This window comes from Apteryx mantelli, chromosome 8 (genome assembly GCF_036417845.1).
Source record: "Apteryx mantelli isolate bAptMan1 chromosome 8, bAptMan1.hap1, whole genome shotgun sequence".
NCBI classification, from domain to species: domain Eukaryota; kingdom Metazoa; phylum Chordata; class Aves; order Apterygiformes; family Apterygidae; genus Apteryx; species Apteryx mantelli.
Window position 1 is genome coordinate 26154641 of NC_089985.1, and position 209950 is coordinate 26364590.

The window sequence follows — 209950 nt, forward strand, 5'->3', positions numbered from 1 at the left end:
CAGGCAGGCCGGGGGGGGGCCCTTCCCTCCCCCCTCGCCCCGGGGGCGTCGGGCCGGGGCGTGGGCGCTGCCCCGCGCGGGAGCGGGCGCGGTGTGGGGGGGAGGCGGCGGCCGCCCGGCGGCGGGGCGGGGCGGGGCGGGGGTCGCGTGGCGGCGGGGCGCGGCGCGGGCGGCGGGGCATGCGCACTGCGGGGCGCCCTCTCACCCCGCGCAGCTATGCCAAGTATGTGCGCGGCGGCCGCGCTGCGGGAGCCGGGCGCGCGCCGAGCCTCGCCGGCCATGGGGCAGCGCGGCCCGCCGCCGCCGCCGGCGCGCAGGGGGGCTGCCGGCGCCCGGGCGCCGCGGGGCAGCGCCTGCTGAGAGAGGCAGCGGGAGCAGGCATGGCCGAGCCGCTCCGCAGGACCCTCTCCAAGCTCCGGGGCCGGCGGTCCCAGCGCGGGGCGGCGGCGGGAGCCGGGCACCGCCACGGCGCCGTCTGCGCGCCGCAGGGTAAGCGCTGCGCGGGGGCGGGCGCTCCCGCCCTCGCCCGGGGCCGCGGGAGGCCGGTTACCTGCCGCCCCGCGGCACCTGCCCCGCGGCCCCGGCCCGGCCCGCGGGGGCGGGCGGGCGGGCGGGTGGGCGGCAGCGGCAGCCGCGGGGCTCCCGACGCGGGGGCCGGGGGACCGCGTCGCGCCGCCGCAGCGGCGGCGTCCCGGGAGCGGGCGCTCGCCGTCCGCCGGGGCAGCGCGCGGCGCCCCGGGGCCGGGCGGGAGCGCGGGTGCTGCGCGCGGGGCCGCGGCCTCCACCTGCGCGGGCAGCGCTGCCGCTGTGGGAGCGACCTTCCCGTCCCGGGCGGCTGCGGGGGAGCCGGGGGGAGCCGGCAGGACGGCGCTTTTCCCAAGGGGCCTTTGGGTTCTTTTTAATGAAGTTCAGGTCTTCGTATCTCTGAAAGGTCGTCCGAATTCCACCTACGCGCTCATTAGGCGTATTATTGCCTCTTGAACTTTACGCTTATGTTTTTATATATGCGTGCATGTGGATATGTATGCATATATATACATAAAATAATATTATATATACTGTAAACTTTTAAAGCAAAGCCCAGCTGTTCTCCTGGTAAAGCCTTTAACGCCACAGTTTTCCTTACTTAGGTTTTGTATTAAGTCAGCAATGACAGGAGAAAGCATGTGATGTTGATTCGTCCCGTATGGAATATCTTAAGCAAGTTGTCCATGTTTAAAAGCTAAATTTGTTTTCATTGGCCAGTGTGAGTTTATGCAAACTTTAAGTAAACAAAAGCAGAGTCATAAAACTGATAGGATTTCAAACAAAGCTGCCAGTATCCTCATCAAACAAAGTAACTTACTCAAGTTTTGAAAACTTTCTTTTTTTCTAGTTCTTGTGTAACTCCTGAATTTGTTGTGAACAAAGATCATATACTATGGCATATCTAAACTTGGGTCTCAAATCGGCCCTCATCAGTAGCATCTTCACATCAGTAACCTCCCCTCAGGAAAAAATTTCTTCATGAAACTGAGAGGCTGTCCAATTCAGACTAGTCTTCTGTGTGCACCCTTGCACACTTTCTTATCATGCAGCTGTCTGCCATTCTTTGGCTTTTATTTGTTTTCTGCTTGTTTTTAAATGGTGCATTTGAAAGCTTACAAAACAGTTTCAGTCTTGCTTTTGTTCCATTTAAATTATTAGAATAATTTAAATACTTACTGTATTTTATGGTTTTATTAGGAAACTCGGTGAAACCCCATTTAAATAACCATTATTATAAACAGAAGAAATATGAACTTTTTGATCCATGTATGGAGAGGCTGCGAAAAGCCTTTCCCCTGTTCATTATAATCTGAAAAATAGAGTTCAGTATCCTGTTGAAATATTTTGTATGCATACCTAAAAGGCCAAATGTTAATCATGAACTTGGTAAAGTCGAAACATTGAGGCTCTGATTCTGAAAAAGCATATGTTGTTACCATGAGATTTTAACCTAAATGGTGATTTATTTAATCTTTTGTTGATAGGGTGGAAGGTGAATTGAACACTGGGCTTTTTTTTCTCTTTCCCTTCTCCCAACACCATATTGAAGCCTTTTTGGGAGGGAACCGTTGCTTGGTTCTGTGTTTGTGCTGTGGCTGAACAGGGAAGGCCTGGTCTATTTTGGGGAATTCCAGAATAAGTTGAAGTACAAATACTAGTGTAGTGCAGAGAGCATTCTTCTGAATAAAACTTTGCTTTAGAACCAGAAGTATGTGCATGTGTATGTCCCTGAAAGCTTTGTGTTTATTTAAATTTGTCTCGTTAGCATAGCTAACAGCACTAGGAACTTTCGAGCAGCACCAGTGAGCGTGCTGGGCTGATTACATTCTTCGGCCCCGTTGCACCCCGGCGGTGCGGTGGGCAGCCCCGGGGAGCGCTGCGCTTTGCTGCCTGCGGAGCCGGCAGCGACCGGAGCCCTGACCATGGCCGACCGCGAGACCGGGACCTCAGCGCCCAGCGCGCCTTGCCAGGGCTCAGGGCAGAAGCGTGGGCAGCTATTTCTGAGCTCCATGCTCCCAAAGCAACCTTGGTTTTGGCAACTGTTTTTAAGCTATCTCCGCAGATCTGCTTTTGCACTGCTGCGCTGCAGCATGGGCGCACCTGAGAGCTGGCCAGAAGGGCAGAGGCTCTGTGCTGGCGCTTCAGACGGCTGCATTTCACCGTGTCGCCTGGAGCTTTTCAGTAACGGCTAATGAACCGCTGAATGTCTGTGAAGCCTGAATCTTGCTACAAAAGCAATAGGGGACTTTGTGAGACACATCCACAAGTCTGGTACTTGTTAATTAGCATCATGTTATTTAAGTGTTGTCTAACATAGCTCTTTTTTATATAGTCAGAGACAAATTGTGAGCCCGTATGAACAAGGGCAGGCACTTGCGTGGCAGTCTGGAAGGTTTGTCTTCAGTTCCTCTGATCTTGGCCCCTTTCGCGATACATTTGAGAATGAAAAATAAAGTGAAAACCAGCTCTCAGACTGAACCACTGATTGTGCAGATACTTGCATGTGAAACTGTTCCTAAAATAAACACAGGCATGAGGGCTTTCAGGATCAGGGCCAAGTTTGAATAGAGGGGAAACAGCGCTTGGAAATATAGCTATCAATTGCAAAAGCTGCAATTGAAAGATTTGAAAATAAGCGTATCATTTAGATGAGATTCACTGAACATTTACAGTCAGTGACACTTGGCAGCATGTTGGCTAATTTGCAGCTCAGAGATCTAGAATGGGCAGTTTTGAATGAGAAGGTGTGATACACAGCATATTTATGCAAGCATTAACGTTATTTGAAGTTACTTTATTATTAGTGTTTCTTTGGTAAGCTTTTACAAATTCTTATTGAGATAGCCAGATGCATGCTGAAAACAAAGTCACAGCGGAACATGTTGTCCAGCTTACTCGGTGCGTTTGCAGCTCGAGGACCAAAGGGCAGCCCAAGGCTGAGATTCCAGATGTGTCATTGGCTTATATATTTAGGCATGTTTGTACTTCCGCAGTTTCTGAGAATTGTAAGCTTTCTTAACCAATGCTCAAGGGCCTGCATTTCTATGGTAAAGCAGGAAGTAACAGATATTTTTGTTTGTGGAAATATGATTCTGGTATGTTCTATCTATTTATATTATCAGAATAGGAACCATTCCTTAGTCTGCCTTTGGAAAAGTTGAGGGCTTTAAGGTAGTTATCAGAGGCAGAAAGAAGCCTTCCAAGTCTGTATTATAGTCATATTATTTCACTATTTCTGGTTTTGTGTAATATCTAACTACAAGGGTCATGTAATATTAAGTAGAAATGTTAAAAATGGTAAATATATTTCTTTGGAGCAAAAATATGTGAAAGTTTGCTAAAATAATTGCCTTTTCATATTATATACAGAAATACAGGTATCTACAACGAAAACATTATTAAGAATTCACTAATTAAAAAAGTAAAAACAAAAGGCCATGTCTAAAATGGGTATATTTTATATCAGTGTGGGAATACAAAAGTAAACGAATGGGAGCAGCACAGTTACAAGTAGAAGTTTGTACTGATCAAAACAAACCTACTATAGACAGATCTGATAATAAGAACACTCATCTTTGGCCTGTTTATATTTCAATTAATAGTGCTTTTAGTTCATACTCCATGAAATTGGAGTGACTAGGTTTACCCCCAGGTAAGGTGACATTTGTTTTCTTTGTTTCTATGTGCTTTATATGTTGACAGTATCACACACATTTGTTATTTGTAGTACAGATTGAACAAAAATATTGGTAAACAATGTTCTGTTTTGCAATTTGTGATCTTAATAATGTTTTGTCTAGGAATATGTCCAATTAAATACTTAATGGTTGTAAATCTCCAGGTTCACTGCAGGCCAGTAGTCCTTAAAAAAACATAATGATGGAGGTAGTCAGTAAAAATATTCTAAAAATCGGATGTGCATGTAACATTGTGTTCTTTATATTCATTCTTGTATTTGTATTCAAAGGACATTAGAGTGGCTGAAGGAATTTGTTAAATTGTACTGTACAGAGTGCAAGTTACAATAATAATAGACTGTTTTTTTCAAATATGTTTGTTCTTTTTGGTATTAGATAAAGAATATTTCACATTTATGTACAGAAGTACCAAGCTCAAATTTCAGATTGGATGTGAATTTTAGATTAAAGAAAAATGTTGACTTCTGGATTGAAAATGAGTGCAATGAACAGTGAAACAAATGCCATACCATAAAATTAATGTGGCTGGTGTCATTTGGAAGAACTTCAACCCATGTTCATCTGATTTAATAACATACACTTAATATTTCTTTGCATATTGACTTGGAATCACAAAAAAGTTAATTTACAAATTATTTCCATTAGTTTGCTTCTATTTCAGGTAAAGTCTTCTAGTGTTTCAGAACTGGCAACATCACTGTTGCCAATGTTGAGATGTTAAAAAGGACATAAATGATAACTGAAAATAGGGCTTGCACTGGCCCTTTCCCAGGGCCCGTTCAATATCAAACTTTACGTTGGGAAGAGAACGTTGTTTTTCCAAATGCCTTTAATAGAATTACTTTATTAATAGCTTCTGGCACCCTGTAATTTCATCTTAAAGAGGTTTTAATACTGTCCTGTGGTGATTTTTAGATATTGTAAGCATTTACCACCTCTTGGAAGACACTTAACATCCTCAAGGACCTGGACTGTAGTTGCATATACCGTAAATGGAGTAAGATATTTGTGGTAATACTCCAAAGTCATGAGGTGGGCATTATCAATAGAAGTACCAGATTGCTCAGAAGTGGAGTGACAGCTGTATTTTGTGATGTACGTATTCTTGGAACGTGTCACAAGTACAAACATCCTTCTAATACCACTTCCAGGACAACGTCAAAGGCTTCTTCAGTTCGGACATCAACTGAAGTACCTACTCAAAACTGACTTCTCAAAAATATAAGCATAGCCTTTACCTACTGCAGATTATGTGCCCCATCTTTTTGGTTAGTTTGTTTCTTGAAATAGTAAAGAAAATTTGTACAGAGCCTTTACCATGGCACATTTATGTTTTCCAGGCTATGGATGGGGGGAAGAATACAGTTGCTGCCAGATCGCTGCAAGTTTTCCGCAGAACCAAGTCTTTGCAGCTCTGCTTTTACATTTTTCTAAGATTCTGTTAATTGACTGACTTAGGCTCCAGCAAAGCACTTCAACAGAGCTATTCACAGGCTTCAAAATTAATACAGTATTCTTTGAATCCAGAACAGTGTACATATCAGTTCAGCTAAGCAAGCAAACCTAGTTTTTTAAAATCACCAAATGATGAATCAGGTCTTTGGGATCTTATCTCTCGCAGGGGTCTCCTCTGTCCATAATGTGCAAACATAAAAAGAGGGTAAAAGGGAAGCTGTTCAAGAGGGAGTCTTTTTCCTGTCTCCCTGTCTAAAGTAAACTTAGCTTAATTTACAGAGCTACTCCTTGAGTCATTCAGAGAAGTGTCCGTATTTTAACATGTTGTTGGTGGGTAAGTACTTTTTCACTAAAAACAATGCTCAAGCAGCATGAGATAGCTGTTCCCATTTGGGATCCCCATTTGCAGAGGATTTTGTGTTAAACCAAGTATCTGTTGATTATCCATGTCGAGCCCTAGTGAATGGGAACACCCTAACTGCGCTTACAGTGGAAGCTGTTATATGACTTCCACTTCCAATTTTCAGTTTGGATGCTTTGCCTTGAGTCCTAGCAGCGGGCCTGGTCTGACAAGTACTTGCTAGCGCGTTCCTTGTGTCATCCCACCTCACAGGATGGGACACTGCTACAGGTACCTCCAGTACCACCTCTGGCAGCCTACATCAAAATAGAGAATTTTTGCTAAATAGACTTCTTAAAAGTACTCTGACAAAATGGCCAAAAGCAAGCGACCATTTCAATGTGTAATTAAATGTTTAGCCATTGCTTTAGTGAAATTCTCTGTCAAGTTTTGAAAGTAGCAAAGGAATTTGATTAGTTGCTACACAAAAGTTTTGTTGCAAGATGAGGTATTTTAAAACTTGGCCACGCTTGTTCTTCCTCCTTCCCTCCTTATGAGCGTGCATTTGGTTTTATTCCCAGGAAACTGGTATATTATTGGATAAAATGTTGTTACTATTTTTAAATTTAAAGGGGATGCTCCTGTTCTGATCATAAAATAAAGCTGTCCTTTCTGGGAGGATTCTACCCAAAAGATGTCCTTGCCTTTATTTTGTATCTAAATCTAGAAGTGAATCTACATGTTTATTTTAAGGTCATTTAAGTGATATATTATATCAAAACTAGAGGCTATTTCTTCACTGGCATAAGTAAACTGTAGAAATACTACTAGCCACTTTTCAAACCAATTGTATGTGTACTTATCAGAACAGAAAGCAGTTATTTCCATCCAAGTATGTATGACCTTTCAGCAAAGCTATTTTACTGGCATTTATCTAAATTACATGGTGTTAAAAATACAGCCAAACAAGTCTGACTTTTTCTTAATAATGTGCACATTCTGCTTTGACAGGCTGAAATCTAATTTTATGATAGCATCAACTCGTCTTTTGTCCTTTTGGATGAGGTCTAACATGAATGTAATTTGATGGCATGTGTTTTTCTCTGCATTATTAGAAGCAGAATGATATTCTAAGCATCTGTTTTTTCCTCTTTTTATGTCTTTCTTTTTGGCAACAGATTTAATTGAAAATGTTTACATAGCTTCAAGAAGCAGGAGAGAACCTAAAACTCCTAAGGCAAATGAAGTCCCTGAGCACAGGCCGCAGATGAACAGCATTACTGTTTCGAAGAAACGTAACTGGCTACACCAGAGCACTCACAGAGCTCCTCATACGGAAGAAGAAAACACGTGTAAGAAAATGCAAGAGGCTGTTATCCAGGTACCTAAATCTCCCAGTCCGTTACCTGAACCCAAAGTGCAGAAGGTTCCTTCCAAATCATCTGTAGGGCCGGAATGTCCCGTAAGAACCTACAGTTCTGCAGACGCCGTTCCAAACGCTACGAGCTCTTTTGTATTGAGAAACTGTACTCTGGACTTCAGTGAGGATAACGATGCAGATGATGAAGGAGAAATATGGTACAATCCTATCCCTGAGGATGATGAGCCAGACTTCCCGAGAGTCTGCTCCTCTGTTGTGAATAGCTCTGGTATGGTGGACTCCCAAGCTGCCGGTTACAAAACCTTGCCTGGAAGTGACTTGGTTAAAGCCGGGGGGGCCCACGAAGGCCTCTCGCACTCCTCAGAGCACAGGGGGGACAGTCAGACGTCTCAGCCCGGCGAGCTGAATCTGGCCGAAGCCACGCGTCCCCCAGAGCACATGCAGCTGCACAGGCAGAAGTTTGTGGGCAAGACCCAGAGTGGGCCAGCCATGGAGGACAATTCAACGTTTAAGTATTCTTCACCAGGTAAGAGGGTTCTGGAACATAAAAATGTTATGTCCTCTATTTTCATTTAAAGGAATAATAAATCTTTCATATACTTCTCTTCTTTTTCCCCTCCTTTTATCTTTCTGAAGTAAATTTCCAGTGGAAATACCTGATAAGTTCTTAAAAATTACTCTAATAGTGACATTAATATCTACTAAATGTAGAACTGCACGATGATTTCTCAGTCAGTTTGTTCATCTCATGTCCAGAATTATAATTTTCTACTGCCTTGGTTGCCATCCCTCTGGAATCAGCTCATAACTTGAATTAGACTGCTTTTTTGGGGGGGGGGGGGCTTCCACCTAGCTGGAAACAAAAGTTTTGTATAAAAGTGAGTTTACTTAATAGGCCTGTTAATGTAAGGACACACTTGGTTTCCTTTCTGTTAGCTAGTGTTGAATTCTGGTCTTGAATTCTATCCTTGAAACTACTTGAAGTCTTCTGAATTTTCTTTCGTTTGCTGCCTGGGATTTTTACAAAGACTTGGGAAGTTTATATAAACCTATTAATTGCATCACTTCCAGTACTTGCTGCCCTGTTGACTGTCTCAGGACCATCTAATAGACTAGAGAGGAATGATTTTCACTTACAGAAGCAACCTGTTTGTTCCTTATCATCTTACGCTGAATGATTGATAGTCCCATTTTAATGATTCCATTAGTGTATGAATTCAGCAACTCAGTAAAGGTTCTTCTCAGTCTGTTTTAAAAACAAAAGAACTCAAAAGTAAAACCACACCAAACAAAATGAGGCAAACCCCCCTTTCCAACAAAGTATTATTTTTCCATTACTATTGTGTCTTATATTATCATATCTTGACCTTAAGTCCAACACCCTGTTGAAAGAGTTATGATCTTAGCATGAAGTTCGGGAGGTGAGGAGTTCCTGATTCTGCTCTTGACATTGATTCGATTTGTTTCTGGATAGAACAATTAATTTTCCAACACTATCCCCATTTCCTCTACAAAATAGGTATATTAATAATCCTCTGAATTGTGTGGACTATATAACATTTTTTATAAATGCCATGAGGGTGAAATTACACAGTTTAGACCTCTAGCTGCCTGTGTTTTGAAGACCGTTCCCTTAGGCTTGCTGTGTAGGCAGTGGAGAGAGGTGGGGTGAGTAGCACAGCATGGTTTCTGGTGAGTTCAGGCCTCCAGCGAAGCCGAGGCACAGTGCACTGAAGTTGAAGAGCCCATGTTTCGGCTGTTGTCGTAGGGAGGGTCTGAAGCACCTGAGCCAGATCCCTGTCCTGCATTGCTCGCTGGAGGACCCACCCTGCCTGTGTCCCCTGGTGCGTCCATCCAAGTGCTGGCAGACTTCGCGCCCCACATCTGTGAATGCCCAAGTTATTTTGCCTGGATTACAAGTGCAGAGGTAACTGCTAGAAATGGGAGCTATTCACAGAGGCACAATACAACTTCTGCAAACTGTGGGAGAAAAACGCTGTGTTGCTTCTAGGAGCTCATATTGTGCTCTTTTTGTGGAAACGTGGGTGTACTTTTAGTCACAAAGTGTGTTAAGAACTAGACATCTCTTTAGAAAGTTTGCTTTACCGTCTGCATTAAATACTTAGACCAATTATATTTGCTTGCAAGATAGATGAATACTGTGTTCTTAGGTAGACTTTTTCATCAGTAGATCTCTTAAGTGCTTTGGAAAGATCACTAAGCATGATTATTTAGGAAAGTCATATGTTTGTCCTGCTAACTCTTTGACCCCCACTTAGGAGATGAGTCTCTTGATATGTAGGTGACTCCACTTCTTTTGAATGACTATATCTCTGTGTATGAAGAAAAATTGTCAATGTTTTTTTCACACTGAAGAAGCATTTATTCCTGAAATCAAAATTGCCCATTGAACACATCTTTCATGAAGTCAGAAAAAAAATATGAATTTCTCCTGATTGATTTACTATGTATTGAGTTAATTAAGCTATTTTAAATGCAGTTCTCCTTTTGTGTGCATTGAATAGTGATCACGTTGAATAGATTGATTGATGAAGTGGGTCCCTGCTGCTTGGTAACTGGCTTTATTATGGAGAAGTAGTTTAGTTCTTTTTAATCCCGTTAAGGTGTCTACAGTTATTTTCAGTTAAATTTAAAATGACAGCTCATCCATAGAAAATTACTGTGTGAAGGGCAACATGGCTAATTTAACTTTATTTGTATTAGAACAGAATTTGAATTACACACACAGTTGCTGTGAAATAGATGTCTGTATTCTTAGAGAGCTGCATACATTAAGCACCTGACATACCTAATTATTGCTCAGAGAAAAGTCTACTTGTCTATTTTACTGAGAGAAGTTTATATATGTCAGTACTAGTTAGTACAAGAGTTTAAAATAGTAGAGAGATCTTAGGAAGCAAAGACAAAAAAATGTGGTGGGGTGCTATTAAAGCCAACAAAATATGTAGTTTTTTCATTTTGTTTTTTACTGTTTTCTTCTTTGGACAATACAACTAGTTTAATGCTTTAAACTTTAAACAATGCTGCCTTATTTGGATTTCAAACTTTGAAGAGAGGCAATGGTCATGGATTTTCATTTGTTTTCTTTTCATTAATTTCTTGAAAGAGTTATTAGACAAAAGACTACTAGAAATTATAAATGATGGAACTCAGTTATTGGGATTTTTTCCAAACAAAGCAGCAAATAGATATTTCCTGTAAATTTTGTCAGTAACGTCAGTCATAATTGCAGAGGTGCTAGTTTGCCCCATAGTTTTATCTCACCCTGTTAGTTCTTGCTGTTAATCAGGTTACTTTCTCTGCTAAACAGCATTTATATTAATAGGATTTGTCGGGTAATTCCTCAGTGAATAATTCTAGCCATGCTGTTTTTTAAACAGAAACTGTTTAAAAATAAAACGCTGCTATATTGAAAAAATAATTCATGTATTTTGTTTATGACAAATACACAAAAGGCAACAGTAAGAAGATAATTTGATTCTGAATTAACAATGTAGAAACACAGAGTGTCAGCTCATGCTTTTAGATCTATTGGAAAAAAGTTAAGTTGGAAAAGACTGGGACAGATGTTTTAGTTTTATATGTATTTAAGACAAAATGGTTACAACTGTAAAACTGGCATTTTTGTTATATATTGAGTTTTTCTTATTGTATTTATAGTTCTTTGCATATATAAAATGTTAAAGAAAATTTGCCATGCAACTGTTTAAGATTGAATTTTAACTGTACATTTTTATAGATGCATATCACCTGCAAAATGGTTGAGGAATGACACCTCTTTATAACTCTGAATAGTTCCTTCTGAAGAATTTGTAATGTTTTTGCTTTTGGGGAGGGATTACTGTTGGGGTTAGTGTCCAGCTAATCAGTGGATTCAGTACATGCGTGTCTGTCTCAAAGATATTCTAGCAGGACATCTGAATGATAGCTGGCTAGGATCTTGACTGTGCTTTTGCTACTAAAAATGTGCATGTGTTAGCTGTCTGGATGTAGAATTACAGGAAATGATTTCTTTTCAGCGTTGCAGCAAGTTAAGGTTGAGCGAAGGTTATATTCCCACTCACCCCGGTACACATGTACATGCCAACTGGAGCTTGACAAAAATCAAATTAGAACCGAAGTGCTCTTTCTTCATTTACAGCATGATGACTACCCTGGAATACAGATAGATCTTCTTGTGTCAATGTGGGCAAATATTTGGCTTGCTTAGATTTTGCAAATGAGCTTCCAGCAGTACGCATAGGGCACACTGAAGCAGATCCTGCCTCCCAACTTCCTTGCACGTATGTTGCAAATATTTTTTGCTTGATTTTTTTCAGATGGAAGATGCTTTGTGATTTAACTGTGCAAGGAGCTTGGTTTCATGGGTCAAAAAAACATTCATGTGAAATATTTGTGTAAAGTCTGAGTTATCAAAATGACTTGGCACATGGTGGAAAGATCCACCTGCTCTTCAGTGATAAAATGCCATTGACTCTCAAATGTGATACAGTTGCCTCTGAGCCCTGAAGAATACAGGGGTGTAGCAGTGTGAGCCCTTGTTTTGGTGGTGTGGGGACAGAAGGAAGGAAGCCAAGTCAAGGAGGGCAGCTGGGGAAAGCGTCACGCCTCCTGCGAGCACACTGCCGACCAAGAAGGGCTTCCTCTTTCTTCTGTGGAGCTGAAACCAGCTTGTCAATGGGCTTTTTCGGAGCTTGCGTATATGCTTTTGAAGGCCGAGGGCCTATTCATGCATGTGTCTTTGATCCATCAAGTGGCAATCCCTTAAAGACCTACTGATGAAAGGGGCAAAAGGATGTAGCCCTGTGCAGTTGAAGCAGTTAATTTAAAACAGTTACCACCTTTTTTCAGTTTCTTATTTGTGCTGAGTAACTGCTTTTATCATCTTACTTTGGAACTGGAGGCAAAGCTACTTTTTATGCCATATGCTGTGAAAGAAGCAATGAGAGAAGGACAATTTCATGAGAACTGGCCCAAATGAATGGTGCTTGGTGTCAGAGCTTATGGTGCTACTGCTCGTATCTTGGTACGATGCCAGCGATTGAATGAAGCCTGCTGTGGTGTGTGTGAACCAGGGAATCATTAATGTTTAAAATATTTGCAACAAATTCATTCTTGTTAGTAGGTAGTGAACTCTCGAGTCTGGTCAGGGACCTAATTATAAATCTATTAACCATGTTTGTTCTTCTCGCTGATGGAATAACACTTTATAGAACGCGGTGCAAGGGCAGGCAGTATGCAGCTGCCTCACCTCGCTGTACGCCGATGGCCTCTGGAGGTTACTTTGGAGTCGCTTCCTCTTTTAATTAATGCACTATTTAAAGCAATTTACTTTCTACCTTTTGGGCCAGCAGATAAGTGATCCCTGAGTGGATAGGTTTGTTACGGCTTAATTAATGTCAGCGTGCGTAGTATTTTAAGAAAACAAATTACCATAATAAAGTTCTTGGAGAATTTTAACTCTTTTAGTAATTTCTCCATTCCTTTGCTTTTAAAACACTATGTGGGATTGAACCCTGAATTTGAATTGGTCAAAATAGTAGTTTTCATAGAGGTAAAAAAGACCTAATTTTTTGACAAGTTAAAAGAGGTGATTCTTCCATTTATTTAGATAATTCATTATGATGTTACGTAGAAATAAGTGGATGAAAGTGACACTTTCCTAGTATCTTAACTAAAGTTGATTAATTTTGATGTAGCATGAATTCTTCTCTTAATGCTATTTATAGTTCTACGGTGAAGTTTATATCAGAACAGGTCTGGAACTACCTGGGGGCAAAAAGACTTAATGGGCCACATTCTGAGCCTGATTAAATTAACAGCCTTTGCTGTCAGTTAGAACTACGGAGTTTGTGTCATTTAAGGATCTGTGTCAATATCTTTGTATAATCAAGCATAGAAGAACAGTTGCTCTTTTTTTGCTCACTCTTCAGTCAGATATGAGAACAGTTTTGAGGTATTCGAGCTTTTCTGTTTTCATTTGTGGCTTTTTTTATTTCTAATATTTTTTCACAAGTAAGTCATTGGTTTGATTTTAAAAATAAAAAAAGGAAGAAAAAAAGGCATGAAAAGTTTAAGCATAAGGGAAACTTTGGTTTTGAAAGCTAAATCACTCAGTGCGAATTGTATTATTTTTTTTCTTTTTAAATTGAAAAAATGGCTGTCTTAGAGCTTCAACACTAACACCATTATCTTCAAGATAAACTTTTAGTATTAGATGTGGTGTATCTATTAAATATTTCTGGAAAACAGTAGGAAAAATTAAATTACTTATCAGCTTTGGTTTGGTCTTAACTTAGCATTTCCATTAGTTACCAGGCTTTTTTGATGTTGTAATAGCTTGCTGTAGTAAGGAACTGATGTCACCTCACTTATTCATCCACCTCAACTTGTGGTCGCAAAAATAAATTTCAGGTTTTCCAATGAACATTAAAATAACTCAGAAACCCTACCTAAAGTGATGAGGAATGTTGCATGTAGAATAGGGCAATCAAATCTGCCTGTAAAATAGCATGCATTGTTGGCAGTCAGTGTGACAGTGATTTATATGCCCAAGTACATGTAAACAATGTTAAGCAGGGTCAGACAGGGTTTTTTTGCTATGCTAAATCATTGCATATGTCTGGCCGGCACTGTGCTATAAGTGCTTAAGATATTTTAAGCCCATCTCTTCCCTTAGGGCAGGGTTATATAGGTGTAAATTTTGTCACGGATAATCTGCTTGACTGAATGGACAATGTTTCTATATACAAGGCTGGGGTGGGATTGTGGGGGGTGTCTGAATTTGTGAAAAACTGTATTTCCAATGGGCTCTGTCTAATTGGTTAAGAAAAAAGGCTTCAACCTTTTAGACAGCCATATCACTGAACAAAGTAAAAATTGGCTTTACTAATAAAACTGAAAAAAACATCTAATGGAAGTAATCGCTTATGATGTCAAGTCACCTCATTCAGTATAGTCCCCTTTCAGCGTAATCACTGACCTGTCCGGTGATAAACTGTCCATCTTTGAATTGGGTTGTCCTTCTAAAGCCATTTTTTTTTCTGTCTACTTGTACTGATAAAGCTTCCAGAAAGTGTAATCTAAACGCAGAAAGTCAGCTGCATCATTTAAAATTGATTCTCCCCCTTGCTGCTTTGGTAGATGTTTAAGCAGCAGGTGCCTCTTATGTTTCCTCTCCTCCTACCATCCTTCCGCTGGGATATTTTTGAAGTGCAGCTGGCATTAAGGTAAGATGTGGTGTGTGGTAGAGCAAGTGGGGGATGGAGTAGTTTGGGTTCTGCCTACAGAACAGCCTAGACACTTGACGAAACGTAAAAGTAACAAGAAGCAACTGAATTCCTCCAGCACTGTCACGAGAAAGCTGTATAAAATGGGTGGGTTTGAAAGTGAAATGTTGTTTGCTGGTGCTACAGTTCCTTTTTGCAGATTGTGCAGTTGTCTAGTGTACACTCTTGAAACTTGTGTGCATACCTCAGCGCATTTCTGGCTTTAGTGGAACAACATGTGGCTCAATACTGATGGGAATACCATCCTGCATAATACTTGACTGTTAAGTTTCTTCCAGCCACATATTTCATTTTAACTGTTTGGAGCTGAAAACAGCAGAAGTTGGACACATAAAAGTCAGAATGTTAGATTGACTCCTCAGTTTTAATGAGATGGAGAGAAGTTTAATATGCTGGCCTGCTTTTCTAAGCCTGTGCCAGAGACTTTGACAGAAAAGGAAGATTAATGTTAGCAGGCTGAAGTATGGCACTGATTACTATAGAATGCTTCAGGCCAGCCCACCAGTGGGACCGTGCTGTGATTTGCAGTACAAGGGAAGGCTTTGTCCAGCTTTATCAAGCACCACATTTCTTACTAGCTGCTTGCCAGAAAAACACAGCAGGCATGCTAGAAATAGTCCTTTCCCTGTAAGGGAACTACTTCAGTGAGATGCAGGACTAAATGAATTTTCCTCTGTTGCTCTGAAAAACAAATTCTATGCGTTATTCCTCAAAACTAAACTTTCTTTTTTCTAAAGATACTATTTTAAGCAGTTGTCTGCTAGAGTTATTAAAGCCAAACTTATGTTGGGAATAAAATTAATCTTAGGGGTTGGGGGGGGGGGAGATAAATCACTTTCATCAAATTTGTAATAAAGATCAGGTTGCCTGATTTTACTATTTAAGCTAAGTGAAGTATAAAAAGTAAAGTAATATGTAATGTAATAAAGTAATGGTGAAAAATTAATTTGGATGAACAGGAGAATTTTAAATATTTTAGTTGTATGGTGATTTTGATTTAAAATGGTAAGTTTAGAGATAAAACAAAAAGCCTTTGAAAAATCTGTAATAGAAACTGCTATGAAATATGATTTGCCAAGTATCTAATAAAAGCAACACTTCTTTCTTGCCTTTTATATGCCAAAAGCAGAGCACCCCTTGTTAGCAAAGGGGGATAACTAATGCATATAGATGTTTGAGTCTCTATGAGCTGCCTGGGCAAATTGCACCAAACAAGGATCAGTATGTTTAGGGGCTCTGTGGTGCCTTAGCATGTATGTGCAAGGCTACACAAGTCCCGCTGAGGGCTGCTGAAGTTTGCAAAGCAATGAATTAATGTGGTGGTTATTTCTACCAAAAAGCACTATCAGTTTCTCAAGGAACGGAAAAGTGACTGTAAATGAAAGTAATCATGTAATTTTATTCATATCTGTCACTCTGGGGTAAGTTCCCCTCTCACATGTTCCATTTACTCATGTAAATTCATTGCCTTTCCTGCAGTCATTCCTGCCTCATGCTGATGAAAGTGAGAAGATTTGAGCTATAACTTGAGATTTGGATTTCCTTGGGTATTCCAGCGTGGGGTGAACCACAGGTCCGGACTGTGTGCATTATGTGCAGAAGTTTCTGCTGTACTGGGTTATGCATGATCATAATTGGTGGTCTTTCCCCCCCCTTTCCCCCCCCTTTCCCCCCTCCTCTGCATTAGTGTCTATTGATGGTTTGTACCTTGAAAAGTTAGTAATTTCCCATGTGGTTATCACCTGGGGACTGGGTTACTTCAAGTCCTGTCATGAGATGCCTGTGTCAAGAAAGAGGGAAAGCTGCTAGCATATATGAAGCAGTGCAAGATGTGGCTTTTGGAAAGAATGAATCTTTGTTGTATTCCTCCTCCTCCTTCTTCCTTCCTGCATCAGAAAAGAAGGTTTGAGACGAATAGAGGGAAAAGATGCAAGACACCTTGCCTGCATCTACATGCTATTAGGGCTATTTTGGATAACAGACATGCTAAAGAACATAGCTGTGTTTTTCACTAGAGATGAGCATCTCTTCTTTAGACTTAGTAGGAGTGGGCAACACTGTTGTGTTAGCAAGTAAGACTGCTTCTTAAACAAAAGCATATTTGTCATGTTCCGGTGTCTTCCCATTTAATACTAGTGTCATTACACCTGTGCCCTAGGAATGCAGTCATGTGTGCTGTGAGGGATCTAATGCAAATGGATAGAGCTGAACGCAAGTAGGTGGAATAGGTCATTTGTTTATATGTTGTATATGTAGTTTCTGGCCCTTTCATCTCCACAGAGTTGAACAAATCAGGCTTCTGACTGTGAACTGCCAAATTTGGCTGAACAAGTCAGCAGAGTACAGCTTTCTTAATGCTCATGAACATCTGACTGATGAATGGTTGTCTGAATGAATCACATTTATCAAGTTATGACGAATCAACATGTTTTCCACTAGCTTGATTTTTTTTTTTTAATTGCTTCAAACTGCAGTTACTGAACTGTTTAAAAAAATTTATTCCTTCTCTTTTCTTCTAAAGGATCTGGAATTGTACTTGCACCCAAGGCTGACATACCACCAGCAGAAATTTCTCCTCCAAGTCCCAGTCCTTTGAAAAAAGGCGGATCAATCAATTGGCCTTTTCCTGATAGAATTAAATCTCCCAGAACTGTGAGGAAACTTTCCATGAAAATGAAAAAGCTGCCAGAACTCAGCAGAAAGCTGAGCGTCAAGGGAACTTCAAGCCATAATAGTTCTGATAATCCTTCTTCCCTGCTGAAAGGTAACTGTCGGAATACAAGCCATACCACATCTTTGCCATCTTCTGGAAACTCAACAGCAGCTGCCAGCAGAAATGTTATAAGTCGTTACCATCTCGACAGCAGTGTGTCATCGCAGCACACCTACAAAAAGAAAAGCACAAGGAGTTCCAAATCCTCCAGCAAAGGTGGTTACCTCAGTGATGGCGATTCCCCTGAACTTATAACAAAATCGGGGAAACATGGACATGAAACCAAGTTTGGGAAAGGAAAGGAGACCCTTCCAAGCAACAGTAGTAAAACTGAAATAGATATTGATGCTTTTAGACACTACAACTTTTCTGATCAGCCCAAGTGTTCTCAGTACATCTCTGGACTCATGAGCATTCACTTCTATGGTGCTGAAGATTTGAAACCGCCAAGAATAGACTCAAAAGATGTCTTTTGTGCAATACAGGTTGACTCAGTAAACAAAGCAAGAACAGCCTTGCTTACATGTAGGACAACATTTTTAGATATGGACCACACATTCAACATAGAAATTGAAAATGCCCAGCACTTAAAGCTAGTAGTGTTCAGTTGGGAACCCACCCCACGGAAAAATCGTGTTTGTTGTCATGGAACAGTGGTTCTTCCTTCTCTCTTTCGAGTGACAAAGACGCATCAATTGGCTGTCAAACTGGAACCAAGGGGGCTTATTTATGTCAAACTGTCGCTCATGGAACAGTGGGAGAACTCTCTTGATGGTCTAGATGCAGATCGAGAGCCAGTGATGTTTGGAGTAGATGCTCAAAAAGTTGTTGAGAAGGAAAATGTAGGCTTGATGGTACCGCTTTTGATGCAGAAGTGTATTCTGGAGATAGAAAAGAGAGGCTGTCAGGTACTGTACATACTTTATTCTGTTTTGTTTTGTTAATGTTTCTGTGTCAGGATGTCTGTGGTTACGCATGTTTGTACTGTTACTCTGGGAGCATGGGCAGCGAGTGGAAAAGGGGAAATTAAAAACACTTCTACAGTAGAGTTTTTTCCCTTTGCTACTCCTGTTGCTTGGTGAACACTAGTCATTGTAATGTAGGAAGCATAATAGGGCTGTGTGAAATCAATACTTCCAGCTTGGCCTTTGTAAAGAAGGTGTACGCTTGCTCACAGTAGTGTTTTAGGACTAGGGATAGCTAAATGAACCTGCAGGCTCCAGCGCTTGTGATGACTCTTAAAATAAGGCAGAGCTGAGATTAGAATTTGGAAATGTCTGATTCCTGAGATATGGCTCATGCCATTCCCACCTACCCAAAACCGAGGCATCGTGTCATCCAAAACAAAGCGATAAGGACAGTTCTTTCGCTAACCTTTACTTACATGTGGGCATTCACAATCCTGTATCACAAAGACCTGCCTCTGACATCACTTTTACTATGCACAGCATTAAGTCGAGGAGTAGATTTTCAGGGTTTGAACCGAGTTTGTTTCCTCATACTGCTTCCCCTTGTCTGTCCTCAAGTTGTCTTCAGGGTTAGTGAAGGAGATGAATGCTGTAAGACAGTAATGGCTAGCAGTGTGTTCTCTTCATCTTAATACAGTTTATTGGGTGATGTAGTCAAACGGATAAAAATAGGTATGTGAAACGAGATATGAAAACCAATCCCCAGTTACGGAAACAACGAATGCGTTAGGAAGGAAGATGCACAGTCCTAATAGCAAATGTTTCCCCTTGGTAATTCATTTGCAATTGATGAGAGGACTTTTATATACTGTTCTATAGCGTGCATGAACCCTCGGTTTTTTTGATGCAGGCGCTTACTCAAGTGAGATTGGGAAGTAATCACACCTACCTCTGTTACTATTACAAGATTAACACTGCCGCTTATAACCTTGGTCATAAAATAGAGATAGAAACAGTATTTCTATGCAATTACTTTGCCAGAAGTCATTACTGATAATACCTACTTGATTCATTCTTACTGTGAATGCTTTTCCTAACATTTTGCAAATCGGTAGAAAAGTTGTTATAACAAGTGTTCTTTCCAGTATGTATGTCCCATGGCTTCAGCATTTTATTTTGAGCTTATTAGCACCTAGTCATGCAGATGATATTGGGTAATCAAGACATTACTGGTAATTAGGCAATTTGGAGCTGAATTGTCTGCACGTACTTCGTGCTTTTGAGCATGAAATTTAATTTGTGCATTTGCACAGGGAGGACAAAAATGCAAAATATACTGTTAACTTCTCATTTTAACCATGTGCTTATGAACTTGGCTGAGACTTTTGGCTTTCTTATAGACTGCAGATTACTGTCTGTTATGGTGTGTAACCTCCATCTGCATTTCAGATGTGGAATTAGAAAACTTTATGGTTAATAGTAATTGCATTAGGCAAATACAAGATCATGTCGTCTTCAGGAAGAGGGAGTACAAATTCCATTAGGTAACTTTCCATTTATTTAAAAAGGAATTATATCCAGGTTGTACTGCACTCATTAACATATGGCCAGACAAATACTCTCGTTTGCAAAGCTAGATTCACATTTCTACCCTTTTTTGACTCTCCAGTAATTTTGGACGAGTCATTTACTGCTCAGTACTCCTGCTTATAAAGATTATTATAAATATCTAATTAATACATTTGGGACTTAGTTCCTTAAGAACTAAGGAGTGCTTTGTGTAAATGATGTTTAGGCAAATCAAAAGTATAATAATGATAAAATGTAACAAATTTGAGTGCATGAAAGCACATGACTGAATTAGTAATTCAGTCCAAGAGTGGTGTGGGTTTCATTCCTGTCATCTTGAGCGTGTTAAATAACCTCTCCTTTGCTTAAAGCTTTTCATGTAATATTAAACATGTACTTGTCTGTGTCTTGTGATCTTTAAAATAATATCTTGCAGATGTAATAATGGAGTATCCATAATTCTCTTGAAACCCTGGTTAGTGATATCAAATATAACTTAAATTTTGTTTGCTATATAGTTTATTTTTATAAAAGTGTGTTTAGGCTTATTTTAACTTTTTAAAATTGGTTTATAGCATTTTGTATTATCACTTAGTAGGTAGTCAGTTGAGTGACTGCTTTTTCCTGCTAATGATTAATGACTTGTACTTATTACAGGCATAGTTACTGGTATACTTAAGCTCAAAATACTTTTTCTCATTTATTTCTGCTTAAGTTTTAGTTTTATGTTGTAGAATTAAGCAGTTATACTAAGAAAAAATAATGGTGATCTGAATATGTAGGGTAAAATAGGCCAGAAGTTTTGTCTGTGTTTGTTTGTTTCCTAAGTTTTGCATAAGTGCAAAGCACTTGGATGAGTCTGGATGACTTGATAGTATACTTCAGATTTAAAACTTATGTTCTGTCAGTAAAATACTGCTCAGGATGTTTGATATTACAGAAAACATTAATATCATTCACTTATTCCTTACAGTCCCAACTGCATGTCTTTTGTAATGTTTAATATGCACATTGTCATTTGATGTTAAGAGTTTTCACTGTTTGGATTTTTTAAACTTACATTTCCTAACATTTGTTTGAATGTTTTGTCACGCTCCCCAGAAGAGACAACATAATGTGATTTATTATCCCCTGTGCAGGAAAATAACTGATGTGTGGCCATTGTTTTTGCTTCTAGGTTGTGGGCCTGTATCGACTATGTGGTTCAGCGGCAGTTAAGAAAGAGCTTCGAGAGGCATTTGAGAGAGATAGCAAGGCTGTTTCTCTCTGTGAAAACCAGTACCCAGATATTAATGTGATAACAGGTAATAAATTTACTTGCTTTTCTTTTAATGTATAATTGTGACATATTTATAAAATATTTTTTAAAAGGTGACTTTTTAACTAGTTTTCTGGTGTCATTTAACAACATTTAACTACTTTTTTTATTGCTAAAGGTTAAATGAAAATAAGTACAGTAACCTTGGTGATGTATAAATAAGTGATTTAGAGGGAGGATATGAAAAGAGCAGCTTTTAAAACCTGCTTTATTAGTTACAGAGAAAAATGGAAGTTTGAAAGGAACAAAGGTTCCTGGAGCAGACTCTACCTTTGTTGTCGGTTTGTACTGTAGTAGATCTTAAATTCAGTTGTGATTAGGAAGTGCGTTGCACCAGTTACTCTACAACACATGGTAAAAAGGCCTTCTCAGATCCACCTGTTGTCCTCTCTTTATATTGAAGATTGTAGGATTTTTGAAAAAGCACAGGGAACAAGTAGAGAGAAAAATGGTTTGCCGTTACAGTGTTAGGCCACAGTCCAGCAAAGATGTCTGTGCTTGAGTCCACATGCTGTAATTTCAGTAACACTCAGAATTTGGTATAAAAACATAAACATGCACAAGGTTGAGGCCGCTCGACAAATCCTGCTATCCTTAAGGTCAATAGATTTCCCATCATCTCACGCAGTCTGATAGAACTGCAGGGAAGTGCCCTCATTTGATCATCTCTTTGTTCTAAGATGTTATTAAATAGCCTAACTTGTGCTCACTGGAGTGGCCCTTTACTTGCTGTCACACAGCAAGGTTCCTGGCAAAGGTGAGAACGTCTGGGAGTGCAGCCACAGAAGGTGTTAGCAAGCGTGTCTTCATTTGCATCATCTTTCTCAGTGAGCATGTTTGCAGGAGTTGCACTGTACAACTAGATTAAGTTGTTGAATTTTTTTGTTTGCTTAAAGGTTGGAACAATTTTATAACTATTGGTAATATTTGTTACATAAACCAAAGTTGATATAATTTCAGGAATCACAGACTAAACTGATTACTTCAGGAAACTGGGCAAGAAAATTTGTTTCATACATATCCAGAGATGGAAAACATAACAGTAGCCAAGGTATAAATTTCCTGTGCTAAAGCACTTTCTGTAACGTTCAAAGGAATTGGACAGTTCTGTCCTGTTTGGTTTATTTCATCTCAGTGTATTGGGAATAAATTTTATGTTAATATATATTTTATAATTACGAGAAGTATTATCCGAAGATTATACTCAGTGACATTCACTTTTATCAAAGAAACTTTTGGTAAAGAGTTTTCAATTAGCCCATTCATCTTACTTGTCTTGGCTGTTTTCAGTGTTGGGTCCTATCTTCCTCACATGTATTGGCTTTCCCAGAAGCAGACTCTTGGGCTTATGTTTCACTCTGATATGATATATTCTTTATTAAGAGACGGTGTACAGTAAATACTTTAAAAGATCTTTTAACTTCATTTTTTTCTTCTCTTTAAAAAATAAATTCATGAAGAAAGCGGTGATAACTTCTAAAATCAAATTGTTCCATGAAATGATTGAAGTCCTGTTTTCTTCCCAATTTTCGTAAATCAGCTCCAAAAAAGATGCTCTGTGCTTTGTGCCAAACAGCAGAAACAGTCTGATGTTGATGTAAGTAGACAAATGTCAAACAGATACACTGCTAATGTAAATTTTTGGCCCAGAGAATAATAAAAATGGCATTGCACTCCCATGCTACAATCATCTACGATAAAACAGTATTTGCAGAACTGATTCAGGCTTATGGTGGGGAGGGTATAGGAACTTGTTATCTGCATAAAAAAGAGTTTGTGATATTTCATAAGTATTTTGAGTTCCTGAGCACATCGTAAGCTCAGAACCAACCATAACTGGTTGAAACTGAAATCTGACCTGGAATAGTGCTCAGTATAGATTAAAAAAAAAGCAATGGCAGGATGGCTGCACTAGTCTTGAGTTTTTTTCTATCATGAGCCTATGATGCAGTGGGGAAATAGAAAAGTACTCTTTAATATTACAATGTACATTGCTCTAGGCGTTTTTGAAGATGTTGATGGTGAAGTATCAGTGAATGTGCGGAACCTCCTGGACTCATAGTCCCTTTTTGGTTTGTACTGCTGCAGTACAATTTTTGCATCCAGAATTTGTTTTATAAGGGTCAAAAGCATACAGACTTCATGTCTTATGTGAAGACTACTGGATATGCTTTTGTATCTTAGATTGCAAGAGTTTACTTAGAGGGAAACATTATTTTTAGGAGCTACATTTAAAAATGCATACATTTCCTCTGGTACCACTGCAGCTGTGCTGTGTAACTTCCACTAGTCCCTGTGTTTGAATACCATGTTGAAAGACTAAATGCAGTGGTATTGTGTGTAGCAGAGGGAGCAGGGAGGAAATGTTTGCACCAATGACTTCCACTTACTAAAATATAACCATATCTCTAATTGTAAACAGTGTGGTCTCAATGTAAAGGCAAGCATGCAGGTTTTGCCCACAGACCTGAGGTACCCACCATGCTTCGTACCAGGAATGAAAGAGCCCACAAAACCTATTGCACACATGTTTGGGGAGTTTGGTAGATGCAGAATGTTTTCCCTAATGTTTTACTGCTGTGTTTGCAATGCTAAGGCAGATGCACATGATTCATACTTCTATAAGCCAAAACACGTGTTCCATAAAATATGAATCTTCAGCATAAATCTTGGCTGCTTTGAAGAGAAGTGCCTTATTGTGTCCTTTTTGAAATTTGAGTAGCGCTGTTTTTTCAAAAGATTATAAAGTTTTTTGGGTTTTTTTGACAGCTCTAAGACTAAAGAATGAACATTTAATGATTAAATCTTCACTGAGAAATGTTCTTGGGACTGGCACAGACTTGCACACAATTAAGTGCGCTCGTGGCTCAAAATAACGTGTGCTGCCAGTTTTAGGAACTGACCAGTAGTAATGTTGTTGCATCACATCTGTTCTCATCCATGTGAATTCATATCTCTGAATAAAGTTTGTAATGGTGTTAACAGTTCAGTGGGTCAGAAAAATGAAGAATTAATGAAGTGGATGGCAATTTTTGCTTGCTGTCCAAATTTGTTCTGTGTGGTGAGTGGTTGTGCCAAGGAGACTGTGGTAGTGAGGTGGCAGGCAAGAGGGAGAAGCATAATTTCATTAAAAAAAAATAACTGCAGCCTCTCACAGGGCTAATTTAGAGTGAATAACAAAAGGATTAAGAACGGTCAAAGGACATCCATGGCTCCCAAACTGTTCTGTTACACAGGGTTAAAGAGGAGAAAGCCCTTTGGCAGGGAGAAGTCCTGTGACTGTGGATGGTATTAGAGGAAGCCCTTCTAAATGGTTATTGATAGATGGTTGCGAGCGTTGCAACAGTATAAACTGATTTGATTAAGACATACCTTCTTCTCATTTCCTACTGCAAGCTAATTCTGACTTCAGACTTTTTCTTTCAAAAAAGCACAGCTGAAACGAACCCTGATAAAAGTCAGCATCTTTTGCTAGTTTTGCCTGTGGAAAAAGGAAAACATCCCAAACCATGATGTGCAGCACTGACTTCTGCCACATTTGTGTCATAAATATTTTAACTAGTTAATCCACACATGGAGTGGGCCTCTAAAACGAGGAAAAATAAAAAAGATGGGGTGGGAGATGCGCCAACATGAGTAAGTCATTTAACAAGGTATACTATGATCAAACTAGCCACTTGGAAATGTGCCGTATTTGTTACTGCTCCACTTAAAAGAAGGGAAGGGGGGAGGAATGTGTGTTTTCAGGAAATAGGAGGATGGTGTTCTCATTTTTCATGTTCCTGATGGAATGTTCCCATTTTAAACACAGTGCGGGTTGTTACATGCTATATGGTGATCTGCAAAGTTATAATTTTTGTTTTGCTGCCCCATTTCCTTAAACTGCGGGGAGAGATTGGCTGCTCCAGAGGGTGATTCTGCTTCAGTTAGCACTGTTCTTGGAATATTGCTTGACTCTCTGCACTAGGTGCAGTCATCTTTTTTTAAAAAAAATATATATACAGATAGCCCACTTTTACAAGTAATCCACATGTGAACATGGCTATGAAGGGGAAAATGCTAATGTCCATTCCCTGTATTTTTTAGAAATGACCTCATAACAAAACCCATACAGTTCAGTTTACAGCTAGGTCATAAAGACTGAGTTTATGAGAACTGTTATTTTGTTAAATAGGACAAAATCGATGGTATTTGCCGTGATTTGGGTTTTTACAAGGCTGTATAGAGTACATACCAAAAAATCTCCATCTTCTCCCTTTCCAACTTTCCGTTACCAGAGGACAGGCTGCTTAAGGACAGGCCTTTCTAAGAGTTTTTATAATCCACTGTTTCTTCTTAAAGTATTTAAATTTGACTGTGGTCTAGCTAAAATGGTTAGCTGTTTGTGGCATAGAGTGCATTTTCTTAATTGTTTAAAAGGAAAATAAAAGCTGCTGGGAGGCAGAGGTAAAGCTTATTTCCTTCAAAGATTTTTGTTGTTTTTACTGGATATGTTGCCCTTGGATAGAATTATGTTTGTGTTCTTTCCAAGGGGCTCCTATTAGAGGTCTTGTAGAGTTTTTTATTATTTTTATTATTGTTACAATCACTGAAACCCCACTCAAACTTGAAGTATCAGCCAGCCTTTAAAACCAGTTTATGGAGAATGCAAGTGCTCAACTTGGTTGCTTCTTGTTGGTTTGTGTCTGCATTAGGAGCACAGGTCTAGTGAAGCACTTGCCCGGCTGTTGCATCCCATGGAAACAGCCTCTGCCCTAGCACTTCTCCGACTTCTAGCGCGGTGTGGTACTTTTCTGCGGGTGAGAGAGCTCAGTGCTGGGACTGTGGCAATGACTCTGCACAAGTCACTTTTTCCAGGGAGCATATTTCCCTGCAGAGATCTGCAGGAGCAGATCTACCCCCCATGCATGTCCCAAATCGCGTAACCGTAGATGATAGGAATAACATGGCCCCGCTTCTCCCGGACCCGAAGGCTCCTCTGCCGAGGACGAGGCTGCACAGACCAGTGTATTAGCGAATGGCTGCTGTAGCCAGCATGTCCCGTGGCCGCAGATCTGTTTTATGGCTCCCACAGCAGATGTGAATGGCGTACTTGGAGGGGACACAGGAGCTAGAGGCAGGGGTGGGTTGATGTTTCCCCTCTCAAGGAAGGTGTTTGGTTTGCTTTGTTAGATGAGCAAACCCCGTGTGGTTCACGGAGTGTGGCACGAGCACTGGGACTTTTGCTCATAGTTTTATAATTCAAAATAAATTAAACAGAAAGCAATTAATTGCCAGGCATATCAAAAGCAGGATGTGTCATCAGGCTTGAGGCTTTGGTGTTCATGCCAGCTCCTTTCCTTGGACTGAAGGTGGGCTGCCAAGAGTGCTGCTTTGCCTCTCTCTTGCCCCGATCAGGAGGAGGATCTGGAGAAATGCTCTCCCACTTGTCTGGAGAGAACGACGAGCCGGGGTATCTGCTCTCCACATGCGCAGCAGCCCCTACGTGCACCCATCTTCTCTGGAAAGCACCTTTTTTCACCTGGTTTCAGTCCTTAATTCACTGTGAGCCTTCATGCGTGATCTTAGAGGAACCGCTGAGGCTCGCGGTGCTGTAGGATGCAGCTAGAAGGCAGAGATCCTGCTGCTTTTTGGCTTTGTGAGGGCATTGCAGTGGGACCTCACAGCTTTTAGGTTTACTATATGATAATCTCGCAAGTACTCTCTCAATGCTTTACTGTATCCTTACTGTTGTTTTCCCATCCCTCACTCCTGAGTGAGAGGTTTGTAACTTACGTGGGTGATTTTCTCATGAGATGAATGAAGTTTATGTGCTTTATCACTCCCAAACAATTCTGAAAAGTGAGTCTGCAGCTTGTTTAAAGGCAGCTATTCTTGTGTCCTTTGTGAAGGTGTCCTAAAGGATTATCTGAGAGAGCTGCCTTCTCCCCTGATAACCAAACAGCTGTATGAAGCAGTGCTGGATGCCATGGTGAAAAATCCCTTGAAAATGACAGCAAGTGGTTGTGAAAATGACCCAAGTGATTCTGAGCACACAGCAGCCCTCCTGGATTGCCTGCCAGATGTTGAGAAGGTGAGCAATATTAGCATGTTCAAGTGATAAATCACCAGCTTCAGAAAATAAAGAAACATTTTACACACTGGACGTAAAATATGTCCAAACGTGTTTGCCTGTTTTCTGACTTAAAGGTCTACATGGATTCTTGATGTTCTGCCTCTTTGGCTGAAAGTACTTCCATGCTCTTAGTAATTCAGGGCTCTGTATTGCTAGATGTGTTTTAGTTTGCATTTTATATTGTCTCTATAAAACTGAATGAAAAGCTGTGAATGCCGTTTTTTTTAAATGGTAGATCACAGATTATTCCCATGCAGGGTCACGCTACATTTCTGTGGAGCTCTTTGTTCTGTATGCCATGACTAAATGAGGAAATGCATTCCTTTTCCTAAATATGTGCAATAAAGCCTTAGCTTCCCATATTATGCAGTGTAATAATGATGTGTACTGTCAGATAGCTGCCAAATCCAACTACAGAGAAAACCAGAGTTATCTAGTTTTACTGGGAAAGAGGGAGAGAGCGAGTAGACTGCGCAGTACCTTGGGCTGGGTACTGTGTAGGTTTTGCATGCAGAGCCATTGTTAACTCTATTGGCCTACCAGATGCGTAATGCTGGGTTTGGGATTTATTGTCTTTTGACTTATGTGTTTGCAAGTGTGCAAAGTCCTCCATGGACATGCTAAGAAAGAAAAATTGTGTGGGATAGTGTGTGCTGCAGAATGAATGCTCATCTTCCATTGAGTGAAGTTGAACTTACCTTTTATGTTTATAACAGACATCATGAGATATTGCTTAACTTCACAGTTCTTTCTTCTAACATCTCATGTTATAGTGCTCTGGGTGGAACAGGTTCAATGGGCTGGGTTTGCTGGGTTGTCTGAGGTGGTGCTTTTCTTCTTAGTGCCCTCTGATTTAGGAGAGCTTGTACATTTTGGGCAAATGCTCAAATGCTCACTTGGTATGGATTTCCTCATTCATGATGGAAGACCTACTGTAAATATTCCTAGCAATGCAAAGGATGTGATATACTGAAGGATGAGTAAATCAAGAATTTGCTTTGCTTTTTTTTTTTTGGTATGTGTATTAATGATGAATAATATCATACCCTTCAAGTAATTTCACTTCCTGAAGTACAGATATTTTTGTGCTAGACAGCTGAGAGTAAACGTAACATAATATGTACATACATAAAATATAACTTTTATTTCTGATATTAATTAAAATAGAATGTACCTTCACAAATTATCTCTGCAAGCTAAGCAGTTAAAATGACACTATTTTTTTAGAGTTCAGGTAAATCATTTCCACTTACAGCAGACTTGGTAACCAGACAGCTAGCCAGAGGTCATTTTTGATAAAGCTAAACTGACTTCTGGAGCTTGTTCTAGGGCTGAAGTCATGTTGAGGGTTTCTTTATTTCTTAATGTAAATGGATATTCTGTGCTGCCTCTGCAGCTTCTCTCCTTTCCCTGATGGTCCCTCTCCACTGCAAGAAAACTCATCCACATAAAACTGAGATCAGGTAAGAGACAAGCTAAGTTTTATTAGACAGTCTGTCTTAACTAGTTGGTACTGTGATGGAGTCTAGTACAGTTTTTTTATTCAGGATTTAGATGTTGCGTCAATGGGTGTCGGCAGAAAAACCTTAGCTATAATACTAGCAACCTTAATCTTATCCCTCTAGAGCAAAAACATTAGGATAACACTGCATTAGTCTAGTATCTTGCTTCCTGAAATGTATTTTTTTCTTGTAGGCTACCCTGAAGATGCTGTTGGATCACCTGAAGTTAGTGGCTTCTTACCACGAAGTAAATAAGATGACATGCCAGAATTTAGCTGTTTGTTTTGGTCCTGTGTTACTGAGCCAGAGGCAGGAGACCAGCAACCATAACAACAGAGTCTTCATAGACTCGGAAGAACTTGCTAGTGCTCTGGACTTCAAAAAGCACATAGAAGTTCTTCACTACTTGCTCCAGCTATGGCCAGGTAATGTTTCATGAGTCTGATCAAAGCAAAATATCAAACCATTGCTGTATGTTTTTACGTGTGACAATGTAGACCAATTCACAGGATAACGGAGTAGTATCAGGATTCTTAAAATATGAGGTAATATGGCATAACTTCTTAACGTAAAGAAAACGTGACAATTATAATCTACTCTTTGTATTCTGCCATTTTGTTTAATGGGAAGTTTGCAGTTTTAATTACTTCCTTACCAAATGACAGTTTGAATATAATATAAAAAGCTGTGAAAGTGCTTTATGCGAGTAAAGCAACCAGGGAGGACAAACCCATTGACAATAATGCTTTTGCATATTAATTAGGGTTTGAGTGTTTAGGTTTTGGCTTTTTTTTAATGTTTTAAAGCTGCTTTCCTGCTTTGACAGTTCAGGACAATGTGTCAGTATCGTTAGTAGTTTGGTCTCTGAGAGACCCAAGGTGTTTTTTTGCATTTGTAATTTGGTGGAGTTGGTGACATCCTTATGCTAGAAGCTATGCAACTTCAGGTCATTTCTCCAGAGCTCTGCATAAGGAGAATTGCTTTGAAAAAAAACCCATATATATAGCTTTTAGCTTCTACTTCTTAACCTGAGTAGTTCATGTACTTCTGCACAATTTGCGATCAGTCCCCAATAAGAAGGGAGGTGAAATTCTGATCCTCTCAGTGACCAAAATAGAAGCAAAGATAATTATTTTTGCTAAGGTTTCCTTTTTGAATGGGGAATAATTCTCCAGTGTTCATATTTCCCTTGGTATTCAGAGAGGCATAAGTCAGTGGAAATATTCATAGTGACATCAGTGAGCCTTGGATTTCAGCCCAGGGTGAGTTTCTCTGCATTTCTTCTGCTTGGCAATTAGGTATTGAACTGTGGTGTCCTCTTACGCAAACACTGCATGAAGTCACAAGAGAGGCTAAGATATTGCCGCTTTTCAGTTGTAATATGGAGAGTTTGAGAATAATACAGTGAAACAATATTAGATCCAAAGCGGTTATTATTGTTTTCAGATACTTTTTGGCCAAGTAGTTGTTGAAAGTTACCTGATCATACAGAAGACGGATCCATTGTTCCACGTTGTAATATCTTCCTTTTCACAGTGGTCTGATTAATGATGGTGTGAAGAACCAATTTGTTGTGTAACCTGAATAATTTAATGTCTGCTTCTCAAATTTGGACACTGTGAACACTTTAATTTTGAGATAGAGAAGATTCCTGTCATCTAAACAGCTTATTACTCCCTTTTCAAGTATATTCATCTCTGTTGATTTTCTGCACCAGTTGAAACATGAAACAGAATTACAGTTAATCTAAATGAGTGACATACCCAACTGGATTTGTTTTTAAAGTAAAAATAAAATAAATTTAACAAGAGGCTGGCTTTTTATACAAGACTTAGGGGGTATCTGGGAGATGTGGAGGGCCAAGAAGGACCAGACTTGGCAATACTTACAGACAATGTGACTGCATTTGAGACAACCAGAGGGACTTTATGCCACTCTATGCTCAGTACATAAAATATTTCACAACTCGTTTAAGGAGTGTTTGGATAAAGGCACTTACATTTGTTTGAGCGCCTTTGTAAATAAAGATTTTTGATCTTAGGAGTTTACATTCCAGACTAGAAAAGAGAAGTAAATGGTAATTATTAAACATATAGCATACAAAAACATCTTTTTAATTCATTTGTGAATGCAGAGTAGATAGATATCATTGGTATAGGTAAACAAAAAAACCTACAAATATTGGAATTACTTACTTTTCTAATAGTTTATAAAGGGCTTTTTCAGGGTGGGGGCGGAATTCCTGCTGCAAACATGATAGAGATTCCTATTCCTCACCAGGTGGTACTTGAACCATATTATTCTGAAGAGTCAGGGAAGGGCTCCTGACTGATAAGCATGGATTGGCAAGGAATTATTTCTGGCAAATTGTGTTTTAAAAAAAAAAGGGGGGGGGGAGCGGAGGGAGGTGTCTGGCTCTGTTGCGAGTTCCTAGACATGAGCTGTAGCAGACAAAGTGCAGGCTAGACATGTAAGCATGTAGTCTTCAGCTTAGTATTTCATAATCAAACTATGTAAGATGCACAACAAATGTTACTATTAAAAGGTGTTGTTATGATTACAAAAAGGATTGAAATCTATGTTGTATTTTTGTCTTTCTGCTTGCTTTTTATGGCAGATCACCTCAAATAGTCTCTGCTTTACTTAATAATTCTGGTTACATCTGTATCTATAGACTATCTAAATCTGTAAGGATTTTTTAAAAGTATATATTTTTAAAATATATATATTTAAAAAAAAATTTAAGATAAAAGAATTGTTGGAGTGGGTTTAACCCTTTCTTGAGTAGAAATGTGACGTATCAAGACAGCTGAAGAAAATACAGAAGAAAACATAGTTCACTTGAATCTCATTGGAACAGCGCAACAAAATTGACAAGTTTGTGAATAATGTACTGAAGTCATTCAAGTGCCCAAAGGTTTCTTGTGGTGCATCAGACACTGATCAGTATCAAGAATGTTCTGGGTGAGTCGGTGATTTCAGCTGTCACGAGTTGCTTCTTCATTCCTATCGCAAGCAATAGTTTCCACCCTGGGAGTATCGCTAGGCTTGCTGCTCCTGCCAAAAGGATCATTGGCAGCAGGTCGCTGTGAATCAGAAGGTATCGCTGCGGCAAGGCCTTGAGCCGCTGCCGCAGGCAGCTGCCTGTGAGCACCTGCTTCTGTCTCTATATCCTAGCAACAGGAAAGATGAGTTTGGCAAGAAAGTCCATGTAGAGAGTTAATGTAGTGTAGAGGAAAAAAAAAAACCCTAAGGACAGTCTCAGCTGTGTTGTCTAATTTTTCTTCTAGAAGTCTGATTTATGATAGTTTGCTTCCAAATAGATATTGCTAGCTGCTCTGCCGTTATTCTCAGCTGAGTGAGTTGCTTTCCACCAGTCTTGTAAATTCAGACCCAGGTCCTGAGAGGACGTCACCATCTGAAGGCTCTGAGCACCTTAAGGAGCTGCTTGTGGAACATGTAAATGGCAGTGCTTTTTAATTTTACTCGTACCCTACTGGCCTGGCAGTGACCGTGTCCTGGAAGCGCCTCCTGCCACGGTTGCACCCCGCCAGCTGTAAGGAGTGGGCGCTGGCCCTGACCTGGGGGCTCCTTGGGACGTGACCGCAACGGACAAAACTCTGAAAATAAGAGTTAATTTGACTTACGATGCAGCTTCCTGATTGACTTGAGGCAAGCTAGGACATTTCTTGCTGCCTCCCTCACCAGCTGTAGAGCTGGTACAGCCCCAAAGCTGCTGACTGCCAGAAATGAAGAAGTTTTCAGGCAGATCAGTGAGCTGAGGGGACTTGCTGGAGTCAGCTGTACCAGGTGGCTGCACAACCACTAAAGCCAGTGCAGGAGAGATGGGAAATGTGGCTGTAAGAAGGGAGATCAAGAGCTGTTTGCGCAGCAGATACGACACAGAAGCTAATCACAAAACTTTGGGGTTAGTTTACAGCATGACTGCTGTGGGAAACCAAATCAACTAGATGTAGCTCTCTACACATAGGAGCTTACATTTATTGTCAAGGATGTAAAAGGTAAGTGGTAGAGTTTTCATTCACCTTGCAATAAATGCTGAATGGTGTCCCTTGGCTTTCAAGAACTGTGCAAGACAGATTGTGCTGAACTTGAAGTAAAATATGAATGCAGAAATGTAAACAAGTGAGCACTCGTATAATGTAAACAGAACAGTTGGACATGAAAAGATCACAGGCTAGTCTCTTAAACTTAATCTGCCTGTAGATTTATAGACAACTTGATAATAAACATGTTTTGCAATACTTCAATTTCCTTATTTTTCCAGCTGAAAACAAATGGTCCTTGTTCGGTTAGAACATGTAATACTGGCAAGTTATTGTTAACCCATGGCCCTTCGTCTTAATGGAACATAGTCCAAACAGAAAGCCTTTTGTTATTGTAAAAGGAAGAAAAAAAACAGCGATAGTTATTGCATGTTGTTGTGCAAAATGTAAAGTAAGACTAAAATTCTCTGGAGAGACCTGTAATGTGGACCCAGAAAGAGAAACATTTGGCATATCTCAGGATTAAGCTTTATGCTTAACTGCAAGGAATCTAACAAAAAAATGAGTGACATTCTGCTCTGTAAGTGTTTATGTATGCTACGTTTCCAGCAGTGAACAGGAATAGAAAGTCTCTGTATCTAATTACAAGAGGTTATGGTCTGCTCAAAACCAAAAGTTTTGCAGTTCAGACATTTAACAGGCACAGGCCAGTAAAAATATTTGTACTGTTTACCATAGGTAGCCAGTAACAATGGAGGACACTATTAGTAACTTATGCTGTATAATCATGAGTTCAGGTAACACGACCATCAAACCTGTTTGAGTGTACTTCTGACACGGGGTTGTGGCTGCCTGGAGAAATTAATGCAAATGAGCTTCTATTAATAGTGCAGAACAGTAGAACAAAAGAGAAACGCAAGAGTTCAACTCTGGTGTGTCTTTAGCTTCTCTAGGTGTTTCTCAGCAGTGGTATTTTTGTTGTGTTTTTAACCACTTTATGCTGTGCCTGCTTTCTGTTATCCCTTTTAGCCTGGAAGAGGTGTGTGAGCTGAGCTGTTTGCTTCTCTTTGAACCAGAGCTAGATGGTGATTAACTCATGCAGTGAGTTTAATCAGTGCTCTGGAAGCTTCTACTTTTAGATAGACTTTTCTCAGTTGCAGTTTGAATCTGGCATGAATCTTCAAAACTGAGCTTTTACAGTAGTTTTTCTAATTAAATATATCGAACAATGGCAGAAAACATAATAGTGGAATGTGTTGGCTGTAATTTTGCATGTATTCATGCATGTTCCTAGGGTGTAATGTAGAGGGAAGAAAACGGGCATTCTTTCATGGCTTGCTTCTTGTTGCAATATGAATTCAGCTGACTTTGTTTCAACTTCTTCTTTGCTCTAGTACATCATTCAACTGCCAAAGACCCAACACATCTGAATGCATTTTCAGAGCACCCGTCATCCCTGAATTACCTGAGACCTAAGAAGCAAAGACCTCAGATGTTGAATTTGAGTGGTACTGAAATGTCTGGGGTTCTTAGGCCAAGACCGGCAGGTCTAGACAGCCCTTCGAGTAACCGCTATGCAGGAGACTGGAGTAGTTGTGGGGAAAACTATTTCTTAAACCCAAAAGAGAGCCCAAATGAAGCAGATTACGATGATGTCCCTTCGGAAGACACAGGAAGTGGGGATGATAGCAGCAAAGTTGATGGGTCAGATAGCCTGATAAAGCACCCACAGTCCATTCCCAAGGAACACACATTTCAGAGCTATTTGACAATGCAAGGGATCGATTCAGCAGTGGACCACAGAGCGAACCTCAAAGACCTGCAGGAAAGCATTGATACTCTGATAGGAAACCTGGAAAGGGAACTCAACAAAAACAAACTAAATATGAGTTATTAATTCCTGTCCTGCACGATGCCTCCTTCTAGTGCTTCTCTGCCCCTCACCTGGCTCCCCATAAAGGCGTGTGGAGTGCCTGTTTCCATAAACACACCATCATAAGGCCATGGTCCACCTTGAATTAACAAATCCATTTTAAGACATTCCATTATGTTTCGACATTTTTGTTAGAAGAATGTGTTGGCCTGATCCTCTGGTGTTTGAGACAGAAACATAGAGAACATGAAGTGATTCTACAAAGTGGTGGCATTTTCTCCCGAAAAATACTATGCACTTAGGCAGTTTGGGCAATATCTGACAGAAGACAAAGCAACATCTCTGCTATCTGTAACAACTAGAACTCCTCGTTCCCGAGATTTTAATTCTGGTACAGACGCTCCTCCCAGAAGAGGATTAACGCTGCTTGGCCTGAGATTTGCAGCATGAACTTTAGATAGACTCATTTTACTATATATGCAATGGCTGCTATGAGAAATGCTTTATATATATATAATATTTATATATAAAGTTTTAATTGTACAATTATTAATGTATTCATGTATTAACACTTTTCAGTAATTATTTAAACAAGCAAGAATTAAATATTTTTCTAACCTTGTTTGTATATATTTATGTATAAATGTGCATGTGTCTGTAGCCACCTTTGAAAAGGAAAAGAATAAAAATTACGTAAGGGTACCATTTCTAAGAAAACATGTTTAACGATGCCAAGGTTAAGTTACCCCTTCAGTAACATAGCATTTGATTTATGCACAGAAACATGTCCGGAGAGAAGGCAGGGTAAATGATTAATGTAAACGACCTTGTGTGTTGCAGGAGCATCAGTTCACAGGTGTTGACTGTTAACCATACTTTTAAAAAAAAAAAAAAAAAAAAAACAACTCAGATTAACTTTAAGGATTTTCCAGGATTACTAGCAGTGAATTGTTCTGCTGTCTTTAAGGGGTAACAAGTATGCACAGTAAGGAGATGAAGGCACTGTTCATTTTTTAGGGTTCTTTTTCCATGTTTTTTGATACATAAAGAAGGCCTGGAAGGTGTTTACTTTTTAAAGACTTTTGGCTTTGTCCTTGTAACCTCTTACCTTATTTCTGACATTTTGATACTTGTTTTTTTCCAGTTTCAGGTAGTTTTGCTGAGGTACCGTTGGCTGACTGCTGGTTGTTAGAAGTGCTTAAGCTCTCTCTGGAAGAGAGGCAGGTCTCAGATCCTGCACAAAAGCAATTATTTTTTCTCTGAATCCTTTAGTTAAATTGGTCTCCAAAAAATGGAAAGCTGAGTTTTTACGCTGTCTGGGGCATGTGGGTGGGATTGTAACCTGCTGTGGCTTGGTTAGATTCAGCTGTCGCCATGCTCTCAGATCATCTTTTATCTTTAGTCATTTATGGTGAATAATTAACATTTCATGTTAACAAAACACATTCTTTGTTTAACCAAAAATAGTTATCAAATTGCTTACAGATTTTTGATAGTTGCTCTAACAAAAAAAGAAACAAACTCATTGCTTTTCCTTTGCAGGTCACCCTCAGTGAGGAACGGGGGATTTGGAAGGGTCAGGGCTAGATGGTTATTTTGTTTTGAGACTTCAAACACCAAGTCTTTGTCAGCTGGCAGGGTAGAATTTAATTTTCTCTATCTTTTTGGTACAATGTTGACATCCCACCATGACTTTCCATTCACCATGTGGGTAAGTGCTTTTTTGCTAACACCATACTTCCATATATTACTTAATTGTAGAGTTATTTATTTACAGTAGCAAGGGATTAAGAATTGTTATGACAAATGTCGTCACTCTTTTTTAAGGAATTATTTTAGCATGGTTTCAAATGGTTTATTCAATCTCATTAATTTATTTTTTTATAAGTGTTAAAAGATGCAAAACAATTATTGCAATATAATAATGTATGAAAATGTAAATTTAACCTGAAGCATTTATCAGTAAATCAATGTATTTTTTTAAACTTTTATACCTACAGAGTGTGCATACTTTTTAAACTATAAATTTTAATTCTAAATAAAATTTGAATTAAGAACAAAATTTGATTAAGCCTAGTTAGTGGTTATTTAAAGCCAGTCTTATCTGGTAATATGCACTGGCAGCACATGTGAATTAATTTCATAGACATTTAATTTTTCAGAAGGTGTTTTGTTTGATGTTTTGTCTAGATTTACCCAGTGTTCCTGTTACATAATTAAAAAATAATTTAAACTCAAAAGCAGTAATGTTTTAAGGAACTATTCAAACCTAATGTTTTGACAGCATTTCTTCACATTTTGCAGAGATTTTGATGCTTTTGGATATAGCCTGTCTCCTGTATTGGGTGTGTAAATTTATTAAAAGTAGTTAAAAGATGTTTGCACTTAAAGTTCTTTGATAAATGGTATATGAAGTTTTCATTGTGTATAGTATTCTAGATCATGTAAATGAACACCTTTGAATAATTTTTGATGCATTTTTTGGGGTGTAAGCTTTTCTACAGGAAGGCTCAGTGCAGCGATATGTTGTTCTGTCAGCTGTAAATTAACATTTTAACCTAACAACAGGAGAAATCAATGACCTGATGAATTGTATTAAAGTCAATCTAATTAGTTAATTAGAAATATAGTATAAGCAAAGCCAATTTAATATTCACATTATTCAAATGAAATATCAGTTAATCTAATCGTGGCAACCTGTAGAGCACGTTTTGTATCCTAGAGATCCCTCTTTGAATGCAACATTTCCCAAGTAGTATTTTATGTCGTATCTTGTGTGTGTGTGTATATATATATAATTACATAATTATTATATTTCGTATCATTATATAATAAGATCTGGTCAAGTTGCATCTTTTTTAGGATTGTAATAGTTTCTGAAGAAGGAGGATTATTGGTGGAATTACCCTAATCTAGAAACACTAAATGCGGAGATTAGAACAACCTGCTTCTACCAAAATAGAAGCAAGCATTTTTATACAGAAGGGCAGCATGGGCTTTGCAGCTGTGTGGTTGGGCCGTGTGGTCTTTGCAGGGCAGAGCTCCTACTGAGCCCTGTGGGCAAGGCCGGACACTTTGGCTACTGTACTAACATTTGTTGTTGACTTTTTGGTGTAACTGAGTTGGACATTCAAGATTAGCTTATGTTCTGCAGAGCCTCTTACTGCTACTAGAAGGGGTTAAAGTTAGAGGGTAGAGCATGCAGGTAAATTAGTTCAGGGAGCTGCTGTCCTTGGGGTGTGCAGACTTCCTTCAGGTGTGACCTTGATTTCCCAGGTAAAGTAAATTTCTGCAGGTGCTCTTGCAGAAACAGCTCCAAGACTCCCACCAAAATCACATGCAGACAGATTGTTCTAGACAAGTATGGGCATTTCTGGTATTTTTAGGTCTGGACAGCAATGTACGTGCTTGGCTGGGCAGCAGCCAGGAGTCCTAGACTGTAGTCTGCAGGGAAGAGAAGAAATGCCTCCGTAGGTCCATGCAGCTTTCTGCTGCCAAGCATTAAGGATAAAGTGCGTGTAAGCGGGGTCAGGAGTGAACCAGGCCAATTCACAGAGCTTTAATCCATTGCTGTGTTTTCAAACAGGACTGTCCAAATGCTGTTGCCAGCCATGGAAGCCCTCACGCCTGTGACTGGTGAAAGCCGAGAGGCCCTAACAGGAAAACAGCACGCTGTGCCTGCCTTGTGCCTTTTACTGTTTTCCCCAAGCACGGTTAGTGGCTGCTGCTGGAGAGGTGATAGCAGCTAGATGGACCTCAGTGACTGCATTTGGTCATCAGTGCTTCTTCTAATGCCCAAAAATTGCTTACAAATACCCTGGTGTAGCCTCCTCAGTGGGTCTGTGATGAGCCACCCCACGGAGGAGTGATGTCTCCCGCAGCAGCAGTGCCTGGGCTCTAGCGGGAAGAGCTGGGCTGTGTGGTTAATCCAGCTCACAATGCATCTCTTCTGGTTTTTCAGCGTCCCAAACTGGCTTATTACAGGGTCGCACAAGAGACAAGTTGGGATTGCATGGGGTGTGGAGCAGAGGGAACAGCAGCATGAGCTTGGGTTGGCTTAGGCTGCTGGGGACCTGCATCCTCAGCAGAAATGTCAGATCTTGCTCACAGTCAGGCAGCTGAGCACAGGGTTCAAGGTTTTTCTCATCTCTGATGAGCAACTCAGCTGCTGGGCTCTCTCAGGATACACTTGGATTCCCAAAGCAATGGGCTGTTCAGAAGATTTTGCATCTTTTCCCAGAACAAAAGGGGTCTCGCTAACATCTTTTGCCCCATCAGTGCCCTGGGGACACAGGCTGCCCACACCTGAGCCTCTGGAGAAGCAAGTCCTCTCACCTCTAGTTAGATGCACCAGCCTGCCTAGGGAGCACCGCGCGCATTGCTTTCCCGGGTGTGAGGTCTGCTTACCCTCGGGGTTTCGGGAGTGTGGTTTCCAGCTGAGAGCAGAGAAAAGCAGAACTGATGTGCCTTGCGAGCACCAGCAGGCAGGCAGGGAGGTCCTGCTGCCCCTAGCACGGCCCCCACAGGAAGCAGGACGAGATGCCATCTTCTGAAGGGCCGTCCCGCAGTGGCTGCATCCACCTGCCTCCAGCACCACCTTTTCAGGCTTTGCCTCTGCTGTGTGCCTGTAGGTTGCAAGAAGCTTTAAGAACAACTTTATGCTCCTTCTCAGGTTGTGTTGTTGCTTTTAGAAGGTGGTGGTCAGTCATGCCCTCTGTGGCGGGACTTGGTGGAGGTTTATTGGCTGAAAAGACTTTTTCCCCTTCCTCTTCTTCCCAAATGCATAATGTATGTGGTTGTTTATTAATGCACCAGGCAAGAAAGGTAGCTGCAGCTCTTCAGACGTGTTCTAAAAATAGAGAAAAACATCCCCAACAGAAGTAGATACTAAGGATTTTTACGGAATAAATCTAGTAAACCAGGGACACATCCGGTACTTCTGCTGCCAGGCTATAACTCCTCCACCATCCTTCCCATCCCACAGTAGAGAGTTTGTTTTGTTTTTTTAACAGTAAAAATGTCTTTTGAAATAAAAAGTCTTCATCCAAAACTATGGAGCTAGCAACAGCTGAGAGATGGTTATTTGGGGCAGGAGGATTAGTGTTACCCTTCAGTGTAACTATGATGCATTGGTTTTAAAATGTCATTATACACATTGAATGAACTGTTTCCCTCTGACGTTTTCCGAGCGGCAGGGGAAGCCCCGTGTTTTTGTCTTTACAACAGAGTTTGCTAGGCATAGTTAACCTGAGGAATGGCCTGCCACCAGGAATTTGAAGCAGGCCCTGCAGGTATTTGAACATGCAGGATTACATTGCAGAGGATAAAAGATCAAGGTGGGATATATAATCTCATGTCTCAGGGTGTACAAATGCATTTGCTCACAGTAATTAGGAGGAAAATGGCTCTCTGGAAGGCTTCTCCACTGCTGTTGTGCAGCTCCCCCCAAACTGCCCTGCCCTGGTGAGGGGGGCTCATCGGCAGAGCCGGACCTGCCTCCTGTTTCCCACTGTGTTAGGAAAATCCAGCTGAAACGTGGCTGTCTTCCAGCCTGCCAAACAAAGCTTATTTTGCAGTGTGTGCTTGTCTCTAGGCGGGTTTCAAACCCCACTGAAATCAAGGTGGCCAAGCTAGTGCTTCAGGGTGTAGGCAGACAGCACGGGAGCCGCCTGGCTGCGATCCGGCCCCGTGCACTGATGCTGGCGAAGCCTGAGCCTCCCTCAGCTGCACCACAGAGCTGCTGCCAAGCCCAGGCCCTGGGGGTTTACATGCTTTTAAAACCAGTACAACATTTTTAATTGGCAGAAATAATTTTTATCAAAACTCTAAAGAGTGCATCTGTGGTGCCTGGTGCCTGCATTTCTGTTAACACTGTGATGCTTTATTTAGCAAAATTCCTCTTCTCCGGCATGTTATTTCCTCTACAAAGAGTGGAGATGGGCTGCTCCTGCCCAGCTCCCAAGGAGGCTAGTGGGAACTGTGCTCTCAGTGTCGGGGTCAGCAGGTTTAGGAAATCTCCTGTCTGGGAACGTGGAAGGATAAATTCATTAACCAAAGTCTCTCCCAAAACCCAGGAGGGCCAGATGCAAGGTGCTGGCCCCGGCCAGCTGGTGCCAGGAGCGGGGCAGCCCCGGGGCCGGGAGGGCAGGCCTGGCTCCGCCATGTGCCCGCGGCCTGGGCTGTGCAGCACTGCGGCGCTGCCGCTCCTCCACGTTGTAGCTGCAGAGCTACAAGGAAGGGAGGCGACTGGGGCTTTCCTGGCAAGTCATGACCAGGTGGTTGACTTCAGTGCATCTGTAGTTTGCAGCCCTGTTGATCAAAAATCTATGAAAGATGATCTGATGTGCTGTTCTAATGAAATCCAGGCCTGATATCCAAGAACTTGGCCTTTTAATTAATTGGTTCTGGGATATTTATGTACCTGTATAAATCAGATTGTTAAATATTGGTTTAGCAGGAGAACCGTGTTTTCTTTCTGTTTAAGCTCTGACTGCAAACACCACATTGCAGGTATTAGGGATGTGGTTGTTGGTTTAATTTAGAGATAGCTTAATATGTAGAGGCAAGGAATATTATTACAATATTTAAATTTCAAATTAACATATGAAAAACTATTTTTCAAACATGTTTGCTCCATTTTTATTTTTAGTGTCTCCCAGCAGACACAGAGTCCAATCCAGTGGCACTAAACCTGTCTTAAATCTGACCAAAGTTTAGCCAAAGTGATAAACATATGTGATAGAGGAAGCCTGGCCCTAGGAAACTGAAGGGGTATGTTGTTAACAGCACCTAAAAACCTATTTGCAATGTGTGTTTCAGGACACGGGAGGCTCTCGCTGATCCTGTTTCATGACACCTGGGCTAGGCTTTGGTCTGAGCACTGGAACTGGCTATCGCTTGCCAGCGAAGTTCCTCTGCAAATCCCCATGTGTCAGTTGTCTTTTGTGCTCTAGTTTCTCCTGTGACCATATGGACATTTGTTTGACAGGAGTCTGTGACCCTCGAGCGGTTTGGTGAGTCACGGAAAGAGTGAATTCACCCGTATAGAGTTTAATCTGTTCTCCTCTGATACATTTAATTTCCACTTGACAGGCTCTGCTCAGTTACATGGTGTCTGACCTGACTATTGAAACCTAGCAACAGGCAGAGTGCTACATCTGGAAAGAGTCATCTCTGTGGGCAAAGGATGGACATTAATATTAATGAGCTGTTACTCATTTACACTGGTAAATATTAAAGCTGCTGTATAACACAGTTCAGCATCTCTCAAGAATAATTCTTTTGAATGAAAGGCAAATAATCAACAGCCACAGTATGCTTAGTAAAAGCTGTTTTTTCTAAACAACATTAATTTCTTTGAGAGAACAGTATATTTTATGGGTTTGGCTTTCTGCTTGTTAAGCATTTGCCAGGCTTAAATAACAATTGTTTTCTAATCTTATGATGGCAAATAAAACTGGTTCAGCCTCCAAAATTTGGAGGGCTTATGAAGAGTGTGTTTAGATCTATGTTTTCCATTCAGCAGCTCCAGTTTAATAATGTACATGATCCTTCCCTAAATTATCAATGAATGTAAGGATTCAGCAAAGGCAAGAGGCTCACCCTTCACTAAGTGTACTAAGTAATAAAAGACTTCAAGCAATAGCTTGTGAATATTTGAGCTTTAATGGCTCATTGATTTATAAGAGCAATTTAGGATCTGTTTTTGATTTTTAAATCCTTTAGATGAGACTGGAGCCTTTATGGAAGGAATTGCTCCTTCCTTCTCATGTGATACTGTGATAGGTGTCATCTGAGCTACACGCGTGCCCGCACACCTTCCCTTCTCCCCTGTGCAGCAGCAGCTCGGGGATCCCGGTGCTGGAGTCTCCGCTGGGAGTCTTCACTCTGGAGCGCATTCCATCACCACATCTCCAGACTGGGCGATGTCCTGGACAGTGCTAAAACTACTGCTTGTCCTTGATTTTCTTCAGGAGAAGCGACTGCTTTCGGGCTGAGGGAGGAGATGCTTGCTGCAGCTAGGTAGCAGAATGTGGAGGTCTCTGCGAATAGGACTACTGGAATAGAACAGATTTCTCTCTGATGGGAGCAGGTGGACATAGGTTGCAGGGGTGAACACTGGAGCCTAAGTTTGACATGTTAAATTGTGTTTAAGATTTTCACAGCTTATAAAGTCCTGGACAGATACAGAGCAGCAGTTAATAGCCCACTTTAAAAACTACTATTTAAACTACATATATATAAAAATATATACATATATAAACAATTTCATTATAACTCTATTAACGAAAGAGTGGAGGAAATATGCCCAAAACAGTTCTTCTCTACCCACACTTGTGAGTGAGTAAATGAATAAAGTTAATGATACAGTAATCTCTAAGTGCAAGATACTTAATTTCTGAAGCTAAAAATGTTCTATTGAATTATATGTTGAATTACATATATACAGATCTCATAAGAAAGCAAAATAAGAGGTCCTGAAAAAAAGAAATGCCTACTGGTTTTAAGGTTGATAATGTTGTGCTCTAGGCATCTGATGAGGAAAATACTTCTGATCCCTTTACTAGTCCTAGATCTGTTAATATCTTCTTCTCTATGTCCAGAAACTCCATATAATCCATATTTTCTTGTTCCTCCATCTGTTCTCTGGATTTTTGTGGAGCAGTCGCTGTCTGAAGGAAAAACACAAATCAGCCAATAATTCATTGTTCAGCTTTGAAACATTGCTTTTCAGTAGATAGTATCAGTGCTATCAGAAATGACTGGAGAAACAGGTATCCTCTAGGGCTACATTAATTGAATTGCCATTTCCTTGGTTAGCTGCTATTATTAAACAATTCATCAACAAATGGATGGGCAAAATCCTTACGTGAATAAGAGTGAAAGGCTGGAATCCCTCCTGCCTTTCAGGAGGAATGTTTTTTAAGAAGGTTACCAGAATGTTAACTTTTTGAAAGACCAATAAGTAAAAGGAAAAGCAAATTCAGAGTTGTTAAATGTCCATAGACTCTAATGCTCCTGCAGGAGTTTTGCTTGACTAAGAGCTGAACTGGCATGAACTAGGACCATCTATTCCGTTCCTAAAAACGGTAAGTATGAAATAAAGCACTGCTAAGCTATTCTAAAAGTGCACATCCTGATTTTTGAAAATATCAAGGGAAATTCTGCATAGCAAAAATAGGTGTATTTTAAGGATCCAAGTAAACAAAAAAGTTTATCTAACTCCAAATATAACATACTGTTTTCTTCCTCTGTGCCTCCAGCTCCATTTCTATTCTTTCTTTGGCTCGAAACTCTTGCCGTTGTTCATAATACTCTAGATATTTGACTTCTCTCTCAAAGTAATGAAGTACGCTGGCATGCTATTAATACAAAGACAAACAAGGCTTGTTACAAGTACAAAGACTCAGAATTTTTCCTGATGATCCTTACGGTATTATATGTTCATCTCTTTCAGGAATATAGATCTCTATATATATTTTGCCAAATGATTTGCAGCAAAATAATAAGATTATAACAAAAGATGTGGATGGAAACCAATTGATTCTTGGATACAAATATGCAAGTGGTTAAATCATTTTTATTACATTGATTCTGAGTAGATCACACCTCAGGAACCTGCACTGAAATAACTAAACCAGTTTTAGGATAGTGATTTAACCAAATCAGACCAAGAACAGGCAAAATCCTTCCTGACCCATCTTCACACATGAAGAAAACAAGAAAAAAGAAACATGGTTCAGTATTACTTTGTGCATTTATCTGCGATTCTGTGTATCAGTTTCTGGTTATAATCTACTTACAGGGATAATTGGGGAAAATTTATAACTGGGACAGGATGGGAAGAAAATATTAGGATGTAAAAAGAACAGAATAGGTAGCAGGAAAGACTGCCAGACTGGATGAGATGAAGACCCTAACTTGTCTTTGGGGGGGAGGTGGTGGAGAATGACTGAAAGTGATGTGGAAATGGAGAAATGAAAAATGTTGCTTCCATTTTTTTCAGAGAGTCCTTTTTCTACAGATAGTCTTTACTCAAAGAGAATGAACAAGTGGTAATGTTAGTAAGTTTGCAAAATGTACTTTAAATAAGCAAGAGCCAGATCCTAAGATGTACAAATCGCATTGTGCCAAATTTATAGAAAAAAATCAAAGAAACCATGGGTCATTTTATTCACATGGCAAAAATGTTGACCTCTTTGCTGTGGATTTCCTGCAGCCAGGTAGCAGCGCTGGAATTCTGCCAGCTGTCACCCTGGTTTCTTTCAGGAGCCTCCTATCTGAGCTCTGCACAGAGCCAGCTTCGCTGCGGGTGATCTCTGGGGAACATGGCTCTGGGCCATACTGATCTCAAGTTGATCATCGCCCCTTTGAAGGCAGGTTTTTTCAGGCAGATCTGTTTCTGTTTTGGAGTTTGCAGGATAGAGAGTCATGGAGATAAGTAGAAACTGTTACCAACCTCGTTGCTGGAAGGGTGACTTAATGTCCAAGAGATTTCTAAAACATGCAGTACTCCAGAATCATCAGAAACAGCTAAAAAATGATGCTTTGCTGGAAGATATTTAACAACAAAAAACATATAAACAATCTAAATTCCAACAGTAATACACTCCCCCACCTAAACATGACATATCTCCATTTTGATAATATATGAGAACTGCTTGCCTTTTAATGCAGACAGTGTAAAGAGCTGTTATTGTGGGGTTTTTTTGATTTTGTTCACTGCAGCAAAAATAAAGCCTTATTTTCTTAACAAATGAAATTTCCTTTAACTATTAGAAAAGTTTTTACTTTTTCAAACTCAATTACATTTTTTAAACTAAAAATAAACATTTTACATTGCTTTTTGCCTTGCTAGTACGTTCAGACTCTGATGTATGCATCTCTGTACACAGTGCAGTGTTACATTTGTGGAAGTATGTACTTATCTATTATACAATATATAGCATAGTGTAACACTAAGACTAAATTGTGCTTTGCAGAAATGGGCTAGTATATTTTAAAAGCATGGTGGCATAGTAAAGTACCTGCACCAATGTACCTGAGGCAATCCAGGGTCTGATACAAGTGATCATTGAGATGGAGATGCTCTGGAACTGAGATGGCTCATGAGTTTTTTCCAGTAAGTCCCAAATATCTATATTTCCATCTTCTCTGCCAATGAAGAAAACTCCTGGTCTTGTTAAGGACCAGTGTCCCACAGTGTATCTTACTGCTGAGCAGCTTGACTGAAGGATTGGTCCACTCTTAATTTTTTTTGTTTAAAAAAAAAAAAAGACCCAAAAATCAAACAGTACTCTCTATTCACTACTTCCAACCTCCTGTCATTTGACAACATTCACAATTTAAATGATCCTATTACTGATTTGGATGCTAGTATTATTTTTGTATCACCTTTTGCAGATTAAGAGGAGAAATGTGGGGGAGTAAAAAAAAGCTGGTATCTAATTCCCACTCTAAGATAATCTGTCTGTCTGCTGTTAAAATCTGTGGTTTTAAGATTTTGCTAGGTGCAGCTAACCTGGATTCTTACATGACAAACTAAAAAAACATCTTTTTATTTCCTCAACTGATGAAAAGACAGCATCCTAAATAAGAGTTCTTCAGACCTGGTTAGCACACACTGCCATTATTCTTTGGTTTCTCTGGCACCAGAAATAATTTGTGGAGAAGCCATGGTTTTACAAGGTCGGTATTAGAGAAGGCCACTTCCTACTTTCTGTAAAAGACAAGTTTACAAAATGCTTTTTTAAAATAGTTTTTCTGATGTGGAAAAAAGCTTTTCTTATCCAATTTATTGCTAAACTCTCAGGCTTTGGGACCAGCACTTCTGAAAATACAGTCTCTGAGGCTATGATTATCTCTTTTATCTCCACCAATTATGTTTTAAAGTAACTTACTGTAACACCTTCTTTCCAAATGGCAAAATTCCAGCCTCCAACACTTAGAATGATGTCTTTAAAAAATGGTGATCTCTGAACAGTATGTACGATTCCATCATGGATGGCATGTGTCTGAGAAGGCTTCTGACCTAACAGAGTGGAAAAGATGGTTGCTTTTAATTAGTGCTTTCAGTGATGGTCTTTACACTGGGAGTTACACAGGGAGAAACAGGAGCGCAGGATCCAGCACAGGATTTGAGGATCCCAGCCTCAACATTTTGCTTGTAATATACAGGCTTTGGAATTGCCTCAGGCGTTGTACAAAATTTAGTTACTGTGAAGTATGACTTCCATGATTAGTGTCAATAGGCACATAGTGATGTACCTATGATTCCTCCTGTTTTGTCACAGCAGTTGAACTGCATGTTATTTTGAGGGCCTGCTGCTGAATGCACTGGTGTCATCAGTGGAATACAGTATTATAGCAGATGAGCAAGAGTATTAAAAAGGCAGAGTATTGCTGTAAATACTTTAAAGTTAGTGATATTTTAAGGTTTAAACAGGTAAGGTATAAATAAGGTTAAGAAACTTGAACTTACTAATTAGTCTTCCTGAGTCACTATCTCTTTCCATTTTCCAGTCGGAATAAACAATTTCTCCATCCTGTGATGCCAGAAAATTCAAGTAAATGCTAACGTTAGAGCTTGGTGACATATCTCAAACTTGCTTGTTTTTAAGCTGTGACTTTACTTAATTATAACCACTATTAAATATGCTCTGTGTAAATTAAAAGAAAAATTTGCAGCCAACGACTAAAAAAGTAGTAAAATTTTGGGTCACTTTTTTCAGTTTTACATTGCTAAAACAGCTTTGCTTATCATGATGTATGTAGACAGTCATTCTTGCAGAACTGGGTATTCTATTTACAGCACATACTTTGCCCCAATATTTGGGCAAAAGGTGGCTGGAAGCAAAAAGGTGGTTGGATGCAAAATGTTTCCACGTGAACTCAAAACTGGGAAAGATTTTGGAATTTTAGATCACATTTTTTGTATATGTAGGCAGAGGGCTATGAATAGCTGGGGCTTCCGAAACTAGAAATAAGTTGTGAGAGAAATGGTAGTAAAATAACATTTTCACCTGACATTTGGGGAAGTGCTGAAAAAATATTGCTAATCTTACAGGTTCTGGAATAAGAAAGTACTGTTGGGTTTCCAAAGGTAGATAGTTAAGTTCAGTGTATTTTGGAAATGTCTTCTAATTCTGCCCTTGAAATAAGCATTCATAGTCTAACAAATACAAGGTTTTATTCTTGTTCTAAATAAGGAGCGAAATGCATTAAAATAGGAGTAAAAAAAGGCATGTCCAGAACCATCTTTTTGATTAACACCTGAAGAAAACATGTAAGTCCGTACAATTCTGAAAACTCTGTTATTTAATTGTTCAGTCTTTCAAATATCTTTGATTAACATTTTACAGTAATCTATTACTCTCACTTACTTCAGTTCCAACAAAAAAGTTGGTGGAGATATTCTCTAGCGCTCTCAGAATTTTGCCTGAAGGAACACTTATCTCCATATATGGGCTTTCTTTGGCAAGTACTTCTCGTTTGTTCAGAGATTGCACTTTATCTTGGAAAAAGTATGGATACAATTATTCATTATAAACTGGAAGTTACATGATCCAACAATTTATCTGTCTTAAAAAGATAGCTCATGGATGAGAGGAATTTCAAGAAGAGAGATGAAGACAGACATATATAGAGTGTGTGTATGTGTGTGTATATATATACAGGTAGGTATACAGTGCTGCCTTCAGTGGAGCTTGTGGAAAGAGATTTTACAAGTACAAAGAGCTAATGGCAAGTGCCAAGTAAAGCAGCAGCCCTGCAGGTTAACTGTTTCCCCATGAAATCTCCCCCTGTTAATGGAGTGGCAGCAGTGACAGCTGTACTGGAAACGCTCAAACAGGCCAGTTCTCTCGGAGCTGCCAGAAGGGCACTTGCTGGCATGGTCTGCAGCCCCTCAGACTCTTGTGCTATCCGTGTGTCAGCTTCCCGGCTTTACAGAGGGATTAGCAATATGTCACTACCACTGAGGAACATAATGAGAACTGATCCATTATAAAGTGTGAAGCACAAAATACCTCTATCCTAAGCATTACAGAAATACCTTCTATATATACTGTTACTCTGGGAATCTTTTTCTGAAGAGATTATTTTATAGGGACTGAAAAGGAATTAGTTTCAGGAGTAGAGCCGGGGAGACTTGCATGCACTATTAACTGAAACTTGGCAATGTTACTGTGGATACAGAACTGTTCTTTTCATATTCTGTGTGTGTGTGTGTGTGTATATACACACACACACACTACTTTGATAAATACCAGTACGAAATATTTTTCCCTAGATGCATTTAGCGATAGAACATTTTGTTGTTTAGCTTTCATTTTGTATATGCTGAAATATGAGATTATTAAAAACATTCTTTCCCAAGAAGCTGTAATAAAAATATTACCTGGCGTTTTGTAATGATAATGCTGTTCCCTTAGACTAATTCTGACAGGACTGTAGTCCACACTGGTATCACTCTTGCACAGGTTTATCTGATCAGAACAAAAAGAGCATTTGATAACTCATTTTGTCAGACCTCGAGGTACAAGACTAAATTACTTTCTGCTGTAATGGAACAGCTCTCTTCAGTCTGCAATGTATTCTTAATATTCCACAAGCAGCTTTTGCCGCTTCCTTTGCAGGCACAGAGAGGAAGGCAGGTCTGCGGTATCTCTGTTTTTAACCTTTTCCTTTTAGAATTTCCCCATGTTGCTAACAGAAAACCAGTTCCAGTGGTCATGCTTTTCCAGATACTGTATCAGCTGCAGCTACTCTGAGCAGAACAGATCAGCAGCCCCCTCCCTTTTTTTTTAACCTAACAGATTATTTTTAGTACCATTTTTTTTCCACCACAAACAACTATGACCATTTTCATCAGACTTTGCTGTTTTTCGGGTAATTACAATTGACCATGACCACGCTTCGCAGTTTGGGACCCACTGGAATAGACAGCACAGGGGTTGAAGAGGCTGACAGTAATATACACTACTATTGCAACTACTTTTGCAGCTACTACAGTTTTTAAAAAGCATTTGTGTTAAAGGTCTTGTGAGTTAGCTTTGCAAAATATTTTTATTGAAGCTGCAGAGGAACTTTGAAGTCTCTTCCATTTCCTAATCAGAAGAAAATTCACAGGAACATGAATCTTGTGGAAAAATTAAAGGGTTGGGAAGCAAAAGAATAAAAATAAAATACTATGGAGTTCTGGCCATACTTAAGTTTGGCTTGGTCCTTCACTTCTATATTTGTATACAGTACCTTTATGAGAGGTTTCCAGGTGAGATCTAGATGCTTAAAAGTAGCAGGAAAGTCAGGGAGCACATCAATGATTTTCTCCTCTTTAACTTTATGAGACAAAGGTTGGACAGGAAGTTTGGTGCCTCGAATATCCCAGAATAATATTGAGCTGCATAATACCAAAGTGATTGTGTAATATTATTCCCCATTTTTTTCAAAGTCAGGTGCAATTTTCAGCACATTTTAAAGTGTTTTTTAACTTTTTGTCTTCAAATTTCATGCAGCAATAGAGAAAGACTTTGAAAGCAGGCAAACACCAAATATTTAATTTCTTCCTTTGTAGATGATGGCTTATATTTATATCATTCATTTATCATTTCATCAATTTTTAACTATACCAAAGCAGCTAAATAGCATTCATTCAGCTTGCTTACGGAAAGTTGCCCACTGTCTGGGCAAAATTCCCTTGCCTGTGACCAGTACAATTCCTTGGGCTCTCTGCAGTTGGTTATGGAGCTGTTAGGGAGCTGAAATCACTCTCAGACCAGAGCCCAAGAGTGAGTGTTATATGACTCCACTGGGCCCAACTTACTGTAATAGCAGGCACAGCCTGAGGCAGCCTGGAAATGTAGGAAATGCCATCTTAAACTATTTAATTCAACATCCTGCCTCAGACTGTGGCCAGTACCAGGGGCTCAGAGAAACGGACTGAAACTGGTAGCAGGTAATCTAGCCAGCCAAATCAGATCTCATTCCTAATTTTTGTATGTGCTAATTTATTTGCTTACATTTAAGGCAAACAGTCCCACTTGCTTAAATTTGTCATCTTACTGGAGCTTCCAGCCTCCAGATTGTTCCTGTTGCTCTGCTCTGGACATTTGTTCACACAGCTGATCTAGACAATGATATATTTTCCTTATAGTTCATTGCTGACATTGCTTTTTCTTTTTTGTCAAGAGCTGCACAGGGACCCATGCTCTTCATGGACAACATTACAGTGACTCCCCTGCCTTACTTGGAATGAATACTTTTAATTTGGAGCCCTGATGTGTGAGTAGTTTAAAATTATTTCTTCAGTATGTATTGCTTTCATTCCATTGCAAATTTATTGACAATTCTATTTACAATCATTCTTTTAACCTACTGAATTCTTTGGAGTTTTCTGTTTCTGATTAAGAAAAATAAATTTGCATCATCAAATTTTGCTTTTCCTGTTCTGACTCTCCTCTTGATGCAATTGGTAAATATATTTATGATTCAGATCAGCTATGCAGTCTTGAAGCCATAAGCCTTTTGTCATCATGAAAACTGAATATTTATTTTTACTTTTTGCATTCTGGCCCCTTACAAGTCTTTCACACAGGACATATTTGCTTGTTAGCTTCATAACTATTTAGTCTAGAAAAGAGGAGATTTCATACAGAATAACGTCACCAGCTAACTCTCCTAATCTAAAAACAGTTTACAATATTTCTGTGGCCATAAAGTCTTTAATAGCTTTTTGTGCAAGAGTCACATAATGAAGGTAAATGTGGTGGTCTGGCTCTCCAGGCCAGGCCAACACCCTTCCTAAGGTGCACCCAGAATATAAACTCTCATGCACGAAATTGTTCAGCTAATGAACTCCTAACACCATCACTGTAAGGGGCTTAAATGGCCAAGAACTTGATGCGACTGTCTTCAGCATACACGATTTCAACTATTCAGGAATAGCTTGGCAGGAATCCAGAAATGTGCTAGTTAAATCAGAGAGTATATGATAGAACATTAGGGGTACAGAAAGAATAAGTTGCATTTAAAAAGCTTTTCAAAGGAACTTGGAAGAGGTCTTGTAGAGTATGTACTGTACATACCAGTCAGGAGAGCAGGTTACAAGCTGTACACAAATTTCAGCTCTGTTTTCAAAAGTAGTGCCCATTCTGTTGACCTAAAAATAACAGTAATAATAATTAAAGGGGAAGATGAAAATGAGAGCTGAAAATTATCCTCAGCTAAGCAACTACTTCAACACAGATAAAATGGGCTTTTAGAAATTAAGTCACTGTTTCTGCTTGTGTAAAGTTTGAAAATCAGGACTTACTAAATAGTAGATATAAAAACAAAGTCAAGGTATTTTACAAATGTACTTCAAGTGAATTGATTTCCACTGTGCCTGCTAACCACCTAAAATTCTAGATCAAGTCAGCAGGATACATACTTACTGGCACCACTGCAAATTAGGCCCTTACTAGGTTGCCAGATTTGTAACGTTTTTATCCTGCTTATACTGTAAATCCTTGAGGAATTAATCTCAAGCAGCTAAGAGTAGTGGGAGTGATACATCTTTGCCAGGTTTATACAGTAGATCAGCTCTCAGAAATTATCATTTGGGATGCTGTTCTCTAGTCCCCACTGTAGGGTTGTAGTAGTAATACCTTCAAAAAGTATTGCTAATAATTTAGTTTGTGTATGTAGAGTTCTTCAGGTTTTACAGTAATTATCATTTACCAAGCAGTCATTACTTTAGATGAAATTTACTGTTTAATTTATTCAGGAAAATAAAGGGAGCATATATCCCCTAAGTGTGGGAGAGAGCAGCTGATGACAGGCTATGCCCTGATCAAACATAATCTCCATTTATGCAAAACGTTTATTTTTGGCTAAAACTGTATTTATCAACTATACAACAAAGTTTCAGCTACGCTTTTTAGCGCGAATTCTACTCTGTTTTCACTGATGAGTGCCCAGCTGGAGTCAAAGTGTTATTCTCGCAGCCAGGCCAAGCGGGGTTAGGATCTGCATATAATTTTGCTTACTTTTTCACTGTTATGTAATAATAAACTGCTGATATTAGGAACTGTGTCATAAAAACTGCAATGTTGTGAAAAGGCCAACACACATCCCAAATGTGTTTATATAGCCAAAAGCATGTCCTAGTACACATTGCTAAATATTGACAAAGTAATTCCTTCATCAGTGTTCTTTATCAAGTACAGTTTTTCTGTTTTTCTTTGGCAAAAAATAATAATAATAAAAGAGCATTCTGCTATCTAAGACTTTTCTTTGTGTTTTACAACATCTGGTACCATTTAGTATCCATGGGTACCACTGTAACATAATTTAATAATGAACAGTTTTATCAGCTTTCTTTTTGTCATATACGTGCACCCTTTCCCTCACTTTTCTGGTCATATTACTAAGGACTATAATATCTATGAAGTCTTTAAAATTTGGTTCCCAAGGCATAAACCTTTCTAAAGATGGTTTGGGTTTTTTTTGAGCTTGACCTGCTTTTCCACTGTCATTATTTTGCATTTGATTATTTTTGCATTTTAAATTAATTTGGGCAAATTGAAGCAGTTTGGTAGCAAATGAGCATCTAATACTCTTCTAATAATTTTGGATCCTTTAACTATATAGACCCTACATATCATGAAGCTTTAAAAATACGACAGAAAATATCATTTTGGGGTTCATGGCACCTAGGTGAATTAAGGTAATTACTGTAACACCATTCTTATTTCTTTGAATTTTTAGTGGCAGACTGGATACCCATAGTTGAAATTCAACATATTTTAGATACAGAAGACTGAGCATAATAATGAAATTATAATTATGAGTAAAGCTACAGAAATCTTATACAGTACAATACAGCACAATTGTAAAGCGCAGTAAACAGAACAAGTGGTCTGAAATTATTTAACACTTTAAAATGCAGTCAGAAGTAATGAGGTCTATTACAAGGAATTTAATCTTTAATATTTTTTCTTGATTTACACTATGATTTTTGAAGTAGTGGGTTAGAAAAACAATGAAAAAAAATTTTAAACTCACCTCAAAATAATCTGGCAGCCACTGTATATCTGTTATTATTGCTTTATGGCTATATTCTATGGAAGACACAGCACAGTATCTCGCTAAAGGTGGCTCTGTACCACTCTGCTGAGCTTGTATAAATGATGGCTAGAAATGTTTTAAAAAGAGATATCTTAATGTATTTTCAAAATACAGTAGTAAACCTGTCAAGGAAGAAAGGTTACTTTTGCATACTGTTAATGCTTCCTCATAAATTTTAGATCAGTCTATAAAACTTTCTAGGGGTCTAATACAGAGCCCTGTGGAAAAATGGAAAGCTCCGAAATATGGATATGAAGCTCTAAAAATAATTCCAATATGCCTCACAGGTACACATCCACTTACGTTATTACTTCCTCCTTTGCTCTTAGGTCTCTCTTCTGCTTACCCACTTGATATTCCCTTTCCACTGAAATCCTCTTCTCATCTTCCAAGCTACCTTCTTTCTGTCCATACATTTCCAGAAACATTTTCAGTATTATTTTTAACACTAAAAGCTACATGTAAAGCTATTAAGCTGGATTATTCAAGTAGAGATGATATTTTGATAATGGGTTTATTTCATTAACGCATCAGTCTGCTTATAATCTTATCTATTCTCTCATTGCAAAGATTACCTATTCCTCTATTTTGAGCTGGGATCCTTTCACCTATTTTTACCCACTAATTTATATTCTAATTTTCCTTCCCTTCATCCCACACATGTAGTTGTGCGGCTATAGATTTAGAACAGAAGCATTCACCAAATTAACAGCTGTCTTTTTGATTCCACCAGCACTAGCTTTTGCATTTTGCAGCTTTTCTTCATATTGAGAAATATCCCACAGCACAACCTGCAGTGAGAAATAGGTATCATTATGAATTATTTCATTCTTTATATTTTTATTATAAATGTATTTTTCAAATATAATTAATTTCTTGAGGAAAAAAATAGGAATTTTGCTTTCTGAACTTATAAGGTCTTTTAAGGTAGACTCTTCAGTCTGATGAAATCAGTTAAAATGTTACACTTAACCAAACAAAATCAGAGTGTCTGTACAGCTTAACCTATTTATCAGTAATACAAAGAATCTCTTTACAGTAATGACTCAACTACAGAGGAATCAGACATAACTTATTAGCAGGACTCAGTACAAGATCAGAGAATTTCCTTAATCTATTTCACAATGAAAATACAAAGAAATATACAGTCTTCATCTCTATTTCATAAATGAACCATTAACTGATAGAAACCTTCCTATTCATTGAAATGTCTTAATCCTATTACCAGAGTTGTTCTGAATTCTTGGGTCTCTAAAACCTTGTGGCACTACAGCTTAACTATTTGTTGAGTACCTTCACCCTTACTTTTGCTACTATGAGAAAATACAGAAAGCTATATCTAATTTTATTCTTTAAAAGAGAATAAACACCTGGCCATTGATGCAGCCACCTGCAATGATATTTGGATCACTTGGACTGAACTGAAAGCAGTAAATGTCTTCAGGACACTCCAACATTAACTAGAAAGAAGAAAAACAAAATAGTTGAAAAATACAATCCCACTGATTGTTCTCTTGTTATTTGGACACTTGGAATATTTAAAAATCTTGATTAAATACCAGAGGGTGGAGAGGATCAGAGAAACTCCAGAAAAGAATTACTGATTTCTGCAACAATAATTTACCAGAAAGATTAACTCGTTCTTCGTAAGAAAGCCTCTCTGTTGCTGACTCTGCTATAATCCCTGATTGTGAGGAGAGAAAAAAATATATTTTTCAAGAGAAATTTTAAGACACATAAAAAACATGCAAGGCTAAGCTCAATTTTCAACCTGCTATTAATTATTCCATTATAAGTGACTTATGTTTAATGTTTTTCAATACAGTGCTAAGAACAAGAAAAAAAACATGTATTTATATTTTTCTTTTTACAGATCAACTCTGAGGTCATTATTTTTGTTAGTTAAGATTCAACTATTTATGAATGAATTGTGAAGCGAAGGATCAGGGTAGAATTGAACTTTTTTGCTACTATTTCTTAATGGTTATAACACTGAACTTGAAATGATGCAACACGGAATACAGTCTTGGTTGCCCATCATGAAATCAACTCTTTTTGTAGCTGAAGTTCTGTTTCCCATGGAGGCTGCAATGTTGGCTATTAGTACACTGTGCAGCTATTTATCTAGAATTCAGCTGTGCCTTTAAGCATGGCTGTCTAGAGCAGTAACGCATGACAGGGAGCAGAAGGAGACCCTGCGTATGCCTCTGGATGCTCCCTGGCTCCACTCTGTGGAGCCACATCCCGTTGTGGCCTGCAACACTCCGCGCCAGTATTAGGTGTGCTACAAGGGCCAACTGTGGGGAGAAGAAAGGCGAGCAGCACCTCCAAACAGAAGGATCTAGCACAGTTGCAGCCCCACTTAAATGGGCCTCATAAGGGAGAAATTTCCCTCTCCTAGAATCTCCAGCTATACGCTATCACAAGGGACCGCTGGCCCACATTGTTTGGCCTTTTTGAATTCTGCAAAGGATTGGTCTGTATCATTTTTCCCTTCATCGCGAATCAGCAATTTAGACAAACATAGTAACTCAGTTTTGATTGGTTTTTTTTTCAACGTGAAGACCAATAACTTCATGAAGGATGCACATTTTATAGCTGTAATATAATACATGTCATTCAAATCTCAAATGCATATTTTAATTGCATTACCATAAATGTTTGGGTGCCAGCAAACACAACTAATGGTTCTATCCTTGAGATAGTGCAGATCTGTAAATGATTGGTATTCTTTAAGATAAACATCTGACTTGCCACCATAGCTGCTTTCATCTTCTGCTAGGGCTTTCCAGTCATCAAAAAAAACATTCATAATTTCATTTTGCTGCAATGCAATCTCCATTCTGTTTTGTGAAAAGAACAGTTAACACTTTCAAGAATCAAAATGTGACTATTCAGTAGTAGAATCATACATATTTCAATAGGGACAACTTTTTTTTACGCAAAATTATGACCACATTATTAACAAAAGGAAGTATGAATTCATCAGTGATAGATCTCAAATGTAAGGACAACCTTCCCATTTAAAAAATAAATGTTTTGCTACCCAGTACAACTAATTGTACCAAGTATTTGACTCCACTTTGATTTGGATCAAGTCATTGAAGATTACTATCCAGTTCTTGTGCAAAAAGTGTTGGTAACTGGGCCTCCTCCCATGACTGAGGGATGCAGGACAGCACTTCTGCTCCTCTGCATGAGCCTCTACTTGAGGGAGCAAAGTGGCTGAAAGATCAGCTCAGCAGCTTGTTTGAAAAGATGCATCACTATCAACTTTAGGAGTTCTATACCTATTTAAACCAACATTCACATTAATATGATATGAATTTCATGTTCATTTTTATAGAAACAAGTATTAAGTTAAATATTAAAATAATAAGCAAGGGAAGGGGGACAAAACAAAAAAGATATATAGAAACAAAAGAATTTCAATATTAGACCAGATCAGTGATCCACCCAGGCCAGCTTTCTGTCTCCAGCAGCTTGTTTTTTATATCATTTTAGGTAGCCTTTAATGTACATTGGTGCAGTAATTTTACCTTAAAAATACGGATGTAATAAATTCTTTCAGCTTCTCAGATGACAGACTTTCTTCTTTCTCTTCATCTGAGAACTCTCTAGGAAAATACTGTGTGGCTGCATTTTTTGGATAGGTCCTAACCAATCAGAATAAATTTGAACATGAGTAAATATAGAAAATATTTTTATGAAAAAAATATTTTTAAGAAAGAAATTAAAATTAAAAGCTAAGCATATTCAGTTTTTCTAGAACCTCTCTAGAGAAGAGCAAGAGAAGAAAGACGCAGACAGAGCATCCAGTTCTGCTCTCATAATCAGTTTGCAACTGAATAGCTCCAGAGGAGTTAATTTACATAACTTTAGGTGAGATCAGAAATAGCATGTAGGTTAATAAATAAGATAAACTGGTAAATATTTCTCACACTTACCATTTTGTCTGAGTACTGTTTTCTCTTACTTTTGGAACTATTTGTGCACCCACATCTTTTTCAAGCAGTTTAATGCTGAAAGTTTTGTCTTGATAGGAAGTACATTCAATGTAACTGTCTTTTACACTTGAAGCATTCTTATCAGTAAATGTAATTGGTGCACCGAACTTTCTGCGTACTCGAGAAATCAAATACTTAATCTGGAAAAATATATATATTTCTGAAATTAGCAGAGGAGAAAGGCCTTGGAAGGTCAATTCTGTAAAATGGCAGTATTCATATAATTGCAGAACCAGTTCTGTGAATGACTTTTTGTGCTGAGTTTACTAATATTTCTACATTTTGAAATTCTGAAATACTTATATATGTTCAAATCACCTATATACAGAATAGAAGATATACTTGTATTTCCAGAACAAAGAAGTTGCCTTTTGCGATTACTGCTAGCAGGATAGAGAATTATAAATTCTAATATATGCAATATCAAAACTGCATCTTTGTCTAAAGGCTTGATTGATATGAGGATTTATGTAATGCTGAGCTTGGCTCAGCCAAGGGCTGAGGGCTTCCAGGACCTATCTTTTCAGCACTTTCCTGCTTAGTACAATTCTCAGCTTTGGATGAGGTATTTTGGCTTCCCTTGCAGTGCCTAAGGAAAGGAAGGCACCCAGAAAAGGGCCCACAAAAATTAGCATGTGAGGACTTACAGTGAGAACTAGGAAAGGAGGAGGGATGTGACTTGAGTTCTGCCCTCAAAGAGAGGTAGCTTGATTCCAGGCTGTATGGAGGTATTTCTTTGCCTTGGATTCAAAGCCAGGTACTTTTTTTGCAAAGCTGCCCACAAAACTGGAGCAGAATGTGGGCTGGTACTTCCCTTTTATGTGACAGCCCAGCTGTTATAATGCTCCCAAATTTATACTTAATATAAAATACTTAAAATTCCCTAAGTTGAAGTAGGGAGTAAAATTTTGAGGCCTTAACACTTTCCGCTCTGCCCCAAAAACCAACAGGCTACAGTACTCACCTGCCTCCAGAACTGGGGGAAATTATGGCAGGACAAGGGTGAGGAGGTGACTCAAGACAGGGATGGAGAAGATGAGAAAGTGAGAAAGGAAGGAAGAGGGCAATGGCAGATTTTAATTGCTGGATTTGTCATGTAAAAGAGTATCGTTGCTGCCTCAAACTCCATTTCCTACAAAGCCTTGGTTAACAGGCACACTCTGAGAATACTACTGAGTGGACCTTGCCAGCATGGTAGAACACGGAATACTTGGACTGCTAACGTGGCTTAAATTTAGAGCTTGTAAATTAGCCTCAGAACACTCGGACATGTTTTTAAGTATAAGTAATATGTCCCGATGCTGAGAACTATCAAAATTTTGGCCATGTTCCCTGAGCAGAGAGTAAGGTAATGAATAAAATTCACTGGTGGACAGTTAAATGCTCACAGACCCCAAATGCATCACAAGTTTGATGACGGTTGTGAATGGATCTATTTTTTGGACTTAAAATTTTTGAAGTATAATATTTAGATGCAGTTAATTATGCCCTTTTGTAAAGCCAGCTTTTAATAACTGTAATTGGTATAATTTACTCTAAGGTTGAGAGTCCTTATAAGTTTTAAATACTACTTAAATACAATCCATATGAAGAAACAAAGTTCATTGGGCTACATGGAAATAGAACTAGGTCCTTAGAATATAATTACAGTGATTCAACCTCATAATCTGTCCAGATAGTAAACTGAGCAAAAAGTGGCAGAGACAGTTAATGACCACAGATGATCAGGACTCTCATCTTACAGCTTAAAAAGTAAACATGTTCCATGCAGTCTCACATGCTTCATTTGCAGAATTTAAAGGGGACAGTTGTAAAAAATTGTTCCTGAAGCACTTCAAGTTTCCTTAAAAGATGAGCTAGTTCTCTCTATTTTTTTTTTTTTTTTTGAAATAGAACAAGACCTCAAGTAAAACTACATTGGCAACTTTCAATTTTCTGGCTTTTAAGGAAATTATTTTGTTTTTGTGATATTCATTTGATTGCATAACATGCATTGATTCTGACCTTTGAAACACTGTCTTTAACAGATTCTTCTTCAACTTCCTTTTCACTGCCAAGAGAAACCCAAGGTTTGCAGACAGGAGGCTTATAAACACACTCTTCTAGTGTTCCCTCTTTATTTTCATCATCTTCTTTTTCTTTTTCTTCTTCTTCTGCAGTTTCTGGAAGCTATGACATCAAACAATGGAAAATACTGCTTGTTCAAAAATTTGTTACCAAAATGTAAGTATGAGTTAGAAGCTCAGCTTTCAATCTTAATGCACGCAGCCTTTACTGTTGTCACAATGTAATAAATTTGGCCACACTCAGTTGTACCCAAGGGCACAGTTAGGCTCCGTTCAGCCATCTGTGCATTAGAATTTTCCAATAAATATTACATATTTAATTTGTAAATACTAGAGAGATACTATAGTCTTGAAAGAACATCACTATTATATAAAAAAGAATTTATAGTGACTTCCTATATTAGGCCTTCCTGTCTTGGAACTGCAATTTGCTTTTCTATTAATTGTTATTTCCCCTGATGCTGGGTGACGGAGTCATGTTGAAAAATGCCCATAAACCTTCTTTTATGACACATTGCACAAGGCGGAATCCTCTATGCATCTGGAGTTATTTAGAATTCAAAAACATTTTTGAGTTGAAGAACATACATGTACATATTCTGAAAAATATGTATACTATTACTTTGAAGGTGCCCCCTACATTATAATCTCTTAAATGTATTTCTTGCTTGGAAACCTGGGTGCTGGCAGAGGGAATTATCCATTACGATAAAAATGCAACAAAGGGTTATAATGGTCCCTCTGAAGGAAAATACAAAAATTCAGTTCTGTTTTTCTCTGGAAAAAAAAGGCATTTTTACTGTGATACACATATTTTTCATGGTTGGATTAGCTTCAGAGAAATATTCTGGCATGCCAAGCACATCAGATGCTTATGAATACAATACCAATCCCGAATAACATATCTGAGACAAGATTCTGAAACATTTTTAGATATAATAATGCTGGGGTGTATTTGGATTTCCTTACCTTCAGAAGGTTTTCCTTGGCTTCTTCAGTAGCAACAAGATAAAAATTCTGTCCATACTGCAACTCTGCATCAAAAACTACCAGAAGTTCTTCCCCTGGATATTCCTATTTCAATTAAAACAATTAATGGAAAATTGAAAGCAAATAACATCCAAAAAACACGAGCCTGTTACTAACAAAGCTATCACTAATGTCATTGTGTAAAATCAGCATCTGTGGTCAATCTTGTGGTCATCACTGAGAATTTCACATGCTAATTTAAAAGCATAGGTAGACTTTATTTTGTAATAAAAGTAACTGTGTGATAAAATAGCAATCATTTTTCATAAACAGACTTAAACAGAAAAGAAACTGTTTTTTTACAGGTTCTTAATAAGTAGGCCACAAATCACGGAAAGCCCAAATATGTCAACCTCTGCCAGTACACAGAATTAAAACTAGTAACATTTATGTTACTTTTAGCATTTTTTCAATCCAAAGTTAGTAAAAAGGTGCATGATGAGCCATGAGAAACTTTTGGAGATGACAATGGTCCATGACCTATTACCTTTGGATATTACAGCATTCATGTGTTTACAAAGGGTCAAACAAGAACAGACCTTACCATTAAAAGTATGTATGCTCTGACGGAATAAAGTCTTAAAGTGAGAATGAAATACACTACATACTAGGACAACTTTTTTGACAGGGTGGAAATCAGAAACTGCTGCTCTTGTTTTCAGGTCCTCAATGATGTCCTCTTTTTTAATAAGTTTGAAACGATTTTCTTCTGTGACATCTTCATCAACTCGGCAGTTAAAGATTTCTTGGGTCTGTGTAGTGAAAACTAAGGGAAAGATTTCCGGGTGGCCTATGAAAGAAAGCAAAATTGCATGACAAACAAATTCAGAGTGTTATATAAACATAAACATGTAGCTTAATAATAATCTCTGAATTACTGTCTGAGTTCCCTAGCAGGATGCCTTGGAATCTCTGGGTTCATAGTTTTTGGCATGTGGGGAGGCAGGGAGTGCAAATTATACTAATTTTGTTTATCTTTGAAAAGATGCTACCTCACATTTTTTGCTTAATGAATTTATATTATTTCTAACATAAGCTATCTTAAAAAAAAGAAAAAGAAAAGGGAAAGGAAAAAGAAATCTGAATTCATACATAAAGGAAAACGAAAAGAAACCACACCAGCTCTAGCAGCGATGCAGTAAGTTTCATGCCCAGAATTGATGTGTGGTGTATAAAGAAACATTTCCTAGTTTTGATGGTGACAGTAGAAAATCTGGTCTCCTTGTGGTTTTTAGGTTGGTTAAAAGGCTGACAAATCCATGGCCTGTTTAATTTTCATTTATGAAAATCTTTCCTATTATGCAAAATCATTTTGTTTGTTTAAGGATAAATTTTACAAAGTTTAAGTTTACAGAACCTTCCTCTATACGCCCAAAGTTACATATACAGGAAAAAATGTTCAGTGTTGTCTGCTCTGATTTCATTGCTTTTAAATCTTTGGAGTGGGCTAGAAGAACTTCAGACCACGGTCTGTATTTTCAATTTAGTTCCAGCTACTGAAAGCCAGCAGGGGAAGGGAAAGCAGAATGAAAAGAAACCTCTTATGGAAAACTGTGTGGCTCTGGATTTTGATAATTTGTCAAATGGAGGGCTTTTATATTTATCATTTCTTTTTAATTATGTAAAAGTTTTCACAGTAAGGCAATTTCTAGGAGAATTTTACCCTTCTTTGATCTTTATCTTTCCAAAATGGAAATAATCTACTTTAATAATACTGACTTTCTAACATTTGATAACGGGTAAAGAACAGGTGTTGACTTTTATATCCATGCATTTAGTTGCTGTCTTTATTACTGTAAATTCTGAAGATGTATTCATATATCTAAGGCAGTACTCATGTTGTTGACAGAACTGTCATCTCCTAATTCTCTTCTTTCATCTTGGGCGGGGGGGAGAAGATAGGCATTCTGTTTAACAGGATTTCTCAGAGGGGGTATCACAGGTTGTGTGGTGGTGGTCTTCTCTCTTGTTCAATGGGTCATTAAGAGCACTGGTGAACAGTCACAAATAGACTGTTTTTAATACACTAAGGACACAACTGCATGATTCTGATTTAAGAAATCCCTCCAATATATACTCTAGTTCTTCCCTATAGAGCTGTACCATGTAAAGCCAATGTTTAGTCTAAATAAGGCTTAAATACCATTCCAAATAAGCATGCTTTTCTGATTTGGAACTTTCATCTTCCTCTCATCCAGTTCAGAGTGTAGTTGAATTTATTTTTTAACTATTACATGAGACTGAAGCAAGGTTGCTGAGCTTCAAACCAGATATAAGATTATTTACTGCTTTGATGGAGAATATATCTGTTGTTTGCTGTGCATGTGACTTCTGTTAGGTTCACTCATACTGATTCAGACCAAGACAGCTAATTATTATCCTAACTCTGGCACTGTTATCTTTAGCATTTCTAGCGAGGATGGGTTCAGTTGGGTGAGCAAGGACTACACTGCAGCCACTCAGAATCTGACGTTAGCACACAGTAGCATGGGCTTCTTGTAAGTGTTCATCAGCCATATGTACTAACAATGGTCCCTCACAAATTACGTTGTGCCTTTTGGCTTATATAACAGATATAAGTGACTAAGAACTGTATAGACCCAGCAAGTCGAATCTTGCCTGCCTGAGAGACTCTCTTCTTCCTTGCCAATACTGCCATGGTAACAGATTCAACCTGTATGTCTCATAGGTGTCAAAAAATATGAGTATTCTTCATGAAGGCCACTATACTTTTGTCTGAGAAGGCTAGCAGACGCTCACATTGAATGTGCTTTTTTTTTTTTTTTTTTTTTGACTAACTCATAAATGGAAAGGATTTAGGGATACTTGTACACAGGATTTTTATTAGGTACTGAAATTGACTGGTTTTGTGATAATAGCTAATACTTTCTATCTTTCTTCTTTGTTTTATTCTATTTTTTTTGTTTACTTGATATATTTAATGTATTATCTGAATTCATAGCACCTGTGGCATTTTTTCTTCTTTTGTGTATCTTGACTTGAAGTGGATATAGCTAAAGTGATGATATCGACCAGCTGGCTTTGCATGTTTTGAGAAGCCATCTCTAACCTAAGCCATCTAGAACTGACAAAACAATAAATCCTTCTTAATCTCTATCATCCATGAAGCTAAATCTCTGCATAAGCCTATCACATAATACATGACATTCGATGAATCTGACATTTATCCTTTAAACCCTTTCAGGGCTGTTCCTCCACTGCACCCACTCTGCCATAGTCATCCACTAAAATTAATGAAATGCTAAGACACCGCAGGTGCGCCCTGCAGTATTCCAGGTATGGTTTACTTGGGATTCACTAGTTATTTTGTGGCATACAGAAAATAAGCATGTGTAGTTTATTAGTACTCTTTCTTCGCAAGTTGTAGTCAATATTGCACTGCTTTCTTTTTTGATGTCTCACAGATTTCCAGGATTGCTGTGATTTACAGGATGCTGGATGCTTCCAAGAATCACAGCATCATAGAAATGCTGGTTGCGAAGGACCTCTGAGGCCATCTGGTCCAGCCTCACTATTGGTAAGACTAGACCAAGTCAGCTCTGGTTAGTCTTCTGGAGTGCCTGTGCTTGCCTTTTTGACATCTAATCCCTGTAGCTAAGGAGTCCAAGACCTGGATCCTTCTTTAGTTTATCAATTTGGCTGTGAGACCACACTGAGAAAAAGTGTTTAATCTAGGGTGATTTAAAACACTTACTCCTTTAAGAAACTGAAAAGTTGATCTGGTCCTGGGTCCCACTAGCCAAGGGCATGAGGCATCCCTCATTAGGAAGTCATTAGGAAACAGACTGAAACTCTAGCACAAGCCTCAACAGTAGAGGTATGCTTTACATTTCAATATATTGGCACTGCAAATTACATTTACTTTTTAAAGTATGTAAATATTCAGTATTGTGAAGTGAAACAGCCCCCATTCCTTACAGTGGAATACCTTCCATCCAAACCATGACTAAGAAGGCATCCTCTTTGCCATCTATGCTCTCACAAGCCAAGAGCATAGAAACCTTAGCGCTGTGCACCAAATGTGGTATGACTCTGCCATCCTCTGCCATACACAGATGGCCCATAGGCCAGAAAGCACAGAAGGAGCAAAGGAACAGCAAATGTGAATATATCACAGACCTCAGAGTTGGTTTATGTGGCTCATGCAAGTAAGAGAGCCAGAACCTAAAGAAAATTTATAAACCTAACTTCCCAATTCTTACAACAGTTTTTGATGACCTCTTATGTGAAATTTTTGCAGAAGAGAAATGGCTCAAAATAAATTAAAGTAAAACTGAAAAAATAGATTTTTTTTTGGATACGTCAAAAATTCTAACCAGGAGTAACTGTTGTTTTTCAAGAAGCTCGTCTGATAAATTATTTTTACTCAAATGCATACAGTTTATTCCACAAATGTTGATGTTAAAAAATTTTCTCAAAGAGATGCAGTTTTCAATGTTAAATGAAACAATACAAGCATGCATTAAAGCTAAGAAAAATAAAATAGCATTAGGGGAGAGGACAGAGTGAGACACAGTTTAAATGATGCGTTCTTCACTGCTCAATTGCTGTAAATTCAATTTAAAAACAAAGTAATGATCAGAATTAAAATATGTGCATCTTTCAGTCTAAAAGGTTCTATATTATAACAAAAGGAGCTGATACTGGAATTCTTACTAATATGAATATTTTTACTGAATGCTGCTTTTTCCAGTAAAAAGTGTAGCATCTAGTAAGAGGCTTCACTTTGTGCTATAATAGTAAATTGTGTTCATATCATTTGTAACAGTCCACAGCTCTTATTTTGTGCTATTATTCCTTCACAAAGGGACAAAAAGCTCCAAGACAACTGAAGGTCTTATGCTAAGGAGCTGACATGCATAAAGTTTAAATCCTGCACAGACAGTGTCTGTATATAGTAAGATTTTTTTTCCTGTTTCTAACAATTATGCAATAATACAAATCTAACTTTATTTGCCACTAGGTGGAGTTAAAATTCTCTCTTAAAGCCAATACTAATTATCTCCAGGATCACCATAAATATGATTTTAAAAGTAACACTTTTATCATCTGAGGGATCACTTATTGTGCATTTCCATTATTTGCAGCCAACCCATTTGAGTGAACCTAATTAGAGAGCGCAATTTTCACTCAGGCAAGAGCCATTTGTGTTTTCTTTAAAAATTACCTGGTGTATATATTCCTAGTTTGCCACATTATTGCTTTTAGCAATAAAAGCTGCACCATTAAAAGCTAATTAAGAAGATAGATAACACTTTGAGCTGTTCCTGTAAACCGTATATAAATTTTACATTGACGTCAATGTAAGTTATATATTATATATAAGAAAAAATTGCAAAAATCAGGTCAGACAAAAAGCCTAACCAGAGACATGAAGAAACATTAAAAAAAAGGTGTTTAAGGTAAAGCAATATATTTCAATTCAAATGATTTCATATTTTATCTCATAACTTTGGCCACACTTAAAGTAAAACCACATTTTTCTTGCTGATAACTATGCTGATAATGCTGATAACGCAAGAAGTATTTGATATCTTGTGACTTTTCAGTGGCAGATGTTATTTTGTTCTACAAAGTGTCATCCTACTGAATCAATGTGTATTGATATATATGATTAAAAACACAAATGATCTACATTTTCTCATCAGATTTAATAATGGTTTGACAAAGATTAAAGAAAAACTAAAAATGATAAAAGTATTTCAAGGTTTTCTTTCAATTGCTTAACTATTACTAAATGCAAGAAATTTGCATCCTATAATTCCGCTGTAATGATCTTTATTTCCCCTCATCCCAGTTCCTCTACAAAACTATTACTATAAACCCAAATCATCATAGCACTTACCTATACTAGCCATAGATAGATTAACTTCTTCATCCTTTTTATCTGAAATATAACAGTATGATGTTAAATCAGTATTTTTTCTTCCTAACAAATTAACTATCAATATACAATTCTTTCTTTGTCAGGACAGTGTTTGAAATATTTACATATATTTAAAACTAATCTGTGAAGAGGAAAAAAAATAATTTCCATTCAATTCAAGTTTAACACAAGAAAAGAGAGAACCCTTGAAAATAAAGTGTGTATGTTAAGGATGTGCTAGCATTTCTCCGAAACTACAGAGATTTAAAGCTCATTTTTATTGTGAGCAGATGCTCAACATAAGAAAGCTCTCATTTTGTGGTGTGCACTGCAGTTTCTGTGCTTCGAAAAGTGCAGTGACTGTTACCTGATAGCATCTGCCTGGGGCACTTAGCATGCAAAACATGTCATGTAAAGAGGTGATAAATGGAGCAGGCTCCCTAACATACGGTAGCAGAACTGGCAGTTGTGCAGAAAGGAGCAGATGTTACCCCTTTCTAACAGTGGGCAGCCTTGCTCGGGACGGCAGGGAGCTGCAGGACTCAGGCACACTCCAGCCCCTGAGAGAGGGTCTGCAAACTCCACAGCGAGGTAGAACAGGAAGAGATTAGCATTGAGGTGCAGAGTCTTCTCTGCAGTCCAACAGCTATTAATCAACTGGAAGGGAAAAGGTGATTAAAAAGAGACATCAGGCTTCAGGGAGGTGGCTGCCACTGGCGGGGGGACAGCAAGAGTATATTCTCGCCCTTTCTGTGAATGTGCATGAATCACTGGAAAAATATATATATATAGCAAAACCACATTAGCTTACACTTCATTAAGTGTACACTTAATAAATGGCACAATTGAGGTAGCATCTCATCACGTCTCAGAAAAACGTAATAAAATGCACTGCAATTAAATTGTGAGATTTGTTTTCAAAATCTACTACTGTACCTTCCTAGTGTGATCCTGATCACCTAAACTCCCGCTCCTGGGGATACCCCTCTGTGTCTGATGCTAGCTCCCTTGACTAAGTTAATCTTTGACTCTCCCCACACCTACATATTAAGCTTTCCAAGTTCCCATTCAGTACTTCTTCTGTAACACCACAAACTATTAAACTACCAAGAAAAAGTGTAAATATCATAATGTAGCTTTGTTATGTTCCATGTTTTGGTTACAAAGTCATAATCAGTAATCATAGATCTCTCAGCTGTTTATATAAAGCAGCATATTCTAATTTTTCTCATATATAGTTAAACGTTTGGGCCCAAAATAATTAAGGAAGGTGTCATGTGAAACCAGATTATTGCTTCATTACTGCAATACCATACATACCAATCTGTTTTCGTTTTCCTTTGGAGGATTCCTTAGCTTTGTTTTCACCTTTCTGTTTCTTTGCTGAGCCTTTTGGACTTTTTAAGGAGGACTTGCTGGATATGAGATTTTTTGACATTTTTTCAGACTTCTTTCTAGAAAGACATATATCATCAAGGAGCTGTAAACATACAATGTAATGGACCTCAAATGAGTGAAAATCTGGCCCACAATTTTCTATAGTTTATCATTAAATATTATTTTCATCTAAAGCCAGAAGTATGCTGCAGAATTTTAATTCCCAAACTTAATCTATTTAGATATGATATGTAACACCTGGAAACACTCCTTCTATCCAAGGTGATTAAGTATGAAACTGATTATCCAAAACAGTGAAAGTTTTAAATAGGATAGGTTTTACTCACAAGGAAATCTAGGAACCTGAGCTACCATGTAAAGAGCACAGGTGAAAATTCTATAGTTGTAAGTATTTGTCCCAATGTCCTTTAAGTGTAAATCATTACACAGCTGCACAAAGCATTTTGTGCTTTTTTATTTCCATTTCATTTGTCAGCGTAGTTCTGTGCAGGGCAAACCTGGAAAGCAGTTGCAGGTTTAATCACAGCCAACAACCACACAGCTGGAGACTATGCTGTATGAAAGGCTACCTTGTTTCATTTGCTCTTCTCCCTCCCAATATCTAGAATAGGGATGAGAATAGGAATGTTTTCTGACTTGTTCCACTGCAAAGAATGAAATGAAATGCAGCCTGCCAACTGTACAGACCAGACAGGACCCCACCACAAAATACAGCTCCAGCACCATCATGTGGAAGATAAACACACAGCATCCAATAAAAGAACTAAATGGGAATGGTCCAAATTTTGTTACGGAGAGTATTGAAAATTGTTTGATATTATTATAGAATAACTAGATGCATTTAACTAGGACAAGGACAATGAGATTCTTGGTCTCTGCCACAAGCCTCTTTAAGGACCTGAACCTTCCCTCCTCCTCTCCCATGTCCCCTACTCTTTTTGTTAAGACTATAAGCTGACTGGGAGAGGAGCTATTTAATATCTACATTGCACCTACAGTATTCCGAATACTACTATAATTTTAACAGCAATAACAGGAAGGTAGATGCACTTATAGCACAGGAAGAGTCTGCACCTTTAACACCTGTGTCATGATATAACAGCTATTTCTCATGAACTCCAACAGGAGCTACAGCTGGTCTTCTTGGACATGTGGACAACACATTTACCATCAAAGGGCTTCAGGCAAAAAAAAGACTTCCCCAATGAAAAAGCCTAAAAAAGTGTGAACATTAAAGCAAATACAGCATGGTCTGTGCATTTGCAATTTCAATGGTCTTCCTGCCTCGGGTTGGTCTTTCATTCCCAGACTGAGAAGCATGATGTTTCTCTGTTTTACAACATGGTTGTCAAATATTCTAGAAGTAAGCAGTATAATTTTAGCCCTCAGTCTAAATTTTAGTTTGGAGATGGTCACTGATAACAAGATTTGGGACCTAAATTAAATTCCCATGAATTCAAGATAAATTTTGTTATTGACTTTAATGAGAGCAGAGTCAGACAGTCTTCTTTTTCACTAGTGATTATGGCAAATATGGTCCCCTTGATTATTCCATCTCATGAACTGTATCAACTTAGACTTCCTGCTTTTGCCAGAAAGGATAACCCCAGCACAAAACAATTTAATGTTTCAACGTTCTGAAACTTTTGCCTTGCAAGAGATTTTGGAAGATTAACAAAAAATGTTCAAGTAAATCATGTATAATGACTGTAAGGAGAAAGTTAAGCGGTTTTCCTGCCCTTGTTTTCACAGCCTTTTTGCTAAGATGTGAGACTACGAACATTGACAATACATTTATTATGCCTAACATTCACATTTAACACATTTGCCAAATTATAGTATTTAAAAGGAACCTCTACACTGAACAATATGCTTATTTTAAAGTTCTGAAACACTTGTTTGGAAAAGATTTAGGGCTATCTAACTTAAAGACTGCGTGTCACTTCAGATAGCTAAAAGAGGCTAATTTTTGCGCTCTCGCTCTTTTTTTTTTTTTTCTTGAAGCCATTTCCTATCCACCCCATTGTATATTCTAAATAAAACCTTGTGGCCCATTTTATAAAGGAATTCTGTGGCTACTCTACCTTGAAACAAGACCCTGATGCTGCCAGTTAAAAGAGACAATGCTCTCCAGGACAGGAGAGGCCCGCTCTTTTAGAAATCAGTTGGAAGACAATATGAACCACCTCATTATATAAATTACAGTCACATTCTTACTTTACCATTTCCTTATTATATACTGAAGCAAAGCAAATTTGGAAATTCTGAGGTCTTTTTACTGAGTAATATAAACCCTAAGTCACATGAATAGAGGAAACATTGAAAGGCCTGAGATAAATCACATGGCTTTTTTTTGTAGAATAACAACTTGCAAGTAAAAATATCCCCTTTCCTTTGACTGACTTAAAAAATATTTTACCTATAAAAACAGTTAAAGCACTTCCCTTAAAAAGTGAAAATGGTTTCCAACTAATTTCTTTAACTGAAAGAATCAGGTGTAGAGGTACACATAGCAGTATACAGACAATAGGAGTGCTGGCGAAGGCAGTGTGTGACTGTGGGGGTGTGTGCATATATTCATACAAAAAGTGTCCCTTTTTAGGCACTGTAAATTAATACAGTAATCAGTAAGGACTGTTTATGGCTCCATCTGTGAGCACAGAACATAACCAACTGGAAAACAGACAGATATATCCAGAACGGTTAGAAAAGTACTAATTAGTTATCTCCTTCTACAATATCCCAAATAACATATCGGGTCTGCCCATTTGTCATCTTGTGGGCACATGATTGTCAGTGGTTAGGAAACGGTTAAGGCCTCCAGAGAAAGCAAGGGCAGAACTTCCAAAAACTTCAGTGGAAGCACATTCAAGCCTATAGCATTTACTAAGTATATATGCAAAGCTGTTTGACTTGGTTGCTTTTTAAAGGGGATTATGCTACTAACCTCCAGGTGTTTCTCTGTGGGAAACTGCCATGAAACAAAGACTCTAAAATAGGTACTAAACAGCAATCTTTTGCACCCCACCTCCTTCAAAAAGGAAATTAATAAAGAAAAACCCTAATGGTTCCTAATGTTTAAGATAAAAGCTAGTATTTTCAGAAGTTACCTCTAACTGCAGCTATTTTTCACTCCCTAAGTTTTTACACACAGTACCAAATAATATCAGGAAGACCCATGGAAAATGAGGTTCCTAGATAAGAGGGCTGTCTGAAAACATGGTCGTTGTTAGCAAATTATCTCAGGTTACAAAACTGAGCCCTTGGCAGAACAAGAGCTAACTGAACAAACCGGTTGTCATTCCTAAACAAGACCAGTGCTCCCAACCTTCACTAAGTCCTGGGCAACATTACTGAGCCAGCAAAAGGTTGTGGGTACTGTCATACTTTGCTGTCCCTGCCAGCGGTGGGGCAGAGCATGCAGACCCCAGTGCCTGCGGCTGATGGCAGTGACAACACACTGCAAGCAAGAACCATGGGCTAGGGGCCACCTCCTCTTTAATAATTCCTCATGTCATAATGCCAGGCACTGGCACTATCCTACTAAATATGCCTTCTTTTAGTTCAAAGAGAAAATTAATTATAAATAATGTTATGAGGTACCTTTTGTTAAGTTTTTAGACTATGATCAGCAAGCAAGACACAAGAAAATAAGTGGTTTCTTTTGTGGATTTCATACAATGTAAAGTCTTAAATTAAATTTTAAGGGAAAATTTTCAGCTATGGTTTGTTCCTATCCTCAGGGATATTTCTACTTTGTTTATTTAGAAAGGATTCTAACATGCACATTTGTATAAAAATATGCAAATGTATTTTTCCTTTCCATTAACACTTGTATAAATTCATGATTCTGTGATTGACAAATGAGGTTGGAAACAACATGTAAATTAACATAATTAAGAGTACAAAAATACAAAAAAGTCCTTGAAAATTTCCACATACATTGCCTTGTGTTTTATATAAAAAAAGTAGGTAATGTATTACATTAAAATTTTTCAATAAATATGTTGAGTCAAAATTTTCACCAAATTTTTAGCAGAACACAATGTCACATTCATTAACTGGTAAAGCCCAAGTAGATCTGCAAATATTTGAAAACTTTGTTTGACATTTTGTAGCTTAATTTATTTCATAGATGGACCTTTGGCTAAAGGGAAAAGTGAACATCAGAGTGTTCTCCTAATCATTTAATGGACTGAAACAATTACATTAGTTATAAAACAAATCTACAAAGTTGCTAGGTACTGCAGAAGGAGAAAGTTAATTAATTAACAGTACTGCAAAAGATGTTGTCTGAACTGAGGAGGCAGAATGATTCATTAGTTGCCTAATTGAATGATTTAAGGTCAAGTTTGTGTGCATTACTAATTTAGGACTGTAATTTACTACAATTTAGAATGACTGAAAAATTGAGTGCACTTCCATTTAACAAAAACACTACAAGCAAATAATCAAAAACACACTTTGCTTTTTTTTTTTTTTTTGGTTGTGTCACTATCAAGTTAAAAATCACATTTCTGCCTGTAAACATTTAGGTGCTCTTGTTAAAAATATCATCTTGAAAATGACCTAATCTGTACATAAATTCATATACAGTGTTCGCTTTAATTAAATGTATCATACTTTGCTCTACACAAAGAGCAAATAATACAAAAAACTAAAATTTGTATTTTTAATAATGCTTGTACGTATTTGGATACAACTTCATTGTATAATTTGTAGGGAGTAAAGCCAGAATTTTGGCAATTGCCAAATCATTTTGGCATACGAATAGTTCTATTTGAATGTACCTGATTTCACACATACAAGTTTCCATGAAACTGGGCCTAAATAAACTAGCTGCAGATTTTGTTACTTAAAAAAACCCACAGAGATAGTTACAGATTCTGGGATAAATACAGTATGGGGAAGAATAGGTTTAGAATTACCAAGAAAGCAGAGAGAAGAAAATGGAAAACTTCCTTGTAACATTGTATAATACTATCTTCTGTTTCTCTCCTTTCTTCCATTAAAAAGAATATAATAGGACTGGAAGAGGCACAAAAAAGGACAACCTAGATGATCAAGTATATAGAACATCTTTCGTACTAGGAATGACTGAATAAACTAGGGCTCTTTTTTTAGCCTGGGAAAGACATGACTGAAGAGGATACGATAGAACAATAAAATCATGAGAGGGAGGGGGAACGTGAACAGGGAATGATTATTCATGGTCTTTCACAATACAAGATCTAGCTGGCATCACATGCGCTTATCAAGGGATGGATCGAAAGCAAACAAAAGCAGTACAGAAGCACTTTATTGCACAAGTTAGTCAAATTATGGAGCACACTGTCACTGGACATGACAGTTGCCAGAAGTGCACAATTTCAAGCAGTAACAGGACAAATTAGTAGAAGGGAAAAAAATCAAATTGGGGCTTCTAAAAACAACCATAATACATTTGGCTATGGAAGCATGAAGCCATAATTCCAGGAAAGAGGGTGCATCAGTGTGGAAGAGCGGAAGTTTGCACTACCGTAACCTTGCCCACGTCTGTTACTGGTCGGTGCTGGAGAGGCGACGCCGCACTGGAAAGAGCTGCTGGTGTGATCTGGGACAGCTGGGCTGCGTTGTCCAAATTTGTTAGCAGTTAATAAATGTGATGCTTAAGTCGCCATAACCTGATCCTGTCAGGAAGAACACAGTAGCACACGCCTTGTCATGGTTTTTGAACTATCAACATGTCCAGAAACGTTATAAAGATTTACACCAGGCAGGCTTTTTCCAGTTTTTGTTGCGAGCAAAGGTAAAAATACAAATCTCATCTCTTAAATGTGAAAGCTAAGCTGCTGGAACAAAACTGCGTGAGCGGGCCGGGGCGGAGGGGGGATTTGTGGGTTATTTTCAGAAGAGCAAGGGCCCGGCTGCAGGTCTGGGAACGCTTTGCTTTACTCCCAGCAGCCTCCTGAGTCTCCCCGCTTGTCGGAAGCGCCCTCCGCCCGCCCGCTGCTGCCGGCGCCTGTGTCGCGTCCCTCTGTGCAGCCTCCCGCCTCTGCCGCCCGCCCCAACCCGCTCGTGTGGGGCCCGGCTGCGCCCGCCATTTCGCCGGCCCCGTGAAGCCGCCCCTACCTGCCCGCCGCGTCGCTAGCAGGCGGCTGTTGCTAGGGCGACGGGGCGACCAGGATTGACGTTGCCGACAGGCAATCAGCGCTCTGCTTTTCAAACCCGCCCCCCCCCCCGCCGCGGAAGCTGCTATTGGTCGTTTTCACGCGGGGACATTGCCGGAAAAACTACACTTCCCAGCATGCCCTGCGCGGGTGCCGGCCGGGGCGCGTGGGGAGCGGAGCATGGTGGGGTTTGTAGGCGGCCGCGCTGTGGGCGCCCCAGGCCCGTCAGCGGGGGCGGTGCAAGGTGGAGGAATGGCGGAGCTCCCAGCTGGGAGGGAGCGCGGGGGGGCGGATGAGGCGATCCCGCTTCACCCTTCCCCGCTTCTCCGGGACCCACGGCCGCTGGTGGCGTTGGCCCTGCGTGGCCTCTGCCTGCCGTAGCCCCGCGCCTGGTGCCCCCGCTGCGCTACGGGCGGCCCTCCCGCCCGGGCCGTGGTTTCATGAGCGCCCTTCGCAGGTTTAGGCTACGAGCTTTGCTCGCCGAAGCCGGCATCCTACCGCAGCACACGAGCTGCCCCCACGCCCGGAGATGCATCGTGTTTTAGCATCCAAGATTTTTATTATACGTCTTTCATACTTTAGACGCTTAAAAGTAATTTAATTTGCCCTGTTTCATTGTAAAACGTGCAAGACCCCGCGTTCGTTTCCTTGTGTGTGTGCAGAGCTGCAGCACTGTGCCCAGGGGCCCTCCGCGGGACGCGCCGGTCCTGGCCCCGGGCACCGGGAGCCTCGCTGCCTTCCGTTTCCCTGCCCGCAGCCAGGAAGTTCCCGCACTGCTTGCTTAAAAATCCTGCTACTCTCCCTGTTTTTACCTTGTCCGCGTTTCATCTCTCTTTGTAGCCATTGCTTATGTTGCTGCTTGTACCATGAGTTAGACGGGCCAGCTGGAGACTGGGTGCAATTTTATCCCTGGATTTATCCCAGCACTACCTCACGTGAGGCAGCAATACCGCAGTGGTATTTCTGTTGTGCAATGCAACTGGCCAAGACTCAGGAAAAGAGACCACTTCTTTGAAGTCCAGGTAATAACTTTAATAGCTTAATTCTATTTGACGATAATCACTGCCCCACATTGCTGCTCCTTACTTCACTGCGAGCCGTTCCCCTTAGTTCCCTGTGCTGTTGGCTGCCTTGCATAGTTATGATTTTGTGACCCGTAAAGGGGGGAGTTATTAAAGATTGGAAACAGCTAGTTATAAGAAATTAGCTTTTTTATTTTTTTCTGCCAATGGAGAAGCCTAAATTAATCTGAAAACAGCATTACTGTGGCACAGAGAGTATATGTAGCATAGAGGGACGTGTGCCATGTATGACAGGAGAGATACGTAAAACAGAATCACATATATATATACGTGTGTATGTACACACACACAGAGGCACAGAGCGCCTTGCTTGCCCGGCGCTCCACGGTGCCGCGGGGCGGAGGCGCAGCGGAGGCTTCCAGCGCTTGGCACCGAAACGCCGCAGCGCAGCGGGTGCCGGGGGCGGCGGCGCAGCCCCGCTCTCGGCCCGGCCGGACCCCCGCGCCCTGTTGCCCCCGGCCGGTGCCGGGGGAGGCCGTGCCGGGCCAGCCCGGGGCTCCGCGCTGCTCGGCGGCCGCGGCCGCCCCGTCTGCGGCAGTGCCGGGCGCGCACCGCGGCTCCTGCGCTCGGGGCGGGAGAGCCCGCGGGGCGGCTCGTTCCCCGGCGTTCGGGCCCCTGCTGCTCGGGATCGCCAGGCTTACCTAATAAACACAGGCACCTTTCTCCTAAAAGCCGACACGGTTGGCGTGGGTCAGCAGAAGCAAGGATCTGACGCGTCTAGTGGCCGACCCTGTCCGCCTGTAACTCGAGACTGCAGAGGGGCAGCAGGCGGGACGCGGAGGAGCCCCCCTTTGCACCCCTGTTCGTCCTGTGACCTGCACAGGCAGCTCTCAGTGGGCTGCTGGACAACACAGCTTTCCGGCTCGGAAGAGAGGACGAAGGGAAGAGTGTTTGTGCTGTGAGAAGGTGGCTGCCTCCTTCAGAGACCAGATATTGGGTTTGCAGCCCATATGTGAAGCTGTTGTGTATGTGCAGGTTAACGAGAAAACACTTGCTGTGTTTCACGTTTATCTCGAACCATTTCTGAAGCTGATACTACGAGATCAAGAAGTATACGTATGTATTTTAAATCAGATGTAACATCGACAGGAGTGTTGCAATATCATAGTAGGACTGAGTAGTCTTAACTTAGAAATGATTGATCAACTGTAATAAAGAAGACTCGAAACTTTTGCATGTTAGGAAATGGAGACTTCATAAAACAGGATCTGAAGTGTTTGGGCTTTTTGTTTTTTAACTTATGTATGGGCACATTCATAGTGTTAAATTGCTGATGCAAAACTTTTCTTGGCGTGTCTAACACCTGGGGAAATTGAAAGTCCATAATAGTACTTGAAAACAGACTTGTGTTCTGCTGCATACAATGACAGCACTCAAGGAGCGTGGCTGTGATCTATGCTATTTTTTTAAATTAAGCTTGATGATTTTCTGTTCGAGTTACATAAGAACCTTCACTCATGCAACTTAAAAAATTAATTTGTCTAATATGGCACATCTTTCAATTTATTCATTACTCAAACTGTCTCCTCTGTTCCCAATATCAGCAATCTTTTATTTGAAATAAATGTTCTTGGCTTATAAAGCATTTGTAAAATAGCTGGGAGTCAGTAGAGTTAGTAACAGATTGGTGTCTAAACATGTTGGATACTATGGAGAGTAATATCTCAAACTGTGTTTATAAGATTGTAAGACAATCTTTTCCTTCACACTGACCTAAAATGTCAACCTTTTCTTCTAATCATGAGCTTTGAAAACAATTACCTTTTGGTCTTTTTTGTCTGCTTCATGGTTGTCATTGGTTTGCATTCAATCTTGCATCCTTTATGGCTGTAGGAATAGACATAATCTTGTTAGATGAAGGTTAATATGCTCAGTTAATTTATCTGATTTGCAATTTGACATGCTAGGTCTCCACTGCCAAGAGCTATCAATGTAATACTAATGTCTAAGAAAAATGTTGTTTGTCATTAAAATTCCATCTCTTTCTACTATTGGACAGAAGATTTGTAGATGTAGGGGTAAACTACATAGAAACCATAGAAGTAGGTAAGTTTCCAGAAGAGTCAACACTAATAAGAGACTTTTGGTATTCTTCTACATGCGAAAGGAAATGAGTCAGAATGTCTTGCAAGTATGATCTTGATGCTGGGAAGTGAGAGAGGAAGAGGTTTTCAGAAGTGAGTCTATAATTCCAAAGGGACAGAAATTCCAATATTAAATAAATGTCCTGACCTTCTATCTGTAAATCTAAGGGGTAGTCAAAACTTACCTTTTACTGATAAGGGTTCTGCAGAACATGTGCAATATTATGAGTCAGGTCTTGTTTTTAGTTCAGTGTAACATGTAAGTACTCCTCACAGAAGATATAAACATCTCTGGAGTCCAGGTAGTCAGTGCAGACTGATCTGATGTTACTATATTAATGCTTGCATGTTTTTCCAACCGACATGAACTTTTTTCATTCCAGGAATGGAAAATCCTGAAGTGGCTGTGAGCAGCTGCAGTGCTCATGATGATGAAAATCTTTGCAGCTACAGACGACACCCATCAGTATCACAGGAGCTGCTTTTGGAAGACCAACTTAGAAGGAAGTTAAAGTTCTTCTTCATGAACCCATGCGAAAAATTCTGGGCCCGGGGCAGGAAACCTTGGAAACTTGGGATTCAGCTACTCAAAATAGCAATGGTGACCATCCAGGTGAGTAACTCTGGAAGCAGGGACTTTTCTTAGTCCATGAGAATTCAAATAAGGAATGCAGATGAAAAATGCTATTCTTGGTCTGCTGTGTAAAGAAGGAGAGGATAGACTGCAAAACAATCTTAGTTGCATATGTGTAGCTTAGATGGTATAATGGGAATGAGATGGTATAATTTTTTCTTAGAAATATTGACTGAAAAATAGCTTTCCTAAGAGTGGAGATTACAGTAACCATGTTTAAGGACTTTACCTTACTTTTTACTTTACTTTTTTTAAAGGATGTCTTGCATGTCTATTCTCCCGCAGCACCTTCTTCATTCTGAGTGTGTGTGGTGGTAGGAAAGGAACAGTGGCTTGTATTACAATATCACAGTCATAAAAATGGAAATTGGTATCTGTTTCATGGTGTTTGCTTGTGTCTTGCGTATGGTATATAAACTCGCTTGTTCTGAATAAACCTGAAATTCTGCCCCACTCCTCTTCTCACTCAGCCTTGCACCACGGATTTCATCTAACAAATTTATCTGCTGCCTAAAATGCAATTATTTGTCTCAAAGTTGTTGGCTAAGAAAGAAGAAAGTTTTTCATATAACCTTTGTAATGCCTCAGATAACAATCCTTCAGAACTGTCTGCATGTGATTTATATTTATGGTGGTGTCAGTGCTATGAAAGTATGAGCATGGAGAAGAATATTTTCCACAGTTGCATGAATGAAGAACCACAGGTATACTAATTCTCTCGTGATACATCTGGCAGTATGTTTGTATTCTCTACTTAACCACTGTCGTTTTAAATATGTAGACATCCTCTGATCTTCATCTGTTCCTTTTTGTAACCAGAAATAAAATCTGATGGTGGAAGAATCTAAATAAGAAAGAAACTAATGTTGATTTATCTTTTTCAGAGAAAATCTGCCAGTAAATAATTAAATCTTAGCACTATTGATTTACTAGTGTATTCCAGTGTCCCTACAACACTGAACTTGTCCACAGAGCATTTCAGTATCTCTGTAACTGAGTTATCCTTATCAAAAGCCAGTTTGCATCAAGCCCATAAAACTAATCTGTAGACTACTGATTCAGACTTATCTCCTGGCGCTTTTTTTTATAATACTCCTGATAATAGGTGTGAAACAGTAGTCACTCAAGAGAATCGTGAGTTCCCACAAACAATACTTCACATTCTTCTAGAGACGTTTTCTGTCCTGGATAATATCTAGCAGGGTTTTATGCTAACTTTTCATAAACAGCTGCAGTATATTTTTTAACAGCTGCAAAGGTTAGCCTGTTACAAGGACAGTGTTCATCAGTTACTCTCAAAGCACCTTTCACCCAAACCTGAGGGAGAGATGTTTGCTTTTCTGAGTTGTCCTTAATTTTCCTTTTCTGCACTGGAGTTAGGACTTCAAAGTGGGATCTGGTTATGTCCTGTTCTGCCTTTTTGGCTGAGGAACACTGATATTCCCCGAGGCAAGTCGTTTTAACGTCAGGCTGAACTAACAAACCATGTGTAACAGTATATGGGTAGCTTGGGTTTGAGATGGTATCATTTTCTTTTTAAAAAGGTGAGTCCTTGGCCAAGATGCCAGTAAATGTGTTAAAGAAACATTCTTGAAACTCAGTGTTTCCTTGAAGTCTTTTGACCTGCTGTGAAATGGAGTAGCTTGCATGTAAGTGCTGTGTCTATCAGTGTGATGAAAGAGTGGCTGTTTGTAGGACAGGATTTGAATTTTAATCCAGAAGCCAATTTTGTCTTCAGACAGGAAATATGAATGTCTTTTTCAGCTGGTGGTTTTTGGATTGAGCAATCAAATGGTGGTTGCTTTCAAGGAAGAGAACACTGTAGCATTCAAACATCTCTTCTTGAAAGGATACATGGACAGAATGGATGATACCTATGCTGTATACACACAAACAGATGTTTATGACCAGATATTCTTTGCAATAAACCAGGTAAGGGTTGTTGCTACAATGTATATAATATACATGCTCTTTACCCTGAACCCTTTCTTCTTCCTCCTTCCCTGACAGCATCTGAAATTGAGCTTGTACAAGTCTCTTAAACCAAGAATGTTGACTTGTTCAGGTTTTTTTTATAGAAGACTCCTCAAAAAAGGGTTTTACATTCCAAATAAGCCAGGCTTTTGGGGAATAAAACCCGGGATAACTAACTTAAATATATATATATATATATACATATAGAAGTCAGAGTGACTCCTGGCAGGAACTCTTCATGCCCCATTTGTGCTCCAGAGCTGACTCTTTCTGGGCTTGAGCAGTCTTATCTTCCCTCCTTCCAAAGGGGACCATCTAGAGACATTTGTCAAAGGGACCACACTCAAACTTGAACAAACAAATAAGATGGATACCAGATACCAAATAGCACCAGTTACACACAAAGCTATGGCTCTGGATTGCTCCTACTATTTTTTGATGGTGCAAATGATTCAGTCTCTGTTGTCTCAGATGATCCAAACAAATCAGTAATGTTTTTTCCCTTAAGCTGTTTCTTTGCACTGAGTTGTCTAGAAGTTAGTACCATAGGTCAGAGCATGTAATAACATGCTTTGCATAGACAAAGATACAGTAATACCGATCTTGCTACTTGGCCTTATATCACAGTTTTTGTGTGGTGTATATCAATAGGTAACCTGTTGCCAGTCAATACTAGTGTGGTACTTGCGTAAAGAAAACAAAATATAATCTGGTTCTATTTGGTTAACAAACCTGATTTACACTGTCAAATCTCTGTGCTTAATAAAGCATAAAACTCTCTGATGGCTAATTTGTTGGTCAAGTGACTTCTAACCATGAATGCAAAAGGCTGGCCTGTAACAGGCAGACTTGCATCTTGCGATGACATTCATCTGAAGCGCTCAGCTGCCAAGGAATGCTCCTCTAATCCCAAGCTTCCTGGCAGTTGTCAGACAGCTATCTAGACTAAAACTTTAATACCTTATAGGACATGTAATTTAGCTCACCTTCCTTAAATTTTGAAGTGGATATTGCTGGATTGAAAAGGAAGACTGTCCCAGGGCAACAGCGCCAGAATATACCACCATGTGGGTATATGCTACTTTCACACAGACCTTTCTTGAGAGGTGTTAAACCTAAATATTTATTTGTCTTAAAGTCCTATGGAAGTAAATACAAAAATCTGTACATCAGTTCTCCATTTCACAGATAAGTATAAGAGTACTGTCTTGCTTCAGGGAAGGAGAGGTGAGGATTTAATATGAAGATCTGAATGTATGAAGAGCTTACATACACATAGACCCCTATGAGGACAGCAGAATAAGATATAATAAATTACTGAACACAGAAATAACTTTCTTCCAGAATTACAGAACACCCAAGTGGAAAAAATGATGTCTGACAGACAAAAATTCTGAAAGCCATTTGGAAGGAGAGAACACATGCTGCTACTTATTCCTGATATTAAATAATACAAATTTTATTGTTTGGAGAAGTATAGACTTTCCAGCTATCACTGAATGTGGGACAAACTCAAAGATTGTTAAAGAATAAGTTAAACTTACTGAACGTTTGGCTTTAGTTTGGAAACCTGCAATGCAGGTGGGATGGAATGATTGTTTTTCCACTTTTCCTGTACTGTGTCCTTGATTGTTGTGCAGGGAACTGAAGCCTACAGACTGGGGCTAAACTAATAACAATTTAAATGGAGCAAAGAATTAATGGAAGACTAGATAAACCCTAAAGACACTTTGATCTTACTACTCTGCCTATACTAGAAGCAGGAAGGAGATTTAAGTATGTACTACTATATGAGCTCTAATATACAGAGGGTCTGGTGTGTTAGGGAGATCCCTTGAATTGGATGTATTATTTGCCCTGTGACCAGAGCTGTATCCCCATTACGTAAAAGTGGATATATGCTATCACATGGTTTTCTATGTCATTGGTCAAAGTATTAGGCCTCTCATAAATAACGTATTGCTAAATTAGTTGCTGAAATAGCTGAATATTGTTATACACCTAGAATAAAGCCATTTCTGAAAAGAACCAATGGACAAATCCATTGATTTGTCAGAAAAAAGAAACAGAGTACCTGTCATTGTTAGAGCATTAGACTTGTGGTGACATCCTTAAAGCTAGTCAGTATATTAATTCTGCACTAAATGAAGTCCTTGTATTGGAGCCAGAATGCTTTGCAAATAGTGAATTAGGCTTTCTAGTAAGGATTGTAAACAGAAAAAATAATAAGCAAGGAGTTATTTAGACCCTAATCCTGCATTTCTTGCCTTTGCCAAGTACCTTAAAAGTATTTGAGGACTCAGCTGTAGAGTGGTGTAGTGTAGGTTTCCAAATTCTTTAGGTGAACTTTAAAATAAAAAGGTGGGTTATACCACAGATCCAAACACTTCTGGCTTTTTCAGAAACCAACATTTCTGGTGCGTCTGACTTGCCTTCTCTATTTGTTCTGAACTTGAGTACTTACAGCTGCCCAACATCTCTGTTGGAAACCATGCTTATGAAAAGAGGGGAGCAGAAGAGACAGCTCTGGCTGTATGTCAGCAGTTCTACAAGCGAGGAACCATCTGTCCTGGAAATGACACCTTTGATATAGACCCGGAGATTGTGACTGGTGATAAATCTAATCTATTGTATCAGTTCTTGGGGAGGAGGGACCTTAAAATTCTGATGAATTCTTAACAAATATCTAGTATTTTATAGTCCAGTCAAATGGGCTGTATTAAACTTATTACCAACCAAAACTGGTAAGAAAACTACTGTATAACTAACCTCTACTCCTTACTTCCAACAAAACAGTCATTTATGCCTACTTCCACAAAAAGTGATGGGCCATTAGCACCCATGATTGTCTAATGCAAGTATTTCAGGCTAATTTCACAAGTCTTCCCTGTGAAGCAGGATTTAAACACCTCATTCATGAGGAATAACTTGGCTGGTGCTCATGGAAGCAAATGTATTTGTAAACTAGCCTCCAAAATGGCTCATCACTTAAGCATGCTATCTTGGCTACTATAGTCAACAGCTCTTAGAGCTGTGAGAATGGGAAAGGCAGGTTACAGTTAAAAAGCATGTGATAACCCATCTGATATTACTGTGTGTACTTCTCTGTTACAGACTGCTTGTACATTGAGCCAATGATGCCTTTAGACAACCGAACTGTGGGAAAGCACAATTTGAATTTCAGTCTGGATTTCCACAGGTGAGGAGGAATAGCTGCTTCCTATATTGATGTATTCCTGCATTTTTCCCTGTGAAAACCTAATATGAAACTGTATTGCAGGCTGGTGACAGTACAGCTCATGTTCAATCTGAAGGCAATCAACCTCCAGACTGTTCGCCACCACGAACTCCCTGACTGTTACGATTTCACCCTGACAGTACGTAGAAGCCTGCCATGTGTCTTTCTGTTCAAGATGAAAACTAGTTCTTACTGATTTAACCAATGCAGAGGGTTTTTAAGTGTGTTGGGCATCATTAACTGGTCCCCAATGGTGTCTGGATTACTTTGTCATGACTTAGTAGCCCGTCAATAACTGTCAATTGCAACTGTAGAAGGTTAAGCTTTAAGTGCTCCTGATGATATACTCCTTAAGCACTTCTTTGGCTTACAGCCTTGTGTGCTCTAATCCGCTTGAAGTATCATAAAAGCATAAACCTCTTTTCTTTAGAGAGATGCTTCTAGGAATAGTTGTTTTCAGCTCATGGAGGATTGAGGCTGTAATTTAAAAAAAATTTTCACTTGTATTTCAATATCTAGTTGATCAAGCAATTTGTAGCAAATTGCAAATTTGTGGCAAACCTGTGGTCCACCATCTTAGGTCTTTTGTTTTAAAAATCTTTATCTGAATAAACTGGAACTACCTTAAGCTTATATAAGTTTTGTTACTTCTTCCCTAGGAGTATTATTCTGAATCATTATGCAAGGTTAGCAATGCAATATGCTAAATATATAATGGTTTAACTGTAAAAAGACATGCACTTTTTATTAATATTTTTTGTTGATACAGATAATGTTCGATAATAAAGCACACAGTGGAAGAATTAAAATAAGTCTAGACAATGACATAGCAATCAGGGAATGTAAAGACTGGCATGTTTCTGGATCAAGTAAGTGATATAAATGTGTTCAAATTTTCATTTGTCACACTAGCACAATGTTTGTTAACCTTTTTCTTTACTGAAAGATGAGGCGCTATTGACATATATTGTCTAACAGGTACATTCTAAATCCTGTTTTCTAAGGAATTGTTGTTTTGCTCTTAAACTTTTGATTTGAAATCTTGGGAACCCAGCCATACTGTTACTCTCATTAGCAGTTCTCAAACCTTGTACCACTGGTAGTGTCAACCGAAATTTCTTCCACAAATCACTGTTTATCCTTCTAGTTTTAGCTACTAACTTTATGCTCCTCATTGGTTAAGGTAGGGCTGTGAACCATTGTTCTGGTGCCAAGCAGCAGGTCATGTGGCAATGGTAGAAAGTTTAAACTAATTCACTCTTATTTCAGGAGTTAACACAAGGAAAAGTAAGGAAGCACTCTTGCTAAGTACTGCTAGGTTGAAGAGGCTAGAAACACATCTGATTGATTGCTCCTTAAATGTTTTGGGGTATGTAGTTGAGTGTAACTGAGATGCACAGTATGGTTAGATATCTTCAATCAGCTACTAACAAGAGCACCCTTTGTTAGCAGCTGTTGGATCTGGTCAAAGCTCATATGAGATCTTTTTGATTGGCAAAGCTAATCTCTTTGGAAGAAGTTTTCCAGGAGTCTAAATTCCATTTGTTGTTTCTTACTTTTTTGCTGAAATAAGCAATAGGATGAATAAGATCTGTTTTTCTACTTTGCTGCTTGCCCCTTTGCTATGTTAACATTAGGAATTTCCCCACGAAGAGCTCGTAGTAAAAAGGAGACTTCTTTGTAATGATCCAGATTGCAATTAATTTGGGGAACTTAATGAAATGCATTACAGAGGACAAAACACACCACTTATGCAAATACATATCCCACTGACAGTCTTTATCAACTAGCATTGCTAGCTGCCACGTTATGAATGCACACCAGATGGCATGCTATCTAATAGATTGCTTGTGCAGCAATATAATATGGTTTTGATACCAGGCTTCTATAATGATTCATATTTGATATCTATGTAGATTGCCTAGCATCCAGCTCTTTAACAGTTTTCAGAATCATCTCCTGGAGTACCCTCTGCTGTATTCTAAACCCAAGGAAAAATAGACAGGCAATGATTGCAAATGGATACTAACAAATTGTGTTTATTTTGTATTAAAGTACAAAATCAACTTAAATGCCAACAGTACATGTGTTAGTCACTTTGGTATAAGCAAGGAGTAGGTGGGCTCTTCCTGGGTAGAATGGTAGGTAGCTTTGTGAGGTCAACTACAACTTCAGTATCCTGTTTTGGAGAATTGCTGCCTGTTCTTGCAATTTTAGCATTCGTTACAATTTTTTCTTCAAATGTAATCCCTCTTTTAACATTAAAAATCTAATCCTTTTTATCCTGTCTCCATCTAGTTTCAGCTGTATGATAGGTATAACAAAAAGTAAGATGTTCAGTGGTAATTTTGGTGCAAAATTTGACCTTAATTGATCAAGAATGTGATTTTTAGTAACATAAGAGATGGGGAACGCGTGTCCAGCTCAATGTTGGTCTTGGCTATCTGAACAGCTGTGCAAATTCTCTGCATTGCTCTAGGAGAGAAAACTCATCTGTTAGTCAAATACTGACATGGAAGAGTAGATACATACTGTAAAATACCTGGGACTTTTTTAGACAAGATCTGTGGCTCCAAAGGCCAGTCCAGCACTTGTAAAATGGAGAACTCCCACCTCTAATTCTGCAGGGTTTTAAGAAGCGCTTGCTGTCTGATGTGTGATATTTTTGATGTAGTATCAACCTTCCTAAATTAATTGAAGTGGTATATCTAATGCAGATATGTTTGTGTCTCATGAAAATATTAGACAAGCTTTCAAGGGAGAAGTAATAAGATTTTTCTTAATTCAGTTGTATAAACATAATAAGTAGCAAAATTTGATTCTTACTTGAATAGTCAAGCTGTTTCACAAGATGAAATGTATCTCATTTTAAACATCTTTATTTTTGTTCTTGCAGTACAGAAGAATACTCATTACATGATGATCTTCGATGCTTTTGTTATACTGACTTGTCTGGCCTCATTGATCCTTTGCACACGATCAGTGGTTAAAGGAATTCGGCTCCAAAGGGTGGGTATAACTCTTTCTGAAGAAAGTCTGTGTGTCTTTTGTTAGTCTGATTAACTTCTTCCTTGCCTTCTTTCCCCTAGGAATTTGTAAGCTTTTTCCTACATTATTATAAGAAAGAAGTATCTTTCAGTGATCAAATGGAATTTGTCAATGGATGGTACATCCTGATTATAGTTAGTGATGTCTTAACTATTGCTGGATCAACTTTAAAGATGGAGATACAAGCCAAGGTAAGATATTTACATTTTTAGGCAGAAGCAAAATGGGTTATAGTTGTCCCAGCTGGGTTTAAATTCCTCAGAGGACTGTAGGCTGGCTATACTTGATTCTGAGTGGTATGAAATTTTAAAACTCCATCTTCTCTTCTGGAACTATAATTCAGATATTTTGTTTCCAGTTGTGAGATTTAAAAACTCCAAATATCACTTAATGTTATAGTTCTGTTCCTCTCTGCTCCCTTCTGTGACTCCAAGAAGTAAAATTAACTTTATCTCTGAAAGTTCAAGACTGTTGACGTCCTCTTCTTTCCCCATTTAGGACCACTTATCCTTGCTAATTTGATGTGTTTTTTCAATTTAGCATTTAACTTTCTGTTTCACATTTAGAAAGTGTTTAATTGGCATAGAGAATCTCTCCTTAAACATCACTTTACTGCTTTCCCAGCTCTGGTTTCCAGCATGTACATAAAAATCAGCCACAGCCTGGTTCTAGGCCCTCAATTTCTAATATAAACTTGTTGTAGAAAAAAATCTCCATTAACATACTACATACAGCCAGAATTAGTGAACAAAAAATATTACAATATGCTATCCTCAAGCACTCTAACATTCAGATAATGTTGTTCTTCACCAAATCTATAGCAGACTTTGAAGTGTGACATTGCAACACAACAGACTTTGGACTATGGTGATGAAAGGATAATTCTGAAATCCATCTGGTGACAGCTTGACTGTCACAGACGCCCTGCACAAATTGCCCTATCTTAGCTTAGGAGCTATAAACTCAATTCTGAGGAATAAAAAGAAGCTAAGAGGAAGTTAGCTGAGATAAGAGATAACTCCATCCTGTTTTGGGATAATGTGAAGATGAGAACAAGACTGGAGTAAGATCTTGCATTTTGGGTTCCTGTATCTTACATATCTAAATACCTATATTTTGATATGTGTCTTTCCTAAAACAGTATTTTACTAAAACTCTTCTCTACAGGCACATTTCATTCATTTTGCAAGCCTTGTGGATCATATAATAAGATCTTGTTCCATGTCATCACATGAAAGTTAACAGCTGAGTAACTGTAAAAAGTTCATATTAAAGTGGCCTAAACTTGTTTTTTATCAAGCTGCAAATGATTTTTTCTAATATACAAGATTAGCCAGCTCTTAGATGAATAAAAAGTCTTCGCTATCTTCTGTTTTTATTCAAGTAAGCTGTCCTGATCTGAGTAGGACATCCTAATTTGGGACAGTTGCATTACAGAGTAGAGCTGCAATTCAAGGAACAGTGTATGTGCTAACTTAGATGAAAGTAGGCCAGTATGTGTAGGTGGAAAAACAGTGACACACCAATAAAATATAAACAAAGTTCTGCTTAGAACTAATTAGAAGCTAGTTATTCTTCTCCTTAATAACTTTCTACAGCTGCTGGTTCCTTTCTACATAACAAGATCCTCCTTAATATTTATCTGAACTTTGCTGAAAAGTCATGCTATTTTTTTTTTTTTTAATTCTTTGCTTACATACTGGAAGAACTTTTTTTACTCTTCAGTTCTAAAAGTACATCTACACTGTACATTGGGATGTGGTAGAGAGATTCCCAAGCTGGTACTGGGAATCTGTTGGTGCAGTTGCTGGATTCTGGAAGCAGCATAAAAATGTTTGCAGTGCCACTCTGCAGGATTTAGTGAGTTGGGTATCGAGTGGGTGTCTCTGCAGCTGTGGTGCAGAAAAACGTCCATATGTAAGGCATGTGAAATGAATTACACTTGCAAGTTCCTTTGCTCCTTGGTGGGACTTTTGCTCTCTAATATATATTGCCCCAAACTAGTTTTTAATGGGAGAGACTTCCAAGGAAAAAAAAGTTTCTTAGCAGATCTGTGTAGTAATTAGAGCTGCAGTCTAGAACCTGTCAGTCGTTATAATACTTGATTATTTATTTATTTTTTTTAGAGTCTGACAAGTTATGATGTCTGTAGCATACTCCTAGGAACATCCACTATGCTTGTGTGGCTTGGAGTCATTCGCTACCTAGGTTTCTTTCAGAAGTATAATGTAAGGATCTCCGGGGATCTTCGTGCTGGTGGTATTTATTTTGTTTGTTGTTATAAGACAACTGGAAAAAATGCCTGGTTGAATTCTTACTATTTGTTTTGGTTTCTGCAGCTCCTCATTCTAACACTGCGAGCAGCATTGCCTAATGTAATGAGGTTCTGCTGTTGTGCTGCTATGATCTATCTGGGCTATTGTTTCTGTGGATGGATTGTACTGGGACCTTACCATGTGAAGGTAATATGGCTTGACATGAAAAAGGCAACTTGAATAATAGAATGGATTCCAAATAAATGATACATTACTACTGCTGTCTAGTGACAAGGCTTCCCTTAATATAAAAATAGTGCATCTTCAACATGATGCTACTCTGTTTAAAGAGTCAGACTTCCATGACTCAGTCAGACTTTCCTCTAGTTACGAAAGCTCTGAGTCAGAAGTGGAAGATGCTGTGACTCCCAATCACATGCTGGGAGTCCTGTGTGGTATTTTGAGAAACAGATTTCATTTTGCAGAACACCAGTATTAGACTAAAGCTTTCAAGACTTTATCCTTGTCTATTATAAAAGTGAAATTGGCTTATCCACTCTAGCAAGAATTTACAGGTGAATGAATTGAGTGGGTCTGGGGGGCTGACCACCTTTGTTCATTCCCCAAATGTTTTCCTGTTAGCACTGCACTTTGTTGTACTCCGGAGATACAAAGGTTGAGATCCAAGGCAGCCAGTCAGCAGCCGTGTATCTTATTCATGTTATGTACAGTCTTTGAATTCAAATAAAGTGGCCACCAATGTTCCTGTCTTTTTCCCTTCTCTGTAGTTCCGTTCTCTGAATATGGTTTCTGAATGCCTTTTTTCATTGATAAATGGAGATGACATGTTTGCCACCTTTGCAAAAATGCAGCAAAAAAGTCACTTGGTTTGGTTATTCAGTAGGATCTACCTCTACTCCTTCATCAGTCTGTTCATCTATATGGTGCTAAGTCTCTTCATTGCACTCATTACAGATACATATGAAACCATCAAGGTAAGCATGAACTCTTACTCTTTGGTTGGAGAAAAAAGACAAGATTGGTGTTATTGAGACTCATCTCGCTCAATATTTTGACTTACTGTGTATGCCAATTTAAAGAATAAACATAATGACTACTTCTGAGGGTACAGAGAAGTGGCAGGGAGAGATGTTTGATCCTTCCCTATTTCAGTTTTCTTACAAGCCTATCTGATTTCCTGTTCCAATGGAAACTAAGTATCTACTTAAAAACAGTGATTTCATATTCAGCTGTTTGAATCTTCTAATTGCAGCCTTGGCCAGTGTCTGAAAAGTGGTCTTGGAAGGATTTGGGTTACTGTATGTTTAGCCTTGTTAAAAATTTAACTAACTACGTTTTTTTTAGCACTACCAGCAAGATGGCTTTCCAGAGACAGAACTTCAGACATTTATATCGCAGTGCAAAGACTTACCAAACTCTGGCAAGTACAGGTTAGAAGAGGAGAGTTCTGTGTCTCTTTTTTGTTGTTGTAATGGTAGGTACCTGAGTTAAAATTATACATTAATATATATCCAAAGCAACACACCACAAACTGTCCATGGTCAAATGTTTATGAAGAACACTTAAATTTTGGAGTGGGGGAAGGGGAGAAAAAAAGCAACAAACATGAACTATTTCTAGTACTCTAGAATGGAACACTATTGAAATGTCTCCAGCCAACAAACTTTTTGGTAGAGGTAAGGGAACCCTTACATTAGGAATTACTTAACATATGCAAAACAGTACAGGAAGTTAGAGAATATATGTCATATAGAATATACTTACGTGGGGAAGGAAATGGGGGCATATTTTGGAGCAGGGATAAAATAAAGCTTGTAGTGAGACAGTTTAGAATCGAGAGCCATTGTTCCGATTGATGGCTTTGAGAGGGAAGTGTGGGATGAAGTAGAGCAGGCCATCTTGCTCCTGGGTAAAGGGCACTGAAATGTTAATATTTCCTCTTCTGCACACACCACTCAGTTTAATCAGGCACAAAACCTAACACAAGGTGGGACGGGGGGATGTAATCCTCTTGCCACCTACTTGGGTCAGATCAGGACTTTGGAAGAGCATTCAAAGATGAAAACTTGGTTACTCTCAAGCAAGTTGCTCTTCAAGAGTATTGGGCAATCAGCACAGCCCTGGACTCAAAGGGAGCTGTTGGCACTTTAAGTGCCTGATTTCAGAACCTTATTTTCTAAATTGTTGGCCAACTCTTTAATCATTTTATCGTGGTGGCAAATATTTTGATCCATGTGCATTCCTCATATAACATGCATGTTAGTGTTACAAACTGTTTTTATCTGAAAATAGTGTAGTTCTTTCTCTAGAAGGTAAACCAGAGGCTGACTTTGCAGTTACCTGTAAATACTGAACATTGCTCCTTTAGCTCAGTAGCCTGCCCTTCTGGCTTTATTTTGAAACAAATGATATGTAGGAATAAATACGTGTCTCAAGTGGGAAAGGTATGGATGTTGCATTATGGATTCTATGGTTTCTGCTGCTTAAATAGTCATATGGTCTTACAGTACACCAAAGGCTTCTCTTAAATTCTTGTAAATATTCAAAATGTTTTATGGTGGTTGGTAGCACTTTTCTTATCAGTATATGTCAAATGAGTAATTAAATAGTTAGGAACATTTTTAAGGCTCCATGTTTAATGAAACTATTATTTTGATGTGTGTACCTGACTTTTCTCCTCCTTGCCTGTACAGGTCCTAGCGAAGATATTTAATGGATTGTGGGAGCGTATTTTGGAGACTTTAAAACAGCACCCATTTTAAGAACTGGATAGTGGTCTTGGGGAAGATCTTATACCTTAAGCCTAAATTTCCTTTTCTCCAAAAATAGTGCAAAGCTGTGAAGAAGCTTGTGATAAACATAGAGTCTTTCTGATTAGGCACTCTCACTTCTAGTTCAGGTTTGAGGGTTTTTTTTTAAGCTTTTTCCTACTCGTTTCCTAAGTTAAATTGCACTAGAATGCAAAGGGCATTACAAAGCTGTGTTCAGAGACTTGGCTAGATTATACAAGTAGACTAGAAATGCGGTAAGTAACTTTCAGCTATACATAGAAATAATATTGGACAACTGCAACTTTGACTACCAAACTAGCCCTCAGTACTGCAAGCATTATCCATCAATGGCTGACTAGTTAGTGAATGAATTAAAGCACACTCCAGTGCCCTCAGGCTTTTTGTTTTTCCCAGTTGTAGTAAAAATAACTGAAATTATGAAATTCAGTGTAACTTGCTTCTGGAGACAGTACAGTGAATTGATTCAAATATGGCTCAGGGTATAAAATAAATATTTATATAAATGTAAGTTATGCCATTTGACATAACTGGCAGTCTTTTCTCAGAGAGGCCAGACATATGGCAGCCCAAAATTAAGTTTGAGGGATGAACTGAGTAGAGAAATGTAGGTGTTCTCCTTTATCTAACTTCAGTTAGGATCGGTTACAGTCTTCGGCTTCTTTTAGCAGTGTGCTGACCTTATGTTTTTAAAGAAAAAGCACTTTCAAAATATCTATTTTTTTTATTTAAAACCTTCCTCTGGTACACAGGTCAGTAAACCTGGAGACTAAATTAAGTTAAATATGTGGGAGTTAAGACTCTGAGAGTCATATCTCTTCACACTTCAGAAGCTGGGTGTTTCAAACCAAGCTAATAATCTGGTACTGTCAGGGGCTCTCTGAAACATTAGATCCTATTAAAAAATTATGAAGGTTAAATTTTGACAGCTTAGTTGATATCTTTTTTTCATTGTAATACTATTTAATGGATGCCTTATTTTCTATAGTCTATTCACTCTGGGAGCAGAATAGAAAAAACAAAGGGAAGCATATTTTAGATAACTTGCATTTGTAAGCAACAATCATATAGGTATTTGTGAAAATGTATAATGAAATGCTGTATACTGTGCACAAACATGGAGGACACTAAACATACTCTGTCTGAATGTTTACATATTGTAGGAATGTGCTACAATAAACATTTGCAGTTGCAGTAAGTATTGAGTGCGTCTGTATTCATTTTAAGAGTAAAAATGTTGCCAGGTTAATACAGGAGCTTTTTCATAGCAATATGTAATTTCTGGCTTGAAACAGAGTGCTGAGTGTGCAAACTTGCAATAGCCTGTAGTCAAGGTAGTTGGTGTGGACCCTGATCAGGATCTGTTCCCAGTTAGGTCTTGTCTAATAGCTTTTCAGAGTTTGTCATTGAATCGAATAAGCAAGTATTAAACCTTACACTAAAAGTGCTGCTTGTGCATTATATGAGGTTCAAATTCAGTAAAGGCAAACCAAATGCAAGGTATAGTCAAAACAAACTATTCACAGTATCTAAAAGTTTCCTGTATTGAGATAGTTGTCTTTCAGCAGTCACCTGAGATTGTAGACTTTTGAATCTTTTCAGAGAGATTCAAGGCTACCTTGCCTTGAAAAGCAAATATTAAGTGACTATCTGTTCTGTTGACACTTTAAATTCCTTGTGGCTCTTTGACAACACACAATATATAATCACTATAGTATAAAACAGTTTGTGCAAGGAATTCTGACAAGGTTGGCAAGCATTTTAGAATCACTGAAATGCAGAAGGCTGACTTCTTAGCAAGGCTTTTTCATATGAAGCTAGGATAAAGTTAAGATTTTGGTAGAAAATATGAGGCTTCTATTGAAAACTGCTCATTCAAGATTTTTACCCATAATAAATCTTTCCTGATTTCTTCCCCTCAGTGAGTAACTTGCTCAAAATGCAGGTGCATTCTGTAAACAACTACAAAGTACTTTGTTTTCCAACACATCCATAATGTAAGTATTAACCTGATTTCATTTAGAAATGGAGTGGAATATATGCCTCATCACTGTTAATTTCTGAAATTGATGACAAATTTCAACACAATTTGTCAGAGCTCTAAAATATCAAATTCTTATAAAGTTTTACAGAAGTGGGGAGAAATCATGTTAATAGAAATCTGCAGTATGAGCACAAGGCATGAAAAACAACAATGGGTGACCCCAAAGCAGGAAAAGGTATTGTGTGTGGATTATTTTAATTTCTAATAAAATAAGTCTGCTGCTGCAGAATGATTTCTGGTGCCTAAAGAGCAAGTTTCACTCTGAAGTTTGTTCTGCAGTAAGATCCCAGTTAGATTCTTTATCACAATCACAGGTTGTTTCTTAAGGCTAAAAAGTCAATCAGCTGAGACACAAAAATTAATTGGAAAACCATGCTCTGTTAGTTCTGTTGTACTACACAACTTTTAATTTAGCACTGCTGGCAGTTGTGTGGTTTTGGGGGAGGAAAAGAGTTGATGAAAGGCGACTTGCATTCAAACAATAATGGGCAGGGTCATAATGTGAAGCCATAGAGAAAGGGCTAGCTCAGTTTAGGAGATGGATGTGTAAAGCAAGGGATAGAATGGGGCAGGGGGGAAGAGGAGGGACAAACCTGTGATAAAGCTAGCAGAGTAGCTATTGCATAGTTTGTTGTCGATGCTACTATGTGGGGGGAAGAAGAAACATACTCTGAAAGGTTAGCTTACACCTGTGCAAAATATCCAGTTCTGAAAGTAAAACCAAACATTGTACTACATATCTGATATCTATTCTGGTTTTTAAGAAAACCAGAAACACTAGCATTTATTGTTCTCCTTGGTATTAATGTTGGCAATCTAAGTGCTTGCTATCCAGATTGCTGACCTTGCTCAATTCTTTGTGTTCAGGATCTTGATCCACATTATTTGGCTCACATGAGAAGAAGCTAGTCTGTCCTGTTTTCTAGTTTACTGGCTGTGTTCACGAAAAAGTGAAGCTCTAGCAGGAGATCTATCTTTCCATCTGTGTGGTGGCTGCTCCTGTTGGGTTTGTGGTGGGGCTTTTTACCCTTGTTTCTTGTCAAAGTATGGTGTGCTGGTTAAGGCCTCACAGAGCCAAAAACCACAACAATGATCTTATTTAAAAAAAAAAGAGGTCTTGACCTCTAATGTCAACATTAGCAATGCTAGTAACATATATAAAGCAGCACCCTGGAGAATGAGTATCTTTATGCTGATGCAATCAGGCAGGCACAGATAGAACTGTAAAATGCAAGTGGGGAGAGCAAAGAAGCAGATAAAGCACTGGATAAACTCATTACCCATCCAAATGCCATCCTAAGGAATACAGAGCTTTAATACTGTCCAAAGGAGGTGTGGAGTGGTGAGAGAGTGCCTTTGTTCTGATTCTGTGCTCTGGAAAATGGCTGCTTGAAAAATACTGATTGTCAGTACTACCTCCTCATGAAAATAACTTGCAAGGTGCCAGACTTACCTAACAGATGTGCTGATAACTGAAGCTCATTTCAGTGCCAATGCTTTGCACACCCCCAGGTAGCGAGAACCTCTTGTTTGCTGCAAAGCTCACATCTATTAATAGAATGAAGTTAAACTGAGGAGGAGGGAGAGGTGGGGGCTATATACTTGTTTCTGGGTACCAGTTTCCATGTTGGGTAGAAGCATTCTCTCAAGGGAAGGTGAGCAGTGTGCATGCAAAAAAGGAAGGAAACAAAGCCAGATATTGTCATACTTTTCCAATAAAAAATGCATATAGGCATAATTTATCTCTGGTAGATGGGGGAAAAAAACAGATGCTGCTGTAAACCCTCAGACCAATGATCTGATCTGTATGAGGCATCTTCCTGTCTGCAGCAGTAGCAGATACCAGATGCTTCAGAGGAAGCCTTAAGAAAACTTTCACGCATGGCCTGACTTAACGCTCATGCAGCTAATTTTGAGTATCTTCAAAGTGATGTTTGTGTGGACTTTTGTTCCTTCTTCCCCCTTAAGTGGGGTGAGTGTGACTAAGCACAGCATCTCCTGAAAGCGTGCCACCTTGTTAAGCAATAGCGTGCTCTATCCTGCCATTCCTACTGTTAACACAGTCTGTCCCCATCTTGTAGGCAGGTGGAGAACCCACAGTCCTTGTAGTGAAGCCTCCTCTTCCAGGTCTCCATTCTCTTTTGAACATCCTAGTTTGGAATGACCACATCAAAGCACACTGTCAGAGGCACTGAAGAGCCCTCCTAGCTGCGGAAGGACCAGCTCTGCAGCGGCTAATCTAACCTGAGGCACTGCGCGCCGGCTCTCACCTGCAGCACCGACTAACGTGCCTTACTGTGCTAAGTATGAGCCTAAGCATTGGTGACTGCCCTGAGGAGATAAGTAGACTTGGTAGAAAGGAGGGAGCTTGATCTGCTCTTTAGACTGGTAAAGAGGGGGTTTGTTTGTTTGCTACACAAGGGCTGGCTCCACACCGCAGTAGGGTTCTTGTAAAATATATTTCTCTGGGAAAAGCTCTAGCAAAAATTCAGATGATGGGGCTGAAAAAAGCCAACTGTTCACCCCAGAAGTGGAGCCGGACTTCTTTGAATCCAGTTAGCCCACACGTCTACCTGCCTCCGAAGGCCCTGGGGGCCGCGTGGGGCCGGCCCGGCAGCAGGGCGCGGGCAGCGCGGCCCCACCCGAGGCGCCCCGCCGGCCCCCCGCGCGGCCCGGCCCGTCCCGCCCCTCGCCCGGCCGCAGGGCACGTGGCCCGAGGCGGGCGCGCTCCTTTAAAGCCGGCGCGGGGCGCACCGCGGGGCTCCGCAGCCGAGGCCACCTCGCCACGCCGGGGCCCGCACGGGGAGCGGGGCCGCCTCCGCCTCGGCGAGCCCCGCGGCGCCGCAGCCCCATGGAGATCTCCCTCAAGTACCTGCCCGGCGGCCGGGCCGCCCGCGGGTGAGTGACGGAGCGAGCGAGGGAGGGAGCGGGCGGGCGGCCGTTGGCGGCGGGCGGGCGGGCTGGGCTGGGCTGGGCTGGGGGCGGCGGCGGCGGCTGCCGCCCCGGCGCTCCCGTTCTGCCCCGCGGGCGGGTCGGGGCGGCGGCGCCGCGGTGGCGCCGGCCGGGTCGCGCTGCCCCGCGCGGGCTGCCCGCGGCGGCGGCGGCGGCGGTGTCGGCGGCGGCGTCGCCCCGCCCCAGGCCGGGAGCGGGCGCGGCCCTGCCGCACCGCCGGGGAAGGGGAGAGCGGCGCTCCGCCGCCGGCCGCCGCGGGGGCGGGCGCAAACCGCCTGCGGCGCCCTGCTGCGGCTCCCGCGCCGTAACGGCCGCGTCCCGCGCGGTAACGGCCGCGGAGGCTGTGAGCGGTGGGCGCTGTGGGACAGCGAGCGCCTTTGCCGCGGGGCAGCGCCGCGTTCAGGCGCGGGGTCGATGGACGGGCTTAAGGTCCGCTCCCAGCGCTTGCTTGCCACGCGCGGCGCCAGGTAGGTCTCCGGGTTGTGGCGGTTCCCCGCCCCGCTGCCCCGCGGGGGGTTCAGCCCCAACCCTGCAGCGGCGTGGGCGCGTCCCGCCGGCGGCGCAGCCCGGGTGCGTGAGCGGCGCCGCCGCGGGCCGCTGGCGCGCGTCATGTGCCCGCAGCCAGCTGCTGCCCTTGCAGAAGCACCGTGCTCTGCAGCTGTCCGGCCACCCGGGCCCGTGGTGCTTTTTGCACGAGGCGAAGAGCTGCGTAGTAAAAGCTTATTTTCATGTGTCAGTAGCCGTAGATTGTAGTCATGACTGCCGCGTCCTCTTTCTTGAATAAACTACTGAGCTGTCAAATGCTTCACTCTAAAATACCTCCCAAACAACAGATCGTTCTTAAAGCTCTTTCCAGGACTTTTCAAATTTATTAACGCTTCTCGAAAGGCAGGCAACAGAACAAAACCTCCTGTCCCCGTTTTGGTAGAGCGGTAGCACACATCACCACTTCTGCATGGCATTCCTCAGCTTACACTTAGGCTGAACACGTCCTCTTAGTTAAAGCATTGCGATGGCACCTGCACTAATGACGCTTTTAGGGTTGTAACAGAGCCGGAACGCATGATGCCACTGCAGATACCTCCAGACTATGAATTGGGTTTTAAAGCATGACTGCAGCCGATAACCTCATCCTTAATGATACTTAAATGTGTGCCTCAGAAAAGTGAGGCTATCATGTTAGGAGAGTTATTTTTTTGTTCACAAAACCTTTGCTTGTATCTGTTTTACAAAACATTATGGAAATCTGGTGAGTGATACGAATTACACTACTGTGTCTGAGCTTAGTATTACATGGCTTTGTCTTGGACTTAGGTGTTTTGTTTGGATTGTCTTTAGAATAATAGGCTAATGAACATCCAGTAGAACTAAATGCTTTGTTTAATATGTGGTCACCCTTAATAGCTCAGAGCTTTTTATTTATTTATTAATGATTGGATCAAAGTTTCTAGTTCTGCAGATTTAATACAAGTTTAGTTGGATGTTATTTTGAATCCATTCTAGTAACTGACAGATTTGAAAATAATTGCTGTATTTCTTCTATTGCTGAATGTATGGCTAAAAATCACCTTAGAGAACTTCTGCCTCTTACTTACCAAGAGCAAAATTCTTGAAAGCCCAACAGTGATATAGGCATGAATCTCATCTCTTGCTCTTAAATTGAAAAAGTACCTTGCTCTTCTTGGAAGAATTTCCTACTACCAGTTTCTACAGAATTAATAAAGGAAGCTAAAGGCATCAGTAAAAAAAATCTCTAGCCAGTGGAGTTAAATGAGGGTTGTGTAAAAGTGAAAGTATTGTTATTAGTCAGCGTGGAGTTTTTAGAATAGCTGTAGGGGCTTAAAAGACAGCTGTGAGGAGGAAAAAAAAGCCATGTTTTGCATGGTATGTATTTGAATTTGTAAGTATGTACTGTTTCTTATAAGGTTTGCTGCTTGATTTAAAATGGGTCATTTCAGAGGTACTGTTACTGAAAGTTTAGGGGAGGATTTTGCTTATGCCTTGAAGTGGTCCCTATGCTATACCTCATGCTTTGAATCTGGATCAGTTCCAGTGTAAACTTGTTCCATTTCCCCTTTCTTTCCCCCTACTCTAATTATTTTTATTCTGTGTCACATCTCATTCACTGTGTGCCCACAAAAATACTTCTGTCTGCTCAAGAGAAGCTGGTGTAAGAGCAACTATTTCTTTGGATGTTCGTGCTGGATTGAAGTGCATATGTAGCTGTTTCCTTGGACAATACCCACAGCTATAATAATTATATGCTTTTCTGTCACATGTGTTTAAAGTTCTGAATTTATATCCAAAATGTCATTAAAACTAGCCCAATACAGTGGTTTTTCATTTTGTTTTAATCTGAATAGGGGTACTCTACAGGCTGTCATCTTCTCTAAAACTCTTCTTGTGATTTTTCCCCCCCCGTCTCAAAAACAAAATCAACTTCCCCTCATCATCTTCATGAATGATTGATGTAATTCCATGTAATAAGGGTAACCTTTGAGCTTCCCTATGTTAAAATAGGTTTTCACTTCCTCTTATGGGAGAATGCCACTGTATTGCCTTTACCATATTTTGTAACTCCTTGTTATGAGGTAGCTGGTTCTATCAAATCAAATGTATTTTGCATTCTAGAGTTCAGGCTCAGAAATAACTATACACTTTAGACAGATGAGGACAAAAGAAATCAGAATGTATCTGGAAACTTGGGCTTGATGTTTTCCGTTTTGACCTTGAGAGAAAATGGTATCCTTAATAAAACTCAGAATATTGGGAATGTTTAATGGAACTGGTAGGAATCAATTTCTGCAGCTATTTTCAGATACGATTGTTCTATCTTAATGGTTGGAAGGAGGGGAAAAAAAAAAATTGGTCCTGGTCTTTTTCTGAACTAGGAAAGCTTTGACAGTTACAGTACTGGAAAACAGGGTTAGAAAGACAGGGAGAAGGAAAAAGCTTTCAGTGCCCTGCTCAGTTGAGAGGCAGAAATTTAGAGTGGATGTGAGATGCCAACAACAACAGCCCGCTGTGCTTGTTCCTCTTACTTTTACATGCCTAAAATCTAAAATGCATGGGGATGTTTTAGCCTTAATGTTTGAGAGCAGTAAGTGTTTATAACTTTGGTCCTTGAAATTGCTCATTCACAGCATGGCTATGCTGTGAAGCTTGTTCAGGTGGCTCAGTCTTTGAGACACCTCTTTCTGGAGGTAGGATGTGGCTTATTCTGAGAAGTGTGTTAACAATAGCCTCTGTTTATTTAAAAGTCTTACCTCTTTCTTAAAACTAAACTTGTTATTGCTATAACATGTCCTATTATTTAAAGCATATGTCTTGAGAAATAACTGTTTAAATGTCGTGTTATGATAATCTAATGTAATTATTTTTTCATCTTGTGATCATAGGGAAATATTTTTTATGTTTTGCTATGAAAAACTTTACAGACCTTTTATGTCATATGGAGCACTAAGGTGAAACTGTAATATGAGGAAACTGCCTGCCAAAACATTCTGTTGGTTTCTAATTAACTTATTATTTATGGCAGAAATATGCTGGCCCAGTCAGATTTAGATCTAAAAGAAACGGCTCTAAAAGAGGATTTGAAATTTTACTTCATGAACCCATGTGAAAAATACAGAGCAAGACGTCAAGTACCATGGAAACTGGCTTTGCAGATTTTGAAGATACTTATGGTTACTACACAGGTAATCTTTTCTCTCTTTTTACTCTTAGAAAGTGTAGTAATGATACACAGGAGAAGCAGTAGGTCTGTGCTCCAGCTCCTTGCCATCTCCAGATGTTCTTTACTGACTTTGCTCTTTAGTCCAGAAAGAAAAAACACTGTGAAGAGGGAGTGTGGTGAAAGAATACAGTGAACTAAACTATCTGGTCAAATACTGCCCCCAAATTTCCAGGAGGCTTTCGTAATTTAATGTTTTTAAGATAACACTTCAAATTACTCTTCCTTGCCACTAAATCCAACACTGTGTTATGAAATGTTTAGGCTTGCTGTCACAATACTGCTGTATATTCTGTTCCCTGCTGCGTTCAAGGCCCTTTAGGCTAATATATCACTGTTTCACTGCACTGCTTTGTGAAAGTGACGGCGTTTGGAACGTAGTCCTCAACTCTAAATGTGCAGGTTCAGGTGTGAAAGTGCTGCAGTCTATCTGGTGGCAATGGAGATGACTGGGCTACTGAAGTCGGATGTGCCCCTTGCTTGTATCAAATGATGTATTTCAAACTTTGCAGATGTACATGTAAGCAGGGGCAAAGAGAATTTTAAATTGCTGTTTATTACAGTGCAGTTGAGTGTTTAGCAATCCACTGAGAAATGCTGGCTGGAGGATGGGGGAAGGAGAATGGGGCAAACGTGTAAGTAGAAATGGTTTGCCTGGACCTTTGAAATACAGGACTGACATCTGGCACTTTGCAAGTACAGCTAAATATACAAATCCTCAAAATGTGCTGAGTTGCAGAATTCAGGGTTTGTATTTGACTTACCTGCCAGAATGAAGCATTGCATGTCCCTGTGTTGTATTGAACGCTTGTGTTCTTCAGATCCCTCTAGAAAGCCCTGGCAAGCTCTTTGGCTTTGCTGGCAAAGAGTTCCGCCTCTGTTGCTGCAGTGGTGGGAGTCCTAATGCAGCTCTGTCTGCAGGCGAAGGCTGGGGTGTAGCAGTCAGTCTGCCTAGACAAGGGTAGCTTAAAATATGCTATTGAAGCTAATGCTGGCACAATTGCTACCCATAGTGACTTTGCTGCTGAGAATAGGGAGCATATTAAAGTGTGTGTGTGTGCGGGCAAACAGGACAGTGCAAATGCAACATAACTCTAGCAGAACAAGTACCTTTACTTTCTTGGTACTGTCATAAGCAAGGGAAGGGTTGCCCTGTCTTACAAGCAGGTGCACCTAAAATACGGATTATTGCACTGTCTTAGAAAGGATGACAAGGCAGTAACCTCAGGTGTGAAGTTGTTCTGTCTCATTATTCACATGGCTGTTAAAAGGTTCAGTACTATTCAATATATCCTAGCCGACTGGCTTAAACTCTTGGGACAGTAAATGAACTCACTTATAACTTCTCTATCTGCTGTTCCAGTCTCTCTCAGTCCTTGTGAGCAGAAGGGGTGCTCTACTGCCCTGCTTTCTAAGGCCACAAGACTTGCTGGGTCCTTTAGGATTTGTCAGTGCACTGCAACACTCATCAGCCCTGGCCTTGCTTGGATGCCAGCCAGGTAGCCAGCAGGGAAAGGAAAACGGTTTCTGAAGGAAGATGTGCTGCTGCTCTGCAAGGCAGTCTTGAACTTGAGTTAATAGTAAATAGGCAGCTTCTAACAAGCATCTCTATGCTTCAGAATGAAGGCAAGATCCTTGAAGGATGATTTAGGAATAATTTAAGCTTTCTTCTGGCTGTTTTTGTCTGATAACAGCCTATTAAGCACGACCATTGCTGCAGCTTCTTTGGTCTGGTGTTGCAGCTGGGGCATTTGTGCCTTACTGAAAAGCAGAAGAGGTTCCTGTCCTAGTATGGGAAATGTGTTTTACTCCAAAGCTGTGCTGAAATCCCCTCGGGAGTCCCCTGAGACAAACCTATTGGGCCTGTCTTATTTTTCTGCATTGTAGTTGGAAGACCTCTGTTTTGTAGAGATATTGGAGTGCTGCAGATTCATTTGTAGCACTCTTAGCAATTTCACAGTCACCTGAGGATATAAATAGTTGATTTAAAAGTTGGATAAAAGAGTGAAAGTTCAGTTCTTACTATACAGGTTGTATAGACCCAGGCACACCTGACATCCCCTTCTCTGTCCGTCCTGGCTGCAACTTTGCCATACAACCAAAGAGTCTTGCTGTAAATAGTCCTGCTTCATGTATTCTTTCAGCCCAGCCCAGATCTAAGTAATTGCTGTCTAGGACAAAAGATGAAGTATTCCAGTGAAGGGGACAAATAGGAATGTTTTCTGATTTCTGTTATTTTGAATGAAGGAATTAGTATGTTAGGGGAACCCTCCTGTTTGCTTTGGGAGATTTTTGAGATCACAGTTCTCTTGCTTAGAGTTTCTCACTCTTATTTCTTCCCTACTTCTGTGAGTTTCTTGTGGGGCTTGGAAACTCCATACAGTAATGAGACAGTTTCACGTTTGCTCTTAGTAAATAGTTTAAGCCTAGGAAGAAGAGTTAGCTGTTTGGAGTCTGGGATTTCCTTCTGCTACTACGTTTGTCAAGCAACTCATTGCTTGATTTCCGCTTCTAGACTTTGTTTGTGTTCTCCTTGTGGAAGAAGATTGGGAGCATCCACACAGGTCTGCACAAATCCTGATGAGTGTACACAAATCCTACACAAATCCTACACAAATGCACACTCTGCTGTGTGCTGCTGCTTCTTATCATAGCCTCCTTAACAAGCACCTGGGGCAAACAGATGACTTAGTTGCTGTGGGGTCCTGCATAGTCTTGCTCTAGCGCTGTGTCGTACTGCAGACAGAAAGAAGCTGCTGGAATTTGTCCCATAGCAAATGGAGCACTTCTGTTTTAGCAGGCTGCACTGTTAGGTTAGCTCTTTTGCCGTTTGCATCCTCCACAATTTTTTGGTGAATTCCAGTTAGAGTTGTTGGTCCAGGATATGTGAAAGGTAGAAATGATCTAGCTGTCTTAGCCACATTACAGAAACAGGCACCTTTTTATTTTCTGTTTATTATAGTTGAAAGAAGTGAAGCTGTTTCCAAAATGCTGCTGCTTGAACACTTCAATTTTTTTTTGTTTGTTTTTTTTTCCCGTTGTCAGCTTATCTTTTTTGGTTTGAGTAACCAGTTGGTGGTTTCATTCAAAGAGGAGAACGCTGTTGCTTTTAAACACCTTTTCCTGAAAGGATATTCTGGTGTTGATGAAGATGACTACAGCTGCAGTATATATACGCAGCAAGAAGCTTATGATAGCATTTTTTATGCTATTAATCAGGTAAGTGCGTTTGTTTATAATGAAGAATAGCATTAAAGCTGAAGCTATAGCTAGTAAACTTCTGCTCAGGTTCTATTTTTCTGTCTCCATTTAGATTTTAATCTTAATATTTCAGTGAGTCTGCTTAGGTGGTGTTCTAAAGTTTGTGTGTAGATGTCTCCAAGATACAGAAATAGAGACAAATCTAACACAAAATTTTGTTCATTTAGTGCATAGTGCTGAAGTCCAGAAAGTTTGCAGATTGGTCATCTTACATGAACTAGAACCTTTGTTTAGGTCTTTCTTTGAAGAGCTATGGTCTTGAATATACCTATGTATGGTATTCAAAAAATTTGTGCTTACAGCTATACTGAATTGCAGCTTTGTAGTAAGTGCCAGAGGCCTCGAAATGGGGAATACAGTACTTCCAGTAATGCAGGGACACTGGCCCTGGTTACGGATGGTATTTTAAAGAACAGTCCCTTTACAATTGTGGGAGGAGGGGGAATAAATCTAGCATAAGAATTCAATAAACAGTTCTTATTTAATACTGCTACATTTGAAAGTCATGAGATGAGAGTGTGTGTGTGTGTGTGTGTGTGTGTGTGTGTTTAAAAAACAAAACAAAACAAATCTTCCCAGAAACAGTTCAGGTGGGATGAACAGAAAGAAAGTGGCCTTAAGCCACCTTTCATTCTCTCTGACCTTGGGACATCAGCTTTGAGGCTTGGTTTAAAGCTGTTTTGCCAAGCATCAGTTATGCCCACCAGGCATCTGGGAAATGCTATGGTGTGAAGGCTAGGCCTCCTTTTCAGGCAGGCACTTGTACAGGGGCTCGTTGCTTCTTGGCCATCTCCTGTAAGCTACAGCAGAACCATCAACAGATCAAACGTTCTGTTTCTGCTGTGCTGGACAAGGCCCATAATCTGACTCCTGGTATGTTCAATGAGTCCTGAGGTAGTTTTCTTGGTCTTCCCTTGAACTCTCAATGTTGCTGCTTTTTCTGCTATAACTTGTTCCTTTTCTTTTCATTTTTTTTCTTCTTTCTTGCTTTACTTTCCTTCTTTTATAGGCACTAAGACTGAGGTGAAGCCCAGATAGAAGACAGTAGAGAAATAATAGCTTTATATCCTCAAGAATGAGCCAATGTGTGATACAGGCATCAGAAAAAGGTCTCTTCATAAAATGTCTATATTATATAAATGTAGACATGCCCTCTGAGGAGCTTAAAATTCATGTAATCTGGGTTCTTTAGTGCCTTGTGAAGTTCCTGCAGTTTTTATCTCATGTAAGCCTTTTTATTTTTTTAAAGTGGTTTTCAGGTGAACACTGAGACTTTTTTTTTAAGCATTCTAGGAAGGCCTAAGCCTTTTTTTATTCCGAGATGGGCAGCTAGAATCCACAGTGTGTGGTTGTTTGGCTTTTTTTGGGGGGGAGGGGGGCCTTGGTGGGGGGTGCTATATGTAATGGACCACTGGGGTATTTTCATGTTTTGCAGAAAAATCGACAGACTTCTCTGCTTGAAGAGTATGCAGCTTCTTCCTACTCTTCTCTCTGGTCTAATCTGGAAACTTTTTTTATGAAAAAAGCCATGCAGAGTTGCTATGGTTGTATCCCATCATCTGGCAGAGTATGGAGTACCAAGATGTTGCAGAACTCTTGCTCCTGCTGGTTGCTCTGTCTTAGGCTGCTTGGAAATATAGAAATGGAGTTTTACTTCTACTGTTGTGTAGTGCGTTATTTGAAAGTGATATGTGGGTAACTTCCGCAGTCATGTGTTACTGTCAGGACGGCAGAGCCCCTGGGTGTGTGTGGGCAGAACAACAGCTGCTAGATGCAGTGATCTGGTGATGGCCTTAGAGGGATGTGTAATTGTGACTAATTACTGCTTCCACTCACTTGACATGCCTTAGTCAGACTTGGCTTCCTTAGTTTATTTTGATTTAAGATAACTTTTTTGTGGGGTACTGAGGCAGTGGTCTTCTCCTTGGCTATCTAAACTTTTTGCAAGCTCAGCTGTGAAGACTTGAAGGGCAGCACTGTGAGGCAGAGCTTTGGATGGGAATGTGCAGGTTCCCATTACAGCCATTTTTGGATGTGGAGTGTGCGGTAGTTAACAGCTGCTGGGTTTTTGTATCACCGTAGGGAGTCTTACATGAGGGACTGATGCAGTTAATGCCAATAGGGGAAAAAAATAGGGTAACAATGGATGGTAATTAATAACCAGATTAGTGTTTAAGGGAGAGAAGGTCTAATCCATATCAAAATCAACTGAACAGCAAGTTTCTTAAAGAATGGGAAGTCCTGTCTGACTACCCATGTTTGTGAACTCAAGCCTCCTGGGAAATACTTCCCAGAACAATAAATACTTCCTGCAGAGATGACCAATGTATGCTGCCCTGAGCTGGTTTGTCAGGTGAGGTAATAATAGAAATTAATGAATTACTGGATGTTTATGCCTTTTTCCTTAAAGGACCATTGGTCTATCTGGCTTCTCTTGGGCGATGTTAGTTGGTGTTAAGCTGAGCTGACAAATTACTGCTTTCATGGTTAGTCGTAGATGTGCTCCACCGTTGAGGAGTCAAGAACTGTAAGAAGTGCTGTGCCCCCAGCTGTTTGCCTCAGCTGTGCAAGTCTGGGAGGTGCGACTACAACGATAGATGATACAGCTTGCTTTTACTTGTACTTAGAGTAAGTGAAGAAAGTGCCTTTCAAGCTTTCAGTTGCCTCTGTGCTTGCGTAAAGCAGGCAGGTTAAATTGCTTTTGAAGGTTGCCCAAGCTCTGTACATGTTCCATGGATGCTACTTATATAGTGCATACGTGGCTTTGCCGTTTTATAGCCACGCAAGGATCAGTTTGCGTTTTGTTATCAGAGTGGATTTTGGGGACAGAGATTGAAACTGTGACTTAAATTGCTCATACTTTCAATCCCAACCTTTTCACAGAGCCAGTAGTACTTTAGGCAGGTTTATTTCCTGCCTTCTGTAAGATGATTGCTTTAGGGGAGGGATTAGTGAGGAAAAGGAGGAGAAGTATGAAAACCATTTACCAATCTTTTCAGGCCTTAATACCAAGTCTGAAAAGATTATATACATTTTTAAATTTCTTCTTAGTATTGTGCTTTTAACTGGCCATCCTACCAACATCTGAGTTCAGGACAGAAAAGGGTCTTATGTTGCTTAGGGTTTTTTAAATTGTGCTGAATTTTAATCAGAGGATCTTTGTTTCAAATGGTTAAAAAATAAATACATAAGAGAGATCCATGGAGTATGTGTGGTTAGTGGCAATGCTGCATTAAAGTCAATACCTGGCATCTAATTTAGACTCTTGCTGTATGGCACATGTAATCACTTGCAGGTGCCCCAGCAGGTATTGGGCTCCTACTCACTGTGTAACCAGAATGCCAAGAACTACTAATGCAGATGGCCAGCAGCCACCTCAACTTCCCATGATATGTCCACATTCAATTTGCAGGCTTTATGGGAAACTAAAGACTTGTTATTTTTGAGTTCTTATGTAAAAGCTACATTAATATAAATAGTTTTGTTCAGATTGCAAGTTATTATGTCAAATGCAAAAAGACCTAAGATAAAGTGGGTGGACAGGGAATAGGTAGTGAGACCCCAGCTCCTCCCTCAAACTGGTATCTCTTGTTAACTTCTAGTTCTGTTTTGCTTTTAAACTAGTACAGACAATTAAAGAACATTTCCCTGGGGACGCTTGGTTATGAACAAGATGAAAATGAAGGATCAGGTTTAAAAATCTGTAAACAGCAGTACAAAAAAGGCACAATGCTTCCTTCCAATGATACACTGAACATAGATGTTGCTACTGAAACAGGTATGGAACTGTTGTACTAAAAAAACTTCTTGCCAGGGAGTATTTACACTGTAATGGTAAATCAGTGATGTTTAATACTAATAGCTTTTGCATGGCAATCACAGGAAAACTAACATGCTTGTTGCTGTTTCCCCCCTTTGCTTTACAGTATTTGCTTAGAAATTATGACTTTGCAGTTTATAGGAAGAAGGTTTCTCTGGCCTTTTTTTCAACTGTTGTTCATTAGCTTTTTCTTAATGCAGAAGGTTCAGATACAGAATTCTCAATGCTGGTAAGGCTGCAGCTTCAGTGGGTGTCCTTAGCACCTCTCTGAGCAGAGTCCCACCTCATAGCTTCTCAAGAGTTACTACATGCACCTGCTTCTGATCCCACTAGTTGGGCTCTGTATGAATAGTTTTGTGCAAAATTAACACTATGCCTGACTATGACTTGTGCTTGAATCTGAATATTTCAGTTTTATGCTGCTTTCTGTGTGGAATTTTTAAAACTTTAACTTTTCTTCCCTTTTTTTTTTTTTTTCCTCCCCAGAATGTATCCTTTTAAAGTCACAGGAGCTAGCCAGTAAAAAGGCTGAACTGAAGTTGAACTCCTCATTTTTCAATCTTGAATTTTACAGGTAAAGTTGGGGGGTTTTTTTTGGGGGGGGGGAAATGTTTTTTGTGGGTTTTTTGTTTTTTTTTCTTAATTTTATTTTTTATTGTCCTTTCATATGAATATGCTGCATTATGTTCTGTGTGGTTTCCTTGCTTTATGTATGTTTGTATTTTTGATTGTATATGTATTTATACGCTTCTTTTAAACATTCAGGCTTATACAAGTTGAAATCTCCTTCAAGCTAAAAGGCATTGCTCTACAAACAATCCATGCCCGTGAATTGCCTGACTGTTACGCGTTTCAAAATACTGTAAGTGAATATTGGGTATGGTTTACATTAAATTTCTAACACTTGTTTGTATAGTAACAAGGGTCCATAGATGGTATCCTTATCCAGACTGTATGGAAAAGCAGTTGGGCATGTCCTGGCCTAGGAGGAAGCTGCCTTATGCTTAACCCCCTTTTCCCAAAGGCTGCTGAAGCCCGTAAGAAATTATGTTGCCATGGAACAATGTTGTTTTGTAACCTATTCCAGCTGGTAACTTCATAGTCTGAGAAGGGGGTAAGTAATTGTTACTCATCTAACAAACTTAAATTTACTTTTTTTTTTTTTTCTTCTTTTTTTTTCTGGACTATTGCTTTTTAATGCTATACATTATGTGCTCTCAAGTCTTCTGTATGTGCTGTCATTTATGGTGACAGCTTTCTTAAATGCTTACCTAAAAATACTAATGCATATTATGTCAAAGTACAGACCAAGATTTACTTTATGGAATATATTTTGCTAGTCTTGTTTCTGATTTACCTTTATTTTCAGATTACTTTCAATAATAGAGCCCACAGTGGAAAAATCAAAATTTATTTTGATAGTGATACTGATATTCAAGAATGCAAAGACTGGCACATATCTGGTTCTAGTAAGTATTGTGTGTGTATGTATTTGCATGATGGAAGTGTTAAACATCTCCTCCTTCCGTTTCTCCTGGTCCATAACAATTGGACTAACAAGATATTCCGTGTCTTCTCTACCACCTTAAGGCTAAAACCTTGCCTAATGCGACTCATTACATTTTTGTAGTTAGTAATCAGGATTTAATTCCTTTCTGAAAGGGTATTGATGATATAAGCATCTCTATACAGCTGTATATGTCACCAGGCTTTATCTGGAAGGAGGATGAATGTTTCTTCTATAGGTTTTAGTTGTTCTGTTGCTCTGAGATTACTCAAATAATTCAATTTAATATACTAAGAGTGGTAAATTCCCAACTCAAGCCTTTATAGCCTTCAAAATTATTTCTCTTTGGCTAATTGAAGCCTACTATTTCTGAGATTAGAGGTTTAGAGATTATTTTTTTGCTGCCGCTAACTGTCATGATGCATGTAAGCAAAGGGTGGCGTCTACCTTGTTCCTGTTGTTAAGGCTTTATCTGGCAGCTAAGAAGTGGATGCTAAAGACTCCTTCAGAGGAGTAGTCACTGACTGAGCACTGTGCAACTACTTCTCCCCCACAGTGACTTGCTGTAAAGGAGTGTGGCAGAGTAATAGTTTCTTACGAGCTATACAAGATATCTATTAAGAAAGATGTCAAGCGGCCTCCCCTTTGCTTGGCCAAAGCCAACTTTTGTCTAATAGTGTGTTTTATTGGCATTGAAGTGGTATCTTACAGTATGAATCAAGTAATCAAAGCACTGTGACTTGTGTGTATGTTCAGTAACTTCTTGCAGCTGTCTTTCAACTAACTATTCTTTAGTAGTTTATTTGCATATAATGAGCAGCCAAGGGAGAGAGAGCATGTAACTTCATTATAAAGGTGAGCTGAAGAGGTATTATACCAATTAAAAATTAGTGTTTGTTTATGTAGTTAAAAACTACGTTGTGAAACTTGTAGGAAGAACTGATGCGAGTAAGCCAAAGAAAATACCTGTTTTGAAAAGCTGTGATCCTTGGGTTCACATGATGGCTTCTAAACCTGTGTGTGACAAGAGTATGGTACAGTTTCTGACTGCAGGTCAGGGAATAAGAAATGGTCTTGTGTGCGTGGAGAGTTGTGTAGTGGTTGTGTGTGTGATTATTTTGTGTGTGTGTGTGCACATGTGTTTAACTTAATTGTATTGAAACCAACCAGATCCTGCATTTCTTTTATTCCATGCAGTTGTAACACTGGAGCACAGATGGACAGATGAGCTTAGTGGAAAAATGAGAAGCTTGCATCAATGTACTTTTTTTTTCTTTAATTTTGAAGAACTTGAAATGTGCATTTCATGTTTGTGGCCCAGTCTATGTAGCTCTCTTGGGCTATGGTTCTCTGTTCAGTTGTGCTGGCGACATACTTGCAGAAAGGTGGTGTGCTGCTTTTTTTTTTTTTTTTTTTAATAGCCCATCTGTTTATGGGGTGAGAGACTTAAGTGCAAAATACATGACCTTCTGTAAAGGTGTCAATGCTTATGATAAATCCGTTCCCAAAGAGATGTGAAAAGACTAACTCTTTCCTTTCTGTGACTCACAGTTCTCCAGAAGAACACTCAGTATGTTCTGGTTTTTGATGGATTTGTCATTATAAGTTGCCTTGCTTCTCTTATCCTCTGCACACGATCCATTATTCTTGCCTTGAGACTGCAAAAAGTAAGTACAATATTCATAGTCTCCATGCTTATTTTGTCTCTGCTATCATGTTTGATACTAGTTTTGTGAAGTGTTAAGTTATGAAGTATCAGTGTATCTGTTGCAGCATGTTGTGCTCTTAGTGTATCTGTGCCTCTAGAAACAATGTGTAAAGGTCTGTAATAAACAGTCACCAACACAATGAATTTTACTTTTGCTTGTGTAGTACTGTAGTAAGTATTCTGTTGCATGTGTCAAGGGCAAAAGTAGGGGGGATTGACTTAATTTTGTAGAGTATCTTGTGCAAAAAAACTTCTGAATCTTTGTGCTGCTATCAGTCAATGCATTTTACACCTTCCAAACATGAATTCTTTCTGCCTTGGCTTCAAAGTAGAGCACCCATACAGGTCATGCTGTGAATTAATGCTTTAATGAGTATTTTTCAAAGCCAACTGTAATTTGAGAAATAGACTGTATGCTGTACCTTCTTACATTTGGCTGTTGTCTTGGTCTTCCTGGGGCTGGAACCACCCTTTTCAGTTCTTTCCTTCTCCCTTCACAATTCTTGACTACAATCTGCTGTCAAATTCTTCCCCACTTGTCTTCCTCTGCATACTCTGAGACTAACTCTGGCTTCATCTTGAGCTCGTGTAAGCAGACCCAACTCTTCCCATCCAAAGAAAGCGATGCAGAAACATGAGATGGCCTTGCACGGGAAGCTTCTGTTCACTTGAGTTGTGCACTGTAAAACTGCTGTGCTGGAAGAGTTCCCAAATGTCCAGAGCCTGGTTGATATTTAACACTTTCTCACACCCCAGGCCAGAGTTGTTACATAATTTAGTACCATTAATTGTGATACACTTTCTAAGCATGTGGATAAAGGGAGTTGGAAAAGAGAGAGCAGGACATGCAGCATATGAAAGTGCAGATAGCTACTTATCTAATCCAATATACCCTCTTTGGAACTTGTAAACAAGGCAAAGGTGAATAGGATACAGATCAGCAAAGGTATTGCAAGTTACTGTCAGGAACTGGGACAGCAGCATTTATTCATGAGCAGAGAGAACAAGTGAAAGCAGATGGGCAATACTGGGTGCAGGAAGTGGAATTGCTGGCTCTGTTGGAAATGAGAGCTGTTGACTGATAGTTGTATTTGAATTGAAGTTACTAATTTTCCATGTTCTTTCACTCCATCAGCTGAGTGGTCATGCTCTTTTGGGGGGTGGACAGAAACCTCTTGTGAAGGAGTTTGAAAAGGGGATAACAAGCCATGCACGCTTAGGTTATTGGGGGTCAGTTATGAAGTCATTTATTTCGTGAAAAGTTGGTTTTCAATGACCTAAGCCTGTCTTAAAATCTCTTCTTGTATTTTGTTTTTTCCTGTTGCTATTACTAACGATTTTTAGGCTATTATTCCAGCAAATACTGTGGGAAAAGTGGGCAAGTGAAATTCAAGCATTGCTACAATACTGGGGCATCTGTGCATATCTTTCATTTAAGGGGACCTGTAACTAAACATCTAAATGCTTCTCAACAGAGATTTGTGAATTTCTTCCTGGAGAAATATAAACGTCATGTCTGTAATGCTGATCGCCTAGAGTTCATAAATGGATGGTATGTCCTGGTAATTATCAGTGATATGATGACGATCATTGGATCAATCTTAAAAATGGAAATAAAAGCCAAGGTGAGAGTTTAATGCTTCAGATAAAATACTAGTCTTGTTACAACCAGGTGTAACATGCCCTAACTAGGGAAAATGTGAGTGAGCTATATTAGTCACTAGTCACTTTTTACTTTTGCTAATTCTTGTTTCTTCCTTTCCCCTCATGTTGTTATTCACTATAGTAGAATATAAGCAGTTGTCTGAGGTTTTGTGTGTTGCTTGTTCCTGCTTGAGACCTGTTACATATGTTGAATCAAACTCTTAGGCTTGCTCTCTTTCTGAGCACTAATGCCTCTTTTCTGAGTGTTGACGGATTCTTGCAGCAGTCGAAGAGGATGTGTGAGCCTCATCCATTAAAACAAACGCTGTGGTGTGCAAGTTTGACTAATAATTGGTTTTATTCCCCAAACTGCCCCAGACTCTTTCAATAATACTCTGGAAGCTAATTAAACATCTTATTTCTATAGTGTTAAGCTCCTTAATCCCTGCTTTAGGACTTGTAAGTAGACAGTGCTGTAGATACTATAGAAAAGACAGTTCCTAATTAAAAGCTTTAGGTTATGTTAATAATTAAGAAGTAGCAGTACATATTGCACAAAGACATCAAGACTCATTACCTTTGATAAAACAGGGGTCTCAGCAGCTCATGAGACTGGAAACATTACTACTATGGCTTGCTTTCCTGGCCTGTCCAAACTAAAGGCACAGCCAGTGTCAGCTACTGGTCCTTGACCTTCTAGTCTGGACTTACTGAAATCAATGTGTTTTGTCCAGCTGGCAGCTCTTTGCGTGTGTGTGGTTTTTTAGCAATAGAGCATGTGTCAACAGTTCATGTGTTCAAAAAACTTTGTATTCTGGGAAGAATGGGGCAGCTAGTGTGTTGGTGCTGCTCCATGTGTATTAATGCTCAAAGGGCAAATGCCTGGAGCGGCCTTCAGATGAAACACTTGGGAATGTCCAGCTGTGTGGTGAGATGGAGGGGAGGGGAGAGAACAGAAAATCTTGAACAGCTCTTGTGCTTATTGTGACTTGCTCTAGCCTTCTGCTGACTCAAAATGCGGAGAGAATTGGTTATAAACTGCACTGGCAGTGGAAATGGTGTTCAGACTTCAAACGGCTAGCAACCTGTTCAAAACTGTTCATGTTTGTAGCATAGACAGGGCTGTAGCCCTGAAGTTTGCTTTTTAAGTGATTACTTGTTTTAACAGTGAATGAAAAATTTGTGGTAGCAAATGTTAACCTTTTTAAATGGAAATTTGGAGCTATTAATCTAATTTTAAAAGTATATTGTAACCAAAGCAAAGGCATTAGTTCTTTTAGACTTCATACAAATCTTGTTCAATAATGTCAGCATAGCTGTGCTTCTGTATGCAGTACTATTGCTTTTGAGTGATCTCCAACTGCAGTTTATACTGGTCTGATTTTTGTGATTTGGCAAGGTCATTTCAATATTGAACTGTCCAGTTTTGTCTGAACTGCTGACACCTGTATAGTTGTCAAGTTGACATACCTACCACTTTGACTTGACCACCTGCTCTTTTTGGATCCCTCAGAATCTCACAAGTTATGATGTCTGCAGCATTTTACTTGGAACATCAACTTTGTTTGTCTGGGTTGGAGTCATCCGATACTTGGGATATTTTCAAACCTACAATGTAAGGCTGGAATTAAATATTCAACAATTGCAACACATTTAGGTCTGTCATTTATTCAGATCTCTTAATATATGTGACTTCCTTTTCGCCCTGACTTATAGGTACTCATTTTAACTATGCAAGCATCCCTGCCCAAAGTTCTAAGATTTTGTTGCTGTGCTGGGATGATTTATCTTGGCTATACTTTCTGTGGTTGGATTGTATTGGGACCTTATCATGAAAAGGTATGTCAGCAGTTATTGCTTTGTTTGTTTGCTTGTTTGTTTTTTGTCTAACCACGTGTAAATACCTAACTGTGTAGAGCTCCTAGTTATTTTAACAGATACAAGTCTTGAATTCATGTTTTTAAAAGCTTGAAAGAAATTGCTTAACTCTATCACCTGCTCCTTTTAACAAAGTAACTATATTCTTTGTCACTGTGTGACTGAACTCCTTATTCTACTGAACTATAACCACAAACACGAGGCTGTGTTTGTGATGAATGTCTGGATGGTTTATCCAGACAGTGTCTGACAGGGGACCAAAGGCACTTGGGTGCGTTATCTCTTTCGCCCTCTTCTGACAATCCTGATGCAATTGGTATGCTGATGCGTTTGTTACTGTTTCAGGGTATCTCGTTGACTTTGTTTTCCAAATCTTTCCCTTGCTATGCAACTTTAACTATTACCTGTTGACCCAAATATGGATGGATAAGTGACTTTATTAATCTCCAAAAGTATGCCAGCATGTCCCTCTTCCTGTTTGAAACCTGGGTGCAGTACTAAAGTTTTGTAAGTTCCCAACTGCAAGCAGAAACAGCTGTAACCCTCAGATTCAAAGCTAGAAATTTGTGTCTGGCTTGTTTCCTTTATTGGTGGATGCTTTATATGACAGTCTGGGCAAAAAGGCAGATTCCTGATCTGGTAAATTCTGAATGTCCATTAATGAGTAATAAATGTATTACTACTCATTCTTGATTTCTGATTATACACAGTATATACTGTAACAAAGATCCATGCTGCAGTGCTTGTTTCAGCTTCTTGTATCCCCAGAGTTAGGTTTCTTCTGACATAATGTCAGTCTGTCTTTCAAGAAACTTAGGTATTCGGTCTGCATATATTTTCAGTTGATGACAATAAGTTTCTCTAGGGGAGTCACTACATGCTGTGGGATCCTCTGTGATACCAGAGGGTCAATTGCTTGTAACAGGCACAGTGTAAATATTGTTCTTCTGACTTTCCAGCAGAAAGTACGTTAATTATCTGAGTAAAAGAAATTGTAGTCCATGATATGCCTGTCTATGAAAATGTTAACTCTTGCTAAATATCACAGTCAACGTCAAGGAAAATAACTGTAGGGTGTGTTGGATGTGTTTTCCCCCACCGCACACCCTTTGCCTTCTCTCTGAACTATTCTCCTGTACCCCGCTGGAAGGCAGTGTGGTTCTGTGCAGAATGTGCTGAGCCCAGTGCAGGGTTCGCAGCGTGCTCTGCCTGCACAAGCTGTCCCTTATAGCAAATGGTAAGAGCCTTCCCCTACTGTGCAGGTGGAGAGGAACGTGGTCCATTTGCTCAAAAATTCTGAAAGTCTTAGTTCAAAAGTAGAGAAATATGTGTTTTCCCTTCCTCTACTACAGGTCAGAGAGGGAATGGAAATCCTGCTTTTGGTTTTGTGGCAACCAGAGGGCGCCATATATTTTTAATAACACTTTCCTCCTTCCCTTTAATCTGGATGTGGGTGATCTTCGTGTTCTAATAGTTATTTGTACTCAATATTTTCTAGTTTGAAGATCTGAACACAGTGGCCGAGTGTCTGTTTTCTTTGGTCAATGGTGATGATATGTTTGCAACATTTGCTCAAATCCAGCAGAAGAGCACACTGGTGTGGCTGTTTAGTCGGTTGTATCTGTACTCCTTCATTAGTCTGTTTATATACATGATCCTCAGCCTTTTCATTGCACTCATTACAGACTCTTATGACACCATAAAGGTAAATCATTAATCTTCCCATATACTTATTTCTTCTAACCAGTTCTGCATTCATTATTGTTAATTGCTCAGCACCATAATGTCTAGCATTAATTATGATCAATCGTGAGAATATTAAAATCTTTCAGCTTAAAATCTGGGGAAGAAATTGGGGGGGGGAGGGGGAGGTGTCACTGGGTAGTCACCCAAGTGACTGTAGCCAATAATTGCCTTGGAAAACCATGCTTAGTCTGTGTCCCTGTTCTGTATTTCCTACCACTTGATTTGGCTTCAAAACGGTAATAGCTAATGAAAACAAAGCTGGTAGGTAATTGGAGGGTAGGTAAAAGTCATTTTAGATACAGTTGCACAGAGATGGATAAATCTTGTTTGGAGTGAATATGTCTTCTCATGGCACCAGAAGCTGAGGCAGGAAGGTTTGTCAGCGTCTCTGAGAAGAACCACTTGGCAGGGGTGTGGCTCAGGGCAAGTGGATAATTCAACTTGTTTAGCTGTCTAGATTTACTTAATATGCCACTGGGAAATGTGTGATTATTAAGGAATTTGTTCCAAAAAGCCTGCTACTTCTCATTTAAAGTAACATTGTGCCATCAGTTTCAGATAGAAACTGGAGGAAAGTGAAATTTTCCCAGTTTTCAGTTCTTGTCCTCCAGTGCTGTCGTCTTTGCACTCCTGGTAGTGGCAGTATCAGTAGGAAGGAGATGTGGAACGAATGCTCTTTTAGCTCTTGTCATTTTCTGTCTCTGTGTCAGGTAAACAGGCCAGCAGGATAAGGCTGGGATCTTACATGGACCACAACTTCCTGACCAAGCAAGAGTTCTACTTTCTAAGCGTCTCAAAATACAACTTACTGTCTGTACTTCTGAGCTTATTGGATGGTCTGAACTGAGGAATATTGTGTTTACCTGTTACTCTCTCCTTTGAGGACTTTGTGCTGAACTGGTGTTTTGCAGACCACTTCCTCAGCATGAAAATGCTAAATATCTGCATTAGGGCCTTTGGAACCTAGAGTTGGGGTTTCTAGTGAAAGTGAACCCAGCGTGCTCACAGCAAGCACAGCAGCTAATGTGAACAGGGGAGAAATAATGTATGACTAGAGATCACTTGCTTGGTCTTAGGGACAGTAAACAAAATGTAACAGAGAATCTGAACAGTATGAGTTTTATGTGAATTTCTAGTTTGTTCTGTTCCCCCAACTATATATAGGGTGCTTCTGGGCTGGGATTGTTGAGGGATGGGGGTGGGAGTGGGGGTGTTTCTTCTTCTTGCAGCAACAGTGAACAAATGAATCAGTAGTCACTCAGTTTTGGCTATCATAGTCTAGAGACATTGGGTGAATAATTTCTCGTGTTATAAATAAGATGCTTTATTTTTCAGAAATATCAACAAAGTGGATTTCCAGTAACAGATCTACATGAATTTCTAAAAGAGTGTGGCAGCATTGGTTATAGAAAAGAACAAGCTTCCATGCCATTCATCTGCTGCTGTAGAAGGTCAGTATGGTATATTTAGTGAGTGTTATTCTCAGAGGTGCATCAGTTAGCTTCTTACTGCAACATGCTGTTCCACAAATGTTGGAACACGCAGAATTCTACCTGTGGAATATTTGGACTCTTATTCCTCTTGTGTTTTACTTTAATTAGATCTTTAATAAGCTTATGGTGAAGGGGAGGTAATTCTGAGTTTAAATGCACACTTTTAAGTGTTCTGCTCATACAAAAACTACCATGCAGAAACTGAAGCTGTGGAGTATAACTTGGAACTGTCAGGGAGTCAGGAGCAAATTAAGCTTCTGCTGCTTAGGCTTTTATGATTCTTTTGTTTCCAAATCGCTCTTCCACCAGGCTAAGGTAATAGCAGACAGCAAGAGAATGTGATTTAGCAAGGGACCTGTGCTTAATCCCAAAGCTATGTCATGTCTGTGGTAAACCAGCTCCAATATCATTTGTCAAAATACTGGGAACATGTTTCTAAATATCTGGTTGCCACTGACTTCAAACCTCCACAGATCTTGGCGATGTCCTCCTTATGCTGGTGTTGGTGAGATGTGCAGACATCTCACCTGGTGCTTACTGGCTTAGAAGTCTATTTTTTGAATTCTGCCTCTGAGGAAACCTAGCCCACCTTTGAATCCATGCTAGCACTGAGGATGGGGATCTTGTCACTGTCACTGGGCAGTCTAGGGATATTCGTGCTGGGGCACGGAATGACTGTGGACACAGTGTAAGACAACCAGCTTATGGGAGGAGGAATAGAGCTGAATGTGACTGCTTGTTGAATCTCAACTGGTGTAACAAATCCTATTTTAGCAGTAGGAGACTTGTCCTACTTGCACTGAGGCTTTTGTGAAATGCAGCTTTTTACTTTTGATGTATGCTGGGAGAAAGGAATCTCCTAGCCAGAAAGAACTAAGTGAGATGATGTTGGGCGGATATCACGGCAGTTGCTGTGGGCACTTGAAAGCTAATTAGTTCATGGGAACTCCAGCCAGGTACACCTTCAGGTTTCATATCCAAGTCAGCCCTGCAGTCAAAGAGAATCTTGTCTGCTTGAGTATAATGAATCTGCTTTAGTATAGTGTGTTGCAGTGTGCATCAAGAGAAGAAGCCTGGTAGCTGGTGTGAAAATCTGGAGTTCTTGCTATTGTAACAGTTTCTGCTTGATTGTTCCAGTGTAAGTGTTGGAAGCTGTGTGCTGAAATAGGAAAATACAAAACAAAGGGATCAAAAATCATTTTTGTATAGGCAAATATTTCCTATTGTATTTCCTACTGAATGAGAAATTCTGAAATTTTCTTTTACAGACAACAGAGCGATGACAACTTGATACTTATTAATTGATCATGCACTGAAATTCACTACTAAAATATGCAAAGAAAGCATATTTGTATGGAGAAGAATAATTCTCCAAATAGCAATGAAACCAACTACTGGACCTGCTTCCATGTGAACAGACTAATCTTATTGAATTAAGGTGCTGGGGAAGAAAAGCTGCTAATGTGACATCAGCTGGCTGAACACAGTGAGAGCCCAGAAGCTATCTTTGTTTGGAGGAAGGCTGTGAAGAACTTGGTATTCTTGCCCAAAGTTTGGTTGCGTCAAAGAAGGCTGATTCTTGAGAAGTGTCTGGGGGAGCTCTGTTTGCTAATCACCTCTAGGAAGAAGGAAAGTGGTCCTGAACCAACAGTTGTTGTTAATAAGGGAAAGAAATATATGAAATGATATTTAAAAATAATTCCACGTTTAAAATAAATAAAAAGTAGACTGTTATAGCTCTTGGCAAGAAGAAGGGAGGAGTTTTTCACTTCACTTATTGAAGCGATGCATTAACATTGAGACTGTAATTTCTACTTGGCACAACTCATTTCCTTAAAATAAGTCTATGTAAAACTACGGAGCTGCGCAAAAGTGCAGAATAATTGCTGTTCTCCCTCTTGTATATCAGTTCTAACACAAGCCACTGATAGTTCACAATCTTTTCTTTTAATAGCTTTACTAAAAACAAAAGCAATTTTTTCCTGAATCTTCTCTGTTATACCCATAATATTTGATGTACAATGCACCCAGATTAAACATAATACTTTAGCTATAGGTAAATACTGTGTAGTTGGAAACTTCCATGGCAGGCTTCATGTGAAGGATGAAGCATGAAAAGATTATTGCTATTTAAGTGCTGTAAACTTGAGGACAAATTCAGGCAAAACCAAGGCTGTGGAGTTGATTTACCTAACTACTTGCATTTCAAGTACATGTTAAATGGAAGAAGACATTTTAACAACTGAGTTGGGCATTTGGCTTGTTCAGGCTATTTTTGTTTGGTGAATTTCTTGGTGTATTTACAGATTACTATACTAAAGAAATTTTTGGGGTTTTTTGGTTTTTTTTTTTTTTTTTTCCTCCCTCCCTTTGACCTTCTCTTTTACAGAGCAAGATTCAGATTGCAAGTGCAATCTGAAATGTTCTCCTTGTATGAGTAAAGTGAGTGAGGTAAAAAGGGAAAAATGCAGAAAAGTCTTGTACAAGGTCCTGGCTTACTGACAGCTGCTCTTACAGGAGACTCATCCTCAAAATACTGCATACTACTTTTCTCCCCTGCCTTTATTGCTTCCCTGTGAAGCAAAGCATGGTGAATGTACACCTTTGTCCACAGAGTTCAGGTCCTCCTGCTCTGCCGGCGGGGATTCTCGCTGTGTGCCTGGGAGCACCCTCGGCTGAGGAGCCAGCAGTAGCTAACCCAGCAGGGGCAGCACTCCTGGACGTGCCCACAGAGCTATACTGTCATAGGTTGGCATTGTGCTGGGTCCTCCAGGCTCTTAGGAGAAAGAACATGATGATGACTTGAAGATGACATTAATGAAGACAACACAAATTCTGACATCTACTGTGGCTAAAAGACAGATCAGAACCATCTGAATGTACCTGTTACTGAAGGCAGCTGTTGCCACCTGAGCTGGACTGACGTGATGCTAAAAGTCATAGCAGAACAGGTCTGTCCTGGGACCTCTTAACATCTTAATCCCGCTGCTGTACTTCTGCGTGTACTTTCTTTGTCATGTGTCACTATCTTATTTTGTACTCTCATTTCTTTTCTGCCCTGCTCTTACTGGCTTGTCCAGGTTGCCCACTAGTGTGCTATGGCTCCTTGTTCTCTTCAGGTCTCTCTTGTCATCAGTATAAAATGTGAGCATAAGTGACAGAATAAAGTGTAGATCCCCAAAACACGATGAGGGTGAAGGGAGACCTCTTCTATATGAACAACCATGCTTCTGCTTCAGAGGCATGAATTACCCAGGTTCAATCTTTGTTTCTCTTCAAGAGTGCCTTGGAGGGGAAGGAAAAAAAAAAAAAAAGCCGGTGTGGCTGATTGGGATGTTTGCTTGTTGTAAAGCAGAGTTGGACTGAAAAGGTGAGGCTGTTAAACCAATTTCTCTGCTTGCATTTTATACTAAAGCATGATTGACTGTGTTTTGCAAAGTAAAGTTTTGGGGGGTTGGTGTGTGTGCGTGTGTGGTTCTTTCTTTTTTTTTTTTTTTTTTTTTTTTTTTTTTGATGGAGAGAAGCTGACAAATCCCCTTGCCTTGCACTGGATGTTTTAACATTAGCAATGCATGTAGTTATTCTGAAGTCTGGCAGGAAGAAGAGTCTCAGAGGGGATCAGGAATCTTTGAAAATAGGAAAAATGGGAAAATGCTAGTCAGAAACTAGTTATTGTTTTAACAGCCCTAATTAGAATTTGGAAACTCCATCCTATGATATTTCTGCAAAGCCAAGAGAACCAACTCAGCTGTTCAGAAGGGAAAGTCTTGCTAACAGCATTGTCCAGAGCTTCTGTTCTTGTTAATACCCATTTACCTACAGTAGGTCAAGGCCCTAGGTATAAAAAGCCTGATTTGCTGCCCTTGAGCAGAATTATTAAAAGCTCATGCTGTTGTTTCACTAACACCTTCAGTAGTGCTCCTCTGAAGCCTGTAATGGACAGATGTTGTTCTTGCCCTTGGAAGCATCCAACCCAGCTGTAGTGTTCTCAACACTAATCACCTCTGAGTTGTGAAGACCCAACACTTGGTTGTAGTGTAGACCTGGCCTGACTTCTGTATGAAAGGCAAGAGGGAGTTAATTATGGTTCTTGATCTAAATTTGAATAAATGCTTTCCCAAAGGACAGAAGCAAAATATACCAGATTTCTTTTTCTTCTTCCTGTCTGGGGTACTGGAGAGGGGATATATGGTCAAAACCAGTGCTGGATTCGCACCTTTTTTGGTAGGCTGAAAAAAATTATAGGTCTGTCTTCATTTTCTGCCTCTCCTTGGGGATGCTTAAAGAAGAGAGGTTGATAACTTTGCAGTTTCTCCAGCGGTGTTTCTGGCTAGCAGGTAAAAGCAGTGGTGACTAAACTCCGGGAAGATGTACTAACTGTAATTCAAATCCTTCCCCCTATATTTGCCTTCCTGACAATGAATACTCTTCATGTTGTAAATGAATGCCATTTTGTCTTGCTTGGGCTGCACCTAGATGTCTGGAAGAAACAGTTTTCATGTCAGTATTTGCATTCATCTGGGCTCTCTGTGAGTATCCGTGTTTCTCTTGCTGAAATGTCTTTGGGATGCACAGTCTTCTCCCTGTCCCAGTTTAAGCAATGTCTTGCTATGGCCTCAGCTGCCTCTACAGCTTATGGGTCTTGCTGCATTACAAATGAGGATAAAAATTAAATTGCTACTAATAATGAAGACTTTATGTTATTAGCAAAGATCTTTAGTTGTTTTGTCTTTCACCAAACAGATGCTAGTTGCCTGATTCAGAATAGAAATTTACTGTCTTCCACTCTTGAACAGAAAAATCAGTTTTTCTCCTAATGTTAACATGTAGAATTTGTTGGGGTCTTCTAATGTATGCTTTGGGGCCCTGGAGAATCCAAGTGCTCTTCTGAAAACTACAGAAGTGATGAACATTTATTGATTACTAGCCAAGTTTCTTGGCCCACACAGTGTGAGATCTTGACTTTTGTCCCTTATAAAATGCTGTTGTTTTCCATATTTGTTGCTATTTTACTAATAGCTTTTTAGAACATCTCTTCCCTTCTCAATTCAAATGGTTTCCTAGTAAACAAGACAACAATCCAGTATGTCTGAAAATGAATTGTATTATCCTCACTGAACTACCTTCTGTCAGTACTCATAGAAATCGTAGGTTGGAGACTTGAACATAGAAAAAGTAGATCCAATTCATGTTATGTTAGAGGCTGAGCTTTTGTATAACATGCTCCAGTATGTGTTGCCCTAAGGGGGCATACAGATATATTGGGTAATACATACCTCAGAGGGCTCTGGCTCGAGTCCTGCATCTCTTGTGACCTGCGAGTTGTCCTTATTGCATGTGTCTTCTGAACTGCACATGCCTGACTGAAGCAGGCCAAGCTCTTAGGCTTGGATTTTTTATTTTTCCGTGGTAATTTTTCATACTGCTGCCTGACATAGGATAGCATGCTGTGAATGTATGAGAACAGTAGAGGTTCTGGAGTGCACAAGCCCTCGGCTGCTTTCTTTGGGCCAGACGGTGATCAAAGTGTTTGTGTGGTGTGGGGAGAAAGGTTGGAGGCCAATGAGCGTTGCTGTGGTTAGAGCTCAGCAGGTAGTGTGGTGACACTGAGAATTGCTTTCCCGCACATTGGGGCTATGTTATGGGCAGGTATTGGCACAGACAAAGCCCCTTCATCAGTAAATAGTCCGGTTCCTTCCTTTATCTATGGCCTGGTGATTCTTGTGCAGATTTGGTCTCTGCTGAGCACAAATGCACTTCAACATGTTTCCGAAAGCAAAATTTGACCTTCAGTGTTTTTGTAGGCCAGCCAGTCCTGTAGTCTTTGAAGTAAGTGTCAGGTGGGGTTGGGAAGTGTTCACCCACAGAGTTGGGGCCTTAGGTCCCTGTGTGTTATCCAGGCTAGGTATATTTCTGGCTGGGGGCAGAATACCAGGGCAAAGTAAACCCCGTAGCTGTGCTGAAAGCAGAGCTGCTGTTCCTCTGCCCTGTGGAAAGCAACTGCAGCTTTCAGGCTGAAGCAGAGTTTTCTTTTGTGCAACTGGCAGCTCGGCCTTTAGCTGGTGGAGATCTCAACAGGAAATTTTGTAGTAAATGTACGCATGTGTATTTGTCCGAGCATGTACTTAACGCAAGAGAACATTTGTTGTACAAAACAAGAACAGTACGAGTTACTCATTTTCAGTGCAGAGCTAACAGAATAAGTATATTGTTGGTGTTGAAAATCAGAAAAAATAGTTATAAAGGACCTTGTATCTTCTTATGCACCCCTTTTTGCACCCTTTAATCTGAGTTGCCGCATGCCTGTCTGAGATCAGGGATAGCCAGCAAAATCCCCACTTAGGTCTACTGTGGATGCGCACAGACCTCTATGGTGTTTGGGTATTAGATTCCCCCCCCACCTTATAAGCCTCTGTTGTGTTACCCTGCTACGGTGTGCCCCTGACAGAACAACGAAGTGTTTTGTTGATGTTTAGAAGGTCTTGCTGGGGATGGACCCTGCCTGTCTCCAGCGTAAGAGCCGTCCCTGGTCTCTGTGAGCCCCAGTTCTCTACACTTTTTGGAGGACTCTGAAGTAACAGCTACGACAGGAATGCTTAAAGAAGGTGGAATGGAAAGTTTTCTGCATCAGAAATTACTTGTCAACTTTTTCACTGAAAAACAAAGATTTGGAAGGGACACTTGAGCTTCACTTCACTCCAAACAGCCTTCAAAGGATCAGATGATTTCTCAGACATATTAACTATAGGATCTTTCCCCTCCTTGTAAGTTGTGAGTAAACACTTTCCTTTTTGCAAAGACTTTCTCTGCATTTTAGCAGCAGCTTGCAACAGGCTCTTCACCTTCTGAGGTCTAGCAACTGTATTCCCTAAAGCACGCGAGGAACGTCCTGTTCCCACCGAGACGAGCCCCCGGACTCTGACTCAAGCTACTTCTTTCCTATTTAGTAGGATGTTGATTGTGATCTGCCAAAGCCATGGCTCAGATAAATATTTATTTGTTTGTGAAAGAATCCTCAGGGAATGCAGGGAAATATCCTAAGGAATGCAGAAAATACTAGTCATTCTTATTGCATTTTAGACTTAATTTCTGTAATGGAATCATAAAGCTCTTTTGTCCAGTATTGATTTTTTTTTTCATTATTATTATTATCATATGAGCTATGTGCTAGCCAGATTACTGCTTGAGCCCTACCGTATTAGAGCAGGTCACTAATGTATTGTATTGAAACCAATTTGTGTCTTCACCATCTGTCTCTTTCTGTTGGAAGAAAAATAGAATTGTTCCTAATTAATCAGGAGCTAGTTGCTGGAGCTTCTCATTGGCTCTCTATTCCTTGGAGGTTAAACTTAACAGGAAATCTGGCGTATGTTAACTCTTAATTCTGTGCATTAATGCAGACTTCAATATAGTAGCTGGTTGATAGGTGATAATGCTCTGAGTGCTAAGGAGATGATGCACAGTAATGGAAGCAGGACTGTGACATAACCTTTTGCAGTGTCCTGAAAATGGGCTCTTGCTTTCAGTTATCTTGTTTCCTGAGAATAAGTTCTTGCTCATTGCTTATAGGACTTAATAGACAGAGGAGAGAAATAGATGGAGAGGTGGTGGGAAGGCAGCCCTAGGAAGAAAAGGGCAGGAAGGAGAAGACTGCTTGTGTAGTATTTCATATGTAATGTTAGTAATGTGCAGGATTCCACCTAATCTCTGTAACGTTCTCTAGGTTTTGTGCTGTAGTCACCACCAGGGCTTCTGAGAAGAGAAGCTTTCTGCTGAAATTTTCCTTCATCAGTTGTACTCTGGCTCTGTGAAACAACACGTGAGTAGCTCTATACACCTCAGATTTCCACTGGTCTGAGTAAATCACTTGGGCAGTGGTGGGATAGATTCAGGGGATTCATGATCCTTGGATAAAACTGATCCTGCACCACCTTCTCCACTTGAGTTTGTCCTGTCCTTCAGGGCAAAGCTCTCTGTACGAGGTCCTGCTGTTCAGAGCTGACATGAGCCCCTGGGTTTCTGTATCACAGGCTGGTTTCTACTGTGTTTAAAACAAGTTACATGTGATGCTGGGGGAAGTGGCACACTACCTCTACTGTGCTGGATATGCTCACACTAAGCTGTTGCTGTTTTAGTTTGTTTGAGTTTTGCTTTTGTTTCTTCCAAACTCTGGATGTTGCTTGTTTCCAGGGATGACCTTAAGGGCTTTTCAGGAAGCACAGTCCTCTCGACTTCTGCCACTCTGTCCTTTAAAGGTTTGTCTCGGCATTACCCACACCTTGGGAGAGCCAGACCTTCGCACCTGGAAGAAAACAAACTCATCAAGAAAAAAAACTTTTTTTTTTCTTGTTTATGCCAATTAATTTGCTCCTGTGCAGGCGGCAGCGCAGAGCTCGCGTCCCGGCTGGCAGGGCGGTGCGGCCGGGCGCGTTGCCGGGGTGGCTCTGCCGCCCGCGGTGAGGAAGAGCCGCCCCGGGGCCGCCGCCGTGCGGGGGGTCGGGTCCTGCCCGGCCCGGCCCGGCCCGGCGGCGGCGGAGGGGTTAAGGCGGCGGGGCGGGGAGCGGCGGGGCGGCGGGGCGCTGTGCGCGGCGCTGCGCGGCGGCGGCGGCGGCGGCGGTGAGTGGGGCCGGGCGGGCGGCGGCAGCGCGGGGCCCGGCGCCTCCGGCGGGCTCGCCGGGAAGCCTCCGGCCGGCGATGGCAGTACCTTTACCGCAGACCTAACGCGCGACTGCCTTTTTTTTTTTTTTTAATCTAGCAGTACAAAACTCCCTGCGGTTTTGTGTAGGACTTTTTCCTTCGTGCTTGAACGCCCATCGGGAGCCCGTGTCCCCTTGCTGGCGAACGGAAAGTCGAGTCGCGCTCGAGCGTCCCGGGGTGCTGCTCTCCGGCGGCGTGTGCGCCCGGCCGCCTTTGAGCTGAGCTAACGCCGCCTCGGAGAGGGGCTGCAGTCCTGCGCGCACGTCGCTCCCGGTGTGTGTGTGTGCGCGCACATATAGGTTATATACACACACTCACACACACGTGCATGTAGGAAATATCTCTATTTTGGGTTTTTTGCACATCTCTGGATTTGTATGTATATTTATTACCAGTGCCTCAGCAGACTACGTGGTGGTTTGGCATGGATGGATCCCTTGATTAAGTTATTCATAAGGTACGGTCTTAATCTGTGGAATGCATTGAAAAATAGCAATGATATTATTTTGCATGATATCGTCTGACAGTTTGTTTCTTTAAGGAAAACAAAATGCACTTTATCTTTTTTCTGTTGCTAGAAATCATGTAGATAGGTCCATTCTCCTTACTGCTGTAATATAAATCTAGAAAAAGACACTTCTTAGAAATTGTTAACATGGATTGCTGTAGCTTGGTCTTTAAGCTGTGTAGAGTATGTGATTTCTTGTGTGTTCTTATGGTCTTCTAAGTAGTGTACCAGGAAGTTCAACACAACAAATCCAGTTATATGGTGAAAAATCTGATAATCACTAAGTTCATCTGTCTAGTGAAAGTGAGTTAAAAAAAAAAAAAAAAAAAAAACCCTTTGCACAATCAGAAGGGATGCAGCTCTTACCAGCACTTAGAGCTTGAAGATTGTGCTCCCCCCACCCCGTTCCCTCCCTCCCCCCAGGGTGCCAGACTATAGTTTCAGACCAATTGGACTGATTGTATCCTCCTGTGCTACTGACTGTTAACCATTTCAGAACATCCTCCAGCACAGTCTTTGCTATCAGCTAATGAAATAAAGTCTCTTTGGTTGGCACCAAAGAATAGACATGTTTCACAGAAGTGATTTCCTAGGTACATGGTCTAAAAGATTGACGTGATGGGAAGCAGTCTACTGATATGGTATTAGTTCCACTTCCATGTGTCTAGCAAATACCTTTTGGAGCCCACCATTTCTGCCGCTTCACTGAAATGTATGCTTGCAAACCCGGGCTCTGGATTTGTTAACAAATCACATAAATAGGTACCTTTTCTAATCGGAAGTGGCAAGATCTTTAGGTCTTCATCAGCTATGTGCTGAAAATAAAAAATAAATAAAAATTTACGTGGTGAATGTATTGAGTCTTTGTTTTCATTCCATATGTTTTGCAAAAAACTTGCTAATTTATCAAATTATAAAATAGATCTTTGTCATTCATGATTTGATTTGAAAGTTCTGAAGAAAAGGAAAAACTTAGTTAAGAAGCAGAACAGGTTTTTTCTTCCAGGCATGTTTTACAGTGTAAAGGCTGTGTGAATGGCTTTTAAGTATTTTAAATACCGTGTCTGTTTCCGCATTATAGGATGACCTGCCAGCTCCTTCCAGAACCACACTTAAAGGAGACTCTAAATGAAAGCTTTGCAGTGAAGTTTTTATTTTGGACTCTGTATATAGATTTAGTAAACCATAATTTCAGAAAGTCTTAAATTACCGAAGTCTGAAATCTAAACTTGTGGTAACTAGTGAGTTACTTAGTATCTGCCCCTAACAACTTTTTGTAGTGGATGAGAGCTTTAAAAAGCAGTTTGGTGTAATAGAGTAGCTTTGTACTAAAGGGATTTCAGGAATTAGAGCCTGAGCTTCGTGATGACTTTGCCTAGGTGTCCCTGTGTTTCCGTGCCTCGCAGCCTAACTGCCTGTGCCAGTCTGCAGTGACTCACAGGGGAACAGCACTGTCACAGGGTGACACTTCTGTGTGCCACTAGTGATTCGTAAGGCTCTTATCGGCCTTTGTGCACCAAGTGCTGTGGCCGTGGCCGGCGGTACTATTTCCTGTCTTGGCAATTTAAATATTTAGGCTTGAGGTTCTAAATCTTTGGTAGATTTAATGCTTTTCTTAAGAATGCATTCTTAAGAATTTTCTTAAGAATGCATTCTTTTCTTATATGAATTCCCAAAGGTACTAATTCAAGGACAAATGATTTATGCTTCTCAGAAATGTGACCTACATATAAAATCATCTTTATTTCCTTCACTTCCTTCCCCCCTTCCATTTTAGTCCAAACTGATACCATTAAAATGGACTATTACTGAAAATTATCAGAACTGTGGTGGAAATTTGACTGTACTTACTATCAAGTTAACATTACGTAGATGAAGAAGGATTGAAGTGGAAATGGATGTGGCACTCTGCTCCCCTTTTTCTAAAGGGAGTTGAAGACTAAGATAATGATATAATGTTGCTTGTGCATGCTTGATTTGTATTCACCATCAATTATCTGAAATTGGGAATACTTAAATTACAAAAAAAAAAAAAAAAAAAAAAAAGCCCTGCCAGAAGTGGATTTCCCTAGTAATATATAGATCTTCTGGACTCAGCAGCCTACTCATTAAGCCTTGAATAATTTTTTTTTTTTACAATGATTTTTTTTTCTAATTTGTACAGCTGAATTTTTTAAAAAGTGATTTTTAAAGTCCGTTCTTAATTTCTTGAAAAGTGGACTATGTAACATGCTGCTCCAAGTACAGACAGTGCCCGCAGAATTTCCTTAGTAAAGAAAATGCAAAACTGTTACTTCTGCAATAATTTTTCTCTGTATTCCTGCTCAACAAATGTCCTGTCAGCTTGCATTACATCCTCCAATGGTACCAGATAAAAAGGCTTTATTTTAGTTTCTGAGATATTCAGGGGTAACTTTGTGTTCTTTATGCTTCAGAAACTAACCTGATTCTAGGAATGGGGATTTGGTGAGAAACTTCCTTTCAATTTATTTCTCTAAATTGATTTTTGTATAATATCGATTAACTGTTAAAGACAATTAAAAGTAAACCAGAGTGCTTACCTCATAAAATTCCTCTTACGGTTACATATTAACATTTTTGGCTTCTGCTGCATTACACACCCTTTTCTGCATTGGTATTTCTTTTTTTTTCTTTTCTTTTCTTTTTTTTTTTTAAGCTGAGGTAACCTGAACGGGTTTCTTGGGTTACTGTGCAATCATTTGGCTGTGTTCTTCTCCATGGCCTTACATCTATTCAGGGTGTGGAGGAGAACACGCGATCAGTTCCCTTTCTGAACTGGTACTACTTGTACGTGTAGCTTGGCCAAGGGGCACCCTACTTTCCTTTACCTCCCCAGGCTCCTCTCTTGGGAACGAGGTGCGAGAGAGCTTTTCAGTAATTTGAAAAATAAAAGGACTTTGTCACCAGTCACCTATCCAGACCAAAAAGGAGGCTGAAGGTGTTCTTGTCTTCTGATAGACCAGGTTACAGGCAAGTGAGAGCACTTCTTCAGGGACCCCTTGCCAGGGGGTTGCGAAGGGCATGGTGTGGGAGCCTTCAGACAGTCCTTTAGCAGTACTGTTTCAAGGGCCACCTTTGCCTTTTTTTTTTTTTTTTTTTTTTTAAGCTTATCCTACACGATATTTGTAGATAGGCAATTGCTGCTGCTAAACGTTTCTCTGCAGTAACGGTTTGAATACAGAATCCAAAGATAGGTGATTTCAGATGACTTGCCTCCTTGCCCTGCCACCCATGCCTGGGATAAGTCAGTGTGATAAACTGCTTTCTGAAAAGCATTTATTTATTTATTTTAATAAGTTTCAAAGTAAATTACAGAGGTCTGTATCTAATACCTCTTCTTTGCTAATGGAAAACTGGAGGCAGGGAGGTTAAGCGCTCCAGCGTGGGCTGGCGTCCTGCCCACATCCCAGTGAGCGAGCAGACGAGCAAAACCCCCGTGCTTCTCGCTCGCCTGCTCCTGCACAGAGCCGCCTGCCCCTGCTCTGCTTCGCCTTCTCCCCTGCTGTGCTAGGGCTTGTCCTAGATGCTGAACTGTTCCGAGTTTCTGTCCCGAAGTCCCTGAGCAGCTCTGGGGAAGCCAGCAGCGCAGCGGCCTGGCGTCTGCCTGGGCTCACTTCTCCTGCCTCGCGCAGGGCTGGGCAAAGTTAGCACAGCACCTCTGCCCCGCGGGGAGCTCGGCTTGGAGGCCCTCGCCGCGGCTCGGCGGGCCGGCCTGCGCTTGTGCATCCGCTCCCTGGTGCGCTTAGACAGCGGCAGGGCACAAGCCGTGGCGCATCATAAAATTCATGCCAGCTTTTCAATAAAGTTGCAGCAAATGTATTGAAACAACTTGGTTTTTAATGGACAGGAAACAGGCAGACAACCATTGGGGTGTGCCATGCATCACTTGGTGGTTTGCAGGCTAAATTTTTTAATGACCTTCTTGTTAAAATTTCTTACTGTGAAACATTGTTTGAGGTTTTCTTCAGAACTGTCTGCATTAATAATGAATGACTCTACTTGGAAGGGATTTATAGGCTGAAGTAATTTTGAATCAGTGATTTAAGAGATGATTTTAATCACAGTTTGAATCAGCAAAATCCTTGATTTAAAAAACTGATATTAAATTTTATTATAAATTTGCATTTTTGGGGTCACTTTCTTAAAGCAAACTAGATTTAAATTGGGTAACAACTATTAAAGCATGTTTACTGGTGTATAGGCAAAGCTTTTGTCCTAACTATGCTAAGCAGATGATTTATTTTAGTAATCCTTTATTAAGTAGCTAGTGTAATATGCTACTTCATACACTCATGCAAATTCTTGACTTTTGAGAATGAAAAAGTATATTGTGCAACTTGATACAAGTAACATATTTGAACTGATTTTTAAATTTCTCTGTATAATCTGTCTTTAAGACAACATTACTCAAAATGTGCTGAATTGGGAAGAATTCTTAATGCATGTTTTTGCATTTGAAACCAGTTTAACAGAACCAAATCCTTCAAAACTTTGGAACGGATGATTTCTCCCACTCAAAGCTTATGTTTACTCAGAGTGGTAGAAGAAAACACTCTTTCCAGTCCATCAGTTTCTGATATTTGTAGCCAAAATTGGTTGAACTGAAGTAATTAAATAGATTGATGTGATGAAAAGAACCTTTTGACAAATGTGTACTCTCCGCCCTATAAAGTTTTGATGTCTTTGCTTGAGAGAAACTTAAAACAAGCTAATAGCTTAACCCTTTTGTAGAATATGCGATATGTGGTTACTGCCTTTAAGGTTGGAGAGTGGGCCCTGTGTGGAGGTTTGTAAAATCCTGAGTAGCACAGAGGAGGTAAACAGAGATTGACTGCTGTCCTTTCCACTGAAAGAGCTAGAGGTATCAAACTAGTGAGAGCCACTTTTAAAACAAAAGATGATGATTCCTCATGAAGTGAGTAGTTGAACTGGGGAGCTCTGCTCCAGCATGCTGTGGATGATGGAAGCTCCTATTGACTTGAGCCTGGTTAAGTTCATAGAAATCTTCTCACTTCTAAATACGCAGCAAACATCTGGCTCAGGAATTGCATTGGCTGAGATATGTAGGCTGGGAGAATACTGGAGGAGGCATCTCCTGGTCTTACATTCATTCCTGAGCCATGTGTCTCTGGCCCCTTACAGAGACAGTATCTCTATAAGACTGTCTCTCTAAGACTGGTCTGACTAACGTAGCTGTTCTGCTTCTTTAGTGTCTATTACTTTTAAAACGTTGAAAAACAATATTGTGCCTGGATTTTCAAATTTGTTTAGAAATATTTAATAAATATTTGAAATATAATTTAAGATCTTTTTTCTTCTTTTTTCTTTTTAAGCTTAAACCTGCCTTGATTCAGATAAACATCTCCAATTTGGCTGCAGAAGAGAAGACCTGGAAAACAAACTCATGCAACGTGTTAAACTGTGCCATGCCAGGAAACTTGGGATATCCTATCACACGTCTCTCCTGCCTAATGTGTACTGGTGCAAGGCTGCTGAGAATACAGCTGCATAGGTCTGTCGCAGCTGCACAGCTCTCCTGAGCCCAGGCTAGTTCTGCTGTGAGGACATAAAATAAAAAGGAAGCATGAAATAAACCACTTCCTGGAAGGACTGGGGAGTGACAAGTGCTTTTTGTTCATAGTTTGATGCAGATGATGAAGTGCCAGCTACATCTGTGCTCTGAAGTACTGGGATGCAACCCAGCTCCAGTTCAGTTACTGTTCTGATGCAACCTCTGCTTCTGTTCTGATGCACCATCTCCAGAGTCTGCTCCATGACCTTGAGACCTCAGCTGGATGCTTTTCTACTCCCTCCTGTCTTATCTCAACATCTCAAGATATCTCATTCGAAGTCCACTCTTGAGCGTTGTTTTTTCAAGCTCTGCTGTGTGACAGTGAGTGTTTGTACTGTGATTGTTTTGGTGGAGATTTACTGATGTGTGACTTCTTTGGGCATACTATTTCAAATGAGGTTGGTATCTCAATAAGCAGAAATATTTAGAAAAGGTTCCTAGTTGTTTTGGATTTTTTTTAAAGCTTGTTCTCAGATAAGATGCAAAAAGTGTCTGCAGATCTATCTGACTCTCCTGTTAGAACAAGTAAGAGAGATTCATTTCTTGAGATGATTATGTAGTAACATGCAGCATGTTCAGAAAACCTGCCCTATAATTTTCAGACTTTTCGGCTATTCGTGCCCAAAATGTTGCTTCTATATGCAGGCATTTGGGTTGTTCTGTAAAAGTTTCCTGTCAAGCTCAGCAAGTCTTTACCCATCAAGGCAGTAAGATCAGAGCCATCTCGCCTGGGCAGGGCTCCCAGCGCTTGTCTGTCGATGAGTAACTGTTGTCTGCAGCTTCTTAGGGACTTCTAGTCACTTATAGATCTAACAGAATCTTATTCTTTTGAGTACTCCCTAGGTGAGAATAGGGAATTTACTGACTGCCCAACTCTACTATATTGCTGTGAACAGGGAGAGGTAGGCATCAAACTCTAGTTGACTGCTTACCATAGACCTGAGTTGCTTGGGTTTTTTATTTTTAGATGAAGGGATACTCTGTAATATTTCAGTGCAAGGGATGATTTTCTTGTTTCCTTCCTCTTCTTATCCTTAAATAATTGTTCTTCCTTCTGACTATGTACTCAAATTTGATGCTTTAAAAAAAGGTATTCTTTTATAAAATAAGTAGTTGCCTAGAATCTTGAGGGTAAGAAAATGGACAACAATATCAAGTGGCTGGCCTTCACATTGACTACTAGACGTAGGGCAGAAACCAAGAAATGGCAAGGAACTAGTTCAGGAAAAACAAAGTGTTCAAAGATGTTTTTTTTCTTTTTTTCCTTTTTCAGTTCACTGAAAATACTAATTGTGGAATAATGCAAGTTAATTAAAATCAGATAATATAAATATTGCATGAAAGAAATACACAGTAGAATATTTTTAAAACATTAATATAAGATGAAACTTTAATATAAAAGATTTTTTCTGAGTTTTAAGATAATAAATGTGGATTGTTAGCCAGCCTGCTGGAGATGTGCTTAATTTGCTTCCCAATCCTTGGAGAAACTAGAGCTAACTGTTAGCCTATTATTGCCTGTCATTACCTAAACAAATCTGATCATCTTCTGAGATCAGTTTTAGCTGCAGAGGTGAAAAGCTTAAGCCTTGCTATAGTTTTTAGCTTGTGACCATTTTTCCAGTTCTTTTTTCCATATCTCTTTTCATCCTTGCTTAGTCTACTGTTCTGACACTCATAGCACACGGAGACTTACAAGGAGGTTTACAGAAGTTTTTATTAGCATTGCTGCCTCTCTGGTAGCATCGTATGCAGATGCTTCCGGTCTGTCCTCCAAGTTAGCCACAAGTTTGCTATTCTGTATAGTGTCTAACGTGATTAAGATCTTATGCCACAGTTGGATTCTTAGATTTTGCTATAATTTTACAATAACTATTAATGATGTTATTCACAGCTGTGAGAGGCTGATGTTAAAACAAACTTATTCAAATACTGACAGAGAATTCAGGGGTTAGTTATGATCAGACACAAACTTACTACCAGGCTATGAGACCCTGCACAGTGTCTGGTCACCACAAGTAATTACTGTCAGAGCTGCCAGTGTAAATTAGTTTGAACTCCTTTCGGTTCCTAATAAACGCAGTAAAATTGCCAGGGCAGCTGACGCTGATCTCACCAGAGAAATTGAAGTGTGATGTAATTGGGAAAACAGACTTCCCTTTCCATCATGTTTAATAGCCATCTGTCCTAAATAGTGCTGAGTGGGTGTAAGAAAAATACCCCACACTACTGCTGTTGCTGGGGCTTTCTTTATCCTGTGGTTGGGTAGGGAACTGCATTTTGTTTTTTGAAGATAATTTTTTGTGTGTTGCTCACAGGGCTCTGGGTTGACAGCCCAATAAAATAATCTGTGGGTTTAGTATAGTCAAATATGTAGAATATATTTTTCCCTTTTTAGCACACTTACTTAAATTCTGTAGCAGTAAATAACAAGCATGTGTTTACAATGTGTGTGCCTTGGACATTATACATACATGCATTATTACATTCATTAATATAGAACTAAAAAAAAACCCAAAAAAAAGCCTATTACTGAAAAAATATTATTGCTTAGTCACTAAAATGGAAGAGTTGTGATTTATGCTTCACTGTCTTGACTGGATACTTGGGGAAATGGAAAAAATAATGGAGCTGTGGCTCAAACATGGGATTTCAGAGTAAGAAGGGCCTGGCTGTTATTCAGACTTTCCTCGTGACCTTCAGAAAGTCACTCTTAACCTCTTAATTTCAACTTTGTTGCCTGCTGGTGCAAAGGGTTTGGGGGTTTGTAAGTGGGTTAGTCTTTTGAAAATTCCAAATTCATCAAGGCATCGTGTGTTGCAGTCCTTACAGAGACAGAATGTTGCTTTCTCCATTAACTGTACAATATGAATTTTTTCTTGAGGCCTCCAAATATATTCCTTTTTATGACCCTCCCCTCCCTCCCCAGCTCCCGAAAAAGAGATGTTAGGTGTAGTGATTCAAGCAAGGACCATCAGTTAATTTTAATCCTTTTTTTTTTTTCCTCCCCCCTCCTTTGCCCCTTCCTAGGATGCAGGGGCTTTAATCCAGGATGAACGAATGCTACTATGATAGACGCATGGACTTTTTCTATAACAAGACAAACACTGACACGGTAGATGAGTGGACAGGGCCAAAGCTTATTGTTGTTCTGTGTTTTGGGACGTTTTTCTGCCTCTTCATTTTTGTTTCGAATTCATTGGTCATAGCAGCTGTGATCAAAAACAAGAGGTTTCATTTTCCTTTTTACTATCTCCTGGCCAATTTAGCTGCTGCAGACTTTTTTGCTGGAATTGCCTATGTCTTCTTGATGTTCAACACTGGCCCAGTGTCTAAGACATTAACTGTTAACCGCTGGTTTTTGCGTCAGGGTCTTCTGGATACCAGCCTAACAGCTTCTCTGGTGAATCTCCTCGTCATAGCTGTTGAGCGGCACATGTCAATAATGCGGATGAAGATCCACAGTAATCTCACGAAGAAGAGAGTCACCTTTTTAATTATATCAATTTGGGCCATTGCTATTTTTATGGGTGCTGTTCCTACCCTGGGTTGGAACTGCCTCTGTGACATTACAGCCTGCTCATCCCTGGCCCCTATTTACAGCAGAAGTTACTTGGTGTTCTGGAGTGTCTTAAACCTTGTAGTTTTCTTCATTATGGTGGTGGTTTACATAAGAATCTACATGTACGTCCAGAGGAAAACAAATGTTTTGTCTTCACACACTAGTGGATCCATTAGTCGCAGGAGGACCCCAGTGAAGCTTATGAAGACCGTCATGACTCTCTTAGGTAAGAGACTATGGCCATGCTGTGCAAGGCTGGCAGTGCCAATCAATGCTTAAAAAAAAACCAACCAGACAACCCCAAACTTCTTAGTGCTGGCGCTGTTTAGCTTTCTGTCTGATGTAGCTAGTGTTACGCCCAAAAGAAATGCGAAGTAAAAGACCAGTCGACATGTAGAAGAAAGTCCTCTCCATTCAGTAATGCTCAGACTGTTTGGCTGTAGGATGCTTGTTACAAAACACAAATTATCTATAATTAGTGGGGGGGAAAGAATTACAGAATGTGTTTGGAGGAAAAAGGCTTGTAAAGGCTCATAACTACTTAGCAGGACACGCTCAAACTAACGTTCTTTAATATCTGCACAAGGCCCTGGATCCTGTGGCTGTCTGTGGATAGTTTTTACTCCACTTCCTCTTCTTGGCTGTTTCTATATGTACTAACTTCTCCCCCTACAAACATGCTTCTTCTGGGGAAAGGAGAGGATGGCCTGGTGGATCTGTGACTTTGTCCTGACAGAGATTTGCTTTGCAAGGGGAGAATTCACCTTGATTTTATGAAGATTGCACACTGCAAAATGCTCTTAGATGGTGATGGAGTATGGCCTTGGATCTCTAGATGATAAAATGAGACCTGACCTACATCCTATCCTAGATACACTCTTGATACTTGAGCGACTCAGATCACTTTATCAGCTAGTTGTGATTTGGCTGCTTATTAACGTAACATAAACTAGAGGTTAAAACAGGAGAAACTTCAACTTAAAAGTAGGGTGCACAGAGTGGATGATGATCACTGGGGGGGGGAAAAAAATGTAATGGTGAATTCTTCCTCAGGAGGACTTGAAACTGAACAAGATGTTTCCTGGAAGGCAGGCTTCACTCAAACATGATTAGTTCAGCTTGCTGCAGGTGTAACTGGAGCTCTGGGACACTTGCAAAGCAGGGTTCAGATGGTAGAAAAGCCCTTTTGGACTTTCAAACTGTGAATATGGCTTTCCCATTCTGAGATGAGAATTGCTCCAATGACATATGGGTCGGCGTATGAGAACTGATGTTCTTGGGAAGGGTGCGTGTGTGCACATGGGAGGTGGTTGTAGGGTCCTACAGTATGGAGATCTGACGTGTGTCTCGTTTAACCGGACTCCTCCAGGGACAAGAATGAAGGTGTTCCTGGGACTGAAAGTTTCGCACCTTGTTTTTGCAATGGATTTTTTGAAACACTGAGATCCTATTGCCCCTGACCATCCTGCTTTAGCAGCTGGTGGAGATTTCTCTATGCCACAACTAATACTTGCCTTTATAGCCATCCTTTCTTTCCAGTGGTATTTAATGTGGTACTTCTGGGAGCTAATAAGAGAAGGAAGAGCTCTGGGAGAAAACTGTCACACTTTTTTCTGGAGGCCATAGTTGCCAGGGCAAGAAGTTAAGACTGAGAGCATTTTCTTCTTGCAGAGTCTATGCATGTTGTTTGCACAGTCGAGTATCTTTTTCTATTGCCCCCGCTCCGGTCTCTGGGGTTTCTCGCTGTCCCACAAGCAGGAGGCACGGTAATGTTTGTAAATATGGTGATTTAGGCTTAAGTGGAATTAAACCTAGTTAACGCTGGCCTTCCAGTGATAGGTCTGGGACTTCAGAGTCATCTCTGGGGTGCAATGCTTCTAACCCTCCTTATAAAATCCCTTGCTAATTTATGTTAATAATGAAGTGATTGTAATGGCAGCAGTGCGTTGCAGGCACGCTCTTGCCTTCATAATGATATGCTAACGGTTTGTCTGAGATCTGGGAGAAAGGGAAAAAAGTCCCTGGGAGATAGCTCCGTGCTGTAAATGGCACGGTGACAAAGTTTTCAGTCCCAGTTGTTGTGCACAGATGATAACTCTACCGAGCAAGAGCCAAATCTTCATCAGTTCAGGCTCAGGGCTGCTTTTTAATCTGTACAAAGAAAGTTTATTTCTTTACTTATTCAGCTGAATAACATTATTGTTTAAAAAAAATATTCAGGTCTACAATGAACCAATCACTAATTTTAAAGGTGGTGGGGAGGGGACTGTATTAATGTCTCAGTGAAGCTCCAGACTACCCTAAACTGTTTTTTCTTCTTATCTGGCAGGAGAGGGGAGCATTAAGCTTTTTGCTGTGCACTGTGCTGCAAGCAGCTGGCTGTTTTGCCATCTTTTCTTTGGCTAGATAGAGAATGGCATGACTGTAAGTTGCAAATACAACCTGCTCCCTTTTTGAGGGTAGATGGGTGGACAAGAAGCCTTTAAGACAAATGGAAAAGGAAAGTTTAGATTTTTTTTTTCTTTTAATGAATGATTTTTTTCAGTCAGTCTGATCCATGTGGTCTTTGGTACATATTTATGTTTGTTTAATCTTTAACCAGAAATCAGACCTCCTTTAACATCTAAAACAGAGTTAGAATTGAAAAGAAGTGCAGACTTAATAGTTTAGGTTTAAAAGTCTGTCAGACAAAGATTTTCCTCTAACTCCCTGTAAATTTCTGAGTAAAAAATAATCAAAATTGTTCTCTGGATGAGTTTGGAGTCTGTAGTTAAAAAAAAAAAAAATCCAGCTCCTTTGAAGGCATCTTTCCTTACTCCGAGTCAATTCTCGAAAGCCCAAGGGAGGCTTCAATTTTCTGTGAAATACCAGCCATCATCTCAGCAAGTCGTGCTCACAGTGGCTCTAGTTCTTGGCTTGGTAAGTTTTTTGTTTGTTTGTTTGTTTGCTTGCTTGTTTTTAAGACAATCACTATGCGATCCTTGCAAAAAGGCAAAGTAAAAGTGCTATAGTGTACAGCAGCTTCTACCAAAAGATATTTAAAATTAAAATTTAAAAGCTGAGATCAGTTAAACCTTGCAGAGCCTGACCTTGGAAAGGAAAGTAGACTGATGGTTCAAGCAAATTATAAGGTTCTCATTTATGCTCCTGCACCTCTTGAAGCAGCTTGTCCACTGCTAGAGCCTTGGCCTCCAAGTCCCTCCCCATCTGCCCTGCTTGTACAGTACATAGAGACAGTGCAGTGCTGGTTCCTGTCTCTTCCTTGAGTTGCAGGACTAGATTCAATCTTTTGCTTCCCCTGGAGCTCTTGTGCAATAAAACTTGAAACCCATCCATTTGGAAGGAGAAAATCCCTGCAACAAAACTCTGAATTTCTCCAAACGTGATCCTGCCCTGATGTATTAACACCCAGTGGACTGTAGTAAACTGCTGCATTGGAAAGAGACAAAAAGAAAAATGCTTTTAAAAAGCAATTCCCTGAACACTTCTATTCAAGGCAGAATCACAGGCTTCTTTCTGGGAAGTCACATGCAAATAAATCATAATGTAGAACATTGTCTTAATTCTTTATATATATATATGTGTGTGTGTATATAAATACAATATAAAAATTAATATTCCTTTAGTGGTATGTAGACCAAAGTCAGAGTGTGCTCAGTCTTGGAATAACACCCTTAGCTCTTGGTGCCACCCACGCAGGTTTGCAGGTCAGAGCAGAGAGGTGGTCTGTGCTTGAGAGGGCAGTCCCAGGTGGCTGGTAGGGGAGTTGCGGGCACTGTCACTGACCCTCCAAGTTCCTAATCCCTCGCAGTCCTTTAGCCTGTGCCAGAAGTTTGTCAGTGCTCGCCATGGCCGTGTTGCCCCACAGGTAGCTGGGGATCTTTCTTCAGAGTTATTAGGAAGGAAGATGTCTTAGAGGATGGGGGCTCAGGAGAGGAGCATTCGATTTGTAGGTGATCTGTGCAAGTCACCTCACTTACCCGGCTTCTGTTTTGCCTCAGTCAATAGAGAATAGTGATCCACTGCGTCCAGATATACCAAGGGGCTGTAAATTTGTTGATGACTGTATGATTGAGTCTGTATAAACAGGGAGATTGTGATGTATTATGAGCATCTGTAGGATTAAGTCCAAGGACCAGAACAAATCCTTTTAAGAATAATTATTTACACTTGTTTCTTGGAGCGGGATGCATCCATTCCTATTTTTTCTTAGACATTACAAAAGAACACAAAACAACCCCCCCACCACCCCCCCACACACAAATAAACCCTACTTTTAGCTTTATGTCCTTCCTTTTAAATTCTTGTTTCTTTTACTGGGGAGAGGGGCTGTTCTTAAAGCATTGGGAATGTGAGTTAAAGATCAGTGTTAACGTTTTCTTACTTGCAGAACGTGCCTTTTTAGCCACCATTTTAAAGTGTAATTCAGGCAAAGCATTTGATGGTGTTGTGTGCTGGGCCAGGCAGATTTACTTAGGAAGCCTGAGTATTACTTTAGAGATCATAATTTTTTTATACTGACTTTGCCAGTCAGAAACAAAGCCAGAACAGATCCTGCTTCCTTAGAAGGCGAGTTGGTGCCTGTGTCACTGGGCACAGGACCTACCCCAAACTCATGTCAGAGGAATTGCATTTTGGCATGTTCCTTCATACCAATTCTCCAAATTTTGACTCGAGCACGCTTCTTATAAATGTTTATTTCTAGGAATGAGAATTTATTTCTTAGAACAGTTTGAAATGTGCATACATAGCCAAGCTATTCAAACACATTATACAAAAAGTATTAGAAACTTGACTGATAGCCATATTTTCCAGGCTTTTTAATTACCAAAGGAGTTGCTAAGTGACCCAGCTGACACTTTTAAAATTGTCTGTAGATCCACTGATGAAACAGCCTATACCTATCTATATGCAGCATGCGGGTTTTATGGGTTTTTTAGCCCAACACAGTTGTTTTTAATGGTTTGTTTTTAAACCTCTGAAGATGCTTTGGAGTAAGTGCCTGATATGGTTTTAATTGAAAGTGATTCCAAGAAGCTCTGTTGCTGGATGAAGCATCTGAGAACCAGAGTTGTCATGAATGTGCTGGTATTGGTATCATAGGAGGTTCAGGACAAAACCCTGCTGGTGCCTCTGGTGTGTGGAAGGAAGCTGGCTTGTTGTGTGCCACTGGCACACTGTTGTTCTCTTCTGCTTCCACCTCCCATCTTGGCTTGGCCTGTGGCTGTCTGTCCTTCCAGTGAGACATCGCTGTCCTCTCAGGATGGAATTCTCCTGTGATCCTTCTGTTAGAGCTGGAGGAAGTGGGGTTTCCGTTTGACTGTACTGTGCATATTTTCCACCTTCTCCCTCTCTGGAGAAGAAACCAGCATGGTGGAAGCTTGTTGGCATGGGTCGGTGGGAGCGGGAAGGGTTGTGCAGCAGATGATGGCCATGGACAGGCTTTCAAGAAAAACCCTCTCTAAGGGGAGAATAAAGGTGTTTTGAAGGATCTGCGAAGACCTATGTGAGGGACCTCTGGGGACCTTTGCAAGAGGTAAAACCTAAAAGAGGAGAGAGATGGGAGCTATAACTGGCACCTCTTCTCCCTCTTTCTACCATAACCCTAAGAAGATCCATCTCAGGAGCGTAACAGCTGACATGACTTTTCCCTCTGGCATGCTAAATTGTAGGAATTCATCTGGTTGAAACAGGAAGATGGGAAGCCTAGCAAAAGAGATTTAAACTCTCTTGGATTTATCTTGTGTCATAGTCCTAGCTCAGCATATAGCTAACTTTGAAGAAGTGTGGTTGGCAGGTATGCAAATACATGATTTCAGGTGGAGTACATGTGGTAGCTCATCTGAACTTGGCAGTTAGATTCCTGCTGAAATAGCAGCTTTGAGGCGGATGATTTTCAGTTTTCGCCAATTTATAACTTAATTGGTAACTTGCTATTTTAATTCAGGCACACATGTGGCAAAGGCAACTGGAAGCTACCACACCTTTTTTTTTTTTTTTTTTTGGTCATCCTGAGAGAGAGCTTTGATTATGTGGAGAGTTTTATGGCATGATGCTGTTGAAGCATCAGTAGTGCTTCCAGGTACACTGGAATTCATTTTCAAGCAGAAATGATTTAATCTACAAGAAAATTCATGTTTAGATTTAGTGGAAAATCCTCAAACTGACCTTGAGGCATTATGATTCCTGATCTCCTATAATGTGGTGTGCAAAATCAGAGCTGTTCTCTGGTTCATGTTGCAGCCAAGCTATATATCAAGCCACTTACAGGAATTTTTAAAAATTCCTTTAAAATGAAGTTCTTTTGAAATGTGGCACTTTGTCAGGGAGAGGAGCTCCCACAGGGTAGAAAGCCTGCAAACAAGAAAATCACTGAAGGGCCAAGGCAAAGGTTTATATTTGTTTAACTATGGTTCCTTCTGGAAATTCTGTGGTAAATATAGTAAAATCCTAGAAAGGCAGCAAGTTTGAGACATGCTTCTTTCATCTGTGCCATGTTAAGAGTAGGGTGTGAATCACTTGCCTTGTATCCATACCCAATTAAATGTATTTTTGATGGAGTCAACATAACAGCACTGTACAGCCTTTGAACTGCCAACGGATGTACGGCTGTGGTTGTCTTTAGCCGTGGGCAGATGCAGCCTCCCCGAAGGGGAAGTTACAGCACAGTTCTGTAGATACCAGAGATGTCTGCAGATGTCACTTATCTCCCCCTACTTTTGCTGTTGAAACCTTTTACAGTTTTGCCTGTACAAGCAGATAAGGCTACCACAATATATCCTGGGAGCTCACAGACCAGTCCTGCACAAAGTTTGTGAGATCGGGGTTTTGTTTGTAGGAGTTGTTTGTCTGTTTTTTGTTAAAATGCAGTTTTGGGGCTTTTTCTTCTCCTGTTGACTTCCATGAAAGCACTTTACATGCCTTGCTGTAGGGTAAAAGAAATACAAGTGGTCAAAATGCTTTCTGTGTTTGTTCTAGGGAGGGTTGGTGTGTCTATTAATTTTTGCAAGGAGCTGGTGTGTTGGCTACTTTGCCGGTGACCCTTGGTGCCTAGCGAGAGCACTCTGAATACTTGGTGTGGCGTTCAGGTAGGGATAGCCTTGTTGTCTAGTTGGCCTTGTTCTAGTGCCTGTTCAAGTGGATGGGATTTGCTGTTGAATCCTGGTGCAATAAATCTGTACAGTGTTTTCTCCATTGTAGACTATAAGAGAGTTGGTGTTACAACCGCTTATTCAGCATGTTGTAGCCAAACCAGCGTGTAGTATAGAGATTGCCCAGAGAAAATGGATGTCCTGAGCTCCAGTTGTGGTAGCAGCTTGCAACTCCTGGTGCCAGTGGGTTATGGGAGAATTGTTACTGATCCTAACCATTGATTCAAAACTAACACCATGAAATTGGTACTTAATGTCACAAAAATCTTGTGTAGAAAACGTAACCTCTGAAGGAGATGGTCCCTTACGTTTCCATTCTGTACAGTGTTTTCTGGAAGACTGTAAATGTATTAGTTGAATTTTATTTGGTCTCCTTGTGAAGCTCTTTATAACAGAGGGATAACTCAAGAGTATCGTTTTGCAGTGAGATCCATGGTACTTTGCCTTAGATACTTCCCCCTCCCCCAGCAATCATAATGCTCACTGTGTCACTTGAATTCATTTTTATATACTGCTATGGCCTGCTCATCAGATGGCCTAAGCAGTCACCATTTTCATTAAAGTCCTTGAAAAAGAGAAGCGTTCAGTGTTTTTGAAACCAGGGCATGCACAGCACAGCTGACAAGGATGTGTGAGGTGCTGCTGTGGTCCTGGCTCCTGCCTTGCCTGGTTCCTTACATCACCCAGGCTATGCCTCTAATGTATGTTTACACAGATCAGATACTGGAAAATGTTATGAAAAAATGTTATGAAAATGAGCAGAACTTGCTTTCCCTATCAAAATTGTTGAAGGGATACCAAGACCCTCAGAACTTTTTCAGTATGTAGCTGCTAACATCCCTATTTGTTCGATTATTTTTTTAAGCCTGAAAAAGGGAAACTGCGCCTTTATAAATGATTGGAATTTCCTTAGTAAGTCGTTCACAGCATTACTATTGTGCAGAGTTGTAATTTTCTATTTCTGTATGTCAGACAGCAATTGTGGCTTGTGCTAAGTTACTATTATCATGCATATGGCTACTTTTTCCTTAGGCTCAAAGGCGAAGAATGACAGCCTGGCAGTGCCATGGGGAGGCCGAAGGGCAGATGGGGCTGGGCAGGGGCCCCTCCCAAGCTCGTGGCCGGGAGGTTCCCCTTCCCATTCCCCTTCCCCGCCAGGCTTGCCCGCACCCTTGCCTTTTGATGAGGATGTGCATGTAAAGATGCAAACAAGATTTTAATCTTCCTTCTTCTGAATTGTGATTTTTGTGCTTTCTTCATGCTGTCTTCACACTGTCTAATGTCACTTCTGCCCTTGGTGTTGTGGTGGATTTTTTTTGTTGTTGTTGGGGCTTTTTGGTTTTTTTGAGGCAGGTGGTGGGAGAGGATCATATTTGTCCTCTTTTACCTCTTTTACCTTTTGCTATCACCATGTGTCTCACTTTTTCCTCGCAGGGGCTGTGTCATTCCTGCCTTGCAGCTGAAACATGAGGAGAACCCTGCTGCTCCTGGTCTTGTCCTTTTGTTCCTTGCTTTGTCACGTGGGAATGCCTCTTTGACAGACCTTTCCTGTTCCCCCATCACTACTCTCATACATCCTTGTCCTTTTGTCCCTTTTGCTCTTTATTCTGCTCTTTGCTGTATTTTTTTTTCCTGACTGCTACCTCTTTCAGTTCATCGTCACTAACTCATCTATTTGTTTCTTTTTCTCTTGTCTCTTGCATCTTAATTTCTGTGTCCTGGATGCCCTTTCAAAATCTCAGATTTGGAGGCATTTCCCTTGCTTTCCTCTCTGTAGTGAGGTGCCCTCTCCCCATCTGCTGCTGGAGCCAGGTGACCCTTTCCTGACACTAGTGGCCCAACTTGTTGGGTCTCAAGTGCCCAGAAGACCTGGCCTGAGAGCACACTGTGGAGGCAGGGCTGGAGAGCCACGCAGCAGCCAGGCCACTGATAACAGGGTGCGTCCTGCATTAGCTGTGCTGTTTTCAACCAGGACACATTTAAGTTATGTGACTCTCATTTTATGAATTTGGCAGTATGCCCATGGCTTTGCAGAGTCAGCTGTAGGGCGACAGAAGACTTGTCTTTTCTTCGGTTCGTACTGTGGCAGTGGTGAAGATGGGCCAGCGGATATCTACCCCTCCAGCATACAAAAGAGAGGAGAAGGAGAGGAATTTTCTACTTTCAGGGCACTAGTTCTGCTCTTGTTTGTTTATCAGAGATCAAATTACTGTTGTGATGACCTTGGGGTGTCCTTTCCCCACTTCCATTGGAGCTGATGGCTGCTTGCAGCTGGATTCTTGCTCCCCCTGAATTTCTGAAAGCTGGCCTGCTACATGGTCAGAGAAGCTGCTAATAGATTTAACTTGGCTACTGTGATTAGTATTTTGTCCTCTCCTGCTTTTATGATTTTCCATAGATTCTTGATGAACCCAATATTCCTGGAAGACAAAGAAAGAAAAAAAATCCCCCTGCAGTTTGAAGTCTTTTTTTCTTCTTTCTTTCTAGGTGCCTTTGTCATCTGCTGGACTCCTGGCCTGGTCGTTTTACTCCTTGATGGTCTGAATTGCACCCACTGTGGGATTCAGCATGTTAAAAGGTGGTTTCTTCTTCTGGCCTTGTTGAACTCTGTCATGAATCCAATAATTTATTCATACAAAGATGATGAGATGTGGGGCACCATGAGAAGGATGATTTGCTGCTCTTCTGACGATAAGAGTCAGGACAGACGCTCGTCACGGATTCCCTCGACCGTGCTCTGCAGGAGCACGGATACCACGGGGCAGTACATTGAAGACGGCATTATTCAAGGGACTATCTGTGGAAAAGGAGATCTTGGTGACAAAGGAAACTCCTGAGCTATTCAAGGACTGACCTGGCTGAGAAAAGATGGGGGAAGGGAGAAGTTTTGTAAGAGGAGATTGACTGGCAAAGCTAGTAAACAATGTATCCACTTTGTTCCCAGAGCCCAAACTCCAGTGTTAACAAAAGCTCTTATAAATAATTGCCTGATGGGAAAGCACATTGCATGGAAGAAAACTTTCTGTGCTGCCGTCTTTCTCTCTCTTTTTTCTTTTAAGTACATGAAATTGTTCATGTCTGTGGAATAAATATGTCTGGGATACTTTTTGTGCATGGAAACAAAATGTAAACAGCACAGTGAGACCCTCCTTAAGCTCCTGCAGAAAGAATAAACCTGCCTTGCAGTGCAGTTTTGGCATTCATGGAGTATTTATGCATTGAACAGGTTTTATGCATTTTGAGGAGGATTGTAGACTGGGTTGGACAGGATTGTGACCCATTTGCTTTCTCTGTTTATGAAGTTCATGAAATAGTCCATACTTACCTTCTCTCTTCCTCCTCCTTCTCCTGCTTTCAAAATAAGTACTTTGATAGCTTATTTAAACAATGCCAGAAACTTGGCTGTGATGGGAAACCCAAAATAGATACCAGTGTGTGCGAATATATCAAAGCCCACCACAAATGGTCAGGATGTGACAGTACCAAAAGCACAAAAGCCATTATTACTTTCATGGGGAGGTGAATCACTGCAAGGAGATATATTGCACACTTTGCTGCTGTCCTATAGGCAGGCACTGAGGGTGGATGGATAGAAAACCAGTGTGACTGTGGGGGAAAGTGGACTAGACTCATTTCTTATTTCCCCAAGTAATATAAAATGGGTGTGCTTTCCCCTCTTAAACTGCTATGAGGCTGAGAGAAATGATATCCAAAACCCTGTTCTCAAAGACAAACTTCTAAGGGGTGTTTAAATACATATATAATGTATATTTTTATGTATATCAAATATACAGGTTCAATTAAGCTATTTAAAATAGAAATTAATTTACAAGAAAAACCTTACTAGGATACAGTCTGAATAAGTTTTTCACCCTGCCACGACTGGACCACATTTAACCTGTGATTTGGAAGAAGATCTTACTAGAAGATATGTGAGGAAGAGGCCATGAAACAGCAAGCAATAAAAGGCTTTCAGCATTGTGACTAATCAGGTTTAGTGTGAAATGCAGTCACAGTCCCAAAAGCTGAAGTTTGACCTATGAACTATGCTCTAATGGAGTATCTACCTATTTAAAGCTCTAGGGTAATGTTTTTGAATTTAAACTTTTAATTTAAAACTGGAAGGTAGATGTCTCGGTACCCTGAGGACCTAGCTTCTGTCTTTCTGACTTCAGGAGTAGCAAGCTCCCTACTACCCCTTTTTCATTTCAACAGGAATTACCTGTGTATCCTAGAGAAAATCTGATCCGTGGTATTAAACCAGGCAACTGAAACCAGAGGTGACTTTGGAAAGTTTTGGAAGTTTTGGCCATTTGGAATGGTCAGAGAATAGTATCAAGCACATGCTGTATGAGGCTGAACGATAAGCTGTGGTTTGGCCAAATTCTTCTTTTGGTGCCACCTGCATACAGGTATCTGGATTATGTTGGTTGAAAGTGGAGCTAGCACTTGGCTTAAAGGCTGAGCTACAGTTTTGTAGAGGGCATATGGGGATTTTGTAGCAGGGCCTTAGCCGACAAATATGGTAAGCCCTTATTCAGAGCTCTTCTGTAATATCAGCTAGCTTGCAGGGATGTGGCCTAACGTTTCAAGATAAACGCTGTACTTATGAGTAATACTGGAAAGGTTTACACATTTTTTTTGCCATTATAATGCAATGTTCTTGTGCAAATACTACTTCATTAGTTTGGTGTTTTGAAAGGTTTAAGTGGTGCTTTCTACAGCCAGTGGCATTACAAAGACATGTCATGCAAGCATTCATGTCCCTATAACTACTTGCTGTGCAGTTTGTGTTAAGTAGGCTGAAACTCAGTATACAAAGCTAACAAAATAAAATGCTCCTTCAAAATAAAATGCTTGCTTTGTTTGCTGTTTGAATGGTGACTGAACATTACCTGGCACTATAGTCAGCAGTAAATGACTGGTGTTACTGTTATTTATTCCAAAAATCTGTCTAAGCTAAGGCTGGTCAAACTGCAGATAAAAATGAAGATGAGGAAACTTTGTTTCAGATTACTACAAAGAGGTTCTTGTTTTAATGAAATTGCTCTGTTTATTAACAATAGTAGCTAGTGTTATGGTTGGTTGGATTAGGACCCGAGGAGGACTCAGATGAAGGTCTGGGACATCTGCAGCAATGGAAGAAACCCAAGAATTCCCCTTCAGAGCTTTCCCCTCAGAACTTGGGATTTGCGCTGCAAAACAACCATGCGTGGATGTTTTTCCAGGTAAGCAGGAAAAGGTGAACTCAGTAAAGACAAAGGGTGGCGTCGTTTGTAGAGCGCCTCATATAGCAGACTCCTGGTCTGGATTGAGGTCCGAGAGCTATCACACGTATAAACTATAATTCTGGCACAAATACACGGCAGGAGTTGCAGAGCTCTATTCTTACGTTTACTGTTGCCTGACAAAAAGTAGCCTGCAAACTGGTGCTCTGTGAATGGCATACTTCAGTGTGTCATGCCCTCTATTTTGGCATGATGCTTCCCTCCCAGAGCTGCTACCTTATTCTCTGTTACTCGAAATTATTACATGACACGCTTGAAACAAGGAGCTGGCCTTGTATCACACTTTCCTACAGACTGCTACAGCAGAGACTGTGTAATGTTTCCTATATCAAACTGTCCAAACATTCAGTTATTCACCCAGCAGAGAATTTCTTTTTAATTCTACAAACTGTCAGAATAGTTTCTTCCAAGAAAAGTGTATTGCAGTGCTGTTTGCATTTGAGTAGAACAGTTGGAGTAAGTTCTGCGGGGTTTTCCTATTGTTTTTTCAGTGGTATTCCAAAAGAGGTCCTAGTATCAGTTGACTTGGCACATGTCCACTCCTATTTATGTATGCCAGCCAAATTCTACTGATGTATGAGATGAAATTCATCCTTCTGGGGAAAGCTTTAGGCTGAATGTCCTTAGAAACTCCAGGACTTTCATTCACAGGAGATAGAGGACAGCAAGGGTAGAGTTACCATTATATTGGAGGGTTATAAGGCTGGGTATGGTCCCCACGTCTCCAGAGGCCCTTCATCATCTGGGAGAGCCTTAAGATCTCCCATGTGTTTCCATACCAGATGCAGAAGAGCAGAACCCCTGTGTGGTAATGGCAGTACTACTTCAGGCCAAAGGTCCATCTACTTGGGATCTTGTCTTCTGAGGCCCTCTTTTTTTATCCTGTATGTCTTCAAAATATCCTGCAATGGTGCGTTCCACAATTTGATTGTGTGAAGAAAAACATTTCTTTTTGTTTGGTTTTAAATTGGCTACCTAATAACTTTGGGTGTCTCCTACTTCATGTATTGTAGTAAACAGCGAATAAATATTTCTAATTCAACATCTTCACAGCAATTACAGCTTAAAGACCTTTGTCAAATTCCCCCTCCCTTTTCCCTCTCCAATTGCATGTCTTCCAAACCAAAGTCTTCCAGCTGATCAGTGGATGCAGAAAGAAATGCTCTACAGCTTTTCCCAGGCCAAAGATGTATGTGCTGTCCTCTGTGGTTAGGTCCCCATGAAATCTGTGTGGTCGTGATCATTAGAGATGCTTTTCAAAGAATTATTATTAAAAGCCCAGAACAATGGGGTTTTATTTTACATGATAGTTCTTCTGAATATTTCTGAATAAGCAACTAGAATGATTGTTATTTAATAACTGTCTGTGTGAGTGGGAGAAAAGCTTCTCTAATACATGTGCTGTCAGTCTGACCTAGGTAGAGTGGATGATGAGTCCTTCTGGGAGAGGAGCCAAATCACTACAGCTTGAGCAGCTCTGAAGCGTGGTTTCTTCACTACTTCTGGAACTGTTTTACCGTGACTTTTTTTTTCCCCTTCTCAGTGTTTTTTTGTGGTCAGGTTACTACCAACAGGTGAAATACAGCTATGCGTATAATAGCATGTGTTTGTGAACTGCAGTATTTACTGTATGGTTATGTGAAATCATGATGCCTTTCTCTGATCATATGTGTGTATATATATATATATATATAAAAATATATATACATGTATTATTACTTTTTTTAACTTAAAACTGTCTTCCTAGTAGCAGGTAGCTGTAGGAGCAATACTTCTATTATGATTATTTTACAGTTTCAGTGACCTCTGCATGAAGATTTCTGAACTGCTGGTAGTTTGAAGCTGATGGGTGAAGGGTCATTTTAAACTTGCCATGTTTCTTACACTCCTTACCTATAGTTTTGGCTATTGTCTAATATCCTAGAGAGGATACAGTGTGGCGTGATCCTTTTGTCTGGCCCAAAGCAATTGCTGCTTGCAAGATTAGACCCCAAAAGTGAAAATATCTGGAAATGCTGAAATGGAGAAGGTAGGCAAACTTCATTATTTATCCCTAGTCTGTAATTCAAACATGTTTTAAATCACTTGAAAGAAGTGATCCCACTTTCCCCCTTGCCACCCACTCCCTCCTTATGCTGGTACAGCCATTTGTGACACCATATGGTGAACTGTAGTGGGTGACCAACCTAGCTGAAAAATAACTCTGGATGGAATATGTCGCTACTACCTAGAGAAGATTTTCCACTTGCCATGAACCAGCAGCTGAATTATTTCCTCGGTTTGCTATACAGGGTCACCTAGATGGTTTGATTTCCATAATTCTTTGTAAAATACAGTCCTCCTTAAATGCTACACTTTGCAGTGAGTAGACACACTTCTGTCAATGAAAAGAAAGGGGAAAGAAAATCCTTCTTGAAACAAGGAATTAGGTCATGTTAGGCTTTTTTTCCCCCAAGGTCTTCTGAAAGAGAAGGAATTTAGACACTTCTGTGCTCTGAGCCATTCTTCAAAACACCCTGCTTATCTTTCATATAGTAATTGGTCCCTGGGTTTCTCTTATACCTCTTTTTATAATGTCGAGGGTTTCCTTCACTGAAGCAGACACACATCTGTTTTTTTCCAACCTATTCAGAGGTTCTGTTTTGCAGCCCTTAAGTACACTATTTTTCATAGTCTCCTATATGCATTTCGGTGGACTTCTCCTGTATGTATTGAAGTAAATCAATTTTCAAACTAACCTCTGCCATGTTTACCACAGCAACTGTTTTATTCAGAACTAGGCTCCACTAATTTCCACAGTTGTGCCCTCAGGGCTCTGATGCACAACCTTTAAGAAAATCAACACTCACAGTAAGATAAGCACAAATGACTTACCTGTTCTCACTAATTGCTGTATTTTAATTTAAATGTTAATTTCCTTAAAACTATAGACATGGTCTAATTTTTCTAAAAAACTGCTCAGCACATCTGTAGGTCAGGAGTAAGTAAACATACTATCTTCCCTGACCTTTTTAGTTTACCTTGTTTTCTTTGATATATATGAAAATAAGGAAGTCGTGGTTCTGAGCATAAGTTAACAAGTAATTTCTTGGAGTTTAGATAAAAGATCTCCTAGGGATGTGTTATTCATCTAGAGATGTTCTTTTGCTTTCCTCATAAACCTAACTGGTAGCTGTAGAAGGAGATAGGATACTGGCCTAGAAGAACTGTTGGTCTTACCCGGTATTGCATTTCATATATGTAACAGTGAAGAACATGTATCTACTGTCTTGATGGTAAATGTTAAGATTCTCCCACATATGCTAAACTCTTGCAGTACTATAGATCTGATTTTATATCCAGTTTCCATTTATATTTGTGCAAATATGTGCTTGGTTTGTTGGCTTTATTTAGCTTTCTATTAGAAGTACATTCAGTTACTAATGGATGTCAAAGTGCATGGGAGTGAAAAGGCTTGACCTCTGGAGATGGAAATGTTATTAATGCTTAAATGATTCTATTCAAATTCTGGTTAACGCATCAGTTGTTACGAATGTCAGTGTATTTGTTTGTGCAGTGCACTTTGTGATATTAGGCTGTGATTTTTCCCACAGGTATAAATGAGTTAATTTAGTTAGAAATGTACAGCTTTTGTGCATATAAGTATAGACAGCATGTAGACTGTGATCTTGCAATTGCTCATACACATGCTTTGCTTTAACTTTCTCTGTAGTTGTATTGCTTTTAGTAGACCTTCTTCTGTGAAAGGACTCAAGCATGTGTCAGCATTTGTGAGATTAAGACATTCAATGTCTAGCTTCAGACTGTTTGTTTCTGCTGTATGAGAAACTTTCCCTTTAAATAGTTACTAACTGGAACAGCAAAGGAGTAGCCATGGAAGGCTGGACTTTATTCATACAGAAATCCCTAGCAGACACAACTGTTGATTTTTAAGGAAAAAACATTTGGGCTCATAAACAGAAATTTGCACTGTTGGATTATGTCCAAAATTTGACCTACTTTGTTTTGTTCTGTTTTCTCCTTTATAATCTCTTTGCACAGTCCATGTAATTTTTTGTGTTCTGCTTTGTTCTTCAAAGCATAGATTAAACCATACTTTTCTCTAAACGGATAAATTCCAGCAGTATAGGATTCTAGAGCAACCCTCCAATTTTACAGACCAGAGAGCCACAAAAAGAAATAAAAATGGTTGAGCAAACATTTTAGTCTTGGGTTTTTGCAAGGTTAGAATACTGACAATTACAAAAAAAGTATATATACATATAATAATTAAAGATATTGGATAAGAATATTTTGGTAAAACAAAAGTAGACCCCAAACTTATGACAGGTTTGTGCAATCAAATCGGAGGTCAGGAGTGCTAGATTGTTAACCAATGAGTTTTCTGAACATGAGAACTGAAGAAATCTATTTTCTGATTGATGACTTCTCTGAATTAAAGTAATGCTGCAGCATGAATTCAGCTCTTTTTCAGCATCAGAGAATCTATAAAGGAAAGTGGTGTTCTGAAGGCCTTAACCCCAGCAAAGCTTCAGTCTGAGCTCCTGTCTCCTTAGACGCCAAGGAACTTTGCTGAATCACGGAAATGAAACCCAAGGATGCCCAAGGATGGAGTAATGAACAAGGCGTGAGCTCTGATTGAAGACTTTCTTGCAATTAGAGTGTTCAGGACCACTTTTCCCAGGTGACAGCTCAGGTTGCACAGCAGTCTTTCCTTCTGTGGAAGCATTAATAGATTCTCCTCTACTCAACTGCCTGTTTTCCCCAAACCTGTTGGAGAGGCAATGCCTTTAGACCTCTTCCTCTCAATCAAATTTTATTGGAAGGCACTGATGATTTCAGAAATTATGAGAAATTAGTCAGGCAAAAAGCAATGCAACTGCATATGCCTCATTTCATTAAGAAATCAGGTTAAAACTCTCTTCTGGTTCAACCTATGTAAGTCATGGATGCAATTTTATGTTTGCTTGTGCACAGGAAACAACTTCTTGGGGAAGGATGAATGCAATCCTAAGAGCTGATTCCTAGCAAATCCCCAGCACCCCTGAACCTCTGCTCATCACATTCTCATCCAGTCACTGCCAGGAAAATACCAGAACTGGCTGTCTTTATCCCATTTTATAGCCAGCAGAATCGTTAAGGAATCATTGATGCAAAGTAGCTTCAACTTCTTCTCTTTGCATTAGCATGAATGTGCCTTGTGGTTCTCCAAAAAGTAACAGGGTAACTTGCAAAGAGCTGGAAGTCCAATTTCAGCCTCATTGTTATAAGTGAGGGAAAATCAGACTCCCATGTTTGCTCAACTTGTGTGTGATCAGTTCACTTCTTGATGGCTGCATTTCAGAGGTTTTGCAAATCAATTTGGAAATTTGCTTCTGCATGCACATCCTGAGACCTTTGTGTCTAGTAGGAGTGGTTTGAACGAGCCTGAGATTATGGCTTGATTGATGCAAGGGAGCCTCTTGGGGATTGTAGTCAGTCACAGGAGGTTTCCAGTGCATAGGACTACTAGTCTTGTTAACTAAATCTGACGCTTTGACTTTTCATTGGGTTCTGCTGTTAAACTGTACACCTGGCAGCTACATTTTTAAGCCCGTTTACACTGCGTAGGAATTGGCCATCCTGGTGGCTCTGTGGCCTTTCACAACCTCAGATGAGATGTTTAGAGGCAGCAGGATCAGGTACCTGCATTCAGTCACAGTGCCCAGATATTAGAGTAATAAGCATGATAGAAATATTATGAATATTTATCCAAACAGAGGGCCATCTATCTTAGGGACACCTATGGTCATCTTCATTACTGAGTTAACAAAGCACTTTATAACCCAGTCAATAACAGTCAGACAGGAATTAATTTCAGCTCCTTTTCTTTTTACATAGGAGGGAGACTGGAGGTTACTCTTCCTTGACCAAGGTATTCAGGCAGCCATCCCCTTTGCTCCCAAGCTCAAAGGAGCAGTAGGAGACACCTCAATATCTCGGAGGATGTGCTGAAGGTTGCCAAATAAGAAGTCTCTGATAGCTGAGAAGTCACTTCTCACTCAGTCCCCTTCTCTAGCACCCTGTCCCTCCACCACCCTTTGTAGCAGTAGTGTGAGTTTCAGATTTTAAGTGCAAATAGCTTTCAGCAAGTAAAGCCAAATGTAGATTAGAAGAGGTGCCAGGGATGAGATAACATTTGGATCTGGTATGAACAGTCCTTCCTCCTCTGCAGCATTCACATTCTAGCAAGTCAAAATACTCAATAATTTCCTGTGGGCTGATACCCACTGATTTGATACAAATGGTAGCAACAGGCTCTATCAGGAACTGCCCTGAAGGGCTGTTGATTCATTTAGTCCCACAATGATGACTGAGTGAGCTATTATTTCAAAAGGCAAGCTGAATCCAGCATGTATTTGCATCAACATGCTAAAGATGACACAACCCATGCCTCACCCACCCTAGCAAATTGTTTTTTTGCTAATGCTTATTTGATCTCCATATGTTTGGCTGGGAGACAAGCAACGTTCTTGTGATTTATCTTTATGAACAGTAAACTAAAAATATGCTCTGTGAGGAGGTGGCACTGCTGTGCTCTGCACACTCATTTTCCTTGCCTCTCTTCTCCATAGGTTAAAGCGGGAGACGTCACTGTGAGGATATGGACTTCAGGGTTCCTGAGATGTTACAGTGGTTGGGGTCACCTGCACTAGAAGCTTCTTCAAATTCTTATCATTTTCAGAAGTGACTACAGACAGCCGGCGGGTAGCCTTGGTGGTGGAGCCTCAGTGGTCCCAGTCAGTCAGTGTGTAATAGCTGGTGCCTGCCTGCGCAGGGGCACCTTGCGAGGTCTGCACCCTCGTTCCTCTGGAGAGTTTGCAGGCACTTACGCGTCCTTCCAAACATGGGGTTTACATCTGTGTTTCAGCAGTTTTTAAGGGATGCTTCTGACATTGTCAAAGTTGAAGCAACTGGAGCTTTCTTTGGCCCGGGAGCTGAAGTTGACTCAGCTCGCTTATGTCCAGCTTTGTTTAAAGGCTGTGGCTACCACTTCTGAAATGTTATTTGTGAATGCTATATTACCATGTTATCTGCTTTTCCATCTGTTAAATGCCATGGTTTCAGGAGCAAAAATACCACTGGCTGACAGCAGCAGCTGTGAAGTATCTTATTTAGTCGTCGTCTTGAAAACAAGTAGTAAAACCCAATACCAGTAAAGATAAGCCAAGTTTTGCTAGAATAAAACTTTATTTGGATGTGATTTTAGGAATGTTACTATTTATAGCTACTCTGGATTTTTACTGCTAAATATGTCTATATTTGTAAACACAGTTATTTGTTTATTCCCGGTTTAAACAAGGCTAAGCTAGTGTTTATAACCGAGACCCAAATACATACCCCTCTGCGTAGATCTGGCCGCAGGGTTCAGCCCCCGGCCCGGGGGCGCAGCACCTGCGACCGGGCTGCGGCACCGGAGGGAAGAGCGTCACTCGGGCCAAACCCGGCCCCCGCCTGCCGCGTAACCCCGCCGGCTTCGTGACGCACCAGCAGCCGGGCTGCGAGCGCAGCTCACGGGCACAGCGGCGCTCGCCACCAGGGTCTCGGCGGTGGCTCCGGCGGCCTCCTGCTGCGTTTCCCTGGCAAGCCCTGGGGCCCTCGTGCGAAACCCCATCCGCAAGGGCAGCCTCGCATCGCCTCCCCGCACCCCGGGCTCCCCTTTTTCTCTTTTTTTCTCTTTTTTTCTTTTTTTTTCTTTTTTTTTCTTTTCTTTCCCCCCTTTCGCCACCCCCTCGGCTGGGAGGAGGCGCGCGTGGGAGGCCAGCGGGAGCCACTCCGGGGCGGCGATGCGGCGCGTTCCCTTCACGGTCCATGGCGCTTGCGCGGCCCCACCTCGCTGGCTGCTCCGCACCCCACAGCGCCCCCGGCCCAGGCCCCACGCGGCCCCTCGTCGAGCGCGCGGCGGCTGTGGCGGCAGCGGGGTGCTTTCCGGGAGGGGAGGCAGCGGAGGGGGGAGATGTGGCCGTCGATAAGGCTCCGGCCACCAAACCGGTCTGGAGCCATGCGATTTGGCAGAGCCGGTTACTGCTGCTTGCAACACAAAAGATGACAAATGGCAGGTCGCGGCATTTATTCTCCTAATTTAAAAACGGTTCGGCTTTCAGTCAGGGCAGGCGGCCGCAGGTTCGCGCCGCCCTTGCGTCCCCGACGGCGGTTAACGAGGCCCGAAAGCTGCGGCGCTCGGGCGGCGCAGGGCCTGCTGCCACGTGCCCTTCCAGCCGCGATGCCCCCCCGGGCGCGGGGCCACTCCGGGCAGCTGCTCAGCCCCGCGGGCCGGTCCCCAGGGAGAGCAGTGGGGTGGCAGCGCTGGACAGGGCCCATGGTGCAGGAGTCCGTGCTCCCCTTGGGAGTCATCGGCTCCCAACGGGCACGCCGAGCCCTGCTGCGCCGAGCCGTACCATAGGCTGTGGGGATGGATTTTTAGGAGTGTTTATGGACTAATCCCCCTTTTATAAAGGCTTTTGCTTTGTATTTGAAATTAAAGAAGATTTGAAAATAGCAGATACATTTAACTAAACAGCCAAGAGAGGGGTGTTCTTATAATGTTAGTGAAGTGGCAAGTGAAAATAAAAGGTGTTGGTTTCTGACTACAAAACTGTAATCTATATAAAAATATCTCTTGTCAGGATTGCCTTATCTAATTTTACATACTTCTTCAGCGCTTGTGAGGTGCCATGTGTGCCGACAAGCTAATATGTCCTTGAAATACAGAAAAGGGTACAGTAGTTACTGCAAAAGGCTCGAGCTGGATAGGAAATCCTGAGGACACTATTGTAGGCATGGAAATGTGGACTTCTTTGAGACCGTATGCTTTGAGCTAAGGGTGCCCTTGAGTCCTGCCATCAGTCCATAGGGGCTGTCTCTTGGTACTGTTAATGTGGTCTCTCACAGCCCGAATCCCAGAAGCAGGAGGCTGAAATGGGGGAATGAAGCCACCAGTGTTTCCTAAATGCACCTTTCCTCTGACTGCTGAAGGTCGTTTAGTCCCTTCACTGCTGGAGTTGAAATGTCCACTAGCTCCTCTCGTCCTGAGTGGAGTGTTGTGGCACTAAGTGCTGGCTTAGGAAAACTCATCCTTCTCTTCTGCCTTCCACATGTTTTTTTCATAAGTCCCCATTTCATTGAGCAGCCCTTTGCCAGCTCCCTCATTGGCTGTGCTGCTGCTTTTAAAGCACTTTTGCTGCAAAGCTTGCAGAGGTGTCTCCCCGTCTAATCCCTTACAGCACGAAGTGATGGAGTGTAGAGCTTCAGCAGAGGTAATCATAGGGCTGAGGTGAAGTTTGGGATGGTGAACAAGGCAGAGATTTGCTAAGCATGGGGGGAGAAAGTGCTGCCTGATGGAGTACCAGTTGCAAATCAAGGATGAAAAGAGTCCATTAGAGCAGAATAGGGGAAAGGCTGATGGTTACCTGTCGCTTCCTTTGCCTGCACGTGGGAGGAGAAGTGAGGGGTGCATCAATCAACAGTGTCAGAGCAAGTCTAGGCAGTGCTTAGCACTGTCAAAGGCTTTGTAAACTAGCCAGACAGGTGAATTGCCTCCTGCAAACAGTGATTTGAGATCATCCTTTATGGGAAAGTCCAGGCTTGGAGAGACTGTCCAAGGCCAAAAAACAGCTTCAAAAATGTAAAAAAAAAAAAAAAAAAAAAAAAAAAGGCAATTCCAGAAGGTGTTTATTTGGGGCAAGGGACAGCATTCACCTTTGCTCCACACAAAGGGCCTCAGAGAGCTTCTCTTTTGGGCAACCACAGGGTGTATATCTGCACAGGAGGGGACAGCATCTGTACAGTGGACAGAATGCATTGGTCATTCCATAAAACTCATATGGAAACTCATTTAAAGCAATCTGTGATGCACACAAGCCTCAGAGTAGCTATCTGTCTTCCCTGGGGAGTCTTCTTGCTATATGAAATTATGGCCACAGCTTCCAAGCACTGCTGGTGTTGCAGTCCTCTCCTGCTTTCCCTGTAGAAAGCATGGTTGCCTTTCAGGTTACAGGGGAAAAAAAGGCCAAAAAACTCCACAGAAATAATTTTGAGAAATTCTTGGCCTCTCCAGTGTTTATACTGAACAGTATCTATCCAGCACCTTAGCACCCCATCTGCTCTGCTAGCTTTCTGCACTTTTCTTAGCCACCAAATACTGCACTGCTCAGGAAATCCCTGCCTCTGAAGGCTATAGGTGCCTGCTAGTCCTGAGTTCTGATTTGCACAAAGAAATCCTTCCATTTGCCTTCATATTGAAGTCTTTTATTTGAGCCTTTGCTCTCAGGAATTTTGCTATATTTTTCTAGAGAAAACAGCCCCATAAAAATCATTCTTTTAATAAAGAAAAGCAAGGACTGCCTGAGCTTTGGTCTTGGGGAAGTGTTCTCCAGTAGCTCGTGGCAATCTGAGAGGAGCTGAGTTTATTTTTTTCAAGTTTAGAATATCAAGCCTGATGGTAAAGCACATTTTCAGGCTATTTTCTATCCTCTCTTTTGCAAGAATTAAAATATTATGTGCTGAGGCAAGATTCACAGTTAATTTCTCCAGCCGGAGTTGTCTTCTGTCATGCAGGGTTGAAAAGTATTCAATATCTCTTACTGTTAGGCTCGTTCTACTACCTAGGGCAGGTAATACCCAGCTAGCAGCTGTTTATGGGATATAAACACTCATTCAGCTTGGAACTGATTGACAACAGCTTAAAATTGGACAAGTTTCTTGTTTCTGTAAGACTTCGTTTACTTTATTCCCTGCACCTCATTCTCAAAGTTCCCTGCGCTATTTTCAGTCTTTCTTCTCTTACCTCTTTTTCTCTTATTCGTTTCCTTCTCCCTCTTTTTTTCTTTCCCATAATGTTTTTCATCTCTTCTATATGCTTTCTCCTTTTTTTCGTGGCTTCTTTTCATCAAACTTGCTTTTTCTGTTCTTGCCTTCCTTTTTTAACGCAGCCCTTTTTCTCCCCAACAAATGTTTCCCTGCCTGCTCAGACTCCTGCCCACTGGACAGCCACTGCTATGTTCAACCACCCAAACAGCTTCAGGTGTATTTGCTTTGTTGGTATTTCTAAGCTATTAATAGCGACCACTACTTTGGTGAACCTGGGACAGCAGGATGCCATACAGAAGGGTTCCTGCTACTCAAGCTCGGCTACCAACTTGCGGATTGGCAAGGAAAGTTCGTGGAGGGGGAATGCTTGCTCGGGGTAGTTTGAAAGCTGGCAGGACACCTGCCCACTGTGTGGGTGGTGTAAGCTTCTGGTTTTGAGGCTGCCAAGGCCGGACTTCCAAATGTCACCATCAGCCTGTCATGCCTGATGAGAAAATTATTGATTAGAATTTGTAGTTTAATATTCATCTAATAATGACCACAAATGGGAAGGCAAAAATCTAAGGCACAAATCATCTGCTTTGTTTGAACTCTTCTAAGTTGCATGATACACCTTGACATTAACTAGCCTTTTGACACTGCCCCACACAATAAAACATTTTCACAAGCAGCCTGTGGAAATGTGGTCTAGATGGAGCTTCCCAGCTTAAAAAGGGGGTGAGCTCTTAAGGGCCCCAGTGTGCCAGCATTTGACATATCTGGCTTCTGTGGCAATATCCTGACATATCTGACTTCTGTGGCAATATCCTTCTCCCCCTTCCTGCACTTTCCCTACCTTCCTCCTCCCTCAGCTGTGCCCCAGCTGCCACTGCCAGGTGGTGAGGACACAGGTGTCTTCTGCATTGAAGGCTGTCCAGGCAGTGCCTGCCCTGGGTATGCTTGTTTGGCTGTCTCATGAAGAAATAAAGGTTTCCCTCAGGTCCTGGGTGGACCAAAGTCACTTCATGCCCTGTGATATTTTAGGTGTGCTGTACAAGAGATTGTCTGGGGCTCACCTCCCATCAATATTTTCATTAATGCGTTACCAGGTGGAGTAGAGAACCCACTTACAGTTGTTAGCTTGGAAAGGGGTAAAAGCATTTTGGAGGAAAGGATCAGAATTCAAATCAATCTCATTGAACGTGATGTGGTTTAGATGAACCCAATGAAAAGATAAGGAAAGCCTTACCTTTGAAAGGAGAATCAAATGCAAAAATAGAAATGGCTATCACAGAAAAGGAACTAATGTGAAATATTGAGTCACAAACCAGATATGAAACAGTAGTGCTGACGGTAGTGCCGGGCTGTTGCAAAGGAAGGAAAGGCACGTCTCATTCTGAGATATGTTAACGGGACTATTGCACAAGCAGCATGGGAGGCAGTCATCTTCCGTAGCTTCACAGTGGGAGGCTGCGTCTGGGATACCACATTGAACTTTCTGGACAAACTGGGAGATGTCCAGCGGACAGCAACACAGCTGACAGTTGTAGACAAATATGACTTCAGAGGAAAGGCTGAAGGAATCGACTGTGTTCAGCCTAATCAAGAGATGACAGATTAGACAGGGTAGGCCTGCTATAATGTTGCTGTTACAAGAGGGACATTGATCATATACTCTCCATGTTCCCAGACTGATGGGAATTAATTTAATGTGAGGTAAATATGACTGAGATGACTATCAAGCAAAATTTGCCAACTATTGAAAAGTTTGAGAGTAGAGACATCTGATTAGGAAGGTTATAGAAATTCCATTACTGGGTGTTTTAAAAAGAGAGTAGACAGAGTGTATGTGGGAGCCTCCACGTATGGTTAGTACATTGATTTAGACAGCATAATCTTAGGTTTTTTTCCCAGTCCTGTGTTCTGGATATTTCCTGTGTTATTGCAGATACCCTATTAGGGCTACAAACCTTTCACCCTTCTTGTTTTGCAGGATCGAGTGGGAGGAAGCCAGTCTGGCAGCAATGGCACAAGCCTTCAGAATCACCATTTCCAAACTCCAGTTCCAGTTTTGCTGCCAATCCTGAGCAGTGTTATCTGCACATAAGAAGGTTATAACTCCTGTCCTTCTTGAAAGGGTTAACAGCTAAACTATCTTTCGTGAAGCTGACTGAGGGTTCTGTGTGAATAGTGCTAAAATCTGCAAGTAATATTACATTGCTATTAAGAAGGCTACATGAGGGATAAACTATCCTGGCTCAAATATAAATATTTGCAGTTACAAACAGAAGGAATAACTGGAGAAAAAATGTGAAATTTCTGCTGTCTTTTAAAGTTTGCTTTAGTGGGACAAAATTCCTCTTAAATCATTCCTATGGCAACTGCAGCACAGAAAAACCCAAGTCCCTTCTGCTCAGTTACCTTGACCAGCCCTGAACTGCAGGTTGGTAACTGATTCTCACTTGCTGCAGATGTTCTAGCCAGAGCACAGGTTTCCAGGAGCTGGGTCCCAGTTGTTTCTTTGCCCAAGTAAAAATTGCTATGGAAATGAACACTAGGCAGCTACAGCATGGGAGATACAGAAATAATCTGTTTTATTATTAAAACATAGCTCTGAGCATCCAGCCAGTGCTAGGCCACTCATCAATTAAAAATCACTTCAGGAACATGAAGGAAGGCGTGTGCTGCATATTCCCATTTCAGGCAGTGCAATCATTACAAAAAAAGCTTTAAATATATTTTAAAAATAGGGGACCTCTAGTTAACAACCTTCAGACTTGGACACACTAAGAGGCTTGCTTGTCTATCTGCACAATTTTTTTGGCATAAAGAAGAGATGCAGCTTATAAGCCTGTCTTCTTTGGGGCTGACAGCACTGTTAGCGCAAGGCTTTGCTAAAAAATCTGCAGATTCATGATTGCCAGCAGCAAATCCAGCATAAATGCAAAGGCAGAATTCTTAACGTTAATCTCTTCAGAACTGAGACTTGATGGAGTGGTGAGTTTCATAGTCCCTCTGCTTTTTCAACAGTGCCTAATAGGGATGAGTGAGGTGGGAAGAAACCATAAGAAACATCATGGAAAGAGAGGGTCATAATGCAGGAAATTCCTCCTCCATTGGGGCTGCCTTTGTCCCTTCCCAGCAGACCGTGGTCTGGCCCAGGGCACAGCTTGGGGAGAACCATCCCCACTGTCAAAAGTGGATCTCAGCCCAGCACCATGCCAACTCCCTGTCAGTCCCCTTTCACTGATGGACCCGCAAATGAGACCACAGTCCATCAGGGGCTGTGTAGGGTGCTACGAGCGGACACAACTCTTTCCATGTCCACTCAGGTTTCCACAGGTCATTATGACTGTTGCTGTGCAGATCTGTCTCCTTGCTCATTTTCATAGCCCTGACACAAGCTCCTCCACCATCTCAGGTTGGTGACACAAGGGTTAGAGTGTGGTGCAGTGAAATGATGTGGATTTGCTTTTGTCCACCAAGGGGGAATGCAAGAGCTCTTGGAAATTATAATTGGCAGTGAACTAATAGGTCCAATGGACTTCCTCCTCTGATGCAGAACTGCTCCCAGCAGTATATTCCCAAGCACTTTGTTCAGTTTAATTTTAAATAACTCTGTCAGTGTGGCTTCCACTACTTCCCCTGGGAGATTTGGTTCATTAGGTCCATTAGTGCAATTAGGGATTCGACACAGCAGGCCACTTGAAAAACATTAGTCCAAAGGGTGTTTAGCTGACAGCTGATGTGGCTTCTCTGTTACTTGCAAATTCCCCTGGGAAAGTGGTGTGAGCAAAATATGAATGCCTGAAAATGTAGCGGATCCTGAAGAAACTTCTTTCTGCCAGGAAAAAACATAGGTGTTAATAAGGCACTGTGGTCTGACAGTGAGGAATAACTGATGAACAGCTCTGTGAAGGGCGCGTCAGAGAGAAGTAACACAGCAGGGCTTGGCTGGGCTCCACAGAAGGTGTGCTAAAGCTCAGGAGCGTGGGGAGCGAAGGGGGGTGCCCCGAGGGCAGAGCCGTGCACACAGCCCTGCGGCAAGGCAGGGATGGGCTCCTCTCGTACAGACACGGCAAGGAGAAGTGTGGCCTCTCTGAAGCACTCCCATGTTGGCAGCAGCTGATAGGATTATGCTTCAGCTTTCAGATTGGAAAAGACTTTGGTGTCAAGCCAAAAGGCAACAGGGGAATGCCCTCACCCAAAAGTGGTAAGTGTGCCTGACGGGGCGGCCGTGAAAGCCCTGTGCCGCTGACAGCTGGGGCGGCCAAGCAGGGCAGTGATACCTGTCTGCAAGGCAGCCTGCCCCTGGCTGCTGGCAGCGGTTAAGGGAGTACCACCTCTGCTATAGCATTGGGCGGGATGGAAGTGCACTGGTGTTGGAGCTGCCAGTACGACGGGGGCCAAGGGTCTGTGCTGCTGGTGTCCTGTCTAGGTGCTTTTGCTGGTCGGGAGTAAATCGGTGACTTCAGTTACTGCCATTGCAGGGGTGGGAGGCAGGAGGATATTCCTCTTTGCTGAGCAGACTCAGAAAGAGCTGATGAGCCATGCTGTCTCCTTCAGGTGTTGTCGGAGGGCATCTGGGCAGCTCGCTGGCTTTCCCCTTCGTGTGGTGCTGTGCCCAGCACCTCCAGGACACTTAGCTGGGGCCAGGCTGCCCGTGCTGCCGCCCTGGGCGAGCGGCTGGGATCAGTGTCTGGGAGGTGGTGCACAGGGGATGGCAGCCTGGCTGAAGGATGACTTAGACGTTTAACAAGATGGGAAAAAGCTGGGTGGCATTTTGAGGCTGATCCCACTTCTTGGCAGGGAGGGATTGATCCCTTTGCCTACTTCACACCTTCGACTAGGAATCTTGCAGATTCCCAGCTGCCGTTAGCAGCAGAGGCTGGGGTGCCCTAGTGCCTACCTCTGTTTGGCAGAGTGAGATGGTGCACAGAAGCTGTGGTGTAGCTGAACCATGCTGCGAACCAGAGTTGAGTTATTATTTGCTGCCTGGATTTGGAAGAGGCAAGTTCTCCACATTGTCCTGCTTATAACCTTCTGCTGAATCTGAGGACAGTCAGTGCTTTGAGAGGAAATTCACTTTTCAGGGAAAGATTGATGGCATATGCTAACGCTATTACGGGAATGTTGTCTGGCTTTGGACCACTAGTTTTTGCTTGATAATATGCGAGGCGATCATGATCCTCTTTTAGATTTGAATGTGGAATAATAGACACTATTTCTTGATGTCAGTGGAAAATGAGTCTACTTATTCTAGACAGAATTTGGGCACCGAAAATCAAAATATCCATATGCTGCATGGTATTATGCCACACTCCCCATGTACTTTTCTAGTTAATTCTTTATAATTCAATATGCACAAAGCAGGGGCAGGCTGTGCCATGCTTCTGGCATTTGTGCAAGAAAATCCCATTAGGAGCATAAAACTGCCTGAAACATTGATTGCTGGTTGCACACTCTCCACGATCGGTCAGTCCCATGCCACCACAGCGAGGGAATGTGCCAGGTGTGCCAAAAGCACCTGCCAAAGAGCACTCGTGTTGGGGCTCACAGCCACTGCTCAGCGGTGGGTTTTACCGTAGCGGTTAAACAGTAGTCTTCCCCGGGTGACCACCTTGCGCCCTGCCAGAGATAAACGGAAATGGCTCAGGAGGATGTATAGCGCCATCCCAGCCACCATATTTAACAGTCTGGTGTATTAACCTAGATCCTGAAGGGTTTCCGCTTGGGTTAATACGCAGGACCCTGAGCCGTGGCTGCTCTTTGGTTGTCACCGGCCCAGGTGTCATTGCAAGGATGGGCCAGGCACTGGGGGCAGCCACGGCTCTGAGGGGTGCAGCTACATCCCGGCGTGCCCGTGGGCCAGGGCTGCCGCGTGGGGAGCAGGGACTCCTCCCATTTGGGGGGCTGGGGGTACCCCAAAGTGGGGTTAGCACTGCCTGACAAACTGCTGCTGCCCAGGCTGCACCAGTTCCGCCAGGGCAAGGAGAAGCTCAGCATCCCCAGCTAGAAATGCGGCGCTTGCCTCTGACAAATCCGCCTAGCTCTGACCAAAATGAGAGGGAGCTACACAAATGCCGAACGGCCTCAAAACCGAGAGAGCTGTCCTTCGTGCATGCGGGCCCACGAGCCTCACACAGGCCACTGCATGGGCCCTACTGCTGCCCTTGCTTAGAGCGATACCCTGCCACATCATGCTGCTTTTAACACTGACGTGAGCACTGGAACTATTTCATGGACCTGTTTTGGTGGGTGAGGAGGCAGACTTGGGTTACTGTTTTATATTGTTTTAACTCAGACTATCAGACTTAAGTTCCTCCTGCCTGGAGCTGCTGGGTTTGCAGAGCTGCTGCACCCCCAGCTCTTGCCAGTGCCTGCTGGAAGTTGGCCCTAGCGGCCAGGTGCTGGGGGCTACAATTATCGACAGAATGGAAATGACTTTGGATCAATGGGATTTAGTAGGCTTTTTTAACTGGTGCTTTTAGCTAACCACAGCTGCGAATGCAGCCAAAAATATATTTCAATCATCACAGCTCTCGAGCAAGAGATTAAAAAACACAAGGGTGGGTGCTGAAGCTAAATTTCTGACACCTGAAAGTGCTCTGATTTTCAGGGACTGTCGTGCACCCGCAGAGCCTTGAGCATTCAGAAGGTCTCAAGATCACAGCTCCCTGCAAAGCTCTTATCTATTTAGCCTGTAACCAGTATACACAGAGTGCATACCATCAGAGGGCTGCACTGACTACTTGATTAGTTAAATACTTACAAATCTGCTAGAGGTTTGAGTACTTTTCTCAGAAAAACTTTATTAAATTGAGCAAATTCTTCCCTATACCACCTGACCCATCCCACCCTTAACTGATTCAAACTAATGTCACGGTCATTACACCCCAAGGTATAAACCTGGCCAAACAGCCACCCTTTGCACTGTGTGTGCACTTCATTGCATGGGCTGTTTCCCACACAGTGGATGGGAGCAAGTCCTAGCCGAAGAGCCATTAGTGAGAAAGCACGTCATTTAAAATAAGAAAAAAGAGCTGGTGAAGTTTCTGACTGCAGAGGTTTGCACTATAATCAAACTGCAAATGCTGGGATTTCCTGGTCAACAAACATTTCTTAAAAGGACCCTTCTTAGGAAATAATTTTAAAAAGAGAAGTCCCACAACAAAATAAACCCCACAGCCCATTAATTGCATATTTATTTCTGTTTCATTTAGAGTTCCAAAGAGTGCAGTAAAAATTAGTTCCTAAAAAATCTGTGCGGTTGCTGCTGTTGGGTTGCCATCAGGCGAGCTCGGCCGCAGAAGCCGAAGGCAACGGCCGTGCCAGCGCCGCGGATGCCTGCGTTCCCCATTGCCACGGAAACGCGCCTGGGAGCAGCGTGAGCCAGATAATGGGCTCTGAAATCATCACTCTTTTTATAAAAAAAACTGTTGGGGCTACATTAGGTAAACATAATAGTAATGATGATAATGTCAGCGCTCATGCGATACAGTCTTTGTTGGTTTTATTTTATAGCTGTGTTGTTTTGCGTCCACATTTGTCTCTGAATTTTCTAGCCAAATGCAGCCGTCACGTTTGCGTTGCACGTCTGAGCACAGCGTGGCTGGGGAGGGCAGGGGGGTACACGGCGCCCCGACCCAGCTCGGGAGCGAGCATCACTAAAATGACAGGTTTCACTAAGAGGACTGTTTGCTGTCACTAACCAAGCGGATGGACACATCTGACCATTTCTTTTATCTCAGCTGTTCTGTTGCGCAACCACTTTCCATTAGTCTAGAAGTTTTTCCCTAATCTAGTGCCATTACAATATATAGTAAAGTTAAATATAATTACGTTCCACATTAACGTCCTTTTATTTTGCCGTGTTCAGCAATGCCCTGCTTTGCCCTAGTTTCACAGGGTTCTGGAACTGTTTGCCTGCAGCAACACAGTAGCACCTCAGTAATCAAGCAATACTGGCAAGGGGAATTATGGTATGCAGATAAGCTTGACCGTGAGAATTAAACTGTATAAAAATTGAAGCATTTAGGGACAAACTTTGGCTGCAGTCAAAGGGTGAAATGCAGGGCTGCAAACAAGTAAAATAAGAGCTAGAAGCCATCTTCTCAGCCCATGGTTTTGTGGAAATGTCTTCTAGACTTACATGGAGATTCCTGGAAACAAAGTCTTCATACATCAGTCTTAACTTGGGCATATTTTAATGGATTGCTGTTTAAATTATTTACCTTTATCAAATTAGCAGAAGAGCAGTTTCAAACTCAGAGATTTTGATTTTTACTCTAATCTCAGCTCTTGAGCAACAGTATTAACCTTTAGAAATGATTGATTTTTTTTTAATATTGCAATATATTAAGATATGATCTTGAAATGCTTTGAAATTTGAATAGTGTGTAGATTGACATATAGCAAAATGATATATGTGCTTTAATTCCTGGAAAAATCTGTTCCTCTCAGAGGATCTGCAAACTGCTTACACTGAAATAATGCTGAAGTTAACAATGTGTAGCTACTCTCCAGCTTCATTTTTACACTCATTGAAAGCTCTCTTTTATTTGCTGATGAGCTGTTTTTTGAGGAGATAAATGTTTTTTCGAGGCTATTTACTTTCAGCACATCTTGCATGAATCCTCTATAGAGTTAATGACCAAATTCTGTAATCATTTTAATCTATTTCCCCAAATCTGTCTTGTCTCCTTATGGTGCCTAGCAGCATTACTCAGAATTATTCCCAAGTATACACAGAAGGTTCCTGTTACATTTGTTTAAAAAGATGCCCAGACTTTGCCCTTCATACTTAGAAGGAGCTCTGTTGCAGAGATTGGATTTTTGTATTCAGAGAGGGTGCTGGGAATGAAGGAAGTTATAGCTTTTGTAGTGAAAGCCATTAGGCACGTAGCCAAATTCAGATTTTGTAGTCTTCCTCCAGGCCATGTTTGTAAGACTCAGGGTTATTTTAATTATGTTGTTTCTTTCAAGTAGATTTTTACAGGAGCAGGATTGCACTGTTTTCCTTCAGTGACTGCTTTTTCCATTCTTGGAGGCCAAGTAAAAGATTGCTGATGGTTAATTAATTTCTGCAGAGTCTTCTCATACCACTTTCTTATGGTTTTTGTATGTACTCATCTTAGAGTCAGGATTGCAATTTCAAGAACTGAGCTGGTGCAGATTGCAGAATAGGGTTCAAGTTCTCTAAGCCACTGTCAATCTAACAAAATCATTTTAGGTACTATTTACAGGTACTGCCAAAATAACACATTTTTTTGCTGTTCAAGAGACGCTCAGGACTAGAGTAGACAGGGTAAGAATGGTTTTTCGGGGCAAAAGTCAGTATTAGAGCTCTGGGAAGAGTCTTTCACAGCATTTGTCTATATTTGGAAGGATCTGAAACCTGCATTACCTGCTACTTACTTCCAGAAGTCCTAAATTAGCTCCCAGTTGTTCAGAGTCAGAATAAAGTCAATGGTAAATCTTCCACTGACTTCAAAGAAGCAAAGTTTTGTCATTTAGAGGAAAAATACTGTTAAGAATAATGATGCAATATAAACACTTCTGCTACAAATGCAGAATGTAAGTAACACTCTTTTATAGCATTTATTTAAATCCCCAGGCACTGGTGGAAAATACGTCTCCAAATAACCTAAATAGTTTGGCACATTAAACTCTCAGCCTTTACAAATATTGGTACTGTTTCAAAGAATGCATTTTTAAGTGAGCAGTAAAAAGCAATTAGGCATGTAATTGTTGTTTTAGAGACTTAATCCATTTCCCACAGCAGTCAGTGGGAGTCTTTACATTTACTTCAACGGGGACTGACTTGGGACTTTACACATTTACAGCTCTATCCTCTGAAGACAGGGAGGGAAAAAGAAGGGCAGCAAATCTGTGCAAAATCAGAATTCAGAATTTCATAAGTCCGTATAAAATTTGTGAAATCCTAGACCTTTATAAAATATACACACAACATTTGAGATAGCAGAAATCTTTCATTAGGCAGAAAGCATCTACTAACCACAGCAGAAGGAGATTTTTTTCCCCCCATGTTATGCCTATTTTGTCACTTGACAGCCATATAATTAAATTCAGGGGCAGTAAACTTATCTGAACTTCTGAAAGAAGTTCACTCAATTTCTCTCTGCCACATGTCATGACACACAATTTTAATCCAGTGTATGTCTGTGGCTGACAAGTAGCACAAACTTTGTCTTTAAGGCAATGTATAAACTTTTAACTGGTTAAACTCCATAGAACTTGCATTAGCTTCAGACCAGACGAACTCTATCCTATTAGGCAGATGGAAAGTTTTGATATATATTTTCTGATCTTACTTTGACTGAAAATAATATCCGGATTTAGTTTTTAAGGTGGAAATTGGAAAGATAAAACCATTCAGGGCATTCACAATTACTTGTGAGACTCATGGATGGTGTATCAAAATCTGCACTGCAGAGATCTGGGTCCAGGATTATAAGTATTTAGTTTTCCCTTTGGTTGACCTGCAAATATATAATGAATGTGAAGATGTACAATGAAAAACCAAGTGTCCTGCATGAATCTTTAAACTTTGAAGTGGATTTGATAAGTATACCTGAGTGGAAAATAATTTATGCTTTATAGTAGATCTGCTTAGTGTAATTTTATTGCATTTTTTCCTAAGGTATAGCAGCATCTAGTTTACAGCATTTTGTTTCCTGCAGAAATGAGACTGTAGCAGAGGCCTTTGTCATTACCAAGTCAGGGTTAGGTTCATTGCTTTAGATGAAATCGAAATAGAATGGCAGAAGATGGATTTAAATGAGCCATTTGGAGGCCTGCTGGTGTAAGCACACCCTTTCTTTTACCTTGTTTTTTACTGTGTTCTTCACAGTAGGGGTTGATTAGCCAGAAAAAGGAGGCAGTGCAGGATCATTCTTCCAAGGGGAATTCATGCTGTCCTAGCAATGTGGAAGGGGTGGGGATGGATGTTAAGCTGATCAGCCTGTTGTGAATAGAAGCTCTCTGTGCACAATGTAGAGGTGAGACTCTAAAACCAGATGTGAAACACCATATTCTCCTCTTAAAAGTTACATTTAGACTAAGAAGAAATAGTATAAAGATACATAATCCAATGATATGCCCATAACACAAGTGCTGGATTAAGGAGCCAGGATGCAACTCATTTCAGTGGCATAGCAAAAATAAGTTTCCATGGGCTTATAGCAGCCAAAGTAGTACTTCTGCTGGCTTACAAAACAGCCCACAGATCCTGCTCTAGACAGGCAGAGAAACAAACAGAACATAGCCGTAAAGATGTATTACAGTTTGTCTAACCTCATCACAAGAACAGGGCCCTTAGATCAAATGTCTTTGCACCAGGGCTGACTCTGCCCTTCCTACAATTACTTTTGGCCAAGTGAAATAAGGCCTCAGAGAATTAACCTTTTAATTATTGGACCTTAGAAAATGTACTTTATTCTTTTCACTGAGCTACAAATAAACACCATTTTCAAGGAAAAGTATTATTTCCCACTGCCCAAAAGTGATAAAGTAGAGAACCAATGTCACGACTATGAGGTGCAGAGCTGACCACAGTTTTTCTGTGAAACCCTGGGGAATGGGTGCTTTGAATTTTGCTAACTGACCACTGGATGCCACTATTGTTCCACTGAAATAAAGCTCTGTGTTATCTTCTGACTGGCTTAGCCCTAAAGAGAGGAGTTTAAATAGCACCAGCATGTGCAATGTTCTGCAGAAAGAGCTTAGATTGAAAATTATTAATGTTTTTTACTGTGCTTAGACATTTGACTTTCCTACCTGCTCACAGCCCCTTCTCACTAGGTATCACAGCACCAGTCTCTCCCTTTGAAGGCCTTGGCAGGCTACCCCCTTCTTTTGACTCAAGAGAAGCAGTTTCAAATCCACATTATGGTCATGCAGGACACTTTGCTGTTATTTAGGAAAAGAGGAATCACAAAATTTGAAGAGATCAACGAACTAACATTAGCCCCCAACAAACTGGGGACCGAAACTGGGAACAGAGGTCCCCAGCTGAGAGCTGATGAGAGGCCACAGCACAGTTCAGAGCCTCTTTTGGCAGTACAGTAAGCTTGGAGTTGCATGTAAGAGATACCTTAATACTGGCAGAAAACAATGTTGGAAAAAATGCAGAATTTTCTTTAAATGAGTGGGGTTTTTTGCTAGCTTGCTTTTTAAAGCCTTTTGTTGTTTTTAACATTTAAAATGGATGTATGTGTTTGAAACCAGGTTAATTCTCCCTGTCTCTGCAGAATCATTCCATCACGGGACACAGATCCTTGTATTTCTCACCAGCCAGAGGGCTGTGTGACTCCTCAAGATCTATGACGTCTCCAAGCCCGCAGGAAAATACTGCAGCTCTCAGGACATGGTACAGTGCTGAGATATTCCTAGGGTGTCACTGTGCCTCTGCAGTCCTCTGCCTGGAAGGGAAGGGCTTTTCTTTCATCTTCATGATAAATCACAGGAGTGTAGTGCAGCCCAATAAGCTTCTGCTCACTTGCACTCTCTGATGCTGGATCTGTGTAAATATAATTTCACACTGCTGCTTTCTGCAGTCAAATTCCTACTCAGAGCTGGTGCAGAGTCCTGCTCTAGTAGTAAAAAGCACAAGCAGAGATGCTGCTTGAGACGCTCTCTGCTCCCAGGTTTACTCAGGAATTCTCCAACGCGAGCTCTCTGTGCAGCCACACCTTTCATCCCTAGCTGCCTGCGCCGTGCTGCCATGCTGGTTTATCCCTTTCCTAGAGACAGCTCTCCCAACAGTGTTGTCAAAAAGGGATAAATGTTCCCCTCTCAGCTTCTCTAGTTGATATTCCAAAGGCAGTCACCTCTGGCAAGGGATGAAAATGACAACTGCGGGTGGTAATATCTTAAATCCCCTGCTCTAAAACTTTGCACAAAATCAGATAATTACATTACACGCTGACATCGAACTGTAGCACTCTAAAAATAAGTTTTTCCCTTTCCTATTGAGGGCATAAAAGGGAAATACAAGGTTTTATTCTTCTCTTATGAAATGCATACATGTCTATTTCTTCCTTCTTCTATTGGCAATTTCACAAAAAAAAAAAATTACTGGATGTTTGAAATTAAAATCAACATTGCTTTATCCTAGCTGAGGGGTCTCTAACCTCATTTTATAACTGCTTTCCAAAATCCAGGAAGTGTACCTTAATCACCAAGGAAAGGTGGCTGTGTCATTTATGGGAATACAGAGACAAAAATGACAGTATAATTTCTGATAGAGACTAAGAGAAATCTTGTCCAATGGCTCATATTTTCCCCTTTGCAATTTTCAGTAGTTTCAGTGATTTCACTTTGACAACAAATGTTTTCTACCATGTTTGCTGATATAATTTCTCTGCAAAAAACAACCTTTTCTTTTTTACTGTGGGTTCCTTTTATGCTCAACAAAAGACTTTCAAAAAGATTTATTTGGCTTATAAACTCATGCTAGCTCAGGCTATACTTGAGTGCTGTGACACGAAGCACCTCTCTCGGGAGAGGCACCATTTGAAACTAGTTGCAGCTGAGAATGCTTTAAAAACAGGAGTATCAGCTGTGTTCACAGTGGATTACTGCAGTTTAAATGCTTTGTGAGCTAGTCACAGATCAGCTAAGCAGGCACTGGATTGAAATCAGTATGTTATGGTGTTTTTCTGACATTTAGTATTGCTTTGTGGGTCTCACATTGTACTGTAGTAAAATATGTTTCTAGAAATTTTGTTTTCCTAAATCTCTTTTCCTATATGGTTAAGAGTGGCACTAGGTAAAACCTTTAATTCTTCTCTTCTGATACTTGTATAATTCTCTTTACATCCAAGAAATGATGCTGCAGTAAATTTTCTTATGGAAACAGAACATTCATACTCATGTGCTGCTACTGGTGGCAGCTTCATTCCTGATAATTACTAGTTCTATGCTGCTCCATAGGGGTGAAAAATGAATGGTAAACTCATGTGAAAGAGTCAGGGTATATTTCTATTGATATTTATTTTTTTAAAGTATGTAGCCTTCATAATCTGAAATTGGAGCCAAGAAAATAAATTTCAGCTCTTGGCTGTAGAATGGACTCCCTTGAAAACACCCTTAATACTCTGGTGCCTCAGTTCCAATATGCTTAAAATTATCTTAACGCTCTTACTCCTTTTTTATTTGATAACCCATCAGACTTTGGGGTTCTGTATGTTATTTTGGGAGCTGGACAAGGAGGAGAAGGCAAATAATTAGCGAAAAGTCAGGTATTTTTTTGACACAACTTGTTTATTTGCTGACAATACATGAAGTCTTGTTTTCATGACCGTGGGAAGAGTCAGATAAACCAGGGGCTGTTTCTGTGGGTACCGCACCTATGCTCTTCATACACCACTTTCCCCTGAACTGCTACTTTGCTGCTTTTTGCAGGCTGTGTGGGAGCTTCTCTTCCTTTCCTTGATGCTGCTTTTTGCTCTTCCTCTTTACAAACATATGCTTTCCCAAAACACTATCAAGTAAAGTGGTTTTTTTGAAACAAAGATCCTCATCCCAAATTACGAGTATTTCTGAACAGCCTTAGTGTTTGGTAATGACATTTGCTTAACTATCTCAGCAGCTATCCTAATGAAGGGGAGCAGTTAAATGTGCCAGTGACACTTAGTCCAGCCTATAGTGATATTTCATGAGCGTCAAGAGGTTGAAAAAATGTTTGTAAAGCTTTTTCAGATGGAGATTGAAGCAGAAATGCAAAATATTGCACATATCCTCTGAGGATGGTGTATGTGTAGGACAGGAAAGGGTGGGAAGAAGAGCAACTGTTTCATGGCACAAGTTGCTATAGCTACTAGGACCAAGATTTTTCATGAAATATCTCTGCATCATTGAAACCCTTCAATAAGTTGAATTCAATGACACTGTGCTGCTCCCTACCTCATGGGAGTAGTCCCTTGAACTAGAAATAGTCTAAAAGATTTCAGAAGTGAGCCTGAGTAGCTGCAGGCATTGCAGTCAGCTGATGTTTTATCCTCCTCCAAAGGACTTTGGGATAAATCCAATAAAAGGCTTTGGTGACTGCAAGCAAGGTGGTACCTCAGCTAAACTAGTGCCTGGTTCCCAGAATGGAAAACAGAAGTCAGGTGCCAATGGTGCCCATATACATGTATGAAGATAGTTAGATGAGGTGGATATCTGCTACATTTGTTCATAGATTTACCTGAAGTGTCATTGAATAGAAACTAGCAGTAAAGCTGCAGAGACAGAAATTTGAGACTGTAGTTATATGAAAGGGATAAGCATCTCATTGCCGCCAAAACTGGGAGGTCCTGTTCCTCTCCTTATCTTTGTTTTCACTCTCTCCTCCCCTTGGATTACCTTGTACTGGCTCTAGCATATATTGGACCCTCTGTCAGCCAATTCATTTGCTAAGCTGTTGGAAAACTAGCCCTTCTCCCCCCAAAATAGAATTTTTCTGTAGAATTAGCGAGGTGAACTGATTCAGCTTAGGATCCAACAAAAACCAGGGCTAGCGCAAAAGCAGAACAGTGTAGGCAAGTTCGGGGAGAGGGTATCTTGCCACTCACCCTGAGGTGCTCTTGTTCAGCATTGCAGGTTGTAGTTTCTTTGCTGCAGAGTTGGTATCTCTCTTGTGTTCTGTCTTCCTGGATCCCTGATGCTTAGTTTGCTTTCTGCACTGTGGCCCAGCTTCAGCACAAGGCTTGGGAGGACGCTCGGATCAGGCAGCAACACCATCTCATCCTGTGGATATTTTTGTGTATGTTGGTGTGTGCTAAATTGGTCAAACCCCTGGGGAGGGAGGTTAGGCACCTTTTTATCTACTTTTTATAATCTAACAGAGATTAGCTGAAATATTGCAGTCCACATGCAGGAGCAGAGGGAACTTTCCAACAAAATTTGAATGACTTTCAGATACTGGGTCAAGTGACTGTCACACAGTGGGGCAGGAGGAGAGAGGAGGGACTGGATCACACTGGTGGACGTAAGTGTGTAAAACCCACTTAAATCCTGCTGTGGGTGTCTGCATCCTTGGAGATGGCTGTGAGCACTGACCCTCCAGCGGGCCCTGCACAGGCAGACATATCTGCTAAAGCTTGTTGCGTGACTGGAGCTTTTAATATGTAAGATGGCACCAAGAACAGAACTTAATACACTTACCAATGCATAGCACAACCCATAGGCTGGTTTATGAGGTTATTTCTATGCATCTCCATAAAAAAGACCTAAAAGCCCTATGAGTTTGGCTTTGTTGAGATGTACAGTTCTTAAATTAAGAAACAATAAAGGAGTTGCAGACTGCCACTAGCCTATTGCTTAACAGGATCAGACATTTTAATGAGCTTCTGCTAGTCAATGGTTCATCAGCTCTGCTGATTCATAATGAAGCAGGACACCGCTATAGAAACCACCCCAGCAAACAGCATTTTTGAATGTACTTAAGAAGATGGTTTGAATTGAAATGCAAACAAACTGTGGATCAGTCCATCTCTTTGTGTATTGTAGGACCGTCCTCGCCCCCTTGTCCATGTTACAGTTTAATCCAGCTTGGATTTGAGTTTGTAGAGGTACTTTTTTATTCCACTTCCCAAAGCAACCAGTTTCCCCTGGTTATAGTTTTCCCATTATAATTCTTAATCCCACTTTTTAGCAAAGGATTGCAAAGAAGAAAAGATAAACACATTTTCTGAACTTCTCTAATAATTTATTGTATAAACTATGTTTACAAAAGAAATGGGACTAAGAATTTCAAGGATAATGGTCTATATCACAGAGAAAAAAAGCTATGAGATTAAAAAAAGGCTTTTTTTAAACAGCTAAATTATAAAGCAAAATAAAGTGAGTCTGCAAATAATTCCATTTATTTACCTTTGTTTGTTCATGCAATCACAAGTAAATAAATTGCAAGTATGAAAAAAAGCTATTTAAGGAGTTGTACTCTTAAAACTTGGGTTACTGTAAAAAACCTGGCATCCATTATGGGATATGCATGATCAAGTTACTCAAGAGAGCACAATAAATACTTGATGTTGCCCTCTACTGTATCCTGTGAAAACCAAAATTTCCAATAGGACCACTCTTTCTCCTCAGCAAACTCCTATGTATATCCAATCTTGGTATGAACCAGTTTTAAAAAGTGTATTTTAATTGTTCTCACTGTGGACAGAATTAGTGCATCATATACAAGTGAGTGTGTTGGGCTACAATTTCTCATAAGGTAGAATTTGCTCTGACTCTCTTGCCTGAAAGCATCCCTCAAAGACTTCTTTTCTGGATGGCCCTTTAAAAAAAATAAAAAATAAATAAATCAACCCATGATGCACAGCAAAGTGCTTGGGGAGTTCTCTTTTGAATAACATCAGCTTCAGGAACAGCTGCTAAGATCAAATGGACAAAGAGAATTGAGCACCACCCACCCCAAGTATTATCTTTTAAAGCTACAGGAGCTTAATCCTTCCCATGAACAAAGTCTGCTGTCCCACTTGTCATTACCACTAACATACATATATTCTGTGTAAGCCTGCTTCATCATAAGAATACACCTGTAGCAAAGCTACTCTGCAGTATAATAGTTCAAAGTGTCTGCAATCAACCCAAGTCATGAAATATTTCTTTTGCATTGTTAAGAATTATTTCCTATGGCCTAAATAACTCTAAAAAGAATGTGTTACTAAAAACCACATAGGTACTAAAAGCCAAAATAATAATCAGTATTTCTGCAAGCCTCAGGAGTGTGCTACATACACAGCAAGAACCAGTCAGTTTACCAGCCCTATATAATTCTTTTTCATCTCCCTGGAGGAAGCCTTACTTCCAGTCCTGATGACAAGTATATTTCATGCATAGTAGTTAAATTTTGGTGAAAATTTTATAAGGCTGGTTTTGACCTTATTCAGTGTTTTTCCATTCTCAAGATCTTTGAAAACAATACAATGTTGAATGAAAAAGAATCCAGAAGGAGAACAAACAGTGCACAAGAGATGTGATGAGGTTTAATGCAGCTATGTTTGTGGCAGGGAAACCTACGGGATGTGTTTGCTTTGGGGATTCCATCCCTTGTGCCATGTCACAGAGCATCACTCTGTCCACTGTGCGCACCTCTTGATGAAAAGCCAATATGCTCCACTACCACCTTCTTGCACTGAAAGCAGAAAAATAGTATTTGCCACCTTGGGTGAGTAAATCTGAATTTATAAAAATGTATAGAACTATATAATCTATTAAAAAGAGTTATCTATGTCCCAATTTGTGCTATTTCTCTTTGATGGTAGCTTTCCAGTCCTAACAGCCATTCTGTCTACTGTATATTAAGCTGCCTTTTTTCTGTCAATATTCAATTTGTATTTCTTGGTCTGGGCTATAATGCCCTTGCTTTTCACAAATTGATAAAAATAATTCTCAATCTCTGCCCTTTGCTTTTTTTAGATGTTTGTGATTATTTGCACTGAGTTCTTCAATGTAACAGCTAAATGTAAAGAGAATATTGAACTATAAATGTAAGTTTACAGAGAATGGAGCTATTCCTTGAAGACTCAGGAGTCACTAGAAATTAAAATATTTGCTGTATTAAAATATTATTTTATTCAGTTGAACCTGTTCTGATCACCTTATCTTTAAAAACAAAAACAGAATTAAGGTCATAAAAACAGAATTAAGGCCATAATTTTGAAAATTATTGTTAATTAACCTGGAAAGAAATCAGGGTGAAAATTTCATGTTACAAAGGGCAAAATAGAAACTGATTACGTCTCTCTGTACCAAAATATGAGAACAAAGAGACATGAGGTGAAATGAGACAACAGCAAACTTGTACCAACACACAAAACTGAGAATTAAATATTACAGGTATACATATGCATGACTCGCAGAATTTAATGTGCTTGGTTGGGAAAATGGTAGGAATCTGGAAAAATCAGTGAGGATGCCACTGAGTCAGTAAAGGCCGTAGTCTTGCAAACACAGGGAATGAAGGCAATCACATCTTATGTAGCATGGCTATTCCATTAATTTTACTGACCTCTACTGGGTAATTTCATTAAGATTCCCAAGTCCTCGGTGAGGTACACTGGATAATGCAACTGCTGCTCCCTGGGCAGGGGGCCAGCTGGGGGGTTGTGGTGGTGCTCGATGTCCTCCCGGACAGGGAGGGGACACATATGTGATATCTCCCCCAGGAGAGGTTGCGGTGGCGCCTGGACAAACCTTACTCTCCATGAGTGCCAGGAATTCCTGCTGGAAGCGAATGGCTGTAGCTGGGAATGCCGTTGCTTCAGCCAGCACTGAACAACGGACAAGACTAACTACGAAGTTTCCTAACTTCTTTAGGAGTATCTTGTTATAGACATCTGAGTTTAGACTAGCGGAGTAACAGTATGATACAGGGAAGTGCTTCCCATGTTTTTGTGTACAGCTGCTCAAATAGCCTGAATAGCGCTGAATAGTATGTGGGAAAGAAAGGCAGCACCATATTGCTGTAGTCAAAGGCAGCGGTTAATTTTTATGACAGATTTTTCAGAACTGGTGACCGCTCTATCCTCTGGCGAGACGAGGTTAGTCCGGGCCCCGCACGGGTGAGGAGCCAAGCGCGGGGCCCCGCAGCCCCACCAAGGGCCCCTTCCTCTCCCTCGCGCGGCCGCCCTCGGCCCCCGCCTCGCACCGCCCCGACCTGCCCCCGCCCGCCGCGCCTGCCAACAGGTGCCGAGAGCGGCGCAGGCTGCGCGGGGCCCCCAGCGCCCTCCGGCCGTGGCTCTGCCCCGCGGCCCCTCGCCGCTCGCACCGGCGGCCCCCGCCATGTCGCCGCCGGGGCCCCCGGGGAGGGTGGGGGGGCAGGAGCAGGTGTCCGCCCGGCCCGCCAGGGCGGCGCAGGCCCCTGTTGAAGGTCTCCTAGCAACTGCTCGGCCAATGGGAGCGGCGCTGGGGCGGGGGGGGCGGGGGGGTTAACCCTGCGGGGCCTGGCGAAGGGTCGGAGCGGCGGCGCCGGCAGCTGCGGGGCGCGGAGCGGAGCTCGCTCGCTCGCTCGCTCGCTCGCTCAGGAACCGGCTCCTTCCCTCGCTCCTTCCCTTCCCTTCCTTCCCTCCCCGCTGCAGCCGGTGGTGCTACGCGGGGTGAGTGCGCGGGGCGGCTGCTCCCCCTGCCCCTCCTCACCGGCGGGGCCGGAGCTCCTGCGGAGAGCCCGCGGGGGGGGCGCCCGCTCCTGTGAGGCGCGGCGGTAACGGGCGCTCTGCGGGCGTTGGTGAGGCGCGCGCGGGGCGGGGGTGGGGAAGCGGCGCATCGCGGAGGCAGCGGCGCGGCGCGCGCGGGAGCGCAGCGTGGGGCCGCTGGGGGAAGCGGCGTTGCCGCGGCCTGGGCTCCCCGCGGGACGCGCCGCGGGAGCGGGTGCGGCGCGGTGCGGCGCTGCCGGGGGCAGCGTTTTGGCGGCGCTGCGGGAGCCTCTCTGGCCGCGGAGCGCTGTGATGTGGCGGATCTTGACAGGTGCCCCTTCTTGTCAGACTCCGGCTAATCCGCAGGGACGAGGGAGGGCCAGATTAGCGGGTCCGCCTGCGGTTTGCGCTGGGCCGCCTGGCCCCCCCGTTGTCAGGCCCAGCATTTTGTTGATCTCTGTAAGGCTACAAGCAGCAGACACTCGAAGAGGTGAGAGCCGTAAAGCTTTCTACTGACTCAGTGAATTTCTGACAGTATTTGGGTTTAGCTGGTAGTTCGGTGTGATGTAATAAGAGGATCCGTAAAAGAGATTCTGGCTGCATTACCTTGGCCTTATTTTGGTTTAAAAGTAAGATCCTCCTCCCTCCTTATTTACAGCAAAACCCAGTTCATTTGAAGATCGCATAGTAATGTAAGATCATTTTATAGTATTACTGCATCACCTATTTATGTAGAGCACTTCGCTGCTTACTGTGCTGTCACGAAGTAGTGGTTATGCTATGCTCCATATGTGTCCATATGTTATGATGGTATGATAGGAATTTCAGGGGAACGATTTAGAATAAGAGGCATGCGAAGTAAAATCTAAACATATCAAGTATATTTTAATAGCAAACTTGGAAAAAAGACATAGAAAAGTAAGTTGATATCATTGGCAATTTCAGATGATAAGTAGTTGGGGGAAAAAGCATGATTTACTGCTTTGGGGGAAAAAAAACACATAGTATTAAAGTTGGCCATCATTTGGACTATAAAGAGCATAGGAGAGGACAATACCAGGCCAATTGGATTCAATGTCTGGTCTTGAACGTGGCCAGCAGCAGATACTAAGGAAAAGAACATAAAACTATAAGCTGGTTGTACTGTGATTATTTTATCAGTGTATCCTCCCAGTTTACTGCAGTCTGCAACTGAGGGATTTTTGAGCATGGGTTTTATCTCTCTTTTTCTTTTTTTAACTTAATAGCTGTTGATGAATATTTTTCCATGAATTTGTCTCTTTGTTTTTGGAGCCAGGTTATATTTTTAGGATCCACAACATCTCTTGGTGATATGAGTCCACAATTTATGCTTTCTGTAGGGGAAAAAACGCTCTTATTTATTTTCCAAATTTTACCTTGATTATTTAATTTAATTCAGCATAATTGTGTTAAGAGAAGCAATAAATACTTACTCTCTGTACATGTTTTTCATACCTTTGTTCTGTTTCTCCAGTTGTTTCTTTTCCCAGCTGAAAAGTCACAGCTTATTAACTTCTTGAATGAAAAGACTGGCTGACCACCTTTGCACCATTTTCAGTTCTGTTCAACCTTTTTAAAGGGGGAAATGTATGACTACATATGATGTTTATGCAGTGACATAATGGAGTTCTCTTTTCTGTCCTCTGCTCCACTGTTCTGTTGACTGCCTGTGAACTGTTACTTTCGGAGGAGTAGTCGTAGTGATCCTGAGATCTCATCCTCTGTGATAATGCCTAATGTAGAGCCTGTTATTTTAAGTACATGGCTGACTTTGTTATTTTCGTTATGTGTTAGTTTGCATTTATGAACATTGAATTTCAGCTGCCAATTTTTATCATCTATTTGCATAGTATGAGGACAACCTGCATTTCTTCTCATTCAGTCTTAGTATTTATTTTTCTGAATAACTCTGTGTCATAAGTTAGCTTTCTCACTTCCCTGCTCGTCACCTTTTTAAGTTTGCTGAAAGCAGAGGTGACAGCACACAGTCCCTTTGGGACTCTGATTTTCCTTTCTTTGGGACTCTCTTATTTCCACTTTTCTGCCCCCTCTTTAATTTATTCCTACTGTTTCCTGTTCCCCATCTATAATTAGTGATTAATAAATCCCCTGACATCTCAGTTTAAGAGCTTTTGGTCAGAAACATTGTGAAAAGCTTTTTGGAAATCCAGTTTTGCTGTCTTGCCAAGGTGTGGTTGGCTCATTCCTTCTTTCAGAGTGCTGTGGTGAACTTGTTAGTGTTTCTTCCTTCTACAGAAGTCATACTGACATTTCATCTGTCAGTCTCATTTACTGGCATTTACCAAATCTGTCCTGTGACACTATTCTACTATTTTGCTCAGTACAAACCTCACATTTACAGGACATCCATTCCTTGAATCCCCCGGTATTCTTAACTTTTTTTTTTTTAATGTTTAAAAAATAAGTTACATTCCATTCCTCCTACATGGTGACCAATTTAACTTACAGCTTACGTGCTACTGTTAATAACTTGTGAGTTTCTTCATCTCTGAGATGTGGAACGCTTTCTAGTTCTGGCTTTGCCCAATGAATATTAGGATCTAGGATTTTTTTCTTTTTAGAAGTTTTCTACTTGCAGAGACAGAAAAGCTATAAAGTTTGGCTAAAGTTGAATTCGGGAAAAGGAGGAGGAACTACAGAAGATAAATGGAGGGTTCTTGGGGTTTGCTTCTTGAGTATCAGTGATATGAGGAGGTTTGGTAGAAAAAGAATGTTCTGTTCCAGCTATATGCAGTAAATGTTTCTGAACAGAGGAATAAACTATCAAAGATCAGCAGAAATAGTGCTGTTCTTTGCTAATAGGAAGATGTTAAAATGGAGATCCATAGTGTGAGTTTAAGGTTGGTTAGGAATTTGGAAGTTGGATGAAACATGTCCATGCATCTCAATTCTTCCAGTGTCTGCATTAAAAGAACGTTATCAGTCCTCTGTGTGTATCAAAGATAGAGATGACTCTTGAGGTAGTAGATCAGATTGTGTAAAAAGAGATAGCTAGTGGAGATGATTATGAGAGGCAGTTTGGCTTCTAACGTTTTTAAGCAAGTAGAGGCTATTCCTTGAAACCTGAGTGCTTGGGGCAAGGACTATGACAGACCGTCATCGAACATTAGATTTTATCAGATGTAAGGGTATATTTTTGTATGATTATACATGTTTAACAGATCAAATAAACATTTATTTTCTTAAAACTCTTTACATTTTATAAGTAAAACAGAATTGAGAAATGCAATTGGGGTTTTCTGATGAGTATGCTCATAGCGAACTGAAGACTCAGCAGTACCTGCAGGCCAAACAGTTTGATTTGCATTTTCAGATTATTTTTGACAATACTGAGAAGTTTAGTTTGAAATTTGATACCACTGAAAGAAAAATTCCCTTAGAATGTGGATAGCTGAAGGGAAAAATTAATTCACCCTCCCTCCCGCATTTTGCAGTTGATAGAATAAAGTGCCACAGTCTTGCACTGGAAAAAAAAGCCTGGGGCCTGTTTTGATTACAAGGCCTATCATTAAAACTATAGTATTAAAGTATTATCATTAAAACTGTAATAGATTTTAGAAGGAGTTATTTTAAATACACAGTTATCTCTAAAGATAAGCTAGGTTTTAATGCCAGTTGTAGACTGTGTTATTACAACAGCTCTATATAGAGAATAATTACCAAAATTCCAGGGAGGAAATGCATGGACTTTCATGGTGATTGCATGAATAAAGCAGCTATGTTTTTTATGTTATCATCAGGGATATATTTTTTAAACCTACAACATGATGACTAGAACATACCCTAAATTTACATAGACTGATGTGTCTTTGTTTTATTCGGATAAAAGCCATCTGCATGGCATCTGTGGATTGCTGAAAGAATGTAAAAGCTTTAAGCAAATTCACAGCTCCTTTTGGAATATAATCTTAAGAGAAGGAATCATGTTGCCCTTTAAGTAAATGCTAACTATGTTTTTTTGGATTTTCTTTTTCAAATTTACAAGTTGAAACTTAACTGAATTTTGCAACTTGTACTACTTAAAGCATATGAAGAAGAGATGTTTGTTTGTGATTGTCAGTGTCTGACTGGGGTTGACTTTTTTTTTCTTCCCACTTTTTTCCAAGACATTGTGACATCAGGAAAAAAACAAACTCCAAAATTGTCTTTCCCTATCTTTACCTTGGAAAAAAGTTTTATGGGTTACCATATACTTCACTTCTTATCTGTGTCACACCCTGTGCAGGGTAGAACTGACCAGATGGCGTAATACGATCACAGTACAATGCTATGAAAAGGTATTATCTTCTGATACAAGTTTGTCTGAACTAGTTTTATAAACTCCAGTTACAGCTCCTCCTCCTCAAGTTTAAACTTCATATTTAGAATCTCTAATATGCTGTTGTTTGTAAAGCTTGTAATCCTACTGCTGCTCATGATTTTTGAATTGTGACACGGTCTGAACTCTAGACTTATTTAATCCAGATTTCCATCATAAATTCTGGCATTCTCATTATCAATTCCCCTCCACCCCCACCCCCCAAAACACAGAAGCAAAGTTATTTTAGGAACAGCTCCTTTTGGCTGTCTGAATTAGTGAAATTTTGAAATTTACTGTAAGTTTGTTCTTGAAAAGAAAGGTGTATTTGTCAATGAATCGTGTAGGAGCTTGTGGGACTTTTCCTGTAAGTTTTCTTAAGAAAAGTGATTTCTCAGGTGCTTTCTAAGAATCAAGTTCTGATATATTATTTACGTAATTACTTTTTAAGTTCTTGGGTTTTTGTGCTTCACAAGAACGAGCACTTGAATTCCTTGGTTTGATCATCAGTCAAGCCCCCTGTGATTTTAGCATAAATAGTTTTTTGGGATATTTCTTTTTTAGATTTTTAGTTGCAGTGAGGTAGCTCTGCCATCAGGTTCATGCATGTGAAATTGGACCCTGGAGGCTTGTGGTTTTTTTGTTTGTTTTTTGGTTTTTTTTTGACGATCCACCTAGGTCTTGTTCACCCCAGGAATCTCTTGATTGGAACAGGAAGTGACACTGCCAATTGGCAGAATTACATCTGGCAAGCACTGGGTTGCTACAGCTTTTTGGACAAGTCATCAAACCTGTTGGTGAAATAACTGCAGCAAATCCCTGTATACGGAGAAATGGCCCAGAAAGAAAATCATTGAGTAGTTTACAGCAGCTTTGGCTGTTCAGTGGCTTGTTCTTTTCTCTCCCCTCCCACCGCTGGTGAGCCAGATTTTTGTTGTCAGATGCTGGGAAACAGCAAACGTTGATTTAGCTTCTTACTGCATATTTTCCCAGCCAGGGTTTAAAAAAAATTATACGGCGTGCGTGCAAGCGCGTGCACACACACACACACACACACACACACACTTATTACTCTTCCCTAGTTAAAACCTTTCTGTGTTAACTAGGATAGCCTTGTGGGATCTCTAAAGCACTTTTAAATATTATATAGTATTTTATTATTATTCCATAATAATAAGAAATATTGCTTCAGCAGTCCACATTTTCCATCTCTTCTTTAGTGTGTTCCTTCATATGGTGGTTTAAAAAGAAGAGTTTTGTAGCATACTAACAGTGAAGAGTCCCTTCTAAATGCAGTGCCTCTAAATTAATTTTGCATCCCCACTGTCTTGATCAGTAATGCTCATCTTTAACTCTCACATACTTCATTTGGGCTATTTTGAGCTGTGCTGTTCCAGAGGAACTGCCTAGATTGTGAAGAAGATTTATCTGATGGATCTTAATCAGTGGACAGCTTTAAAGGTCATGGCTAAGGCTTTGAACTGGTGGAAGAAGCCACATGGAACTGATGAGATGATCTTAGTGTGGGTTTAACAAAAATTAATTAATTTTGGCATTTCCTTTTGCAGCTAGCATGGGCATTGTTTTGTTCCACACATCTGAGTTTAATTCTAAATACAATATGTAAGGATGATTCAACTACAAAATGCTGACCACTCTCTGAAATGATTACTGCTTCAAAGCTAGTGCACTCTCCTGATGCCACATAACAATTTAAGATACTTTGGCCAGCAGTTAAGTTTAAGTTTAGCACTCACCGAATCCTGAAACAGCTGGCAGTGTTTTTAATCTGATATCTTAAACAGCATGCAGTGTACTGCTCATGGTCTTCTCAAGGCAAAAGGATCTCAACCCTTCAAGACTGATTGATGTGAGAAGAATATAGTTGCATTCTTTGGACTTTATCGTACTGGCCATCTGTTCTTGCTTCCCTGGACATCCTTCTGAACCTGAGGTTCTGCATTAATTTTCTTTATACCCTCTTGTTAGTGTACCTAGAAACAGTGTGTAACTGGAGAGTAGTCTTGACAAAACATTAGCTCTCAAAAACATGGTATGAAAGTTGCAGAACTAAAATTTAGAGAATCATTGGATTCCCCACACCTGGACTAGTCCTGTTTCTGCTTCCAGTCAAACATTGTTTGCGTTGATTATATGCTGTGTCAAAATAGTATTGTCAGTGTAGAAAGACCAGTAAACTTGTGCTTTGAGGGAATTTGGGTGATAAGATCTCACAATGGGTATGTGACCTCTTAAAGAATAAAAGCCGGCTTATTTGGAAGTAATTGGATATCTGAAATGTGAGTAGTATTTTGTGGAATTTCTAGCAGTCCTTAATGGAATTTGTGTGTCTTGAGTTTCTTAAGAACCTTTTGAAATACCTTATTAGAAAGCAGGATTGCAGTGGCAGTAATGAGAATATACTTGCAGTTTAATTTGCATTTTTTTCCCCTTTCATTTGCAGGACTGTATCTGATGGATCCAACAGAAGCCAAGCTAACATGTAAATAGTGTGTCCTCTTCATCCTTAGTTTCAATTAGAATTAACTTTTAAAAAGTTATTTTGGGTGGGTGAATGAAAGGAACAATGGATTCCTGCCATGAAATCAGTAATTGTCTTTAAAATCTCAACCTTCACTTAGTGCATTTCTGACCATCTGGTTTTACAGAAAAAAATTGAAAAACGTGAACAATTCAATGAGCAGAAAGAAAACAAAAAACCCATTTCTTAAACAAGAACAGCTGCCCGATCCTTAAAACATTTACTGTGTGTCCTTGTTGCTTACTGTTGTTTACATGTACTTTCTGACATGTAATCTAGTAGTTGCCGCAAGCTTTCAAATCATCTGAAGAATAGTTGTTTATCTTTTATTCAAGTAAATGTGTGAACCTGGAGAAATATTCTTCCAGCTGGATATCTTATTTTCTAGCGCTGGACCTTCTGCAATATGCCTGTGCACCAATGTGATCCCTTAATAACTTTGTGTTAGTTCAGGTGTTGTGTTGTGTGGTTGTGCTCTGGCATTTCACTGAGGATTCTTACTGTCTCCATTTGTATTCTCAGGAGACCTTACGAATAACAGACCACCCACAATTGCCTAGTGTCTCAAATAGACAGCGAATTGCTCTTCCAAGTGATATATTTTTATCATTGTGGAAAAAAATAAGGTTTTAGTATCAGATGTTACTTATTCAGAGTGCATTTATTGGAACATGGGGGGGGGGGGGGGGAACATCCCTGTACTCTTAAAAACCTACAGAGCACATCTAAAACTGGCTTAAGAATTTGATCCAAACTGTTAATTGAAAAAAGGGAGTCGTCTTTCCTGTCAGGTGAAAAGTTTATCTGTTTCCCTGAAGCTTCATTGTTCACATGACAGCTGAAGAGCTGCGCTGTCCAGATTTTACAAATCCAGGCTGGATTTTAAGTTCCCAGCAGTGTGGCAACTCTAATACCGTTATACCTGCCTGGATGCGATCCAGTGCAACGTGCTCTAGGTGACCCTGCTTGAGCAGGGGGGTTGGACTAGATGATCTCCAGAGGTCCCTTCTAACCACAACCACTCTGTGATTCTGTGATGTGCCATTTTACTGGGAGGTGGAGGTGGGGTAAGGGGACAATCAGTTTATTCTCTCTTATCAGTGAGTTTTCTTTGGTTTCTAGAGGGCCGGTGCTGTATCGAATGGCTGTGCCAATGGGGTAAGGTTTCTCCTATTTGCTTCTTTGCTGAATCTCTAAAATTGCAGATGAAAACAAGCAGCTTGCCAGGGGAAGGCAGTGTAGCTAAATGTACAGGTTGAGTTAAGTGTTAAACAGTTAAATGTTTATAATAAGTCCTTTGCCTTTTCTCTGCCAATAAATCTTTTCTAGAGCCTGTATTATCCTTCCCTTTAGATAATAAGCCCACTAAGATGGATTTATAAAATTTCACTTAAGATTATTTTAATAATTCCTGGTTATATGGCAGAAAAATATAGACTATTTGGCTTGCTGTGTTTTCTGTAATGTACATCAACAGAAACGACTGGTCTAAGTTATCTACATTGTGAGTCTTTATTCCCTTTGTGTGTGCATGGCATTTTAGCTTGAATTAATGGATTACAAGACTTCCTTAAGTTTAAGGCTAATTAAATATGAACAGGTGCATCATTTTTTACAGCATAATATTTGTTGTGCTTACTGTGTTCTAAATGGTGTGTAAAGATTTGTATAAAGGAGGTAGGAAAAGTTCACGTGGTTTAAATCCAGTAGTGTCTCCTTTATGCGTGCTTTAATCTTGTAGCTGTATTAGATGCTACTGTTAATCTAAAATGCTCCTGCTATTTTAGGATATGCCTACGTAACAGATATTGCCAGCAATTGTACTAAATACTTCATTGCTGAACCAGTTGCTCAGGTACCCTGCCTGTCTTTGTTGCTATGGGAGATTGGAAGACTATTACTGTGCCAGTGTTGTCATCAGGTAAATTGCTAATATTCTGAATTTAAAGAATTTGATTACTTTACCAGCGGTATTATAGCTGTTAAAGAGAGAGATTGGCTTTTCATGCAGGACATAGTTGACTATTTAAGTGGAATGTTAAATAATGAAAGTATGTACAGTGCTTTGTTTTGGATTGAGTCCTTACAGAATTGCTACTGTAAAATACTGTTCTTTCATATATATGAAGGTTCTAAGAATTCATGCTTCTCAGGATGTCTTGCATTTTCAGAGATTTCCTTATTTGTTCTGTATTATCTTGCCTAGTAAATTGATTACAAATGTACTAAAGGAGTAAAATATTTTTTGGCTGCTTCTAACAAATAAAAAAGTAGATTGTAGCACACACTCAATATGAATAAGAATATGCATACATTCTATAAGAATTCTTACTAAATTTACAACTTTTTCATCTGTATAGGAAGTTGTGCTTTTAGTAAGCCAGTTAGGAAGAAGGTTGGAGGTTTTTCTTGGAGGAGTAAAATTTAAAAGATACAATATCTTAAAATGATGTGGAGTCTTTAATTTTCAATGAAAGTTCAGCTGTCTAGTTTCATTGCTTAATATCTGAATCCTTCTAGATGAAATTCTAAACTCTTGATTTGTAAATTTCTGTAAATAATAATTCTAGTAGTTAGGAATTTGATTTGTGTGTTTGTGTGTGTGTGATGTCTTAAACTATTAGCCCTGACTTCCTTAATATTTTTAACTTTTAGATAGCAAAAATATTTTTCAGTATACCTCAGAAAAAAAGATGTCTCCCCCAAGCTTAAACACACAAGTGCTACGCTTGCCACTGCCTTCATCCAAAAGCATGCACACCTTTTTCAGTGCCTTCTGCACAGAAGAGAATATTGAACAGAGTATATCGTATCTCAATAGGGTAAGTCAGATCTTCTTGTTTATTGGAAGATAACATTATGTCAGTTGTGGCAGTGAATATTCATTGGATTAGGAAGGCTTGTTTCTCAATGCTCAGAAGCCAAAGTTGGTGTGGGATAGTGGGTTGTTGTGTGCCCTGCCCTGTGTATAGGATTCCATCTGGTATCTTGTTTCTCTCTCCTAGAGAACCATGAGGGATTAATCCAGTTATTTATTCCCTTCCCCCCCTTGTTTTTTACCAGGAATTGACAACGTTGGGTTTTCCTTCTATTTATGCAGAGTCCAAAGGAAAAGAATTAAATATAATATCTGTCATAAATTGCATGAATGAATTGCTTGTACTGCAGCACAAGAACCTTCGAGCTCAGGAAGAAGTAGAAATGCAGCATCTGAAACTGGGTAGTGATATGGATCATTTACAGAACTGCTATGCTAAATTAAAGGTAGAAAACAAGCTATTTCTGCCAATATTTTGGAGCACTTATTTTTAGCTGATATTGTACATTCTTAATGTGCTTTATTTTCTTGTTTTTCTCCACAGTGCTAGTATGAAATTGTATTTTTATGTCCATTTTGTTGTTTTGAAATTTTTCCAATTGGAAATTCCTTTAACTTAATGAAGTATGAATTAATGAGAGGACTTAACTTTTTTTAGAATTATAATCTCCTTGATCAAGGAAGAGGGAACAACCTTTAGACTAAAGGTCTTAATGCATGCTACAGGTGAAAATGTTGAACATATATCTGTGTTAATTATCCCTTTGATCATTTAGCAGAAACACTCCAGTAAAAGGTATATATAGTCCATATAATGGAGGTTGCTAGGTGAAGGTGAAGGTCCCCTTCACTTTCACAATATGGATATGCTTACAGAATCCAAACTTATTAAAAATGCAGTAAATATATGAGATAATCTATGTTAAATATCAAACTGTATTTTGTTTCTTATGAGCAGGAATATTTCTTGTATTGAAGAGTCATATTTCTTGCTCCAGAAAGTAGAACTAACTTGCCATTGCGAGTGAAAGAAAGAAACACTGGCGGTCAAATCTATAGGCAAATTTGCCTTAAGTGAGGTGCTCTGGGAATTTTTTTTTTTTTTATCTTTTGATATCAATTATATTGATACTGAATTATCAACACTTTTTCTAGGAACAGTTGGAATTATCTAAAAGGGAGATAGTTGGACTTCAGGAAAGAGACAGACAACTGCAAAGCAAGAACAGAAATCTCCACCAGTTACTTAAAAATGAAAAGGATGAAGTGAGTTACCTTGTGCATCAACACAGATCATTAAATAGATTTTCAGTAATAGGATGATTCTTGCAAAGCATCTCATAATAGTTCACTTTGAATGCCTTTTTTGTTTTCTTTTAATAGAGACAGTTAGCAAATGTTGTCTTTCATCAAAGTGAAATTGGCATGTTACACACTTAACTTGAATTAAATAGGTTTTATAAGGGATAAGTCCAAGTTACAAAGATGATAGAGAGTATTGGAGGACAGCACATGTGCAATTTCCTCATGCTGTCTATGCTTTTGAATGTAGCTTTATTTTAGAAGGTTTAAATTTATCAAAATGTGGAAGAGGGTAACAGTTTTCTGTCATTTGCTCAAACCTACACGTACAGGAGCATTTATTTTTGTGGTATGGTGTAGGAGAACAAAAGGCAAAAAAAGAAAAGGGGGGGGCAGCCCAACCCAAAAGCACAGAAGCACAGCCTCATTAACTTTGGGAGTCTTGGAAGAGCCGAGGTCAGAAATCACTCTAAAGTCTAAAACTTTGCTTAGCTTGGGGTTTGTTTCCAGTGCCCCCTGTACTATACTTGCATAGCGCTCTCCTAGGTTTCAGTGAGTGTTTTCTGTGTTCATATACATATTCATACAGTTAGCAATCACAGTACTAGCTGTATATAATTAACATCTTAATGTTTCTGCTAAAAATACTGAATGTGCTGCATGTTGGTAAGATTTCAACGGATGCTTTAAAAGAATAGGTTTTGATTGTATGGGTCAAGAATATGCTTTATAGTATGTTTTAGAGTTCTTTAAGACTAAATAAAATATTCTCTTATTCTCCCGTCTCCCATCCTGCCCTCCAAAAGGAGCAAAGAGTCTATTATTTTTTCTAGTGTAAACCTTACCAGTATGCTTTGGAGTTAGAGTAAAATTAGATCCTGAACATTAATTACTGACTTAAGCAGAAAATATGTCTTTCTCAGCTCTGATCAATAAAGGTGTTAAAGAAGCTTGTTATGTAAATCACCAGATGATGAGTTTAGTAGTACTTCAGAGGAACTATAGCATTGTAATATGTTGCTTATGATACTGGTTTCTGCAGAAAAGCAACTAAAATCCCTGAATTAAATACATCTGAGGTTAGAATCTATGGGTTGGGAGAGTTCTCCTGATTCTTTTTGTTACTTCCTTTGACCAGAAATATAGTTTAATATAAACATTATTTCACTTTTTTGTTTGGGGGGGGGGAGTTGAAGAAATGTATGTGTTTATGTTTTAGTTGAAGACAAGTATGTTTTTTCGTGGGGTTGTTTTAGGTACAGAAGTTACAGAACATAATTTCAAGTAGAGCTACACAGTACAATCATGATATGAAGAGGAAAGAGAGAGAATATAACAAATTAAAGGAACGCTTACATCAGTTAGTCATGAACAAAAAGGACAAAAAGATAGGTAAGTAAATTGGTAAACTTTATTGCAGCAAAATAGCATATTCTATGTGTTAAAAATGTTCAGTTTCTTTTCTTGATATCTTTAAAGTGTATACCAGCCCTCCTTTTGTAGATTGTTATTTAGATGTTAAGAAAATGTTATCTAGAAGATGTAATACTTCATTTCAGCTGACTATGTAAGGCTAATGAACTTTTATGTTGTGTTCCACGAGATTGTTTGCTAAGCACAAACCAACATGGAGATCTTTACAAAAACACATTTTACTGGTGAGAATTACTTGAAATCAATTCCTAAACTACAGCTGTTTCTCCTCTGCTTTCTTGCTATTGCTACCATCACAGAACCTTAGGTAGTGTCCTAAATACTATATTGTGCTCACCAGTTATGATTAGGAAGCAACACTGCATGAGGTTATGTTTTTCCTTGCAATTACTACAGTTCTACTCGTGTTAATGATAGGAGAAATTTTAGAGAGGAAATAAGATAATACAGACATAGCATGTGAAATGAGGGGAAAAGAAATCTTGATCATGTTAGCCCTCTTGCATTATGCTGCACCCCAAAAATTGTTTTCAAGATTTTCACCAGTGCTGTTTAGTGCGAGTGTAGTTTTGGGTTTTTTTCGTATTGTTTTGCTGTAAACAGGTATCAGAAGAATGTAATTGTAAAAGTATTCTTGCTATTCTTGCACTTCTTGGTTCATATATCTGGCTTTGGAGTACTTATATCATTATTCTCCATTATTTAAATAATTATTGTGGGTCAGTAAATGTGACATGAAATCTCATTGTCAGACAAAATGTGGGGACTTGCTGCCATTGAAAGGGGAAGTCCTGCTCTTCTTCCCTCCCCACCCCACTCCAACAACTCTCTCAGCTGTTTGTTAACTGTGGCACACATGACATTTTAGTGAGCTGGTTTAGTTCACTAAACCAGAAGACAGCTATTCATGTTGTTGCTGAAATGATTTTCTGCTGGTTCAGTTTCCTGAAACTGCATGTGAACAAGCTGAGGCAGTTGAGGACACTGAAGCAGGAACACCTATTTTGGCAATAGCAGATCATTAGATATCAGCTCAATAATTTCTGGAAGCCTCACCCTGGGCACAACATTTATTTGGGTCAGGTTCTTGACTCCAGTTGGCTAAAACTAGTTCAGGTATCAGTGAAGACAAAATAACTGGGTTTTAAATCTAGTGTATGTTTCCTTGATAGCTAACTGGAATTGAATTTAGGCCACTAATCTGATGGGATTTTTGCAAATGTATACAGAGAAGTTTCTTCGTTTCAAGGAACAGCTTGTGAGACATCAGGAAGTTGCTTATTCTTAACTGGAGATAAAAGCTGGCATCATTGCCAGAAGAGCGGTCAGAGTCGATACATGATTGTTACAGACAGCTAAAATAGGGATGAAGGTGTCATTAAGAAATGTATTTAAAAAAAAAAAAAAAAAAGACAGGATGACTTCCCCCCCTTCTGGTCTCCAACCAGAAAATTTTTTCTTCTTTTCTTATCTCTCTCTAATTTTGTTAAGCAGGGCAATGTGGTCTCCTGTGGGTCTGAAGACTGAGGGGGATATTTGGATAACATGGTCACTTGACAATAATTACATGTAAAGGCAAATAGATAAATGCAGTAGCATCTGAATATTTACGTATTTTTATGTTGATTCACACTTTGAAACATCCTTTTTGTTTGTAGCTATGGATGTTCTAAATTATGTTGGTAGAGCTGATGGGAAGAGAGGTGCATGGAGGACTGATAAGACAGAAGCCAGGTGAGCTCGTAGTTGTTTCATAGCAATGTTAACTGAAGCGTATATAATGGATGTCATGTTGTTATTGTAAGATTTCTGCTTCTAGAAATGAAGAAGAAATGTACAAAGCTCTGTTAAATGATTATGAACAACGCCAAAAACAGCTCTTAATGGAAAATGCTGAGCTGAAAAAAGTTCTTCAGCAAATGAAGAAAGAGATTATTTCACTTCTCCCACCACAGAAGCAGAAACCTAAAGAAAGGTCTGAAGATGGGCCGGTAAGTATTCTTCAGTTAAAATTAAATGTGTGTGCTGGCTTGCTAAAGTGCTAGAGTCATTTGATCATAGACGAATGATAAACTCCCTGTTGCCAGACCTGCAGTGGGTTGCACATCATGTGTAGTGCTTGACATTCCTCCCTGTTAAGATGTCCTGCCTCTGCCTTTGGACAATTTCCAGTCTATTCTGCCCGGTCAGTCTATGGAAAGCTTGCAAGTTTATTTTAAATGGATTTTAGATGTAGTAGTTACCTATATTTAATTCTATAATAACAATGCATTTTGGATGTTGTGTGTCTTCCATACTAAGATGTTGAAATTAGCTTTCAAGGTGCTTATGGAAGGAAACCAGGCTTCCCATAGAAACCGTGGAGTTGGGAGGTATAATTAGGGTGGGCTCCTACAGTCCACAGATTAGATGAGTTATTAGTTCTTTTAATGGAGGTGCTGGTATGTTCTAGGAAAATGTTTGACTTCCAAGTAAAATGGCTTGGGTTTCTTGTTTTGTTTCCTGGTTCTAAGTGTTACTTTGTTTACATAGGATGCTTCATTTATATGAAAACAGCATGTTTATTGTTTAGCAGAGAGTTTATTTAATCCTTTTGCTAATTCTCTGCCAGAAGTCACAGTTCTGTTTTGATGTCAGAGTTAAGTGGGGAATAATTTAAAAGGCTAACTGAGCTTCCTCTCAGGAATGAAAGAAAGAGGGTCCTCAAACACTAACAGGAGTTGAAACGCAGAGAACAAGCCCACAAGTTAGATTCTAGGAATCATTCAAAACTGATGGTGTTGTAGTAATAGAATATTATGTAAGAGAATATGCATGCTCTACAAAACAGGGTATGAAGCTATTTCTATTACAGAAAATAGCACATGTCAGTATGTAAGAATATGTATGGATGCACCCTGACATACATTGCTGTTTCCATAGAGTTTAGTACTTGTTATTTCAAAAGGCCTGCTGTCCAGATGGAGTTGCTGTACTATTACCTTTATTTCTGAGCTACCTCTGGTGAATCTGTCCAGCTCCAGAATGTGCTGTGTAGAAATAACCAGTCTAGTGCCTTTTTTTTTTTTTTGTAAGACATGAATAAACTCTTCTTAACTTCACTAGATGACTTACATCTTAAACCACACAGAGTGACTCCCATGTGTATTTAGTGAAGTAGTTAGTAACGTGCAGTGTACTCACCTTTGCCTTAAAAGTTCATGTTGGAAATCAGTAGACTTAATCTATTACTACAACTCAGCAACATGGAGTGATCATCTGTAGCAGGTCTTTGGTGCAGCATACAGTATAAAACATACTCAGATTCCAGTTCTGTAGGTGGTCCTTTTGCTAGTTAGGACTACAGGGAAACCAGCAGATTTTGGCATAAACTTGAGTACACTTGTGAAAATGCAGTGATGGGAATGGGGCCTGTATGAACTTGCACAGTGAGGCAAACTTGGGGAAAAACTGGGACTTAGCACTGTGAAATACACCCTTCTTGGGTGATTAAGACAAGTGATTGTAAAATGTTAACTGTTGCAGCATTAATAGTCTATTAAAAAATAATAAAAGCCTGCATTGAAACTCACTTCCAATTAGTCATCTTGTAATAGTACTAATTAACCAAATTTAGAAGGAGAACTACTGACTAGGCAACAGTAATTTCTAATAGTAGAATAATAAAAGAAGTAATTATTAGATGCAATTCTGAAGTGTAGTTATTTCAGCAGGATTGTAAGGGCATTTGCTGTTTAGTCTGCTACATTAAACTAGAGAAGGCATGAATTTAAAAACACTAAGGTGTTTAACTAGACCTGGGTTTTGCCATTATCGTGACAAATTACTCATTTTTTCCCCCCATTTGTCAAATTCATATAAACAGGGGAAAAAAATGCCAAAAATGATCATCTTGCAGGAGAAATGAATTTTAGATGAATTTTAGAAATGAATTAGATTTACAGTCTATCCCACAATGTTCTTACATTGATTAGTCTTTTGTTTAGAAGTACTGATTTGCTTTGTGAATGTATGAAAATAAAGTTCTATTTAAAACATTGCTCCTGATAGTTCATGCTTGTTTGTGGCTTTTTTGACATTTTGGTATGAAATCTGAACTTGTGTTCAATTTCTTGCACAAGAAAAAAGAATATTTTTATTTGGAAATGCTAAATTCTTCTTAAAAGGAAACATATACCTTGGAGTGTGGCAGCTGCTGATGTAGTCACATCAGTCATCATTTTGCTTCCCATCACAAAATAACAACCATGAAACCAGCTGGACTGGTCCTTGCTGTGCAACTAGGAACCAAGTAGCCTTGAAAACTGTCTTGTTTGGGTTAGTCAGCTCTTGGCTCCCAAAGTTAAAGCTTTAAGAGCCTGCTTCTAGCTAAGCTGCTGGGCTACTGTCCCTAGAGTAGGAACCCTGGGTACTGTGGGAAAAAATCCCAGAAAACTACAGAGCCCCAGAAATGATGGCTGAAGGGGAGTCAGTGTGGCAGGATTTTTTAGGGTTTGTGTTCCTCAGAACCGTCTGCATGGTGGGTCTGGTGAAGAGGCTGGTGTTCAAGAACCTCCCTTCTACCACGAGTTCTGTCAGAAGCAGCATGTTTCCATTAGAGCGTTTGTTTTCGATGAGCTGCAGTTTTTTAATGGTGGAAGCTGGAGTCTTGTTTTGACTGATTTACAGTAATACAGTGATCATAGAAGCTTGCTTACATTAAAGGGAAGTAAAGTATTTCAAGTTATGTGTAGGAGGATTTTTACCTGTGTGTTATTTTGCTATTTTTAAGTTAAAATGTGGATAATACAAACCTTTGCCTGAATAACTTAATAGTGGTTTAAAACAAATGACCTTGGACATACTTTGCAATGCTTGTTCATACCTGTGGTTGGGTCTTCATTACTTATGCTGAGTAAAGTGAGATTATTGGAATGCAGAGTTTGGGACTAAGATATTTTTAAGCTCACAATAAAAATGGTAATATTACCACAGTGATATCCAGAAGCCTAGTCCAGATTAGGCTTTCATTGTGTTAGCATATATATGTGTAAGTAAAGCAAGAAAATGTTCCTTTGTGTAGTGATACAAAATACTAAAAACACTGCTTTCTTTTTTAGCTGTTGTTTTGCTCCATGAGATCTCCTAAACTCCAGCTTTAAAAGAGAAAGTGTTACTGCATCTGTAGATGAATTATTATGGCCCCTTTGAACTTCTCATTTTTGTATTTCCCATCTCATTTTTCTTACCTACTTATGGATTGAAGGGCTTGTAGATAATTGGGAGGAGTAGGGTATTTATGCCAGGTACTTAAGCAGCTTTTTAACTTGGATCTAAACTGCTCTGAGCTAGTCTTTTTGTCTTGACCATTTAGAGATTTTTCTCTATTAGTTGTGCTAGAACACATTCAAGTTTGATGCTCAAACAGCAAAGTAAAATGGAAGTGGGAGAGGGAAGTTCTAGTTTTACTGTGCCTTCAGTGTGTTGTGGCTTTTTTTATCATGGAGAAGAATAACACAGGAAGAAATTACTTAATCTGGGGGGGGGGGAGGGGGGAAGGTCTTTACAGATAATGCAAACACCATCTTTGTTGTCTTAAATCTTGTCCATGCTGCATAGTGAGCCTGGGCTTCTGGATCTGATTGTCTTATGGGCAGTCACCACATTAGTCTCACAGCAGAACTTCTCAGTAATCTGAAGTTCAATGGCTTGAAGATGTGTTTGAGTGAGATGTATTTGAGTCTTGCTAGCTGATGCACTGTCTCTCTGTTGGAGGTTTGGGGACTGCCTGCTTCTGTCTCTTAGGCATTATGCAATCAGGGAACCAAGCTCCCTGACAGCCAAATTTCCCTGGATGGAAAAATCTCTTTGCTATCTCTAAAGGTTCTCACTTTCTTCAGTTAATTAAACCCATATACATAAATAAGTAAGTAAATATTTAGAGTTGAAGGGCGGTTGGAAGCAGCCTCTCTTTCTGCTTTTACAGGTACTGTCGGACTTGGAGGAGGATATTGGAGAATTAAATAAAGAGAATATGTGGGAACTGTCTTGTGAAACTGTGCGAGAGCAGCTTACCAACAGCATTAGAAAACAATGGAGAATGTTGAAAAATCATGTTGAAAAGCTGGATAACCAAGGTGATGCTCAACTGTATTACACGTACATACAAATTGTTACTGATAATTCCATTCTGGTACCATCTTTTTAGGCTTTACTCAATTGAGTATCAGTCTAAGCTAAAAGGAAGCTAAAATGGAAGGATTGTGATCTAGTAAACTTTCTGAAAGGACTTGTGACTGGCATTTTCTGTGTGAGTTTTAACTGAGAGAAGTTAAGGAAACAACTGTATAGCATGCCTGGTATCCCGGGAAAGGAGACGGTTATAGTTGGTGCAGGAAACAACAACTTTCTCAAGAAATATTTTTTTTTTCTCTAGAAGATGCTTGTTCTGTAATAAATACAGTTGTTATCTTACCCCACCTCCTGTTCAAGTAACACAGATATAACAATTAGAAATAATTGGTAGCAAAATAAATCTAAATCCTTCTAAGAGCTCAGGCTTGTCATGGCCATACTGCTGAGGCTCATGCTGGCATTCTAGAGTGAACTGACTGGTGATATGGTGCTGGACTCTCCTTATTTCCAGCTGTTGAATAGCATTAAAAGACAGCTAAAAATATATAAAATTCTTTCCTAGTATTATTTTTCCATGTAAGCATATGCTGCTGCTACCACAGGGGTATTTGCAGTCAAGAATAAGACTGAGAAGGTCATGCATGCAATTACAAATGAAAGAGCAGATGGTCTATGAAAAAATTTCTTTCTTAAAATGTTTACATTGTGGAAAAGATTTTAAGAACACAAGTTCTGAGTAATACTTGATTTGGTGTAACTAACTGAAACAGCTGTAAGTAGCAGGGGAAAAGTGCTTCAAGTACTTGCAGTTGTTTTCTTTTGGTCAGTTTGTTTTTTGAATTTATGCAGATGAATTATGCAGAATTTTTAGTCCTGTAGGATTCAGTTAATGTTCAAACATTGATATCAGAGGATCAAAATTTGACTTACAGTAACCTTGATAGCAATGTGTTGCCACATCTGCATGAAATTAAAATAATGCAATATATAATTATACAAAATAAATAAATTTATCTAATTCATTTGCTTGGTAGGGTAAAAATATGTGTGATGTTCTAACTGTTAGCCCTGTTTTTCCTGCACAGAACATGAAGAATGCAAAGGCTTTTTTTTATCTGCAAAAATACATGTATATGTCTGTCTGTGTGTGTGTGTCTGTCTGTGTGTGTGTGTCTGTCTGTATATATGTATTTATATAGTTGGTATCGTATATTTATGAACACATATGCCCTTCAAAAGTGGGCTCAGAAGAATAGAGTTAATAGCATGTGAGTGAAAAGTCTTCAGTTATCCTAACTTCTTTTAAATAGCTGGTGAAATGAGGGGTTTTTTTTATATATATATGACTCTATTGCAATGCAGACTCATGATTACTCATGATACCTCAGGGAATGTAAAACAGCTATAAGATGTTTTATTGCCATTTTTCTAAACTGGATTTTGTGCCTGATTTACATATGTAGTACCAAACCTGGATCTCTGTCTCTGTTAGAAGTAATTTTGAATCCACTCTATGTATGTAGTGTCTTCTGTGTTTCTAGAAAAACAAATACAGCTTAATTTTTACTATTGTTCCCAGTGATGTGAGGGATTTCTTACTTGTTTGTAAGTAGCTTTTTTTTTCCCCCCCCCCCGTTAGTCTCACGTGTACATTCAGGGGCTTTGAATGACAAAGATGTAATTTCAAGAGAAGATCATGAACTGGAAACGGAAAAGCTAGAGTTAGAAATTCAGCAATGTAAGGAAATGATCAAAACTCAGCAACAACTCTTACAGGTAGCAGGCTTTAACTTATGTTATCTTTCTTATATGAATCTAAGCCTTTCTTTAATGGGTCGCTTCTTTCATCTCTGAGCATTTCACTATTCACTGATAATGCTTTCTAAATAAAATGTTTTGGTGTTTGACCTGAGTTACAGGGATGTTAGTGGGTTGGTTTGTAGGTTTGTAACTTTGAGCTGGTGAGCCTGGAAGGAAGAATCTGGGAGATAAAGGTTAGGAAAGCTGATGTCTGAACAGGGTCATTTTGCTTACTGTCTGCAAACTCTGCCCTCCCCCCCAACCTGGCATTATGGCATTGTTTCTGTGTTAAACTTAGCGATTTTTTGATAAAACTTTGCATAAAACTGAATCTATGGAAATCCTAATAGTAATTACTAAATTCATGTTTTTGTCTTTTGTTGCTTTATATCTGCAGCAGCAGCTTATGTCTCCCTGTGATGATGATACTACTCTGTTACTACAAGACTGTTATTTGTTGGAAGAAAGAGAGCGTCTTCAGGAAGAATGGAGACTATTTCGAGAACAAAAAAAGAATTTTGAGAAAGAACGAAGAAGTTTTACAGAAGCTGCTATTAGATTAGGACTTGAGGTATTAGAAAAGTGGAAAGGTATTAGAAAAGGGAACTCATATGGAAGATGAGTTCCTGTTGTTGCAGTAAAACTACATAACACACAGTAAAGTGCAGCCATCCAACAATATCGGTTTGCTAACATCTTTATACAGAAAGCTCACTCTTCTCATTTTACTGTGCAAAACTTATCTTTGGACATTATAGGAGATCATTCTGTTGTCATTTTAAAAAATGAGCTTTTCAAATGTGTATTTGAAAATACAGTTACTTCAACTGGAATAACCCATTCTTCTGTTATCAGTCTTGGCTTTTGAAACATCCAGATATTTTCAAAACCCAATCGACTTATTTTTACTTGAAATTGGATGCTGTTTTACCTTGGTTTCCTAAGAAAGAAAGGCTTGTGCAAATTTCAGTCAGATTTGGCTGAGGGACTGAGTTCTCAAAGATATCAAATTCTTAAACTTTTGTGAAAATTAGTGGCTATGCAGAAACCCAAATTAACCGCTGCCTTTTCCTCAGTAGGGACATTATCTGTTCTGTTCTTGTATTTAAGCTGCCAATAAACACACACATACTGGAAAGCGGTCAGGGTAGATGTGTCTCTAAACTAGCCATAGCATGTGTGTCCTTTTGTCCAGTCAGGAGTTAGGGCCAAGAGCATGAAGGGGATTACAAGCTTAGTGGGGAAGGGAGGTTATGGTGATGTGGTGGTCATGAAGCTATGATGGTACAGATATGACAGGACAAAAGTATATTGAAGAATGAAAAAGAAGGAACAACTTACAGGTTTACTGCTTACAGAATTACTTGCTTTAACATGCAGATGAAAAGGTTGAGGTGGGGTGTGACTGAAATTTATAACACTGTGGATTCAGTTGGTCAGGTGAAAGCAGTACTGTTATTCACCAAATCCCTCAAGATTAGAACTAGAGGGCACTCATTGAAAGTGGCTGGAAATCAGTCCAAAACATATAAAAGAGGGTACTTTTTTACTCATCGGTTAGTGGGCTTCTGAATTTTACTGCCACAGGAGATTGTGGAGGCAATCAATATCAGGTTCAAAAAGCAGTTGGCTAAACTCCTGAACAACACATCCACAAATGGATACTAAAAGGAGGAGCCAGGGAGGTACCCTCTAACATCTCTAATCAAGTGACTTTGGAGGAACTCTGAGGGGAATGGACAAAAAGTGGCCAGGCCCATATGATCTCCCTAAACAGCATCTCCTGCAGTTGCTGTTGGAGACAGAATGCTGAGCAGGGTGGACAACTTGTCTGACTGAGGACAGCGGGGTTTTTTTGTTTTGTTTTTACGTTCCTATGCTGTAAAATTTACTGTAGAAAACATAAAATACTTTGGGTTTTACTTGAAGTACCAGTGCAACACTGGTTCACATAGTGAAAAATATTGACAGTACATGTATAAACACATACTCTCCAACTTTCTCATTTCATTTTCATTTGAATGAGTTTATGAATTTCATGGTGGACCTTGAATTCAGCTTTAAAAGTCATGAGGAGTAATAAATGATAATAGTTTGTCCAGAAATGTTGAAGGCTGCATTGCAGCATAAGTGTAATTGCTTATGCTTCTACTTGTTAAAATGCTTAAGTATAAAAGGAGAAGCAATATTGTACGCTCTGAAGATGTTTGTGGAAAACTTTGCGTTGGGGTTGAGCTTGCTCTGTTTTCTACTGGTTTAGAAGGAAGAATTTTGCATAATGGAGACATCCTGTTTCACTGATGTTTTTGGAGGAAGAATAGTTGTCTCTTGTTTCTAGAGCCGTTGGATCTTCTGAAGGTTGTCTATAGCCATTATTTTCCTCTTCCCTGCTCACAGAGCTATTGGAAAAGGAAACATCCCCTTCTACCTAGTTTTGAATGGAAGTAATCAGTGCTATTTTCAATGTTGTTTTTTTGTCTGTTTAAGAGAGAGCTCAGGGTTGAGGTAATCCTTACTGGCAGCTGCCCAGAAATGGGGGGGTACCTCCAAGAGGTAGTGCTACACTGCAAAAAAAGTGCAGAAGGTGGTGACAGGAGATTGTGTGTCAGTGGCCTCAAGAACAGTAAAATGAAAGGATTAGTCAGACCTCTGTGAAACAAACCATGGGGTTTGGCCTGTAAACACCTCTTCAGCTAATCCTTGTGGGATTCAAAAGCTTGCTCACACAGTTGTAATTCTTTGTTAAACTGCTGGCTCTTCTTAATTATATGTACATGTTATGCTTTGATTTTTAGATAAAATAGCATTGATTTAATGTGGATTAAGCTTGTTCCAGTTGTCATAAATTTAAGCGGCATTTCTTTTCCTAGAGAAAGGCTTTTGAAGAAGACAGAGGAGCATGGTTGAAACAACAGTTCTTAAGTATGACTACTGATTACAAGCACTCTGAAAATGTGACAACTCCAAGTGCCTTCTTAGGAAGCAAGTATTCAGTTTACATTATGTTACTGTAATGTCTTTTTTCTTTGTAACTGGAACATGCAAATATGAACAAAAATGAAACTATTCTTGGGGGAGGAAGAAAAAAAAAAAAGGAAACACCTTCCCAAGACAAATTTCACCATATACCTGTATATGTTTATATCTGTCAGGGCAACTGTTGGTTCAAAAGCTCCTTAGAAAGGGGATCCAAATAACCCATTCATATCTGTATAATGAACTTTTATTTGAGAAGGGATCTTGTGAAAGTCAAGTACATGACAGCAGAACTGTTAAGAACAGAGAACACTTGGAATTACTGAATTAAGTTAAATCTGGGAATATTAATTGTCAATGCAGTGATAAAAACGATGACCTACAGATATCTAAACAGATTAGAAGCAACTTTTGGAAACAAAAACATTGTAATGGGGGGAAGAAGGCATTCGCTATTTGAGATGAGATAACACTAAACATGTAAACATGTGCATATACATATTTGGTAGAAAATAATGACTTGGAAAAAGGAGTAGTGGAAGAACTTAATGATAATGAAAAATGGAGTGATAGACGATTGAATTTCAAGATTCAAATCTTAATATGGGAGTAATTTCTTCTCAAAAAGATAATGAAAATATGGCTATATGAGTGTTTTATAACATGTTTATAGTTTGGGCTATAATTTTTATTTTAAATATTTTTAACTTCTTTTTCACAACTTTTTTCTTTTGAACTGATAAGTTGATTTCCCCCCCCCCCCCCCCCAAACAAATGCTTGAATAAGCATGTATGATGTTTTGGTCTTCACCACTGAGCTGTGGTTACTTTTAAGGAAGGGGAAAAAAAAGAGAAAAAATAACAACAATCTTTGTTAAATGGATTCTTCTTGTGGGAGCCAACATTTAAAGATAAATGTGTGAAACAGCTGGCAAGTAAACATAGGTGCTTGAGTTTGTATTCTTGGTAGATGAAGTAGCCTGCCTCTTGTGTTCTGGCTCCTCCTTGTTTCTCATTTTAATCTGCAATTCCTGTAGCCCATCTGTATGCTTTCTGTAAGTGTGAAATGATCTTCCATAGTAGGAAAATGTTTATATTTAGGGACAGAATTGAGATTGTTGGGATATTGCTCATGAAGAATGACTTGATTTAATGGTCTGTGAGTAACTTGGGAGATCTGTGTAAGCTTGTATGCCAAAGCTTTTGATTTGTAATTTCCTTTTTTCCAATTTTTAGTGTTTCTGGATGCATTTAATGCAGTATTTTCTTTTCTAAATTGCATTCTTCAATCTTATGAATCCCAATTTTTATGCTACTGGATAATAGTAAGTTTAAAAAAAAAAAAAAAGCCACGCAGACTCACTACTATTTGGATATTACTCCACAAGTTATCATTAGAATTGTTTTAAAATTAAATTTTCATTTTTACAACATTTGTCTAAAAACTCTTAGTTCTTTAGTGCTACAGTAAATACTTTAAAATACAGAATAATTCTGTTTTCTCCCAATTTATATGAAGACTTTGAAATCTAAATATGAAGACACGTTAGCAGGAATTGATCTGGCCATACCATGTTTGGCTAAGTCTTTCTGTTGTCTTTAGTGATGGTTAAGTTAGGTCATATAAATGCTAAGGAATCTAATTTATTGCTTTTAATTTTTTTCTACATTCAGGCAAGTTTGTAAGTTCTTATGTTGATGTTAGTTTTGTTGCATGTGTACTGAAGCTTTTTTTTTTTAACTGAGTAAAAAGCTGTATAAATTGTGAAGAAAGAAGCTTTACATTTGACTGACTTTAAGCTTGACTTCAATATGACTACTTTCAGTAGTGTTTGTGTATGTAAATGCTTCATTTTCAAATTTATAAATACAAATTTTAATTTCAGTAGCATTAAGTGTACTTATTGTTGCAGATATACTACAAAATTTTGTAAGATTTATCACTATAGATACACTATAAGTTTTGGGGGGTTGTTTGTTTTTACTTTCTTCCTGAAAATAATATAGCGGAAGTCATAAAGAATCCAGTCCTTCAGATATTTTCAACTGCACTGTAGTTTGATGGTATATATTCCTTCTGGGTTCTTTGACTCATGATACATATTCCTTTTAGGTTCTGACCAAGACAATCGGTTAGTGAACTCCATATCTCAACAAAGAAAACCTCACTGTATGTTGAGTGTACCTATTCCAGCAGAACCTTGCCAGATGTCTCAGTGTATTTCACATAACAGGTATGTGAAGTGACATTGCAGATTATTATTTTGATAAACTATTCATGTAAAGTGTAGAGACTAGGTGGTCATAACTTACAAAAACTCTGTTTTATGACTGATATATAGCAAAGCGTGCTAAACATCATACTAATCGTAAAACCTTAGTGTTGTGATTCTGTCTGAATCTTAATTAGTAAAGGAATATATTGTTATTTACATTGTAATGTTCTTTTTTTACCAGTTCTAATGCTGGGTCAAAGAAACCTGCTGGAGACAACAAGCCAAATCAGTGGGAGGAAAGTGACAAAGAAGAAACTGAATAATGCACAAAGTCACAGGAAGACTTCTAGAGTTGGCACTCTTTGCTATGTAGAAACTTGCACATAGAACAACTGCCTTAGATTTCCTAGGGTTGCCTGTTGTTTTTTGTTAGAATAAGCATATGAACACATCTCTAAAGTGAAACAGAATGCTGTGAGTTTGATTATCCTTCTAGAAGATTATTTGGTGATCTGAGTTGTGGGGGGTGTGTGTGTGTGTGTGTGTGTGTGTGTGTGTGCGTGCGCGCGCACATGGCTTTTATTTTTTAGACCGTTTCTTGCCTCTTTTTCTTGCAACTCTTGAAAGATGTTTATTTAAAAATATATAAAAGCTTTGATATTTTTCTAGTAACAGAAGCTCTGATTCTGTGAATGAAGCAATGGTTTGAAACTTTAACTGTAATGAAACACTCAGTCCTAATGTTTCCTTTCATCACAGACAGAGATAGCACTTTTAGGAATTGTTTAATTATTGGAAACATTCATTTATGTCTCAAGTGTAACTGGCATTAAAAATTCTTTTGCCTCAACTTGAATGTACAGTATACTGTAGATTTTTAACAAAACAGGTTCTATATTTATTAAGTTGTGTGATTTGAAAATACCTCTTTGATATTTCAGATGACTTAAAGTGCAAGATCTTTATATATTTGTAAATAGACAAAGTAAGTGATTATGCTAAGATGCCATGAATGAAACACATGCATCCATAATATTATTTTACATGGTAATTTAAATTGTTTTATAGTGATACTCAGTTTACAGATGCATTAGGACTTTCAATGTTTCAGTCAGGAAACAAATTATTTCAAACATATCTGAACAATAAATGTGTAAATCTATTCTAAGAAAGCCTGGTTCTGTGTTTTGTGTGCATTAGATTTTTAAGCTATCCTGGTTTTAGGGACAACGTTCACTACATCAACAAATCTGTCTGATGCTATTTTTGTATTTGTTTGTCTTTCCTTTTGGTTGACTCCAGAATTTGTTTGGTGTAGCCTTAGGGAAATCCACTTTGTTCATAACCTAATAAAAGTAACCAAGATGAGATGCTTGAAAGTCTCCCTCACCTATGCACTTTTCTTTCCCTTGCCCATTACAAATCCATCTTCTCCTTTGATTCTTATGCCTTTGTGAACACTTGCATATAGCTCCAGCCCTAGTCTAACGGACCTTTTGGAAGGTGCCTAAGAAACTTTTGCCCTTTTCAGGGTAATAGAAAAGAAATTAACTCCAAAGCTTCGAGTCCTGTGTTTAAAAATGCATTGCTGCTGTGCCCCTTTATCTTCAGAATTGGATGTAATGTAGCGATTGAACTCCCTGAAAAAGTAGCAGTAGAATAACATAGGGAAGAAAGGAAAATGGAACTCTCCAAGGAGCTAAGATAGAAAACTTTGGAGTTTCTGCTGATTATCTCATTACCTTGAATTGCAGCTGGAGAAGAATTAATAGTCAGTGCAAACTTCTTACTTGTAGTATGGTTCTTGACAGAGCTTCTTTAAGGAAACAGAGTTGTGTGTATTAATCTTGTGGTCAGCTTTTTCTGCTGCATAGGCAAGACTTACAGCCTTTACTACAAACGGCAGCAGCATCATAGCTTTTCTGAAGTAGTCCTGATCCCCCACCTCCCACCCCCTCCAGTTCCCTCCCAATGAATAGGTGATCATTAGTGATATCTGCTGAAGTGGCTTAACAGTGTACAGGTACTGTTTGGCTTATATCTTCCCTACAACACATTGGAGAGCTCTTGCCTGGTTTTTAGTTAGGGAAGAATAAAAATATATATTCTAAAACATTTAGGGATGCAAAGTGAAAAATGGAATGTGTTGGCAATTTAGTGAGAGGACAGTGACTTGCATGTAGGACTCCTATTTTCAAACTAATAGATTACTCCAGCTCTTTAAATACATAGCCGTCGTCGTATCAACATGCCAGTAGGGGCTGCTGTTGTTTTAAAGTAATTAAGTTGTGTTTTCTGATGGTTTACTGGGCCATTTAAACACATTCTTGATGGATAATTTAGTTGAACTTTCTTACTAAACAGTTTTTCTTTATGGCAGTAATTTTAGAGTAGTAATGTCTTTAAAGAGCAAAATAATTTGCTTATTCATTTAGTCCATTGTACTTATTGAATAATTAGCAACTAATAACCATTTTGTACTAATTTTTTGCTTTAAGATTCTGTATCCCATGTTATAGAAGTGGTAATTCATTTGAATGCCTTCATGGAAGAACCAGCTGTGCCAGAAGTAGGTTATGCAGTTGAGTCCTGAGTTGACCTCGTAGACCTCGTGGAGGTTTTGAGTATAGATTCAGTCCCGTAACTGTGAAAGAGAACGGGTGTAGAGTTTTTGGATTACTCTATGCAGTGGTCAGGAAGCTTCTCAATCTGTAGCTAGTGCTAATAATGAATATTGCAAGTGGCCTTGTTGGTAGTATAGTGACACTGTTTCATCACAGCGAAGTATTAGAACTTTGTGGATCTTCAGAAACTGTTGAAGAGCAAAGGCGAGACAACTTGCAGGAGCTTGATAAAGGTGAGTGTCACTAGATACAGGTGCATACTTGAGATAATAGAAGTGGCCTACATTAGAAGGAACAAGAAGTACTGGCTACCAGCAACTGTGATTTGTATGCTGTTATTTTTAGCTACATATGCATAATATTGAAAAGACTAGCAGTCCTGTGGTGCTTTATTTCGCAAAATCTTTCAACTATAATTTGCATTGCTTGCTGCTACCTCGGTTTCTTTTTCAGTCTTAATGAAAAGAGAGCATTTTTACCAAGAGCGTTAATCAGATTAGGTATGAGAACTTACTTTCCAGAATTCATTTACAGTTCTTAAACTTCTTCCCTTTTTTTTTTTCCACTTTCAGTCGCAGTGGTTGAAGATGATACAGTATGGCTTTTGCAAAACACTGTATAGTAAAAAAATCAATAAGTGAAAGTTGTACTTAAGAAAAAACTTCTTCCTGTTGAAAGTTACCATGGAATTTTGAAGGAAATAAACTCTGGCACATGCTTTTCTTTTTTGCCTCCCTTCAAAGCAGCCCTCTTCCTAATCTGAAGGACTGCTTCCAACAGCTTCTGCTGACCATTGCTCTACTCAGTTGCAGCAGGTCAAAAATATTTCCATGTGTATGAAAAAATTCAGACTATCTCCTAGCTCTTCTCAGGGGTATTGTATGTACACTTCCACTGGGCCAAGGTAACTCTTTAATAAATCCACAGATAATACCAATTTAAATGGGTTATTCTTGAAAGGAAAATAAAAAATACTTACAGTATAATCAAAATGCTAAATAGGATAAGGCTCAAATGTTTTAAGGATATCAGTCAGCGTATGTAGAATTAACTACTACTTGTGCTTCAGCTGTTTGGAATTTGCTGCTAGCACAATTGTTTTAGGTGTGAAGACGTGCAAGGCGTCTTGGTTTTACCTTCTTTCCCCTCCCCTCTCCATCTAATTTGGGAGAGAAATAAATAAGGTATGAAAGGGTGATATAATTGGATCCAAGAAATGATGCCCCCCCAAAATGCTCAAATTATATGATGATGGTTCATTATTTACTTTCAGACAGTACATCTGATCTCTAAAGTTCACTATCCCCAGCAAAGTTGCACTGAAATAAAAAATCCCATGGTATACACTGGGTTTTAGTTTTCACATTGACACTGAACTCATGTTGTTCAAGTCTTTTTTGAGTTGTACAAGACATACTTTTTAATGCAACTGCAGTTAGTTGTAAGTTTGTGTTAAGGAAATGTTCAACTATAAAAATTAATTACAGTTGTATGGAAGAACTTGCCAGCATCATTGTGAAAAGTTTATCACCTGAGGCACAACATGTGCTTGCCCCTCTTTAGCATAATAGTAGACTGATCATTATGGAGGAAAAAAAATTCAGTCTTCTGAAGTGAGCTGGATGGCAGTTCCCAAAATAGAGGTTGCACAACCCCAGGTTGAATTACAGTCCCCATGAAATCTATTTGAAAAAGCCAAGATTTGTTGGACTGACAAGCGGAGTGAAAGAGCGGTTGTTAGTGTGAAACTGTCGAAACTGCTGAAATAGAAAGAATCATTTTTGGTCATTAGAAGAGTCTTTACCAGAATTCATACTGTTGTGATTAATCTTCCTATATAACAGTAGGCATTGTGGGAACAGAAATAAAATGATTAAATTACTAGTATGTCAAGGATTTTAAGTTAGAGTAGAAGTCACAATGTTTGTGGCCTGAAACCTGCAGTTTATTGCAGTTCTTGAAGTTACTCCTCCAAAAATAGCCTTTAACTCATAAGCCCCTGTCCATTTTTTCTTGTATCTTCTTTTTTGTTGATCCATGTGCCATCCAGCTCACTTCAGAAGATTGTAACTTTTTCTTCTGGGTTGACAAGAAATCATTCCTCCTTTTTCATGATTATCAATCTATTGCCATGCTCAAGGAGGTCAAGCATATTTTTGTACCTCTCTGATTTCTGAAGACGGCTGACCCATTGCCTCCATGCGCTGACATTTCCAGAACAGAGCCCTTTTGTGAATGTGTTCCTGTGATGTCAGTGTAAATCAGTATTACTAATGAAGTTGGCTGCATGCCTACTTCAGTTCAGGTGCTTGGCTGCATTTGGTATTTGTTTCCTTAGGAAATACAAAAGTTCTAGCTAACTTGTGCTTCCATTCTCCCCTCTGCTGCTAAAAATCTCTGTTTTAATTGTTCACATTTGAACTGTCATTTACCTTGGAAGATGCAATATTTACAGATTGCTTTTGAAATCTTTGTTCATTTAAAAAATATTCCTGGTCAGTGTGACCTGAGCTGAAAGGACATGCTGGTCCTCTGATGAAAATAAATAAATTATATCTATCTGTATATCAATATGTCTCTATAAATACTATTCCTCAGTACGATGTTTAATGTGCTTTGGTGCATGTATCGGAATATTTTATCCTAGTCTCCTCTCTGCAGGGGTGACCATAATCCAATGCGGAGGAAAGAGAAAGAAAACAGGAAGCGTATATGCTACTGACCCTATTTTGTTAATT

At 40.1% G+C, this 209950-nt stretch overlaps 6 protein-coding genes across 14 annotated transcripts; 5 read left to right on the forward strand and 1 right to left on the reverse strand.

Moving 5' to 3' along the window:
- Window positions 1-380: 380 nt before the first annotated feature.
- Window positions 381-37094, forward strand: SYDE2 (synapse defective Rho GTPase homolog 2). 3 transcript variants are annotated; one of them, XM_067300985.1, is made up of 7 exons: window positions 381-489; window positions 7200-7928; window positions 17234-18333; window positions 21080-21206; window positions 27112-27293; window positions 29031-29262; window positions 34239-37094. In XM_067300985.1, the coding sequence occupies exons 1-7, from the start codon at window positions 381-383 to the stop codon at window positions 34739-34741; spliced, it is 2982 nt and encodes a 993-aa protein (XP_067157086.1). In that variant the 3' UTR covers window positions 34742-37094. The 3 variants fall into 3 exon arrangements, with proteins under 3 accessions (XP_067157086.1, XP_067157087.1, XP_067157089.1); XM_067300986.1 differs by lacking the exon at window positions 381-489 and adding an exon at window positions 5333-5494; XM_067300988.1 differs by lacking the exon at window positions 381-489 and adding an exon at window positions 6276-6312.
- Window positions 37095-42690: 5596 nt separating this feature from the next.
- On the reverse strand, window positions 42691-74003 carry DNAI3 (dynein axonemal intermediate chain 3). The gene is made up of 23 exons (XM_067300989.1): window positions 73730-74003; window positions 68134-68267; window positions 66793-66834; window positions 61535-61716; window positions 60867-60971; window positions 59836-60000; window positions 57772-57971; window positions 57364-57480; window positions 56477-56667; window positions 55384-55508; window positions 55195-55284; window positions 54526-54615; window positions 53762-53890; window positions 51802-51875; window positions 49970-50117; window positions 49116-49203; window positions 48100-48230; window positions 47199-47262; window positions 46618-46748; window positions 45759-45963; window positions 45177-45268; window positions 43957-44079; window positions 42691-43389 (listed from the first exon to the last, which is right to left on the reverse strand). The coding sequence occupies exons 2-23, from the start codon at window positions 68249-68251 to the stop codon at window positions 43243-43245; spliced, it is 2757 nt and encodes a 918-aa protein (XP_067157090.1). The 5' UTR covers window positions 68252-68267; window positions 73730-74003; the 3' UTR covers window positions 42691-43242.
- A 901-nt stretch (window positions 74004-74904) lies between these two features.
- Window positions 74905-92642, forward strand: MCOLN3 (mucolipin TRP cation channel 3). 5 transcript variants are annotated; one of them, XM_067300990.1, is made up of 15 exons: window positions 74905-74952; window positions 75201-75382; window positions 77910-78139; window positions 79925-80092; window positions 82592-82745; window positions 83249-83333; window positions 83415-83511; window positions 84142-84241; window positions 86269-86381; window positions 86462-86611; window positions 88547-88648; window positions 88760-88882; window positions 89464-89670; window positions 90041-90170; window positions 91390-92642. In XM_067300990.1, the coding sequence occupies exons 3-15, from the start codon at window positions 77912-77914 to the stop codon at window positions 91407-91409; spliced, it is 1677 nt and encodes a 558-aa protein (XP_067157091.1). In that variant the 5' UTR covers window positions 74905-74952; window positions 75201-75382; window positions 77910-77911; the 3' UTR covers window positions 91410-92642. The 5 variants fall into 5 exon arrangements, with proteins under 5 accessions (XP_067157091.1, XP_013816631.1, XP_067157093.1 ...); XM_013961177.2 differs by having other exon boundaries at window positions 74943-75382; XM_067300991.1 differs by lacking the exons at window positions 74905-74952; window positions 75201-75382 and adding an exon at window positions 76170-76498.
- A 4281-nt stretch (window positions 92643-96923) lies between these two features.
- MCOLN2 (mucolipin TRP cation channel 2) lies at window positions 96924-119007 on the forward strand. Of its 3 annotated transcripts, XM_067300994.1 has the most exons (15): window positions 96924-96948; window positions 100020-100179; window positions 103260-103433; window positions 107100-107253; window positions 107782-107869; window positions 108061-108157; window positions 108665-108764; window positions 110000-110062; window positions 110354-110469; window positions 111986-112135; window positions 113668-113769; window positions 113871-113993; window positions 115531-115737; window positions 117114-117229; window positions 118540-119007. In XM_067300994.1, the coding sequence occupies exons 2-15, from the start codon at window positions 100024-100026 to the stop codon at window positions 118574-118576; spliced, it is 1683 nt and encodes a 560-aa protein (XP_067157095.1). In that variant the 5' UTR covers window positions 96924-96948; window positions 100020-100023; the 3' UTR covers window positions 118577-119007. The 3 variants fall into 3 exon arrangements, with proteins under 3 accessions (XP_067157095.1, XP_067157096.1, XP_067157097.1); XM_067300995.1 differs by lacking the exon at window positions 110000-110062; XM_067300996.1 differs by lacking the exons at window positions 96924-96948; window positions 100020-100179; window positions 103260-103433 and adding an exon at window positions 105767-105828.
- A 16114-nt stretch (window positions 119008-135121) lies between these two features.
- Window positions 135122-145672, forward strand: LPAR3 (lysophosphatidic acid receptor 3). Its single transcript, XM_013961215.2, has 2 exons — window positions 135122-135857; window positions 145270-145672. Exons 1-2 carry the CDS (start codon window positions 135122-135124, stop codon window positions 145617-145619), a joined length of 1086 nt encoding a protein of 361 aa, XP_013816669.1. The 3' UTR covers window positions 145620-145672.
- A 40199-nt stretch (window positions 145673-185871) lies between these two features.
- On the forward strand, window positions 185872-205806 carry SSX2IP (SSX family member 2 interacting protein). The gene is made up of 15 exons (XM_013961216.2): window positions 185872-185889; window positions 187051-187086; window positions 187716-187849; window positions 188584-188750; window positions 188992-189192; window positions 189902-190012; window positions 191305-191440; window positions 193141-193216; window positions 193302-193473; window positions 197448-197598; window positions 199236-199372; window positions 199794-199967; window positions 202267-202378; window positions 204486-204606; window positions 204830-205806. The coding sequence occupies exons 3-15, from the start codon at window positions 187807-187809 to the stop codon at window positions 204909-204911; spliced, it is 1683 nt and encodes a 560-aa protein (XP_013816670.2). The 5' UTR covers window positions 185872-185889; window positions 187051-187086; window positions 187716-187806; the 3' UTR covers window positions 204912-205806.
- The last annotated feature ends 4144 nt before the right edge of the window (window positions 205807-209950 follow it).

Coding starts and splice junctions, on each gene's coding strand:
- DNAI3 (XM_067300989.1), bottom strand. CDS start 68,251: ATGTCAAAAAATCTCATATCCAGCAAGTCCTCCTTAAAAAGTCCAAAA. Junction 66,835..68,133: donor AGGAAAACGAAAACAGATTG/GTATGTATGGTA, acceptor GTTATATTTCAG/ATAAAAAGGATGAAGAAGTT. Junction 50,118..51,801: donor GTAACCTGCTCTCCTGACTG/GTATGTACAGTA, acceptor GGTATTATGCAG/CTCAATATTATTCTGGGATA.
- LPAR3 (XM_013961215.2), top strand. CDS start 135,122: ATGAACGAATGCTACTATGATAGACGCATGGACTTTTTCTATAACAAG. Junction 135,858..145,269: donor GACCGTCATGACTCTCTTAG/GTAAGAGACTAT, acceptor CTTTCTTTCTAG/GTGCCTTTGTCATCTGCTGG.
- MCOLN2 (XM_067300994.1), top strand. CDS start 100,024: ATGCTGGCCCAGTCAGATTTAGATCTAAAAGAAACGGCTCTAAAAGAG. Junction 108,158..108,664: donor GTTACGCGTTTCAAAATACT/GTAAGTGAATAT, acceptor CTTTATTTTCAG/ATTACTTTCAATAATAGAGC. Junction 110,063..110,353: donor AATGAGAAGCTTGCATCAAT/GTACTTTTTTTT, acceptor TGTGACTCACAG/TTCTCCAGAAGAACACTCAG.
- SYDE2 (XM_067300985.1), top strand. CDS start 381: ATGGCCGAGCCGCTCCGCAGGACCCTCTCCAAGCTCCGGGGCCGGCGG. Junction 7,929..17,233: donor GTTTAAGTATTCTTCACCAG/GTAAGAGGGTTC, acceptor TTTCTTCTAAAG/GATCTGGAATTGTACTTGCA. Junction 29,263..34,238: donor CTTGCTCCAGCTATGGCCAG/GTAATGTTTCAT, acceptor TCTTTGCTCTAG/TACATCATTCAACTGCCAAA.
- MCOLN3 (XM_067300990.1), top strand. CDS start 77,912: ATGGAAAATCCTGAAGTGGCTGTGAGCAGCTGCAGTGCTCATGATGAT. Junction 83,512..84,141: donor GTTACGATTTCACCCTGACA/GTACGTAGAAGC, acceptor TTGTTGATACAG/ATAATGTTCGATAATAAAGC. Junction 90,171..91,389: donor TCTTTTTTGTTGTTGTAATG/GTAGGTACCTGA, acceptor TTGCCTGTACAG/GTCCTAGCGAAGATATTTAA.
- SSX2IP (XM_013961216.2), top strand. CDS start 187,807: ATGGGAGATTGGAAGACTATTACTGTGCCAGTGTTGTCATCAG. Junction 190,013..191,304: donor TTAAAAATGAAAAGGATGAA/GTGAGTTACCTT, acceptor GGGTTGTTTTAG/GTACAGAAGTTACAGAACAT. Junction 204,607..204,829: donor CAGTGTATTTCACATAACAG/GTATGTGAAGTG, acceptor TTTTTTTACCAG/TTCTAATGCTGGGTCAAAGA.